Raw genomic sequence first — 243,793 nt, forward strand, 5'->3', positions numbered from 1 at the left:
TTTGTTGATAGGAGCTTAAAACTTCTACAATAGGGTTCTCTGATACGTTGAATCTGATGGTGTGAATTTCGTTAAGATTCTATGACTTTTAGGGGGTGTTACCCCCTATTTTCTAAAATAAGGCAAATTTTATCAGGCTCGTAGTTTTTGATGGGTAAGACTAAACTTGATGAAACTCATATATTTAAAATTAGCATTAAAATGCGATTCTTTTGATGTAGCTATTGGTATCAAAATTCCATTTTTTAGAGTTCTGGTTACTATTGAGCCGGGTCGCTCCTTACTACATCCTTACAACTGTTCGATTCGTTACCACGAACTGTTTGAAAATGGCTTTAATCTTGAATCTAATTATCTAATTTAAAAGTTTCAATGGTATTTGAAGCTATTATAGAGCGCCACTGCCTATGATATTGGTTATATAACCTTTTTCAAAACCTGCGTGCATATAGTTTTTTCATTTAATTGAAACTCCCCCTAAACGCTCCTTAAGAATTTCACCTTAATACCCTTAGAGTCAGTAAATACAGTAACCGTAGTGGTAGTATTAATAAGAAAAAGTGTTGTTTTTTGATGATTTGAATATCATTCTCTTGAAGACCTCAAAGTTTCAACTTAATATAATTACCCATTGTTATTACATTGTTATTACATTGCTGATATATTTTTATCACAATACTTTTGTGATTTTCATCTTAATGCTCTTAGCCTTACAAGTAGTTGCAATAGAGGTAGTAATTAAAGTAGTAACAGCAGTAGTAGTAGTAAATGTAGCAGCTGTAGTAGCATTAGCACTAGCATGCACATATTGCCTTTTGGTCATTTGGTCTTCCTCTTCAAGGATATTCTGAAAGTCCCAACTTAATACTCAAATCCATTCTTGAGATACGTTCTTTTGACAATGTTCTTGCACATTGTATGTTTTGATTTTGTTCAAATTTCCCCTCAATATTTTAAATTTAGCATTGTTGTTGTAGTAGTAGTAGTGTAAGCAGTAGTAATGGTGGTAGCTGTTGTAGTAGTTTTGAGTAGCGGACAAATATTATCTTTCTCGTCAATTGATCATCTCCCTTTATCATTTTCTGAGAGTTCTAAATTAATATATTCAGTCGTTCCTGAGTTACACCCTTTTGACAACCCGAATACACATAATATGTTCTGATTTAGTTCAACACTCGCCTCAACTTTATCTGAAAGGCTTACCTGAATGCCCATTGTCTTTTTGGTAAATAAAGGTCAGATATACCCACATTCCCAAATATTATGTACTATATGTAAAGAATGGAGGCATTTCCCGACTTACAGCCCTTGCCCTGACCTAGATCTTGGGGCTGTGAGGGATTCACCGCTCCCAAAGGGATAGTTTCAGGATCTTTCAAAAATGCTGAAGGAAGTTGACGTCTAAAAATTTTGATTGGATATTTTTTTGGAAAATGAGAACCGTGGGAGGTGGAGCTGGTTGCCCTCAGTTCACGTTTGACTCTTAAAAACAGCACTATAACTTCCAATTTCCAATTAAATGGGCTCAGTCTTGGGGCATATCTTATAATATAAGATATGGGCATATCTGCTGTTAATGCTGTTAAAAGTTTAAAATCTGATTCAATAGATAAAGATGGTATTTCTAAGATGCATATGCCGATTGAATGCACCCCCCTTATATCTCACTTTCAGCTTCTTTTTCAAATGTGTCTATGTACTTTATACGTACCTGAGAGTTTTCTGTGTGGCACTGTTTCGTCAATTTTAAAAAGGGGAAAGTCACCGATTGATTGTTCTTGCTATCGACCTATTACTGTATCTTGTAATATTAGTAAGGTTTTTTAGTATATCCTTCTACCATTTTTGACTCAAAATATTATTGAGGATGAGAGCCAATTTGGTTTTCGGAGTGGGGTGGGTTGTCAGCATGCGCATAAGATTCTGTCTTCTCTATTGGCTGATAATTCTTCCAAGGGAAATGGTCTTTATATTTGTGCTTTGGATCTTTCGAAAGCGTTTGATAGTGTGGTCCATAGTCAGCTCATTTTTTCCTTGTATAATTCTGGGGTCAATCTCTCTGTTATAATGCTTCTTAGGTTTTGGTATTCAAATTCGTTCCTTCAATTAGGATCTGCACCAGACACTATTATAAGAATGCGAAAAGGAGTTAGGCAGGGTGGTGTTCTGTCCCCTACACTTTTTAAGATTTGTATTTCTAGTGTGCTGGCTAAGATTTCAGGTACATACCTTTCTGGTCTTGCGGATGTTTCTTATCTTGCGTATGCTGACGACTTGCTTCTGATTAGCCGTTCCAAAAAGGGTCTTTCCAAAATGGTCTCTATAGTTTCTGATGCTTTCTCTGATATTGGCCTTTCAATTAATATAGATAAATGTGAATTTCTTCCCTATAACTGTACTACTGCTACTCCCCTTCACTGTAATAACTTCACTATCCCTCTTGTTGATTGTATTCGTTGGCTTGGTATCTCTATTACTAACAATCTTTCGAGCTTACGTCAGCGTACTGTTTGTGATATAAGTAAAAAGATTCAGATTGGTTATGCAAAAATTGTTGCAAATAGAGGGAAGTATAATAGACGTGCGCTGGCTAAACTTTATTCTACTTTCTGTGATCATTCTGTCCTTTATGCTTCAGGTCTTTTCCCCCTTCTTAATAATGGTAATTTAAAAAGAATTCGGATAAATTATTTCAAATTTTGCAAATTTCTTCTGTATCTTCCTCCTTGGACAAAAAACCGGACTCTTGTTAAAAAATTCTCAGTTCCTGATATAACTTAAAAGTTGGAGTTTCTTCACAGACAACTCTCCAGTACAGCTTCTGCGTGCCTATCCCCTCATCACCGTCTTATCCGTTTTTTTCGTTGACTTTGTGGGTGTATTTGTTTTTCTCTTTGTGTTTTTTGAATTTTTATTTTTTGTGTGTATCTAATGTTCATTTTTTTCTTTTTTTTTCTCCATAGCTCGTTATTTTGTGTGTTTATTTAATTTTTTGTATTAACGTAAAAAATTTCTGTTGTCATTACTTTTCATTTTTTGTATGTTTTGCTTTTTTTGTGTATTTAATTGTTTGTACTCCACATTTTAATACTTTTATAGTGTTGTTGTGGGTAAGAAATAAATTATTATTATTATTATCATAATCCTTTTCCCCATGTTTTTGGCGTTTGTGCCAACCCTGGTGGTGTTTTATAATATTCTTTCGACTCTTTTGAACAATTGACTCGCTCAAAAATTTCGATCGCATTCATTTTGGAAAAAGAGGGCGTGAAGGACTAGTTGCCCTACGGTTACTTTCTACTCTTAAAAAGGACACTAGAACTTCCAATTTAAGAATCAAATGAGCCCCCTTCGAAGTTCATATGATCACTTCTTCCATTAGAAACCTTATATGGTAACAATGGAGGATTAGTATAACTTATTGCTCTTGCCCTGGGGCCTGTGGGGATGACATTCCCAAAGACATAATTGCTATACTTTTCAACATATTGAACAAAATGACCATCTCTAAATTTGAATAGGATGGTTCTGGAAAAATGATGCGCGTGGGAAGGGGTGGGGGAGGTTGTTGCCGTCCAATCACTTTTGACTCTTAAAAAGGGCACTGGAACTTTTTTATTTCTAATCGAATGATCTCATTTCGAAGTTTCTACCACAGCTCACTACATGAAGTGCCATGGTAAGAAGTAAAAAAATGCAATAACAGTAATGCATTGTGCCAACATTGCTCTTTACTTAGGTAGCTCTGTTGCGCTGGATATGAGAAGAAGGCATGTATTATACTGGGTTTCTGATTTGCTCGAAACTTGCGAGGTTCTTTCCCTGGGCCGAGAAGGACACACATTCAGTTGGAAGATGGGGAGTGTAAGGGTGGTCAGAAATACTTCAAAAAAATTTTAGTCCCTGATCAGTTTGATGCTTAAAAGCACAAATCCTTAGGCCCGTAGGGACTTCGTATACAAAAAAATTCCATTCTCGAAAACTGGGGTGTGAAGAAGAACCAACAAATCCTTATTTCAAATTAGCCCGACCCTGGTCTAATAAAACCCAATGCAGAAGAAGAACTGAGATATAAAAAACCAATTTTTCCAAGAACGGGGCCCATGGAAAGACCAAAAAAGGACAAACGGAACGGATTGAAACTTATAAGAGTAAATTCTTGGGCTAAAGAGACGCTAATATACTGAAAAATTTTAAACATAGAACGTGTTTCCCGAAAAAAGGACCCTAGAAGGGACTAAAATGATTTTTTTTTTTTCAGGAAGAAACTCACATCTTTAAGTCTTTAGGCCATAAAAACCCAATGCACAAAGAAACATTGAAGGAAATGAAAAGAAAATGCACAATGCAAAATAGTAAGGAAATGCATACAGACATGACGCAGTAGGCTTTATACTTTTACAGTTAGGAAAAGGAGGTGATACCCAAACTCTTGTTTGTAATGATTTTTGTTGATTTTAAGAGTGATTTGCATATTCAATTTAAGCTTTACTTGTTTTAATAATTATTTATATTAGTAACTGTTGTATATTTGTTTGCTGTGATTTTTTGTTTAATCTCTGTTTTGTTTTGGGTTTCTTTTTTGCTTCAATACCAAAATATTCTTGTTCGTTTTAAGCTTGATTTACATATTTATTCTAAATTTACTGGTTTTAAGATTTGTTTATTTATTTATATTAGTATCTGTTGTATGTTTGTTTGCAGTGATTGTCTATTTAATTTCTGTTCGTTTGGGCCTCTTTTATGCTTCAATTATGCTTCCTTATGCTCCAATTCGTTTTAAGCTTGATTTGAATATTCAATTTATGCTTTACTTGTTTTAAGATTTATTTATTTATGCATATTAGTATCTGCTGTATGTTTGTTTGCTATGATTGGTTATAAAATGTCTGTTCATTTTAGGTTTTATTTATTTTTTTAATAATAAAATGTTTTTTGATTTTTTAAGCTTGATTTGCAATCTCAATTTAAGTTTTACTTGTTTTAAGATTTTTTTTATTCATTTATATGGTACCTGTTGTATGTTTGTTTGTTATGATTGTTTACTTAACTTTCTGTTTCATTTATTCTTTAATAGCAATTTTTGGTTGTCTTGAATTTGAGTTATTATATATTTTATTTCTGGTTGTCTTTAGTTTAATATGACTTTTACTTTTCTTTGAAAAATTTCCTTTTCGTGAAGTTGTTTTTAGCTAAATTGCGCTCTTTTTTGATTGCCAAAGTTTTAAGTTTTTCAAATTTCCCTATTTCAAGATCATTTTTTTTAATATCAAAGTGTCAGAACTATTGTCAAAGTAACAATATCAAAGTAAACAAAGTATCAAATTAAACAAAGTACCAAAATAAGAATAAACAGCTTGCATAACTTACAGCCCTTGCCCAATAAGTGAAAGTTGCCCCGTAAATCAGTAAATCCAAGTATCAAAGGCAGTGCAATAGCGCTGCCTAAGTAAAGAGCGATGTGGGCATAATGTGTTTTTTTTTTTTTTTTTTGGACAAGGGGCACTTCGTATAAATGGAATTCTCATATTCAAATGCGGCTCACTGGAATGGAAATTGAAAAACCTAGTGCCTTTTTTAATAGTCGAAAGTGATTGGTGTTCAACCAGCCCCTTCACCTATCAATTCCCCAAACATATCCAATGAAAATTTTGATAACCATTTTGTTCAGCTTAGTTGAAGGGTTCGGAAATTATGTGTTTGAGGATGACAAGTTGACAATCCATCGCCAATATTAACGCTCGTGGCCGCGACCCACTCAATTCAATCGCGACCAACTGATGGGTTGCGACCCATAGTTGGGGAACCACTGATTAGACAAGATATATTTTCCAATGGAAAATCCTACAACAAACACAAATACAGCGGCACTGATCCCCACAAAGGCTCCGTTACCTGTTAACCCTAGAGTCTAAGGCCGTATTCAGGGGAGGGATTAGTAGGCTTGACTCCCCCCTAAGAAAAATGTTTGTCCGACTTGTAAAAACGTGACACAATGCTTGAAACATATTTTGAGGCATTTTATTCACTCCCCCTTCCGAAAAAAATACAAATAGCCTGGATACGGCCCTGCTAGAGTTCAATCACTTAGCGGCTCAAAATATAAAGCAGTAATCAAACTTAACGGTACTACCCTTTCGCTTCAAAAGTGACTCAACTTACTATCTTAAATAGAATTAAGATCACAAATAACTAACAAAAAAACTAAGAAAAAATGAGAAGAACAATAATAGAGAAAAAATCTAAAATTCGTTACCGGTTACTGAGGATGCCAAAACATTCTTCCCTAATACGCAATACAAAAATACAACTTTGGAAATATTCTGGAAAAGTTACTTCTAGGTATATTTTGCTTCTAACGAACCATATTAGAAACTTATTTACATTACCTTTTCCAATCAAATCAAGGAAGTGCTTTACAATGTAATTTAAATTACTGCATAACTGACTACCTCCGTGAGTTACTATAGAAATAGGTCTTTCACTATAGACATTAATTGGATATAAATTATCAGTAAGTAAACTCTAAAACATACCACCGATAATTGGTTAAAAGCATCAAATGTATATGTGCAATCGCGCGTGAAGGCAAGAGTGCAAAAATAGCTCCTTTTCAATAATGTAATTATCTTTAAACCGAGATACACATCACTGACAGGTTTACTGTAAAAAATACATGAAGTACTATTTCTTTTTTCATAAAATTACTGGTTATGCCTTGGATGGACAAGTCCTGTACTGAAAAGGGAGTGCAAAATTGCATCATATATACGTTTCAAACAGTTCGTGGTAACGAACTGTAGTAAGGAGCGACCCGGCTCAATAGTAACCGAAACTAAAAAAAAATTGAATTTTGATACCAATGGCTACATCAAACCTTACCTTAAACCAAAAAAACCTTACCAAACCAAACCTACATCACCTTATTTAAGAAAATAGGGAGAAACACCCCCTAAAAGTCGTAGGATCTTAACGAAAATGACACCATCAGATTCAGCGTATCAGAGAACCCTACTATAGAAGTTTCAAGCTCCCCTCTACAAAAATGTGGAATTTTGTATTTTTTGCCAGAAGACAAATCACGGGTGCGTGTTTATTTGTTTGTTTGTTTTTTTTTTTGTTTTTTTTCTTTTCCCCAGGGGTCATCGTATCGACCAAGTGGTCCTAGAATGTCGCAAGAGGGCTCATTCTAACGGAAATGAAAAGTTCTAGTGCCCTTTTTAAGTGACCAAAAAAATTGGAGGGCATCTAGGCCCCCTCCCACGCTCATTTTTTTCTAAAGTCAACGGATCAAAATTTTGAGATAGCCATTTTGTTCAACATAGTCGAAAACCATATTAACTATGTCTTTGGGGATTACTTACTCCCCCACAATCCCTGGGGGAGGGGCTGCAAGTTACAAACTTTGACCAGTGTTTACATATAGTAATGGTTATTGGGAAGTGTACAGACGTTTTCAGGGGGATTTTATTTTGTTTGGGGGTGGGGCTGAGGAGAGGGGGCTATTTTTGAGGATCTTTCCTTGGAGGAATCTGTCATGGGGGAAGAAAAATTCAATGAAAAGGGCGCAGGGTTCTCTAGCATTACTATAAGAAAACCATGAAAAATAAACATGAAAACGTTTTTTCAAATGAAAGGAAGAAGTAGCGTTGAAACTTAAAACGAACAGAGATAATTACGCATATGAGGGGTTCTAAAAATACTTTAGCATAAAGAGCGAGGTATTTAGGAGGAGATAAATACCTTGCTCTTTATGCTAAAGTATTTTTAGTAATTTCAACTATTTATTTTACGGCATTTCTAATTCAGGGGTCATTCTTAAAGAATTGGGACAAAACTAACGATTTAGTGTAAAGAGCGAGGTATTAACGAGGGTACAAACCTCCTCGTATACATAATAAAAATATAAGGTTATGAAAGTTTGTTACGTAAGTTAATTCTTAAGTTACGTGTATTTTTTACTAATAAAAACGTTCATTAAAAATTAAAAGTTCTAGTTGCCTTTTTAAGTACCCGAAAAACTGGAGGGCAACTAGGCCTCCTTCTCCACCCCTTATTTCTCAAAATCGTCTGATCAAAACTAAGAGAAAGCCATTTAGCCAAAAAAAGAATTAATATACAAGTTTCATTTTAATAATTTATGTGCGGAGAGCCTTAACCAAACATGCATTAATTCAAAAATGTTCAGAAATTAAATAAAAAAAAAACTAATTTTTTTAGCTGAAAGTAAGGAGCGACATTAAAACTTAAAACGAACAGAAATTACTCCGTATATGAAATGGTTTGTCCCCTCCGCAATCCCTCGCTCTTTACGCTGAAGTTTGACTCTTTGCCACAATTCTACTTTTTAAAACAATTAAAAGCTTTGACGTAAAGAGCGTGGGATTGCGGAGGGGACAACCCATTTCATATACGGAGTAATTTCTGTTCGTTTTAAGTTTTAATGTCGCTCCTTACTTTCAGCTAAAAAAATTAGTTTTTTTTATTATTTAATAATAATTAAAGATAAGTTTGACAGTCCAATGGATTAATAATAATCCTTGAGTCATTGAAATTACGTCACACATCCAAATACAAAAACTCAAAATATAGACATTTTTACATTTTAGGAGGCACAATAAGGGAATAGCTCAATTATACTCAAAAGTAAATTGTCCTATTCTTAGGGTATGAAGAACAAAGAAAAAAATAACAACCATAACAGTTTAGAGCAATCTTTATCACTTTCAGAATTTTGTATATCTGAAAAGCTTTCTTCCTATAGAGAAAAGAGCAAATGCTCAAATCTATTAAAACTATAAATAAATAAAAGGGTTAATACAGACGGCAGAAGTATGTTTTAGCTGAATATACATACTAAAATAATTTTAGGCGGTTTTGGTTGATATTTTATCAATGTTTCGCTATAATCTTTTAAGAAAACATTTCACCCAGAATTATACCTGAACTCAGAGAGGAGGTGGGTTTTTTAATATACTATTAGTCTTTAGTCAATCACCCCCTTTTATTTATGGTGGAATAGGGTCAATAGGGTCTAGAAACGCACTTTCTGGTTGTGTTGAACCTCTAGCTGGAACACGAAACCTTTGAACTCCTCTCATCACAGTCTCTTTGTACGGTGGTCACATTTGCAATTTGTCATATTTTTTAAGGTAAAATGAAGCTGTTCCCAAGCAAACGTTAAAAATCCACTTTCATACACTTTGCAGTGCCTTGTAAAGGAGAGGTGTATTGGAAGCTGGAGCTGCTCGGGCATTCTCCACCATAAGCATTGTTCTCTGTCCATAATCTGAAATCTAAACTCTAGTGCCGCGGCTTCATAAGTGAGGGGGGGGAGAAGTTTTACTGACCCATAAGGGATTTAATTATCAGGAACATTGAATCTAAACAAAGTTGGAGGATAGGCTTGAGGAGTGGTGTCCCTCGAGCATATTACAGACGCGTTAACTATACAGCATTACACTAGAATTCGAGGAACGGATATTCAACATTTTGTTGGTTCTAGGGGGCTTTATTTCTTGATTAAGTTACTTTATAATGGGCTTGAATCCCCATCGTTGTATGATATTGACTTGAACTCTTTGACCCAGGCTTATTATTATTTTTTTTTCGAGCTGAATGTTCCTATTTTCATAATGTCGGGAAAAAAGTCCCAACTAAGATTACTGAACTTAATAACAAATGAATGTAGATTGACAGTTTAATATACATATACTGATATGTATTCCTTAAAGCCTTAATAATTCTCGATTTATTTAAGTTAAAAAATTAAAAACTTTAAAATGTATTTTGTTTTTGGTAAAGTACAAATTATGCTCTGGTCTTCAGGAGGCATAGGGGCGGGGTGTCAGCCCCATTCGTTCTAGTTTCTGATCGTTTTGAGTTCGATTGTGTTATTTATTCTATTTTCTGTTTGTTTTGGGAGTCATTTTTTTTATTGATGGTTATTTTATGGTAGTTCGCTATGTTTACAGTAGTGAGGTAGTTTACAGTATGTACTGAGTACCTACTCAGTTACTTTCTCAATAAAAGCCTCCCCCAGGCCACTCAGCACGTCCCTAGGTAGAGAATAGGGGAACTTCCTACAGATATACTTCCACGGAGATGGAAGGCGTGGACCAAAGTGTGACCCAGTTTCTGGGGGTCTTGAAATATAACTCAAACACCCTCACCCGGGGGCATAGATACAAGTGGAGGGGGAGGAAGGCTCCTTTGATGTACACTGCGCAGGACCCACTGGCGTGCAGACACGTTCTGCAAGTCACAATCCACTCCCTCTGCAATGGGTAAATTGTTGGTGACGCAGTATACCATGAGGGTGCAACCGTAAGGGATATAGTCAGCCCCTGCTAGGAACAGAGAGGAGTGGCTTACTGCTGTCCTGACGTCAGCCAAGAAACTCCTTTTTTCACTATTATAATGATTATGAGCAAACAAATAAATGTGAGAACCAGTCCTACCGTGTCCGGGGAAACGACGATGCTACCGCGTCCGGGGAAGCCGACGATACGATTACCGCAAATAATGCAATTACCTCAACTTTGACAACTCCACTCTTGGAGGTCATTATATCACCTAAATCGACTTTATTAATTGGGACCTTCAACATCAGAACACTTGTAAAACAAGGAGAAAAGGAACTCTTCCTGAGAGATAAACCGTTACAACTGGGACGTAGTCAGCATATCTGAAACCCACCTTCCAGCCACCGGTGAAGAAAAACTAGATGACACTACTCTTATGCTGTCAGGACGCACTTAAGGGAAACACCGGCAGTGAGTTGGCTTCCTACTCCCCAGTTAGGTTAAGAGATCATTAATCGCAGCAACACCCATCTCTGAATGTCTGATCATTATCCGCCTGAAAGGCTCACCAGCGAATCTCACAATCACCCAAGTATATGCACCCGACTCTAGCAACTATGATGAAGAATCTGAAAACTTATTTATCCAACTTCAGTGTCTAGTGAGCTGAATGCCAAAAAAAAGATATGGCGCTTGTCATCTGGGACTTCAACACCTTTGTCGGTGGAGACCTTTCTGACAACGAGGACGTGATGGGTGAATTTGGCCATGGCCAGTTGAACAAAAATTGTGAGCACCTAATCAAATTTTGCCGAGATAGTAATCTTGTTATCACTAACACATTCTTTAAAAATAGAGCCCGACATAAAACAAACTGGACCTCCCCAGATGGAAGGACTACAAATCTAGTAAACTATATCCTCGTATCTTGCCACTGAAATCTTCCACCACAAACACAGTCACTTTGGCAGGCGGCAACTTCGATAGTGAAAACTTGGTTGTTATGACTTCATTTAAATTGCGTCTAAAAGAGGTCATAAACCTCTCCAAAAAGCCTCCGATATTCAGAGTAGACCTCTTAAAAGACCAAAAAATTTGACAAAAATACACCGCTACTCTTTCTGAAAAAGTTTCTTAGCTCTTCTCTATATTCCCGCTAACTCTACCAAAGGATGACATCTATAACATACGAAGAGTAGCTCGCAGGTCATATGTGATGTCGCCCAGTCTACCCTGGGAGTCCAGAAGGCAGACCAAAAACCTTGGATCACGGATGAGATAATTTTATTATGCGAAGAAATACGCAACCGCAATAACAAACTAGATAGAGAAAGCCAGGAAATGTACAAACAATTGAAATATGTGGTAGAGAAAGCCAATCGCCCTGATCACCGCTCTTATGTATGGGAATAATGTGAGATATGTAAAATTGCCTTCAAGAAAGGTGAAACTCACTCCATGCACAGGCGAGTGAATGATCTAAACAAAAAGGGGACTGAAAGTCTGTACCCTCCTCGATGAAGATGGTAACCAGAGCCAAACTGCTGACGGGATCCGAAACAGATGGAAAGAATACTTTGATTGCATCCCCGTGATCACCGCAGACCCATGCCCATCCCCACTTCGTTCTGAGATAGAATCGGCTACCAAGGGCTTAAGGACAATCAAAGCTGCAGGCCCAAATGAAATCCAACCGGAGTTACTAAAAGTAAATTGAACTATGACCTATACCTATAAATTGCTACTGCTGCCTCGGAAGAAGTTCACTGATCCGAGAACTTAGTATCATTGATCAGAGATATGTACTCAAAGTTCAGAAACCGTGTCATGACGGGACAGGGCCTTTTCGATAGCTTTGAAACATCGACTGGTGTGCTGCAGGGTTGCATGCATTCCGATCACTCCCTGACAACTTGTCAGATGTTGTCATCAGGGTAGTATTTATTGATAAATTGGCTTATGCAAACGACACAGACCAAATAAATGAGAACCTTGAGGATCTTCAGTCCTAGGCGAACAACACCCAATCAACCAACAGCCGCTTTTGAATGACAATCAATTCCTCAAAGACGTGAGCCATGCTCTGTTCATGGAAGCCGTGCCTGTGTGTCTGAGTGACATGTTTGCATGCTTCCGTGTTTGTCTTTGTGTCTTTTTGTGTTTGACTCTGTGTGTTTGTAGGTGTTTTTGTCTCTCTCTTTCACTCTGTCTGTGTGTCTAAGCGGCTGCATAATTTTCTCTCTCTCTCTCTCTCTCTCTCTCTCTCTCTCTCTCTCTCTCTCTCTCTCTCTCTCTCTCTCTCTCTCTCTCTCTCTCCAACCGCTACAACTACTAGTGTTGCCACTACCGTTACTAGTATTACTATGACTACTATTGCTGAAACTACTACTACTACAACAAATGCTACTTCTACGACTACACAAACACCAATAACAAGAAGAACAATAGGAAATTTTTTAACACAGTGGGAACCAAATTAGAATGCATATTTCGGCCCTATATCCAATGGCCGTCCTCAGCAATACAAGTAAGAAAAAATAGCTTACAAGAGGATAAAATCAATAAAAATAAAATGAACAGTTTTTCAAAACAGTCCCAGCATCCTTACCTCAGCGAAAATCAACCAGGACTGATAAATAAATTGTTATGAAACGAGGCAATTCATTGAAATGAAAGAAAAGGATTTAAAAACAGGTTTTCAGTGCCAGCCCAGCGTTTTTTGCTGCTGATCTTATAGGTCTATTAGTGACAGGTTCTGTGTTAAAATCTATTGGTTTTTTATAATATTTCGTAAGGTCATCTTTAATTAAATTTTGTGTATAAAGCATTCAGTGAATATTCTCCTAAATCCCTATTTAAGGAAATATTATGATTAATCTTAAGTCTGATTTCAATTGCTTCTCGAACTACTTGCTTTATGTCTAGATCATTGTTAATAATGGTAGATTCTTCAAAAAGTATTTTGTGTCCAGGATTTTCGAAAACATGGCTGCTTAAAACAGAATCAAAAGAAACCGAAGTAATATTAGAATTCAGAGCTATGGTCATATCATCTATATGTTGTTGTAGGCGTTTCTCGAAATTCTGGTGGGTTCTCCCTACATAGAATTTGCCACAGTCGCATGGTATTTGACAGACACTTCTTTGGCGAGTAACTGGAGTCTTATAATTACCAGAAATTACAAGATTTATGATTTTCAAATTATTGGTAAATACAACATACAGATTATTTTGTGTGCATACTTTTTTAAGATTTCTAGTGATTTTTGGGATATATTGGAGGTAAATTATGTTTTGGGGCTTATTGGGATTTTCACATAGTAAATTATTGCTGATTTTATGGGAGTGTCTTTTCACTCTACGGTTAATTGTATTATTAATAAATAAAAGAGGATACCCATTTCCCAAAAGTATGTCCCTGATAAAGTCTAGTTCAGCTGTGATGTAGGAATCAGAACAAATGTTCAGGTCACGATCTACGAGAGATATTACGACACCTCTTTTAACTTGTGGGGGGGGGGGGGTTGATTCAAAATGTAAATATCTATTGCTTTGTGTTGGTTTCTGAAAATAGTAAGATTGAGTTCATCTAAGTTACGAATAATTAGAACATCTAGGAATGAGATTTTATTTGCAATTTCAATTTCTAAGGTAAACTGTAATTTCCTATCATATGTATTAAGGTGATTTAAAAAACCCCTAAGTTCATTTCCCCCATAGTTCCAAAGTGAAATTACGTCATCCATGTAACGTCCCCAAAAGATATGTTTCAAAAAATATGAATTTAATGCCCAATTTTCAATATGCTCAACATAAATATTTGCCAGTAATCCGGAAAGAGGCGCAGCCATGGGTAAGCCATTTATTTGTTGGTAGAAAGAATTACGGAATTGGAAATACATTGAATACTTGCTACAAAATTTAACCAAGGTCATTAAAACGTCACAATCTAATCCTGTTGATGATACTTCTATTAAGTCATAATTTTCATCTATTTTATTTTCTAATAATTTCTCGGATTCTGCTACATTAATATTTGTATACATAGACACAACGTCAAAGCTACTGATAATTGTATTTTCTAAAATATTTACGTTTTTGAGTTTTTCAACTAAATCGACCGAATTACACATATACGATTTTTGAGAAAAAAAGCAAAGGTTTGAAGGCTGTACATAACCATTTTCCAATGTTGGAGGCGGGGACTTTCGTACAAGCTACAATTGGCCTTAAAGGAATGCCTTGCTTATGTAATTTTGGTAGACCATAAAATTTTTGGACAAAAGGTGCATCAGGGGAAAAATTTATTACAAAATTTAGGAGTAATTTTACCATTTTGTTGTAGATTGGAAAGACGAATTCTCATTTACAACTTGTCTTACAGCATGCTTCAGTAATCCTGGATCTGGGGGACCACCCCCCTTTCGAATAAAGGTGTGAACATTCTGTAAAAGAAAAATCTAAAACGTCAAGAACGGAGAGAAGCCTATATGTAGTCTATAACAAATTTGAAATACTTTGTAATTTCCTACCTCCAGCTAAGGCTCGGCAATACTTCCATCAGCATAGGGCGAAACTGGACACCTCAAAATGTGTCTAGAGTCGCCCCTAAGAAACTGTCCGGAGTCACCCTTTATTGACGCCATTTCGAAAATGTGTCTTTTTGTGGAAAGCGCCAGACATTTATTGATGAAAATTGCCAGGAAAATACCAGAAACACACCTCTTATGATCATTCTTACTTACGACCCTATAGTTACACTAACTTGGAAAATATTCGACGAGGACTACATGTGTCAAAATTTCTAGAGAGTATATAAAAAATTCTTTAACTCTTATCTCTTTTGTCTTTGGCATCAAACGTTCAAAACTTTCGCCAAATGTGCGCTACATGAATGGCATCCAGTGGCTATTTTCTGAATGAATTAGTTCTAAGACTTTGGACGAGAGGACCAATGGACGGCTTCGCCCCCATACAGTTTTGCCCCCCTCTCCAATACTGCTACAACTACGACTACTGTTATCAGGATTGTTGCTACTACTACTATGACTACCACCACTACGTCTACTACTACTCCTAATACTGCTACTGCTACGACTACAACTGCTATGACTACTACTTCTACTCTAACAACTATTCCCACTACTGCTACAACTACCGTTGTTACGACAACTCCTAAGACTACTTCTATTACAGTCAGTGCTAAAGCGACTACTACTACTAAGACTCCACTGGTACGACTAGTACTACTACGATTAACACTACAGCTACTAGAATTACGACTCCTACTACTACTGTTACTAAACTAATACTTCTGTGACTCCTACTACTATGACTGCTACTGCTTCAATTTCTATTGCTACAACCACTTTGGCTAATGCTATTACTATGACTGCCATACAATGCTATACTATGAATAGTGCTACCAAGCTCATCTACTGCACTACGAGTACGACCACTACTACTACTTCTACTTTTAGTACTGCTACTACCCCTATTACTACCAGGGCCGTATCCAGGAATGTCTTGGGGGGAGGGTTTTACAAAAAAACTATAAAAAACGTATCAAATTTTTTGATATTCATACTCTTACATTTTTAGTCGGACAAACGTTTTTTTTGGAGGGGAGGTGGTTGTGCTACTACAACTCCTAAGAATAGTGCTACCGTGCTAAACCACTGCTGCTCAACTATCACAACTGTTACTACTACGGCTAAAACTAAAACGACTACTAACACAATGATTATTACTACTAATACTACTACTAACGATTACTACTTTTACTAAGACTACTACCACTACGAGTATTACTACTACGACTGTTACACTACTGCTACAACTAATACTAAATCTGCTAGTATTGCAACTCCTACTACTGTCACTACGACTACTAATGCTACGACTAATACTACTACAGCTACTACAACTAATACCATGCTACTGCGACTACTGCTAAGACTACTAGCATGACCACTGCTATTGCCACTTTTACGACTACCTCTACCACGACTACATCTACTTTGGTTGGGTGTTAGACTACGAGGGAGTGTTAACCCTACTGCTGTTTGAAGTAGTATCGGTTCGTTTTAAGTTTGACTATTTTATTTATTGTAATTTCTTTTCTTTTCGGGCTTTCATTATTTATTGCTAATGATTAAGTTTATTTTACTCGTGAAATACCATTTTACTGTATATGTGCTTATCTTAGGCTTAATGTTGCTCTTTACTTTCCTTTATGAAAAAAGTTTTTTTTAACTTAATTCAAACAAGAGCGAACAATGGGAAAGTAAACTCAATAACCACTTATCATCCTGAATGACAGTCGCTTCTTGGTCTATTACTTATTATGGTTGCTCACCCAATTCTATTCTTCCTAGAAGACAAATTGCTATTAAAATCTAAATAATTCCTCCTGAATTATAATCAACTATAGTAATAATGCTTTGTGATTTTGCGTTAAAAAGGTAAAAACTGAATAACTACCGTGAAATCGGTAAATAGCTAACATACATTGTTCTTGAGAAATGAAAAACTGTAAATTGTTTTGCTCAATTCATTAAGAGAAATAAGTGGTAAATTAGGTACCTAAATCGGCCTAGAAGGTAGTTATATTACAGGCTGAATGCATCTATTTTAGCCTTTGGGTTCCCGTCTGTATAATTGCCGATTCTCAACTCAGCGTGTTATCAAAAATTAAACAATCAAAAATTAAATTAAAAGACTCTGACATTAGGTTTATTTCAATTTTGCGTAATAATAGACTATGCCTTCACTTAAATACCGGTCTTGGTTTTCATTATAAACCGCTGCGACATGCCTATCAATCATTTTATTGCATATGTCCTCTTACTAAATGTAGATTAGTGGACTATCTTAATGACAAAAAGTTTAACTAGAATATCAATTCTGTGATCCATTCCTCACCAATTAATGCCAAATTTCTCTAAAGTGAATTAGGCTCTTTAGAGAGCTGTTGCAAAAAATAATAGCTATCTTGGAATAGTCATTATAGTTAATAGTTAGAACACCCGTAGATTTAAACCACAAAAAACTATTCACATAAAAATTCAATATCTGATTCCGTTTGAATTAAATTATGCATTCAGGTAATGTATTCTTCCGTATAAAAGGCTATTTTAGCCTTCTTGGCAATTCCCTGGCTCTAAATGATTCTTTGCAATCGAATGCTCCCCTTTTTTGTATTAAACATTAATTCCTTTCCATTAAGTTGATCTAACTTTACATTTCAAATCTTTTTTAGAGGAATTTTCCACACAAATGTATTGCCCCATTTCTTTCTATTTCCTGTAGACCGAATGATCAATTGCAATTGGTCAGTGCAATTTCGTCCCAATATATATGTATCGCTGAAAGACCAAAATCTGGTGAATGTTGACATTCACCGGCGAAAGTCCGAAACGCCGATGTTTAACATTATTTTTTGAATATTTTTGATATGCACCATATATAGTGCATATTTTTGATATGCACCAAGTGACCATGTGTTTGTTGACCAGACAGCTTTGTCAGTCTTATGCAAGGAATATGGTGACAGTTTAGGTTAGGTTATAAATCTCAGATATGGGTTATAAATTAAATCAGAATCTCAGAAATATAAATCTCAAAAATACTCAACATTCACCATTAGTGCATGGCAAATGTCAACAAAAACATAGTCCCTTGGTGTATGTCCGAAAATATTTATTAAACATCCTTATTTTGGACTTCCCCGGTGAATGTCGACATTCATCATACTTCAATCTTTCGCCGATACATGTATATATTAAGGACAAAATTGAATTGATCAACAAAAAAATATGAAAGAAACTTGGTGTCCAGACTTAGACAGAAATAATCACACATATATTTATTGATAATAAATTTATCAATAATAAGAAATATGAAAATAAATCTAAAAAATTTGGTGGGTTCTTATGACAATTCGGGGGATCAATTTGAGGGGGAAGGGTGTGGGCAGTTGTTCCCCTCCTGTTTTGATAACTTTATTCTTTTCCGGTATCTTCATTCAAATATTTAAATAATAATTCAAACCCCTATAGATTTTAAAAACACCTTTTGTGTATCTTCTTTTTTTGACAAAAAAAAAAATCTTGCACCTCCCTTCATTTTTGTGAATCAGCACCTCTGGTAGTAATATATATTCATGACTGTTGCACTGGTTGTGCATCGCACTGTTGGCTGGATTGTGTTGCCTCAATTCTTAATCTTCATCTTCACTAGGGAAATATTAAGTGCACCCCAAAGAAGTTGATGGAACCTCTGATTTACGGCCTATCCGAATTCAAGGGTGCTATTACGCTTGCTAACAATGTTAAAAAAGTGGTTGGGGTAGGGAACGGTTTGAGGTATCTTTGGTCAACAGAATTCCTATGTAACGTTGGAGAGTAAGAAAAACTCAATCACAAAGAATTCCAGAATTAAGTGAAGAAAAAGAATTCCTTTTTAAGTGACCAAAAATATTGGAGGGCAGTTAGCCTCCTCCCATTACCCCTTTTCTCCAAAACCTGCCCGATAAAAACTTAGGAGATGGCCATTTTGTTGAGCAAAGTCACAAGATTTATCTTTAAGGATGACTTAATCACCCACTGTCCCGGGGAAAGGGTTGCAGGCTATGGACTTTGCTCATTGTTTACGTATAGTATAGGCTACTGGGAAGTATACAGATATTTTTAGGGGGCTTTTGTTTGGGAAGAATTTATTGTGGGGGAGAAAATTTTCTATTGAGGGGTAGTTGAATTTCCCTGTATTATTTAGAAAATTATCAGAAATTAAATTTAAAAAGGTTTTTTTTTTCAACTGAAAGTAAGAAGCAACATTGAAACTTAAAACAAACGATAATTTTTATGCATGTCCTTGGGTTGCCTTGTCTCAATATGTCCCTTTAAGGTTTTTTTGAACTTTTAAAAGAATCTTTGTATTATAATTAAACGACCCTTGTGTTTCAAGAGTCATTCTTAAATAATTGTAACAAAAACAAAATTTTAGCGTAAAGAGCAAGGTATTCAGAAGAGGGTAACCCCCCTCGTAAAGGTAATAATTTATGTTCATTTTGATTTCTAATGATGTTTCTTACTTTCAGTCGTAAAAACTTGTTTTTTTATTTAATAAACAGGTATGAAATGCCTTAAATAACACAATTAGCTTTTTTGATCGACTATCCACTATAGGACTCTAGAATTGTATGAACCTACAACAGCATTTGTATTTTGCGAAAACTAAAGATTTATAGAAAGTAGGCTGTGTTCTTCGTCAGGAAATATAATTGAAATTATATACCCTATTGTCGTTGAATTAAGCTGTTGATATTGTAATGAAAATGGGCACTGACTTTGAAAAATGTTCTGGAACTAAAATTGAACAATAATTAAGACGACGAAATCTAATGTCCAAATCAGTATTAGAGTTTTTCTTTTCATTTAATTTAACCAGTTCAAACTGCTTTTGATTAAAGTTCTTCAATTACAATCAAAGCTATCTCAAATTTTTTATCCCGGTGCGAAACCAACTTAGATGTAGCAGCATGTATTTCGAAATTGTGATGAAGCTATTCAAAGTTATAATCATAACCTAGCAACAGCAAATCCAAAAACAAACATTAATCAAAACATAAGATTTTTATAAGTAATTATATCCGTATTTTATCACTCTGAGAAATCCCTCAAATTACCTGTGAAGATGTTAGCAAAAAATTTATTAAAATTTCAATATTGAAACCAACCATTTTGCAGAACAGACAATATATCCAGGTGCCTGAGTAGAAAAGAAAATATGAGTATAACATTTAAATCTCCTAACTCGATTAAATAAGATGATGCCATAATTCTATTCAATAAATGTAAAATTTTATTTTGTTCAATCACATAGCCAGAAATTGAAATGGATAATCATATTAAACTTAAAACGACAGATACTACTATGGATGAATAGATGTAACCTAAAGCGGACAGAAATTGAAATTAAAAATAAAATCAGCCTTATAATGAACAAAGACTACTATAAAGCGATAAATGAAACCTAAAAAAGAAAATGAAATAAATAATAACGTCAAAGTTGAAAATAAAAGATATTGCTATGAATAAATCGATGTAACCTAAAGTGAGCAGAAATTAAAAAATTATAATCAAATCAGCCTTATAAGAAAAAAGAACTACAATTAAGCAATAAATGAAACCAAAAAAAAAGGAAAATGAAGTTTATAATAACGTCAAATTTGAAAATAACGGATACTACATGGATGAATAGGCGAAGCCTAAAATGACTAGAAATTATGTTTAACAATCAAGTCAAACTCAAAACGAACAAAAACAAGACGTTCAGGCATAACAAATCGATGCGATCGAGCCATTTTTCTTTTACTGCCGTTGTCTTGCCAAACTTTAAAATGATTTATATTCATTCGTATTTACCTAGCCCTGTCTACATAGCCAGTAAGTTTAGTAAGCCAGTAAGGAGCGACATTAAAACTTAAAACGAACAGAAATTACTCCGTATATGAAATGGGTTGTCCCCTCCGCAATCCCTCGCTCTTTACTCTAAAGTTTGACTCTTTGCCACAATTCTACTTTTTAAAACAATCAAAAACTTTAGCGTAAAGAGCGAGGGATTGCGGAGGGGATAACCCATTTCATATACGGAGTAATTTCTGTTCGTTTTAAGTTTTAATGTCGCTCCTTACTTTCAGTTAAAAAAACTAGTTTTTTTATTTAATCTCCACGAAGACCGAACTAAAGTAGATAAAAGCAATTTTCTCGTTGTCATACATGCGACGCATTACGACAACAAAATTTATTCGCATCTAAATGATATTAAATAAAAAAAACGAGTTTTTTTTTACTGAAGGTAAGGAGCGACATTAAAACTTAAAACGCACAGAAATTACTTCGTATATGAAAGAGGCTGCTTCCTCATCAACGCCCCGCTCTTTACGCTAAAGTTTGACTCTTTCTCTCAATTCTTCTTTTTAAAACAGTAAAAAACTTTAGCGTAAAGAGCGGGGCGTTGATGAGGAAGCAGCCTCTTTCATATACGAAGTAATTTCTGTGCGTTTTAAGTTTTAATGTCGCTCCTTACTTTCAGTTAAAAAATATCGTTTTTTTTATTTAATTTCTGAACGTTTTTGAATCAATGCATGTTTTGATTTTGGCTCTCCGCAGAGGAATAATCAAAACGAAATTTGCATATTTTTTTGGGGGGGGGGGGCTAAATGGTTTTCTCATAATTTTGATCGAATGATTTTGAGAAAAAAAGGAGCGGGGGCGAAGCCTAGTTGCCCTCCGATTTTTTGGTTAATTAAAAAGGCAACTAGAACTTTTAATTTTTTACGAATCTTTTTATTGGTAAAAGATTTACGTAACTTATAAATTAGCTTACGTAAAGAACTTTTGTATTCTCATGTTTTTATTACATATATGAGGGGATTCGCCCCATCGTCAGTACCTCGCTCTTTACACTAAAGCTTAAATTTTATCCCAATTCATTAAGAATGACCCCTGAATCACAAAAGCCGTAGAATAAATAGTTGAAATTACTAAAAATACTTTAGTGTAAAGAGCTAGGTATCATAAGGAGGTGAGCCCCTTATATGGGTAATAACTTCTGTTTGTTTTAAGTTTTATTGCTGTTCCTTACTTCCAGCTGAAAAAGCTTTTTCACATTTATTTCTTATTTTTTTTTTTAAATAATGCTAGTAAATCCTGATCTCCCTTCATGGAAGTTTTCTTCTCCCATGACAAATTCTCGATGGAAACTTCCCCCAGCATATCACCCTCTTCTCAACCCCTCCCCCCAACCAAAAAATCCTCCTGAAAACGCCTGTATACTTCCCAATAACCAATACTATATGTAAGCACAGGTCAAAGTTTGTAACTTGTTGCCCCTCCCACGGGGACTGTGGGGGAGTAAGTCGTCCCCAAAGACATACTTATAAGGTTTTTTGACTACGTTGAATAAAATGGCTATCTCAGAATTTTGATCCGTTGACTTTGGGAAAATAATTAGCGTGGGAGGGGGCCTAGGTGCCCTCCAATTTTTTTGGTCACTTAAAAAGGGCACTAGAACTTTTCATTTCCGTTAGAATGAGCCCTCTTGCAACATTCTAGGACAACTGGGTCGATACGATCACCCCTGGGAAAAAAAAACAAACAAAAAAAACAAAAAAACAAATAAACACGCATCCGTGATCTGCCTTCTGGCAAAAAATGCAAAATTCCACATTTTTGTAGATAGGAGCTCGAAACTTCTACATTAGGGTTCTCTGATATGCTGAATCTGATGGTGTGAATTTTGTTAAGATTCTATGACTTTTAGGGGGTGTTTCCCCCTATTTTCTAAAACAACGCAAATTTTCTCAGGCTCGTAACTTTTGATGGGTAAGACTAAACTTGATGAAACTTATATATTTAAAACCAGCATTAGAATGCGATTCTTTTGATATAGCTATTGGTATCAAAATTCCATTTTTTAGAGTTTTGGTTACTATTGAGCCGGGTCGCTCCTTACTACAGTTCGTTACCACGAACTGTTTGAAAACACGCATCCGTGATCTGCCTTCTGGCAAAAAATGCAAAATTCCACATTTTTGTAGATAGGAGCTCGAAACTTCTACAGTAGGGTTCTCTGATACGCTGAATCTGATAGTGTGATTTTCGTTAAGATTCTATGACTTTTAGGGGGTGTTTCTCCCTATTTTCTAAAATAACATGAATTTTCTCAGGCTCGTAACTTTTGATGGGTAAGACTAAACTTGATGAAACATATATATTTAAAACCAGCATTAAAATGCAATTCTTTTGATGTAGCTATTGGTATCAAAATTCCATTTTTTAGAGTTTTGGTTACTATTGAGCCGGGTCGCTCCTTACTACTGTTCGTTACCACGAACTGTTTGAAAACAACATATACAACTATGACCCACGATTATACTGATCACTTTGCAAACAAAATTATAAATGAATGAAAAAACCTAAAACAAAATGGTAAAATTATTCCGACAATTATATGACAAATTTTTCCCCCGTGGCAACTTCTGTCCAAAATTTCATGGTCTATCAAAATTACATAATCAAGGCATTCCCTCAAGGCCCATCGCAGCTTGTACGAAAGCCATCGCCTCCAATATTAGAAAATGGCTATGTGCGGCCTTCAAACCTTTTCTTTATTCTCAAAAATCATATATATATGTAATTCGGTAGATATAGTCAAAAAACTCAAAAACGTAAGTATCTCAGAAAATACAATTATAAGCCGTTTTGACATTTTTTCTATGTGTACAAATACTGATTTAGTAGTATATGAGCAATTATTAGAAACTAAAATAAATGAAGAATATCATTTAATAGAAATTCCAAGAACGGGAATAGATTTAGAGATCTTAATGACCTTGATTAAACTCTGTAACAAGTATTCAATGCATTTCCAATTCTGTGATTCTTTTTACAAGCAAATAAAGGGTTTGCTAATGGGAACACCCCTCTCTGGGTTACTGGCTTATATTTATGCAGAACATATTGAAAATGGGGCGGTATATTCATATTTGTTGAAATATATCTTTTGGGGACGTTACATGGATGACGTAATTTCACTTTGGAATTATGGGGGAAATTAACTTAGGGGGTTTTTAGATCACCTTAATACATACGATAGAATTTTACAATTTACCTTATAAATTGAAACTGCAAGTAAAATCTCATTCCTAGATGTGTTAATTATTCGTACCGTAAATAAGCTCAATTTTACTATTTACAGAAAACCAACACAAAACAATAGATATCTGCATTTTAACTTAAACCAACCTCCACAAGTTAAAAGAGCTGTCATAATCCCTCTCGTCGATCGTTCCCTAAGTATTTGTTCTGATTCCCATATCACAGCAGAATTAAGCTTTATCAGGGATATAATTTTTGGGAATGGGTATCCTATTTTACTTATTAATAATAAAATTAACCGTAGACTGAAAAGACACTATCTTAAAATCAATGGTAGTTTACCCTGTGAGAATCCTGATAAACCCTCAAACATAATTTACCTCCCTTACCTCCCTTACCTCCCAAAAGTCACTATGAATCTTGAAAAGTTTGCAAACAAAATAATCTGAATATAGTATTTACCAATAATTTTCAAACCAAAAATTTCCTAAATTCTGGTAAAGATCAACCCCAGTAACTCGCCAAAGAGGGGTCTATCAAACACGCTGCGACTGTGGCAAATACCAAGTAGGTAGAACTCTCCAGAATTAAGAGAAATGCCTACAAGAGCATAAAGATGATATCATCAAAGCTCTAAATTCCAATATTGCTAATGTTTCTTTTGATTTTGCTTTAAGCAGCCATGTTTTGAAAATCCTAGCCACAAAATATTTTCGAAGAATCCACCCTTACTAGCAATGACTAAAGGATAAAGCAGGTAGTTCGAGAAGCAATTGAAATCAGACATAAGATTAATAATATTTCCTTAAATAGGGACTTGGGGGAATATTCACTAGATGGTCTATACACAAATTTAGTTAAAAACGATCTTACAAAATACTTTAATAAACCAGTAGATATTAACACAGAATATTTGAGGTTAGCTGCCAAAAAGGCAGGACTAACAATAAAAAAGTATTTTTAATTATTCTTCTTTCATTTACAATGAATCGCCTTGTTTCACCTCACTTTATTTATCACTCCTGTTTGAAATTCACTGAAGTAATGATGCTGAGCTGCTTTAAAAATTTTCATTTTAGTTTTATTGGTCATATGTTGTTTTAAGACTTTTTTCTTTTATATATTTATGTTTTGCTGAGGACATCCCTTGGACATAGGGCCAAAATATTCATTCAAATTAGAATTCCATTGTCTTACAAAAAGAATTTCATACTGTTCTTCTTGTTTTTGATGTTTGTGATGGAAAGACAGTGTGGTCTTCCTTGCTATTTATGTAAGTACAATATCTTGATGACCTAGACTATTTTAATGACATGGAGTGTCCTTATATCTACCTCTGGCTTCACACCCAAGTTAAGACTTGAGGTGCTCTTGACCACTCAGAATTCCAAAACTCCATGCAATTTTTAACTTTATTCACTAAGCCATTCCTGTGACATTACAGATAACGCAATCTTATAGAATGGGATACACTATACCCCTACCTTTCTTGGGAAGTGTCAAATTGATCCCCGAAAGTGTTCCTGAGATATTTTATATGTACTATTTTAACAACCTGGCAATGTAAAATGTTTTCTGTTTACCTTGGTACATAGTTGCGAATAAATTGAAAGTCAAATAAAATATGGGTTCATAGTACTAACTGTTGTAAGGACCAGAGACGACAAATATTGCCCCTCTCCTCCTCTTTACTATTTAAAATCTTAGGTCCATTATGCCCCTCCAACACTCAATAAATATTTATCTCCACCCCTTCAAGTAGCCTCAAGATATTGTAGATACGGTACTTTGATGACAATGATATACACAGCGTCTTTAGATTTACATCTGCCCCTCCACCCAAGTCGAGACTTGAGATCCACTTGACCCCTTAACACTCCAACACTCCCTGAAATTTTCAACTCGACTCATTATGCCATTCTCAAAATATCACAGGTAACGTTTTCTTATAGCCTGGGGAGCATATAGAGTCTTTTAATTTGCATCACAAGTTCACCGTGAATAGATTCAATAACAGACATAACTATATAAAAGATACATTACTTTGATAATCCGGCAGCAAAAAGTGTCTTTTGATTTACCACGCTAATTAAAGTCCAATAAGAGTTTACATATCATGCCTAGTAATTCTAAGTCCCATAGGGGCTTATAGTGGATCGTTCAGGTGGATTGAAAACAAACAAAATATTAGCATCATCCCACCTCTGCTTCTTCCTCCTAGTCAAAATTTAAGGTCCTCTTGGCTCCCCAACGCTCCTTAAAATCCTCAGCTTGATCCCCAAGGCTGTTTTCGAAACACTAAGAAAACAATATTTTGATAATCTGGCAGCATAAAGCCTCGTATGATTTGCCTTGCGACTTAACCATGGATAGATTCCAAGTCCCATAGGGGCTTGTAGCGCAAAAATGGATACGCCAATCGGAGACGAAACATTATTAGGCTCTATCCCTTTATACAAACTTTGAAGCAACCTAGCCCCTCTCGTAACACTACCTAAAAGAGTAACACTACCTAAAAGGTAGTCCATCCCCCAGTCCCCTGATTAATGGTAGTTTATACAACATAGACCGCTTCCTCTGGGTTTGAGGGAGGGAGGGGGGTCACTTTGATCCCTGAAGCATACTTTTTAGACTTTTCGGCTATTTTGAACAGAATAGTTATCTCAAAATTATGATCCGATGCTATGGGAATTACTGGGATGACCGGGGGAAAAAAGGGCACGGAAAGGGTGATCGTTACCTCCAATCACTTGCAGTTATTAGAATATACACCAAACCTTTCTATTTGTACGAATGAGATCCCTCTCAAGTTTCAATGACCACACCTTCCAGACAAAGGGATCGAAGACAAAAACCACATGTAGGCACATGGCTCTTATACCCCTGATATTCTCTATTTTTTCAGGGCTTATGACCAATACATATATTGGGCTGAGAAATATCCCGCTACTAAAACTGTTTCCGATTAAGTAAAATGCTTTAATTGCAGAAAATATTCGTAGAAACCAAACAAGCCCCGACCAAAAATAATACACTGCACCACGACTTTAGATGAAGAAGATTAAATTTGAATAAGAAGTCTTATATCCCAGGATACGCCATTCCAAGGCCGTATCCAGGATTTTTTTTCCAGGGTGTTTTACACAAGGAATTTTTTCGGGTGGGGATTTACACAAAAAAAAAATAAAAACAAAACACATTAAAAATTTGTTCATATCCATTTTCGTTATGTTTTTACGAGTCAGACAAACATTTGCGGGGGGAAGGCTCGCGCTTTTCTAAACACGACAGTGATATCTGTTATTTCGGTGAAAATTAAATAAAATTCTACAAGAAGGCTTTTCTGTATTTCATGCATTTTATGTCAATTAGTTTAACAAGTTTTAAAAAAAGAATTATAGTGTTAGAAATATGTCAAGTATTCAGTAAAGCACAAACAATGCATAGTGTCAAGGACGAGGGGCTCTCCCAAAAAAAGAAAAAAGTTGATTGAAGAGGACTCTCCCCAACTAAATTACCATTTTTTTCATTACTTCTAAAACTTCTGGTTTTCTAATTTTGCTTATACTAATGAGGGTCACCCCCTACCTACTGTTCACTTCCCTACAATAAATTATTATAACTTAAAATGATAGTTTTGTATAAAAATGTGTCCAGGCAATTATTTTTATGAGATTTTGGGACAGTCTTTCTGGCTGGTATGAAGCAGAAGTCTAATCAAATATATGCGTGAAAAAATTAATAAATTACAAGTCTAACTTGATCTGAAAAGTGGTTTACACTACATTGTATTCGACCACCTTTAGGGGTTCAAAAATACTTTTTTTGTCTAAAACTTTTCTAGCCAAATTCGCCACACCGTCGGCTGAAAACAATAAAAATCACCTTTATACGAAACCAAACTCCTTCATGCTATAATCATTTTTAGATACGGTTGAATGGACTTCGCTAACAGTTAAACTGGACTCATTTTTTTATGATATGCAGTGCTGATTTTTTAACCCTTTTTTAAAACTATTTCTGATGCATACACTGTCCAGTAATAAAACCATAAAATTCATTTTAATGACAAATATTTTGGCGGAGTCAAGCTATGGAGTTAGATTCAAGAATTCAATTGTTCTTAACGATTAATAATTGTTTGTTGTCACCGTCAAACTTAAATGGCAAATGAAAACAAATTTGGTCATTAAAATGATTCTAATGCACAAAAGGGAATTGTAGTCTTTAATGCGCTTATAGAATTCAGAGTTGCCTGCAATTTTAGCTGTCCATTTTCTAGGACCAAACTTAAAGATAAATAACCCATCATTAGAGAAGAAAAACAATTAAAAAATCGAAAATGTCCTTCATAATCAATGATAGGGCTGCATTATTCCCCCTTTTCCCCAATTATTCGAGGGCAATTGTTGTTCTCATCTCGGAATAGATTCTTGCCCATATTACTAGACTGGAGACTGGGAATATCCAGTGATAGCAGCCCAAATTTCTATATTTTTACTTAGTATAATATAGGCTATTTTTATGTTGACCCTTATTAGCCAGCGAGCGATAGTTTCAAAGACTTTAAGGATCTTAGTCTAAATTGAGCGGAACCCAATCATTTCAAAATTTTAATCACCCAACTACAAAAAGTCTTGGGATTAACATTGACTAAAACCTTTGATCAGCGTCGGGGAGCTAATCGTATCTAATGTGCATAATTGACTTCTTTTGTATGGCGGTATTTATTTGTTCCTTAGGTGGCCTGAACGTATTTGCGAATTTTCTGAGAATTAGTGTATGAGGTCACGGGATCAATGAGGGACTGTATGATCAATTCCTGTCGCGTTTAGTTTTGACGTATTGGCTGACATATAGATTTTCCCTGGTGGTCTTAGCCACTTGTGGCCTTTTTAGTAAATGACGGATCATTTTTAAAACAGTGGCAATTAGAAACATACTACTTGGAAGCTACCTATTGCGTTAATGATTTTGCGGAATTAACAACTTGGTATTTTTAGTTTGCTATGCAAAATTAAGCAGGCAAAAGGCAATTAGTGATGTACTAACAGCTAGTTATTAAATGCTGGTATCTCCAGCTACATTGACACTATTATAAGCAAGGATGTATCCAGAGGGCTAGAGGGTTTAACCCCCCCTCCAAAATGTTTGTCAGACTAGTAAAAACGTAACAAAAATGGATAGAAACAAATTTCATATGCATTTTGAGGGTTTTTTGTGTAACCCCCCACCCTTCGAAAAAAATTCTTGTGTAAAACACCCTCCGAAAAAAAATCTGGATACGGCCCTGATTGTAAGATATACAAAGCTTCGTTTTCTAGTTGTCTATACTTTCGACCATTCAAGAATAGATTAATAAGTCACTTTAAAGTCATAAGTCACTTTACAGTCTTAAAGTAAATACATGGTAGAATGCAGATATGTTGCCGGTGAGCAGTAAAAATATTGTAATTATGGTTTGCAGGAAATAATTTTGATGTTTTTCTGTATAAACGGCTTCAAAATACATGTGTTTGTCGAGGAATTATGTGATAAACACGACTTCCGCAATTATTAAAACTTGGTATCTGCAATGTTTACATTCATTTTTTCGAAAGTTTTCCATGTCAACCGCCGAGATAACGCATCACGGGAGAATGGCTCAACGACCAATAAATTCCTTCTGGACATTTTGCAAATCCTCAGTCATAATAAAAAAGAACAAACTATAAATAGGTTTCTCCCTGTTTTTTTGTAGAGGAAAAGTTACCGATCCTCTATAAAAGAGGGTTCGCTCCTGGACGAAATACAGTATCACATCATACCCAGAAAAGAAACGCGATATTTTAAAATAGCAGAAGCTTGCAATGAAACAATCTCATTCGCTTTTCCTATTGCACGTTCCCAAGAACATATTCAGGATTTTTGTTCGGGCTGGTGGTTTTGGTTGGGGGAGGGGTTACCAAAAGATTTTTTGGGTCAGGAGAAGCCAAAATAATTTTTTGTTGGAGGGTTAATGCTTCTTTTACCTGTATTTTTAAAACCAATTTACGAGTAAGAGACGAGTTTTTCTAGTTTTTTTCTAGAGAATTTTCTAGTTTTTCAAGAGAAATTGTCTTTTTACCTTCATATTTTACGACCAAGTTAAGAGTCATAGATTTATATCAGGGAGATGGGGTAAGCCCGGTTTCTACTTTCCCTTTATTAATAAAAAAAAACTTATTCCATAAATTAAGTTTTTCAAGGAAAAGTGAAAATTTCCATTAAACCAAGAAGGAGCAAAAATAGAATCAAATAGCCTACCAAGCGTAAAACTACCACAAATCAGTATAAATGAATAAATGAAATCCAAAACGATCAGAAATTGCAATAAATAACCGAGTCAAACTCAAAACGAGCAGAAATAAACATGATTAGGGCTCACAACCCTTTCACAACATTACCTGAAAGGCAACACTTGTCCGTAGGCGTGGTAGAGGAAACAAATTACTGAGAAATTTTTTTTTGCCACCGACACAACCAATATCCCCGCAAAAATCAATAGATATATAAAACAAACATTATTCTTTAACCCGAGAAACTACATAAAACTTCTATTCCACATTTTAACAAGAGCTAAGAGCTCATATGGCACTTGTGACGAGGTCGGAAGAGCCGAGAGCTCATATGGTACGAGGTTGGAAGAGCCAAGAGCTCATTTGGTACTTGTGAGAAGGTCAAAACCTAAAGAATCCTAAAGAACCTAATGAAATACCTCATTTTTATAATCTTTCAGAATTAACCCTCGCCCCCACTCCCCCAAAGAGAGCAGATCCGCCCTTCCAACTCCCCCGAATGTCACAGGATCTGGTCGGAATTTGAAATTAGAACTTTATAGCACAAGATCCTTCTAAATATCAAATTTCATTAAGATCTGGTCACCCTTTCGTAAGTTACAAATACCTCAATTTTCAAAATTACCTCCCCCCTCCCAATTCCACCAAAGAGAGCAGATCTGGTCCAGTTATGTCAGTCACGTATCTTAGACAGGTTTCTATTCTTCCCATCCAGTTTCATCCTGATCTCACCGCTTTATGTATTTTCTAAGATTTCCGGTCCCCCCAACTGCCCCCCCCCCAATTACGTTTGATCCGGTTGAGATTTAAAATAAGATATCGGAGTTACGAGGTCCTTCTAAATATGAAGTTTCATGAAGATCCGATCACTCCTTCGTAAATTAAATATACGTTATTTTTCTTATTTTTCAGAATTACCCCCCCCCCCGCAATTGAGCGGATCCGTTCCAATTATGTAAATTACGTATGCAAGACTTTTGCTTATTTTTCCAACCAAGTTTCATCCAAATCCCTCCAATCTAAGCGTTTCCCATCATTTTGGGTCTCCCCACCCCAAACTCCCCCCAATGTCACCAGATCCGGTCAGGATTTAAAATAAGAGCTTTGAGCCACGATATCCTTCTAAAAATCAAATTTCATGGAGATCCAATCACCCGTTCGTAAGTTAAAAATTCCTCATTTTTTCTAATTTTTCACAATTACCCCCCCCCCCCCCAACTACCCAAAAGAGAGCGGATCCGTTCCGTTTATGTCAATCATCTATCTAGGACTCGTGTTTATTTTTCCCACCATGTTTCATCCCGATCCCTCCACTCTAAGTGTTTTCCAAGTTTTAGGTTTCCCCCTCCCAACTCCCCGCCCACATCACCAGATCTGGTCGGGATTTAAAATAAGAGCTCTAAGACACGATATCCTTCTAAACATCAAATTTCATTGAGATCCGATCACCCGTTCGTAAGTTGAAAATACCTCATTTTTCTAATTTTTAAGACTTACTCCCCCCCCCCCCCCCCCAACTACCCCAAATAGAGCAAATAAGTTCCGATCATGTCAATCATTAGCTACTTTGCCTACTTTACCTAATAAAAGCTTGAAGTAGCAGTTGGTAAAATTGTTAAATTATGGTATATTTTTTCTTCTTGTAAAGGTAATTTTTTTGTAAAGATTTACATTTTCGAAATTCGTAAAATTTATCTATTCTTGCAAGAACTTTAGAAAAAGCTCCATGGAGCTTTTTCCAGAGGCAGTATTATTAATGCTTAGATTAACAATCAAAAACCTAAAAAAAAACCTGATCATTTAATGTAATCAAGCACAGTGGTTACAATAACAAAATTTGCCTCTTTTTTATCAGATGATAGGTAGATTAAAATCTAAACCATTAGCTGATGAATAGTCTTTCTGAAGTTTCTTCTGTGTTCGTTTTGGGACTATCAAAACTTGAACTTTGTTGGTGCTGCGCATAGAAACTACACATTTCGTCGGATGATTGGTCTATTTATGTCACAATCATTAATGTATATTACCTTCAAACTTTCTGCTGCGTTTGTTCTTAAACTTGACCAAACAAGCCTCTGTACGGATCATAAATTAAATAAATGGATTTGACTTACATGCTGTAAAAATAATTAAATTTCCTAACATCGTCTCCAAAATATCCACCGATATCCTCCAAAATATCTGCGACTGCATAAAATCAAATATTCAACAGTGCTAGTTGTTTTTCTAATGAATCCTTCAAATTATTAAAAAAAAAATTTGGAAAATATGGCAATTCTAACTAACAGTATGTTGATGCATAATTTACGGTCTTCTATAGGGCTGAAGCCAACCTAATCACCATCCTCTTAAAACCTTGAATAAAGAAAAATATTAACCGACCATTTTTTTTCGAATCTTACTGTATTATATATTGTGTGATCTGCTAGTTAAAAGTTCCCGTAGAATGGAGGGTGAGAAACTCACTTTTATATTTGAAGGATGCGAGTAGCCACTTTCCTGTAGTGATTGCAAAATTTACGAAACGGAGGTTTGAATACCGCTTTTTTTTTTATTCCCCTCCTTGGTAGAATAGTCCTCTGATATTTTATCCCAGCCCTAAGGCTTCGGGCTATCCATTTCTGGGATATAACAAGTAATTCCTATGATACATGTATTATGCGTTATATTTGTGATTAATCATCACTAATTGGAGTTAGGAGAAGGTGGTTATGAAACTTCTTGTGATTTTACGCGTAGTTGTTTTTCTAATGTATCCTTCAAAATAATTATACAAACCAAAGTTTTGGAAAATAGGGTAATTCTAACTAACGATATATTCATACAAATTTTATGGTGGCCGCCGTTAAACCCTTCGGAAAATACCTCCAGGAGAATCCCCCCGGGGTAAAAATACCCCACGTGGAAAATTTCTCTGGAAAGTACCCCTCGGGAATCCTCACCTGATGAAAATACCTCCCCCAGAAAAATACCCCCCTGCGGAAAAGACCCCTCGCAGAAAGAACCCCTACCCACCGGGAAAAAAACCCTCACGGAAATACCACCTCCGTAAATCCACCTGGAAAACACCCCACCCCCCACGACTGGTTGGTCTCCAATCACTTTCGATAAAAAAAAGGGGTAAAACTTCTGATCTAATGAGCACCATCAATTTCTCAATTTCTGATCTAATGAGTACCATCCAAGTTTCTACGATCACGAGGTGGGGGTGTAGATGAGGAAGGAGCAGCCCCCCTTCTATACCGAATAAATTCTGCTCATTTTTGGGTTTAATGTTGCTCTTTACTTTCACAATATCAGCGTAGACCAGAAATATTCCCAGAAATCATAAGGGAGTAGATACTAAGTTCACATTTTGATACGTTTCGTAACGTTTCTTTTGTAACCTCCCTTCCCCCCAGAAAACACCCCCCCCCAAAGAACTAACTCTGTATTTATGTGATGGCTCAATGGGAGCTGAGATGTTATGGCATTAAAATGCACACTTTGAGGTATGTCCACCCCTCCCTAACTACAAAACAGTCATAGAACCACATTGTAGAAATTAAAGTGCCTTTTTGTGTCCATGGCTTACAAATAGTATTTGGTATTGGGATATTCTTTCTTTCAGCTTTAACATAATTTTATACTTGCAGCTTTTTAATAGCTTTTTTATACTTTAGGAGGATTTTAGTGAGGATGTATTTTCTAAGGGGAGATATTTTCCTGGGGGCATTTTCTGTGGGGGAATATTTTCCACGTAGGATGGAGGGTATTTTCCACGGTGGCTATTTTTCATGGGGGGTTATTTTCCAGTGGGGGAATACTTTCCGCAGGGGGTATTTTCAGAAGTGGGAGGGCCTTTGGATTTAAGACCAGCCATAGGGGGTATACTATTGGAGTTAATATCCCCTCAAGACGCTATTACGTGCACCTAGGTCATACGTAATACTATAGTACACCTGTATACTATGAAATGTTATAGTACATCTGTCTGTTCCTTAATAGGAGTTGCGTGACTTGTTAAGTTTATTGAGGATGAGGTAATCTCGCGTGACTTGTTAGATTCATTGAAGATGACGCAATCTCCCTTGACTTATTAGAACTAAGGGCCCCCTAGTCAAGGGGGAACCCCGGTTGTAACTGAGCACGACGCACCTGTTACATAATGACGGCACACATGTGGGTGCTACGTAAAGAAGGCACATATGAGTGTTACATAATGCTTTAAAAGTTTTTTTCAAGGTGTTTTCTTTCTTCGAGATTTTTTTTTCTATAAGACGTTTTTTAAGATATTTTCCTATGGGATTCATTATAATTCAAAGATTTTTGTCCAGTGTAGAAATAGAACGTAAGATCAGAAATTTCCCCAACGGAATGCTGCCTTAACCACCTGTGCCAACTAGCAATTGATATCCCGAGAAATAAATTCTACGTGATATGCTAATTTCCTGCTTGGAGAATTCTCTTTACTGATTCTAGGTCGATTAATCTATGGATAACCGTAGCTTACTGGTGAGATAATTCACATGCGGAGAGAAAACCAATTACTGGAAACTGGTTACATTTAACGAAAAAATTAGTTAAATTTGTTTGTAAAGTAATGGTTTAGAGAGTAATACCAGGGGCTTTTAGGGATTGTTCTTATCATATTTTCGTACTAATAGAGTTTTTTACTCTATTGGATCTTGATTGTGCTATCAGAGGTAAAATAAAACCTAGAGCATCACTATGGCTAGCTTATGGTGCACCTTCATATACGGTCATAAGTCTATCTTTTGCTCTTTGCTATAAAAAATTTTATACATATAGATTAGACGCAATCTCGAATGAGCATACCTATGTACATAGGCTACGAGCTGTATAAATTACATTAGCGAAATATATTGAATCTTCATCCTGGAACAAGCAATCTAAACATGAAGACCTTTTATTGTTCATACAAGTTTTATTAACGAACAAATTTGAAAACATTATTGAAACACTTTATTCTTAGGGCACTGAAATTTATATTATACAGGTAGGAAAATGTTAATTTTCACCCCTCATCATAACTAAAGCGTTTTTTGATGTTTGATTTGCCTCATAGATATTTTTTATTTTAACAGTGGGATCATATCATTTCATTGTTAGAATGTGATAGTCCAAGGCAATTCCAAGGCTATGACCCTCAATAGCCGGCTTGCGCCACCCTCTGGTGAGCATTATCACCCCTACAGCATTTTTAAACATTTTCCTAAAAAATAACCATTTAAACTAGAATCGATCGTTTAAACTTAAAGGTAAATTCCCGATAATGTTTCTTCTGATGACTGCTGCCAATTCACATCAGTGTGGTACAATGCACCCCGCCTGGTGGCACTCTCTGGTACCCATCATCTTCAGTTTAGCGTTTTCTGACATTTGAATTGCCCGAAAGGCATTTTTTGTTTGAACAGTGGGAACATAACATTTCATTGCTAGAACGTGATAGTCCAAGGCAATTCCCAGGCTCCCAATGGCTGGCTCGTGCATGTTCCAGCGCGCGTTATCACGACTACAGTATTTTCAGACATTTTTCTAGAAAAAAAAGCAGTTTACACTAGAATCAATCGTTTAAACTTTAAGTAAAATTCCCAGTAATGTTTTTTCTGATGTCTTGTGCCTGGTGGCACCCTTTGGTGCCTCTCATCATCACTTGAGTTTTTTCTGACGTTTAAATTGCTTGATAGATATTTTTTAATTGAACAGTTGGAACATACCACTTCAACATTAGAAAATGATTTTGAAAGGCAATTCCCAGCCTATGGCGCTCAATGGCTCGATAATGGCACCCTCTGTTGCACATTATAACGCCTAAAGTATTTTCAGGCATTTTCCTACAAAAATACAGGTTTACACTAGAGCGTTTCTTCTAATGAATCCTGCCAATTCACGCCTGCTTGGCACAATTTGCCCCACCTAGTGGCACCCTCTGGTACCTTTTATCATCACTTGAGCATTTTTTGACCTTTGAATGGCCCGATGGATATCATTTTAATTGAACAGTGAGGTCATACCATTTCACTGTTAAAAAATGAGATTCCAAGTTAATTACCAGCCTCTGACGCTCAATGGCTGGCTCATGGCACCCTCTAAAGCGCGTTATCAGGATTAGAGTACTTTCAAACATTTTCTTACAAAAATAACCGTTTTCATTAGAAGTAATCGTTTAAACTTAAAGGAAAACTCCCAATAACATTTCTTCTGATGCCTCGTGGCAATTGATACCAGTGTGACACAATTTGGCCACCCAGTGGCACCCTCTGGTATACCTCATCACCACTTGAGTGTTTACTGACATTTGAATCTCCCAATAGATATTTTTGTTTAATTAATCAGTAGGATCTTACCATTTTAATATTAGAACATGTTTTTCCGAGGCAATGACTAACTCTTGACACTCAATGGCTGACGCGGAACATCCTCTGGCACGCATTATCACACCTACAGCATATTTTAGAATTTTTCAATACTAGTATTGTCTGTTTCTGATGCTAATTTTAGTGATTCATCTGTCCCTGTAGGCTTTCAAGATACCAGAACAGTTATTCCTATATTTCCAATCTACTCAATACTCACAAAATCAATGCATACACCTGCAAAGTCTGCTTTGTTGGTTCCAGGCGATATTGATAGGTCTTTAAATGAATTGTCAAACTTGATGCAATGTGTAAGCTGCTGCAAAGTTTGTCTGCTACAAAGCCCTTGGAAAATTTGGGATGATCTCTCATTGCTACTGCTCCACCATAGCCCTAATTAGCCACCTTCGTCATATTAAACCCAAAGCTTTCAAGAAACTACGGATTAACGAAGAAAGACCTTGTCCGGTTGAGTTAGTTACCGGTAAAAAAATACGTTATACCTCATTGAGGTTTCCAGCGGAGATCCGCTGAGAAGGTTTCTCGTGTTTTGTCTGCAAGCATCAAAAAGCAAGGCCTTGTGTTTGTTTTTTGACAATAGATTGCTGAAGAAGTTCTCCACAAGTGACAATTAGATCATTCTGAATAATTAAAGAAATATGTGTGGCTTTCGAGGCCACCGAGAGAGGATCTTTTGTTAGACATTTGTGGCCAGGTCTTGCCCTCCGTCGCAGATTATCTCTGAAGTTACCATTATTATGACGTGGCTTTTGCTTTATGATTGAAATAGAGCCGATATACCTTGAAACCCGAAAGGCTTGCTGTTGTCCCCTGCAAAATATTAGAATTTGAATAATTGGCCTCAGTTTTGACGGTTTTCTCCAACTTGCGTCTTCCTTGCTCTGTCTAACTGTTTGATGATGCTATCCTGCCTGTTCTCTAAAATGGCTGTGAAGTTGTTAGTAGTTATATTGCATCTTTTATAAAACTGAGTTGTTAGTAACATATATAACAGTCAATTACAATCTTCCAGTTTCTAAAGGGTGTGCTGATAAGGTTGTCTAAGCGCTGATGGTTACCTTTGGTAGCTATTTTGGATGAAATGTCCTAATTTCAATAAAAATAATGTCCTAAAATTCAATTGTCCTAAGATACATTCTCTCCGTGTTTACTTATCCTTTGTCAGGCCGTTATTTGAATATGCCATTCCGGTCTGTCATTCGCAACTTTCAAAGGTCAACTTTTTAAGTACAGTCCTCGGTCCCAGGAGCCGTAAGGAGTCATTTCATCCCTGACCGCCGATTTATCAGACCTTTTGACTATTTTTAATAAAATGGATATCTAAACATTAGTATTGATTATCTTTGGAGGTCAATAAGAGGTAGCTGAAAAGGGTAAATTTATAGCAGTTTTTATAACTGACTTACCAATAAAGTAAACATATCACTCGATGCCTTTTTGTATGCTCTTTACGAATATAATAGTTACTTCTATCTTACATTCAGATTTAAGCACTTTTTAACCTAACCTAAACTAACCCCGTTATAAATAATTTAGGACTGAGAAAATGTAGCATTATTTTTTTGGAAACGATAGAAAAGATGGCGCTGAGAAAAAGTTGTATTATTTTGTGGAAAACGAGCAACAACTCATACTTTAATTGAAAATTCGTCATTTTAAGAACTCAAAACATGCTGAATTTTGAATTTACAATAGAATCGATTATTATATTCGTAAAGAAAATGAAAAAAGGCATTTGTTAAATTTGTTTTAAATTCGTTAAATTTTAATTTGTTAAATTTGTTAAAGAGGTATGTTCACTGTATTGGTAAGTCAGTTATATGAACTGTCCTAATTTTTTGAAATTGATCATTTTTAAGAGTTCAAAAAGTGCTTAAATCTGAATTTTAGGTAGAAGCGCTTATTATATTCGTAAAGAGCATAAAAAAAGGCATCGAGTGATAGGTTCACTTTATTGGTAAGCCAGTTTTATGAACTACTATAATTTTACCCTGAAAAGAGTACGAGAGGTTGGCTGGTTGTCCTTCAATCAAGTTTGAATCTTAGGACACCAGAATTTTCAATCGAATAAGCCCCGTCCGAAATGTCTCTGGCCACTCCGTCCATGTGAAGCCGCATGGAAAAATATTAACAAATGAATACAAGGCTACAATGAAGCTATATCTCTCTTTACTTAGCCAGCGCTACTCTGCTGCCTCTGACTGAAGCCCTAAAAAGCGGGCCCTTATCTAGTGTTTCGTAGAGCTTATTGTCTGACGTACGATCATTCAAGTGAGTACTTTTTAGTCCTTGAAAATTCCTTTGTAAAACATCTGGCGTGCATTCAATGACATCTCATTAAAACTATTTTATATTATACAGATTATAGATGCTACAGCTATTCAACAAAAGAAAAACTCAAATATCCCTTTTATGTTAAAACCTACGATATCTAATCAATAAAGGAAAAATATATCACTACAACAAATAGCAATGATTACAACGGTGAAACAAAACAAAATAAAAACTATTAGAACTTGATTTCTTTTTTTACAAGATACCATACTTTTCTAATTCTCTTTTTTTTTCTTTTTTTTTCTTAGCTTTAAAATGATGAGATTTTTTCTTTTTCAATTTTTTTTTCTTCGATTTTTTGAAAAGGTTCATTTGGACTTATTTTCGTCTTTAAACTCCTTTTTCTTATTTTGATAAAGAAGCGTCCCTGCACCATGGGACGCTGCAATGTTGAAATATAACGATTGTTTTAATATTTCTAAAGAAGAAATCAAACAGTTTGAACATCGACTTGTTAGGGATTTCAGAAACTGATACTCAAGGGTTAGAAATGTTCAATTAGGTGACGTAGAATTTAACGATCCTGGTAGGAAGTGAGGCATGTATAGGCAAAGGAGTAAAATTCTTGGTGAATAAGGAAGTTTTTGAGTTTTGTTTAAATTAGGAGGCAGTTACGCACGCATGGAGAAGGAGGCCTTGGGACTTGGGTCCCCTCAATTTCTAAATATTTTAAGTTTCTGGACGCTAGGGTGTATAATATTGATGTTATTTACATCACATAAAGACCGCCATCTAATGGTATTTGGAGTTAATCTAAAAAAGAATTCTAGGAAGTAAAACTGTTTACCATGCATTCACGACAGATGTACTTCAATATTAGGGTCCGAAAGGAACATTCAAACATCAATTTGATACAAAGCTGGTGCTTCCACCCGCGTTTCTAAAGATGTCTGTGACTCTTAAATGGGTTTTTTAAAAACGTACGTAAGAACAAGGTTGTAAAAAATCGGAATCTTGAAAATCACTAAGCTATTGTATTCTGTAGTTCATGTGTTGTGAAAGTAATCATGAGATTATACTTCAAGCTAATTCCTACAAGTAAAGAGGCTATATTATTGGATTTGTTGTTCAGGTGGTATGGCTTATGACTTTGTTAAGTTAGGATCCATTTATACCATGAAGGGTAGTTGTGAAAATCAAGTTTTTCCCTACCCAAGCTAATCAGGATGGCTGTTTCTGATGCTAATTTTAGTGATTCATCTGTCCCTGCAAGCTTAAAAGATACCAGAACAGTTAGTCCTATATTTTTAATCCACTCAATATTCAATGCATACACCTGCAAAGTCTGCTTTGTTGGTTCCAGGCGATATTGATAGGTCTTTAAATAAATTTTCACACTTGATGCAATGTGTAAGCTGCTGCAAAGTTTGTTTGCTACAAAGCCCTTGGACTCAAGATATCTCCTACACTTTTTCGGTATCTTGGACAAGAAAGTTGAAATTTTCAGTTGAATTAGCTGAATCGTTTCAGCCGGCTATCCTATTCTCTTACTGAGGACGCTGCCTTTTTCAAATTTTGTGTTATTTTTTCATCCAAAATAGCTACCAAAGGTAACCATCAGCGCTTAGACAGCTTTATCAGCACACTCTTTAGAAACTGGAAGACTGTAATTGACTTTTATATATTTTACTAACAACACAGTTTTATAAAAGATGCAATATAACTACACTCAACTTCACAGCCATTTTAGAGAACAGGCAGGATGAAAAGGCAGTTTGATCAATTCCCTTATTTACAATTCTTCCATCTATTCAATTCCAGCTCTTATGCAATTTTTAGAACTTTTGTTGTAAGTCTGCAGATTATAAGATGCTTCACTACTCAGAACAAAGAGTCTCAAAGGAAAAATTAACGAATTCCTACCGGGTTTGCGGAAATAAAATCTGAATGGACTCCTCAAAACAAGATGGGTCGAGTGCCACGATTCAGCCATGGGTTTTCTTCAGCTGTATTAACACATCTTGCGTCCTAACAAAGTTCTTGAGGAAAATAGCAATGTAGGATCGTCTTCAAGAGCGTTACAGTTGATGGGTATCATGATATCATGAATCAACCATAATTTGTGATGTATCTGCATGTTGAAAATTATTTTTTTCTGCCTGACACTTCTCTTGTGCATTACTCTTCAGTCGGTTGACTGCGATTGGGGTCCCATTTGCGGATATTTACGAATCTGAACTCACAGTTGTATGAACTCTAATCCTTAAAGAATGCTGGTACCTTCTAATGTGCAATTTTGGACACTCCATACTTTTGAGGGATAAACAACACTCCCTGCACTTTCCTCTGCCGCAGTCAACAGAATCATACGCCACAAGAACAAGCTTGATCCAGCGAAGAAAATGCTGATACTGCTTTTGCTTCTATTTCCGACAAAGCTCGGCAATTTACTAGCGATGACTTTTGATGAGTCACCCAAATATGAGAGTTGGAAGGAGTGTGCATCTGAATTATCATGATCTACCTGCTCACTATGGAGTCTAAGTTTTTTTTTTCTTTTTCTATGTCACTTCGTATGAGAGCTGAAATCATGTTCTGAAATTGGCCAGAATGATGAGTCACATGTCAGTGTCCTTGCCCCTTCTAAGGTTGTTTCTATTTATGGCTAGACTATGTTACTCAAGTATCTGCTTGCGTTAGACAGTCATACCCTACCCGAGGCAAACTGTTTGGAGCAAGCGGTTGAGCTTTGACGCAGCAAATGGGACAAATTTCTGATCACGGAAAGACCTTCTTGAGCTCTGTCTTCTATTCAAGCGTGCCACTCTTCCTTTCTAGCAAATGTTTCTCTTCTTTTTACTATACTTGTGACGTTGCCTGTAACCACTGCTACTTCAACAAGAAATTTCTCAACGCTTAGAATGCTAAAAATTTGGATAAAGAATTCAACAGGACAGGACAGGCTGGGTGGTTTATCCCTGCTTGTCACTGAGAGGGACATTGATACCTGTCCTAGAAAGGCAGTAGAAAATTTTTCAGGGACGAATAATTACTTTTTAGACTTCGTTTTGCTAATATTTACTGTAATGTATTTGCCAGAGCCTCTCTGTAGACTTTACAAGTCAATAACGTATATCGATGCTCGGCTTGCATATATGGCACTAAAACATAAGCAAAAATAAAATTTTCCCTTAAAATTTCGGCAGTGTGCCCAGTAGACGCATCAGCGTTTGCAAGGAGAGAACTAACAAGGTATTGGGTACACGGGAGGATATTCTTCTGGAAACTGCCCTCCCCCAAACAAAAATCCTGGTTTCGGCCTTAAGAGATATGGATAGATGAACTTAAAACAAAAAAAAATACGTCATCATATTCACCCCCGCAAGAATCTATGGCTGGGAATGCAGCGAGTCTCTTGGACCGTCCATTCGTAAAATAAAATATTTATTTTATGTGTTTAAATCCCTTTGCGTTTTCATCAGTTGGAATATATCTGAATATGCATACTCTATGATTGAAAGATGCTATAGATAATCGTTGACGAAATGCATTGATGAGATGAGAGAAAGACTGTAATAGTAAGCTTTCAAAAAGTTTTTGGTAACGAACTACTCGTCAAAATGATTGTCAAAAAAATACGTCATCATTTTCACCCCCGCAAGAATCTATGGCTGGGAATCCAGCGAGTCTCTTGGACCGTCCATTCGTAAAATAAAATATTTATTTTATGTGTTTAAAATGCCTTTGCGTTTTCATCAGTTGGAATATATCTGAATATGCATACTCGATGATTGAAAGATGCTATAGATAATCGTTGACGAAATGCATTGATGAGATGAGAGAAAGACTGTAATGGTAAGCTTTCAAAAAGTTTTTGGTAACGAACTACTCGTCAAGTATTGTGGCTTCGGAACACAAATGTGTAAAGTATTTGGAGGGACTACAGCCAGCAAGTATACAGGATAGCGGATTTGTCAGGATTGCAGCGGCACATCGTGAGCGTTTTCTTTAAATAGCATTAATTTATTTTAGTTATTTTTTTGTTTGTTTTTGTTATGTAAATTTCCTATGGCCCACGGGCTTTTTCTGGAATAAATTATTATTATTATTATTATTATTATTATTATTATTTTTATTATTATTATTATTATTATACAGAAAAAAGTTTCTGATTGTTGAATCAGAAACTAAGAAATAAGTTTCTGATACCCCATAACAACAATGTCGAGTGTGGCAATCTATAATGCAAACCTGAAACAGGTTTTATATTCATTTTTGAATTATAAGAAATTAATTGTCAGATTTAAGACTTGATTAGATCAAATATTCACAATATTTTTTCTATCTTTTTAAATAAAAACTCCAGAAATCACTAATTCAAAAACGAAAGGCTAACTCCAAATGTTTAACATGGGAGGCATGGGAAGATTCCTTGAGAGTCCGTCCTTCCTTAAACTTAAAGGGAAATTCCCAACAGTTTTTTTCTAATTCTCACGCCAATTAACGCCAGCATGGCACACTGTGCCAGCCCGAGGGCACAATCTGTTACCTACCATCATCACTTCAGTGTTTTCTAACGTTTGAATATCCCGCTATACATTCGTTATTTGAACACTGGTGACATACTATTACACTATTTATCGGGTTAGTCCAAGACAGTTCCCAACCTCTGACACGCCATGGCTGTTTCATGGCACCCTATGGCACCATTAATATTCCTACTTCCAAAGATCCCAGTAACCCCACTCCCAGTTCGGCTTCCACCACTTCTCCCACCGATTCCACAGTTCCGGTTCCATCAGTTTCTGATCTCCCACTTCTGTCCCTCTGGTCTCTTTTCTATGCGGTCTCCCCCAATAGCTATTTTATGTTGAGCAAACCATTTATTTGCTTGTCTCTATATGTCTTTGCGTGTTTGTATGTCTGACTCTGTTTGTTTCTGTGTGTTGTTTTTTCTCTCTCTTCGTGTCTGTGTTTCTGATCATGCGTTTGCCTGTCTCTCTGTCTGTCTTAGTCTGTTTGATTGTGTGGGAATGCAGGTAGATTATACAGGCAAACAACCAGTCAGACACACAGGCACAGAGAGAGACAAACAACAAGCACACACAAACTTACAGAGTCAGACACACGAACATGCAAAGACCGCAGCAGGGACAAGCAAATACATAGTCGGATACACAGGCACAGAGAGAGAGAGACAAAAACACAAACAAACACAAAGAGTCTGAAAAACAAACACAAAAAAATCGTCATAAAAAAAGAATGTTTTAAATCCAATTCATGAGATACATCGTTATGTTCTCTCTTGACATGGCACTTATTCCATTTTGGGATTATACACAACTTTGAATAATCTCGCCATACATTTTTCATTGATATTATTGGGTTCATTAACTGTATCTGTTGGTAAACTTTCGATGGTACTATTAAAATTTTCAGGTTAAAAGTCTTACTAAAAAGTTTAAAACTAAAACTTTTGGGTTCGCATTGTCTTTACGTGCTATCACTCGTGCAAGCATATACACAGTCAGACACCCAGGCACAGAGAGATGGAGAGACAAAAAACACACGCAAACATACAGAGTCTGACACACAAAGACAGAGACAGAAAAATAGATGTTCAGGCACGCAAACAGGGAGAAAGAAAGAAAAAAACACACACAGAAACACAGAGTCAGAAACACAAACACATAAAGACAGACATAACCCACAGTCAGAGACATAGGCACAAAGAGAAAGAGTTAAAAAACACATTCAAACACACAGAGTCAGTCACAAAAAAAAACAAAGACAGACACAGAGACAGGCAAACACATAGACAGACCCACTGGCATTGAGAAAGAGAGACAAAAAAAACACACAAAGACATATACACTGGCAAACACATGAACCTACACGGAGAGAGAGAGAGAGAGAGAAAAAGAGAGAGAGAGAGAGAGAGAAAGAGAGAGAGAGAGAGAGAGAGAGAGAGAGAGAGAGAGAGAGAGAGAGAGAGAGAGAGAGAGAGAGAGAGAGAGAGAGAGAGAGAGAGAGCGAGAGAGAGAGAGAGAGAGAGAGAGAGAGAGACAACAAACACAGACACAAACACATGGTCAGACACACAGGTAAGGAAAGAGAGACAAAAACACACACAAACACACAAAGATATCGCCATTTCTTAAAATGACACTTATTCCATTTTGGGTTCATAAACAACTTTTAACAATCTCGCAGTACATTTCACCATTGATATTACTGGGTTCGGTTGACTGTATCTGTTGTTAAGTCTTCGATGAAACTAGCAATGTTTGCCGGCTTTGTCTTTTATTAATTTATTTTTATATTCCCTGGTGATATTGTCTGTCAATGCACTTCTTATTTCATTTGCGGTTTCACCGTCTATTACGACATCATATTTACATAGAATGCAGTTTCAACGCGTAGATAATATATGGCATATAAAATGGGTGCTGGAGTAGACTTGTCTTCATTTTGCTCTCTTTTGAATGCTAATACCCGAGAGATGATGATAGAATTTATCAAAGACTGATGTGTTGCCAAAAGCACTAACTTGAAGTTGACCTTTGACCTCAACTAAAAGTCTTAGATTTGCATTGTCTTTAGGTGCTATTATCTCTGGAGATCTCACTGTCGAACATCAGCCATCACCTATGATGATTTTTTCTGTGCTCAAAAGAAATTTAACGCAATAAGATCCCAATTAATGCTTGTTTCATAGTTCAAATATTTCTCATTACCAGTATTCAATGCTACGATAACTTTATCATATGCACGCACTTTCTTGAAATTTTCATCTTCACCTTTTAAAGTAAGATGAAAGTGTTTATCCTTCCAATCTACAAGCGATACTCTTCAAAAACGTACAATAAAGTAGCTATTATCGATAATCAGCCATAGATTACCACGGGGGAGACCACTTAATAATACTAGAATTGATGGTTCCCGGCGGGGGATTGGTGGAATTGGAATTTTGAAATTGGGGTGGGAGAATAGAAATGGGAGGTCTGGAATTGATGGAGTGGAACTGTGGGATCGGTGGCAGATGTGATGGAAGTCGAACTGGAAGTGGGGTTACTGGGATCGTTAGAAGTAGGAATGATATTAGGTGCCTTAGGGTGCTGCAAACCAGCCATGGCGTCTCACAGACTGGGAATTCGTTTGGACTATCCCGATATACTAATGAAAGGGTGTATTCCCAGTGTTCAAATAAGGAATATTTATCGGGATGTTCAACCGTCAGAAAACACTCAAGTGAAAGTGATAAGTACCAGAAAGTGCCATCAGTCAGGTAAATTGTGCCAAGCTGGCGTCAGTTGCCGTGAGACGTCAGAAGAAACGCTATTGGGAATTTGGCTTTAAGTTTAAACAATCAGTTATAGTGTAAATGTTTTTTTTTGTCGTAAAAATCCTGAAAATACTCTAGGCGTGAAAATGCGTGTCAGAGGATGCTACGAGTCATCCGTTGAGTGTCATAGGTTTGGCATTGCCATGAACTATCACCTTCTAACAATGAGATGCTATGTTCCCGCTGTTTGAATAAAAAAAAATATATTTTAGGATATCCAAATGTCAGAAAATGTTTTAGTGATGACAACGGGTGCCAGAGTGTGCTACTGGGTGGCCACATTGTGCAACGCTGGTGTTAATTGCCACGAGCAACCAGACGCTATTGGGAGTTTTCCCTTAATTTCAAACAATTGAATCTAGTGTAAACGGTTGTTTTTATGGGAAAATAACTGAAAATATTATAGGCGTGATAAGTCGTACCAGAGGTGCCCCGAGCCAGGTGCCTTCCCGCTGATCAATAAAAAAATATATGTTGGGCAATTCAAAAGTCAGAAAAAGCTCAAGTGATGATAAGAGGTACCAGAGGATGCCATTGGGTCTGTACAATGTGCAACGCTGGCGTCAATTGTCATGAGAAATCAGAAGAAATGTTATTTGGAATTTTCCCTTGGGTTTTTAACGATCGATTCTAGTGTATATGGCTATTTTTTTGTAAGAAAGTGTCTGAAAATGATGTAAGCGTGATAATCCACGCCAGAGGGTCTACGAGCCCCCCCCCCCCATTTAGTGCAACAGCCTGGGAATTGCCTTGAACTCTCCCGTTCTAATAATGAAATGGTATGTTCCTAATGTTCAAATAAGAAATATCCATCGGGCAATTCAATCTTCAGAAAACAAATAAGTGATGATGACGGATACCAGTGGGTGCTCCCGGGTGGGGCAAATTGTTCCGGCTTGTTTGGATTTGCCGGAGTCATCAGAAGGAACGCGTTTGGGAATTTCTCTTGAAGTATAAAGGATCGATTCTAGTGTAAAAGGTCATTTCTTAGGGAAATGCCTGAAAATGCTGTAGGCGTGATTATGCGTGCCAGAGGTTGCCACAAGCCAACTGTTAGGTGTAAAGGGCTGGGAATTTCCTTTGACTATCACATTCTAACAATGAAATACCATGTTCCCACTGTTCAAATAAAAAATACATATTTAGCAATTCAAACTCAGAAAGCGCTTAAGTTATAATGACGGGTGGAAAATAAACTTTTCCTACAGTACGATATAAATAATAGGGTCCTAAGAATAAAGTATTTCAATAATGTTCGTAAATTTGATTGTCAATAAAACGTGTATATACAATAAAAGGTCTTCATATTTGATTTCTTATTCCAGGATGAATCTTCAATATATTTCACTAATGTAATGTATGCATCTTGTAGCCTATGTACACAGGTATGCTCGTTCAAGATTGCCTCTAATCTATGTTTGAAATTCTGCGTAGTGAAGAGGAAAAGATAGACTTTTGACTGCAAATGAAGGCACGCCATAAGCTAGCCATAAGGATACTTTTGGTTTTATTTCACCTCTGATAGCGTATTCAAGTTCCAATAGAACAAAAGACTCTATTACATAAAAAAAGTGCTAAATACCATCCCCAATAGTCCCTAATAATACCCTCTAAACCATTACTTAACATACAAGTGTGTGTCAAATCTAACCAATTTCCAGTGATTGATTTTCTCCCCGCATGTGAATTATCCCGACAGTAAGAAATGTGCGATCGATAGCTTAATAATTCTAGAATTTGTGCAGAGAATTCTCCGAGTGGGGAAACTGCTCATCACGTAGAATGTATTCCTCACGACATAATAACATCAATTGCTTGTTCGCACAGTTGGTTAAGCCAGCATTCCGTTGGGGAAATATCTGAGCTTTCATTCAATTCCTACACTGGACAAAAATCTTTGAATTATAATGGTTCCGTGAGGAAAATATCTTAAAAAAACTCTTGGAGAAAAAAAAATCTTGAAGAAAGAAAAAAACACCTTGAGGGATAAAATGGCTTGAAAGAAAAAAAATCATGAAGGGAGAAAAAAACTCCTAGAAGACAAAACATCTCTTAAAATATTACTTAACAGCCCAAGTGAGTGGCGTTCATTATGCAGCACTCATGTGCGCGTTGTCAGTACGTAATACTCACGTGAGTGCCGTCATTACATAGCACCCACGTGTGCACCGTCATTCTGCAACAGCCAGGGTGTGTGCTGGCCTCCGTTACAACCTGGGGTTCTCCACTTGACAGGCGAGCCCTGAATCTTGATAAGTCACGCGAAATTACGTCACCTTCTATAAATTTAACAAGTCACCTAACTCCTATTACGTAACAAACAGGTGAACTATACCATTACGTAGCATACATGTGTACTATAGTATTACAGAAGCCCTAGGTGCGCGTAATAACGTCTTGAGGGGCTAGTAAGTCCAATCGTATACCTTCTATGACTGCTTTTAATTCCTGGAGATACTTCCCAGGGGGGGGGGATATTTTCCGTGAAGGTAGACACCAAAACCTATGGTAGCATAGCGCCTTCTAAATTAATTCAACATCACCCTCAACATACCGTAAAAGCTTCCTTTATGATTTTAGATATTGGCAAGGAATTACCCCAAAGATGGAAATATGTCGATGACTTGTTGATCCTTGAAGTATGTCATAGGAATATTAAAAGTGACCCCGTTGAAATCCTAACCTAATTTTCGGATAAATCCAAGAATTTAAATCTGACAGTAAATCCAACTAAATCACAGATAATGACCACAAGCAAATTTTTGTTAAACCAGCAAATGTATCACTATCCATGTTTAAGCTGCTAAACAAATTTCAATTGTCCTAAGATATATTCTCTCTGTGTTTACTTATCCTTTATCAGGCCGTTATTGGAATATGCATGTCTGGTCTGGCATTCTCAACTTTCAAAGGTCAACTTTTTAAGTACAGTCCTCGGTCCCAGGAGCCGTAAGGAGTCATTTCATCCTTGACCGCCGATTTATCAGACCTATTGACTATTTTCAATAAAATGGATATCTAAACATTAGTATTGGTTATCTTTGGAGGTCAATGGGAGGTAACTGAAAAGGGTAAATTTATAGCAGTTTTTATAACTAACTTACCAATAAAGTGAACATATTACTCGATGCCTTTTTGTATGCTCTTTACGAATATAATAGCCACTTCTATCTTAAATTCAGATTTAAGCACTTTTTAACCTAACCTAAACTAGCCCCGTTATAAATAATCTTAGCACTGAGAAAATGTAGCATTATTTTTTCGGAAACGATAGAAAAGATGGTACTGAGAAAACGTAGTATTATTTTGTGGAAAACGAGCAACAACTCATACTTTAATTGAAAATTCGTCATTTTTAAGAGCTCAAAACGTGCTGAAATTTTAATTTGCAATAGAATCGATTATTACATTCGTAAAGAACATAAAAACAGGCATCAAGAGGTATGTTCACTTTATTGGTAAGTCAGTTATATGAACTGTCATAATTTTTTGAAAATTAATCATTTTTAAGAGTTCAAAAAGTGCTTAAATCTGAATTCAAAGTAGAAGCGATTATTATATTCGTAAAGAGCATACAAAAAGGCATCGAGTGATATGTTCACTTTATTGGTAAGTCAATTATATGAACTGTCATAATTTTTTGAAAATTGATCATATTTAAGAGTTCAAAAAGGTCTTAAATATGAATTTAAAGTAGAAGCCATTATTATATTCGTAAAGAGCATAAAAAAGGCATCGAGTGATGTGTTCACTTTATTGGTAAGCCAGTTATATGAACTGTCATAATTTTTTGAAAATTGATCATTTTAAGAGTTCAAAAATGGCTTAAATCTGAATTTGAAGTAGAAGCGATTATTATATTCGTTAAGAGCATAAAAAAGGAATCGAGTGATATGTTCGTTCACTTTATTGGTAAGTCAATTATATGAACTGTCATAATTTTTTTTGAAAATTGATCATTTTTAAGAGTTCAAAAAGGTCTTAAATCTGAATTTAAAGTAGAAGCCATTATTATATCCGCAAAGAGCATAAAAAAGGCATCGAGTGATATATTCACTTTATTGGTAAGCCATTTATATGATCTACTATAATTTTACCCTGAAAAGAGTACGAGAGGGTGGCTGGTTGTCCTTCAATCAAGTTTGACTCTTAGGACACCAGAACTTTCAATCGAATGAGCCCCATCCGAAATGTCTGTGGCCACTCCGTCCATGTGAAGCCGCATGGAAAAATATTAACAAATGAATACAAGGCTACAATGAAGCTATATCTCTCTTTACTTAGCCAGCGCTACTTTGCTGCCTCTGACTGAAGCCCTAAAAAGCGGGCCCTTATCTAGTGTTTCGTAGAGCTTATTGTCTGACGTAAGACCATTCAAGTGAGTACTTTTTAGTCCTTGAAAATTCCTTTGTAAAACATCTGGCGTGCATTCAATGCCATCTCATTAAAACTATTTTATATTATACAGATTATAGATGCTACAGCTAATCTGCTGGAGTTAATCTAAAAAAGAATTCTAGGAAGTAAAACTGTTTACCATGCATTCACGACAGATGTATTTCAATATTAGGGTCCGAGAGGAACATTCAAACATCAATTTGATACAAAGCTGGTGCTGCCACCCGCGTTTCTAAAGATGTCTGTGACTCTTAAATGGGTTTTTTAAAAACGTACGTAAGAACAAGGTTGTAAGAAATTGGAATCTTGAAAATCACTAAGCTATTGTATTCTGTAGTTCATGTGTTGTGAAAGTAATCATGAGATTACACTTCAAGCTAATTCCTACAAGTAAAGAGGCTATATTACTGGATTTGTTGTTCAGCTGGTATGGCTTATGACTTCGTTAAGTTAGGATCCATTTATACCATGAAGGGTAGTTGTGAAAATCAAGTTTTCCCCTACCCAAGCTAATCAGGATGGCTGTTTTTGATGCTAATATTTCTAATCCACTCAATATTAAATACATACACCTGCAAAGTCTGCTTTGTTGGTTCCAGGCAATATTGATAGGTCTTTAAATAAATTGTCACACTTGATGCAATGTGTAAGCTGCTGCAAAGTTTGTCTGCTACAAAGCCCTTGGACTCAAGCTATCTCCTACACTTTTTCGGTATCTTGGACAAGAAATTTGAAATTTTCAGTTGAATTAGCTGAATCGTTTCAGATATATGTTATTATACATGTTACTAACAACAGAGTTTTATAAAAGATGCAATATAACTACACACAACTTCACAGCCATTTTAGAGAACAGGCAGGATAGCATCATCAAACAGTTAGACAGAGCAAGGAAGACGCAAGTTGGAGAAGACCGTCAAAACTGAGGCCAATTATTGAAATTCTAATATTTTGCAGGAGACAACAGCAAACCTTTCGCGTTTCGAGGTATATCGGCTCTATTTCAATCATAAAGCAAAAGCCACGTCATAATAATAGTAACTTCAGAGATAACCTGCGACGGAGGGCAAGACCTGATCACAAATGTCTAACAAAAGATCCTCTCTCGGTGGCCTCAAAAGCCACACATATTTCTTTAATGATTCAGAATGATCTAATTGCCACTTGTGGAGAACTTCTTCAGCAATTCATTGTCAAAAAAACAAACACAATGCCTTGCTTTTCGCTGCTTGCAGACAAAACACAAGAAACCTTCTCAGCGGATCTCCGCTGGAAACCTCAATGAGGATTAACCTATTTTTTACCGGTAACTAACTCAACCGGACAAGGTCTTGCTTCGTTAATCCGTAGTTTCTTGAAAGCATTGGGTTTAATATGACGAAGATGGCTAATCAGGCCTATGATGGAACAGTAGCAATGAGAGATCATCTCAAAGTTATTGAGACAGTTAAAAGTTAACATTACGCGAAGGCACATTACGCGCACACATTCTCATTTCTTCCGTACTGAACGGAGCGTTTCACTGTCATCAAAAATTCCTCGTTTTCTTCTTCTATTTTACATGATGAAAAGGCAGTTTGATCAATTCCCTTATTTACAATTCTTCCATCTATTCAATTCCAGCTCTTATGCAATTTTTAGAACTTTTGTTGCAAGTCTGCAGATTATAAGATGCTTCACTACTCAGAACAAAGAGTCTCAAAGGAAAAATTAACAAATTCTTACCGGGTTTGCGGAAATAAAATCTGAATGGACTCCTCAAAACAAGATGGGTCGACTGCCACGATTCAGCTATGGGTTTTCTTCAGCTGTATTAACACATCTTGCGTCCTAACAAAGTTCTTGAGGAAAATAGCAATGTAGGATCGTCTTCAAGAGCGTTACAGTTGATGGGTATCATGATATCATGAATCAACCATAATTTGTGATGTATCTGCATGTTGAAAATTATTTTTTTCTGCCTGACACTTCTCTTGTGCATTACTCTTCAATCGGTTGACTGCGATTGGGGTCCCATTTGCGGATATTTACGAATCTGAACTCACAGTTGTATGAACTCTAATCCTTAAAGAATGCTGGTACCTTCTAATGTGCAATTTTGGACACTCCATACTTTTGAGGGATAAACAACACTCCCTGCACTCCCTTCTGCCGCAGTCAACAGAATCATACGCCACAAGAACAAGCTTGATCCAGCGAAGAAAATGCTGATACTGCTTTTGCTTCTATTTCCGACAAAGCTCGGCAATTTACTAGCGATGACTTTTGATGAGTCACCCAAATATGAGAGTTGGAAGGAGTGTGCATCTGAATTATCATGATCTACCTGCTCACTATGGAGTGAGTTTATAAAGTTTTTTTTCTTTTTCTATGTCACTTCGTATGAGAGCTGAAATCATGTTCTGAAATTGGCCAGAATGATGAGTCACATGTCAGTGTCCTTGCCCCTTCTAAGGTTGTTTCTATTTATGGCTAGACTATGTTACTCAAGTATCTGCTTGCGTTAGACAGTCATACCCTACCCGAGGCAAACTGTTTGGAGCAAGCGGTTGAGCTTTGACGCAGCAAATGGGACAAACTTCTGATCACGGAAAGACCTTCTTGAGCTCTGTCTTCTATTCAAGCGTGCCACTCTTCCTTTCTAACAAATGTTTCTCTTCTTTTTACTATACTTGTGACGTTGCCTGTAACCACTGCTACTTCAACAAGAAATTTCTCAACGCTTAGAGTGCTAAAAATTTGGATAAAGAATTCAACAGGACAGGAAAGGCTGGGTGGTTTATCCCTTCTTGCCACTGAGAGGGACATTGATACCTGTCCTAGAAAGGCAGTAGAAAATTTTTCAGGGACGAATAATTACTTTTTAGGCTTCGTTTTGCTAATATTTACTGTAATGTATTTGCCAGAGCCTCTCTGTAGACTTTACAAGTCAATAACGTATATCGATGCTCGGCTTGCATATATGGCACTAAAACATAAGCAAAAATAAAATTTTCCCTTAAAATTTCGGCAGTGTGCCCAGTAGACGCATCAGCGTTTGCAAGGAGAGAACTAACAAGGTATTGGGTACACGGGAGGATATTCTTCTGGAAACTGCCCTCCCCCTAACAAAAATCCTGGTTTCGGCCTTAAGAGATATGGATAGATGAACTTAAAACAAAAAAAATACGTCATCATATTCACCCCCGCAAGAATCTATGGCTGGGAATGCAGCGAGTCTCTTGGACCGTCCATTCGTAAAATAAAATATTTATTTTATGTGTTTAAATCCCTTTGCGTTTTCATCAGTTGGAATATATCTGAATATGCATACTCAATGATTGAAAGATGCTATAGATAATCGTTGACGAAATGCATTGATGAGATGAGAGAAAGACTGTAATAGTAAGCTTTCAAAAAGTTTTTGGTAACGAACTACTCGTCAAAATGATTGTCAAAAAAATACGTCATCATTTTCACCCCCGCAAGAATCTATGGCTGGGAATGCAGCGAGTCTCTTGGACCGTCCATTCGTAAAATAAAATATTTATTTTATGTGTTTAAAATCCCTTTGCGTTTTCATCAGTTGGAATATATCTGAATATACATACTCGATGATTGAAAGATGCTATAGATAATCGTTGACGAAATGCATTGATGAGATGAGAGAAAGACTGTAATGGTAAACTTTCAAAAAGTTTTTGGTAACGAACTACTCGTCAAGTATTGTGGCTTCGGAACACAAATGTGTAAAGTATTTGGAGGGACTACAGCCAGCAAGTATACAGGATAGCAGGTTTGTCAGGATTGCAGCGGCACATCGTGAGCGTTTTCTTTAAATAGCATTAATTTATTTTAGTTAATTTTTTGTTTGTTTTTGTTATGTAAATTTCCTATGGCCCACGGGCTTTTTCTGGATTATTATTATTATTATTATTATTATTATTATTATTATTATTATTATTATTATTATTATTATTATTATTATTATTATTATTATTATTATTATTATTATTATTATTATTATTATTATTATTATTATTATTATTATTATTATTATTATTATTATTATTATTATTATACAGAAAAAAGTTTCTGATTGTTGAATCAGAAACTAAGAAATAAGTTTCTGATACCCCATAACAACAATGTCGAGTGTGGCAATCTATAATGCAAACCTGAAACAGGTTTTATATTCATTTTTGAATTATAAGAAATTAATTGTCAGATTTAAGACTTGATTAGATCAAATATTCACCATATTTTTTCAATCTTTTTAAATAAAAACTCCAGAAATCACTAATTCAAAAACGACGGGCTAACTCCAAATGTTTAACATGGGAGGTATGGGAAGATTCCTTGAGAGTCCGTCCTGCCTTAAACTTAAAGGGAAATTCCCAATAGTTTTTTTTCTAATTCTCACGCCAATTAACGCCAGCATGGAACACTGTGCCAGCCCGAGGGCACCATCTGTTACCTACCATCATCGCTTCAGTGTTTTCTAACGTTTGAATATCCCGCTATACATTCGTTATCTGAACACTGGTGACATACTATTACACTATTTATCGGGTTAGTCCAAGACAGTTCCCAACCTCTGACACGCCATGGCTGTTTCGTGGCACCCTATTGCACCATTAACATTCCTACTTCCAAAGATCCCAGTAACCCCACTCCCAGTTCGGCTTCCACCACTTGTCCCACCGATTCCACAGTTCCAGTTCCATCAGTTTCTGATCTCCCACTTCTGTCCCTCTGGTCTCTTTTCTATGCGGTCTCCCCCAATAGCTATTTTATGTTGAGCAAACCGTTTGTTTGCTTGTCTCTATATGTCTTTGCGTGTTTGTATGTCTGACTCTGTTTGTTTCTGTGTGTTGTTTTGTCTCTCTCTTCGTGTCTGTGTTTCTGATCATGCGTTTGCCTGTCTCTCTGTCTGTCTTTGTCTGTTTGATTGTGTGGGAATGCAGGTAGATTATACAGGCAAACAAACAGTCAGACACACAGGCACAGAGAGAGACAAACAACAAGCACACACAAACTCACAGAGTCAGACACACGAACATGCAAAGACCGCCGCAGGGACAAGCAAAGACATAGTCGGACACACAGGCAAAGAGAGAGAGACAAAAACACAAACAAACACAAAGAGTCTGACAAACAAACACAAAAAAAATCGTCATAAAAAAAGAATGTTTTAAATCCAATTCATTAGATACATCGTTATGTTCTCTCTTGACATGGCACTTATTCCATTTTGGGATTATACACAACTTTGAATAATCTCGCCCTACATTTTTCATTGATATTATTGGGTTCATTAACTGTATCTGTTGGTAAACTTTCGATGGTACTATTAAAATTTTCAGGTTAAAAGTCTTACTAAAAAGTTTAAAACTAAAACTTTTGGGTTCGCATTGTCTTTACGTGCTATCACTCGTGCAAGCAAATGCACAGTCAGACACCCAGAAACGGAGAGATGGAGAGACAAAAAAACACACGCAAACATACAGAGTCTGACACACAAAGACAGAGACAGAAAAATACATGTTCAGGCAGGCAAACAGGGAGAAAGAAAGAAAAAAACACACACAGAAACACAGAGTCAGAAACACAAACACATAAAGACAGACATAACCCACAGTCAGAGACACAGGCACAAAGAGAAAGAGTTAAAAAACACATTCAAACACACAGAGTCAGTCACAAAAAAAACAAAGACAGACACAGAGACAGGCAAACACATAGACAGACCCACTAGCATTGAGAAAGAGAGACAAAAATAAAAAAAAAACACACAAAGATATATACACAGACTGGCAAACAAATGAACCTACACGGAGAGAGAGAGAGAGAGAGAGAGAGAGAGAGAGAGAGAGAGAGAGAGAGAGAGAGAGAGAGAGAGAGAGAGAGAGACAACAAACACAGACACAAACACATGGTCAGACACACAGGTAAGGAAAGAGAGACAAAAACACACACAAACACACAAAGATAGCGCCATAAAAAAATGCTTTGAATCCAATTCATAAACTACGTCATTATTGTCTTTCTTAAAATGACACTTATTCCATTTTGGGTTCATAAACAACTTTTAACAATCTCGCAGTACATTTCACCATTGATATTACTGGGTTCGGTTGACTGTATCTGTTGTTAAGTCTTCGATGAAACTAGCAATGTTTGCCGGCTTTGTCTTTTATTAATTTATTTTTATATTCCCTGGTGATATTGTCTGTCAATGCTCTTCTTATTTCATTTGCGGTTTCACCGTCTATTACGACATTATATTTACATAGAATGCAGTTTCAACGCGTAGATAATATATGGCATATAAAATGGGTGCTGGAGTAGGCTTGTCTTCATTTTGCTCTCTTTTGAATGCTAATACCCGAGAGATGATGATAGAATTTATCAAAGACTAATGTGTTGCCAAAAGCACTAACTTGAAGTTGACCTTTGACCTCAACTAAAAGTCTTAGGTTCGCATTGTCTTTGCGTGCTATCATCTCTGGAGATCTCACTGTCGAACATCAGCCATCACCTATGATGATTTTTTCTGTGCTCAAAAGAAATTTAACGCAATAAGATCCCAATTAATGCTTGTTTCATAGTTCAAATATTTCTCATTACCAGTATTCAATGCTACGATAACTTTATCATATGCACGCACTTTCTTGAAATTTTCATCTTCACCTTTTAAAGTAAGATGAAAGTGTTTATCCTTCCAATCTACAAACAATACTCTTCAAAAACGTACAATAAAGTAGTTATTATCGATAATCAGCCATAGATTACCACGGGGAAGACCACTTAATAATACTGGAATTGATGGTTCTCGGTGGGGGATTGGTGGAATTGGAATTGTGAAATTGGGGTGGGAGAATAGAAATGGGAGATCTGGAATTGATGGACTGGAACTGTGGGATCGGTGGCAGATATGATGGAAGTCAAACTGGAAGTGGGGTTACTGGGATCGTTAGAAGTAGGAATGATATTAGGTGCCTTAGGGTGCTGCAAAACAGCCATGGCGTCTCACAGACTGGGAATTCGTTTGGACTATCCCGATATACTAATGAAAGGGTGTATTCCCAGTGTTCAAATAAGGAATATTTATCGGGATGTTCAACCGTCAGAAAACACTCAAGTGAAACTGATAAGTACCAGGAAGTGCCATCAGTCAGGTAAATTGTGCCAAGCTGGCGTCAGTAGCCATGAGACGTCAGAAGAAACGCTTTTGGGAATTTAGCTTTAAGTTTAAACAATCAGTTATAGTGTAAATGGTTTTTTTTTGTCGTAAAAATCCTGAAAATACTCTAGGCGTGAAAATGCGTGTCAGAGGATGCTACGAGTCATCCGTTGAGTGTTATTGGTTTGGCATTGCCATGAACTATCACCTTCTAACAATGAGATGCTATGTTCCCGCTGTTTGAATAAAAAAAAATATATTTTAGGATATCCAAATGTCAGAAAATGTTTTAGTGATGACGACGGGTGCCAGAGTGTTCTACTGGGTGGCCACATTGTGCAACGCTGGTGTTAATTGCCACGAGCAACCAGACGCTATTGGGAGTTTTCCCTTAAGTTCAAACAATTGAATATAGTGTAAACGGTTGTTTTTATAGGAAAATAACTAAAAATATTATAGGCGTGATAATTCGTACCAGAGGTGCCCCGAGCCAGGTGCCTTCCCGCTGATCAATAAAAAAATATATGTCGGGCAATTCAAAAGTCAGAAAAAGCTCAAGTGATGATAAGAGGTACCAGAGGATGCCATTGGGTCTGTATAATGAGCAACGCTGGCGTCAATTGTCATGAGAAATCAGAAGATATTTTATTTGGAATTTTCCCTTAGGTTTTTAACGATCGATTCTAGTGTATATGGTTATTTTTTGTAAGAAAGTGTCTGAAAATGATGTAAGCGTGATAATCCACGCCAGAGGGTCCACGAGCAGCCCCCCCCATTTAGTGCAACAGCCTGGGAATTGCCTTGAACTCTCCCGTTCTAATAATGAAATGGTATGTTCCTAATGTTCAAACAAGAAATATCTATCGGGCAATTCAATCTTCAGAAGTGATGATGACGGATACCAGTGGGTGCTCCCGGGTGGGGCAAATTGTTCCGGCTTGTGTGGATTTGCCCGAGTCATCAGAAGGAACGCGTTTGGGAATTTCTCTTGAATTATAAAGGATCGATTCTAGTGTAATAGGTTATTTCTTAGGGAAATGCCTGAAAATGCTGTAGGCGTGATTATGCGTGCCAGAGGTTGCCACAAGCCAACTGTTAGGTGTTAAGGGCTGGGAATTTCCTTTGACTATCACATTCTAACAATGAAATACCATGTTCCCACTGTTCAAATAAAAAATACATGTTTAGCAATTCAAACTCAGAAAGCGCTTAAGTTATAATGACGGGTGGAAAATAAACTTTTCCTACAGTATGATATAAATATTAGTGTCCTAAGAATAAAGTGTTTCAATAATGTTTGTAAATTTGATTGTTAATAAAACGTGTATATACAATAAAAGGTCTTCATCTTTTGATTTCCTGTTCCAGGATGAATCTTCAATGTATTTCACTAATGTAATATATGCATCTTGTAGCCTATGTACACAGGTATGCTCGTTCAAGATTGCCTCTAATCTATGTTTGAAATTCTGCGTAGTGAAGAGGAAAAGATAGACTTTTGACTGCAAATGAAGGCACGCCATAAGCTAGCCATAAGGATACTTTTGGTTTTATTTCACCTCTGATAGCATATTCAAGTTCCAATAGAACAAAAGACTCTATTACATAAAAAAAAGTGCTAAATACCATCCCCAACAGTCCCTAATAATACCCTCTAAACCATTACTTAACATACAAGTGTGTGTCAAATCCAACCAATTTCCAGTGATTGATTTTCTCCCCGCATGTGCATTATCCCGACAGTAAGAATTGTGCGATCGATAGCTTAATAATTCTAGAATTTGTGCAGAGAATTCTCCGAGTGGGGAAACTGCTCATCACCTAGAATTTATTCCTCACGACATAATAACATCAATTGCTTGTTCGCACAGTTGGTTAAGACAGCATTCCGTTGGGGAAATATCTGAGCTTTCATTCAATTCGTACACTGGACAAAAATCTTTGAATTATAATGGTTCCGTGAGGAAAATATCTTAAAAAACTCTTGGAGAAAAAAAAATCTTGAAGAAAGAAAAAAACACCTTGAGGGATAAAATGGCTTGAAAGAAAAAAAATCATGAAGGGAGAAAAAAACTCCTAGAAGAAAAAACATCTCTTAAAATATTACTTAACAGCCCAAGTGAGTGGCGTTCATTATGCAGCACTCATGTGCGCGTTGTCAGTACGTAATACTCACGTGAGTGCCGTCATTACATAGCACCCACGTGTGCACCGTCATTCTGCAACAGCCACGGTGTGTGCTGGCCTCCGTTACAACCTGGGGTTCTCCACTTGACAAGCGAGCCCTGAATCTTGATAAGTCACGCGAAATTACGTCACCTTCTATAAATTTAACAAGTCACCTAACTCCTATTACGTAACAAACAGGTGAACTATACCATTACGTAGCATACATGTGTACTATAGTATTACAGAAGCCCTAGGTGCGCGTAATAACGTCTTGAGGGGCTAGTAAGTCCAATCGTATACCTTCTATGACTGCTTTTAATTCCAAAGGGCCCACACTAATATTATCTGGAGATACTTCCCACGGGGGGGGGGATATTTTCCGTGAAGGTAGACACCAAAACCTAAGGTAGCATAGCGCCTTCTAATTTAGTTCAACATCACCCTCAACATACCGTAAAAGCTTCCTTTATGATTTTAGATATTGGCAAGGAATTACCCCAAAGATGGAAATATGTCGATGACTTGTTGATCCTTGAAGTATGTCATAGGAATATTAAAAGTGACCCCGTTGAAATCCTAACCCAAATTTCGGATGAATCCAAGAATTTAAATCTGACAGTAAATCCAACTAAATCACAGATAATGACGATCAACTTCTTGAAACATACTCCTGTTTTTTGCGACCCGATCCCACGCGAAATACTAGTGAAACATATTAAGCTCCTTGGTGTCACAATTTCTAATGATATTAAGTGGGACACACATGTTTCACAAGCAAATTTTTGTTAAACAAGCAAATGTATCACTATCCATGTTTAAGCTGCTAAACAAATTCAATTGTCCTAAGATATATTCTCTCCGTGTTTACTTATCTTTTATCAGGCCGTTATTGGAATATGCATGTCCGGTCTGGCATTCGCAACTTTCAAAGGTCAACTTTTTAAGTACAGTCCTCGGTCCCAGGAGCCGTAAGGATTCATTTCATCCTTGACCGCCGATTTATCAGACCTGTTGACTATTTTTAATAAAATGGATATCTAAACATTAGAATTGGTTATCTTTGGAGGTCAATGGGAGGTAGCTGAAAAGGGTAAATTTATAGCAATTTTTATAACTGACTTACCAATAAAGTGAACATATTACTCGATGCCTTTTTGTATGCTCTTTACGAATATGATAGTCACTTCTATCTTAAATTCAGATTTAAGCACTTTTTAACCTAACCTAAACTAATCCCGTTATAAATAATCTTAGCACTGAGAAAATGTAGCATTATTTTTTCGGAAACGATAGAAAAGATATTTAGAATCGATTATTACATTCGTAAAGAACATAAAAAAAGGCATCAAGAGGTATGTTCACTTTATTGGTAAATCAGTTATATGAACTGTCATAATTTTTTGAAAATTGATCATTTGTAAGAGTTCAAAAAGTGCTTAAATCTTAATTCAAAGTAGAAGCGACTATTATATTCGTAAAGAGCATAAAAAAGGCATCGAGTGATATGTTCACTTTATTGGTAAGCCAGTTATATGATCTACTATAATTTTACCCTGAAAAGAGTACGAGAGGGTGGCTGGTTTTCCTTCAATCAACTTTGACTCTTAGGACACCAGAACTTTCAATCGAATGAGCACCGTGTGGCCACTCCGTCCATGTGAATCCGCATGGAAAAATATTAACAAATGAATACAAGGCTACAATGAAGCTATATCTCTCTTTACTTAGCCAGCGCTACTCTGCTGCCTCTGACTGAAGCCCTAAAAAGCGGGCCCTTATCTAGTGTTTCGTAGAGCTTACTGTCTGACGTAAGATCATTCAAGTGAGTACTTTTTAGTCCTTGAAAATTCCTTTGTAAAACATCTGGCGTGCATTCAATGCCATCTCATTAAAACTATTTTATATTATACAGATTATAGATGCTACAGCTATTCAACAAAAGAAAAACTCAAATATCCCTTTTATGATAAAACATACGATATCTAATCAATAAAGGAAAAATATATCACTACAACAAATAACAATGATTACAACGGTGAAACAAAAAAAAATAAAAACTATTAGAACTTGATTTCTTTTTTATACTTTTCTAATTCTCTTTTTTTTTTCTTAGCTTTAAAATGATGGGATTTTTTCTTTTTCAATTTTTTTTCTTCAATTTTTTGAAAAGGTTCATTTGGACTTATTTTCGTCTTTAAACTCCTTTTTCTTATTTTGATAAAGAAGCGTCCCTGCACCATGGTTCGCTGCAATGTTGAAATATAACGATTGTTTTAATATTTTTAAAGAAGAAATCAAACAGTTTGAACATCGACTTGTTAGGGATTTCAGAAACTGATACTCAAGGGTTAGAAATGTTCAATTAGGTGACGTAGAATTTAACGATCCTGGTAGGAAGTGAGGCATGTATAGGCAAGGAGTAAAATTCATGGTGAATAAGGAAGTTTGTAAGTTTTGTTTAAATTAGGAGGCAGTTACGCACGCATGGAGAAGGAGGCCTTGGGACTTGGGTCCCCTCAATTTCTAAATATTTTATGTTTCTGGACGCTAGGGTGTATAAGATTGATGTTATTTACATCAAATAAAGACCGCCATCTAATGGTATCTGGAGTTAATCTAAAAAAGAATTCTAGGAAGTAAAACTGTTTACCATGCATTCACGACAGATGTACTTCAATATTAGGGTCCGAGAGGAACCATCAAACATCAATTTGATACAAAGCTGGTGCTGCCACCCGCGTTTCTAAAGATGTCTGTGACTCTTAAATGGTTTTTTTAAAAACGTACGTAAGAACAAGGTTGTAAAAAATCGGAATCTTGAAAATTACTAAGCTATTGTATTCTGTAGTTCGTGTTGTGAAAGTAATCATGAGATTACACTTCCAGCTAACTCCTACAAGTAAAGAGGCTATATTATTGGATTTGTTGTTCAGCTGGTATGGCTTATGACTTTGTTAAGTTATGATCCATTTATACCATGAAGGGCAGTTGTGAAAATCAAGTTTTCCCCTACCCAAGCTAATCAGGATGGCTGTTTCTGATGCTAATTTTAGTGATTCATCTGTCCCTGCAGGCTTAAAAGATACCAGAACAGTTAGTCCTATATTTCTAATCCACTCAATATTCAATGCATACACCTGCAAAGTCTGCTTTGTTGGTTCCAGGCGATATTGATAGGTCTTAAAATAAATTGTCACACTTATGCAATGTGTAAGCTGCTGCAAAGTTTGTCTGCTACAAAGCCCTTGGACTCAAGCTATCTCCTACACTTTTTCGGTATCTTGGACAAGAAATTTGAAATTTTCAGTTGAATTAGCTGAATCGTTTCAGCCGGCTATCCTATTCTCTTACTGAGGACGCTGCCTTTTTCAAATTTTTTGCTATTTTTTCATCCAAAATAGCTACCAAAAGTAACCATCAGCGCTTAGACAACCTTATCAGCACACCCTTTAGAAACTGGAAGATTGTAATTGACTGTTATATATGTTACTAACAACACAGTTTTATAAAAGATGCAATATAACTACACACAACTTCACAGCCATTTTAGAGAACAGGCAGGATAGCATCATCAAACAGTTAGACAGAGCAAGGAAGACGCAAGTTGGAGAAGACCGTCAAAACTGAGGCCAATTATTGAAATTCTAATATTTTGCAGGAGACAACAGCAAACCTTTCGCATTTCGAAGTATATCGGCTCTATTTCAATCATAAAGCAAAAGCCACGTCATAATAATGGTAACTTCAGAGATAATCTGCGACGGAGGGCAAGACCTGACCACAAATGTCTAACAAAAGATCCTCTCTCGGTGGCCTCGAAAGCCACACATATTTCTTTAATGATTCAGAATGATCTAATTGCCACTTGTGGAGAACTTCTTCAGCAATTCATTGTCAAAAAACAAACACAAGGCCTTGCTTTTCGCTGCTTGCAGACAAAACACGAGAAACCTTCTCAGCGGATCTCCGCTGGAAACCTCAATGAGGATTAACCTATTTTTTTACCGGTAACTAACTCAACCGGACAAGGTCTTCCTTTGTTAACCCGTAGTTTCTTGAAAGCATTGGGTTTAATATGACGAAAATGGCTAATCAGGCCTATGATGGAACAGTAGCAGTGAGAGATCATCTCAAAGTTATTGAGACAGTTAAAAGTTAACATTACGCGAAGGCACATTACGCGCACACATTCTCATTTCTTGCGTACTGAACGGAGCGTTTCACTGTCATCAAAAATTCCTCGTTTTCTTCTTCTATTTTACATGATGAAAAGGCAGTTTGATCATTTCCCTTATTTACAATTCTTCCATCTATTCAATTCCAGCTCTTATGCAATTTTTAGAACTTTTGTTGCAAGTCTGCAAATTATAAGATGCTTCACTACTCAAAGAGTCTTAAAGGAAAAATTAACGAATTCCTAACGGGTTTGCGGAAATAAAATCTGGGTAAAATCATGATGGGTATCATGATATCATGAATCAACCATAATTTGTCATGTATCTGCATGTTGAAAATTATTTTTTTCTGCCTGACACTTCTCTTGTGTATTACCCTTCAGTCGGTTGACTGCGATTGGGGTCCCATTTGCGGATAATTACGGATCTGAACTCACAGATGTATGAACTCTAATCCTTAAAGAACGCTGGTACCTTCTAATGTGAAATTTTGGACACTCCATGCTTTTGAGTGATAAACAACACTCCCTGCACTCCCCTCTGCCGCAGTCAACAGAATCATACGCCACAAGAACAAGCTTGATCCAGCGAAGAAAATGCTGATACTGCTTTTGCTTCTATTTCCGACAAAGCTCGGCAATTTACTAGCGATTTACTTTTGATGACTCACCCAAATATGAGAGTTGGAAGGAGTGTACATATGAATTATCATGATCTACCTGCTCACTATGGAGTCTAAGTTTGTTTTCCTTTTTCTATGTCAATTCGTATGAAAGCTGAAATCATGTTCTGAAATTGGCCAGAATGATGAGTCACATGTCAGTGTCCTTGCCCCTTCTAAGGTTGTTTCTATTTATGGCTAGACTATGTTACTCAAGTATCTGCTTGCGTTAGACAGTCATAACCTACCCGAGGCAAACTGTTTGGAGCAAGCGGTTGAGCTTTGACGCAGTAAATGGGACAAACTTCTGATCACGGAAAGACCTTCTTGAGCTCTGTCTTCTATTCAAGCGTGCCACTCTTCCTTTCTAACAAATATTTCTCTTCTTTTTACTATACTTGTGACGTTGCCTGTAACCACTGCTACTTCAACAAGAAATTTCTCAACGCTTAGAATGCTAAAAATTTGGCGAAAGAATTCAACAGGACAGGAAAGGCTGGTTGGTTTATCCCTGCTTACCACTGAGACAGACCTTGATACCTGTCCTAAAAAGGTAGTAGAAAATTTTTCAGGGACGAATAATTACTTTTTAGACTTCGTTTTGCTAATATTTATTGTAATGTACTTGCCAGAGCCTCTCTGTAGACTTTACAAGTCAATAACGTATATCGATGCTCGGCTTGCATATATGGCACTAAAACATAAGCAAAAATAAAATTTTCCTTTAAATTTCGGCAGTGTGCCCAGTAGACGCATCAGCGTTTGCAAGGAGAGAACTAACAAGGTATTGGGTACACGGGAGGATATTCTTCTGGAAACTGCCCTCCCCCAAACAAAAATCCTGGTTTCGGCCTTAAGAGATATGGATAGATGAACTTAAAACAAAAACAAAAATACGTCATCATATTCACCCCCACAAGAATCTATGGCCGGAAATGCAGTGAGTCTCTTGGACCATCCATTCGTAAAATAAAATATTTATTTTATGTGTTTAAAATCCCTTTGCGTTTTCATCAGTGGGAATATATCTGAATATGCTTACTCGATGATTGAAAAATACTATAGATAATCGTGTACGAAATGCATTGATGAGATGAGAGAAAGACTGTAATGGTAAGCTTTCAAAAAGATTTTGGTAACGAACTACTCGTCAAAATGATGAGGTGGAATAGTTGCAAGTATTGTATCTGCCGATTACCTTTAAAATGCTAGTGCTGAAAATTTTTCTATTTCAAACAATTGTGAATAGATAAACCTTTCGGTTTTTCAGGTAGCAGAGGTGGGAAAAAGTCAAACTTTATCGTAAAAAGGGGGGTTTGAAGTAAAGGTAAACCTTTGCTTTTACAGAATATTTCTGTTCATTTTGAGCTTAGTATTGCCCTTTAATTTCCTTCAAAATCATTTTGTTTTTACTCTAACGTCTATTTTGTTTAGTGTCATATTGAGGTTATTTCAGGGAATCGGCCCCCAATTTAATTTTTTTTGAATATTTCATTTTCCTTCAGTGAGATAAATATTGTGATTTTGATTTTCACATAATATTTTACCACAATGAGACTTGGACAAAAAAGCTATGGATGGGAAATTGTTACCCCTCAGTCCCTTTAAACTCCTACAAAAGGCTCTGAAACTAACAATTTTCGTCCAAAAGAGACCTCTTTTCATATTCTATAACTGGGGTCTCGGTTTGAGAACTCTTTGATATTTTAGTTTTAGGGTGATGCAGAAAAGAAGAGGGCATGCATTTAGCTAATAATATACGACCCTCAACAGTCAATTCAAAGTGGTACAATATAGTAACGTTTCTTTTAAAGGTTCATCAAATACCCTTAGCCCAGAATTTGGAATTTGCTCAAATGTTTGCTTTCACAATAAAGGCAATATTATTGAAATCCTAAGAAAAAGGTAAGGTAAAGGGTTAAAGAATAGGGCATCTGACTTTACAGTCCCTACCGGTGGTACTTATCTCCATTTCATGGCCCTTTAACTCAGAAGTGTAATGGAGAGTTGGGGGACAGCTATCCTTGCTTTTAAACACCCTTTGTCTTTACCGTCCCGGAGTTTCTCCAGCTTCCTGTTTAGAGATAGGCTGACTCTGACTGAGATTACAGAGTCATGACACTAACCCCTCATCTTAATAAAATAATCAGTGACACCAAAATCTGAACCCTCGTCCTCTCAAACAAAAGATTTCAAGTCTAGCGTGAAAAGATTGAAAAAGATTTCAACCACTCGGTTAAAGCATCCTGAAAAAAAGTATCCTATAATTTTTTCAGATCAACCCTTGTTGATTGAATCAAAATAAGATCTACGTTGAATGGGCAACGTGAGGTGATGCGGCAACCTTTGCTCGGCTTCGCCGAGTAAAGTGCTGCGAGAGCAACACTTCGGTTTTGTTTCCTCGCAGTAGATCATCCAAAGCCAAGTTTGTAACCTCTACGGAGAAAAAATCTATCCTTTAGTTGATGGCTTGCTTCTCAAAGAGAAGAAAAAATGTTGCTAAGTGACAACGCTTCCAAGTCTGGAAGTCCCAGACAAGCAGCAGCGGGAAGCACAAAATTTTGACAATTTTAACTCATTTCAAAGAAATGCCAGTAAATTCAAGACAACATAGAACATGCACGAGTAAAGCCAGAACTTCGTGAAACACTTTCTGAAAACCCAGGTTGAGTCTTCAGAAAATAATCAGAAATAACGATAATGATTGTTTTTAGCCGTGTTTGAGATTACTGCAACGCTTTGTGGATCAGACGAACTTACGAAAGCTTGTGGTTTGTGTCTTTGCTTACGCGTAAAGTCCACGAAACAATTTCTTGCGTGAACAAATAATGACATGGTCGGATTTCAATTATGAAAAGTATATTTGTTGGGAAATATAGCATTTCAAAAAATACCTACCGTGCTAAATTCATGAGCCTCTTATGTCGGTAAATACGACATTTAAAGAGCATGAGAATGGAACTGAGCTTTACTGGACAAAGTGGTTCGAAATAACCGATAGAGGTACTGCCGCTACTGGTTAAAGCTCTGCCATCAGTGGTTGTCCCCGTACTTTGCCCGTACACGGCAGTGCCCGTACACGGGAGTTGGACAATTTCACTCAGAAAAACTAAAAGCAATCGCGTCTGAAAATACATCTTATCCTATTGCTGCAAGCAGAGTTATAAAAACGCCTTGGGAAAAATTATGTAGAAAGAGAAAGCAGACCAAAGCCTTTGTAGATAAGACACAAAGGTAAAGTCCTCAATGAAGTCTGGTAGTCCTAAAAACGCCTTGGGAAAAATTATGCAGAAAGAGAAAGCAGACCAAAGCCTTTGTAGATAAGACACAAAGGTAAAGTCCTCAATGAATTCTGGTAGTGCTAAAAACGCCTTGGGAAAAATATGCAGAAAGAGAAAGGAGACCAAAGCCTTTGTAGATAAGAAACAAAGGTAAAGTCCTCAATGAAGTCTGGTACGGATTAATTATTACTGAAAACCTTAAAGTTAAAAAATACAGATAGTCTTTTTAAAATTGTATGACTAAAAGTAGTAGAAATCATCCACGATTCACCTGTGGGGTGTCATTTAGAAACCGGCAGTGTATATACGGTAAAAAAAGAAAAAAAAGAACATTTCTTTTGGCCAGGAACATTTGAGATGTAAATGCTCATTGCATGAGGTGCCATTAATGTCGAATAAAACTGCGAATCAAACAGTTCGTGGTAACGAACTGTAGTAAGGAGCGACCCGGCTCAATAGTAAACGGAACTGTAAAAAACAGAATTTTGATACAAATACTTACATCAAAAGAATCGAATTTTGATGCTGATTTTAAATATATAAGTTTCATCAAACTTAGTCTTTGTCATCAAAAGTTACGAGCCTGAAAAAATTTGCCATATTTTGGAAAATAGGGGAAAACACCCCCTACAAGTCATCGAACCTTAAAGAAAATCACACCATCGTATTCAGCGTATCAGAGAATCTTATTGCAAAAATTTCAAGCTCCTATCTACAAAAATGTGGAATTTCGTATTTTTTTGCCAGAAGACAGATCACGGGTGCGTGTTTATTTGTTTTTTTTTTTTTTTCCAGGGGTCATCGTATCGACCAAGTGGTCATAGAATGTCGCAACAGGGCTTATTCTAACGGAAATGAAAAGTTCTAGTGCCCTTTTTAAGCGACCAAAAAAATTGGAGGGCACCTAGACCCCGTCCCACGCTCATTGTTTACCCAAAGTCAACGGATCAAAATTTTGATATAGCCATTTTGTTCAGCATAGTCAAAAACCATGATAACTATGTCTTTGGGGATGAATTACTCCCCAACAGTCCCCGGGGGAGGGGCTGCAAGTTACAAACTTTGACCATTGTTTACATATTGTAATGGTTATTGGGAAGTGTACAGACGTTTTCAGGGGGATTTTTGGGTTTGGGGGGTTTGAGAGGGGGAGGCTATGTGGGAGGATCTTTCCTTGGAGGAATATGTCATGGGGGAAGAGAAATTCAATGAAAATTGCGCAGGATTTTCTAGCATTACTACAAAAAAAAACAATGAAAAAATAAACATGAAAAAGTTTTTCAATTGAAAGTAAGGAGTAGCATTAAAACTTAAAACGAAAACAGATTATTACGCATATGAGGGGTTCTTTTCCTCCTACATACCTCGCTCTTTATGCTAGGGTATCTTTAGTAATTTCAACTATTTATTCTACGGCCTTTCTGATTCAGGGGTCATTCTTAAAGAATTGGGACAAAACATAAGCTTTAGTGTAAAGAGCGAGGTATTAACGAGGGGACAAACGCCCCTCATAAACATAATAAAAATATAAGAATATAGAAGTTTGTTACGTAAGTTAATTCTCAAGTTACGTATATTTTTTTACAGATAAAAACGTTCGTTAAAAATTAAAAGTTCTAGTTGCCTTTCCAAGTAACCGAAAAATTGGAGTGCAACTGGGCCTTCTTCACCACCCGTTATTTCTCAAAATCGTCTGATCAAAACTAAGAGAAAGCCATTTAGCCAAAAAAAGAATTAAAATGGAAATTTCATTTTAATAATTTATGTGCGGAGAGCCAAAATCACAACAAGTTTCAAGTTTCAAGTTCAAGTTTTTATTTCAACATTCACAAATAAATAAATAATATACAACACTTTCGCGCTGGGGAAAATCTATGAGGGTTTGTATTCGCGCGAAAGTCCACATATCTACTTACTTATAATAACAAATCCAATCTCTCTTACTCATTAATACACAACTCCCCTCCCCCCTTTCCCCCACCTCACCCTCCTGCCTACCCTTACCTCCCTAGCCCACCCGTACTTCCCTAGCCCACCCTTAACTCTCGAGCCCACCCTTCTTCACCTAATCATCCTACCACCCATAGTAAAATTCAACATGCATTAATTCAAAAACGTTCAGAAATTAAATAAAAACAACTAGTTTTTATAACTGAAAATAAGGAGCGACATTAAAACTTAAAACGAACAGAAATTACTCCGTGTATGAAAAGGGCTGTTCCCTTCTCAACGCCCTGCTCTTTACCCTAAAGTTTTTTACTGTTTAATAAAGTAGAATTGAGAGAAAGAGTCAAACAAAGAGCGATTCCGGCAGATAACTTCGATCTGGTTTCAGAGCATTTTGAAAGAATTGGCTTCGATTTATTATTAAAGGTCTTTGGTTAACATGTCTATTTAAATACTTCTTGGAATTTTCATCTTAATAATCTTAACCTTACAAGTAGTCAGGGCGTCCCTAACCTCTTTTCATTGGGGGAGGGGGGCGAACTTCATAGATTTAACCGCATCGCTAACTGATTTTTACTATATTAAAAAAGAAGAAGATTAACCTTTAAATATACTTTAATATGTAGGGATCGCAAAGTATGTATAAGATCATAATTAGTGCGAAATCTGCCTAGTTTTCATTCCTTTCTACTTTGAACTATCTGAGAAAACTAAAACTGGTCAAAAAAAATCAAAATCAAATGAAAAATTCCAAAAAATTGGAAAAAAAATCCATAACCAGGATTTTTGTTGGGAGTAGTGTTTTGAGGGGGCAGTATAAAAGAAACTTTAAAATTTATTGTCCACGGGGGAGGCGATTTTCTGCAAGGGGTATTTTCACGATGGATTTTTTTTTTTTGGGGGGGGGGGGGGGTAAACGCCAGCCACCGGTGGATTATTGGCGGTATCTTTAACTTTCAATGATGCACTGATGATCTAATAAGCTGTAATATACTTCAAAAAAAGTATTCTCCGAATTGATTATTAAAATCATAGCTATAAATTTTTTTACCTGACATTGATAAGTGTAGTAGTGGGAAGTAAATTGATTTTTGCAAATATGAAAATCGATGAAAAGTTCGAAAGAACAAGGAACGGTAAAGAATGCATGGAGATGGCAGAATTACTGAATTATTAATGCCCTTTTACATGCAAATTAATTCCAATTGTTCGAGATGCCGCCCCTCCGCCCCACATCTGGAAATTACGGGCTTTTTTAACCCCTTTAGACGTCCAGAACAAAATTCTGGTCAGTACACATTGCGATGAAAATTCCATGCCTAAAGATATTTATTGTAAGCCGGCATCTTCACTCACTATGGTGTCGTCAGGTAGTGGCAGGGCCTTAGGAATTGGTGAGACAGCTATTGCAAGGCAGTTATTGGTCAGGCAGTACTTTCATTGACCAATTCTGTAGTGACCTTCATATTGTTATCTCGGTTTTGCTTCTTTGACGCCGTAGACGGGTCTTTAACGAACGGCAGGATCACATACTTTGGTGCTTCTTCAAGATCGTTGTGAATACGACGAACAGGATCTTTAGAATAGTCTTCATTTATTTTAGCGTCATATTCAAAGCATTTGACGGCTATAAGGTTGGATCTGGTTACAGAAACATTGCGCTTCTTATTGGCACTTGACATTTTAAAGCAAATGTTAGTTGAAATTTTTTTTTCGTAAAGTTGTATTATGAATTTTCCTGCCATTTGCCCATTCGTCTGCAATTTTCTGTTAACCTTTTCAGTTGGATTTGTGACTAACAACCAAACTACACAGTAAAGCTATGAATTTCAACAGCTAAAATTGTCGAATCTTATAAGGGAAAGTACTAAACAATGCAATTCAATACCGGGTTGGGCCTAATACTTGAATTTTACAAGTTTGGTTATAGATCAAATAGGAGCCAAGAAAAACTGTGACAAATTTAGTGACAGACCAGGACCAGTAGAACAACCAAATTTGGTTGTTTTTTAACTGCCTACAACAACTAATATTGACGGTGTTCCCCCCTGCCCCCCTTGGGACGTCCCTGCAAATATTTATAATAGAATTAATATTTGGAGCAATCTAACTTCAACGAAATGAGCCACTTCTAAAGTATATACAACTATCTCTTCTATAAGAACCTTAAACCCCCGGGAATAATTTACAACCCTTGCACTCTGGTAGTTTGTATCAACCCCGAAAGCCTTGTTATATGATCTTTGGACTATTTTGAATAAAAGGACTGTCTCAAAATTTCTATTGGATGCATCTTGGAAAAACATAACGTGTGTGAGTGTGGAGGGGGGGGGGGGTAGCTGTACTCTGATTGCTTTGACTCTTGAAAAGGGCACTACAACTTCCGCTTACCAATCCAATAAGTCCCCTCCGAAGAATTTACAACCACCCTTCCTATAAGAACCTTATATACCCCCAGGGCATAATTTACAATCCTTACCCTTAGAACTGCAGGGGAGTGTCTTATTCACAGAAATTCTTTCTGGGCCTTTCAACGACGATGAAGAAAATTACTATATCCAAATTTTGATTGGAGATGTTAAGGTTGAATGATGACCGTGGAGGGCAGCTGGTTGCTCTCAAATCACTTTGACTCTTAAAAAGGCCACTATAACTTCCAATTTCAAATCAAATGACCCCCAGCTTAAGTTTAAAGGATCGCCCATTCCATAATAGCCTTATATACCCCTATGACATAACTTACAACCCTATTCCCAGGGCGCTGGGGGGTTGTACCAACCCTAGAGGCATTATTACGTATTCTTTGGACTATTTTGAACAAAATCGCTATCTCATATCTCAAATCATACCCGTTTAGTGAAAAGGGAGGTTGTCAGGGAGGGGAGGGGCTGAATGCTCTCTATCACTTTTTACTATTAAAAATGAACTAGAACTTCCGATTTTCAACCAAACGAGCCTCTTCCAATGTTAAACAACCATCCCTTCCATAATAACCTTAAATGCCCCCGCGGCATACCTTACAACTCTCGCCCCCAGGCTCTGGTGGTTTACATCTATCCCAAAGCCTTATTATATGATCTTTGGACTATTTTGAATTAAAAGACTGTCTCAAAGTTTGTATAGTGTGTATTTCGAGAAAAAACTAAGTGTGGTGGGGTGGTGGCTGCCCTCTGATCACTTTGAATCTTAAAAAGGGCACTTGGAATTCTGATTACCAATCCAGTGAGTTCCTTCCAAAGTTTATACGACCACCCTTTTCATAAAAACTTTGTATGCCACCAGGGCATAACTTCCAGCCCATATCCTGAGAGCTGTGAGGGCAGGGGTATCTTCCTCATACACATAATTTCCGGACACTATATCTACAATGAACACAATTGTTATCTCTAAATTTTAATTGGATGTCTTTGAGGAATTGATGAGTGTCGAGGAGCTGGTTGCTCTCAAATGAATTTGACTCTTAAAAGGGACTGACTCTTAAATAACTTCCAGTTTCAAATCAAATGAGCCCCATCTGAAGTTTATACGACCACCATAAAAACCTTACGTGCCCCAGGGCTTAACTTACAACCCCATCTCAATGGTACTGGGGGGTAGTGTCAACCCTAGAAATATTGCTATGTGTTCTTTGAATTATATTGAACAAAGTCGCTCTCTTACAATTTCAATCAGATTTGTTTGGTGAAAAGAGGGGTAGTGGGGGAGACTAGTTGCCCTTCAATACTTTTGATTCTTAAAAGAGAACTAGAACTTCACATTTGCAGCCAAATGATTCTCCTCTAAGTTTTATCCAGCCATTCTTTATAACCCATGCCCACAGGCTTTGTGGGGTTTTTTTTTCAATCCCAAAAGCCTCTTTATACGATATTTGGACTATTTTAAATAAATTGGCTAACTCAAAATTTCGATTAGACGCACTTTGGAACAATACGACGTGTGTGGGGAGGAGGTTAGCTACCCTCCGATCACTTAGACTCTTAAAAAAAGCGATAGAGCTTATTATTACCAATCCAACTAGCCCCCTCAGAAGTTTATATGACCACTCTTTCTATAAAAAAAACCTTATATGCCCCCAGAACAAAACTTAGAACCCTTGCCCTGAGGGACGTGGGGGGTTATCATCCTCAAGGACATAAATTCCGGATCTTTCAACTGCGTTGAACAAAATAGCTATCTTAAAATTTTGATCAGAAGTGTCTGGGGGAATGATGGGCGTGAAGAAGCACTTGTCCTCCTATCACTTTCGACTACAAAAAAAGGGCACTATTCCTCTCAATTTCCAATTGAATGAGCCCCTTTTGAAGTTTCTACGACAACAATGTCTATAAAAAAAAAACTATATGCCCCCAGGGCATAACTAACAACCCTTGCCCTAAGGGCTGTGGAGGTGGGGGGTTGTTATCCTCAAAGACATAATCTCCAGACCTTTCAACAACTTTGAACAAAATGGCTATATCAAAATTTTGATCAGAAGTGTTTGGGGAAACGAGGGGCGTGGGGGGCATTTGCCTTCTGATCACTTTTTACTTTAAAAAGAGCATTAGGCCTCTAAATTTACAATCGAATGAGCCCTTTTTGAATTTTCTGCAACAATGTTTTCTTTAAAAGCCTTTTATATTCCCAGGGCATCACTTACAATTCCTGCCATGATGCCTGTGGGGTTTTCATCCTCGAAGACTTAACTATAGAAACTTTTTTACTACATTCATTAAAATGGCTATCTCAAAATTTTGATCGGAAGTGTTTGGGGAAAGAATGGGCATGGGAGAGGGGCCATTTGCCTTCCGACTACTAAAAAGGATACTAGCCCTCTGAATTTCCAATCGAATGAGCTCTTTTTGAAATTTCTACGACAACTCCTTCTATACAAAGTTCCCTGGTCTAAAACGAAACAGTAAATGAATTATACATTGTGTCGACATCGTTCTTTACTTAGGCTGCGTTATTCCACTGCCTATGATTAAAGCTCAAGCGTAGTTCAAGAGGAGGTCAATGGCTCTCATTTAGCAATGCAAAAGAAAATCTAAATTCTGAATCTTTTCAGCTAAAAGAGAGGATTAATAAATCTCAGATGTCGCCTCGATTGACGCGGATGCAACCAGAAAGCAGCAGAAGAAAGACTATGGTCAAAGAGAAGCTTCCAGGAGCAAAGATGTTCAGCCTGGAGACCAAGACCCCGTGCTACTGGAGCATGCTACGGAAATTAAGCAAGAGCGTACTTTGCAAGGCCCAGTTATAGTCAGCAAAAGGATTGGAGTTGGTCGTTACTTCACTCCCCAAAAAAAAACGGATCATTTAAAAAAAAGCTGAAGGCAGCATCAAAATGTTACAGTCTTTGTTTTTGTGACATGCGGGCTCCTGAGGTAAAAAGTCTCTACTCTCTTGAAACAAAGAAAAATTACACATTAAAGAATCTCTGTTCAACTATAAACAACAACCATAGATACGACATTCGAATCTTAAGTTCCAAAGCTTTCTTCCAAACTCTGAAATAAAAAGTAAATAGCACTGATTCTTCTGTGTTCTTTACGAATAAAGATAGTCCGTAAGTCCCAGAACAGTAACCGAGATCCTAGCCGCACTGACACTATCAAGGAAGAAACAAAACAGACGATTCAGCTTTACTTCTTGTGGCCGAGACTCGAAGAGTCATTCAAAGATTTTATAAAGCACGGTTGGTCCGATTGCAGGCGTACTATTGTTTGGCAAAATGCCAGATCTTTACGCGAAAGAAATGTGGCAAAGCTAACGATTCTTCTATTGGTCGATACCAAGGGTCTAAGTTGCAATGCGATTGGACAAAATATAAGTTCAATATTAAACTGGTTTTTGTTTTTCTATAACCTGGCTTATTTGTTCATATCTCTCCCAAAATTCTATGATCGCTGTTATGATATGATCATCCGTGGTTAAAACAAACAGCTAAATTATAAAATAAAATAGTACGAGGGGCATGAAAAATATGGAATTAAAAATTTCCGTATGTAGGGGCTATAAATCTCTTTCAGCGACTTCTTGGGCATCCAGAATTTGATATTGTAAATTTCGTAAAGATCGAATCATTTTTGGAATGTATTGTCCCTTTTTCTTTTGTTAAATAATTTTTAAACACTTAAGTTTTTCTGATTGAAAGACTGAGTGAAGTTGAAATTTGAAAACGGGCAAAAGTTATTGCCTTACTCCCTGTGAATCATCAATCTACAAAAATAAGGCAAATGCACGAAATAATGATACGAGGTTCGGTAGTGACACAGTAATGATACTGAATTTTTTCTAAGAAATTTTTATTAATTCAAATATCAGCGTTATCTCCTTCAAATTAGTCCCCTTGAGCAGCTAAACACCTATGGAGACGTTCTCACTCTTCGTAGTAGCGCTGGAAGTCTTTAACGGTTATTGTATTCAATGTGTCTATCACAGCCTTTGGATGGTTTCTAAACTCCCAAAATGACGGCAAATCATTTTGGTCACTTGAAAAGGGCACAAGAATTTTAATTGCCGTTTGAATGAGCCCTTTCCTGATATTAGGACCATTGGTTCGATGCTATCACCCCTGGGAAAAACAAACAAAAAAAAACAAATAAATACGCAACCGTCATCTTTCTTCTAGCAAAAAACACAAAATTCCACATTTTTGAAGATGAGAGTTTGAAACCCTACAATAAGGCTTTCTGATACGCTGAATTTTATGGTGTAATTTACCTTAAGTTTTCTTGACTTTTGGGGATATTTCCCGCCTTTTTTACGAATCAAGCAAATTTTCATGGTTCAGGCTCATGGTTGTTGACAGGTAACGCTAAACTTAATGAATCTCTTATATTTGCAATCAGAATAAAAACTTAAATCTTTGGATGTATCTATCGATATCAGTATTCTACTTTTTAGAGTTTTGGTTACTGTTGAGATATGCCACGATGCAAAACAAAGCACCATTTTACTAATCACAATCTCACAAATCGTGTTGTGGACGGACGGAGTACAAGTTCAAACTAGGCTATGGAAGAATCCTGATACACGGCAAAATTAGCACAATTAGTGCTTTACTCACACTACAAAAGCCAGGCATAAGAAATAAGTATTTTGTCTTAGGAGCCGAAGAGCTATTACTTAAGCAATAACAGACTTTTCTATTGGATTTCTATTGTCTATCCTCAGCTGCTACAACGACAACTTTTTGTAGGAAAAGTAAGTTTTCTTATAAAGATTCAAGAAAAAGAAAGGAATCTTGTTTCAGTAACTGGAAAGTCATTTAACAACATACAAAATAACGAAATGAAATACAAGGCAGCTCATTATTCTAACCAGCCATTATATCTATAGCTAGTAATATGAAATTTCAAATTGTTATAGCACTAATCGGATACATACTAATCGGAATGAATAAACTAAATAAAATGAAATCAATATATTTTAAAAGTGAACAGACATTAAAATAAGAACAAAAAGCAAGACCTTCAAAGTAAAGTAAAGACTGGCATTAAAATTCATAATGTAAAAAAATATCCTATAAATAAGGAGGGCTGTCATCTGCCACCCACTCAGTCCCCCCCCTCTTTAAGCTAAAGTGTATTTTTTCCACAAATGCTTCAAGCAGAAATACTCAATAGAAGAGCAATGTGGTAAACAGGGTCGGATAAAGGGCGATTGTGCCTAATCGGGCACCGGGTTTGAAAGGACCCCGCCTTACCATCAAATCAAAAAAAAGAAATCAAAATAAAATTGTTTTTAACGATATTAGATAAGTTATGATTTATTTAAATAATTAAAAATATATCTGTTTAAGTTTGCATTGCTGGATGAGATTTATTGACGTATTTATTATAATATAATACATACTTTATAATATTAAAAAATGATATTCGTAAAAGTTCATGTCATATTATACTACTACATGCTACTTTACGTTACGTGTATGCTATAGGTGCATACTTTACGTACATACTATGCAGGTATATTTATTTAATATATAGAGAGAGCCAATCAATCCGGTCCTGGTGATAAAAGCTTTTTTTCGCAATCGCCCTAGAAACGAAGCCTTGATTCGAAAAGGGAATAAACCCTAAACCCTAAACTAACCTAAATGTTCATATACAATATTTACATTTTCTACAGCACGATACAACTGTTAGTTTAAACGTTTTGAAAGGCAATCGATAAATAGAACGTCTGCAATTACCAACTGGCAATATTTTTTCACTCAAAAATACTTTCAATTGAGTATTCGTTAAAATTTAGCGTAATGAGTGAGTTGTTGATGGGGCGGAAGCCTCCCTCATAAATAATATAATTTCTGCTTGTTTTGAGTTCTAAGATGATTCTTCACTTGCCTTCACAAACACTTTTTTCTAATATAATCAAATAAACGTCTAACACATGTACTATTTTGTAAAGTTATCTAATACGACCTTGTTTGAACCATAGTAAGGCATAAGAAAAAAAATATACAACGACCCCCTCTCATTAATTCATTAGTATTCGTAGTCAGTTCATTATAAGCAGTATAAAGAACCTGTCCAGCTTACGTTTTTGAGGTCTCTAATTAATATGCAATTGGTAGAATGGCATACTTCCAAAGCTTAGATTATGCCGGAGACGTGTTATCATCTGATATTTGGATACTCGCTTTGATTCTCATAGGACAGGTGTACTTTAAACTTACTGAAAAACTTGAAAGAAAACTAAAAATGCTTCGTGCAGAAAATATAACCTCTTCTGGAATTAAAAAGATTAAAGGTGGGTTTCTTTTTATTATCGTCAAATTTATTAGGGGTACAGGTTGCTTAGCCTATCCCGTGTGAATATAATTATTTCTATGGCTCCAATGGAATTTAACTTAGTTGAGTAGCCAATTCCAGGCTTAAAAGTAAATCAATTTTTAGTTCCCCCTTTCCCCTCACCATTTTTGATAGTTGCCTTAATTGATATGATTTCATTTAACCAAAATAAAACTAGTCGCGTGGCTAAAGGGACAAGGGAGCACAATTATCCCAAGGTGCAGAGTCTGTTAGGGTGCCATTTAGATACATGTTTTTTGTATCCTCGGGGTATTCTTTAAGAGAGGGTGGGAAGAAACAGACACTGGCCCTAGTCACTGAAAAACCTGTAAAACTTAAATATCTAATTTGCCTTAGCGCAATTGTGTCTTATAATAATTTGTCTTAGTGTAAAAGTATGACTGTTCTTTTCACAATACCAAAAAATATCAGAGTTTATTTGCTGGGATTTATATTATTCTTCAAAGATTTCCACTTTTTTTGGAATTCAATCGGTAAATAAAGCACTTGCAGTAGCAAGTTGCCCCTTTTGTTCCTTTTTAAAATGTTTTTAGTGAATGAACTAGTTAGCCACTAACGTCAAATGTATGGAACGCAAGGGGGCGGTAGCCTTTCATGTAAGGACAATTTTTCTGTCATAATTTTACCTCTTTAATTTCACTTGAAAATGCATTTTTTTTATTTTACTTTAAGAAGAAAACACGCGGTTTTCTTTTTGTTCCTGTCAAGTATTGATGCATCATCTGATTGATGTAGGGGGATCAGTCTGGTCACTAGAACGAATACAGGTTGTAATGAGAAAATATCCCCCCTTTTGCAGAATTAAATGCCATGATAAGCATATAAAGGCCTGATTTTAGCATTATAGCAATAATTTTTTTTTTCTGCAGTCTGTTCTTAGCATGAACATGTCCAGGAACTTGGCGTGGATATAGTTGTGATCAATACGAATATTGACGAAAATTGTTTCCTATTTCTGTAAACTTGCTTATGGACTCTATGAGTAGGCGAAGACATACAATCTAAAAGGCTAAGATAATAAGATAGTCGAAAAACAAAACATATTTATTTAAATATGGAATGTACAACAAGATTATTTGAATGCGGCCACATTTTCTTTTTTTTCTTTTTTTTTTGCTTGTACAATTTCGTTTTTAGAGTTTCTGAAAGAGGACAATATCTTTTGATTTGACCTAACATTTAACTAAAAGAAATGTAAGAGCGATAATAAAAAAAGATATTTTAGGCGAAGCAATATAGAAACCACGCTAATCTTTCATTAGAATCAACTGCCTTTAAAGATATCAAAACCGAAAACCAAATATATTTTACCAGCTTGCAGAATCACAGAATCTAAGGGCTGCTAACGCTCATTGCTGAAATCCTATTTTAAATAAAATGCTAGAAAAATGAGGAGGGGGAATGGGGTCTCCTCAAGATCCATCCAAAGATAGAAGACTGTAAAAAACATTCAAAAACATAAGAAATATACAGCCGAATCTACCTCCATTCTAGGTTACGAAATCTTCTTATCTGCAATTCAATAAGTTATTCTTGATGCGTGTGGAATTTTAGATTTTTATAGCAATTAATAGTACTTCTTGGGCAACTACTACGCAACTACTACACTTTTAAGATTTTTGTTTTTATTTCACCATAAACAAGAAAGGTGATTGAATGCAAAGAATTTGTTTAGGTTTATTGAGATCTATTTGGAAATTTGGGGAGGGAGACGTGATTGTAAGGGCTTATCTCAAACTCATTTAAATGAATAGACATTAAAGTATCTCTTGAATTTAGAGAGGGAGTAGCTTTTCTGTTTTTTTTTTTAAACGAGAATAAATTAAAAAAGTATTTTTGAAAATCTAGGAGTTTTCTCAATTTATGAACAAAAGTACACCGAAAAAGATATCTTTAACATCAACGGATATTTTCCCGTCCCCCTCAATGATACCCTTGAATTCATATAAACGTTTTGTTGGTGGTGAACCACCCCCCCCCCCCTCTTCCGGAAATCGATTACTTATAACTGTGGATTGAAGGATTTAAAACGAAATTTAAGGAATCGAAATAATTGATTTTTAATGCATTGAATAATGAAAGGAACTCAATTTAACGAAAAAGTTTGATTGCTTTATTTGAGTTAGTAAGCAAACAAGTAAACAATTTTAAGACCAGTTTGAAGTTAGAAGTATAATAAATTTCACGTAAAATCTGAAAACATAAACGATGCAAGGTCAAGTGGATTAGGTTTCCTGTTGCGCTAAAGAAACAGCATGTTTGTTTTGTTTTTTTGCAAACAACAGCAAATAGCCAGGTTTAGCACATCACTCAACTTGCTGTCAAAGTAAGTTCTTCAGCACTGTTAAAATACAGAAAAAGAAACGAAAAATTAAAAGAAAAAAATGTGACCAGTTAGATTTAAAGTAAAAGTCAAGTGAAAGTATTTAATTCTTTTTAAAGTGTGTGACTGGAAAATATTTTGAGGGATCAAATTAAGATTTTTCATCATTGAAGGCTTAATGTTCATATTTAAAGTGTTCTGTGTTATAACCAGAACTGGGTGGCTCGTTCTGCCCGGCAACGATGGGTCCTGGGATAGAGGTAACAAATAAAGTGTGATATTCATATGTCGTCTTAAGTGCTGCATAGCGCCTTTGAAACTTGCTAAGCATTTGTATGCTGTATATAGCTTAAATCATCTTGCTGTAGGTGCTTGCGCCTATGTTAAAATTGAGTCTCCTCACAAATCCTAACCTTTTTCTGCTTTTTACTCTGATATTTCCAATATTGTAATAACCACATTTATTTCAGCGCATTTAAGTTGTATGGAAAATAAAGGAAAGAGCTTAATATTATTTTGTCACAAAAAAAACTCTGCTCAAATATTTACTATTAAATAAAAAGAAGGAAGTGAAGCATTCATCTTAAATCTTCATTACTTTTTTTTTTTCTCTGCATTTGATTGGCACGTAAGATATTGTTTTAAGATATTGTTGTAGATATTGTTATTGTTTTAAGATTTTAAGATTGTTTTTAAGATAACAATATGAAATCTGGAAATTATGGCCTTGAACATGCTGATTCCATTTACTTTGGAAATTGATACACATAATTTGCTGGACGACTTTTTGAGAGCAAAATGTCAAAATGAACAAAAAGGGATCACTTTTAATGTCAAGGGACGGCCTAAAATTATTATCGATCCACAGTGCAGCTGTCGGTCTCATCCCTCTTAGCGCGATTACACGATGTGAAAAATCACTCGTTTCTCTTTGCAGAGGTGGTCACAGTCATAAAGATCATACGCTGACTTAAAACAGACATTATCAGAGCCTTGATTTTACAATCTCTAACTGGAAACATCAGAATATTGCTTCAAATAGGTTATCGTTTCAAAAAACACATATTTTTCCATGCTGCTAATTGTTTCCCTAGCTTGAATCCTTACGCTAAGCCGCGTATGTTTCAACAATATTCCCAGTATTTTAAATTTTAAAGTCATCGTTGGAATCGATGAGCTAATCAGTCAGAAATAATGCATTGTCTTCCGCGGTGTCTTTTTCACCATCGAAATGGAACAGAGTCCTCAATTATTGGAAAATACAAGCCGTAAGAGTGCAAGCCCAATTTCTCTCACGGAAACTGCGTGAATAAAATATAACGGGGATTGATTCGAAAAAAAAACCTACAAAGAACGTCTCTCTTCTTTAAAAAAGCAATCTTTTTCGACCCAAAGTCTTCAAGTGTCGGCGAAGATAAAAAAAAAAAAAAATTAACCATACAAATCTCCTTTTGACAACTATGAAAAGTAGGCTTCCTACTCCAATTTAATTCCTGATAAAAACACAACTCCTTTTATTACTTTCCAATCCCTGAGACAATTTCTAAGAGGCACCATTGTCTATCACGGATGATAAAGGTTTGATTTCTTAACACTTGGTGGTGGATACAAAATCAACGTTTGGATAGGTTTGGGGCATCAACGTAACGCGGGCTTCCCAGTTTGTATTTTTCACCTATCTATCACTGTAATTAGTGTAATTTTTGATGTTCTTGGGGGTATTTTACCCCTAAAACCAACCCTCTAGATCCACTGCTGTAGGAGCATGATGACGGTAAAAGAATTAAAAATACAAGTTCCACAAAAAACTATAGCGCTATCTGCAATTTCTTTTAGTCGAAAAATCAGATGTCATCAAAATCTCCTATAAAGGGATTTGCTCGTATTCCATGCATTGTCATTTGTCTCTTTTCAATAGCCGATATGATTCACAGCAGCAGTGTTGACTTGGTAAAGAGGGTTGTGCGTCCTATTTACTATTACATAAAAAAACTAGTTTTTTTTAACTGAAAGTAAGGAGCGATATTAAATCTTAAAACGAACAGAAATTACTCCGTATATGAAATGGGTTGTCCCCTCCGCAATCCCTCGCCCTTTACGCTAAAGTTTTTCAAGAGTCCAACTTTAGCGTAAAGAGCGAGGGATTGCGGAGGGGACAACCCATGAAATGGGTTGTCAAACAATGTTAAAAAACAACAAACATGTTAAAAAATGTGCATCCAGGGAGAAACAACCCATGCAACCTTAACAATTGTGAGCTCCATAAGAGAAATTTTATACCTCTCAATTCTCTAATGGTTGGCATACAACAAATCAAAGAAAAGAAAAAAATATGGCTGTCGACTGGCTTAGTATTTACAAAATCAATTTTGGGTCAAAAAGTTTAAAAAAATGAGTGACAAACGAAAAGTAACTTCTAAAATAGCTCTCACGTCTAGAATATTTTAACTTTCTTTCACCTTTTAGTAATTTCCTGTCTATTTTATTATCCCGGCCTGACACAAACTGCTATGTGACCTGCTCTCTTTTTCCCTTTAATTCACTTTTCAAACAAAATGATTTCTTCTTTTTTAAAACTCCACTATACAAAACCCAAAAACTTAGCCAAATGCACAAGCCAATTCAATTCATTACAGTTTCCAAGACAAGACTGAGAGACTAGCTTACAAGCACTTGACTACATTATGAAGCAAGTCGATTTCCAACAGCTCGTGGTTACTAACTGTAAGCAAATAGCAACATATACCCATAGTAGCCGCAGCCCTAAAAACAGAGAATTTATTAATAAGGTGTAAATGAAAATGATCTGCCTTTTATGGTGAAACCGAATGTATAAAATTAATGAAGCTCAAAATTGCATATCAAATGCTACAAGCACAAAAAAGGTTGTGTAACACCAGAAAAAGAAGAAAACTATTCCCAAAATGGAGACAATAATAGTAAAATTACGTCATTATTACATTGCAGGACCCTATGTGGCAGGTTTAAATTTTTTAGAAGAAAATCTGTCAAGAATGCCTTTTTATTTGGATTTCTTCCTCCAAGGGATCAAAAACTACTTATGAAATATTGTGAAAGGAATTATTCGAAGAAAATTCAAAGTTATGATAATATTTTTAAACAATGAAAGATATCATACCGTACAAGTGCTGATTTCGACTATTCTGTGCAACAAGGAGGGCTGAAATTATTTCGAGAAAAAAATTAAGACAGCAAATATGTTTTGGAACATCAAAAAGCTACATAAGCATGTTCAAAGTTACAAAACAACGCTGCATTGACGTGGCACCGTCGCCCATAAACATACGCACCATCTTAAAAAATTGGACGGCTAATATATAGAAACTAAATGCAACTTTACAAACCGTTATACACAATTGCGAAAATACACACCCATTAGGGGGAGACATTAGCAGATGCTTTTGTAGGGAGAGGGTGCTTGAACTCTCAAAAAGTGCATCTTTACTGTAAAATGTTTCAGTCTTTCGTTAGAGCTGTTTCACTAGGGAGGGTAAATTCACCCTCTAACATCCCTCCATTTGGAAGAATATATTTTGGACTAGGCCTACAATACGAATGTTAACGGTGTCATAGCTCCTCTCCTATTTCATAAATATTTTGAGTACGGAAAAGTTTCGCATTCACGTGCTTACCGGCAAAAATACCGAATTAGGTTCGTCACCTTTTCCATAGCCCCCCCCCCCCAAGAACAAATATCATGACCTTAGAAGTCATTTTTGGCAGCTCAGGTCTTCCTCCACACACACCCTCTAAAGAAAGAGTGCAATGTATATCTTTTTAGGGATTATTTTCATATTTAATCGTTATTACGTAATTGATAAAATTTTGTGTAAAGACTGTTGGGATTGGCGCGCGCTGTGATTTTCCTTCCTATTCAGGTAAAGCAGTCAATGTGCTAGTTTAAAAAATCGACAGAAGTTAAATAAAAGGCAAGTTTTTAAAACGGAAATAAAGACCAACGTTAGATTTTGGATGAGATTCTGATGGAACTTCAATCTTTTCTTCTTTCACCTTTACATCCAATTCCTGCCCCAAATGAAGTTTATTCGCTGAATATCAATGCTTCGCACCTCTTATATAAGATACGTATGCCATTTTCTTTTAAGAAAGTGTCAAATTATCAAAGTATGAATCGAAATGATTTTGCCGTGACGTTTTTAGTGAATCATTCTAAATGAATGAGAAAAGTGACTCCGAAATTCCTTGCAGCCATTAGTGAAGCTGTAGTAGAGCCTTTGTATGTAGTGCTGTAGTCGTAGACGTTCCCCTAGCAGCCTCATTTGCCCTCTTGAAAAGTCCTCTAAACCTTAGTTTTTACAGAAGATGGCAGATCCCCTCCCCCTCATTATCTGACAGGATGTCTCTGTTGTTTGAAAAATCCCCAGTTACCTCTATCAGTGTGACTTTAAAGGAGAATACTTTAAGTTTTACTATCCTAATGTTTTGCTGTTCTGTTTGGTTCATAATCAAAAATGTAAAGTTCAAATGTGCTACTGTTTATGCATAAAATTCTCTTATGAAAATCTTCAAAGACATAGTTATCAGATTTTGAACAAAATGAACAAAATGCCTATCTCAAAATTTTGATCGGTGACTTTGGGGAAAAATGAGCATGGGAGGTGGGCTAGCGGCACACCAGTACTTTTTGACACTTATAAAGGGCACTAGAACTTTTTATTTCAGATCAAATGGGCCCTCTCTCGATCTTCTACGATCACTAGTTTGATATGATCACCCCTGGAAAAAAACAAACAAATAAACACTCATCCATGATCTTTCTTCTGGCAAAAACAAAAAACAAAAATCTACCCTTTTTTGCACATATAAGCTTGAAACCTCTACGTTTGGGTTTTCTCATATGTTGAGTCGGATTGAAAGATTTTCATTAAGATCACTTCATGTTTTGTGGGTGTTTAGAACTAAGGGCACTAGAACTTTTCATTTCTAATCAAATGGGCCCCCTCTCGATCTTCTACGATCACTAGTTTGATGTGATCAACCCTGAAAAAAACAACAACAAATAAACACTTATCCATGATCTTTCTTCTACCTAAAAAAAAAAAAAAAATGCAAATTTACCCTTTTTTGCACATATGAGCTTGAAACTTCTACGTTAGTTTTCTCTGATATGTTGATTCAGATGGAAAAAGATTTAATTAAGATCAATTCCTGTTTTAAGGGCGTTTCACCCCTTTTTCAAGAGTGAGCAAATTTTCTCAGGCACTTAACTCTTGATCGGTACCATTAATTTTGCCGAAGTTTACACATTTGGATAAGCATCAAAGTTTGATTCTATTGATGTATCTATTGTTATCAAGATTCTGCTTTTTAGAGTTTCGGTTACTGAGCCGCATGCGCTATTTACTTGGAGTTTGTTATCACAAATTGTTTTACTTGACCCAGTAGCAGATCCAGGTGGGGGACACGGGGGGGGGCACCCCCTTACGTGTTTCACCCACATGTTGCCGCTTGGGGGCGCGCACCCCCAAGTGGTTGGAACCACTTGCTGCGGTTGGGGTTGAGACGAAAGTTATGTTTTGTAATTGATTTTTTAGTAGTTGACTTTTTAATAAGTTTTTAATTGTTAAGACTATTTTTTTTCACAAACAAGTTTGAAACTATGTTTCAGTTATTTTGTATTGTTAGATTTTACTGGTAACACGTAGCGCCTAAAAGTATTTATCAAGGGAATCTGTCTGTATTGCGACAAAAGCCTACTGGCAGGCAAAAATCTTCATTTCGTAATAACAAGACGGGAAATTTAAAATCCAAACTTCTTTAGGCTGTCGAAATTATATTTCAGGATTTTGCTGTTACAACGGGGCTAAGAAACTTAACATTTAAACTTCTTTTTACTGTCAAGAACTTGTTTTCGAGTCTTGCTATGGCACAGAGACAAAGAAACCTATATCATTATTTGTTTGGGCTGTCATAAAATTTGAGTTTGCTTTTTTTGCGAAGCGGGGTGGTTTTTACAACATTGCTGTTTTTAAGGGGGTTTGTATGATAGAAAGTAAATGTATGAGAAGTGCAGATATATTATTAATTTATGTTTTGGATTTTGCTGAGCAAACGTTGGCTTCTTTACAGCTTATTTTCATCTAGTTAAAGCTATGCATAGTATGGCACATCACCTCCTCTGTTTATCCTAAAACCGTAAAAGAAAGGCCAAACCCTCTAGAAATACCTAAACTTTAATAAAGGTGCGTATAAGTATACACTTAAAACTAATTATATGAGTCGAAATATTCCTTCAGAGGTCGGAGTAGTCATTTAAGAAAATTAGATTCTCGACAAAATTTTTATAAAATAAGGCAAATAATTATGTGTTTATTTGTTTTTCTAACTGGTATAGATGGGTCTCTGACTTTTCAGTTTGAATCAGTGGAATGGCATCGATTTTTCAAACGTTTACTAATGAAATATTGAAAAAAAAAGTAAAAATTCACACTACTTGAGTTGACCACGGAAATGGAATGCAACTACAGTATTATTTCAGATTTTTTCAGCTTCTCAATACCAGCCAGTCATAAAATATAGCTATGTTTTTGTATAGGGGTTGCATATACTTGTTCATAAAACTGTATAAACTGCTATATGTAATGCAGATGAATCTTATACTTATTTTGATACATGCCATCCAATCATATTTCCATGATTGGTTGTTTGTAAATCAAAATTTTACAGGACAATTCTCTTACTTAATGCTAAATCTGAGCCGATGTTTAAATTTTTTATTTTTGTGCTCAACAGACATGTCGAGATTTAAACGTTTACATTGAATATCTGAAAATCTCAATATTAAAAAAGAAATAATTAGAAATCTACCTCAGCTTGAAAACCTGAGATTTGAATCACCAGTCTATACCCATCAAATACAAAAATAACAAACAAGTAATTTTTTTAAGAAGTATTTCGACTCATATACTTATTTTAAAGCTGATACCTACATGCATTTTTATTGGAGTTCATATTTTTCTGACGATTTTAGTCTTTATTCGAATATTTTAGGATGAATAGAAGAGGAAATACTAACGAAGAGCTCTAAACTGATAGGACTCTAGACTGACAGGACTAGCCATTATAAAAGTTCACCGAAATATTTATGTGGAGATTGACCGTGTAATAAATAGATAATATGAAAAAAACTTCGTTTTCTTAAAGAGTTAAAGAGGCTGCGTCCCAAAGTCGAATCTTAAAACGTACAGGAATTAGGAGAGGCAGTTGGGGGGCTGCCGCCCCCCAAACCCCGCTTTTAAAGACTCTTTTGTACAGGTTTTTTGTTGTTGGGCTACCACCCCCCTAACCCCCCGCTCTTGGCTTCGGAAAGGCCCTCTTTTAATTAACAAAGAATACAAAACAGGCTTTTGTTTGCTACCCTACCCCCGCCCCCAGCTCTTAGCTTGTGTGCTCTGTGTCTGGGAAACAGTTTCAATAATTATGTTAAAATGTAAATGGAGTGGTCAACTTCATTGTTACTAATTACTAGTTTCGGCGCAATGGTTCTCCTGTCCTCTTGTGTTTAACATTTTTCGAAGTTATTCCATTATTCATTCATTTCAATTTTTTGTTAATTAAAAGAGGGCCTTTCCGAAGCCAAGAGCGGGGGGTTAGGGGGGCGGCAGCCCCCCTCAACAAAAAACCTGTACAAAAGAGTCTTTAAAAGCGGGGAGTTTGGGGGGCGGCAGCCCACCAACTGCCTCTCTTAATTCCTGTACGTTTTAAGGTTCGACTTTGGGACGCAGCCTCTTTAACTCTTTAAGAAAATGAAGTTTTTTTCATATTATTTCTGTACGTTTTTCTGCAATCCATGGTGGATGTAATTTAATAATTCCTGTACTCCTCTTACAGGAATTAGGACTGCCTCTCCTAATTCCTCCACGTTTTAAGGTTCGACTTTGGGACTCAGCCTCTTTAACTCTTTAAGAAAACGAAGTTTTTTTCCTATTTTGTGACAAAAAACCGCCCGACAAGGGACTTGAACACTTGAACTTAGGATTAAAAGTCCCACGCTCTACCGACTGAGCTAACCGGGCATGTTTGAAGTCGAAATACCTGCATGTGTATAAATATAACTTTTAAATAACTTTTAAGAATTTCAAAAATTAACATGGGCTCTTATGGGGAAATGGGTTTTTCTAAGCTAGAAAATCGGGGGGTTAAGATTTTCCGACGAAACTTTCCAGGAATATTACTCGGAGAATTCCGCGTCGAATGAGTCTTCGTACACCCAGATCCGATGTCGGCTGTGACCTGTAGGCGTGGCAGAAAAAAACAAAAGGAGAATATGAACATTAAGTGGCTATGCGTGGTTTCTGGAAAACAGGGAAGGAGTTATCGGATCGAGCTGAAATTTCGCGGATAAGCTCCTGGGCCCTAGGGGACCTTAACTTGTGAATTTCAGCCCGATCGGACAACGTTAAAGGGGGGTGGGGTTGGGTAGTTGAAACTTTCGGCCAGATTTTCCCCATGAAGGAAAAATCGGAGGGGGATGAAATTTGGCAGGTTTCTTAGTTGGAGCTCGGGCAACGAAATGCATTCCTCCCCATCCCTCTGCGACCACTGGAACCGAAGATTGCTTAACATTGTCGTGGTTCGCCTCTTTAAAGAGCCACGAGTGTGCCTCCTTGATATGGCGGGAGTATAAATAAAAGAATAGACTTTTTCTTATAAAAGTGTGAATTCTGCAACTTAAGCAAAATATACAGAACTTTAAAAAGCGGAAAGATACGCTACGTTGCTACGAAAAGTGAAATTTCGAATAGTAACTTCTGGTATTTCGTCAAAGTTGAAACTGTTTATTAAAACAGTATTTTAAAAAGAAATAGTGACTAGTTAATGCTTTATTACCTGTACTTAAAACCCTCATTTTAAATGTCTGCTATGTATTTCTGTCTCTTTGTTCTATTTTTCTTGTTACACCCCTAAAAGAGCTAATATTTAATGTTTAATATATATTTTATGAATATAAAAGTTATATCTTCATCCTCATTTCCTACTTTTCATTACTATCATAATTACTAAGCGATGCCACAAAGTTAGGCGACATTCTAAATGGTTTGATCTGTGTCACAAAGAATGCATGACCCCAAAAGATGTTCAAGACAATTTTATTATTTTTTGACAAAGCTTAAGTCACTCGTTACAGTGGTTAGAAGTGCAAAGGCGAAAAATTATGCAGAAAATATTAAATATCAAATTTTTTTTTATAGATTTTGAACGGCTTTTTAGTTTTTCATTGTGGGGTAGGTTTTCTTACTTACTATTTTTTATCAACATTTTTATACCATTTTTATTTCAACAGATTTATTAGAACTTTAACCCTCACCAGATTTTAGATTAAATTTATGACCTACACGCATAAATGTTGAGGTTCCTTTTAAATTGTTGGTATTTCTTTGTCTGCAAGTTTATCGAAGCAACCTATTATGCGCCCCGCTAACTACAATCCTGGATCCGCCCCTGATTTGACCTTAGTATCAGTTATGGTGGCTTCTTGGACTATATTGGAGTTTCAATTTTTCGTTAGAGATTTAAATGCTCCAAACAGAAGTTAAATGGTGTCTTGACGCTGGTTTGCCTATAAATGACAAAACTGTCTATAAATGACAAAAATTATGGCGGGACATGTGTCCCCTGGATTTGTTGCCTCTTGTAGATTTAGAAAAAATACCTTTTTGTATATTTCCATTGAAAATTGCTTTTTTTGGTATTTCTATTGAAATCATAAAAAAAATCCCCCTCCTTCCCGGTATATTTTCATGAATTAACGCTACTGAAACTGTCCCCGCGCTACAATTTTATTGCGTAAAACTGATTGGGCTGTTGGAAATTTTTCTGGTAAACGGTATGCACATTTCTTGAAGGCGACTCTACCAACTGGTATAGAACCCTCGGTTCATCGTAATGACAGGTCGTCAAAACAGTTCTGGTTACCATGTCTTTAAATGTCTTCAGCTTATTTCTATTAGCCTAACCACAGCATTCGGTTCGGGAGCGTGTATTTCGGATGTATGTTCAAAGGTGTCCATTAACGGTCCTGCCATCTACAAAATGAGAAGTTTGAACTAAAAATGGCCTGATTTTGAATCAGCCAATAGAAATGAAGGAGTGTCATTCCGGTGATTCACTGGTCGATGATTAAATAGACTCTGTTTTTCCTGATAGATTTTTTGCAGAAATCTGCTCATTGATCAAGGATAAATAAACTCTTGTTTGAATATTCTATCATATTAATTGGCTTTGAAAGACCTGATGTTTTTGGCAGGTGGTGATATGAACATAACAAGTAAGTCTTAAATTAGTCAAGGTTATTGTCCTCATTAAGCAGGTCTTGGGTAAATTTTGGGTGGTTTGATAAATTTTCCGATGCTGAAACAGTATTTCCAGTATTTTCTAGTCTTTGATGATCTTTATGCTATAAAACTGATCTTTTACTCAAATGAGGGAAAAAGAAAAGTGATTACAGCCTCATAGGCCTACCTTTGCTGAGAGATTTAAAGATGTATAAATCTAGGTGTATTCAGGTAAAATTCTTGTTTAGCTACTTTATGCTTCTTTGGAAAGGGGTAGGCTAGTTTAGTAAAATGAAGCTTTAGGGATGGGTCTACAGACTGAAGTATGTCCTGGGGAGGTATTTCTAAAGTATGCCTACTTACCTCCATCCCCTCTCCCTCTAAAGTGAAATGACCTTTGATTTAAAACTTTTATGTTATCAAAGTGAAACCTTGCAAAATAGGTCTTCTGCTGGAACAAAGTACAACAAAAGTGCTACCATCAAGAACAAGAAAGCAAGATAAGTTAGTACCCATTAAAGCAAGAACAAACCAATGTGGTAATTCTTTTGTCCTGGTTTTTGTCAAAATGTATAATAAGAGTTAATATTTATAGTTTGATTTATATTTACAAGTGTAGTTTGATTTTGTATATGTTGTAAAGAAACACAAATCAGCAATAGCTGTCAAGTTTTTGCTATTAAACCTGTCTACTACTGTCTACTGTCTGTCTACTGTCTACTACTACTTTCAGCTCCACAATTTTGCTCAATTCCAGTTTATGAGGTTTCAAAGACCTGCAAATACATTTCCTAAATTTTTCATCCTTGTGATGCTCCAAATGAAAAAAAAATTCATTTGGTGTAGATTGTGGTTGTTGATCTAGACTCTTGTGGAGGACTTTACAGCTTCCCATTTATAAAGGAACCCCTTGCAGAACCATTCCTTATATAGGTGGGACTTGAATGTGTTGGTTGAAGTTGCAGAAACTGTTTCCTCAGACAGTTCATTCCACATATTGATGACTCTTTGGCTAAAGAAATTACTTCTATGCCTCTATAGACACTGAAAAGTGTTGGTCCAAGAATAGTGCCCTGGGGGTATGTCACTTAATACAGTTGTGGGAGAAAAGAAACAAGGAGTTCCTTGTGAATCAAAAACTCTGTGATCTTTCAGAGAAGAAGGCTATAATCCACTGTACAACACCTTTATTGACACCTGAAGTGATGCTTATAGGATGGTAATTTTCTGCAGAGTCTCTTCATCCCTTTTTATGGATCAGGGCTATATAAGATGTTTTCCAATCATGCAGCAGTCCCCCATTTTGAAGAGATAACCAGAGTAAACATAGAAGCTGGGCAATACCTTCCCAGAGTAGTATGTTTTTGGCCCTGGATTCATTACTGAAAGTTTCATTTTTCCTAATCTAACCCTTTTCTAAGATGGTGAAAAGTAGTTAACTCAAATTTGACCCTATTGCCTAAATTTAGGGAAAAATTCTTGATATAGCTTAAAATTCTCAAAATTTAATTTTGGATTTTACCTAGAAATAAGAAAAAGGTAGACACAGTAGCTTGGAAATATATTCCAAATGTATTTTTTAGCCCTGGATTCATTCCTGAAGTTTCCATTCACCTAACCATAGGCCTACCAGTGTTCAAGGTAGTAAAAAAACCCTTAACTGTGAATTTTCTAATTCTTTGCATTTATTTCAGTAAAAGTCTGTATTAGCAGCCCCACATAAGTAAACATGTTAAGTAAATAAAAGTAGTAGGCTATTGCTGGATTTGTTTCTTTGTGATTTTTCCAAATATCATGTTTTCAGTGTGACTATGTACCCCACCCCCTTAATGGTCCTATTTAGGATCTTAAATGGTAAATTTCTTTGCTGATTTTCATCTTGTGCTGTATTGTATGTGATGTTTCATGACAGGTAGCTGTATTCTTCACTTATAAATACTTTATACCTATGTGATTAGAATAGAATTGAGTGGATAAACATATTATTTAAATAGGATTTAAAAATATAACAGGTTACAGGAACCTCTGGAAACTTAAGTGTAATGTCTGTAAGCTTGCACAGCTCTTCATTTGGTATCTACACCTAACAGAAAGCTTGTAAATCTAATGTAGAGCACTAAGGGAAAGTGTTTCTGGCTTTTGGGTTTTATTGCCAAATTCAAATTAATACACTCATGGCTTTAAAACAACTTACAAATTTCGTGTTTTGTTCATGTTGTAAATCAATAACTAAATGAACTGAATAGTATTCTTGAAAACCTTGTAGAATCATAACCAAAACCTGATTGCTAATGCTTCCTATTTGTTGAAAAAAGTGGATTATCAAACAGTTTGATAAGGAGTGACCCAACTCAATAATACCTAAACTCTAAAAAAATGAATTTGACCAAAAAGATTAGAGGGTAACCTGGCCCACTCCCAGCCCCTTTTTTCCAGAAGCATCCGATCAAAATTTTGAGATTGCCATTTTGCCCATTGTAGTTGAAAGGCCCAATAACTATGTCTTTGGATATAACATGACCCCAGCCCCAGGGGAGAGGTCTTTAAGTCTTAAAATTTGCCCATTTTTTACACATAGTATTTGTTATTATGAAGTATACATTTCCGTGTTGACGGGGAGGGGGCAAATTTTCTGCTGGGGCTGTTTCTACAGGATAAATTCTATGAGCAGGGAAGTCTCCTAGGGGCGAACTTGTCAAGGAAATTGTACACTGGGAGGATTTGCCAGAATTCCTATACAAAATTCTTTTTAAATGTCATGCTTTCTCTTTTTATCTCAATCTTACACATGGAGTTGTCAAGGGTAATTTCCTGGGGTAAACTTTCACCAGGATCAAATTGTCCAGAGGATATTTCTGTGGGGAGGGGGATTTCTCCATGGAGGTGGAGCCAGATTTCCTGGCACTATTTAAAAACGATCAGAAATTAAATTAAGAATTTTTTCAGTTGAGAGTAAGGAGTATTATTAAAAGTTAAAACGAACAGAAACTATTACGTGTATGAAGGAGATTTCCCCCTCCTCAATTACCTCGCTCTTTATGGTAAAGTTTGAATTTTGTCTTAATTCTTTAAGAACGACTCCTGAAACACAAGGGTTATTTAATTAGAATTGTAGGAGGCTTTTTTAAAAGTACTAAAACACTTGAGGATGGGGGCAATCCCCTTTACATACGTAATAATTTCTGTTCTTTTATGTTTTAATGTTGCTCCTTACTTTCAGTTGGAAAAACTTGTTTTTTTTTTATTTAATAGCAATAGAAAGCAAAGCCAGGAAGGAAAAACAAGCATATCTGTAAAATTGAGCTGGTTAAAACGTAGCATGTCGATAACATTTAGATTAATCTAGTCTTGGCCACCTGTTTTTAAGTTTGAGGAAGCATACCTTCATTATTTGGCTTAGGGTGCTTGTCTTACAGTGTAGTCCTTGGCAAAGCAGGCTTGACCCATATTTAACAAAATTTGACTTTTTGTTCAAATTTAAGAGCTATTGGCTAAATTGCAGTTTTGTGAAACCTTATAAGTTGGAAAAATTGAAGCATGAGGTTCTAACAACTTTCTCAGACCCCTATTCGGGCATTAAGTCCCTTTCTGAAGCTTTGGTTCACACATCACAAAGTCCTACAAGTTCGTGTGAGGTCACAAGTCCTAGAAAAGGGAGGTGGGAGAGCCTGACATTTCAAACACCTGCATGTGCTCTAATTTTGGCTTTAAGTCGATTAAAGTTTAATTTTTCTAGCTCTACAACTTATTTACAACCAATTGTTTTTTCACAAGTGAGAATTTAGCTGACTCAGTATTCTTTCAATTTACTGTTTACTCAAGGAGCTGTTAAACTGCAAACTTCTCAAAATGATTTCCCTAAAGGAATTAAAACTCTTTGAAGCTTGATAGAAAAACCCTAAGAAAGCAGCTTTGTGTTATCTTGCAAAGCTGTTGAGCTAAATGAATAAATTTCAAGGTTCTACAAGCCAAAGTAGGTCACAGGAAGGTATTTTCAAGCTCACAGTTGTAGTTTTCACCCCTGTCTAGGACCCTGACTTTTAGGGAGCTTCGAAAAATGTTATGCTAGTTGAATAAACCCTTCAGAAATAGATCTACACACAAATGGGCTTTGACAGATGTTTCAATTTTATACACCCGATCCTCTCCTGCCAGTAAGATTTAAAACGTCCTTTAAGGAGGATCCTAAATTTGAACAACAAATAAATTTGTCTTAATATATTTCTCAAATCCTTGGTACCACGTTGCTTAAGCCTACTGTTGATGTCAAGCACAAAGTCAAACAGAGATAGAACATTAGCAAAGCTTAGTTATCTCTCTTCAAAATTAAGACAGGTGTCTTTACATAATCTTTAAAGCTTTGAAAATAGGAAGCAGATTGAGGTAGCAGCTTAAAATCACACTCTGAGAACGTAGATCCTTTCCTGAAAATTTTTTTTCACCTAGTAGCAGCTTAAAATCACACTCTAAGAACGTAGATCCTTTCCTGAAATTTTTTTTCACCTAGTAGCAGCTTAAAATCACACTCTAAGAACGTAGATCCTTTCCTGAAATTTTTTTTTTCACCTAGTTCAATAAATTTCCGATGTAATAAAGAGGTGCTGTCCTTGAATTTTGCTGCTAAATAAAGACAAGTTTGTTCTAAGGAAAAATTGCAACTTAAAATGTATAATAACTGTCCTAAATATCAAAACGTTTTCCCACATTTTATGCTAAAATTTAGCTTGTGCTTTAATGAAAATAATATAATCAATTAGAAGCCTTGATTTGGAAAAATATCCTTTTTGGATTTCCATTGAAAATGAATAATACTTTTTTTTTATTTTCGTTCGAAAAATCGAAAAAAAACCTGACAAAACACTTCCTTCCCCTAAATTTTGTCCTCTCATACATTGCTGTGAATTGACGCCCCTGAAAAATATAAATTTTTTCCTTATGAAATTGGAGAATAGCTGCACAATACTTCTATTATATATACACAAATATTACAAAACTACTCAATTGCTATTCCTTCCACCATAACTTGTCTGCTCTTTATGTTGGCATTTAACTTAGTTCTGCCAGAAAACAATATAACATATAGTTAATTTGTTTGTATAATTTTTCTTAAGTTTAAAAAACAATTTAAATGTAGATATTCAAGAGATCAAAACTAAAATAGCTTGGGCGTTTCTGTGCCTGCTGGAAGAAAAAGGGGGGTAAATTTAATGTATGCCAGAACTAACTTTATACCCCACATTTTTGCACTCCGACAGTCTGTAGTGGGCTTGGCTGATTTTTGAAATCCGACTTGAACTTCTACTTAGACGTCAAGTGGGGACTCACCTGGCCAGTCTGCTAATAATAAAATATCTTATTTTTGCTCCGAATCTGAACTTTCCTTGTCTTGCCCATAGTCAGTATTCTGATAATTTTTTGCACTATGTCATTCCGCTGCTTCGGCATACCTTGTTTTTGCACTGATTGAGAACTTTCTTGTTTTTTGCGCCGCGTCCCCGAAACGTTCCAGGTTGGACTTTGCTCATTATGTACCACTTTAAGACTTAGGTCGTTTTTGTAATGTCACGATTTTGCTCCTTTTTGGTTGAGTCAGCCTGCAGCCTGGACTTAGCTCATTATAGCCCTCAGTCATGTCTTAGCTCGTTTTTCATAACAGGTTAGAACGATTCATTTTCGCAATGACTAAAGACTTCGGTCGTGTTTGCGCCGAGTCTCTCTCCAGCTTGAACTTAATTCATATTCGCACCAGATCAGGACATAGCTTGTTTTAGCACTAAATTAGCCTGTAGCTCGTTTTGGTTGGAGTTCGCCTACAGCTTTGACGTAGGTCTTTTTGCACTGGTAAAAGGAATAGTTCATTTTCACGTTGCGTTATAGAAATTTTGCAGCTTAGACTAAGTTCGTTGAAATAGACTTTAAACTTGGACTTGAATATTTGGTCAGCATTTAGCTCGTTTAGACTGAAAATCTTGTATAATTCGAGGATCAAGACGCCTATTTGTGTGCTGGAAATTGATGGTAGAGCTGATTTAGAATGTGACTGGGTCAAGAACCCCATTTTAACCTCCAGATTTAAATTTTTTGCTTTACCATGGTTTTAACCAGGTGCGCCAATATACACCACATCCCTTATCTTCAAAGATTCATATCTTCAAAGAACTGTATAGTCTGATTGTGTGGTGGTACATTTAGGTTTCAATCATACAGGGTACGACAAATACAGCTTATTTGATAATATAAATTTTTTTATCGCCTATTCATTTCATCCCATTCTATTATTGTATTCCTAGTTAATAAAAAAACTGTTTCATTTTTAAAAGTGGGGGAGGGGGCACCCATGTTATCTCGTGTGATTTCTATTCATTTTTATTGAATATTAAGTTCATTAATATTTGTTTGAACTAACAGTAGCCTGCTTCCTTTTTTAAAGTCTCTCTTTACTTTTGTTAGGAAAAGTTTGTTTATTTTGATTTTAGCCTACGTCAGAAAGTAGAACACTTCCTATTGGCTCTATCTGTTCGGAAAGCAGAATATATGTAAAAAAAAAAAAAAACAGTAGAAAAAAGACGAAGGCCTTTTTAAACGAGAAGAAAACAGCAGAAATATGTAATCAGTTATGCTTATACCGATTAAGATTGTTTGAATTTTCAAATATTAATTAATAGACATAAAAAGTGACTGTATCGACTTTTTCTGTTTTGGAAAAAAATAATTATCTGGCCAAAATTCTTGCCTCTTGTGCTTTAAAAAGTGTGCAACCAAATGTCGCTAAATTGAGATAAATTGCTCAGCTTTGATTGGCTATTTCTTTTGTCGTACCATCTAGACATATTTATATAATGCTTGGTAATAGAACACTTTGTGAATATCTTTGATTGTGAATAATGCCGGGACTCAGCTATGGTAGGCATTTCCTTATATTAAATAGTTGTATCAAATTTAGTTGACGATAAAGTTAAAAAGTTCATGTGTATTGATATAATTTCGCATTAGATAATTTTGGCGGGTTTAGCTATTGAATAGAATTATTTTTAGATCAGGTAATCGCCGGATCGAGCTTTTAGTAGATTAAATAAAAAAAAAAGTTTTTTAACTGAAAGTAAGGAGCGACATTAAAACTTAAAACGAACAGAAATTACTCCGTATATGAAAGGGACTGTTCCCTCCTCAACGCACCGCTCTTTACGCTAAAGTTTGACTCTTTCTCTCAACTCTACTTTTTAAAACAGAAAAAACTTTACAGCCCCTTTCATATACGGAGTAATTTCTGTTCGTTGTAAGTTTTTATGTCGCTCCTTACTTTCAGTCAAAAACAAAAAAAATTTAATTTCTGAATGTTTTTGAATTAATACATGTTTTGATTTTGGCTGTCCACACATGAATAATTAAAACGAAATTTGCTTAATTTTTTTTTTTTTTTGGCTAAATGGCCTTCTCATAGTTTTGATCGGACGATTTTAAGAAAAAAGAATCGGTGGAGGAGGCCTAGTTAACCTCCAGTTTTTTGGTTATTTGAAAAGGCAATTAGATATTTTAATTTTGACGAACGTTTTTATTAGTAAAAATATACGTAACTTACGAATTAACATACGTAACGAATTTCTATATTCGTATGTTTTTATTACGTATGAGGGGGTTCACCCCTCGTCAATACCTCGCTCTTTACACTAAAGCTTAAACTTTGTCCCAATTCCTTAAGAATGACCCCTTAATCACAAAGGCCGTAGAATAAATAGTTGAAATCAGTAAAATCACTTTAGCGTAAAGAGTGAGGTATTAGGAGAAGATGAACCTCTCATATGCGTAATAATTTTATGTTCGTTTTAAGTTTTAATGCTGCTCCTTAATTTCAGTTGAAAAAACTTTTTCATATTTTTTTTCATTGTTTTTAAGTTAAAAAATCCTGTGCCCCCTTCATGGAAATTTTCTTCCACCATGACAAATTCCTCCATGGAAAGCTTCGCCGTATACCCCCTCCCCTCAACCCCCCCCCCCCAGCCAAAAATATCTCCCTGAAAGCGTCTGTAAATTTCCCAATAACCATTACTATATATAACCACTTGTCAAAGTTTATAATTTGCAGCCCCTTCCACGGGGACTGTGGCGGATTAAGTCGTCCCCAAAGACATAGTTATTAGATTTTTCGACTATGCTGAGTAAAATGGCTATATCCGAATTTTGATCCGGCGACTTTGGGAAAAAGTGAGCGTGGGAGGGGGCCTAGGTGCCCTCCAATTTTTTGGTCACTTAAAAAGGGCACCAGAACTTTTAATTTCCGTTAGAAAGAGCCCTTTCGTGACATTCTAGGACCACTTGGTCGATACGATCACCCCTGGAAAAAAACAAACAAAAAACAAATAAACACGCATCCGTGATCTGTCTTGTGGCAAAAAGTACAAAATTCCACATTTTTGTAGATATGAGCTTGAAACTTCTACTGTAGGAATCTCTGATACGACAAATTTGATGGTGTGATTTTCGTTAAGATTCTAAGACTTAAGAGGTGTTTCCCCCTATTTTCAAATAAAACAAATTTTCTCAGGCTAGTAACTTTTGATGGGTAAGTCTAAACTTGATGAATCTTATATATTTAAAATCAGCATTAAAATGTGATTCTTTTGATGTTATTACATAAAAAACTAATTTTAACTGAAAGTAAGGAGCGACATTAAAACTTAAAACGAACAGAAATTACTCCATATATGAAATGGGTTGTCCCCTCCGCAATCCCTCGCTCTTTACGCTAAAGCTTTTAATTGTTTTAAAAAGCAGAATTGTGGCAAAGAGTCAAACTTTAGCGTAAAGAGCGAGGGATTGCGGAGGGGACAACCCATTTCATATATGGAGTAACTTCTGTTCGTTTTAAGTTTTAATATCGCTCCTTACTTTCAGTTAAAAAAACTAGTTTTTTTTATGTAATTTCTGAACGTTTTTGAATTAATGCATGTTTGATTTTGGCTCTCCACACATAAATTATTAAAATGAAATTTGCATATTAATTCCTTTTTTGGCTAAATGGCTTCCTCTTAGTTTTGATCCGACGATTTTGAGAAATAAGGGATGGGGAAAGAGGCCTAGTTGCCATACAATTTTTCTGTTACATAAAAAGGCAACTATAAATTTTAATTTTTAACGAATTTTTTTATTAGTAAAAAATATACGTAACTTAAGTATTAACTTACGTAACAAACTTTTATATTCTTTAATTTTTATTATGTATATGAGGGGGTTTGTACCCTCGTTAATGCCTCTCTCTTTACACTAAATCGTAAGTTTTGTCCCAATTCTTTAAGAATGACCCCTGAATCAGAAAGGCTGTAGAATAAATAGTTGAAATTACTAAAAATACTATAGCATAAAGAGAGAGGTATTTATCTCCTCCTAAATACCTCGCTATTTATGCTGAAGTATTTTTAGAACCCCTCATATGCGTAATAATCTCTGTTAGTTTTAAGTTTCAATGCTACTCTTTACTTTTAATTGAAAAAACTTTTCCATCTTTATTTTTTCATTGTTTTTTTTATAGTAATTTTAGAAATTCCTGCTCCCTTTTCATTGAATTTCTGTTCCCCCATGACATATTTCTCCAAGGAAAGATCCTCCCACATAGCCCCCTCCCCTCAAACCCACCCCCACAACCAAAAAAAATCCCCTGAAAACGACTGTACACTTCCCAATAACCATTATTATATGTAAACACTGGTCGAAGTTTGTAACTTGTAGCCCCTCCCCCAGGGACTGTGGGGGAGTAAATCATTCCCAAAGACATAGTTATTATGGTTTTTGACTATGCGGAACAAAACGGCTATCTCAAAATTTCGATCTGTTGACTTTGGAGAAAAAATGAGCGTGGGAGGGGGCCTAGATGCCCTCCAATTTTTTTGGTCACTTAAAAAGGGCACTAGAATTGTTCATTTCCGTTAAAATGAGCCCTCTTGCGACATTCTAGGACCACTTGGTCGATACGATGACCCCTGGAGAAAAGAAAAAAAACAACAAAAAAACAAACAAACAAATAAACACGCACCCGTGATTTGTCTTCTGGCAAAAATAATTCCATATTTTTGTAGATAGGAGCTTGAGGGTGTTTTCCCCTATTTTCTAAAATAAGGCAAATTTTTTCAGGCTCATAACTTTTGATGACAAAGACTAAATTTGATGAAACTTATATATTTAAAATCAGCATGAAAATCTGATTCTTTTGATGTATATTTTAGCATCAAAATTCCGATTTTTAGAGTTTCGTTTACTATTGAGCCGGGTCGCTCCTTACTACAGTTCGTTACCACGAACTGTTTGACTATTGTTATAAAAATTCAGTTTTTTAGAGTTTCGGTTACTATTGAGCCGGGTTTCTCCTTATTACTGTTCGTTACCACTAACTGCTTGATGTAATCCCCAAAATAGTATCTCTAAGCGACTTGTATCTTTTTTGATAAGTTAGTTTGATAAGTTTAATTTGCAGCACTAGAAATGAACGCTGTTTTGAGATTGAACATATATGTGTGTTTAAATAAAATGATACGATTCGATACTTTATTAATAAACACAAATATAACTCTTAACTTTATACATCTTCTGGTCTGATGGAAAAGCATACGTTTCTGTTGGTGTGGAGTAGTAAAAATTAACCATTTCCTAAAAACACGAAAATGTAAAATAATAAATAACTAACAAAAAAAAAAAAGAAAAAATGTACCACAAAAAATAAAAATAAAAAATGAAAAAAAAGATCAATTCCTTCACAATATTCCCTCAAAAAATAATTTATATATATATATATATATATATATATATATATATATATATATATATATATATATATATATATATATATATATATATATATATATATATATATATATATATATATATATATATATATATATATATATATATATATATATATATATATATATATATATATATATATATATATATATATATATTGGGTTAGGTCGGACTCTGAGGCCCTCTTGTTTACGTCCCTGATCTGAATAATTGTGTGTGTGATTCCCTAGTTTACTCCGTTTGCAGGTATGGATAATACTCTATAAAATGTCCGTGGGGGTTAATGTCTATGGGGGTTTAAAATAAAACCTGGAAGTTTTAAATTGTTTTTATATGTTTATAGTAAATTTATTTATACAAAATGTTTTTTCTAACTTCTTGAATAACCTGTCACTTTTGGCTTGAAAACCAGTCTCTTCTAAGCTGGAAATTCATTTTTATCTTGTTTTACCTTTCAATGACAGAAGCCGTAAATACGTTGTCTCTACTAGACATTGTTCTGTGAAATATAAACATCTACTATAGTTTCTTACTGTTTCTAAAGTTTCTTACTGTTTTAAAAAGTAGAGTTAAGAGAAAGAGTCAAACTTTAGCGCAAAGAGCGGAGCGTTGAGGAGAAAAAGCCCCTTTCGTATACGGAGTAATTTCTGTTCGTTTTAAGTTTTAATGTCGCTCCTTACTTTAAGGTGAAAAAACTTGTTTTTTTATTTAATAGTGCCTAAAAGCAGTGGCGTCAATTCATGCAAACTTATGGGGAGGGGTCGTAATTTACAAAATATAAGGAGAGGGGTATTATTAGTCTTTTTAGTTTCTTCAATGATAATTCCAAAAAAGGTATTTTTCAATGAAAATATCCCCACAAAAGGTATCTTCCAAAATCTTGGGGAGGGCAAGTGCCCCAGTGGCGTTACTGTCTCCTCCCCCCAGTTGATCTTTAAGAACTATTACAGATAGCTTTTTCAGCTACTTCTTAAGGATTGAAACTCTTGCCGACAACCCTTCAGTTTTTAACTCAGACTGAAGTCTAGAGTTTTTAACTCCAGAAAACAAAAGAACATATTGCCATTTAATCATCTAGTTCAAATCATATATGGAAGCTGACTTATCTTGAAAAATAATTGCTTTGGATGTTGTTTACAATGTTTCTTATCCATTTCTAGGTTTAATTTCTACAGCTTGGTAACACTTAGATATTATAACCAGATGTCACTCTTTCGCTGTCTCCTTAATATCCGGCTATCCGCACTGGGGAATTTTCACCTAGTTTTTTTTTTTTTTTACACGAGTTTTGTTTTACAAAGCGAAATTACCATTTAAACAGATTGGAAAGTTTAAATAATGTTTTTTTTTTTGCAATTTTTCTGTTAACTGTTTTTTCTGCTGATTTTATCCTAAATAAGTGTTACAAGTTTACTTTTTTTGATATTTTCTATTGTTTAAATTATCTTAGTGATAAATCAATGGCTTCTAAGAAAAATAATTTAATCCCCCCAAAAAATAAATTATATTTTAGAATACGTTTTCGAACCAAAAATATTTTCTCTGTACAATTTTGTACTTTTTTACCAAATAAAAATAATAATTTTTTTTTTTTACGAAAAGAGTAAAGAGTGGTATTAAATGCTAATTCAGCCAGAATTAAAGTCGCATAATATGAAGCCAAACAAAACTAAGAGCAATTGCTACGAATAAATAACGAAAAATTAAAATGAATTGTCAACTCTAACGAAAAGAACTTGCCACAAATAAGAGTTGTGCTCTTGAAACTTCTTTAAGAAGCGATTTTTATTTACGCTTTACTGAAAACAATAGATATTTTGAATTGAGTTTTTTATGACATTGAAAAAAAGAAAAAGTAAAAAAAATCAGTACTAATCAATTTTAGAACAAGTAACAAAAAACCTTTATAGAATAATTAAACTTTGGGATATTCAATTTTGTTTTGCCATTTTTAAAGGTTTTTTTTTTTTTTAAATAGTTGTTTGACTATAATCAAATTATTGAATTCAGTTTTTGCCCGTATAATTGCTAATAATTCTGTTTCTATTTTATTATTCATCTATCTTGCTTCAATTCAATTTTATCATAAAAAGGAAATTGATACCTGAATAAAACATTTAAAATGTTAATTTATAATTTTTAAAGCAATGTGTTTAGTTTTCAGTAAAAAAGGATTGAACTGAACAGAAAACGATCAAACAGTTCGTGGTAAGAACTGTAAGTAAAGAGCGACCTAGCTCAATAGTAACCGAAACTCTAAAAACCGGATTTTTGATACAAATAGATACATCAAAAGAATCAATATTCATGTTGATTTTAAATATATAGGCTTCATCAAATTTAGTCCTACCCATAAAAAGTTACGAGCCTGAGAAAATTTGCCTCATTGTCGGAAAAGAAGGCGGAAACTCCCCTTAAAAGTCATAGAATCTTAATGAAAATCACACCACCAGATTTAGCGTATCAGAGGGCCCTTTGTAGGTTCTACCTCTACAGTGAACCGCAGTAGACGTTCACGGATGCGTGTTTATTTGTTCTTTTTTCCCAGGAATGATTGTATCTACCCAGCGATCCTAGAATGTCGCGAGAGGTCTCATTCGAACGCAAATTAAAAGTTTTAGTTCCCTTTTTAAGTGACAAAAAATTGGTGGACGACTAGGCCCCCTCCCACGCTCATTTTTTCCCAAAGTCACCTGATCAAAATTTTTCGATCTAATAACTATGTCTTTGAGGACGACTTAATCCCCCACAGTCCCCTTAGGAAGGGCTGCAAGCTATTAACTTTTCTCATTGTTTATACAAAGTATTGGTTATTTGGAAGTATACAAACCTTTTAAGGGAGGATTTTTTCTGGTGGGGGGAGAAGGTTACGTAGGAGGAATTTTTCCTGGGAGAAGAAAATTTCCATGAAAATTTCCCCGCATCATTTAAAAAACAATAAGAAATTAAATTAAAAAACAAGTTTTTTCAACTGAAAGTAAGAAGCAACATTAAAACTTAAAACAATCAGAAATTGACACGTATATGAGGGGGTTCATCCCCTCGTCAATGCCTCGCTCTTTACGCTAAAATGTTTCTAGTAATTTTAAAAGAGCTATTTATTCTTTTTAAACGGCTTTTGGGATTCAGGGGGCATTCTTAAAGACGTGGTCTTAAAAAATTTGCCCATTTTTTACGCTTAGTATTTGTTATTGGGATGCATGCATACATTTTCGGGGGGGGGGGGGAATTTTTTGCTGTGCGTTCTTCCACGGGAGAATTTTCCATCGGGCGGGAATTTTCCAGGGAGTGAAGTTGTCAGAGAAAATTATACAATGCGGGAATTTGCCATAATTCTTATACAAGATTCTTTTTATATGTCTTGCTTTCCCTCTTTCGTCTCAATTTTACGCACGGAATGGTTAAGAGTAATTGTCTGGTATAAATTTTCACCGAGATTTAACTGTCTAGAGGATATATCCATGTTGATGGGGTTTTTCCTCGGAGGTGGGTCAGATTTCCTAGCATTATTTAAGATACGATCTGAAATTAAATAAGAAACCAAGTTTTTCAACTTGAAGTAAGGAGCAACATTAAAGCTTAAAACGAACAGAAATTATTACGTATATGAAGGGGGCTACCTCCTCCTCAACATCTCACTCTTTACGCTAAAGTTTGAATTTTGTCCCAATTCTTTAAGAATGACTCCTGAAACACAAGGGCAGTTTAATTAGAAAAATAAGACGCTTGCTTGAAAGTTCTAAAAAACTTTAGTGTTTGTTTTAAATTTTAATGTTGCTCCTTACTTTCAGTTGAATAAGCTTATTTTATTTTTTAAAATATGTTTGAAACATTTATTTTTCGTTATAGCCATCAAAGAAAAGTACAATAATCAGAGTTCTAATCAAGTTTTTAGAAATTGCAAAATATTTTTTAGGACTCATTAATTTGCTATAACCATTTTAGTTTGATTTATTTTTTGAAAAGACACTTTTTGGCACCGTTTTTCATGTTATTTCCTTTTCCTCCAAAAGTAAAGAGACTTGATATCTAAATAAAACTGTTAAAGCGTCAATTGGCAGCTTTTGAAACAACAAATTAGTATCCAGTCAAGTGAATATGGCACTTGTGCATTTAGGAGTTCAGGGGGTGGGTGGGTTGTGGCAGCCGGTCTCTTATATGTTCTAATTTATGTTCATCGCAAGTTTGGCTTAATTATTTATTCTAAGGTATGTTTGCTTTATGCTTGATTTATTCATGCATAGTAATATTCGGTGGTTTAAGTTTTGAATTATTATGCGATTTTATGTCTTCTTGTATTAAACTTTTTTTTTTAGTATTTTATGTTCGATTTAAAATTAAAATTTAAAATTTACACTGTTTTGGCAAACTAAATAATTGATAATTAAAAAATAATTTGGTTCGTACCAAAGCTTTTGGTTCGTACCGAAGCTTTTGGTACGAACACGAACTAAAACACTGTCTTTCAATTAAGATTTATGTGGAATCGTGGGATGCAACGACCTTGTGTTTAAGTGGTGGAGGTGGGGTCTTCAGACCGACCATAGATCTACTTGGTGCCTTCAATCCAGAGCCGTTCCTAGGGTTGGTGGTGCCTGGAAAAAATTAATTACAGTACCCCCTCCCGACTCAAATATAATAAAAAAACAAATCAAGTAAAACAAATTTGACAAAAGTGGGTAACCCCTCAGCCCCCCCCCCCACTTGTTGGGACCGAGGTGGCTGACCCGGTTACCCCCTCGTCTCTTGAACGGCTCTGCTTCAATCATTACATATTGAAAATCCTTGCATGATTCGAGTTCAAAGAGGGGGCCATGCGAAAGCCTACCGGTCAAAAAGTTTGCAGTGGAGGGGAACGGTTCTGGTGGGGCCACGGGCTCATATTGGTTCTCGAATCATACATATTGAAAACCATTGCAAGCTTCGTATTTAAGCAGTGTGCTATCTTGTTGTATTCGTCTTGTAGACCTGTTAAAATAACGTTTTTTGCTCTTTGTAGATGAAATGGATGGCTATCTCCAGTACATTGGTGGCCCTGCAGGAGCCATAGCATTAACTAGTGTGGCTGCAGCATCAGCCCTTTATTATGCCAGTCGTCCAACGCCAGTGCTGCCACCTTTTGATCTGGACAAACAATCGGAGCCACAGGTACCTAAAACAGTTTTTTGGCAGGTCTAGACTAAAGCTTGTGGGAAACTAAATGGAAATTCTCGTTGGTCTTTAAGAAAAAATAATAAACAGTATCTAAAGGTACTGTACTATTTTTTTCTCTCCAGTTTTGGTTCCAGGAATCGGTAGAAAAGAAAAATTCGGAAAGGTTAATGTTATTAGAGTCAAAGCAGATGACTGTAAATATGCATATGCTGTGAAGGATGGAGATTAAAGAAAGCAAAGGACAATGTGCATGAACCATCATGTTAGTTGTGCTTTCATAATGGATAAAGTTCGTTTCTGCTGCATAGTTTACTAAATAATCCACAATGGGGTGGGGGCGTAGAGAAAGGCCAGGAGCTCCCGATCAAACCAGGATACGACTGTAATCTTTAGGGTTGAAACCTTAGGGATTTTTTTTGGGGGGGGGGCAAAGTAGAAGCCCGAAACATGATGGGGTGGAGGAAGAGTGCTTGTTTCTTCAGAATAGTCTTCCTAGAACAAAGTATGTTTTCCTAAATCAATCCGCATGAGGGCTAGAGAAGGACCGGACACTTCAGATTGACTAGGATACGACTTAAAATAACTGCAACCAAAATTAATTTCCATTCGAGCTTCAAGTGGGTTAAACGCGCTCTAGATATCGCTGATTGATATCAAAAAGGTCGTATCTGCACCTTTTAAGATTTCGAAAAAAATACATTTAATAAAAGGTCTTTTTCGTAAAGCTGACTGTATTGTAAATAGAAAAAACGAATGAAACGCTAGTTTAAAGCTGCTAATTTGGGAGAGCTCTTGTTAGAATTTTGTTCCGTTGGGTGAAATTTACTTGATAAAAAGGTGAAAAAAAACGGATACGACATTTTTGCCAGTCCTTTTTGCTGCTAAGGTAGTTAAAACAAAAGTGGAGGACAGTTCTTCAGTTCTTTTTTCACTTTGTTACTACAATTTGTCACAACGGTCTCCTCAAACGAGGAGTTTTCGCTTTTTTCTACTTTGGTTATTTAAACTTTTCAAAATGATTATAAACCAACCTTAGAAATCTCGACTACATGGTTAAAACAACAAATTATGGTAATTCATTAGGCCTTTAATGATTGCCTTTTCTCCTTTTCAGATTTTTTGATGGGGGAGGTTTGCAGATTTTTCTGGGTATGCTGTCTGTACTGCGATGGGCCGACGTCCGTTATCTTGACCGATACTTGTAAAAACGTACTTGCAGACTGACAGCACATCTTTGATTTTTTCAATAGGAATATCAGGTTTGCGATCCCATAGCTTTGGGACTACAGGAGTCTCCACTGCAATAGTTATTTCAGTGACATTTAGAGAAATTACTGACCTGCATACTGACAGCACATCTTTGATTTTTTCATTAGGAATAATAGGTTTGCGATCCATCAGCTTTGGGACCACAGGAGGCTCCACTGCAATAGTTATTTCAGTGACATTTAGAGAAAATACTAACTGCAGACTGACAGCACATCTTTGACTTTTTCAATAGGAATAACAGGTTTGTGATCCAGCAAATTTGGGAACACAGGAAACTCCACTGCAATAGTTATTTCAGTGAAATTTAGAGAAAGTATTGACCTGCAGACTGTGACAGCACATCTTTGATTTTTTCAATAGGAATAACAGGTTTGCGATCCAGCAGCCTTGGGAGCACAGGAGACTTCACTGCAATAGTTATTTCAGTGACATTTAGAGAAAATACTACCTGTAGACTGACAGCACATCTTTGATTTTTTCAATAGGAATATCACGTTGCTATCCAGCAGCTTTGGGACCACAGGATACTCCACTGGAATCGTTATTTCAGTGACAGTTAGAGGAAGTACTGACCTGCATACTGACAGCACATCTTTTTTTTTCAATAGAAATAACAGGTTTGCGATCCAGCAGCTTTGGGACCACAGTATACTACTGCAGTAGTTATTTCCTGACATTTAGAGAAAGTGCTGATTGATAGCACATCTTTGACTTTTTCAATAGGAATAACAGGTTTACGATCCAGCAGCTTTGGGATCACATTGAGACTCCGCTGCAATAGTTATTTCAGTGACATTTAGAGAAAGTACTGACCTGTAGACTGACAGCACATCTTTGATTTTTTCAATAGGAATAACAGGTTTACGATCCAGCAGCTTTGCAATAGTTATTTTAGTGACATTTAGAGAAAGTATTGACCTGTAGACTGACAGCACATCTTTGATTTTTTCAATAGGAATATCCAGCAGCTTTGGGATCACATGAGACTCCACTGCAATAGCTATTTCAGTGACATTTAGAGAAAGCAGTGACCTGTAGACTTACAGCACATCTTTGATTTTTTCAATAGGAATAACAGGTTTGCGATCCAGCAAATTTGGGACCACTGTAGACTGCACTGCAGTAGTTATTTCAGTGACATTTAGAGGAAGTTCAGACCTGCAGACTGACCGCACATTTTATTTTTTTCAATAGGAATAACAGGTTTGCGATCCAGTAAATTTGGGACCACAGGAGACTTCTCTGCAATAGTTATTTCAGTGACATATAGAGAAAGTACTGACCTGCAGACTGACAGCACATCTCTAATTTGTTCGATAGGAATATCAGGCTGCTATCCAGCAGCTTTGGGACCACAGGAGACTCCACTGGAATTGTTATTTCAGTGACATTTAGAGACAGTACTGACCTGCAGACTGACAGCACATTTTTAATCTTTTCAGTAGGAATAACAGGTTTGCGGTCCCGCAGCTTTGGGTCTACAGGAGACTCTACTGCAGTAGTTGTTACGTGACATTTAAAGAAAGTACTGACCTGCAGACTGACAGCACATCCTGAATTTTGTCAATAGGAATAACAAGTTTGCGATCCAGCAGCTTTGGGACCACAGTATACTACTGCAATAGTTATTTTAGTGACATTAGAAGAAAGTACTGACCTTCAGACTGACAGCACATCTTTGATTTTTCAATAGGAATAACAGGTTTGCGATCCAGTAGCTTTGGGACCACAGGAGACTCCACTCCAATAGTTATTTCAGTCGCAGTTAGAGAAAGTACTGACCTGCAGACTGACAGCACATCGTTAATTTTTTCAATAGAAATAACAGGTTTACCATCCCACAGCATTGGGGCCACAGGAGACTCCACTGCAATAGTTATTTCTTGTAATTTAGAGAAAGTACTGACCTGTAGACTGATTACACATCTTTGATTTTTCAATAGGAATAATATGTTTGCGATCTAACAGCTTTGGGTCCACAGGAGACTCCACTGCTATAGTTATTTCAGTGGCATTTAGAGAAAGTACTGACTTGCAGACTGACAGCACATTTTTGATTTTTCAATAGGAATAACAGGTTTGCGACCCAACAGCTTTGGGACCACAGGAAACTCCAGTGTAATCCAGTAGCCTGGGACCACAGGAGACTCCATTGCAATAGTTATTTCGTTTAATTTAGACTGACCTGCAGACTGATAGCACATCTTTGATTTTTCAACAGGAATAACAGGTTTGCTATCCAAAAGCTTTGGGACCACAGGAGACTCCACTGCAATAGTTATTTCAGTGACATTTAGAGAAAGTACTGACTTGCATACTGACAGCACATCTTTGATGTGCTTGCGATCCAACAGCTTTGCGATCCAACAGCTTTGGAACCACAGGAGACTCCGCTGCAATAGTTATTTCAGTGACATTTAGAGAAAGTACTGACTTGCAGACTGACAGCACATCTTTGATGTTTCAATAGGAATAACAGTTTTGCGATCCAACAGCTTTGGGACCACAGGAGACTCCACTGCAATAATTATTTCAGTGACATTTAGAACAAGTACTGACCTGCAGACTGACAGCACATTTCCTATTTTTTCAATAGGAATAATAAGTTTGCGATCTAGCAGCTTTGGGACTACAGGAGACTCTACTGCAATAGTTATTTTAGTGACGGATTCTTCAAAAAACACATGTTTTAAACCGACTCATTTAGAGTGGCCTTGTGTAAATTGCAGTTGCTTTCACTTTGGAAATGGAACGTTAGCGTACTTGTAGCTCTGGATGCTTTTGAATGATGCTTTTGAATGATGCTTTTGGATGCTTTTTGCTAACTCTTTTGAGCTGCTTCATCAAGTTCACGGGTGAATGTACCTCGGAATGCTTAAGACTTCTGCTAGCACAACTATGTACTCTATCTTCTTCCTGTATGCTAAAGTGAACTGGCTTGCAGTATTTATTGTTATTTTCAACAGTCTAGGGCACTCACGAAGCCACCGCTGCTATTACATCAAGTCCACAGCAACGATTGTCAAACAGAGAAGACTGCGTTGACTTGGTCTTGTCCTGAGAAGACCCAATGACCGCATCATCAAACAAGTGCATCTAGATGCTCTTTTGCCAGATTGGCGCCGACATCCTGATGGTTATTTGAAGAAATGTTGTGCAACTGTCATAAAAGCCCTCGACATCATAAGTGAATTTCGAAAGTTTGGGAGAAAGTTGGAGAGCTGCTGTCCGGTTTGCTGAAAAGCTGGCACAAGATCGTGACAAATGGGAGTCAGCCCTACGGAGTCTTCTAGATGCCGGGTGAGGCATCTTGTCTCGAAGCAAGTAAAAGCGCTTGTGAAGTACGTCCTGCAAAGCGAAGCTCATGATTGAATTTATGTTAATCCGCCCAAGTGATAATCTGAAACGTCGAGATAGGTAGCCATAATTCTTCAAACCATCAAGACGACACTACTTGCCTAGTTTGCCTAATCCACAACCTGGAACTGTTTCAGGCCACAATGAGCAACGAACAAATATTATTACGTATATGAGGCGTGTTACCCCCTCCCCAACACGACTTTTCACGCTAAAGTTTTTAGTCTTTTAAAAAAAGCTTTTTATGGTTCTAATTAAACAACCCTCGTGTTTTAGGAGTCGTTCTTAAAGAGTTGGGATAAAATTTAAACTTTAGAGTAAGGAACGAGGTGTTGAGGAGGGGGCAGGACCCCTTATATACGTAATCATTTTTGTTCGTTTTGAGTTTTAATTTTACTCCTTACTTTCAGTTAAAAAAACGTGCTTTTTTATTTAATTTCTAATTGTTTTTTTTAAATAATGGCTTGAAATCTGGCTCCACCTCCACAGAAACCCCACCCCACCAGAAATATTCTCTAGACAGTTTAATCCTGGTCAAAATTTACCCTGGACACTATTGCCCTTAACATCTCGACTTGTAAATTGAGTCGACAAAGCGAGAGCAAGACATGTAAAGTATTTTGTATAGGAATTCTGGCAAATGCCCCTAATGTATTTCCCCTGAAACCTTCACCCCATGAAAACTCCCTTCCTCATAGAACATTCTGTCTGTGGAAAATCCCCCCAGCAGAAAATTCCACCTTCCCCCCGAAAAATGTATGCATACTTCCTAATAGCATATACGGAAACAATGGGCAAGTTTTAAGATCTTTCCCCAGGGACTGTGGGGTATCATTTTATCTCATGAGGGATAGTTATTAAGCCTTCCGACTGTATTGAACAAAATGGCTATCTCAAAGTTTTGATCGAACAATTTTGGGAAAAAAGGGGGGCCTAGTTGCCCTCCAGTGTTTTTGGTCACTTAAAAAGGGCACTAGAACTTTTAATTTTCGTTCGAATTAGCCTTCTCCCGATTTCTCAGACTGGTGGGTCGATACGATTACCCTGGAAAAAAAAAATCTAAGACAAAACAAAAGAAACACCATGCTGAATCTGATGGTATGATTTTCATTAAGATTCTCTGACTTATATGGGATCTTTTCCCTCTTCATCGAAGATCAGGCAATTTTTTCTCAGGCTCGTGGCCTTTGATGGGTAATACTAAACTTAGTGAAACTTGTATATTTGGAATGAGAAAAATTGAGCCAATTTTTTTGATATATCTATTGGTATCATAATTACGTTTTTAGAGTTTCAGTTAATGTTGAGTCGCGTCGCTCCTCACTTACAGTTCCTTACCACGAACTGTTCGATGACTGCAATATATTCATGTTTTGGTCTGATTTAGCTTATATATAATAAAAACAAGAGCTAAGAGCTCATATGGCACTTGTGACGAGGTCGGAAGAGCCGAGAGCTCATATGGTACGAGGTTGGAAGAGCCAAGAGCCAAGAGCTCATTTGGTACTTGTGAGAAGGTCAAAACCTAAAGAATCCTAAAGAACCTAATGAAATACCTCATTTTTATAATCTTTCAGAATTAACCCTCGCCCCCACTCCCCCAAAGAGAGCGGATCCGCCCTTCCAACTCCCCCGAATGTCACAGGATCTGGTCGGAATTTGAAATTAGAACTTTATAGCACAAGATCCTTCTAAATATCAAATTTCATTAAGATCTGGTCACCCTTTCGTAAGTTACAAATACCTCAATTTTCAAAATTACCTCCCCCCTCCCAATTCCACCAAAGAGAGCAGATCCGGTCCAGTTATGTCAGTCACGTATCTTAGACAGGTTTCTATTCTTCCCATCCAGTTTCATCCTGATCTCACCGCTTTAAGTATTTTCTAAGATTTCCGGTCCCCCCAACTGCCCCCCCCCAATTACGTTTGATCCGGTTGAGATTTAAAATAAGATATCGGAGTTACGAGGTCCTTCTAAATATGAAGTTTCATGAAGATCCGATCACTCCTTCGTAAATTAAATATACGTTATTTTTCTTATTTTTCAGAATTACCCCCCCCCCCCCGCAATTGAGCGGATCCGTTCCAATTATGTAAATTACGTATGCAAGACTTTTGCTTATTTTTCCAACCAAGTTTCATCCAAATCCCTCCAATCTAAGCGTTTCCCATCATTTTGGGTCTCCCCACCCCAAACTTCCCCCAATGTCACCAGATCCGGTCAGGATTTAAAATAAGAGCTTTGAGCCACGATATCCTTCTAAAAATCAAATTTCATGGAGATCCAATCACCTGTTCGTAAGTTAAAAATACCTCATTTTTTCTAATTTCTCAGAATTAACCCCCCTCCCAACTACCCAAAAGAGAGCGGATCCGTTCCGTTTATGTCAATCATCTATCTAGGACTCGTGTTTATTTTTCCCACCATGTTTCATCCCGATCCCTCCACTCTAAGTGTTTTCCAAGTTTTAGGTTTCCCCCTCCCAACTCCCCGCCCCCCCCACCAGATCCGGTCGGGATTTAAAGTAAGAGCTCTAAGACACGATATCCTTCTAAACATCAAATTTCATTGAGATCCGATCACCCGTTCGTAAGTTGAAAATACCTCATTTTTCTAATTTTTAAGACTTACTCCCCCCCCCCCCAACTACCCCAAAGAGAGAAAATAAGTTCCGATCATGTCAATCATGTATCTAGGACTTGCGCTTATTTTTTCCATCAAGTTTCATCCCGATCCCTCTACTCTAAGTGTTTTCCAAGATTTTAGGTTTCCCCCCTCCAACTCCCCCCAATGTCATCAGACCCAGTCGGGATTTAAAATAAGAGCTCTGAGACACAATATCATTCCAAACATCACATTTCATTAAGATCCAATCACCCGCTCATAAGTTAAAAATACTTCATTTTTTCTATTTTTCCGAATTAATCGGCCCCTACTCCCCCCCCCCAGATGGTCAAATCGGGAAAACGACTATTTCTAATTTAATCTGGTCCGGTCCCTGATACGCTTGCCAAATTTCATCGTCCTGGCTTACCTGGAAGTGCCTAAAGTAGCAAAACCGGGACTTTAGGTTTTCCCCCTCCAACTCCCCCCAATGTCATCAGATCCGGTCGGGATTTAAAATAAAAGCTCTAAGACACAATATCATTCCAAACATCAAATTTCATTAAGATCCAAATACCCGCTGATAAGTTAAAAATACTTCATTTTTTCTATTTTTTGCGAGTTAACCGGGCCCCCACTCCCCCCCAGATGGTCAAATCGGGAAAACGACTATTTCTAATTTAATCTGGTCCGGTCCCTGATACGCTTGCCAAATTTCATCGTCCTAGCTTACCTGGAAGTGCCTAAAGTAGCAAAACCGGGACAGACCGACAGACCGACAGACAGACAGACCGACAGAATTGGCGACTGCTATATGTCACTTGGTTAATACCAAGTGCCATAATTAGTTAGGTATTACATTGATGATTCGTATGTATTTATAAGTTCCCAAAAACCTTGGGAAAAAATATTGAAAAGCATTAGGCCTACTAAAATGAGCAAGGAATGGAGACTTTGTTCCTTAATGCAATAGACTGCAATAGATTTGAAGGTCTCTTAGATTGGAGCAAGGTTCTTAAGCTAAGTTCTGAGTGAGCCCAACAAAGAATTGCTTGTGAAAAAAAAGTTCGCGGGGCGAAACAAAAATTGCTTGGCAATTGTTTTTTTTTGCTTTAATTATTTCAGGTTTAATTGAAGGATCTGTATTATATTATAAACGCTCTATTGGCTAGATGTAGGCCTAAGCCTACTATGCATACTAATACAAACAGAAGGTAAATAGCTTGTGATATTTTCCCCTTTATTTATCAAGAGCTAGGTTACTCATTTCAAAGATAGAACAAATACCAAACACATATTTACCTGATTCATCAAATGTCTGTCACCTCCTTCCGAGCATTTTTTTTTTATTCCAAGATCCTTATATTCTTTTCAGCGTATATCATACAATAGGGCCTACAGGATACGATCTAGTGCTTGTTATGAAACAGTTCGTGGTAACGGACTGTAGTAAGGAGCGACCCGGCTCAATAGTAACCAAAACTCTAAAACACCGAATTTTGATGCCAATAGTTACTTTAAAAGAATCGCATTTTAATGCTGATTTTAAATAAATAAGTTTTATCAATTTTAGTCCTACCCATCAAAAGTTACGAGCCTGAGAAAATTTGGGGGAAACACCCCCTAAAAGTCATAGAATCTTAACGAAAATCACACTATCATATTCAGTGTATCAGAGAACCCTACTGTACAAGTTTCAAGCTCCTATCTACAAAAAATGTGGAATTTTGTATTTTTTTGCCAGAAGACAAATCACGGATGCGTGTTTATTTGTTTGTTTTTTCTTTTTCTTTGTCCCAGGGGTGATCGTATAGACCCAGTGGTCCTAAAATTTTGTGAGAGGGCTCATTCGAACGGAAATCAAAAGTTCTAGTGTCTTTTTTAAGTGACCAAAAAACCTGGAGGGCACCTAGGCCCCCTCCCACGCTCATTTTTTCCGAATTCGTCTGATCAAAATTCTGAGATAGCCATTTTATTCAGCATAATCGAAAAACCTAATAACTATGTCTTTGGGGACGACTCACTCCCCCACAGTCCCCGTGGGAGGGGCTGCAAGTTACAAACTTTGACCAGTGTTTGCATATAGTAATGGTTATTGGGAAGTGTACAAACGTTTTCAGGGGGATTTTTTGGATGGGAGGAGGGTTGGGAAGAGGGGGTTGTGTGGGAAAAACTTTCCATGGAGGAATTTGTCATGGGGGAAGAAGATTTCCGTGAAGGTGGCGCAGCATTTTCTAGCATTATTTAAAAAAACAAGAGCTAAGAGCTCATATGGCACTTGTGACGAGGTCGGAAGAGCCGAGAGCTCATATGGTACGAGGTCGGAAGAGCCAAGAGCTCATTTGGACGAGGTCGGAAGAGCCGAGAGCTCATATGGTACGAGGTCGGAAGAGCCAAGAGCCAAGAGCTCATTTGGCACTTGTGAGAAGGTCAGAACCTAAAGTTAAACTTTATAGCACAAGATCCTTCTAAATATCAAATTTCATTAAGATCTGGTCACCCTTTCGTAAGTTACAAATACCTCAATTTTCAAAATTACCTCCCCCCTCCCAATTCCACCAAAGAGAGCAGATCCGGTCCAGTTATGTCAGTCACGTATCTTAGACAGGTTTCTATTCTTCCCATCCAGTTTCATCCTGATCTCACCGCTTTAAGTATTTTCTAAGATTTCCGGTCCCCCCAACTGCCCCCCCCCCAATTACGTTTGATCCGGTTGAGATTTAAAATAAGATATCAGAGTTACGAGGTCCTTCTAAATATGAAGTTTCATGAAGATCCGATCACTCCTTCGTAAGTTAAAAATACGTTATTTTTCTTATTTTTCAGAATTACCCCCCCCCCCGCAATTGAGCGGATCCGTTCCAATTATGTAAATTACGTATGCAAGACTTTTGCTTATTTTTCCAACCAAGTTTCATCCCAATCCCTCCAATCTAAGCGTTTCCCATCATTTTAGGTCTCCCCACCCCAAACTTCCCCCAATGTCACCAGATCCGGTCAGGATTTAAAATAAGAGCTTTGAGCCACGATATCCTTCTAAAAATCAAATTTCATGGAGATCCAATCACCCGTTCGTAAGTTAAAAATACCTCATTTTTTCTAATTTTTCAGAATTAACCCCCCCCCAACTACCCAAAAGAGAGCGGATCCGTTCCGTTTATGTCAATCATCTATCTAGGACTTGTGTTTATTTTTCCCACCATGTTTCATCCCGATCCCTCCACTCTAAGTGTTTTCCAAGTTTTAGGTTCCCCCTCCCAACTCCCCGCCCCCATCACAAGATCTGGTCGGGATTTAAAATAAGAGCTCTAAGACACGATATCCTTCTAAACATCAAATTTCATTGAGATCCGATCACCCGTTCGCAAGTTGAAAATACCTCATTTTTCTAATTTTTAAGACTTACTCCCCCCCCCAACTACCCCAAAGAGAACAAATAAGTTCCGATTATGTCAATCATGTATCTAGGACTTGCGCTTATTTTTCCCATCAAGTTTCATCCCGACCCCTCTACTCTAAGTGTTTTCCAAGATTTTAGGTTTCCCCCCTCCAACTCCCCCAATGTCATCAGATCCGGTCGGGATTTAAAATAAGAGCTCTAAGACACAATATCATTCCAAACATGAAATTTCATTAAGATCCAAATACCCGCTGATAAGTTAAAAATACTTCATTTTTTCTATTTTTTGCGAATTAACCGGGCCCCCACTCCCCCCCAGATGGTCAAATCGGGAAAACGACTATTTCTAATTTAATCTGGTGCGGTCCCTGATACGCTTGCCAAATTTCATCGTCCTAGCTTACCTGGAAGTGCCTAAAGTAGCAAAACCGGGACAGACAGACCGACAGACCGACAGAATTGGCGACTGCTATATGTCACTTGGTTAATACCAAGTGCCATAAAAACAATGAAAAAATAAATATGAAAAGTTTGTTCAACTGAAAAAGGAGTAGCATTAAAACTTAAAACGAACAGAAAATATTACGCATATAAGGGTTCAACTCCTCATAATACCTCACTCTTTACGCATAAGTATTTTTAGTAATTTCAACTATTTATTCTACGGCCTATGTGATTCAGGGGAAAAAATTTAAGCTTTAGTGTAAAGAGCAAGGTATTGGCCAGTGGGCGAACCCTCTCGTATATTACGTAATAAAAACATACGAATATAGAAATTTGTTACGTAAGCTAATTAGTAAGTTACGCATATCTTTTACTAATGAAAACGTTCTTAAAAAATTAAAAGTTCGCCTTTTTAAGTACCCGAAAAATTGGAGGGCAACTGGGCCTCCTCCCCCCTCGTTTTTTCTCAAAATCATTCGATCAAAACTATAGGAAAGCCATTTAGCCCAAAAAAATAAATATGCAAATTTTGCTTTAATTATTCATCTGCGGAGAGCCAAAATCAAAACATGGATTAACTAAAAAGCGTTCAGAAATTAAATAAATAAAAACAAGTTTTTTTTTTAACTGAAAGTAAGGAGCGACATTAAAACTTAAAACGAGCAGATATTACCCCATATATGAAAGAGGATATTCCCTCTTCAACGCCCTGCTCTTTACGCTAAAGTTTTTACTGTTTTAAAAATTAGAGTTGAGAGTCAGACTTTAGCGTAAAAAACGGGGCGTTGAAGAGGAAACATCCCCTTTCATACAAGGGGTAATTTCTGCTCGTTCATACAAGGGGTAATTCATACAAGGGGTAATTTCTGTCGCTCCTTACTTTCAGTTAAAAAAACCTTGTTTTTTTTTTATTTAATTAGTTATCAACATCCACTCTCTTTTCTTCTATATCGCCTCGCTGCACATTTTTTTTTCCAACTTCAAATTGAAGCGTGGCGAAGCGATTGTTTCCGCTTCGAAAAGTCTTTTTGTGGCTCGGCGAAGCAATTTTTGCTTGACGAAGTAATATTTGCTCGAAGTAATAAAAAAAGAAAAAAAACTGTATTGCAATATTTCTGTGTCCATCTTAAGCTTGGGAAAGTGTAAACTTTTGGACGGAAGAAAAAACAAACCACCTGTTGGTCATAACCAAGAGTCACAATGACAATAATAAAGATTGTCTTGAAATTGTCATAAATTTGTCAATAAGAATGTGAAAATGGGGAACAAGGTCACCAGTAATAAATATTTGCGCCAGGCCTACAAATATTTCACAAACTTATAACAAAGATGTTTCCAAAAAATATAGGATTTTTCATTGGGGGTGGAGTGACATTGTATCACCCAGTATGACTTGAAACCTCTTCTACGTTACTGGCTACTCTTTGTTTTCGCAGATATTCTATATTTTTGATGAAAGCATTTCCAGTTATTGTAACATATTTTGATTCTTATATGTGCCTCATCCTAGCTCTAATGTGGGGTATTATAATTTTGTTATCTGTTTCGATGTTTTGAATGCATATTACTGAAAATTCTTTCCAATATTTTGAATCTTTGCTGTGATCATGCACCCAAGATAACTTGTGCAACTGCTGGCAAATTCTTTTTTGACTGATTAATTTTGTTTTCCCGGGATATTTTTTCCCCTCCAGAGAAAGAATTTACGTCATTAGATATCTGCTTGTCTAAGTATTTTGTTGTTTGGTCACGTGACATATATTCTATAATTTCTTGACGGCTTACCAGATCCCGGGACGGTTTCTCCGAGCTATTGGTACATTTTTATTTGCTTAAGTAAAGTTGGACATTTTGTTCAGTCTTATAGGTGTACTTTGTAAAAGATATGGTTGGATGCTTTTCTTGTGAGTTGCCGGTGTTCCGCCCCCCTTTGGATTTGGAAAATCAATCAAATTTTATAAAGGTAGTGACACTTATATTCAGAATGACGGTTTTGGAGCACTTTTGGCATTCCATGTTATTGACTGATTCACTAACGTTTTTAAACTTGGCTGTCGAGAAAGAAAAGTCTTTTTCTAAGATGACTAAACAACCCTCTCCCTTTTATTAATTAATTGGGGGAGAAATGTGCCCTAAGCCTCAAAAAAGGGGCTCTTGTGCCCAAACTGTCCAAATCTAAGTGAATTTTCAGATAAATATAGAAAGAGCTAGGGGAGGGGGTAGAAATTAATCTATTATTTCCCTTTATTCTTGGTAATATTCTCCAATTAAGCCTTGTAATATGTTTTTTTTAACAAGATTTAAAAGGAAATACTTCTCATTTCTTTATTTGTTATACTCTTAATATCTTCTTGTATCTTGAGGGCACTCCCTTTGGCCGTTGTGCTCGTGTCCATAAGGGGTATCCTGGTAGATTAATATGTGTTCGAGGAGCTAATCTAGGAAACCCTGGAACAGAAGATTCTGTAATCTATTCATTATATCTTTGCCCATCATTCCTGAGAAATCTTTGTTGGAATGTACTTCTTCAAGAAGATTATCATTCTCGAATTATTTATACGGATACTGGACTTGACTGTAAAAAACGGTAGTTGAAGGAATCAGTGTCCTTCCTCACATTAATGAGAACCTTGGATCAGTAGTTTGTAGTTGCAAACTGTAAGTAGAGTTTTTATCATCAATAGAAACTGAAATTCTAAACAAACGTTTTCCTTACAATATAAGCAACCTGTTTACCTTCCCTAGATTTCTCCAGGTACCCATTTAGAGCTGGGTCGCTTCTGGCTGAGCCTAAAAAGTCACACCGTTGACTACTAGGACTCCAACCTGTATCCTCACGGACAAAGGGTCTTAAGTCTGCTGCGCTAGTTCTTCGAGTAGGATGGCAGTAATCTTAAATTTGCTCATGAAAAGCAATTACAATTTCCACCGTTTTTAAAATAGGGATTAAACAATCAGGATTACAATCTTACATTATTTGTAAGAATTCAAAAGCCCTTGTCTATAATATCTGAAATTTCTTGTTTTTTTCAGGGAAGGATCGTCATTAATGCCTGTTCCTACCCCCTAGGGTGATCATTTCAAACCATTAGCTGCAAACTATTAAAAGAAGGTTCATTCGATTGTATATTTAAAGATCTAGCACCCTTTTGATGGTGGCAGCGATAAGCGCAACTTAGGGAGGAACGAACCTCGGCCTATAGTAACCGAAATATAAAAAAACATTTAAAAAAACTGGCAAGTGAGAAAAAATTGCCATTTCTATTCAAGAAGGGAAAATATTACGTAAATTAATCTTAACTTTAAAATGTTAACTTGAAAACAAATCTGTGGGATTTTCGAAAATAGCCCAAAACCTCTAAAAAATGGCGTTGGACCAGAATAAAGAGTGCACCCTTTAAATTGCCAAGGCTGAAAACTCTTAACACCCAGGGATGAATGTTTAACCGAGCCATTATAATAAGAATGAGCCCATCAAACTATTTTTGATAGGTAAAGGTTTGAATAGATTTGGAAGTTTATCAGGAAAACAGCCAAAGAGCCAGATGAATATGGATAGCAAGTTAGCGCCCTGAAGATGAAATTCGATGCTTTTAAAGTAGGCTACACGAAGTTCATTAACACTGTAAATCTCATTTCTCCCCTTCCCTCAGCCAAAGGACTTACTCTCACCCTTAATGACCTTCTCATGTCCAAAACATTCGCATTCATGAAGTTTCAACCGGTCAAACAGATGAAGAAGCGCTTTATAGCAGATCAATAAAATACAATTCAATTTCAATTATTAATCAACGAGTGAAAATTTGGTCAACACATTCTCTCCTTTTCCAAAAACTTCACTGTTCTTCTCTTAAAAATTCATCTGCAACATCTCTAAGTCTAATGAGTTATGCAATGCAAAGTAATGTGCTTATTACAAAAACCAAATTAATGCTTCTATTACTAAATTCACTTTTATCACCTTTTTCGCAAGAGGGCTTGACTAAACTTTTCCTAAATTCACTAGGTACTTCCCCTTATTAAAAAATCCATTTCACAATCTTCAGCAAATTGTTTCTAACTTTTCAGTCACCATATTTCGATACTCAATCATTGCACTATTAGCACCTGAGTTCTTATAATTTTTTAATCGTTTCAGTACTGTTTCTAACTCCCTTAACAAAATAAATCTTCTTCCATTTCCAAATTTTTCAAAACAAATTTCATTCTTTTCTGTATCTTTTTCTACAACTTTATAAAGGTTTTACAGTTTCTAAAGATTTTCTGCCCATCTCCTTTAATACATTCCTTAATACTAATTAAGACCTCAATCCTATCTTTAACTGGGACTATTCTAGGCTCCACAATTTGACTTCCTCTCAAAATATTAACATGAAGATATAATGTTTTGTTATTATGCCATCTGGCTGTATCTCTACTTTTTATGGCCTTCTCAACTTTCTTTACTTTCCTCTTATCGTAATACTGTCTATCCCACAAAAACTTGTAAACCTAATCCATTTGTAAATGGGAATTCTTTGCATGATTTAACTACAGTCCCAGTCAAGGCCTTTTTCGGGTGGGGGGGGGCAAGGGTGTTACTGGGTTTGAAACCCTCTTCGAAATTTTTGTCCGAATCGCAAAAAAGTAACGAAAATGGGCGAAAACAAATGTTTGATGCGCTTAAGTTTTTTTACCCCCCTCCAACTAAGATCCTAGATGTGCCCTCGGTCCCAGTTGTTAAAGGATGTGGCTTTATCCACTACGCAGCCACAAGGTCATTATTTTGGTAATTTACACAATACATGAAAAATGGATACAGAAGATTAGTAGTTCATCTTTGAGGAAAAAACAAACAAAAAGAAACTACAAATTTTTTATAATATTAATTTTAAAAACTTTTCTATAAAGTAAATTTTTCAAAGAAAAATAAAGAGCTTCACTAAGCCAAAAATGCGCAAAATAAAGTCAAATAACCTTCCAAGCGTAAATTTACCACAAATCACCATCAATAAATAATTGAAATTTAAAACAAACATAATTTATAGTAAATAACAGTACAACTCAAAAAGAGCAAAAATTAACGTGAGTAGGGTTGACGACCTCCATGCCTTCTCAAGACCAGAGCATAACTTATTCTTTACTGAAAAAAAAACACAAAAAAACAAATGACCAGGGATTGTCAGTTTTAATCTACATATACTGATATTTATTCATGAAAGTTTCAATAATCTTTTATTTATTAAAGTAAAAAATGACGACTTTTTAAATTTATTTTATTTCAGTAAAGTGTAAATTATGTTCTGGTCAAACAGTTCGTGGTAACGAACTGTAGTAAGGAGCGACCCGGCTCAATAGTAAACGAAACTCTAAAAAACGGATTTTGATGCTAAAATATACATCAAAAGAATCAGATTTTCATGCTGATTTTAAATATATAAGTTTCATCAAATTTAGTCTTTGTCATCAAAAGTTACGAGCCTGAAAAAATTTGCCTTATTTTAGAAAATAGGGCAAAACACCCCCTAAAAGTCACAGAATCTTAACGAAAATCACACCATGGCATTCGGCGTATCAGAGAACCCTATAGCAAAATTTTCAAGCTTCTATCTACAAAAATTTGGAATTTCGTATTTTTTGCCAGAAGACAAATCACGGGTGCGTGTTTATTTTATTTTTTTTTTTCTTTTCCCCAGGGGTCATCGTATCGACCAAGTGGCCCTAGAATGCCGCAAGAGGGCTCATTCCAACGGAAATGAAAAGTTCTAGTGCCCTTTTTAAGTGACCAAAAAATTGGAGGGCACCTAGGCCCCCTCGCACGCTCATTTTTTATCCAAAGTCAACAAATCAAAATTTTGAGATAGCCATTTTGTTCCGCATAGTCAAAAACCATAATAACCATGTCTTTGGGAATGACCCCCAGAGTCCCTGGGGGAGGGGCTGCAAGTTACAAACTTCGACCAGTGTTTACATATAATAATGGTTATTGGGAAGTGTACAGTCGTTTTCAGGGGATTTTTTTTTGGTTTTGGGGCTGGGATTGAGGGGAGGGGGCTATGTGGGAGGATTTTTCCTTGGAGAAAAATGTCATGGGGGAACAGAAATTCAATGAAAAGGGCGCAGGATTTTCTAAAATTACTATAAAAAAAACAATGAAAAAATAAACATGGAATTTTTTTGGATTGAAAGTCAAGAGTAGCATTGAAACTTAAAACGGACAGAGATTATTACGCATATGAGGGGTTCTAAAAATACTTTAGCATAAAGAGCGAGGTATTTAGGAGGAGATAAATACCTCGCTCTTTATGCTATAGTATTTTTAGTAATTTCAACTATTTATTCTACGGACTTTCTGATTCAGGGGTCATTCTTAAAGAATTAGGACAGAACTTACGATTTAGTGTAAAGAACGAGGTATTAACGAGGGTACAAACCCCTTCATATACATAATAAAAATTAATGAATATAAAAGTTTGTTACGTAAGTTAATTCTTAAGTTACGTATATTTTTTACTAATAAAAAAACTCTTTAAAAATTAAATTTTATAGTTGCCTTTTTATGTAACCGAAAAATTGCATGGTAACTAGGCCTCCTTCCCCCTCCCATATTTCTCAAAATCATCTGATCAAAACTAAGAGAAAGCCATTTAGCCAAAAAAGGAATTAATATGCTAATTTCAGTTTAATAATTTATGTGTGGAGAGCCAAAATCAAACATGCATTAATTCAAAAACGTTCAGAAATTATATAAAAAAAAAACTAGTTTTTTAAACTGAAAGTAAGGAGCGACATTAAAACTTAAAACGAACAGAAATTACTCCGTATATGAAATGGGTTGTCCCCTCCGCAATCCCTCGCTCTTTACGCTAATTCTGCTTTTTAAAACAATTAAAAGCTTTAGCGTAAAGAGCGAGGGATTGCGGAGGGGACAACCCATTTCATATACGGAGTAATTTCTTTTCGTTTTAAGTTTTAATGTCGCTCCTTACTTTAGTTTAAAAAACTAGTTTATTTTATATAATCTTGAGAAGGCATGGGGTTTGTCAGTCCGTTTCTTGATTTTGTCATCATTGATTCAATTTATGGGTACACAATGAAAACAAGAGTGACACAAGGCAAAATGCATAGGACATTAGAGGTCTTGGGCAAAGTATAGTTGAAGTTTAACCTTTTCGCCAAAAATTTATTTAGCGAGTCTCACCTTGACCAATTTTCAACTATGTTATGATTTCAGCTTCAGAAAATTAATCGAGTCCTGTCTGAAAATTTTAAAAGCAGTCTGTGTAATCAAACAATCAGCAAATAAGGAAAAAAAAATGTCACTTAATAGAATATTAAATTCCTTGAATGTAAAAAAGGAAGAAAAACATTCAATGGTTCATAGTGGAAAATTCTAGAACAAAAAGTTAGTTCGCATTATCAACATATTGAAAAATAATTTATTTATTTCTTCTGTATCAATTAGTTCTGCCACACGGCCTTCAAAAATCCTGTACACCATTTTGTATCTCATGGATTTCCTGACATTATTTGAAAAACGATCAGGAATTTAAAAAAAAAGAATTTCTTTTTCACTCTGAAAGTAAGGAGAGACATTAAAACTTAAAACAAACATAAATTATTCTGTATATGAAAGAGAAGAAGTTGCCTTGAAAACTGTGGAAATGATGACCCAATAACTAATTTTGATGTTCCAAACCTTTCTTCTAACAAATAAATCTCCAATAAATATTTGTAGGGTTGCAATTTGTAGGAATAAATGCCATTCTCGAAGTACTTTTTTGAGAATATTTAACTTGAACATAAAAGATTGCAGTGGGAAAAGTGATTGGTAGGCCAACTTCTCATTTAATAAAGCCTTGGATCAAGCAGCTCATAGTATCAAACCGCAAGTTTGAAAAGTGACTTTTTTAATCGAAGCTGAAACTCCAAAAACCGAAGTTTGAGTACAATATAGGCTAGTAACAAAAGAGCTCGTGCCACAAAGAAAGTGGCGCGTCCTAACATCAAACAGTTCGTGGTAACGAACTGTAGTAAGGAGCGACCCGGCTCAATAGTAACCGAAACTCTAAAAACGGAATTTTTATAACAATAGTTACATCAAAAGAATCGCATTTTGATGTTGATTTTAAATATATAAGTTTCGTTAAGTTTAGACTTACCCATCAAAAGTTACGAGCCTGAGAAAATTTGCCTTATTTTCAAAAATAGCCGATGTATTCTCATATGGGGATGGGATTACATAATTCTCAAAAAAGTGTTTTAAGGCTACGTTTTCGTGGTTTCTATAATACGTTTTACAAGCAAATTGAATGGATATTTAGATGATCTGTGGTTCATCCTCTGACCTCCTTTCAGCTTCCCTTTTCTTGCGAATGCAATGGTTTATTTGAAAAATTAGAGCTTATTTCGAAAAGCACGAACACTAAATTATCTCTTTTTCTCGAAGTATTGTTCTGCAAAAGTTAAACTTTTGACTTAAGAGTGGGGTTTGAGGCGGTGGTAACTTTTCTCATATTTAGGGTAGCAGGGGGTATCGTATTAGAAATGAACAGAAAGTAAAAAAAAGGTTAAACGACATTAAAATTATAACCAAAAGGAATTGTTCCGTGTCCGAGGGGCTACCTCCTTCTTAATATCCTTCTGTTTACGCTAAAGTTTGACTATTCGTACCCAATGCTTTAGCGACTGCTCCAACCCTATGACAAATAATAAATCCTATTGGGCCCTATATGAATTAACTATGCAATCCCTAGATAAAGTTTCATAACTATTTGAAACTGGAATAACAGATACAATGTTTGCAAAAAGTCACGGTATCATTGTATTTGACTTGTCAGGTACTCAAGATACGAGTATTGTCCGAACGAGCTCTTCACGCTTAGAGTCTACCTTTGTCGTGCGTAGCTGTGTTGGCCTCAGGCGGCTTGGTGCTGCGGTGAGTTATTAGTAGTAGCATTAATCTCGCTAAATCAGCTTGAAACCAACTAGGAAATTACCCCCGACGGTAGTGTTCTACTAGACCTCGCACCATGAACGCGAATAAAATAATTAATGTATTGGATCCGTATATTTCCAAATACAATTTCTATTGCATACCCTCAGATTTCCTTAAACATATTCATAACGCTAGCAATCCTATTATCATTGTTAATAGTCGTCCATCGAATGCGAAGTCGGGTCATTGGCTATGCATCTTTCAAGCATAGAAGAAGAAGAATATAGGATTTTTCTATCCTCTTGGCCCACCACATGCATTCTGCATGCCCCACATTGCAAACTTCCTTGAAAGCAGTGAGAAATGTATTATTGAAAATATTTAACATTACTCAAAGCATGGAAGAACCTTTTCCAGCCCATTAGCTATACATAGTAAAATTTTCAGTTCAAATGTTTTCAAATGCATTGATAATTAAAACGCTTGCAACTACCCATTGACTACATTCTTTGCCCTTAAAAATGTTTTATGTGAAGTACTATGAAATTTTAGCGTAAAAACCGGGGTGGATGATTTGGCAGCCTGCCTCGTATACGCAACAATTTCTGTTCCTTTTAAGTTTTAATGTCGCTCTTTGCTATCAATTGAAAAACGTTTTTGTTTTTATTTAACATAAATAGGCGAGGCTATGATGGTAAGTAATTGTGTTTCTATTTGGTCTTTTTTGATTGAGTATGCTCTTCTAGGGCCCGGATATGGTTCACTATTCAAAATTTGCTAAAGATGGGAAAGATCTGAAGTTCATGCGCTATCTTTACGAGGATACACTCACCATTTATGATGCTGTTCGTCGTGGTGCTAAAGAGTCCAACAACGGTAACATGCTTGGATGGAGAGACTCGAAAGATAGTCCTTACCAGTGGATGCGCTATAATGAAGCCCTTTTAAGAGCAAAAAATTTCGGCTCAGGACTTGTCAATCTGGGCCTTCGACCTGGGTCTTCCACTTTGGTTGGTGTATATGCACAAAATTGTCCTGAGTGGGTCCTGACAGAGCATGCACTTTACTGCTATTCCATGGCGATTGTCCCTTTATATGACACTTTGGGACCTGATGCTGTAAGCTACATTCTCGATCAAGGTAAGAACTCGCAATTCTTCCTTTGACGATTAGTTCAGTGTTCATTTATTTATTACTGTTTATATTTTCATTTACTTAGACAAGCATTTATTTATTTCGATTAAGTCACAAAAAGTAGTAAGCAGTGACTTCCAAAAAAAGAGAAGAATATTCACAGACTACAAAAAGTTTAAAGATCTGCAGCGAATGTTTAGAAAAACTGAGAAATAAAAACGCAGGAAAAAAAACGAGACGGATTGAGGATAGATAAAAAATGGAAGGGAGAAGAAGGGAGGACAAATGGATGGATAGGGATGATTAGAAAAAATCTTTTGACTCATTAAAGGGGTTTTGAAAAAGGAAACGAAGCCTTACTTTGAAAAGAAGAAGACAGAGTTGAGTGGGCGTTTAATGGAATACTACCCGAAACTGCCGACAAGAAAGTAACTACCCACCTTCTCCCATGCGCTGGATTAAACTATGTTACTGTTTAAAATTTCAAGCTTTATTTTGTGCCTTCACTATGACAGATTTAAAATTGGGCCTGGCTTTATCACTTGTATCTGCCGAACTGCTGATGCTAATTTGCTACGCCGTATAATTGACATGTCTAACTTGTTTATCATGAAGGGCAATGTTGGTTATGTGTATTAAGTCACAGCCTGTGTAAGAGAGGTTTTTGTTTGTTCTTTTACTCTTACTAAGATTGTAGTTTTAGACTTATATGTAATGAAAAATATAACTGCAGTTGAAAATGCGTATCAAGCATTCAACCTTTTCTTTTCTTTAGTTTACAAAACTAATAACTGAATTTATTTACCACGTACAATTGCAAAGAAACAAATTAAAAATCTTTATCGCATCAATCAATCCTTAAATTTGAGTAGTTAAAACGAAACATGTTTAATTTCAAGGCATTCTACAATCAATCACGGATATTCACTATGAACACAGCTGTTTTTCCGGATGCCCTTCCTTCATAGGGCACCCCTTCCAATATGACGCTAAAATTACGAAAATTCAACAAAAAATACTTTTTCTTTTCGTTCTGAAATCCCTATGTCTACCTCAAGTTATTTGAAAATTGAACTCGCTTCTATCTTTTTAATAAACTTATTTCTACATAAATAATCGAGTCTCAGCTATGATTCTGTAGTTTTCAAAATGTTATTTGTTTCATGAAATTGTTGACTTACAAGCATCGAAAACAGTTGCTGTTTTATGTTGTTTTAAAGCATATGGATAATAATTTGAACCTAAAAACTACGGTTCAGAAATCACTCCCACTGGCAGCCCGAATTTGCTTTCCAAGTCTAGATATCCAGCCAATATCAAGCCAATTCTCGCTCGCTTGCCAGTATTGTTGTGACTGTTTTCAGCCATCACTGGAATCTGAAGCTAGCAAGCTCATGAATAGTGATAGCGTCATTTGCTGCTGTATCCAGGGACGCACCCATGGGACGAGGTTGCTTCGGACGAATTATGCATTATCTCTTGCTTTGTCACTTTGTCCCATCCCTCCCTAATCGAAATAGGCTCCTACATAGAAAGGGTTAGAGGTCCCAAACTTCCAATAAATCTTGGGGCCGCGTGATGATTTTTAGCTTACGGTCTACTATTGGGTAAATTAGGCACACATTTTTAATAATACTTCTGCATTCCTGGGAGGATAATGTCCTGTAATTATCAAGGTTCTTTGTGCTCTGATTTGTATCTCCGACTATTTTTACTGGTGTCAGTAAATTATCACTGGAAATATAATTTCTGGTGCCAAAATTCCAAGGGAACCTATGACGATATTTTTTTTCCTCTCTTCTTCATCCCAGATGCCATGAGCATTATTTCCGACAACACTCAACGTAAATCAAAAGGCTCTAGATGCGCCTCATTGATGCGAATAGCATGCTTTACTTGTCAACAATAGAGGTTACCAAAATAACCTGGACTTAAAGTAGACCTTTATTAAGGTGGCTGTGAGATTGGAGGTTTCAAAGGAGATTTCCAAAAGTTTATGAAGTTGTAACTTATAATGAACACTGAGTGAATTTTAAGCATTGCAAATGGTAGTCATTTCGTGGAAATTGTCTATGTATTAAAATAAATGACGTAAATAAACGAAAGTACCAATTAAAGATAACTCTTAGAATTGAGAAATCCAAAAAATACAGGTTCAATTTTTTGCTGTCTATTTTATGTTACCAAAAGAGTATGGGTGAATCTCACAAGAGTCAAACCTGGCGCTAGTGTTGAAGAAAAAACAACTTTCGACGTCGTCTTGTGTTGGTGTCGCTTGGTATAGTTATCAGTTAATAATAATAATTAATTCAGTTCGTGCAGTTGGTAAAATTAGTGTATTAATAAGAGTGTGATATCAGTTCCTGACAGGAAAAAAGATTATAAAGCTTGAAAAACCCCAAGGGTCGTCAAACGTAGATGATCTTGATGTTTTTTTGCCGACACTAGTGCCAGTTTCCATATTTATAAGTTACCCGTACTTTTTCGTATTACTCTTGTCACTTAACGTAAAAAAAGAAATAAAATCTATAAAGGCTCAGATGCTTCGACCTAAAATGCCTTTCTGACATATCACGCATTACCAACATTTCCTTTGGTACACCCTCCCCTAAACAAAGGGAAAATTGAACTATGTGATCCTCGCTGTTCCAAGTCACGACATGTTTCCACTACTTAAGTCAACGCGTTCTGAATGACTGGAGGATTAAGCTACTAGGTTATATTGAAAAGGATTTTGTTAAAAACTTGGTCGCATTCATTTTTGAACCAAGAAATATTAACAAAGAGATGTATTGGAGTTTCTCAAGCTTTGCACATCATTATACCTGAATATAATGAATGTATTAAAAACACTCATAAATGTAGTGCTATATCTCCTTTAGTTTTTTGAAGTCAGAAAACACTGGCTAACGCTTTTACGAATTATTTAATGAATATTGGCAAATTCTTATTTTGCTACGTTTGGCATTTTGATGCAATTCTCTATTGATGCAATGAATGTACTTTATTCTTAACGTGTTGACTGCCATTCAATTTTGTTATGATTTTTGTTATCCAGTCTAAAGAGCCAATGTGAACTGATCATATTATACTATTAAAAATTATTATTTCTTTTACAAATTTTTATTTTTGTGAATAAATTTTGTTTAATTGTATTTTCTGCTCATTTAATAGCCAAACTGGATTTTTTATTCTCTCTCTTGAGGCTATCTATTCATATTTAACTGTACAGTATCGAGTTTCCTCGTAGTTGTACAAATATGGCAAGTAACGAAGGGACGAGATAACTTGTAGTAGGCGTCCTGGGTAAGTAAACAACCTTTGAGATATCTCGTAGTTGGCAGTCAACGTTTTAAACACATGTAGGAAGTGTTTAATGATTATAAGTAAATATTTGCTTAAGTATATCTGAGATTATAACTCGATTATTTATTACTCTTATCTCTGAATAACTTTCATCGGAATTTATAGATACTGCACTTTTGAAATAATGATTTAAACGGATGTTTTCAACACAAATAATTTTGATGTAAAATACTTAGTAATTGAAAGTTTATTAGTTAATGAGGATGTATGCAACGCTCCCCTCCGGATAAAAACATCCGGCCCTCCCCAACCGTTGTAATTCAAAAGGTGTTATTAAGCATTTCTTGTCGAAGGGACACTTATGACCACCCTATTAAAAAAAGCTTGATCGATTGGCCTGTTCTACGTCCTTATTTGAATTAAATACAAAAAAACAAGTTTTTTCAACTGAAAGTAAGGAGTGACATCAAAACTTAAAACGCACAGAAATTACTTCGTATATGAAAGAGGCTGCTTGCTCATCAACGCCCCGCTCTTTACGCTAAAGTTTTTTACTGTTTTAAAAAGAAGAGTTGAGAGAAAGAGTCAAACTTTAGCGTAAAGAGCGGGGCGTTGATGAGGAAGCAGCCTCTTTCATATACGAAGTAATTTCTGTGCGTTTTAAGTTTTAGTGTCGCTCCTTACTTTCAGTTGAAAAAACTTGTTTTTTTGTATTTAATTTCTGAACGTTTTTGAATCAATGCATGTTTTGATTTTGGCTCTCCGCAGAGGAATAATCAAAACGAAATTTGAATAGTTTTTTTTGGTGGGGGGCTAAATGGCTTTCTCATAATTTTGATCGAATGATTTTGAGAAAAAAGAGCGGGGGCGAAGCCTAGTTGCCCTCCGATTTTTTGGTTAATTAAAAAGGCAACTAGAACTTTTAATTTTTTACGAATCTTTTTATTGGTAAAAGATTTACGTAGCTTATAAATTAGCTTACGTAAAGAACTTTTGTATTCTCATGTTTTTATTACATATATGAGGGGATTCGCCCCATCGTCAGTACCTCGCTCTTTACACTAAAGCTTAAATTTTATCCCAATTCATTTAGAATGACCCCTGAATCACAAAAGCCGTAGAATAAATAGTTGAAAAATACTAAAAATACTTTAGCGTAAAGAGCTAGGTATCATAAGGAGGTGAGCCCCTTATATGGGTAATAATTTCTGTTTGTTTTTAGTTTTATTGCTGTTCCTTACTTCCAGCTGAAAAAGCTTTTTCACATTTTTTTTTTTTTTTTTTTAAATAATGCTAGTAAATCCTGCTCTCCCTTCATGGAAGTTTTCTTTTCCCATGACAAATTCTCGATGGAAAGTTCCCCCAGCATATCCCCCTCTTCTCAACCCCTCCCCCCAACCAAAAAAATCCTCCTGAAAACGCCTGTATACTTCCCAATAACCATTACTATATGTAAGCACAGGTCAAAGTTTGTAACTTGTTGCCCCTCCCACGGGGACTGTGGGGGAGTAAATCGTCCCCAAAGACATAGTTATAAGGTTTTTCGACTACGCTGAATAAAATGGCTATCTCAGAATTTTGATCCGTTGACTTTGGGAAAATAATTAGCGTGGGAGGGGGCCTAGGTGCCCTCCAATTTTTTTGGTCACTTAAAAAGGGCACTAGAACTTTTCATTTCCGTTAGAATGAGCCCTCTCGCAACATTCTAGGACAACTGGGTCAATACGATCACCCCTGGAAAAAAAACAAAAACAAAAAAAAACAAAAAAACAAATAAACACGCATCCGTGATCTGCCTTCTGGCAAAAAATGCAAAATTCCACATTTTTGTAGATAGGAGCTCGAAACTTCTACAATAGGGTTCTCTGATACGCTGAATCTGATGGTGTGATTTTCGTTAAGATTCTATGACTTTTAGGGGGTGTTTCCCCCTATTTTCTAAAATAACGCAAATTTTCTCAGGCTTGTAACTTTTGATGGGTAAGACTAAACTTGATGAAACTTATATATTTAAAACCAGCATTAAAATGCGATTCTTTTGATATAACTATTGGTATCAAAATTCCATTTTTTAGAGTTTTGGTTACTATTGAGCCGGGTCGCTCCTTACTACAGTTCGTTACCACGAACTGTTTGATTTCAATATAACGAGTTTTTATTTTTGCATAATGTGCTATTCCTACTGCTCCCACTTCTCTAAATACTAATTGTAGCTCAAAGCCTCGTGAGACCAAGGCAGCTGCACATGCTCTCCGTACACTCCAATCTATTCAAAGCATTACTCTTTGTCTTTCACACGAAGTATCAATTTCCTTTAGTTCATTTCTTACGACCTCTTCCCATCTTTCTCGGAGATTACCTGCTTTTCTCGACCTTCTTACTCAGAGACGACCTGCTTCTCTCAACCTGCTTACTCGGAGACATCCTGCTTTTATCGACCTGCTTACTCGGAGACCACCTGCTTTGGCCCCAAACGGATGGCCGAAAGTTTTTTAGTTCCCATCAAATGGAGAGTTAATATGGTTATAATGGAGAGAATTTGCAGTTTTTGAGTTCCTATCTTACTCGGGAACGATCTGCTTTTTGTTTGACCCGAAATGAACGGCCAAAGTTTTTTAATAGTTTAGTTTTTTATTTGCAGAAATAATTTTGATTGCCAGTCTTCAAATGCTAATCAAGTTTGCCTTTAGGCTTGCTAAAAACGTTTTTCGTACAAACAACTATTTGCTAATAACAATCAAAAACCCCAAAACGTATTTTTCGGTTTATCATCTCCCCTGAAGTGTTTATAATTTACCTTACCGCCTTTTGAATTTTCATAGCCACCTCTTCCCCTCTAATGGTTATACCTTTGTACACTCGTGTTTCAGAGCATACTTGTCTTGAACAGTGAAATTACTCCTTACTGAAACCGGAATAAGACGCAAAGTTAGTACCGTCTACATAAAATATATGTTGCGGACATCTATTCTCTTTTTCTTTGATTTTACAATCAGTATTCTTTATCATAACAAGAGCCTTTTTTAAGTACCATCATGCACATTCTTTAACACTAAAAAGGGTATATGTTTTCAGATCAGAAATGAAAATTTCCTTGCTTTTTTTTCATTCTTGTTGGAGTCACACCAAATTGACATGCACAAACACACGCACTCATAAACTAGGATTGTATTAAGATTGTCTTTTCAGGAGTGGAGGCGACGCCAGATATCCCAAAGCTGGTTTCTTTGGAAAGTGTGTTTTCCTAAGTGTCTTGGTCGAATTTCACATATATGCGAGGCCTACCTTAAGTTAAGCAGAACTAATGTCTTTCCTGAATCGAGTAGAAAAACGCCCATGATATCTTTTTTCACCAAAGCTGTATTTTTAAACTTTTATTTCCATTTTCGATACTGTTTGAATAAGTATTATAACCGATGATCAAGAAAAAAAAGACAATAATTAACAAAACTAGTAACGTTTAATTTGATGACATAAGTAGATTGACAGGAAGTATCTGGGTTTAAAAGAGGCCTTGTTGATAGTTGCATATTCACCTGAATATTTGCAGCGAAGTGTCATACGTGCCTTAATATTAACGGTGAACAGGCCTACTGTTGCGGAATTTTCTTAGCCAAATATGCTGATTTCGACAAATGATAGCCCAGTTTTCTTTGATAAGTTTTATTAACTAGTTTTTGCGGTACCTGGTAGAGGTGTCTTGTGAATCTGTAATTTCTAATGGGATTATTGCTGACTCTACATAAATCCTTTCCAGGATTACCAACACTTTTGATGATGATAACCCCCATTCAATGTTGTTGGCTGCTCTTTATCTCAGGAGATTTCTGACACAAAAGAATACGTTAAGCTATAAGGTTGACGTTAAATTTAGAAAATAGCGGGAATTTTATGCGCGAGTGAAACTGGTCTTTCGTGAAAAAAAAAATGTGACTTTGAACATGACCTGATTTGTCCAATGGAAACGGTAATAAAAATCCGAAACGTACAACGAAGCTCATAAGCTTGATGAATGAAATTCAGACATTTTACCGGATATTTTTTTTTTTGCTAAAGTGAACGTGATAACCGCTAGGCATTTCGAGAAATTGTTCTCTTTTTTGCGTGCTACGAGCTTACTGCAAACGTGAAATAACAAAGTTGAGGAACTTCTTTAATGTTGTGTTTGCAAATATCTTGTCTTGAATGGCTTCACTACCGGTCTATCTGGTACTCATCTACTTGCCGAGCTTAGTGGCATATCAAGTAATAGGTTTTACCCCGAATGCTACCCTAGAAAAGTGTGCGGTCTCATTATTTGTTAATAATTAATTAATTTTAAGTGCAATCTTCTTTATTGCTATTTCAGCTGAGATGCAGCTGGTTATTTGCGAAGAAGATTCCAAGGTCAAACTTTTGCTACAGAAACCCTCGCGTTATCTCAGGAAAATTGTTTGCGTCAAAGAGGTTTATCCAGAAACCTACAAGATTGCAGCAGGTGTAAACGTTGAAATCTACAGATTTGAGCAAGTCGAAAAACTAGGGGCTGAAAAAATGAACAAAGAAGTAGTAAGTTTGTTTTCCTATTTTTTGTATATTTTTCTATGTTTTTCTATTATATTTTATATTATATTATTTATGTACTATTATATTATATGATTTTTTATATATTTTATTATTTTTATTATCATTATTATTATTTTTATTATTTTTATTATTTATCTAATTTTTATTCTTTTATTGTATTTTATTATTATTGTTATATATTATATTATTTTTTAATTATATTTTTCCTATATTTAATTCGTATATTTTTTCTATATTCAAACGCAGCAGTTTGGCTAAATATCTACGCGCACATTCAAAATTTTTCGAGGGGGTGGATGTTTAGCCAAAACGCTAGATTTTTACCGTAATTTCGTAAGGAGTCACTCGTAACTCCACTATCTACCCCCCCACCAACTCTCATGTGCTAATATAGGTAGATATAGCGTAAATTTTCTCTGTAAATAACGGGCTCTTTCGATTCAAATGTCTTTATATTCAGCCATTTATAAACAAGGACCAGAACTTGTGTGGTTTTTTGTGATATTTAAAAATAATTGATAATAGCTGCACAAGAGAGAAAAAGGTTTTTTAATAGCTGCACAAGAGAGAAACCTGTGCTATTAAAAAAACTACCCTTAGTTAAGGTTTTTGATTGGATTCAATAATCGATAATTCAGTATATCTTGCTAATTGCGTGTAAATCTCGTATCTGCAAGCTTTATGAAATGTAGTAAAGGGATTATCTCAGAGGCAGTTTTAGAAGGGGGCAGACGGGGAAGTTGGCCCAGGTGCAGAAATTTTTGGGGTGCAAAATTTCATTAAATAATCTAACATTCATAGTCATTTTTTAATTTTTGAAACTTAATTTATTAAAATATAGTTGAAGGCGCAGTTGGTAGTAAGTATAAGCAAATTGAATCCGAAATTTTCATTTTCCCGTATCTTTTCCAATATAAAGTTAAAAAGGTCAGACTTAAATAAATGAAAAGTTTCGTTAATAAGCGAAAATTTTGTTAAAACTTGGCCTAACAATTTTTGGAAGTCGGGGGGGGGGGGGTGCTAATCAAGATTTTGCCCCGGGCGCAAGATATTCAAGAACCGCCACTGGATTATTCATACAGTTTTTCCTGTCGGATTAAATGGTGCAACTAACAAAATATAAGATTCTGTTAAACAGATACAACTTAAGTGTATACAATATCTTTTTTTTTTTATTAATCTGAAAAATATTTTGATGTTTTAGGTCATGTTATTGCGAAACGTTGATTTTTTCTGTTAACGGTCATTTGGATGTTTTTATGCATATATTCTAGATTTTCTACAAATCCTAAAAACATCAATGCCCGACAGAAAAAGTGCTATGATCAAATTTTTTGGCTTCTGGAATATTCACATTTTTTGTACTAGTTGTTAGAGCATTATTTTGTCAACACTGAAATTGAATCATCACCTCTCCTGAGAGTGCGTCTTATTTACAGTGAATCGATACAAAGGCGTAAAAAAGTATTGAATTTCTTGTTATTGTTTGCAAGTTTTGTGATTGTTGCGTCAACCTTATACCGTATATATTCTAAATATTTCTTCATTGGGGACTAAAAGCAGGAAACCTGAAAATTTATAGGAAACGAAGCCATACAATTCAGTAGACTATGACACTAATTCATTTGCGTTTTCTTGTTGTATTTATAGTCATTATAACGGCGAGAAAAATTAACTTTGATTTGCTACTTTCATTAATTTTCAATATCATTTTGGCGTATGCTTCTATATTAGTAGCAGAAAAAGTTAAGCTTTATCTTGCTTTCAACTGCCATAAAATGCATGATTTTTAAGCTGTATCAGGTAGACATGATTTTATTTTATCATTATCTTTGTATTCATTCGCTTACTAATTTTGGATATATATAATACCTTGTTTGAACTTTTATCCTTTCTTCTTTCTTGTTTACCTTGGAATACCTCAGTTTGGATTGTTTATTATTATTTCTGCTGTTCATCTTAACGTTCATGTGTAAGGAATGACGTCGATCTCCATTTAACTGTTATCATGATAAGGCTATTGCTGGGGTCCTGTTTCTTCCGTCCATGTTCATCACTCCAAGAAGCATCCTCTACTTATATCAGAAAGGGCTAGATTTTCATTAAGATACCCTATATTGCAAATAAATTTAACCTGGCTGAAGTAATTCTTAAGAATCGTTTATCAATGAAAAAATGTATTTTGGAAATTATTCCTTGTTAGGATCTCAGCAGGAGTATCTTGTATGGGGGGGGGGAGTCTCTTCCCCCAATGCTTTCTGCCAGTCGGTAAAATAGCGGCACGAAGCGCCACTATTTTATTCGCTTTATAATTTTTCTTTATTAGGGTAAATGGCCTGATAGAGATATATGACGTAAAATAATAAAAGAAGATAAGTCTCAATCGGTAAAAACGGAAAAAACAAGTGATTATAGTATCACATGGGGAGGGGCCCCTCCCCACCCCAATTCATTTTTGGCTAGTGACGATTCTGGATCTGGGGACTTTGTGAATGATAGATTCTGTTTAATTTCTGTTGGATTTGTATTTATGCTGAGATTGCCTGTGCTATTTCTTATTCTTTTTTGTTCGTCTTTGAAAGACAGAGAAAAAAAATGAAGAAAACGTTGTAAAATGAGGTACCTTAAATTTAAACTTATTTTTGGTACCTTAAACCATGAAAGTTCTGCAGCTTTTTCTTAAAAGCAATTGTTTAAACAAAATATTCGGAAAAAAGATTCACCGGTTTCATCTTTCAGGTATCTTCAGTAAGTAGACACGTCTCCTTTTTATCTACATCTTCTTTATGTTTTTTTTTCAACCCATTTATGTACTCATTGGCAAGGTAAAAAAAACAACTAAAGAACACGCAGGTAAAAAGGAGATGTGTCTACCTATCGAAGACACCTGAAGGACGAAATCAGTGAAGTTTTTTTTTTCGAATATTTTGTTTACTCTTTGACAAGGAATAGTTAAAAAGAAGAGGCAGAGTAAAGAAAAAGTTGTAAAGAAGGAGATATACCTACTTATTGACGGTAGCTTAATCGTGAAAATGATGAGGGTTTTTTTCAAACCTTTTTCTTATGAAATTGGGAAGGCAAAGTAAAAAAGAGGCAGATAATGAAAGTGAACAAGTAAAGTAGACGCAGAAAAAAAAAAGTGGATATATCTACCTAATTAAGATACCTTAATGATGAAAGTGACGAGATTTTTCGTCAAGTATTTTGCTTACATATTGACAAGGAAGAGGAAAAAGAAGAAACAAGAGTGAAAAAATAAGTAAAAGAGAAGTAGAAATCAAGGGGACATACCTACAAATTTAAGATACCTTCATAATAAAAGTAATGAGGTTTGTTTTTTAAACTTTTCCCTTTACACATTTTGACTGCAAAACGGATGAATTTTAGTGAAGACTGGCAGAGATAGGCAAGATTTAAGGGGAAAAAAGAATTTGTGAAAATATTAGCTCTGGCTAGCATTACACAAAAGGTAAATGAACACTCCAAGTTTAACAGAATAAATGAATGAAATAGTGGGAAGCAAATAATTTCCCTTTGAAAAAAAAAATATGCCACTCTTTCCTATGTCCCATTTTGAAGTTCATTTTAAATATATTCCTGTCTCACTGACATAAGTATGATCTTTTTATATTTTACAAGCGCGGACGTTAAGCATTGGATTGATAAGCTTACTTGTTATTAATATTCTTTTCTTTTTTAGTAATGCTCATATACATGCTTTTTTTTACTTTTTGCCAAGATTATCCAAATAAGTAGTGGTTTTTTGTTCGTCTGAATAGATATCACTTCGTCCCCTTGATATAATACCGTTATACGCTGGGAATCCAAAATATCTGGTGTTTAACAATATTTCATTCAGAGAAGGATGTTAAGCTACCACGCCATCTATTGCATTATATTAATCGGGGCGTTTGCCAAGCTTCTTACGAAAGGCAAGATTAGTTGCTCTTAAAACCTGAAAAAGGTTTGAAACTAGGCACATGACTTAATATTTAGAGGGCAACAATTATCCCAAATTAATAAATGTCTGAAACTGCATTTATATCCAAATTAAAGGTATTGTCAGTGAACAACGGGAATTTCTTTTCATTGTTTACGTCAGAAATTATCTCATTTTCCTTCATTGAACAATTTTATGGTTGCGATTCAAAACGTACAGTGTTTAGTAATACTCTATTAAGGGAACGATATTTATGGACCGTGCTCTCTATTGCGTTTTACGTATCCTGGTGGTTCCTAAACTTGTCAAAAATCGCAAGATTAGTTACTCTAAAAAATGTTAAAAGGTTTGAAAAGTATACACATTGCTTAATATTTAGTAGGATTTAAAACTGTCACATCTTAATAAAAGAGTTAAACTGTCTTTATATTTAAATTAAAGCTCTTTTAACATTAACAAAAAGAAACTAACTGTTGGTTCTGACGCGGCTGTGAACAGAAAATTCCCTGAAGGTCCAAATTAAAGACTGCGTATGGATTGATGCCAAATGCAACATTTTTTATATTTATCTTTTTTTTTTAGTTGCTTATTCGAAACGCTTTTTTTTTTACCAATTAACGTGCGAGTGAATAACTTAAAGGTGCATTTGCTAAAAAAAGCAGTATTTTTTAAGAGAATTTGTTTGGTTATGGATGGTCAGTTGTTTTGAAATGCCTATAGTTAAAAAATCATAATTTCGAATAAACTGCTTCCCAATTTGTCAGAATGTATATAAGTGCACTCAAATGCCTACCAGGAATTTTCTCTGTGTGTGGGGGGGAACAATATAAACAATTTTCTTTTGTAATTTGAATAAAAAATACCCTGCAATTTCAAAAATTTTTGGGGGAGGGGGAGTCCCCCCTCTTCCTTGGGGCTTGTCGAATAGAAAATTTTCATCTAGAAATGTTAGAATATTATATGGCAATATATGAGCGACAAAATTTAGTTAAATGAAGGAAAAAAACGAGAATTAATTGAGACTTATAATTGAAAGTTGAAAAATATGAATAATCAAAACGTACTGATAATTCTTTGGATTAAATTTTTATATTGTTGGTATACTATTTTTTATATGTTTTTATGATTATCCTACAGTGCAAAGGTTTCTTTATTGAAACAATAATCATACAAAATAGATGTTTTTCTTAAAAATATTTCGGCAACTAGTCTTTAGGTGACCCAGAAATGCGTAGGTTTTCGCAGCGTCATTTTCCATAACTATTGCAAACGAACCAGTACAAACGAATCTCCTAATTTCCTATTTCCCAACTAAGGAAAAACGAAAAGTGGGTTCTCCCTGAATTCGGGGGTGGGGATATGTCGTAAGGAAAGATGTAAGGAAAACGGAAACTTCTTGGGAGGTTTTAATGAGGAGGGCTTTGAATAGATTGGGATGGAGAAGTAGTGTGCACAGCTGTGTTAGCCTCAAGTGACTTGGTGCTGAAGTTAGTAGTAGTTAGTAGGTGCTGAAGTTAGTTGTTAGTAGTAGTAACAGTAGTATTATTTAAATTCAGAAACCTTTAGGAAAAATCTTTATTTTGCATGCAATCTCGTAAGTAGCATGAATAAAACTTGATAGAAAAAAAAAATGTCCATATAGATTCAGTTATTTATCTTTAGAATCAGCTAGAGAAATTTTACAGACCTAAGATACATTCGTGTACTTTCCTGTGGTGCGACTATATCTTTAGAAAAATCTCTGATGTTTTGGCAAAGAAGTTGCGGGGTATCAATCTATGCCTAATAGGAATGAATGAACACATTTTAATACTGATCTTGAAAGCACAATCATGAAAAAACGAATGCAATAAGAAGAGAAAACACAAAAAGCTTTGAACTATTATTAAATTTTAAATTGCTACTGAACTATTTAAACTAGTAGGTAGGTAGCAAAATTATAGCATAATAAGTGATGCTTTTTGTACATTAGCGTCTGTTTTGCAGCTGTAGCTCGCATTTTTACGAACATAACAATATTGGAATTTGGCGAGTAGAGCACGATTATTGCAAGAGCCTTACATGTAATATACTAGACACTTGAAACCATGCCGTTTTCCAAGAGCTGAAATTGTGGCACTGATGCTGCAAAATGAACACTAGGGTACAACAGACAATAATCGAGTAAGATATGTATTGGTTATGCCACCAATGATTTGGGTTGAATTGTGTGTTGTGTATGAATGGAGAATGTAATTCTATTTGAAGTTCTTTTCATGTGTTAAACATGAGAGTAAAATGAAACGCTTTATTTTCTGATCTTGTGAATTGAAACTTTTTACTCAACTATTATTTATAGGATAGAAGTATAGGAATAAGCTAATCCCTTAATTTTCTTGATGACATAGATTATTTGATTTGTCATTTGTTTTGATAATAAATCAAGCCATATATTATCCTGGATCTACTACTACTACTACTAATAACTCACTGCAGCACCAAGCCGCCTGAGGCCAACACAGCTACGCACACTCCTCCTCCAACCTAATCTATTTAAAGCCTCCCTCTTTACACCCTCCCAGGAAGTTCCCATTTCCTTTAAATCTTTATTTATGACATCCTCCCAACCCAGACAAGGACGACTTGCTTTCCGTGTAGCCCCAGACGGTTGGCCAAAAAGGAAAATCTTCGGTAATCTGTCACCCTTCATCCGTAGAACGTGGCCTAGCCATCTCAACCTTTCTTTCATTATAGCCCCAGAAAGCGGGATTGAACCACACTTTTCGTACAACCTACTGTTTGAAATACGGTTAGTCAGCCGGGTACCCAGAACAATCCGTAGGCAATTTCTCTGGAAAACATCTAGTAAATTTTCATCTGCTTTTCGGAGTGCCCATGCTTCAGAGCCATATTTGACCACTGTCATCATGTAGCTTCCAATATTCTTATCTTGGTTTGTAGACTTATCTTTCTATTCTTCCAAACTTTTTTTAACTGTGAAAAAACACTCCCACCATCACTGCTCCCACCATCTTTACTAATAATACTACCAAGGTAACTGAAGCTCCCAACCTGATCAATCTTTTCGTTACCTAATGTCACCTGTTCATCTTAACTTATTCCTAGCCTTAGTGACTTAGTCTTCTTAACATTAATTTTCAAGCCTATTTCTGCACCCTGAACTCGTAAAACCTCTAAAAATCCATTCATTTTGCTCACACTTTCATCTAATATGCTTAAATCATCAGCATAATCTAAGTCCAGGAGCGTTTTTCCTCCCAATTTGATTCCGTGGCCTCCAATTGCCTTTCCTGTGCTCCTTAAGACGAAGTCCATCGAAATGATCTACATAAAAAGGGATAGAACACAACCCTGCTTAACTCCAGTTGCTAACCTTATTTCCTACCTTAACCGCAGCAGTATTATTCTCGTACATAGCGCAAATCACTTTAATATATTTTTCTGGTATGCCATATAACGATAAGACCTTTGTTAACGCTGTTCCATCAACAGAATCGAAAGTTTGCTCATAATCGATAAAACTAAGGACCAAAGGTGTTTGACAACGAAGGGACTTCTCAATTATTAATCTAAGAGTGAAAACATGGTTGACACATCCTCTGCCTTTTCTAAAACCGCATTTCTCTTCCCTTAAAACTTTGTCTACAGCATGTCTCAGTCTAAAAAGTATCATATTACTTAGTAATTTGCTACCTACAGAGACCAGACTAATGCCTCGATAATTACGACACTCACTCTTGTCACCTTTCTTATACAGTGGTTTAATTAAGGTTTTCCTAAAATCATTGGGTACTTCCCCTTTTTCAAAAATCATGTTCATAATCTTCAGTAGCTTATTCCTAACCTCAGAGCCACCATATTTACGAAACTCATTAATCATACTATCAGCACCTGGGGCCTTATTATTTTTTAATCCTTTTAGTACTGTCGCTAATTCTTCCTCACTAAACAAATCTTCCTTCACATCCAAGGTATCACAAACTTTTTCTTTTTCATCTGTATCTTTTCTTGCAACTGTATCTCGGTTTAGCACATTCTCAAAATGTTCCTCCCATCTTTCTTTAACTTTTTCCTTATCACTAATTGTGGCCCCATTTCTATCTTTAACTGGGACTAGTCCGGATTGGCTACTCCCTTTCAATTTATTAACATGCCGGTATAATATTTTACTATTATGCCGTCTAGCCGCATCTTCCAGATCCTCGGCAATTTTATCCATCGCCTCCAGTTCGCATGTCCTTAGTTCATATTTTAATGCTTTCTCCACTTTCTTTACATTCCTTTTGTTTTCATACGACCTATCACTCAGATAATTCTTATACAAACCCCTTCTACTCTCTATTAAACCTAAAGCTTTTTCACTAATATTCCTAGTTGCAGTCTTTGCACTCTTCCCTAGGACACCATCAGCAACTTCACAAATTGTTTTTCTGAAATTATTCCATCCATCTTCCACATTGTCAAATTTTAAACTCTCAAGTTTAGTACTCAACTGTTCCTGGAATATTTTTTCTCAAATTTTCATCTTGAAGTCTACCAACATCATAACTTTCCGGGAGGGAGTTACCCTTCCAAAATTTCAGCTTTAAATTAACCTTAGACACTACTAGATGGTGATCTTTACTTTTAACATCAATAACGGCACTCCTATACACCCTAGTATCTTGTATTGACCCTGCTAGTCTTTTTTATCCTGGATCACATGTATTAATTGGATACTTCATTCGTTTTCCTTGTCTTAACATTACATAATTGTCAAACTACAGGCGGGGATTTTGCTCGATTAAATACAACAATGATGGGGGTTTGCCCTCCCTCACCTTTCTGGATAGACTGTCATATTCTTTTCAAGTGATCATGAAATATTCCCCATTAGATACCGCAAATAATATATTTATCTCCCTTTTCAGCCCCCACGACCAGATGATCTATGCACCGTATGTTATACGTCGGGTACAACTGGAAACCCCAAGGGAGTTATGTTGAGTCACGAGAATGTTATAGCAGATGTTTCTGCTGTCACTTTGCAACTGGGCGATCAGAGGCCAAGAAGCAGCGATGTAATGTTGTCTTTTCTACCTTTAGCTCATATGCTTGAGCGAACTTGTCATGTCTCTGTTTATATGCAGGTAATCCTTGTTCCATGTTGGTTTTTCGGTGAGCATCGATAGTTGAAATCCACTGAACATCAAGTATCGATGCTCAATATGAGTGTTTGAGGTATCTATAAGGGTATAATATCTACATTTAGATAGTTTACATTATAATAAAGCATATGAACAGCTAAATGAAAGCCGGATATGCTTTTTGAGCTTAAAAGTAATCTGAGCTAGTTAGGGCGTGACCGGTGCTTTAATACTTAAGCCGAGCCGTTTCTGGGATTGTTAGCAGCTGAATTGATTACAGTACCCCCCTCCCGACTCAAATATAAGCAAAAAAGCCTTGTAAAAAATTGATCAACGGGGTAACCTCCCGCTCACTGTCTTCCCTCCCCTAGCCGTGGTGCCAGGGGCAGCTGTCCCGGTTGCCTCCTCCCATTTTGAACGAATAAATAATCCTAACCTAGCCCAGAATAAATAATTTTTGTTTCTTGAACTAAGATCTGCGGTTTTGATTGACCTTTCACACTTAATTCAAAAATGAAATCCCGATATATTTTCTCACCCCTACTTCCTGCATGATTTATTTGTTTTCTATAATGATTATTTTTTTTAGTGAAACCAGTTTATTTTATTCCACAAATATGCTATGGTTGTTATAAACGCAGTTACTGTCAGAGCATTTTTTTCGTTAATATTTTCATGCATCCGCAAAAAAAAATGTAAAATTCCCCATAAAACTGGTAATGGATTACGGTCACAAAGATCGTAATCAAATTACTGATCTGGTGATTAAAACAACTGTAAAATAATCAAAATGCCCAAAGTAAAGGGTAAGATCTCTCTGCGGCTGTATAATCAATTTTTCTTCCACGATAGTTTTTGTCTAAAGTTTTACGGTATGCCAAAAGTGCATTAGCAAGCCATTTCTCCAAGACTGATCGTGGCCGGCCCAAAACAATTTCCTCGAATACTGGAAATTGCTTTATATTGCTTTCTGACCTTGAGTTAATTCTCAGAAATCCGATAAAAAGAAATTCCTTAGATCTAGAGGAGAAACTTAATGGTTAAATATATATATATGTTACCATGTATGTCTGAAATCTAGTTCATGTCGACATTCACTGGTGAATGTTTGAAATTCCTGTTTATCGGCTTGGATTCAATTAGCTTTGCGAGTCAGCTTTTTAAGTCTTATGCAAACTATGATGGTAAAAGTTAAAGTTTGATTAGGTCAGATTAGGTTAAGTTAGACTGGGTTAGGTTAAATCTGATTCTAAATAAAAAAAAGGGTTAAAAACCTAACTTAAGCCAAGCTAATCCAACCTAACCTCGTCTAACCAAACCTAATCTAACCTAATTTGTCATCATCAAACCTTGCATTAAATTGAAAAAATTTACTGGCAACACTGACTAAATCTAAGGAGAAAAGATGTGTTTCGAACATTCACCGGTGAATGTCAATTTGCGGACATTCACGGTAACATAAAAACAAATACTAAACAATTTTGAAATTGCTTATTTGTATACCAGTATTGATATTACGAAGTCTGAATGTTTCATAGAAAAAAAGGAGATTAAAAACATAGATTATTTTAAATTTATTTTACGGATAAAATCTTTTATTTACTACTTTCAAGCAAATCATTTACATACCTTTCTGGAGCTTTCTTGAATTATACTTTTCTTTTTATTAAATGTTTTTTGTTCTATTTCATTTAGTTGTGTACTGCAAACAAGTTGAGTCATTTTTAGTAATCTATCGTTGTGATACTAATAAAACCGAAAATTTATCCGGTCCATAAAACCGAATAAACCGAATATAACGAATATAACCAAATAACGATAAAACGGAAGCAAGTAAAACCAGTCCTTTCCCTAGCAGCCAAGATTATTTCCACCAATTCCTCCAAATGATTCAATATGCTAATAAACAACCGAAAACTTATCACTATCATTCTATATCCTGTAGATTTTCAAAGCCTTTGTTAAAAATATTTTCAGGGAAGACTTCATGAACATACTTAGATTAAGTTTTAGATTTTTTCTAACAAAAGCAAATGTACAAAAACTATACGTATAATAACAGTATTCTGCAGAAACAATCAACATCAGATACTCTATGGCTTTATGGCCGGAAATGCAGAGAGGAAGAAACGAAGAACTAAAGTTAAGAACTCAAACAACCTTCTATGACTACCCTCAGAAAACTTGGCTAGTGCAAATTGCTTTATAAAATTACCGAAGCAACCCCAAATTCCACTAGTACTAGAGATGCCAACTGCACACTGGTGCTAAAGAAATAAAAATGAAATAATACAAAAATTATATAATTAAGATAATCGCTTGATCGTTTACGTTTGATAAAATTTACCAAAAAAAAAAAATTTGATAAAATTTAAAATTTTTAGTTTGATATATTGTTCTTGTTCACAGTTCTAATCACTTTAATGGATTTATCTGGTATACAATGCAGGCATAAGACCTTCGCTAAAGCTCCTCCATCGGCTGAATAAAACGCCTTTTCATAATCTATAAAACTAAAGACTAAAGGAGTCTGATAATTCAAGCTCTTTTCATTTATTGATCTAAATATCCAAATCACCTATTGAGAGTCTTACTCACTTACAAAATGTGTCATAACTTAGCTTAAATTACCAGAGACAGTGAAGAGAAACTCTCTTTGTTTTAATTCGTCAAATGGAAACTTACCCAACCGTAATATATTTTTGAAAATGTGAAAAAAATCGAGGATTCTATTTCTATTGAAAAAACTTCGATGTACAGTTATGTAGTTTTAGTATTGGCGGCTGCTGAATTTTAAAGAAGTAGATGAAAAATCAAAAAAAAAAATATATATGTAAAGTCAAAAAAATATATATGGGAACAAACAGATTAAGAATGTGTATCAGCTTTCCTTTGAAGATGTTGTTGTCTTAGCGAATCGAAAGATTTTCAAAATTTGAATTTGTACTGACGATAACGTTGTCAAACTTAAATAATTAAGTTTGTATATTTACTCTCACTGCTCAACGCTGCGCCACTCATTAAAATGCAGTACTGTTCTTAAAACTTCATAACTTTGAAACAACCAACAGGAAAATCTTTGAAAATTGAGTTTCAGGCACGAATAGGCAAAAGATTGGGGAAAATACTTTTATTTCGACGTCCTTTGTATTTCAAGAAGAGCCTACCATAAGAACAGATTTTGAAAGAAGCTGGGATTGGCCATATCCTGATAGCCATCTTGATATTGTTTTACTTAATGAAGCTACTTTACTTAGTAATAATATAGGAATTCAGCAAATTGCCCGTGAACCAATTCAAATAAGTCGGTATTTAAAAAAAGCAGCTCATTAAATAAAAACTTGAGAGAATACAATTTAACAACCTATACCTAATATAATAAAAGACGTAATATAATATATTGCAATCAAAACTAGATCTGCGTTGGATGGGCAACATCAGGTGTTGCGGCAACCTTTGTTCGGCTTCGTCGAGTAAATTGGTTTTGTTCCTCGCTTCGATTAAACGCTGAAGTTGTTAATGTGCAAGGATTTTAAAATAAATACTAGGTACACAAAATCGCAAAAGTTGCAAACCCCTCATTGCAACTAGCAAAAGTTGTAAACCCATCATCGCTGAAGATTATTGTAGCCTAACAGCCGATTATTACTTACAAGTTCCCTACATGTCTTACCACTGGAACCAAATTGGTCTTACCATCAAATATACCGGAAACAAATAATAGGTACACCAACTATCAAAAGTTGCGAACCCCTCATTGCCGAAGATGATTATGAGCTAACAGCCGACTGTTGCTTAAAACTCCCCTATATGTTCCACAATTGGTATCGGCCCATTTTTGGTTTCAGTGTGTACCTTACTACTGAAGTTGTCAACCCCTTGAAACTTTCAAACTGCAAGATCTCGTGAAGGAATTTTTTTTTAAAAATGGATGACATATGCTTTGATCAGCTCACCAAGAGCTATCGACTGCCGTCGAAAAAAAAAATAAATCTGTCTGTCTTAGTTCAAAAGTTGACTTTTTTGCTTCAGGCCAAGCTTCTAATTTCATTACTTAGAAAGGAGCAACGGATAAACTCTAATTTATTTAGCAATGAGAGAACTTTTAACGTTTAAGAGGCACATCCGATACCATTTCTCTACCACAAACCCAAGTGCAAAAAAACCGAATGATAAACTCAGCTGAAATCACGAACAGAAATGGGTGGAAACAATAGATTTTTGGCCGAAGGCAAGAGTTCTACGAAGCTTTCCAAAATACAAAGTCATATTCATCAATTTGGCCTAAGGTCCACACTTTCCGTAAAAACTGTAGAGGTTAGACCCTTATCACTTTCTAGGAATAAGCTGAAATCGGGGTGCTAGAAAAAAAGAACAAAAAAAAAAGAAAAAACAAATCACGACAAAACCAAAGTGTTGCTCTCGCAACACAACTAAATCGACAATGTTATTCTGAGCCCGTAATTGAACATTGCAACTTGCTAGCTAAATAACTACTGAAACTACACTTTCTAAAAAATACGATACAAGAAAACGTAGGGAAATTCATCAAGTAAGTGCTGCTGCTTTTGCAGTAGCAACGAGGTAATTCACAGCAAGTGAAAAAATTATGAAAATGCAAATGTTTCGGCTCAGACCTCCGATGAGCCATCCTCAATGCAAAAAGAAGAATAATAAAGTGGGTGAAAGTTCATAAAACAAAATGATAAGATACACTGTGAAAGAAGAAAAAAAATTTCACTAGAAAAGGTGACTGCTCTTTTTTTATTTTAAAGTTTTATTTTTTTTTTTCATGGATATTTGTCTATCTTTTTATCCTTATTTTTGCACTGAAAATGGCCGAGTGGCCTCAGCCGAAATATCGGCTATATATCTCGGCCAAAATATTTGTATTTTCTTAAACTCTTTTGCTTTCTGTGAATTACTTCGTTTTTCTCGTTATCCTACCTTCTCTGCTATTGAACAGGCTAGCTGCCAACTCAGTATTTCAATAGCTCACTCTTTAAACGAGTTACCTATTGGATCAGTCTTAGCTGAGTCCCTTTAATGTCGTATGTCTATCAATTTCACTGAGTTTTTTTTTTAACCTAATAACTATTATATATATAATTCTAATCAAACAGTTCGTGGTAACGAACTGTAGTAAGGAGCGACCCGGCTCAATAGTAACCAAAACTCTAAAAAATTGAATTTTGATATCAATAGCTACATCAAAAGAATCGCATTTTAATGCTGATTTTAAATATATAAGTTTCATCAAGTTTAGTCTTACCCATCAAAAGTTACGAGCCTGAGAAAATTTGCCTTATTTAAGAAAATAGGGAGAAACACCCCCCAAAAGTCGTAAGATCTTAACGAAAATGACACCATCAGATTCAGCGTATCAGAGAACCCTACTAAAGAAGTTTCAAGCTTCTATCTACAAAAATGTGGAATTTTGTATTTTTTGCCAGAAGACAAATCACGGGTGCGTGTTTATTTTATTTATTTATTTTTTTTTCTTTTCCCCAGGGGTCATCGTATGGACCAAGTGGTCCTAGAATGTCGCAAGAGGGCTCATTCTAACGGAAATGAAAAGTTATAGTGCCCTTTTTAAGTGGCCAAAAAAATTGGAGGGCATCTAGGCCCCCTCCCACGCTCATTTTTTTCCCAAAGTCAACGGATCAAAATTTTGAGATAGCCATTTTGTTCAACATAGTCGAAAACCATAATAACTATGTCTTTGGGGATGACTTACTCCCCCACAATCCCTGGGGGAGGGGCTGCAAGTTACAAACTTTGACCAGTGTTTACATATAGTAATGGTTATTGGGAAGTGTACAGACGTTTTCAGGGGGATTTTATTTTGTTTGGGGGTGGGGATGAGAAGAGTGGGCTATGTTGGAGGATCTTTCCTTGGAGGAATCTGTCATGGGGGAAGAAGAATTCAATGAAAAGGGCGCAGGGATCTCTAGCATTACTATAAGAAAACAATGAAAAATAAACATGAAAACGTTTTTTCAAATGAAAGGAAGAAGTAGCATTGAAAATTAAAACGAACAGAGATAATTACGCATATGAGGGGTTCTAAAAATACTTTAGCATAAAGAGCGAGGTATTTAGGAGGGGATAAATACCTTGCTCTTTATGCTAAAGTATTTTTAATAATTTCAACTATTTATTCTACGGCCTTTCTGATTCAGGGGTCATTCTTAAAGAATTGGGACAAAACTTACGATTTAGTGTAAAGAGCGAGGTATTAACGAGGGTACAAACCCCCTCGTATACATAATAAAAATATAAGGTATGAAAGTTTGTCACGTAAGTTAATTCTTAAGTTACGTGTATTTTTTACTAATAAAAACGTTCATTAAAAATTAAAAGTTCTAGTTGCCTTTTTAAGTAACCGAAAAATTGGAGGGCAACTAGGCCTCCTTCTCCACCCCTTATTTCTCAAAATCGTCTGATCAAAACTAAGAGAAAGCCATTTAGCCAAAAAAAGAATTAATATACAAGTTTCGTTTTAATAATTTATGTGCGGAGAGCCAAAACCAAACATGCATTAATTCAAAAACGTTCAGAAATTAAATAAAAAAAAATAATTTTTTTAGCTGAAAGTAAGGAGCGACATTAAAACTTAAAACGAACAGAAATTACTCCGTATATGAAATGGGTTGTCCCCTCCGCAATCCCTCGCTCTTTACGCTGAAGTTTGACTCTTTGCCACAATTTTACTTGTTCAAACAATTAAAAGCTTTAGCGTAAAGAGCGATGGATTGCGGAGGGGACAGCCCATTTCATATACGGAGTAATTTCTGTTCGTTTTAAGTTTTAATGTCGCTCCTTACTTTCAGCTAAAAAAATTATTTTTTTTTATTTAATCAAAGTCTTACATTGTGTTCAAAAATGCCCACTAACTAGAGTTTTTCCTTTAACTGTCTGGCATAAGAACTGAGTCAAAAGGCTTTGCTGGAGAAAAAGTATTTCTGGTCATAGATATACGGAGGAAATGAACTTGAACCTCAACAAAATTGCAAAAATTTTGACCTAGTGGTAGTGAATAATCTGAAATATCGAAGTTCAAGCTGTAATTGCTGTATATGTATACAAATGCATCGAAAAATGGAAATTACAAAAAAAATCGCAACGTCAAGGCTCTCGTTAAAGTATGTGCTGTGAGTGCTATCTAGAATCTTGTAAAAATAGATGGCAGTTTTTACTGGGCCTTACCTATTAAAATCCTATGTATGTATTTATTTATGTTTTGGATCAACAGAACATAGAAAGTAGTATATATTCCCCATGCTAAGACTGTACTTATTTGAATACCTACCCCATTGCGAACGTTCCGGGCTTATAACTTGATTTTTTCACTGTATTATTCTGCGTTCTTTATTATTCATGTAGAATTTTATATCCAGGGTGGATCTATAGGTTTCTACGGTGGAGATATTAGAAATTTGATGGAAGATTTCAAGGCCTTGCGGCCGACCATAACTCCAGCTGTTCCTCGCTTGCTAAACCGAATTTATGATAAAGTCCTTGGCACTTTGAATGGCTCTCTATTGAAGAAATCTTTGTTCGACATGGCGCTTAGCAGTAAGCACAAGGATTTAAAAAGGTAGGCATTCAATTTGCTTTATTTCTTGATTTTGCACATTTTAATTTTTTTATTGTGGTCTAGACTTTTGTCTTTTTCGAGAGAAATATATTTAGGCTATTCCGAAAGTTCATGTAGTCATAAATTGTCTGTTTTTTCGAGAACAGTTTTGTATTTTTGGTACACCGTTTACTGAAATTTTAATACAGTTAGACAGGGTTGTATCCAGGATCTTTTTTCGGGAGGGGGGGGGGGTACAAAAGCTTGTTTTGGGAGGGAGGGTTTACAAAAAAACTTTAAGAAATAAATGCATCAAAAATTTGTTTATATTCATTTTTGTTACGTTTTTGGGAGTCGAACAAACATTTCGGGGGGATTCAAACAGCCTAAGCCCCCCCTCCCATGGATACGACCTTGCAATGAGATATATTTTTTTAGTGAAAACAAGAGCTGTTTCATTATATATATTGCCTTTTTTCTCCTTGTTTTATTGCCTTTTATATATTGCCTTTTTTCTCCTGAAATACCTTTTTTTCTCCTTGGATTTAGTCTGCGTTGTCAGTCAACTTTTTCAGTTTAATGTGAGGTTGGATGATGACAGATTAGGTTACAATAGATAAGGTTTGGTTAGATGAAGTTAGGTTGGGTTGGATTAGCTTAGATTAGGTTTTTAACCCATTTCTGACATTTAGAATCAAATTTAACGTAACCTAATCTAACCTCACCTAACCTAAACTAACATAATCTAACCTAACTTTAACTTTTACCCTCATAGCTTGAGTCAGAGTGAAAAGGCTGACTCGCTAAGCTAATTAAATCGAAGCAGATAAAAAGGAATTTCGAACATTCACCGCTGAATATCGACATTAACAATATTTCGGACATTCACGGTAACACATATTTATATATACATGTTTTAGGAAAGCTGTCATCTTTTATATATACGTGTTAGGTAATATAAGGGTTAAATTTTGTTTGAGTCAATATTTAACTATGGTCGAATTTCGCCCCAAAAGCTCTACTCAACATCGCCTAATAAAAAATAATTTCATGTGGGGGCAATTTGGTTTGCTATTGCTTTTGATCAATGCCTAAGTTTTGTTTTCTGTGGCCAAGAAAATTAAGTTCAGAATAATTAATAGATTTTGTTTATGTGGATGGGATGAAAATTATGTAAAGCGAACATTCCGTGTCCAGAAAATCAGGAGACTGCAGTTCAAATCTGCCTCCCGTAAGGTCTTTGTCCTTTTAGATTGACCCTTTGAGGTGTAAGTTAACCTCCACTGAGACTAAATGATGCAGCTTTGTGCTCTGCCTGCATGAGTTGGTTTCTTGCTGCAATGAGTTGCAATACGATGTCATCAGAAAAGTTCTTCACAGAATAATACGTAGCTGGCGCTAAAAATTAGAATTATCGCGGTAGTTTTGCGCATATTCAGGTGTAACAATTATAGAGAGATTGGTTAAAGCACCATATTAATTGGTGCGGTGGTGTGTTGTCTTAATTGACGAAGGACAGTAATAAAAATTCTGTGGAGGACAGTAATAAATAATGTGGTAAAAGTATAATGCTAAAACTTTATTAAAAAGTATCCGTTGGTTCCAATGCTTGCAATAGCTCATATATCCTTTAACACTGAAAAACGACTGTCTTATTGGTAAGGGTACTTGGGAAGGAGTCTCTACAACCAGGGAAAAAGGCTTGAAAAAAGTTTAAAAACAATGTTAGAAGGGTCTGGCACTAGAGAGTAGAGCTAGCGCGGTTGTCGTGCGCATATTCAGGTGTAACAATTATAGTGAGATTGGTTAAAGCCCATATTAATTTCTGTGGTGGTTTGTTGTCTTAATTGACAAAGGACAAAAATAAAAATTCTTCCTTTTTGGGCAGCAACGAAAACTAGGCGTACTAATAACGAAAAAGTATAATGTGGTTCAATATTTTGTTATTTGAAGCAGTATCTGGTTACAGTTTAGAAAGGCTATTGGTTTGAAAGGAACCAAGGACGCGTTCTTTTCTAATTGTCAATTATCCACTAATAGGGAGACTAATGAAGGGTAGCAGGGGGAGATCTCTTCTAACCCTCTTATCCATGCATTAAGACAAGGTAAAATCTAATCTCCCAAATTTATGTTACAAGTTTCCTATTTCATGGCCTGTAGATTACTTATGATTCCTATTACACCAGTTAAGGCAGAACTTTAAGGGGACCCTTTAAAAGCCAGGTTTTCAAGTAGCTTCTAATAATTCAACCTGTTTGAAATGGTACAAGTCGTATAAATCTGTATGTACGTTTCTCGTCAAATATCTTACAAATCGACTACTTCTTTAAAACTGGCCTTTTAAATTGACGGATTAAATGAATGAATTTTACGATTGTGTATTTATTGATTAAGAACATAAATCTATTCATAATCAATAGAACAGCCCTGAAGTTAGGGTTTTCCTTGGTTTGAATTTAATGCTTTTCTGTATACAGTTCAAGATTCAATGTGCGTCAAAGAGCACTCATTTTCTGTAAATGATTCTCAAACTCTATTTCTTTTTCAAAATCTTTTGCCATAGGAATATGTTTCCTTGCCACCCCCCTGTTTTTGTTCACACCGGGAGGCATACCCTGTCATTTCCTGGTTCACTATTTTGAAACGTTAGCTATTGACGATAAAAGAGGTCACGGCATTCCAAACCAGAATAATTCAGTTCTTGAACTGAGATGTGTCGGCGAACGCAATTGAAGTCAAAGGACTCTCTTTTACAAACCAAAATCTCTTTCCCTTTTCAAACAGACAAATTCTCGCGTTGAAGTACTTACCAAAGGCAAACTAAAAACTGCTTAACATTGAAGAGAGTCGCGTCTTGACGCGAACCAGGGAAAGAGACTTGAAAAAGGTTTGAAAACAATGTTAGAAGGGTCTCATAATTCTTCAGATTATCACAAGAATCAGCAAGTTTTAGTAGATCCTCCAGGGGTGAGATTGGAGGCCTTCAGTTCTTCCTCCTAAAATTTTATGATTTCACGATTTTTCTTTATATAGTTATATAGTCTCTTATGACTCTTATAAAATCATCTTTTTCCGTTGTTTTGAGCAGTTTATGTATACACTCTAGATGAAATCTTATCAATATGTTTAATTGCAATGATCATATCACATGTTCTATAACTAAATTCTTGTCATGCTAATAACTAATCACCCGCAATTTTTGTCATGCTAATAAAAAATTATGGATAATTGTAGGAAAGTACGTTCTGGAACTTTTTATCTTTTGAACGTAGGACAAGATTTTATACCTGTATACGGTTTTTTGCCGTTCAGGAAACTGGGTAGGGGCCTGATACGAAATAAAAGCTGGATGTCTCTTCTGTCCAATGTTTTTTTTACAGCAATTTACGAAAAGTAACTCTGAAAATACTTACGCCTGAATTACCTGGTTCCTTTTGTTGTCCTTTTTTTGTGGCCTATATTTATACTTTTTTCTAATTATTTCAGTCCTATTATTTGCAATAGTTGTTAATAGTCAACAATGATTGATATTTTGTAAGTTGTAAATAGCCGATAAATGTACGAGAAAACTATGACTGCTTTCAGTCAATTTTATTTTTCCTTCGGTCTGCTGTCTGCTTCCAGTAAAGTGCTGCTTTCAGTCAATTTGTTCAGGAAACAGCAGTTTTAGTCTTGAGTGCTGAACAATGCCTCTTAGTGGCGGATTTCTCCCTACAATTGCCAAAAAGATATTTTTTTGATCTTCATTAGAATGTCTTGATGTCTATTTTAAGGGATTGCACAATTTACTCACTAAGCTCTCTTCTTTTGAGGATTTATTTTTATATCAAGCGTTAAAAATAGGTTACTAGTTCTAGTGACTCTTTTTTACGTGGACATGGTCATTAAAAGATCAACGATTATTTCGTTTTCTTAGCTGCATAGAAGCATGAGAGCATGGGGCACCCCTGTATATCTACAGCTCTAGGAAGATTCCTTCCCATTTCATTTCAAAACCAAAAAACTTCAGCTCTACAATTTAATTTGTCCAAAAACATTGTATTTTTTCCTTTTAATTCAATCAGGTTAGATTCGATGATCAATTACTTAATCAGATGCTTATAACAAGGAAGAATTTCTTCCGGCAAAATACAAATGGCTTCTAGATCCGGTTCTGTTGAAACCTGTTAACTTTAAAGGGGTATAAGGATTCTAGCTTAGAAAGAATCAAGAGCTGTAGTAAAAGCTGCGCCAGTTTCTTTTGATTTCTCTGTCTAAAAGGCTAAAACTTTCCAACTGCAAAGAAGTAATTAATTCAAGGCCCTGAAGATGTGTTTAGACACCAATCAAGGTGCCCATGAAGGAAGACGTAAAATCCTGATGAGACTCATTAAGAAACGTGACACCATATTCCCATTGAATTGGTATTGCATCCATGTTCTCTGAATTTCCGGTAAACCAATCTCATGTATTGTGCTTTTAATTATCACTTCACAGTTAGATAAACATCTCTGGGACGAATCACAGGGCTTCTACTGAATCGCTCCTGCAAACATTCAATCTTAACGCTTCACACCCTAAGAGAAGAAATTCGAGATTGGGGATCCAACATGTACATGATCTTGGTCTATTCCGAGAAGAGATTTGACTCTGTAAATCGACAAAGCTTATTGAAGATCCAACTTCATTTCGCATTTTCACAGAATCCCAGTTGCTCTCACAAATGCTGTTGATATAACGAATGTCTACGAATTATGGAGTGACGAAAGTGAAGCTGTCCACTTGATCGATCTTTTAGTTCCACAACATCACCTATCCATCTCCACTTATTCCTAGCCTTAGCGACTTAGTTTCCTTAATATTAATTTTCAAACCTATTATAGCACTTTGAACTCACAGAACCTCTAAAAGCTCACTCATTTTGCTTACACTTTAATCTAGGATGCTTAAATCATCAGCGTAATCCAAGTACAGGAAAGTTTTACTTCCTCGTTTGATTCTGTTTTCTCCCATTTTGTTTCCTGTCCTCCTTAAGACAAAGTCCATTAAAATGGTCCATATAAATGGAGACACAACGCAACCCTGTTTATCTCCCGATTTAATATGACCAGCTACTGACCTCGTTTCGTACCTTTACTGCAACAGTGTTATTCTCGTACGTAGCACTAATCACTTAAATGCATTTGTCTGGTATACCATACAAGGATAAGACCTTCGCTAAAGTTCTTCTATTAGCTGAATCGAATGTTTGCTAATAATCTATAAAACTGGAGACTAAAGGTGTCTGACGGCTCAGGGACTTAACCTAAGAGTGAAAATTTGTCGACACTTTCTCTACCCCTTCTAACCACACTGCTTTTCTCTCAAAGTCTGAGAAGCATCGTCATAATGAGTAATTTGCTACCTATAGAAACATGGACAATGGCCCTGCAATTACCACACTTTTTCTTAGTACTTTTCTTATACAGGGGTTTAATTAGGGTTTTCCTAAATCGCTAGGTACTTCCCCTTTTTCAAAATTCATATTTATAATCTTCGGTAACTTAATATCTGACCTCAGAGCCACCATTCTTAAGAAACTAATAAACCATATAATCATCACCCGGAGCCTTATTATTTAAAAAAATAATAACAATAAAATTTAAGGAATAAATATTTTTTAAAAATAAAATCCTTTATTCCTTTTTGAAAGAATAATTTTTCTTTCTTCAAAAATAGACTATAATATTAAATACATACAAACCCCTTTTCTAATAAATATTTTATTTTCTTCTTCCTTTCTTTCTTTTATTCAACGGTGTTTGGTCCATACTGGAATATCCTGGATGTAACTTCTTTCCTTGCTTCCTCTTCTTTTTCGTTTTCCTGATGATGGTTTGGTGATACTTCATGTAATGGATGGAATCAAACCGGGTGTTGTTTTTTTTCGTACTCCTGAAAATAAAGTTAAAAATCTATCACAATCCTTTCTTCTTTTTTTACCTTAAGACTCCCTGCGTATTTGTAATCTAATTGATCATTTTTTCCTATTTTACAATCATTTCCTTCACTTTACTCCCTATCTATCTTACCTCTTACTCGGCATTCCGTAGATTTCTACCTTTCTAACTCCTCAACAATATAATTTTTTTCTCTCCTATTATATTTTATCTACCTTTTCCCTAAAAACAATTTTTTTTTTACAATTTCCCTTTTCATACGATTCTCCATTCATAAAGTACATTACATGTACAGTATATGTACATTAAACTGACAATCCACGGTCATTTGTTTTTGTTTTTTTTCAGTAAAGGGCAAATTAAGTTCTGGTCTTGAGAAGACTTAGGAGTTGTCAGCCCTACTCATGTTAATTTTTGCTTGTTTTGAGTTTTAATCGGTTATTTGTTGTAATTTCTGTTCGTTTTGGGTTTAATTCGGTTGTTGATGGAGATTTGTGGTAGTTTTGCGCTTGGAAAATTATTTGAATTTATTTCTAATCATTTTTGCCTTAATGAGGCTCTACTATTCTTTGAAAAAACTTGTTTGTGGAAAAAGTTTTCTAAAATAATTAGGTATTTTTTATTGACATAGTCTTTTTCATAGAAAAAAATATTTTATATCTTTCTGTTTTTATTCTATTAGACTCTATAGTTTTTACTTTGAAGATTATTTGACTTTATTTCTGCTCATTTTTGGTTTAATGAGGCTCTTTACTTTTCTTTAAAAAACCTGGTCCCTATGTTTCCGATTAACAATGACTCTCTGTAAGTAATTAATTAAAAAAAAGTTTTTAAACTTAAAGTAAGGAGCAACATCAAACCTTAAAATGAACAAAGTTATTACGTATATGAAAGGGGGTGCCTCCTCCTCAGGATCTTGCTCTTTACGATAAAGTTTTTTTATAGAATTTTAAAACAAAGCTTATTATTCTAATTAAACGGCCAATGTGTTTCAGGAATCGTTCTTAAAAGAACTAGGACGAAAAGTCAAAACTTTAGCATAAACTGTAAGGTCTTGTGGAAGGGGCGACTCCTTTCCTATGCGTAATAATTTCTGTTCTTTTTATGTTTTGATGCTGATCGTCATTTTCAGTTGAAAAAACTTCTTAAAAGTAATTAAATGTATTGTACACCTATGTTGAAATGCATTGTAACTTTGTATATAAGTAGGAAAAGAGAAATATTACATTTTATAATTGCTCAAAACAAAGCCCCTGGCAGTATTTGTGAACCCTCCTCCCTTCCACCCGAGAAATATCTTGTACAGGCTCCTGTTGTCCCGTCTTACCCTTCTCATCTCTGTGCCGACAGACCCGTGAATATAATAGTCTATGCTAGATAGAAAATAATTGTCCCAATAGGGAGGGTACTACGATGTTCAGACAAACATAATTATTGAAATTTTTAAAGTTTTTTAGAAAAAAGATAAAAAAGTTGAAGTAGAAAACCAGTCATGCTCGTGATCTATTAAAGAGGAACAATAATCGAATAAGCCAAATTTGAAAATTATTGATCAGGAGAGATTATTCCCGGCTATTGTGTGTGCCTTGCATGTTGACAAATATCGCATTTTTTCTTCCTAGATGAAGATGGTGCGATACTAGCACCACGTTTCTTAATTATAAAGATAAACCTCCGAGTCATGGATATATCAGTAACAACAACAAAATTGACGTAAAAATGCATACAATTTATAATAAACATGATAAAACGTACATATTTTTATTTAAAGTCAGAATCAAATATATATATATATATATATATATATATATATATATATATATATATATATATATATATATATATATATATATATATATATATATATATATATATATATATATATATATATATATATATATATATATATATACTCTTATAGTGCATTGAAGTCGCAATCGCTATATCTAACCATATACCATATTGTATATATTATTCAACATCTCGTTCCTTTTCAAACGCCTTCGGAACATTGATTCTGTCGCTTATAGGTGAAAAATGGAAGTATTTGTTCTCATCACGTTCGAGTTTTTTCCTCGGCTATTTTATACTATCTGTGTTATCACCATCATTCATTGTCGAATAATAAATGAAATGACAAGGTTTTTTGTTAGGAGTCTGTGATCCGTGTTCTTGAAAGTCTATCGTTCCAACTAGAGATTCGACTTTAGTTTCTTAGAATACTTCGATAAAACTGGTTATTTACTGGAAATTTTTGTATTTTTGTAAATTGGCAGCTTACAAAAAAAAACCTGGGAGTAATCTTTCCCCATAGGGACTTGCGAGACCTCTAAACAAGATTTTTTCTCTTTTTCTTTAAGAAACCATTTTGTTCTTGTGTGCCTTTTTTTTTTAAAGAGAAATCCCAGTTTTTCAAGAAGATATGCTGTGATTCATCATCCATCTAAGCAAATTGAATAATCTTTATTCAGACATTCGAAATTTGGCCACGTAAAAGGAAGGCCACGTTATCTTCGGAACTATTTTTTAACGCTTAGTCTTAGAAATATTCAAAAGAAGAGGGATTAGGAGGTAAATTGCTCCCTTCCTTCAAGATGGATATGAAGAGTCTCTTATAAAAAACCTCGAAATAAAGACACTCTTTTTAATGATTCTGCAAACAACCCCCCCCCCCCCCCCCCGCACACACACTCACACACAACCACCCATAGCGTGCAACCATGCAATGCTGTATGTTAACGAAGGAAATTTCATTTAAATGAAACTTCTCAGATTATTGTCTGATAGCTAGAAATGAACCAACATGTAGGGGTGTACCCTATTTGGGCCAAAACTGTTGTTTCTGGCATAAAATGGTTGAAGGCGGCACTTTAATATTTCTGAAACTAAATTGAGAAAGTGTTCATTTGAAAAGAAAAATGACAATAACAGTAAAAATATATGCTAATAACAAAAAAAGTAAGAAAGAGGAGGGGAAACCAGAACTGAAAATACCAGGTAACTTAGCAGTCAGTGTTGTCAGAGTGACCTTCCACAGTTAGTATACCAGTATACATACAGGAGAGATACTACTTACAGTTTACTGTTTTTGTCATACACAAAAATTTTGGCATGTGCCCATGATTTTGCTCCATAACTGCTCCAACCACACTCGTACGCAGGATGCTGTATTTTGTTTATGATATTTTTTTTTTCGTTTGGGGAGGGACTTGATTTTGAGAAATGAAAAAAAAAAAAAAAAAAAACAGGCGAATTATTAGCAAAATATAAGGACCTTGGTGAAATATTGTCGTAAGAATCTTGAGTTATTTAGTGGGAGGTGGGGGAGCAGGAGGAGAAGAAAGGCGCTGTGACTTTGCTTACATGTCTGGCGTTTACTAATTTTTTTTTTAGGGGAGGCGGGGGTTACTGTTAAGATTTTTCTTAATCTTCTATATTTTTAGGAGAGAACAAAATCTGTTATCCTCTTCGGCCTTGTTTTTTATAACTATAGCTTGTGGGTATCTTTGTGAAAATGGAACAACACCTTGCACTTAAGTTGGAATATTTTCAAACGAACCAAAACGAAATCCTCAATTGAATTTCAGCTAACTCTTTTTCAAATGACATAAATCCATTTTAAGGTCCTTATTAGATTCTAGAATGGAAAATTGAAATGGGATTTGCCTTGTCACTTTCAAAATCTCCTTTCCTCTCAATGAGAGTAGGTGCTGTATAAGAAAAGAGGAGAGCATTTTGCATTAATTGATTTTTACGGATTGAGATATTATAGCGTTTCATCTTCCAAATTAAAATAAGCTCCTCCGAGATCACATCGATTAACTCTGTTTACTGAATTTTTAGATTAAAGGATTGAAGCACTTGTTTGGATTTTAACTTTTTATAGTTATTCAGGCATTGGAAAAGCGATTTTATAGTCTGTAAAAGAGTTTGGCATAAAAAACGGAATTTTGTTTTGTAAATTTATCCGTTTCTGTTATTTGCAGGAGATGCACGGGAGGCTGAAATCATCCTACGACTTTTTTGGTATTTTTTTTTATCACGTTCATTAGGAGCAACTATTTTTTACATTCCATCTTACCTGCTTATGTAGAGTTGTAGACTCAATTTATAAGATTCATTCTGGTTCAAAATGTTCCTACATGCAGTTTTTAACATAAAATCGACTACAATGTTTTTCCTTGGCTTTTTTTTTTATTTTTTTTATTTAGAACTTTGTGTCTTAAAATTATGAAAACTATGACTAGAGCAGTCAGAGTTTCTGTAGCCCCCTTCTTTCTCCCCGAGAGAGGATGAATCGATCCTGGATTCTGTTGTTCTGAGTAAGCTTGTTCGAGATCCAACTACCCTTTAGATAGATTCCTTTAAGAATATAATTTCGGTGCCTCTCCCCTGAAATACGTTGGATCGTTTTCCGACACCAATATTCCATGCGGTGGAAATCAACTCTGAATTTCAACCAAAATTTGTTGAAATTCGACAAACCGTTCTATTAGATATCATATTACAAGAATTTAGCCCTTCCGTTATCACCAAGAGCAATATGATTGGCTTTGGACCCAGGATAAGCACAAGGTGGACACAAACTCCGCCTTCTCAAGAGGTTTTGTTTATGTCTGGGAACCCATTCGGGTGATGTCATGACGACAAGAAAGGCAGGATCTTCTTCCCCCATAAACGTTGAATCTGGTACGATCCCTGAAAGCCAAGAGTAAGACAATCAAACACTTCTTACTTTCTGCAAAGTATGGCTGACATCCAGCATCCCATCCTTTGTAGAGCTCCTGAAGATAAGAATCTACGGATCCCTTCCTCTGCATAGGTTAACTAAAGAGCCCAATTAGAAGATTATTACGTACCTCTTACCCAATTTGGTTAGGATCTGACATTTCTTTCTGTTATTTGAACCCTTGCACCCCCCTACATATGCTGGGAGAAGTCCTGACCCACCAAAGGTTCAATTTTGACGTATCTCTTACTCTCTATTGCGCTTGGTTGAGGTATGACCGCCCTTTCTGATATATGTGTTTAAGACAAAGAATTAGAGACGCCCTTCATCTTACTCAGTATAGGTCAGATCGATCCCTGATTGTAAAAAGGTAGAATTACTAAATTAAATTTTATTTTTTATTAAATTTGGCTGATATCTAATACTCTTCTGGCTACTGCTCTGTTGACTTGTAATAAGGTACCCTCCTTTCCTTCTCCCATAGCATTGGTCAGGTCGTGGTAACAACAACTAGGGACACACATAGCCACCATAATTCCGAGCGGCGATCACCCCCCCCCCTGCCCCCTAAAAAAATTAAACTTATACATACTTTCCGCTAAATATGGCTGAGATCCAATAATCCTTTGTAGTGGATCTTATAATGACAAAAATCGTGGACCCCTCCGCCACATAGGTCAGAATAGGTACAAAAGATCAAAAGCCACAGCTAGGATACCTTCTCTAAATTTAGATGAAATTTGCCCGAGTTCCTGCAACTCCTTCTGCTAGATGTCCTGACGACATTTGTTTAGGGATCTATTCCCTCTCCCTGGTCTACAAAGGTCGATGCGGTCGATGCGGTCGATGCGTTTTTGAGATACTATCAGATCGATGCGTTTTTGAGACACTGGCCTACTCCCCTCAAGGTTTGGTTGAAAGCGAGCCATCTTTACTGGTAGATGTCCTAATGACACGGTTTAAGAACCTTCTCCCACTCTAAAGGTCGATTGTATTCAGAAACCAAAAAAGGTCCAGCTAGGTCACTTGCTCGTGATATGCTTAAAGATATCCTAAATGCAAGAATTTAGACACCCCAGAGTTCGGTTGAAGCTTTTATCTTCAGAAGGTGAACTAGATTTTACTTCTTAAAAAAAATTTGGTCGAGTTCTGATCCCTTGTCAAAGAGCAAAGCTAAAAAGTACAGAACAGAGCCTCTGTGATGATTTTCTTAAATCTAGTAATAGCTGTCGGACTCATTAAAGGAAAGCTATTGCTGAGACAGCCTCAAAGATAGATCTAGGAGGCTTAAATCAGGGATGGAGAAAGCTAGCTCAAAATAATCCTTGAGGTTGATCACTCAGCCCTGAAAGATCCCTTTCATGCAATATCGGGACAGCCCTGAGCCACAAGGTCTTGTTCTGTCTTGATGCAACTGGAACTTCATTATAAATGACCACTAATAGCTAGTAGATAGAAGACGGAAATCAGACGGAAGGTGTTTATATAGACTTTTTTAATCTGAATTCTGCAATTAAATCTTCCATATTTGTCAATATAATTCATACTTTAAGCATGACACGTGGCTTGAAAGAAAGAACGCTAAACAGTTTTTACTCTAAACGAACTTTATACAGACTGAGGAAAGATGAACTAATTCTTCTATTCCTTATTTCATTACTCATTTTATATGCCTTTATTCCTATTTTTGTAAGGCATTTGACAATTTTATGTTCATTCTTAACAGTGCTTTAATCCTTTTGTGTTTATTGCGTTTTTTGTTTCCTTTATGTTTACTGTGCTGATGACTAGACTGCACGTTCTTTATGTATTTAGTATTCATGGTGTTTTTTTGACATATGTATTGCTATAAGCTATTGTTTCGACTAAACATTTTCTGTTCTATTTTAAAATTAATCTTTTGAAATGACTGCCAAATTGAATTCTTTCTTTGGAAAATCAAGAAGTGTTTTTTCGCTAGTAAAATTTCGAAACGATATTCACTCAAGTCTTGAAAGTGACAGTTTAGGTACTTTGACACCATTGCGTAAATGCTGTCCAAAACTTTCTTCTAATTTAACGTAGAGCGATTTCATGCTAAGAAATAATCGGCTATTCTGGTTTTGAGCTAGAATCTAAAAGAGAATTCAGAAATTTGGCATAATTTGCTATTTCAAAATTATTTTAACATTGCTTTTTCGTTTGGTATACCGAATATAGAGGAGGAAGTTTCAAATCCAAACCACAACCATATTTTTGGAACAAAACAAAATCTGACTGCCAATAAATAAAACCTGGCTGTTATATAAAAGACTGTTAATAAATCAGTTTCACCAAGAACTTAAATAGCTTTTACATAACGCTATCGAATTATTATATTGGAATTTCACGTTTTGTTTGCATATACAAATGCTAAAGAGGCTGTTAATTCCATTTAAGTATGGTTTCTAATGTTGTTTTGATCTAGATTTAATTTTGATTGTTTCCGTCCAATCCAGCCTAATTGAGCGGTACTCTATCTTTTTTGCTCATGTTCTGTATGGGGAAATACGAAACGAGAAGCATTACTCAAACTGAAATTCGGCTGGAGATGAGTTTTGTTGCCAGGATACAAAGCGACGCTGTTGAATTGAGGCTTTTATATTGCTTTTCCCCTATGAAGTCCTAAAAAACGGAAATAAGAAATTGTTTTCTATACAATCTGGACCAAAGGCTCTTTAGAACAAATAGCATAGCACTCAAAGAAGCAGTGGAACGAAAATTGGATGCATTTTCCCATATTTATTTTACAAAATATAGCATTCGCAGCGTACGGCTCTGCTCAGTGTTATACAAAATATAAATATACAAAAACATGAAATGAAACAAAATTGTGTATATTCGTCGATTTTATTCTCAGCCCAATCACCTGTATATGGAGTGAGTGACCCATGCGATAAAAAAAAAATTGAAGCTACTTTTACAAATAGTTTTTTTTTTTCATGGGGAACAATCAGTAGTGCCATATTGAAGATTTTGTAAGATCCAAATTTGCTCTATGTTGTTGACGAAGAAAAAATAAGTACTCCTATGTATTTTGCAGACTAAAAAAGTGAATGTCTTGCCGTCTATAACTTTGCGGGTCTTTTCGTTCATTCATCAATATTTCTTTCTTTTTCTTTTTTTTAATTAGCCTCGTCTGCTTGTCATTCCTTCATTGAGCGTGGTACTCGTCGTTATTGGCGATACAAAATCACAGTTCTGTAAAAGAATACAAACTATTATGTTCCTACTTTTATAATTACTTTTCTTTTAGAGGAATAATAAGCAGTAGTACAATGTGGGACAAGTTCGTGTTTAAGAAAGTGCAAGAGTCAATGGGAGGCCGTATTCGTCTTTTGGTTGTTGGGTCGGCTCCTCTAGCTGGAAATGTACTTACTTTTGTAAGATGCGCACTGGGATGTGTTGTAAGTACTTCTTGTATCTTTGATTCACTGCTACTAATAATTCTTTTTGCAGGTATTTACCATAGGTGGATCTAGAGCAAGATCTCGGGGGGGGGGGGACAATATGACAGGGGCGCCAATTATTGACCAAATTGACAAGTTTATTTATAAAAGGTAAAAAAAAACTAAATGATACTACCAGAAAAATCTGGGGGGGGGGTCGTCCTCCCTGTCCCCCTGGATCCGCCCCTGGTATTTAGATCAGAACTGTAAGTTTTCTCCTAGTCGGTAAACAGTGACAAGCATTGTATTATCTTCCGATAAATAGTAGTAATTAATCTTTTTCATTAGTGAGAGACAGTTTGGTAACACTGCTTATTAATCTTTTCTCCATCAGTACAAGACGATTAGAGGTTTGAGATTATAATTTATTGTATCGATTTTCATGGTATAATAGTTTCAGTGTTATTTCCTCAATCGATTGACGGCTCTTCTTTGTCGAACAGGAAACCTCTACACCGCGGGTTGCTGGGGAAATTTGTCCTTACAACATTGGTTGCAAAGATCTTCTGTAAACTTTTTATCACCTATGTCAAATAAGTAAGTAAAAAAATTTAAATACAGCATTAATGAGTAGTCATTTATTTTTACCCGCCTTCCCCCACCCCCAAAGAAAAAAGGATTTTGTAACAAAAAAGTTGATGCTCAAGAGCATAAGTCAGTAATTTCACTCGTTCTTTACTTGATGAATATTGCTAAGATTCTAATGCCTTACCTATATCACATAGACTTCGTTACTGTCTCCTCAGACATGTCAATATCGTGGTTTTCTACATTTTGACGTGGTAGCTAGGTACCACAATATCCTAAATATACGGGCTATCTAATTACGATTTTTCATCGCTCTATACATCGATGTTTCCACGGAGAGATTAGATACCGTCAGATATTCTTATTCTTGAAACTAAGTTTATTGCGTAGAATATTTTTTGTGGCATGTTGACATTCGTTTATTTTTCTAATAGTGTTGTTATTAGGTTGTTACATATGAATATGCCTTCACTAACAGATTCCAAATATTATTTTGCAATGAAGAGTTAGAGACGGTATTGAAAGGATGAAAAATGATAAAGCCCCCAATGCTGATAGCGTTGTAAATGAGTGTTCGAAATATGGTGGCTATGACGGGAAGTTAGAGACGGAATACTAAAGATTATGGACATGAGTTTTGATAAAGGAGAAGTACCTGAACCCTTTGTTAGAAAGGTGATAAGCTTATATGTGAAAAAGAGTATACTCTATTAGACTAAGAGATAGAGAAGAACAATGTCGCTTTAGGAATGGTAGAGAATGCAATGACTAAATGTCTACCCTTAAATAAATAGTTGAGAAGTGTCGTAATCGTTAGGTCCTTTTAGCCCACAGTTTTTAGATTATGAACAGGCATTGGATTCAGCTGATAGAAAAGCTTTAGTGGAGGTCCTATCCTTATACGGTATACCAGGTACATAGGCCTACGTTAAAGTGACTAGCATTATATACGAAGGTATATAATAGGTAAACCCAAGGTTAGAAATAAAAGGTCTTTACTCCAAATCAGGAATGTTGCGAAAAAAAAAAAAATCCAGATCAGGACCACAGAATCAATTACAGAATTATGGGTAAGGCAAGAGGAGCGTAAGTGGTTACTATAAAGAAAAAAAGTCGATTTTTGGCTTTTGATTCATCTGTCTGTTTTACGTTTAAAGCTTTATGTTAATATTGACTGAACTAAAGAGGTGCAAGAAAGGACAACCAATCCCCCTCACTTCCTTGGGTAAGTAATAATAATAAGAATGATTTGTTTATCATCCACACGATACATAAAGTAAATATGGCAGAGTAAGAAAAAATAAAAAATCACAAAGATAAAAACAGATAAACACACAAAATCAACGAGGCAACGGATAAGAAGGTGGTGAGGGGATAGCCGCGTATAAGCTGTACTGGAGAGTTTTCTGTGTGGAATCTCCAACTTTAAAGTTGTACCAGGAACTGAACATTTGCTAACAAGAAACCGGTTTTTTGTCCGAGATGAAAGATACGGGAGAAGTTTGCAAAATTTGAAATAATTTATCCGGATTCTTTTTAACTTACCTTTCTTAAGAAGGGGGAAAAGACCTGAAGCATAAAGTACAGAATAATTCCAGAAGGTAGAATAAAGTTTGGCCAGTGCACGTCTATTATACTTCCCTCTGTTTGCAACAATCTTTGCATAGCCAATCTGGATCTTTTTTCTTATATTACAAACAGTACGCTGACGCAAGTTCGAAAGATTGTTAGTAATAGAGATATCAAGCCAACGGATACAATCAACAAGAGGAATAGTGAAGTTATTACAGTGAAGGTGAATAGCAGTAGTACAGTTATGGTGAAGAAACTCATATTTATCCATAGTAAATGGAAGGCCAACATCGGAAAAAGCATCAGAAACTGTAGAGACCATTTAGAAAGACCTTTTTTGGAATGGCAAATCAGAAGCAAGTCGTCAGCATGCGCAAGATTAGAAAAATCCGCAAGAACAGATTAGAACAATCCGCAAGAAATCATAGCCGGCACACTAGAAATACAAATCTTAAAAGGTGTAGGGGACAGAACACAACCCTGCCTAACTCCTCTACGTACCCTTATAATAGTGTCTGGTGCAGATTTTAAGTGAAGAAAAGAATTTGAATACCAAAACCTAAGAAGCATTATAAATAAGAGATTGGCCCGAGAGATTCTCGGGTACGCTTGCAGTACATAGACACATTTGAAAAAGAAGCTGAAGGGGAGATATAAGGAGGTGCAGTCAATCGGCAAATTTATTTTAGAAATACCATCCTTATCTATTGAATTAGATTTTCACAGCAACAACTTTTCACAGCATCAATTACGGAAGAAAAAGATATGGGCATTATAGGGCGTTGCGAAAGCGTTGTACTGAAGAGGGGAATAAGAAGGCGAGTATATACAGAATGCACTGAATAGTTAATCACCGAAAAAAAAACGAAGAATGATGTTTGTTACAAGTTGAAGGTGGAAGGCAGCTACTTGTCATAGTATCATCATTTAACTTGTCAGAATTGACCACTTTTCACCGATAATCCATACCGCGGTAGCCTGCCGACCGCAGATAACGTTTATATTGGGTTTTAGTTTTACGTTTGAGATTAGTCACACACCCAAAACTTGGCCGACCGCATTCATTCCACATCTGGAGCCATAGTTTCGCTTCATTTTCTATCGACTCTAAACAAGGGTCTATTGACGCCCATGCAACCCTTCTAGCGATTCTTGAAAGGAATAAAAAGGCAAAAAGTAACCTCTACTTTTGTACCATTGATATTTCAAAGGCTTTTGACTCCATTTTTTACTCCTAAGCAATTCTGTCTCTCTTTAAAAGTGGAGCTAATCCATTTGTTTGCATTTGCCTGTGGCAGTGGTATCAGAACTCCTCAATCCGAATTCGTTGGCAAGGTACTATTTGTAATCGTATTCGTGTGCGCCGGGGTGTTGAGCAAGGTTCTGTTCTTAGTCCGGCAATATTTAATAACTCTATTAGAGAAGTTACTCGACAGATTCTACCATACTTAACTGAGCCATATATTGACGCAAGTCACTTGTCTTATGCCGATGACATTCTTCTCTTGGCTGACAGTCTTGGGGCACTCCAAAACGCTGTTGATGTTGTTTGCTCCGGACTGAAAGAAATCGGTCTTTCAGTTGCTCTTTCCAAAACAGAGTTTCTTGTCTTTGAACTGGAAATCGCCTCCAATGATACAAGCCAAGTTGGTCCCGCCACAATTTCATTTTCCAGTTCATTTAGGTATTTAGGTCTTCCATTTGGAACTTCAATTAGATCCACTAGACAGCTTATAATTGCTTCTTTGAAAGAGAAACTAAGAAAATCTTATGGTCTTCTCGCCAGGGTAAAGGGCCAGTTTGATAAGAGAACCCTTGAACGGCTATGTAATGCGTTTTTTGAACCGCATGTGTTGTTTTTGACACTAGTTTGGAAATTTTTCTCTGCATCTGATAAAAAAGCAAATCCAATTGCTGTTTTTTAGGCTCTGCGAATATTTTCTTAGTATCCCCATTTGGACTCGTAATAACTACATTTCGCAACGGTACGTTGTTTTTTTTAGATTTGTCAAAAAATGGACGAACTGTCACGTAGATTTGCTGACCGCTGAAACAGAATTATCGATTTCCCACTGACTTGCCTTCTATCAAGTGCCTAGAGTCGCTAGCTGTGAAAACCTGTGATGTTTAATCCATGTACTAGAGCATGAAAAAGACAATGGATAAAGGGTTGATCCAGTTATATGTATGTAATGTGCAGAAGAGAGCGGGAGTGAGTTTGAAGAGCCGTATAGGTACTGGCCGGCCTATAGGCCTTAAACTGCTGGGGACAGGCAGCTCAAGTAGCCGCACTTCCCACAACACTTCATCAGAATTATGTAATTTCATAAGGAGAACCCATTGGTAACTGAATGGAGGATATTTTATTTTTAGTAAAAAAGTGTTTTAAAGTGTTTGAAGTTGTCAAGAATTGTACGTGCTCTTTTTTTCTGTGTCCTTCTTGTTTTTCTTTTCATTTTTTTATGCTCCTCTTTACTGCATTTGTGTTGTATGCAGTGGGTAACAATAAATTATTTTTATTATTATTGACCGAATAGGTTTTTAGTTTTTTTTTCGAACACGTTGCCGAGGTACGGCAGATTCTTCTGCCTTTTCGTACACATCACAAGTTTGTTATAATAACAGTCAACATCGGCTTTACTATTCGTAGGTACCTGACGCTGAAGAAGATGGTATGGAACACGTATGGAAGAAAGAAGAGCTGTCAAAGTAGAGATGTAATGCGGTACATTTGCTTTGCTCCAGTTTCTTTTTCCAAACCTCTTCCATTTTTCTCTCGAACTGTTGGTTTTCGATGGATCAATATCCATTGTAAATACGCTGAAATTTGCATGTGGTCATTATCTTGCTCATTAACATGAACAGTAGCAGAAGAAAAGATAATACCAGGCGAGCAAATAATATGATCAATATCACTTTTACTTCCAGAGTAATGAACATATAAAAATTTGTGGGATTCGGGCACGACGAGGTACGATGGTAGACACTCAAAAAGCGAATCACTTCTCAGAGAAGATCGATTAGTATCAGTATCAGGGTCACCAATTATTATACAGTGTAGAGAGAAGGAGATAAGAGTTTATAAATACGGTACTGCCGACACGCACAGCCAAGAAAAATCCGTCGGAGTAGAAAAGTACTGGGGAGGGTCGATGAATGTTACGTTTAAAGACACAGGCTAGTCTACCGGAATGGCGACCGCCAGTAACGTTTGCTGGACTCATGAACGCGATATGATGCTGACTTTTACGCAAAACTTGAAGCAGTGAGAAGATGCTCCTGGAGACATGCCAAATCGTAGGAACCTATATACCAATTACGAGGGAAGTGTAGGTCTCCTACCTATTCCCCGCAGTTTAAGGGATATACCAATCCCGGCGGGTACTACGGCCCTTGCGACAGAAACCTCCCCTCTTCTGCTGGCTTGTTGGTAAAATAAACGATTCAGATGATTCAATAACAATAACTCTATAATTCTTTTTAAAAGTTCTTAATGCACAAATAGTTCTTTTGACAATCCTCTTACATAGGTCAGGGTTACACATTACTATTAACCTTAACCAATCATTACGAAATCTTGGATTATAATAAACTAGTTTTCATTAGAAAAGATTTATAGCCGAGTGTTGAAATTGTTCACAATTCTTGAGCTAAAAAGGGCTCACTGAATTAATAAGTTCATAAAATATCCAATTTAAGCCAGGTGTGTTTACTTTGAACTCTGAAAATAGCTGAAATTGATGAAGCTGTTAGGGACTGCATCATCCTTTACTTTTTGCCAAGCACGTGGGTGGTATTTGAAAAAACAAAACATTCCTTAACGTTCATTTGCTTTTCGTCTTCTTTTATAGGTCGTTGAAGGTTATGGCCAGACAGAATGTGTAGCTCCCGCAACACTGACAATTCAAGGTGACGCCAAGCCAGAGCATGTTGGTCCTCCCCTTCCATGCTGTGCCATAAAGCTTGTTGATGTTCCTGATATGGAATATTACGCAGTCGCTGGACAAGGTGAAATTTGTGTCAAAGGAACGAACGTCTTTATGGGGTACTTTAAAGAGCCTGCGAAAACCAAAGAAGTTTTGGATGAGGATGGATGGCTTCATACTGGAGATGTTGGAACATGGCTGCCGGTATTCTTTCATCTTCTTTTTTTTGGGTTGCTATCAGCAATGCTTACTTCCTTCTTTCGTATTTTTTTTTGTGCCTGCGGTATTTTTTGTGTGCCTAAATCCACCAGCTTACTCGAACTGACTTGTGACTACGATGGTAAGGTTTATAGATTTTTGATAATTTGTTCAGGTGATCTTGGATTACGTGGAAATGGTGTGAGGGATTGTAATCATGTTCATCATAGTCTTAATAAACATGCAAAGAGCATACTAAATTGAAATAAATCAAATCATGGGGACATAGAAGGGAAACTAAATACTCATGCTTCATATTACCGATTGCAGCTTTTTCTAGAGCAGAGCAGAGGATGTTACTGAAGATACTATGAAGGTAGGTGATGAAATGGTAGAAGAAACAAGCATGTTTCTTTTTTTTAAGTAATCAGGGGATGGAGACTCCAAACAAAAGGGAAGAAGTAAAGTAGCGAAATACCTTGGTGTTGTTGCACAGCTTAGGAATGTCTGGGAAATTGAAAACGATCACAGTAAGATTGAAACTCTGGTAATTTGATGCTACAGTGATTAGTGTAGCTAGTTCTGTCATAGAGGAATAGATACTCTTGGATCCTATTGTACCTCCAAGGGCGTTTAGGGAATTCAAGAAGTGCTGCCGGTCACTTCTGGAGCTCCACGGTTGCTATTGAAGAACGACGGTGGTAAGTAGGAAAGGCTGGCACTTCATGGTTCCAAGATATCTCCATTTCCTTTGCTTCTAGTTATCAGAGGCTGGGATGTCTTTTGCCGCATGTTGGCATTTGCTAATTTCTATGTCCAATGGATGTTTTGGATGCGTCTTAAGTATATGTTTTTTCTTTTCCAGTTGTTGGCCTAAAAGCCATGTTTCTGAGCCATGACTGAGCGGGGAGAGATCGTTGCTATTAAAGAATCTCAACTTTAGTTTCAGAAAGCACTTCCGGCTTTTTCATATCTTTGCTAGCTTTCTAAAAAAAGGCATTAGCCTGTCCAATACTGATCTTGACTTCCTGTTGACACGACTCAGTGTTGTATATGGTGCTCTCCGAATATTTGAACTTCATGGTCTGTCCGACCGTCTGGTTATCACACTGTAGATCTAACGGAATCCAGTGTTTGCCATACTTATTGTTTCATTGGCATTGGTCTAGGCGGAAAGGTTCATCAGGGTCTCTGACTTGGTTAAGGTATTGCCGGAGCTTTAACTTGCAGGGCTGTAGGAGAATATCGTCAGTGAAATCCAGTTTTTCAAGTTTCTTGTCCTATGGCGGCATTTCTTGACTACCGCTAGTGCGGTGAATATATCCTATATAACTATGATAAAAAGCAATGGTGGTAACACGAAAACCTGCTTTATTTCCGTCATGATGCCGATGTGTAGGGTTTTTCAGTCGGTGGTTTTCACAGAGCACAGCTTTGTTTCACAAGCATTCTTTGTAGAAAGCTTGATTAATTCGAACACTTTTTTCGGGGACACCATGATATCTGATCACTTTCCATTTTTCTTGAACAGTTCTAATGGTAAATATAAGATTGCCACACGACCTGTTGGGCCAAAAACCATATTGTGATCTTCCAGTGCTGGTTCTATTCTGTTAGGAGGACAGTCACCAGGAGTTTGTTGGGTATTGATATAAGGCTGATACCTTTCCAGTGTATGCACATACCTTTCCAGTTTTGCGAGGGTGCTTCTAGTCCAGTCTTTAGGGATTTCTTCTCTTTTTGGAATTGTTGCAAAATTGCTGTCTATGCCGAAATGCATGCAGATACAGAACATTTAAGCATCTAGGCCCAGGTCTTATCTTTTGCTCAGCACCTCCCACACCTCAGCTTTTTTGACGTTTTTGCCTTTGTTCTTCCCAGCAGATTCGGCTTCAATATTTATCATAAGGTCTAGGAATTGCGTGTTTGGTATACATGTAGGGTTAATGCATGGCAGTCGATTTAGAAGTTTGTTGAAGCAAGTTTCCCAAACATCATTTAGTATGTCAGGCTCATTATGAGCCGTGCTGTACCATCTCTGATAGATCCCACTGTCTGTGGGATCCAGGAAATGCTTTCCCACTGTCTGGCTATTAATTTGGAATGCAGATATTACGTGAATTTTGGTAATGGGGTAACAAACATGAAGACACCCTATTGATTTGCACTCGGGGTGACTCAAAATTTTTTAGTTGTAGCCCCAATTTGATTTTAAATTCTTGGACTCTTTATGTCATCAGAATCCCATTTTGTCTGAAAAGCGTTTCGAGAAATAATCCTATCCAAATCTACAAATACTTCAACTTTACCTTAGAAATGCATGAGAGTTAATAGTACGATGAAGCAAAGAGTTGGAAATTCAGGAAAAACGCTATTCTCAAAACTGCTCAAAATATTAACAAAAAAATTATTTACCAAAAACTTTTAATTTTAGAATAGGTGGACATAATAACATCACGATTATTCCGAACCTAAACTAGTTTAGTTAATACGTTAAATTATATGGTCTGTGTAATTATATGCAGTTTTCAATTCGCTGGACTGAAGACTCTTGAGTCCTCAACTGTTTTTCATCTTCCCATAAGCATTTTATACGTGCTGTTTCATGTCATCGAAAGTCGTTGGCACATTAGCGCTTCCTGCATAAGCAATGTAACTCTAGAGTCTCATTTTTTATTCCTAAATACGTTCACAAATTAACCTGGCCAAAGGTGCCTTAGACAATAAAAAAGAGGCATAGTTGAACTAAGTTCATTATTTTGGGGTTTGCCCGTTCCATCAATATTTTTTTTTGGGGGGACCGGGGGATAATAAGAAATGTGGAAATTTATTTGAGATTTTTGAATAAAAAGTGTCCAGAAAATTTTGAAAAATTAGGGGGTAGGGGGAAGGCCCCATGGGCACGTTTATTTTTAGGGAGCGAGTGTCTTAGTTAGTTACCCGTATTATTTAGTATATACGAATTCTCTAGAACAGTTTAGTGTCTGAAAGAAAATAATTTTTAATTTTTCATATAGGTCTTGTTCAATTGTTGCTAAATCCTAATTCAAGAAGGGAGTGGTAGGTCCTACTTAATCCAGGTGTGTCTAATCTTGAGATGGTTATATTATTATCCATTATAAAGTCGTTTCGCATATATTTTGTCAGGTTTCCACATTTTTGGGATGGAATTTAGGAATCCATAGTCCCATCCCCTGGCTATGGTATTGGTTCCAGATCCCCCTGTGTAAGAGGATGTTTTGGGTTTTTGTTCGTCTTCTGAATTCAATTGTATGTTGCAATATCCTGGTTTTTGTGTATAATAAGCTGCTATAAATAGGAGTGACTATACAGAAACGCTTCTTATCCGAATATCATCCTTTCAAAAAGTTTTTAAAGTTGTTGACAATTTGCTTTGTTCCACTCAAAACATCACTTCCTGTGTAATCCTTATAACTTAATGTCTCGACTTCTTATTTCTTTTTCTCGTCGTGTTTGTGTCAGCCTTTTCTCATTTTAATGGCTTCTTCCCTTCAGGATTTTGCTTCTAAAGCTTAGATAAGATGTAGGAATGTGAAGATTTATAGAGCTTTAGTTCTACAATATCTGGTAAGAGATCCTTACAAGTTAGAAAATTAGTTATTTTCGGAAATAAAAATGAGAGATAATTTTATTATTAGATCTGGTTACTGCTCTGAGGATGGTAATTTATTGTGCATGGCTTAGCCCTTCATTTTGTTTCATAAATCAGTTTAAATTGTTTTTGTTCATTTGCTTTATTAATTTCGTGAGGAATGTTGTGGCGTCGAGTTCTATAACATATGAGGGCTTATATCATATGCGGATATGAGATATCATATGAGGGCTATTCAAAAAAAAAACTTAGACTAAAGAAAACAGAGGGATCCTTATTAGGCGCATATACATTTGCTCATAATGGTGCACCGACTAATTGATTCCTCTTCCTAAATTTTCCTGTCTGAAACTTCAACTACATTGTTTTAGCTTAGGGATGGGAGTATTGGGGTGCTCTTTCTTTTTTTTTGGGCCCGATCGTATTCCAATCAGTTTGCATCCAGGTGTGGTAGTGAAATGCTCTTTTGTTTTCCATTTGTGTGCATAAATGCAGTCTATGGGACGATGATATTCCAAGCTCTTCTAAAATATCGTTCAGAAATCTTTGGTAATGTTCTTCAAAAAAAATTATCACAGGGAATGGAGGGGGTTAAACGTTCGGCTGTTGGATCTTCCCTAAGTGAGGAAAATCTCAGACTCAAACGAAGCTGCCAACTGCAGCCCTCCCACCTCTGACCCAAAGCAAAAGCGTTTCTGTTTTCAGGTGGCAAATTTGTATGACTCGAGTCTGCATTTACGACAAGTAAAGTAAACAAAGAATACACTTGAAGGGGAATAGAATTGACGCAGAATTTTCTTTTCTTAGGACTAATAACCACAGTGAAATGAAGCTATATTCAAAGCTGATAAAGAATGACAAGTGGGGAAGAACCAATCTGGGTTACCTGAGAAACTGTTATAAAACATATATGCTTTTTGTCCTTTTGGAAAGCAATTTCTGGTATGCAGCTATATAAAACCTTGGAAAGGATTCTTATCGGTTGGAAAATCCTTAATTTTTGGAAAGAAAAATTGGCACAATTTTGAAATTAGACCTACTTGTTATTTTTGTGATAATAATGGGTGGCCGCTCCGACATCTTGAATGTACCGTTTTTCAGTCCTCGTAATGACAATAAAGAAGCCTTTACTCTAGAAAGAAAACCTAGATTTTGCCTTGGCGAAAACTACGGCCTAACGCCCCGAATCTTAAAAATTGAAGATTACTGGGTCATCCCCAAGGAATATCTCGACATTATTCAAATAACACCGCTTGTTTTGCTTTTTTTTTCTTTCAAACAGTTAGTGGTAACGAACCGTAAGTAAGGAGCGACTCGACTCAATACTAACCGAAACTCTAAAAAACGGAATTGTGATATCAGAAGATGGACTTAAAGGATCAGCATATTATGCTGATCCCAAATATATATAGTTCATCAGTTTTAGTGTTATCCATCAAAAGTTACGAGCCTGAAAGATGCCTGATTTTTTAAACAGGATGAAAACACCCCCTAGAAGTCAAGGAATCTTAATGGAAATGACACCATCAGATTCAGCGTATCACTGTAGAAGTTTCAACATCCTATATACACAAATGTATAATTTTTACATTTTTTGCTAGAAGAAAAAATCACTGATGCGTGTTTATTTGTTTTTTTTTTTTTAATGTCTTTCCCAGGGGTGATCGTGTCGAACCATTTATCCTAGAAGATCGGGAGAGGGTGCGTTCCAAAGGAAATTTAAAGTTCTAGTGCCCTTTTTAAGTGACCAAAAAGATTGGAGGACAACTAGCCCCCCTCCAACGCCCCTTTTTCCCCAAAGTTACCCGATCAAAATGTTGAGATAACCATTTTGTTCATTATAATTGAAAGATCCAACAATTATGTCTTAGGAATAAAACGACCCCCTACAGTCTATGGGGTGAGGCCTTAAGGTTATGAAATTTGCCCATTGTTTAAGTATACTATTTGCTGTTGGAAAGTATACAGACTGAGGTGGGGGCGAGGGTGAGATTTTGTGCTTGGGGTGGGTTTCCATGGGGATAATTTTTCTTAGGGAGGAAAATTTTCCGGGGTGAATTTTCCAGAATTTTTTTTTACAATGGGGAGATTTGACAGAATTCCTATATGAAGTTCTTTTTAAATGTCTTAGTTTCGCTTTGCCAACTCAATTTCGCATGTGGAGATGTTCGGAGGAATTATCCGGGGGCTATTTTAAGCGTGTTTATTTCTGGGAAAAAAATTTCACGGAAGGAGGGATTTCCGGAATGGTCGCGAAAACGATTAGAAAGTAAAGTTTTTTTCATGAAAGTATGCTAGGGAGATTTTTTTAGGCTCAATCATCCGCAAAAAAATCTAGGGTGGAGGGATTCTCAGTGACGATGGAACTGTCTGAAGGGAAATTTTACTGAGAAGGAGAGGATGTATTTTACGTTGAAGAAAATTTCCACAGAAGAATTTTCTGAGTGGGGGGGGATATTTCATGGATGGGAAGCCAAATCTATCGGCATTATTTGAAAAAACGATCAGAAATTAAATATAAAAAAACAAGTTATTTTAACGGAAAGTAGGGAGCAACATTAAAACTAAAAACAAACAGAAATTACCACGTGTATGAAGGGGTTGTCCCACCCGTCAATACCTTGCTCTTTCCGCTACAGTTTGACTATTTGTCTCATTTTTTCAGAATGGATCCTGAAATACAAGGGCCGTTTAATTAGAATAGGAAGCTTTTTTAAAATTGCTAAAAGCTTTAGCTTAAAGAGCATGATATTGAGGGGGGAGCAACCCCTTCATATACGGAATAATTTCTGTTCGCTTTGATTTTTAATGTTGCTCCATAGTTTCCGTTTAAAAACTTGTTTTTTTTTTAAGAAATAGCCAAGTTAATATAGTGTCGTATTATTTACCATCATTTGACTGTCTTTTTAAATTTTCTGTCATTTTTTGGAAGCAATGGGATTCAGAGGGCCAATAAAAAAGGGCATTTTTTAGCTCTATCATAGCTAAAAAACGGTTTTGTTTAAGGTGAATTTCAAAAAAGAGGTGTTGAAGTATATAACGAAATTAAGGGGGAATGGTTTACTACTTGAGGTTTGAAAGAAGTATTTAAGGAGGAGAAGCAGGCAAGATGGTCCTTAGTTCTGCTCTATGTGTGGAAGTATGGACGATAGTATGGATCATGTGATGTATTAAATAAAAAAAAAAACAAGTTTTTTTAGCTGAAAGTAAGGAGCGACATTAAAACTTGAAACGAACAGAAATTACTCCGTATATGAAAGGACTGCTTCCTCATCGACACCCCGCTCTTTACGCTAAAGTTTGACTCTTTCTCTCAACTCTGCTTTTTAAAACAGTAAAAAACTTTAGCGTAAAGAGCGGGGCGTTGATGAGGAAGCAGCCCCTTTCATATACGAAGTAATTTCTGTTCGTTTTAAGTTTTAATGTCGCTCCTTACTTTCAGCTAAAAAAAACTTGTTTTTTTTATTTAATTTCTGAACGTTTTTGAATCGATCCATGTTTTGATTTTGCCTCTCCGCTGAGGAATAATTAACACGAAATTTGCAAGTTTATTTTTTTTTTTAGGCTAAATGGCTTTCTCATAGTTTTGATCGAATGATTTTGAGAAAAAAAGGAACGGTGGAGGAAGCCTAGTTGCCCTGCGATTTTTTGGTTACTTAAAAGGCTACTTTTTTTGCGAATTTTTTAGGAATGTTTTTATTAGTAAAAGATAAACGTAACTTATAAATTAGCTTACGTAACGAACTTTTGTAATCTCATGTTTTTATTATATATATGAGGGGTTCACCCCCTCGTCAGTACCTCGCTCTTTACACTAAAGATAAAATTTTGTCCCAATTCATTAAGAATGACCCCTGAATCACAAAAGCCGTAGAATAAATAGTTGAAATCACTAAAAATACTTTAGCGTAAAGAGCGAGGTATTAGGAGGAGGTGAGCCCCTCATATGCGTAATAATTCCTGTTCGTTTTAAGTTTTAATGCTGCTCCTTACTTCCAGTTGAAAAAACTTTTCATATTTATTTTTTCATTGTTTTTTTTTTCTAAATAATGCTAGAAAATCCTGCGCTCCCTTCATGGAAATTTTCTTCCCCCCATGACAAATTCCTCGATGGAAAGTTCCCCCAACATATCCCCCTATTGTCTACCCCTCTCCCAACCAAAAAATCCCCCTAAAAACGTCTGTACACTTCCCAATAAGCATTACTATATGTAAGCACTGGTCAAAGTTTGTAACTTGTAGCCCCTCCCACGGGGACTGTGGGGGAGCAAGTCGTCCCCAAAGACATAGTTATAAGGTTTTTCGACTACGCTGAATAAAATGGCTATCTCAGAATTTTGATCCGTTGACTTTGGGAAAATAATTAGCGTGGGAGGAGGCCTAGGTGCCCTCCAATTTTTTTGGTCACTTAAAAAGGGCACTAGAACTTTTAATTTCCGTTAGAATGAGCCCTCTAGCAACATTCTAGGACAACTGGGTCGATACGATCACCCCTGGAAAAAAAACAACAAATAAACACGCATCCGTGATCTGCCTTCTGACAAAAAAAATACACATTCCACATTTTTGTAGATAGGAGCTTGAAACTTCTACATTAGGGTTCCCTGATACGCTGAATCTGATGGTGTGATCGTTAAGATTGTGTGACTTTTAGGGGGTGTTTTCCACTATTTTCTAAAATAAGACAAATTTTCTCAGGTTCGTAACTTTTAATAGGTAAGACTAAACTTGATGAAACTTATATATTTAAAATCGGCATTAAAATGCAATTCTTTTGATGTAGCTACTGATATCAAAATTTCATATTTTTAGAGTTTTGGTTACTATTGAGCCGGGTCGCTCCTTGCTACAGTTCGTTACCACGAACTGTTTGACAGTTAACGCATATGCACGAAGGAATCTCTTATCAGTTAACTTTTATATCTAACTCCAATGTATAAACAAGCATATACAATTGTACTTGGAAATGCAAAAATCAAAACTTGGCAACATGAATAAGGTTGTATCAGTTACTGACTAATTTTACTTCATAAATTAAGTTTCAGTCATGCAATACATAATTTGGGTCAAATTATTATCTTACAATATAAATAATTTAACCTGGCCGTGGAGCCTTTGCAGGGATCCGTGTCGTATATTTGTTGCAAGTTTTCTGTTATATATCTTATCATATCTTGCACTACCACCCTAACGAACTTTAAAAGTTCGTTACCTGTTTGATGAGTGTGTAGAATTGAGTGAATTGAGAAATGAAGTGTATAGAAAGTGTAGGTTTAAGTGTTAAAAATTTAGGAAGATTTCTCAGCTTGACAATGAAGCGCAGAAGTAAATCTTTGTGATTTGAGTTTTTCTTTGTTTATGTTGTGTATATGTTACGTCAATTATATAAAGTGAAAATTTTTTTTAATTTGTATTGTCATGGCCCTAGGGCTTTTAGTGCAATAAAACTTACTTACTTACATAGGGGAAGAAAGGTGAAAAAACTTTTCAAACTTTCAAACTTTTCTAAATACATAACTGGCGATCTTCAGATATATACTTGCCTAGCATGTGTCTTTTAACGCACAATGCAGTTATATTTACTTAACTTTTCCAAACAAAAAATTTCCTTTTCCAATCATGTTGCTGTTTATGCTAAGCTTTCCCCCCTTTTTTTCCAGAATGGAACCTTGAAGATAATTGATAGAAAGAAACACATTTTTAAGCTGTCACAAGGAGAATATATTGCCCCAGAGAAAGTAGAAAATATTTATCAGAGCAGCAGTTACGTGGCTCAAGTCTTTGTTCATGGCGAAAGCCTGAAGGTAAAAAAATGATTTATACTTAGTTTCTTTCTTTTTATCTCCTTTTCTTTGCCTTTAAGTCAATTTTCTCTTCTCCCTATCTCATGCTCGTTTGCTTTTTATTTTTGCTGTGATAAATTAATTTCGGCTTTGTAACTAATGGTTGCTGAATCTTCGTATCGATAAGAAAGGAAATTGTCGTAATTCTCTGTAAACAGTATATGACAGTATAGTTGTATCAAGCATGATGAATTCATATACACAAATCTGTTATGTATAAGTTTTTTTTTTCGCGAAAACTTTGTCCCTGACTATGTGTCAAATTTGATTGAACAGAAAGAGGGGTTATACTTCTTGGAAGTGAGTCGCAAGATTGAATTTAGAGCTATTGAAATTATAACTCTTGAGTATACTATTTTAAAGCAGAAACAAATTAAGACTAGAGTGACACTTTCCTCCAAAATTTTAATTTTAATTTGGCTGAAAATGGGACGTGGGTTGCTTTATACTAGGCATATATTCCAGAACTGTTATTCACAGGTATGAAGCTGTGTTTGTCTGTGTTCTTAAGTATTCGGCGATTTATGTAATTGTTCGTGTTCGTAAGTATTCTCTTCTTCTTTTATTATACATACTCACGTTTTATTTATCATAGAAAAGACCTTGCTGTTCTTGTCAATCTAAGACATAGCAACCCTAATTAGGTTGGCAATTGTTGAAAATATAGAAATAAGCTTTTTTTCTTGATATATCCAGTCCCTCTAATTAGGTGAAAAACTTTCTTTTTATACTTTGCTCATTAAAAGTTCATAGGTTTGCTTAGAAAGCATAAAGAAATCTTGCATGAATTAGTATTAGTCTTTTTCTCTCTCTCTCTTTTTTTTTTTTTGTTCGCAGCGTAGGCCTCCCGTTTCATAATAGATTACCTGAAAAATAGTTGTTTTGAGACAATGAGGCTTATGAACTTTTTGTTTCTCGTTAGTATTTTTCGTTTGGACATTTTTAGCAACGACAAATTGTAAATATACTGATATATTTACTTTAGGTTATTTTATTGAATTTTTAGAGGATGGCCTGGACCAGAAAGACTCTTACCTGTACAAAAGCTTTTGATATTCGTTTAAATCAAAAGAGAGATGGCTAATCGCCACACAGACTTCACTCACCAATAGTAGGGGGTAGTTTAGAACTGTAGAAAACCAAAAAATGTGCTAGTCAGTTTATTGTGCTTATAGCGGCATAGAATGATGACGCCAGTAACCAAAGAAAGTTGGGTATTATCTCTGTGTTTGTTCTTCACTCTTTTTCTGACGAAAACTTGATGTCACTTAAAATATTGCAGCTGAATTAAAATATTAAAGGAGACGAGAAACGCAGACTAAAGTACTTTGTATTTACTGACATCATCTTCCCTGGTTCATCCCAGGGGCAGCAATCAACGAAAATATAGGCGGAGGGGGATTTTTTCATTTATTCCAATTTGTTGAAAAAAAAAAAACTAACAGGAGGTATCTGCAATGGAAATACCAACAAAGGTGGTTTTCAAAATCTAGAGGGGCAATTGGAATTCATAGAGACATTCGACATCATGTCAAAAATTTACTCTTTAGCATTTGATTTGTGCCTTTTATGTCGACCGGGGATAGCATATCGAACACACTTTAGGAAGCAGTTTTGAATATAATATTTTAATACTATTTAATGCTAAATAAAAAAAAAACTGTTAGCTTTCTTTCAGTTAATTAATGGATTTTAGTCACAACATTCTTGAGCAATAATTATCTTGGATCATTTTTTTAAATGAATGTTTAAAACTTTCCGTTTTGAATTTGCTGCTTGAACTCAAAATTCTTATGTTAAAAATGAAAAGAACATACGTCTTCTTTCTGCAGCAAAAGACGATAAAATATTGACACGATTTCAGAGTTTTATAAATTGAACACCCGCCGTGTCGAAAGAGAATAAAATAAAATTCCTTGCCGTGTCTACAAAGATGCTCACTCATACGCGGCTTTTTTTGTGGCTTATGGACAGATAAATCCTGTCCTATTTTCCTTTATCTTCTGAAAAAGCTTGGTTTTGGAGGGGCGCTGTGACTACAAATTACTAGGCAAATATGTACCACATCTGTGAATCTGAAATCCTTGAAGTCACTAACTGGAAAGAATTACTTATTGAGATTCCCTGGAAGGGCTTTACCAGATTCTTGCAGACACCAACTGTAAACAAAGGGATCAAAGTCCTTCATGGATCTGAGTTAGAATTCATATTAGGGAAAAGCTCCCCTTGATATTTGACTTGGCTTCTTATACTAGCCTTAGGAATTTACGAGGCTCTGTATTCCATGACGCATTATGTATATCTCTTTTAGTTTGGAATATAATATTTAGAAAACTGAATTAAAATTTTTGTAGAATAAAGAGGAGAAAAAACAGAACAGAACTGTTATTTTGTTGCTGTTTTAGATTAAAAGCAAAATTTAAAATCTAACAGATGTTATTTTATTTTGGTTTTAGCTTTAAAGCTAAAAAAAATTAAAGCAAAATTGTTAAAATCTAATTTTTTAGGATAGGAAACATATATATTGTTACGATGGCCGGTAAGCTCATTTGGAATCCCATATTAAATTTTTTGTCACGTGCAGTAAGAATTTGAAAAAGCCATGATGAAGTTGCAAAGAGAGCAGCCCAGTTATGGACTGAAGCGAATTGTCTTGCCCGAATGTCCACAAAGGGTGCTATGAGCGACAATGTTTTGGAAATGATCAATTTGTTACAGACTTGCGATGACAATAAAGTTGCTCTGCCTACTTTCCTTATTTTGAGCCAGAAGAAGCCCCCTCGATCTCAGGTGAAAGTAAAGTGATTGTTACAGGCAAGATTACGGAAATATGTAACAAATTAGACATTCCGATGGAACAAAACTTCTCGAAAAGTAAACATGTAACTGCGTTAGTCCCTGCTGAATATATTTCAAAACCATCCTATGCCGTGACTGTCAAAAATCTACCAAGTAACCTAGCCAAACCGCAATCAAGGAAGGAGTTCCTAGGACAAGCATGTGGTGACGTTAGCTCAAAAATCGTTGAGCCTGAGGTGACTGGAAAGTTATCACTGCTTCCAAAAGTGATGCTCACCTAATAGAGAATGCGCTTCATAGCTATAGCAGCACTATTAGTGCTAAGATTAAAAGTCCTTTTCACTTTGGAATAGTCAAACGTGTCCCAAATTATCTGACTTCTGATGACGTCACGTCTCTTGTGCCAAATTGTAGTGAAGCAAAGCAAAGTGGCTTTACCAGATCTTTCAGGCTGAAATTTACTACGAGCAATGAAGTTCTCATTAGTGATCGGTTTCGAATGATTCCCCATTCAACAGTTTTTGTTTCTTCCCCTTCGATGCTATAAGTGCCAATCATACGGACATCTTTCAAGTACATGTATAAACGAAATTTGTTGTTCCCTCTCTGGAGAAAAAGGTCACGGGAGCCCTAAAATTGAGCCTGAGACTATGAGCAGCAGCTCTATTGCTGACAAAGGGAAAGAAAGCCCGGATAGGAAAGTTTTTATCAATAACGCTGCTATGATACGTCACTCCTCCTACTCATTTCCTAGAATCCTTCTTGCGAATGTAAGGTCACTAGTAAATAAAATGGAGAATCTGCAAATTATTCTTGACAGAAACCAGATTGATATTGCTTGCCTTACAGAATAATGGTCTGCTACAGAAGATTCTTGCTCGATTCCTGATTATGACTCCCATTTTAAGCCCAGATTGGATAAAGATGGTATTCCTCTATCTCATGGTGGAGGAGTGGCCTTTTTTGTAAGTGTGTCCTCCCAAATCGGATTCTTTCATTTTCTGAAATAGAGAAAAACTCCAAAACTGAAGTTTTATGGCTCTGGACCAGACCCTAACACCTCCCAAAAAACGTATCTTGCATGATTTTTTGTATTATTTATCACCCTCCTCGTAGGGGATTTAAGAAGGAGCTGACGGTATATCAGAAACTTTACACTGACAGAATTCGCCGCATGTACCTCTATGCTGCACTTACATTATGTGGTGATTTTGATGAGCTAGACCAAAAGTGGCTTAGCGCTGCTGTTAGTTTTGACCAGGTTAGAACATTGAAGATTACTATTGTGCCCCAAAAATAGCCCCTCTATTAGGCGCAAGTGACCATCTATGCCGCTTTTGGACCCCTTTATCATCCTTTACCCCTAAACCATTGATCAGTTATTCCTATAGACCCATTACTGACGAGAAGATTGCCCATTTCAGAGTAAAACTTAGCTCCAAATCCTAGGCCAATATCCTATATCTTACCAATGGGGATGAAATGGCTTCTAAGTTTTCAGCAGAACTTTTCCAGTTATACTGTGACACCTTTCCAGTGAAAAGAGTCAATTACAAATCCAATTGTAAACCATGGATAAATAAAAAAAAATTGTGCCTAATAAATGAACGAGATAGACTCTTTAAGGAAGGATTTTTCCAAGAATCTCGAAAACTTCGAAACATTGTTATTTGTGAAATCCTTAAAGCAAGAAAAGAGCATGATACTCACGTGCTTAATAAGTTACTGTATTCTAACCCCAAGAATTTCCACAAATGTATCCAAGATCTCATGGGAAAGGTCTCTTCTAAGTTTCAAACAGTTCGTGGTAACGAACTGTAGTAAGGAGCGACCCGGCTCAATAGTAAACGAAACTCTAAAAAACGGAATTTCGATGCTAAAAGATATATCAAAAGAATCGGATTTTTATGCTGATTTTAAATATATAAGTTTCATCAAATTTAATCTTAGTCATCAAAAGTTACGAGCCTGAGAAAATTGCCTTATTTTGGAAAATAGGGGGAAATACCCCCTAAAAGTCATAGGATCACACAATCACACCATCGGATTCAGCGTATCAGAGAACCCTATAGAAAAAATTTCAAGGTTCAATCTACAAAAATGTGGGATTTCGTATTTTTTGCCAGGAGACAAATCACGGGTGCGTGTTTATTTGTTTGTTTTTTGGTTTTTTTTTCCAGGGGTCATCGTATCGACCAAGTGGTCCTAGAGTGGTGCAAGAGGGCTCATTCTAACGGAAATGAAAAGTTATAGTGCACTTTTTAAGTGACCAAAAAAACTGGAGGGCACCTAGGCCCCCTCCCACGCTCATTTTTTCTCAAAGTCAACGGATCAAAATTTTGAGATAGCCATTTTGTTCCGCATAGTCGAAAACCATAATAACTATGTCTTCGTGGATGACTTACCCCCCCCCCACAGTCCCAGGGGGAGAGGCTGCAAGTTACAAACTTTGACCAATGTTTACATACAGTAATGGTTATTGGGAAGTGTACCGACGTTTTCAAGGGGATTTTCTGGTTTGGGTGTGGGGTTCAGGGGAGGGGGCTAAATGGGAGGATCTTTCCTTGGAGGAATATTTCATGGGGGAAGAGAAATTCAATGAAAAGGGCGCAGGATTTTCTAGCATTACTATAAAAAAAACCAATGAAAATATAAACATGAACAAGTTTTTTCAATTGAAAGTAAGGAGAAGCATTAAAACTTAAAACGAACAGAGATTATTACGCATATGAGGGGTTCTAAAAATACTTTAGCATAAAGAGCGAGGCATTTAGGAGGAGATAAATACTTCGCTCTTTATGCTAAATTATTTTTAGTAATTTCAACTATTTATTATACGGCCTTTCTGATTCAGGGGTCATTCTTAAAGAATTGGGACAAAACTTAAGATTTAGTGTGAAGAGCGAGGTATTAACGAGGGGACAAACCCCCTCATATATATAATCAAAAATATAAGAATATAAAAGTTTGTTACGTAAGTTAATTCTTAAGTTACGTATATTTTTTACTAATAAAAATGTTCGTTAAAAATTAAAAGTTCTAGTTGCCTTTCTAAGTAACCGAAAAATTGGAGGGCAACTAGGCCTCCTTCCCCACCTCTTATTTCTCAAAATCGTCTGATCAAAACTAAGAGAAAGCCATTTAGCCAAAAAAAGAATTAATATGCAAATTTCATTTTAATAATTTATGTACGGAGAGCCAAAATCAGACATGCATTAATTCAAAAACTTTCAGAAATTAAATAAAAAAAACAAGTTTTTTGAAATGAAAGTAAGGAGCGATTCTTTCGCTCCTTACAAAACACTTTAGAGTTTGATTCTTTCTCGCAACTCTACTTTTTAAAACAATAAAAAACTTTAGCGTAAAGAGCGGGGCGTCGAGGAGGAAAAGCCCCTTTCATATACGGAGTAATTTCTGTTCGTTTTAAGTTTTAATGTCGCTCCTTACTTTCATTTCAAAAAACTTGTTTTTTTATTTAATTTCTTACTGGATAGTAATGGTGACCCAGTGAGTGCAGACATCCTAAATGATTACTTTGCTTCAATTTGTAAAACTCATCCGCCACTCCAAAATATGCCGGCCAACAGTACAGTGAGTAACATTCCTGTGCTTGAAATACATCGGACCCAGCTTAAACTCGAAAATCTTGATATAAATAATTCAGAATACCCAGATGATATCCCTACCAAATTGATTGTGAAATGTGCTCGTTATTTAAGTGTACCTCTAACTGCAATTTTTAACCAATGTTTTGTAGATGGTATTTTTCCAGTGTGTTTTAAGCGAGCTATTATATCACATATGCCGAAAAACAAGACCCCAAAAGTTCCCTCCGACTTAAGACCGATATCAAAAACCTCTATTTTCTCTAAAATTTTTGAAAGTTTTATTTACAATTTCCTCTTTGACGATAAATTAACCCAAATCAGTTTGGCTTTAGGCCGAATCATAGCACCACGCATTGTTTATGTTATATACTTGACACTGTTTTCAAACATCTTGAGCGAAGTAGTTCCTACGTTGAGGCTGTTTTTGCTGATATTAGCAAAGCCTTTGACAACTTGGATAATCAGACAGTTATTGATAATGCAAGGGCTTTAGGTGTCAAGAGATTTTGTTTTACGTATGGTTACTAGTTTTTTTTTGTCTGGTCGTGAGCAATGTGTAGTCCTCCCTAACGGAGATTCATCAGGTTTTACCTCGATTTCCTGTGGAGCACCCCAAAGGACTAAATTGGGTCCTTTAGCATTTTTAATTGTTTTTAACAACGTTTTACCAAACTTTGACAACACTTTTAAATTTGCGGATGATTTAACAATGCTTAACCTTTGTCAAACCTCAAATACTTTGGGCGTTAAACTTGACTCACTCATTAACAACTTAAAGAATGATCTCAACCTAAGAACTCAACCTAAAGTACTCAACCTAAGAACTCAACCTAAGCATACCGAAAAGTAGTTTAATACTATTCTCCTTTTTAAAAATATACCCCCAATCAATAATTACCTTTGTATTCGAAATTTAAACATGGTTAAGCTGCTTGGTGTGCACTTGGACAATGACCTTAAATGGAAGTCTCACTCTTTTCACTTATTTAAAACAGGTGGTTTTCTCCTTAAATCTTTCTCCCTTCTCAAACGGTTCTCCATATCAATCCAGAACCTTAAAATAATTTATTTTTCTTATACAAGACCTTGTCTTGAATATGCTTGCCCTGTCTGGCACCCTGGGTTGACCAAATCCCAATGTTCTAAAATTGAAAGCATTCAAAAAAGAGCTATAAAAATTATACTGGGGACGTACTATACTACTTACAATGAAGGTTTGGCTAGACTTGAACTTACTACATTGGAATCACGACGTCACTTCCTTATTATGAACTTTGGGCACAAGTGCCTTAGTTCTGATTATCATCGACGTCTTCTTCCCCCTTTCAAAGAAATTCCTCCAATCCTTCCTAATACAAGACTTAATGCTCGTAGAGCTCCAAATAACCAACTCGACTTATGTTCCCAAATGTTGACCATGAGGTACAAAAACTTTTTCGTTCCCTAATTTGTTTTGCATTTTAATAATTGATTTAACTTTGTAACTATGTTTATTCCTTAACATTTATTTTACCATTGTAATTATTTTGACGTGCTTATGCTAGCTTGTGTGTCATTCTAGCCAATAAATCATATTCTATTCTAAAACAGCCCGTGCGGGAAACCGAAAAAATGTACTCTTTGCAAATCAGACAGCCACCCATATTACAGTTACAAAAGCCCTATTGCACAGGCTCTGCTGAAAGGTAAATCTGGTTCGAAATGAGATTCACATGCCGAATTTCGTCGCGGAATATTAATGGAAAAGTTACCGATCGAATCCCAATTCTTACGAGTTTTTGCAGTCCCATGACCTAGTTCTGTTTCAGGAGCATTTCCAGTCAGAAGACTGCCAAAGCCTGTTACAGCTATTTTCTAATTTTTATCTTCTCTTTTGTAGTGCAGTTATGTGACCGCGAGGCAGACCATCTGGCAGTCTCGCTATCCTATCCCGATTCCCTTGCAAGCTATTAGCAGAGACTGATTACTTTATTGCCGCTAAGCTTAGCCGCTAATCATGTACTAATTAACGTTTAAAGGCTTGCAAGCCTTCAGGCAGGTTTCTAAAAAGAAGTTGCCTCTAAATCTGCTATCATCAGCGGGGATTTTAATGTAGATAAAACAAATAAAATGTCTCTCCGCTCACAAATCTTTTGGGGCTGCGTTCCTCCTGACTATTGTGTGTGGCCTAAAAATGATAGCTTTCCATATATTGGGCCGATTTCCTCAACTTCTAACTTAGACCATGTTGTTGCTTCGTTTGGCAGTCACGATGTCAAAGTTTTAAAAGAAGGATTCTACTTTGACCACCTTTCTATCTCTATTTGCTTTTACTCGTCCCCACCTATGGCTCAAATACAGAACCGAGATTAGAAAAATGTTTCCAGTGAGTCTTTCAGTTAAGTCTGAGACGAGATGCTGAGCAAAATCAAAGTGCCTTTCAATCTTTTATGTGGTCGTGCTGTGCTGCCACAAAGTGCAAAGAACATCTCAGGTGTTCGTAAAAAGTCTCAGCTAGAAGATTGGTAAAAAAAATAACAACAAAAAACAGAGATCTAATGAATGCGTGTAATTCGGCCAAGCTGTGGCTTTCTATTTGGAACAACTGTGGTCGCCCGGGTGATGGCTTAGTTAATGACTTGAGGCTCCGTACGAAACGGAAATTTATCAAGGAACTGAAAAACCATAAGTTGATTGTTCTTTTAAATAATGTTAGAAAATCCTGCGCTTCCTTCGTTGAAATTCTCTTCCCCCATGGAAAGATCCTCCCACGTAAGCCCCCCTTAACTTCCCCTCCCCCCAACTAAAAAATCCCCCTGAAAACATATGTACACTTTCCAATAACCATTACTATATGTAAATACAGGTCAAAGTTTGTAACTTGCTGCCCCTCCCACGGGGACGGTGGGGGAGTAAGTCACCCCCAAAGACATAGTTATTAAGTTTTTCAACTATAGTGAATAAACTGGCTATCTCTGAATTTTGATCCGGTGACTTTGGGGGAAAATGAGCGTGGGAGGGGGCCTAGGTGCCCTTCAATTTTTTCTCTTAGAAAGGGCACTAGAACTTTTAATTTCCGTTAGAATGAGCCCTCTCGCGGCATTATAGGACCACTGAGTCGATACGATCGTCCATGGAAAAAAAAAACACACACAAAAAAAACAACAACAAATAAACACGCATCCGTGATTTGTCTTCTGGCAAAAAATGCGAAATTCTACATTTTTGTAGATAGGCGCTTGAAACTTCTACAATAAGGTTCTCTGATACGCTGAATCTGATAGTGTGATTTTCGTTAAGATTGTATGACTTCTGGGGAGTGTTTGTCCCTATTTTTTAAAATGAGGCAAATTTTCTCAGGCTCTTAACTTTTGATGGGTATAATTGATCTTGATGAAACTTATATTAAAATCAGCATTAAAATTCGATTCTTTTGATGCAACTATTGGTATCAAAATTCCATTTTTAGAGTTTCGGTTAGCCTACTATTGAGCCGGGTCCCTCCTTACTATAGTTCTTTACCACGACCTGTTTGATATATATATATATATATATATATATATATATATATATATATATATATATATATATATATATATATATATATATATATATATATATATATATATATATATATATATATATATATATATATATATATATATTTATATATGTATATCCTATTCTTAGTTTGAAATCGATGAAGCTAAAGTAGAACCTTACGTTAAAAAAAGAAACTAAAGTAGAACCTTCACAAATGAATACCTAATTTCTATGTTTTAGTTTTACTAATTTTTGGTATTGACCACTCTAGCTATATTTGTGTCAAGTGTTTGCTCATGAAATTTAAAGAGATAGCTATTAAAATTCTCTTCGAGACTTCCTCAAATCCTCGCAGATACCTACTTTAAACAAAGGGATCAAAGACTCGCCAAGATTTAGTCTAGGATTTACTTTCAATTTCATTTTAAGGGCAAAAGTCTCTCCTGATATTTGCCCTGGTCTGGCAAGCTTAGCCTTAGGAATGCTCCGCTCAATATAAATATTCGAAGTATGATATGATGGTTTCCATTTTATGCTATTGATATTTCAGATTTGTAAAACCTTCCCTGATCGAAAGTCATGGGTGTCAAAATCAATCTTTTGAAAGAGATGTTGATTGGTGCAACTAAAGCTAATAGTTACAACGAGGATAGGACAAAGCTTGTCAGTCAATATGAACAAATACCAGTTGACCGTTTCCACGGATATGGTCAACTGGTATTATTAGAATGGAAAAAAGATGGACAATGATTTGACTTAGAGTTATGCTTTAAACAACGGTGTTCGTCTGCACATAACTCTAGATTTTTTTTGTCCCTGACGAAAGATAAGGAGTAGTTGGATTAGTATATATATATATATATATATATATATATATATATATATATATATATATATATATATATATATATATATATATATATATATATATATATCGGAGACATTGATTTAAGAATCCCTAGTAGCAACTCCTTATTTGCACCAATAACCAAATCATCCCTTAGGTTTGTCAAATCATCGTACCTAAAAAAAATTGTCCCAATCCATCCTCCAAAACACTGCATAGTAGGCAAACTCGCTGTTTATTTGAAAAATTAAGATTCCTCCTTTGTTACAAGTGGTAGACAATTAGCTTGCACCTGAATCCAACCTCTAAATCCAAATATAGTATCTTCTTTTGCTTCTTGGAAAATACTTAATTTAATATTCAATCAGATTCATAAGACTTCATCGTAGGTAATTACTAAGTCAATTTCCTAAGAGGCTATGAACGTACACAGATAAGAGTTAATGAAGTGCTTTAGAGGCAACATGGTAAAAATATGTAAGCGGAATATATCAATTTAGTTTCTAAACGACCCGAGTAAGTTGAAATTATTTATTTGAATTTTAACTTCTTGTAGAAAGCGTGGTAATGCGCAGTTTCTTTCACACTATGGTTTAAGAGTTTTACAAGGCTTTAAGCAAGAATTTTTAAAGACGGGGCTAAATGTTCCGAAAAATTTCAGCTTCTGACATAGTTCAACTTATTATACTACGGTTGTAAACTGCAATTTGCGAAGTCATTCGTCATCTTGTATATGAAGATATAGTTTTTTTTTCGTCGAAATAAAATTTTTGTTTTTTTCGTCGGAAATAAATTTTATTATTATTTTACCTTTTCTTAATTAAACAGTTCGTGGTAAAGAACTGTAAGTAAGGAGTAGCACGGCTTGATAGTAACTGAAACTAAAAAATGGAATTTTGATATCAGTAAATATATCAAAAGAATCAGCTTATCATGCTGATTCCAAATATACAAGATTCATGAAGCTTAGTTCTACCCATAAAAGGCTCTCAGCCCAAGAAAATATGCCTGATTGTCGAAAAAAGGGGAAACTCCCCCTGAAAGTAAGAAAAACTTAATGAGGATCACAACATCAGATTCAGCGTATCAAAAAACCCTACCGTTCAGGTTTCAAGCTCTTATCTTCAAAAATGTGGAATTTTGTATTTTTTATCATAAACAAGATCACAGATGCGTGTTTATTTGTTTGTTTTTGCTTCTTTTTTTGTTTGGTTTTTCCCTGGGAAGATTATATCGAACCAATGGTCCTAGAACATTGAGAGAGGGCTCATTTGAAGGGAAATTAAAAGTTTCTATTCCCCCTTGTAAGAGACCAAAAAAATTGGAGGTCAACTAGCCCCCCTCCCACGCCTCCTTTTCCTCAATATCATCCAATCAAAATTTTGGGATTGCCTTTTTGTTCAGCATAGTTGAAAAGTCTTACAACTATGGCTTTAGAGATAACATGACCCCCCCCCCAGCCCCTGGGGATATGTGTTATAGACTTTGCCCATTGTTTACGTATATTGCTTGTTATTGAAAAGTATACACTCTTTTCGGGGGGATTTTGTGGTGTGGGAGGGTTTCCTAGGGGGTAATTTTCCGTATGGAGTGAGATTTCCAGGGATGAGCTTTGCAGGGGAAATTTTACACTGAAGAAATTTGACAGACTTCCTATAAGAAATTATTTTTATTGGTCTTACTTTCTTTTTGCCTACTCAATTTTGCATGTGAAGGTGTTCCGTTGGAATTGTCCTGGGGAAATTTTCAGCGTGGTTGGATTTCCGGGAAATAATTTCCACGGAAGGAGGATTTCCGGAGCGGTCTGAAAAAGATTAGAACTTAACCTTTTTCAAATAAAAGTATGCTAAGGAGAATTGTTCAGGCTGAATCTTCTGCAAGAAATTGTACTGAGGGGATGGGGAATTTTCAGTGAGGGTGGAATTGTCCGGAAAAAAATTTAAGGGAGGCATATTTTATGTAAGAGGAACTTTCCACGGAGGAGTTTACCGTGAGGGGAGGTAATTTTTTTCGAGGGTGAGCCAGAGTTACCGCCATTATTTGAAAAATGATCAGAAATTAAATATAAAAAAACAAGTTCCTTCAACCGAAAGTAAGGAGCAATGTTAACGCTCAAAACGAAAAGATATATGAAATTCCATATATGAAAGGGTTGCCCCCTTCTCATTACCTTGCTCTTTACGCTAAAGTTTAGACGGTTTGTCTTAATTTTTTTAAAGAACGACTCTTAAAACACAAGGACTGTTTAATTAGAATAAGAAGCTTGCTACTTGTATGATATACCCTCAGGACCTAATATGCTTCTAATATGCCTCTCTGAAGCTCAATCCTAATGAAATATACTTATGCATGACAAAAATATGTTACTTTAGAAACATATTTGGGCTATATATTTGCGCATTAGGGGGGGAGGGTAAAGTATAGCGGCTCTGTATGCCTAATATGTTTGGTACAATTTTTCTGCATATTATGAACTAAGGAATGTTTTCTAACTTCACACTGTCCAAATACTTTACCCCCCCCCCCTCCAATGTGCAAATACATTGCCCCAATCATATATTTTCCATCTATTCTGTCACTTCTCTTTGTCTCACGCTAAGGTGAAAAAAAAACTAACGAAAAAAAAAACGATTCTGCAATACGTCAATGAAAGAACAACTTGAGTAGTTGGGGCAGGCACGTACTTATGAATTTCTTCGGGGGGAGGGGAGGGCAAATCCTTCAAAACAGAAGGTAAAAGACATATTATGTTATGTAACATCTACAGAACCAAAAACACTCATATAAAGAAATAGAGACTCGGCCTATATTGCAAATTGTACCCTACGAGCAGAGCTAAGAGCAAACTTTTCCAGAATTTCGTCCTCTGATACAGAAACATCTCGATGGACATTCAAAAGTGCCAAACCATTTAGCCGGCCTTCGTCTATTTAGCTGCGGAGATGGGTTTTTAGCCTTTTCATTGAAAAAAAAAGACCTCTAACCACATGCTGTAGAAATGGTTATGACACAGAAAATGCCGAATAACATATGGACGTTAGGAAATATGCCTCGCTCACACTCAGCCAGGATCTGCACTGCCGTCTTTGGAAAAAGACAGAGAGCTACTTTCAGCCACTTGGCCCGTCATAGTTGAAGTTCAGCCTTCATAGCGGACTACGAGCTTGTTAGATCTGAGGTATATAACTTGATCAGTTCTTTAACTTCGCCAATAAGCTCTTTTACGACAAAAGATGGGAGGATTCCGCTGAGGCTTATTTGAATAACGTGCTTTTCCGCCGGGATATCATGTGGGATATTGACGACATTTCTCTCTCTTGGCATGCCAACGGTGATTCCCAGTTCTCGGCATACGCACTTGACTTGCGAAAATAACTGATCGAATTTCTCCTCCGCCTTATTTTGTATATTTTGAAACATTTCTGTCACACTTTCGATACACTGAATGCACATACCCTCGATGTGTTCTGAAACCAGCAGCTTAGACAAATTCAGCGTATACCCCAGAAAAAAATCCATCACATTAAGGGTTAATATATATTCTAAACTCAGGATGCTATTGAGCAGACTCCTGGCTTTTGACGACGCCACGAAGTCCCCATTTGTCTTTATGTCTTCTAGGATCTTAAAGATCGGAATAACTAACTGCTTTGATATCTCTATCACATCGTGTCTTTCGACTCATTGAGTTTCTCATACACGTTTCAGATTTACTTCAGTATAAGTTTTTAAGACAACGCTTCGCTTGGCACTGAAGTGGAAGAAATTAACTGTTTCACGAATAACCATCCCACAGTGCTTAATATCAGGGATCTTGTTTGAGTCCGTCAACACAAAGATCAAGGTTGGGTGACACAGTGAACATACTTGGCGAGTCATTTGTTTGAGATAAAAGCCTGGACTCCTGACAAATGCCCATTCATGTTTGCAGCCTCATCATACCCTTGTCCCCTGCATAATTTCATATCAAGACCAAGTTTCTGCATTCGACTGAGGATAAATTGACAGAGGCTTTCACCTCGCAAGTCTTCAACAACAGCAAACTTGACAAAATTCCCTGATCTGAAAAGTTTAGCTGTCCAAAAATCAAAGCCCTAGAGCCATCTGTTCCTGCCTTGATATGTCGGTTTTCTCGTTTGCCAAGATGGTGAAAATTCGAGCTGATTTCACTTGATTAACAATCTTTGCAGTAATGAGCTGTCCATAAAAATAGACTAGTTCGTTCGGAATTCCGAGGCTGCAGTATTGGGCATTGCCTGCACATTTCTGAAACACCTATTTCAATTTTGGACTGTCTTTCATCCGATAGCTTAGCAAGGTCCTAAAATTTCCATCGTTTTTTACAGGCCCCGCAAAGGTTAATATCCCCGAATCCTCGTCCCCTCGCAGTATAAGTCCTTGCCGTTAACACCGCAGTATTGTTTCTATGATGAGACGAAGTTGTTTTCCATTTATTTCTATTTCATCTCCTTTCTGAGTATTTAAGACTTCCTCTATAGAGGACTGTTGCCTGCTCAGTGTTGCCAGAAAACTTTCCCCTCAAACAAGAGTGTCTTTATGGTAGGAGTTTGACTGATGGTTAGACAAGTTTTCCAGGACGTTTTTCCAGTTCACGCGAGGCTCCATGAAAATCTGTCCTAATTTTTGGTGAGACCCCCTTCCGGCTTGATCACAAGCAAACAAAGCACACTTTTTGTGGAAACACCATTTTTTAACTGAAGAAAATAATTGCCAAGCGTACTTATCCATCCAGCTAACTTGAAGCTTCTTCGTTTTTGAGCCTGTGACATGAACTGGGAAACGATAGTCCTTGTTTGGATAAAAGTGCCTTTTCAGTAAACTATGCTTTGTTTAATATGAATCCGAACCTCTTCTTTTAAAAAAGGTTCCAATGTCAAGCTCGGCGTCAATGTATACTTCATCACGCTTCTCTGCTATTACCTCAGTATTTGGTATTGATTCTTGAGCTGAAGTCGAAAGTGCAGTACCAACGGCAATGTTCAGCTGATCATTATTGCCACTTTTTTCCGAGTCAATCTCACTAATTCATTGTTTTGTGCCCCAAAGCTAGAGAACACAAAATTGCTCAAAGATTGCTTGACAGAAGTTGAACAGGAAATGGATTAATACTATGCTGGTGACCCAATAGGATAATTACAGGCCGAAAAATCACAGAAAACGGTTAACACATTATGTGTAGATCAGTAATTAGCCACTATCCCTTGTTCTGTTAGATGTATCACAAAATTATGAGATTTCGCGGCAGGGATGGTCCCAGAGCACCCCCCCCCCCACTTCTGCGTACGTGCCTGGTCGGAGGTATATCATACAAGTGCCGGAAGCTATTTTGAAATATTAAAAACTTTAGCGTGAAGAGCAAGTCATTGAGGAAGGGAGCAGCCTTTTCATACACGGAGTAATTCTTGTTCGTTTTGAGTTTTAACGTTGCTCCTTAATTTCAGTTGTAAAAACTTGTTTTTTTATTTACTCACGAAATGCACTAGATACTGCAAATTACTTTCAAATGAGCCGTTAAACAGTTTTCTGTGTTGTTCCAGTTCCCTGCTACCGTTGATGAAAAAAAGAGGACACATCAATGCTACCCTATGCAAAAAAATTAATTTTTCGTATTGTTCAAGGCGAGGGTTGTAACTTCCTTTGTGGGTTCCATCCGGTGCCATTTTTGAGAAGTTTCAGGCTATTTTCGAAGTTCCAATAAATTTGTTCGTGCAGCAAACTTTTACCGTTTAGGTTAATCGAAATAATACTTGGCATTCCTGAATCAGTTTCTAATGGTAATTTTTTCTCATATAATTTTTTTTCAAAAAACGTTTTTAAACTTTTGATTACTTTGGGTCATGGTTCGTTCTTTACTAGGTTGCGGCAAATGCTGCAACGATGATAATTTACTATGAAGAATGACTCTCAGCCCCGTCTGTTCGTGTGCTATGGCGTTCAGATAGTGGAAGTATTATATTTCGGGTTTGCTGAATTAGTTTTAAAATGCCACTGCTTCCTGAATTTTTGGACGCATATGTACAATCAAAAGAATTTTGACTTTCTACTGACATTTTGTTAAACTAATTGAAATTGAAAATTCTTTGAAAGTAATTCAACATTTTCTGCTTAATTTTGATGGCATTGTGGAACTTAAAGGACAAACCTTCATTACAGGTTTTGAGAAACCTTGTAGGTGGAAATAAATTCTTTCGATTTTGCTGCTATGTTTTGCTATGCGTAATTACTGTAAAAAAAATTACATATAAAAAGGAGAGCCTATTACCAACGCTTTTCCAAGTCATATCATGAACACTGTTTTACCACTTTACAAATAGTTCTTGCTGATTTCCAATTTATTACTTTATCATTTAATGCATTTCAAATATTTCCGGAATTTAACCTCTTTTTTAAAAGCCTTTCTGAATTTTAAATATAAATGATTGTTTCAGCTTGGAAAAAGGAGGAAATTGGAGTGGCAAAAATTGGGAGGAATTCCCTTGTGAGTTGAATGAATAATTATGCTATCTTTTATCAAGGTAAAGCTACCATATCAGGCGAGGACTAATCAACAAAGACTAAGGGCTCAATCATATTTCAGTGCTTATTTGAATATCGAAACAAGCCATTGCCATAAGTTTCTAAGTTATTTCACATGTATTACCTGCTCATAATTTTACGGAGAACATTCTGATAATCCAAGTTGTGATGAAGCTGTGACTAGTTGGACTTCAGATACAGCTGAATCTATCTCTGTATTCTTGCTAAAACTTTATTACCAAGGTTTTGACATACTATTCATTCCAGAAGTTAGCTAAAGCTCAGTTGTATTAAAATCTCAATATACAAAAGTCTAAGTTTGGTATTTAAAATCCTGAAGTCTAATTTTTACCGAACTACAGTAAGTAAGATTCACCGTTAAAGTCCCCTATTTTTAGTCTTCTATGTTATAGTACTAAGGACATCAGAATAACCCCCTCCCAAAACCCATCTTAGGTATACCCATACCTGAAAATGGTAATTGCCTAAGATTTCTGTATTGTAATGTATCGGATTAACGACGCTTCTTGACTACTAAGGTCCCTGCGTCGGCCCTGCAGTGCATTCCTGCAGCATGGTTCGATCTCTGGGTCCCGTATTACCAAGCTAAGGTCAAACCCACTGCGCCACCACAGGACACTATCTTTGTTGTTTCAAAATTTTGAATTTTTTGCGGCAGCACCACAGTTCTGTTTGTTGTGCCATCTTCAATAGTGAAGATAAGTAAGTAATACTAATTACCTTATGACACTTTTTGTCCGTAAGAATTCAAACATTAGCAAATTGTTAATTCCCAATGATGACTACACCTTCGAAGTAAAGCATCAACTTCTTAAGCTATTTGGTGTCTTATGTTTTTAGTTTTTTTTTGTTGATTTTCATACATTTTTTAATGTATATATAGCTTGGTCCCTCTTACTACCAGAAAACTGCCTGTCTGCACATAAATGTCTTTTTCATCAAAGTTAAATTCAGATTTTTCCTAATCTTTAAATATTAGGAAATGCTGCTGTCTAACCCTGCTCATCGTGACATTTTACTCCCAGAATCCCTGACAGTCAGCCGTACGAGACAGAAGCTAAAACTTGTGCCTGTGCGTGCTCGGACAAACCTTTAGCAGAACTCTTTCGTCCCTTTTTTTTACGTCAATATAAATAGTGCATAATAACATGTTTTAGTATTTCAACATCAAATTAGCCATTTGAGCTACGATTGTTATTTAAATAAACCTCTCTGTATATATATTGTTGTGTAAGTTTTTACCTGAATTCAAACAATCAGGTTTCATTTTCACTGCCATTGGTACTTTAAGGCATGGGTAATGAACGAACTATTGCTTTACATCTATTGTGATTTTATCTTCCATGACAGTTTTAATCAAAGCAAGAAAAGAACTTTCCTTGTAGTTTTCTTGTGAATTTCCCTTTTGCGTCTGTACATAACAATTTTCCTGGAAAGTATTTCTTGTCTGCTGATTTATCTCTTATCTCGGATAGAATGAATCTTTCTTATTCTGACTTAACTTATACTTTTTTCAATGTCTAAGGAGGGAAGCGATGAGACTACAAAAACTGGTGTAGCCTAACTTGTTACATATTGTAAAATATGAGTCTTGAAACTAATAGGACCGAGCCAACTTATGTTTCTAAGATTTTCACTGTCAGCACTCGATGGACTCTTAGCTTGTACAATCATCCAAAAAACACGGATTGATCCTAAAAAGGACAAAACATTTTTGTAGTCAAATTTAATTTTTTTAAAAGCCAATTCGGTCAAGTCTATTTTAAAATTGGCTTTGGGCTCTATAGTCAAGCATGTATGTAAAAAAATTCTTGATGTTTCCTTGAAAAAATAAAATAAATAAAAGCCTTTTCATTTTGGTTTTCATGAAATTAAAAAAACAGCAGTAAGTCTCTCTTCAAGATTAACCTCACTAAGTCGTCTCTGAGCCGTTCATATCTAGCGGTTCAACCAGTTTCTTCAGAAATCGGCAGTCCCTCAAAAAAAAAAGACAAAAAAAGAGATAGACTTTTTGAAGAACAAACTGAACTTTTTGATGCAGGATTTTATCGGATTTGTTATTCAAGAATTTTTTAAAAGGTTAGGTTACGTTTGGTCAGTTTGTAGCTCACGATTTTCATGAGAGCGGGACAAAACCTTTCTAGAAAGAAAAAAGAAAAATATATGTTACTTATCTTTTTAACAGGTTTCTGGAATGTGTTTTTGAAGAATTTGGTTATGAAATAGCCAAACTATAGAATTAGATATTTTCCAGAATGATGATATAGTTTTAATGTTTGTCACGTAAGTTTGTGACGAACTAAATTGTCACAAAAATAACCACTGTAGTGCTTTGTTTAATCCAAAACATGTCTTACATGGCCTAAAAAATTTTAACAGAATAATGGATTTTAACTTATGCTATGTTTTGTCTTATTTATTTGTTATACTCGACTCCCTTAGATCCGTCAGAAATTTTTTTTTCTCTTTTTTTATTCTACGTTTCAGACAGTTTGTTATGTTTATTTTCCTTTTGTGATTAGAAAATTGCAGCAACATATCTCCTTAAACTTGTATGTCTATGAAAAACCTAGAAAAGATTCCTTATGTAGGTTCAAAAACTGATGTTACCGATAGCCTGATCCAGATCACGTACAGTGGAAACGACTAAATCAAATTAGACTTTTAATCTGATTTGAAATCCCCTGAGAGGAGAAAAAAATAGTTTGAGCCCTATATCAAAAATAGAATAGAAGGAAAAAAAAAACACATCTGTTTCTGGAATGATACGAACTAAGTTAATCCTCACCAAGACCAAAGGTCTAAAAATAATGAAGAATCGACAAATCGATAGCAGTATAAGAGCAGGCGGATTAGACTGTAATCCGGATCTGGCATGTACAAACTCCTAAAGAGGAAATTGCAATACAAATAAGAGGAAAATGGACATGGTAAATGTTTTGTCGTATAGGATTTTAAGAGTCAAAATTTGTAATGTATTATCAAGTGCTATCTTTTACGAACAGAGTGATTCGAGCCAGCATAATAATAATAATAATAAAAAGAAAGATGTTTCATTAGCACAATGAAAGAGACTGACGATAACCTTATAAACTAGAACCATACCTGCCTACAAGAGAGTGGGGATTTTCCCCCAATATTAGTCCATAACTTTCCCCTGCCCACAAAGAGAAAGAGGAAAATCTGAACCTGAATAGTTCTTTTTTTTGGGGGGGGGGTGGAGGGTCGAAATCCTTGACGAGGAAAATTTCTTGACCCCTCCTCGTAATATAAAAATATTGTCAATAAAAAATAATTCTAACAATGAGAATTTTGGAGGCAACTGTAAATTGCCACAGGCTACAATAAATTGTCTTGAAACATAGGCAAAATATGAATATGTGAAGCTTGTGCAATCCTGGAATCAATAGAGCTTATTGCGATTAATTTTTGTAGTTTTTTTCAGTCGAAAAGGCCTCTGTTGAAAGTGATTTCATGACATCACTTTCAACCAATCAGATCTTTTCCCCCGGCAAATCTTCAATAGTTAATTGTAATAAGCACTACTGAACACGGGTAACTTGCTTTGACGGGCCGTCCCAGATTTTACTTGAGTAAGACAATAAGAAATTTGGTTAATCTTTCTTGGGAGGTTGACAAAACAGCAGCTTCAGATAGGATAGGATTCTGCTGGGTGAACTGCTCGCCCGTTTATTAGCCTCAGTTAGACTTTCCGCCGTCACCAAGTTGCAGCAACAACATATAGAAAGAGACATGAAAACTGTAACCTAATCATTATCTAAACTTTCTTATTTGCAAATATGTATATTTTTGTTAATGATTGTTAAAAAAAAAATAACAAAGACATAACTATATACGGAGAAGACGAAAATAATCAAGCTATTATTTTGTAGACAATAGACTAGAACAGAGATAGTTTCAAAAACGATGTTGTAAAAACGAAAGAAATATATAAACAAGACTTTTTAATAGCCACTGCTTAATGATTTACAAAATGGCTTAAAACTTCACTATTCATCACTGGCTTTGGAAACTCTTAAATGACCGTAACATCTTTCAATAATTGCAAGTAGGCCTTCGCCATTTTCTTAGCTCTAGCAGGGACCTTCAATTCTTGCAAAATGGATCCTTATTTAGTAAAGACAGCACCATTGCCCGATGATTTGAATTCACCGTTGAATAATGACGTTAAATGTAGTTAAAAACAAACAATATAACTTTTTAATTGATATTTCTTTAATAATTCTAAAATCGTCTAAAATGAACGATTTTTCTTGTGATTTTGCTTCAATCGAACGGGAGCTCAGACCTTTCATTCCTCCAAATTTGGCCCTCTCATAGTAAATGCTTGAACCACCACTCTGGGATCGAAACTTGAGTCCCCAAAAACTAAGCCCAGGTGGGAAAATGCAACAGAGGTAGCGAAACGGTTAAAATTGTGACGCCATCCCATGCGGAGTGTTCTTAATTTTTTTTTCGGCGACAGGTTCCAAGACTTGAATAATCTATGGCCGTTCTGGCGTTTTCTACCCATCTTAACTTTCCTACCTGGAACCGTTATGCTGTTCTTTCATGGTGACCGCAGACAAACAAACCGAAACTTTTAATTATATAATTAAAGACTCTAGATTCGAATTCCCTAAAATACGGGTTCTTGTTAAAACTTGGCAACTGAATATCCACTGATTAAATGCGATTGTCAATTATTTCTAAAACGAATATAGTTCTGCTTTAAGCTTGATTACCTTATTAGGTTTCTTAGGAGAGTGAAGTTTAATACCGTTGGAAAAATTGGTATGTGCGGAACTATCTGCTTATTTTGATCACGTAATTGACGTTAGCTACTCTGAATTCAAGACGACGTCGAGTAATCCTATATTTGCTGTCTCTCAAGTCCCTTTGTCGCTTCTACTGCGGTATTGCGAATTTTTCTGACAGAAAAATCAATTGGCCAAGATAGATTTAAGAATCCAATTATACAGAAAAATGAATTCTTTATAGTATATTCCAATGGGACAGTTTTTATTTCAATGTGACATCATTTTCGTGGAGTTTTAGACTTTTTTTTTGGAATTCACGTATAATTTATATATATATATATATATATATATATATATATATATATATATATATATATTATATATATATATATATATATATATATATATATATATATATGTATAATATATATATATATATATATATATATATATATATATGTATATATATATATATATATATATATATATATATATATATATATATATATATATATATATATATATATATATATCTATATATATAAAAATAAGTTGTCTGTGTGTGGATCTGTGGATCAGGTGACGTCAAGTTTCGGCTGACGTCATGAAATTAGTTGCCATCATTTTTGCTTTGAAGGTGACGTCATTCAAGTTATATAAGACATATGTTCGCGTAGAATTCTATTAATGTTTAAGTTTACAATGACTGATGAAGATGCTCAAAGAGTCTATGCCAAAAAACTTGCTGCTGATAGAGAAAGTCAGAAAAGAAAGCGTGCCGAGGAATCACAAGAACAGCAAGAAAACAGGCTTGCGGCTAAAGAACGCAAAACCGCGCAGTTAGATGAAAATCCACCTGGACAGCGAGAGTCAAAACATATCAAAACTGAAAATGATAGCGATGATCATTGGGTTTGGGATTTTGACTTGGATAAGGTCATCAATGCCTACCAGATTTAAGTTAAAAAAACAAAGGTTCGTCGATATGTACTTCATAGTGACGCTGAAAAATAAAGAAGAAAAAGAAAAATGAAAAAAGAAAAAAGGTAAAAAACTAAAAAAAAAACTAAAAAGAAAAAACACTCAAAGAGAAATTACAGACCGGGACACAAATGGCGACCGAGACAGAGGGAATATAAGTGACGACCGGGAACCTCAAAGAGAAATTACAGACTGGGACACCTGGACACAAATCACGACCGGGACACAGGGAATATAAATGACGACCGGGACACAGGGACACAACTACAACGGGGACGCCGGGGGCACAGGCGGGATATATAAATGACGACCGGGACACAGGGATTGTTCGAATAGAAATTACAGACCGGGACACCCGGACACAAATGACGACCGGGACACCGGGACACAGGGAATATAAATGACGACCGGGACACTCAAAGAGAAATTACAAACTGGGACACCGGGACACAAATGACGACCGGGACACAGGGAATATAAATGACGACTGGGACACAGGGACACATCATTAGAATAATGAGGTATAGATCTGAATACGGATTGTTTTTCCCATGGACAATTATATGTTGCATGTTCAAGAGTCAGTAAACCTGACAATCTATTTATATGCACAGACAATGGGACAGCGAAGAATGTTGTATATTCGCATGTTTTACGTAGTCAAAAACATATATTTATATCTATCTCTATTCACAGGTGGGACACAGGGACACAACTACAATGGCACGTAAACAATATGGCGCGTAACGACTTACGCGCGCGGGGGGGCTTGGGGGGCGCAAAGCGCCCCACCAACTAGGTGTTGGGGTGGCGCGAAGCGCCACCCCAACAGCTAGTATATATATATATATATATATATATATATATATATATATATATATATATATATATATATATATATATATATATATATATATATATATAACCGCAGATTTCTTTGTCAATTGCTTTCATTTGGGATTTGTTTCGGACTAGATATATTCCCGTCTAAACGACGCAACCCATTTGTGATACCATTTTTCATGGTAGTCGGAGGGTGCTATCTTGAATAGTGCCATTGAAGAGTCCGAATTGCGCCATTGATGTTGTGAGAAGATACGGGCTTATGGAGAACAGATAAGGAGCGGGGAGAGAGAAAGAACGTTATACAATTGAAAACAGGATTTTTCTCTTTTTTTATTTCTTTTATATTTTTCTTTATATTTTTCTCTTTTTCTTATATTTGTATTTGTTCACTTTGATTATACGTAATTTTTCCTCCTCTAATATTGCCTGTGATGCTGGACAATATTTTAGACTACGAATGTAATAATTTATTCTCATATTTCATTAAACTTCTGTCACGTTCTATTGTCAACCTATTTCGTGCTGTAATGGAAAATCCATGGAGAAAGAGAGCGTATTCCTTTTTTGAATGAGGTTTATTAAAATACGAAAAGGAATGTACTGGTCATTCAATTTCGTCTAATGCCTCTTTATTTTCTTATCACGTCTTTAATAATTATCGAGGCTGGTGTACACGGGATTATTCTTTCATTGTCTCGTCTACGCTGAAGCGTTAATTATCAATACATTTCACTATTATTATTTTGTTATCGTCTTTATATTAAGAGGAGATAAAATTATTGTTGCCCTCTTAATCATACCAAAAGAAATGGAATAAAGTTAAACAAACAGAAATGAAAAACATGAAGAAAAAATCAATTTGTAAGTGATAGAAAAAGATCATACAAAATTAATTCAAACAGCACAAGTAAATAATCTCGAAAGGTAGAAAATGAAAAAAAAAAAAAAACGATTTAGATTCACATGAAACACATCGAACTTGAATTCTGTCGAAATCTAAACGGTCGGGAGAACAGTATTTTTATAAAGTAAAACTATTCTGGCGAAAAAGCGGCGAACTTAAGATAGATTTCTGGAAAAAATTTGTGTTTAATTTTTTCTCATTTATATGAATAATTTCTTTTTCTTCTCTTTTTGCTTTCTCCCTGCATTCCTGGCAAAAGAGCTTTGCGGGGGTACATCATTGTGTATTTGGTTTTTTATTAAAAATTATTTTTAAGTTTTTTATCATAAAAATAAATTACAAAAAATTTTTACGTAGTGATAGAACCCCGAAATAATCTTCAACTGCTCGGTTTTAGACTTTGAATCACAGAGTGGCGAAATAAGTAGTGAAAACTTAACAGCAACTTCAAATAATGACAAAACCCAAGGTCAATTGGGATTTCTCTTTCTAATTGCAGATGTTACAAGACACTAGAAATGATGGATAGAAACATATATTTTTTCTCTTTTTCATGCACCATAAACTATGAATAGTTGACAGTCACATTGACACATAAACAAGTCACGTAGATCACTTTCATTTTCAGTTTGTCCATATAAAATCCATATAATGAATCGTAAACTTATCATAAATAAGGGTATCATTTGGGGATGGCTAGTCTTTCATCCTAAGTAAATTATTCTGGTTGTGATGCCCGCCAAAACCTAGAAAGAACTGTAGCCCGCTGCCAAAAACTTAAAAAAGTGTTTTGAAAAAAAAGGTCAAGTGAGAAAGAATTACCACTTCAAGCTGATTCAGGATTATTTGATTAATTTTAGCCTAAAGGTAAAAGTTTGTTGTGAAATCAAATTTTTGCGGGAATTTTGAAAAATTGCCGGAAACTTCCCGAAAATGGTATAGAATCGATATGAAAACTCTGTAATGGGAATCACCGCAGTGGAGAATTCTTTACAGGAGAACTACAAACTCAAAACTACAGCTATGATGAAAATATTTTTTTTGCATAGGAAGCAGTGATGTCTCCTTTTTTTCTCTTTTTTTTTCTTTGTCGCTAGTGGGGTGCCGAAACATCATAGAAAGGTGTTTAAGATGTTGGCTGAGAGCTTATTTTTGTATCTAGTGCCTTTATAAATAACAAAAGATAAAATAAATCTGACAAAAACTGTATCTTCATATGCAAGATAATATAACACAGGTATCTTTTCATAAGGTAATATAAAACACGTGTTTTTTTTAAAGTTGCTTTTCTGAGGCATGGTATCACATTTGATTGGCTTTGTTACCTGATGCCCTGAAATGTCGTCATCCTCCTTGTACTGTAATTTAATTTTGATCATAGTTGCGACATCCGCTAAAACCGAGTAAAGAACGAACTCTAGCCCACAGAAACCAAAAATTTAAAAATCTGTTTGGAAAAAAAGCTGTTAGATGAAGAAGAATTGCCATTTGAAGCTGATTCAGAAATGGTAACTTTTATTTCGATTAATTTTAATGACAAAAGTTTATTGCGAGAACAATTTAACACGAATTTTGAAAAATAGCTGAAAATCCAAAAGACGATTTCGGACCGAAAGGAAAACTACATCTTTTGAATCACGATAGCAAAGTGTGAGCAAAATGAATGAACTTTTAGAGGTTTTGTGAGTTCAGGTGCTAGAATAGGTTTAAAAATTAATATTAAGAAGACCATGTCACTAAAGCTAGGAATAAGTGAAAATGAAAATGTGACGTTTGGTAATGAAAAGATTGATCAGGTGGGTAGGTTCACTTACATTGGTAGTATTATTGTGGGAGCAATGGAGATGTTAAAAGTAGAATAGCCAAGACTCAGGGTGTTTTTTCACAGTTAATAAAAGTTTGGAACAATAGGAAGATGAGTCTGCAAACCAAGATTAGTATTTGGAAGGTACAGTGATGACAGTTGTTAAATATGGCTCTGAAGCATGGGCGCTCCGAAAAGCGCATGATGATTTACTAGATGTTTTCCAGAGACATTGCCTACGAATTGTTCTTACCGGGCTGACTGACCGTATTTCAAAGAGTCGGCTGTAAGAAAAATATGGTTCAATCCCGCTTTCTAGGGCTATAATGAAAGAAAGGTTGAGATGACTAGGGCACGTTCTACGGATGAAGGATGACAGATTGCCGAAGAATGTCCTTTTTGGCCAACCGTCTAGGGCTAAACGGAAAGAGGTCGTCCTCGTCTCGGGTGGGAAGATGTCATAAAGAAAGATTTAAAAGGAAGTGGGAACTTCCTGGGAGGGTGTAAAGAGGGAGGCTTTGAGTAGATTGGGATGGAGAAGGCGCGTTCGTAGCTGTGTTGGCCTCAAGCGGCTTGGTGCTGCGGTGAGTTGTTAGTAGTAGTGGTAGTCAAGCCAATATATTTTACTTATTGTTCAAGCCAAGGGACTGTCAGTATCCTGTATAGTGTTTTTGGCCAAGGAAGTTCTAATGCTGTACTTTTTGTTTCGACTCGATACCATTTTTAGGGGGGTTTCAAGCTTTTTTCTTTGTTTAACTATCGGCGTGTCACGTTTTACTAGTTTGCACCTACCGCTGCAACCGCAATGTATATTTTCACTAGCTGGTCCTTGACTACTTGAAGTGCAAAAAATTGAAGGGATATGCCTATACATGATAACTTTCAACAGTCACATGAAAGAAAGGAAATTCCTGAGAGCTGTAGAAGAGAAAGTAGTAGTCTTTTATATAGTACTTGCATGGACCTATAGCTGTTAATGGACTCGGAATTTCAGACGGAATTTCGGGACTCAGAAAAACTGAAGGAATTTGTCGATCATTCACAGCTTTCCAATAGTCCCTTGTAAGAAATGAAGCTCCCGAGAGCTGTAGAAGAAGAAGTGGCATTCTTTTAAATAGTAACTGTAAAGACCTATTGCTGTTCCTTGACTGCTTGAAATTTGAAGAACTGAAAATATGTTTCAATGCATGACAGCTTTCGAACAGCCACTTGGAATAAAGGAAACTCTTGAGAGCTTTAGAAGAGGAAGCGGATGTGTTTTAAATAATATCTTTAAGGACCTATTGCTGTTCACGGACTGCTTAAAATGCGAAAAACTGAAGGAATATGCCAATGCTAGCAACTATAAGGAGCTTATATTTTCGAGATTTGTGCAGCCTACAGCCGTATGTGATTCTAGGATTATCATCCAAATCCCAGTTTCAATAGTTGAGTTGTTTATTCTGTGCGTGACGTACACAAAATCGTAGTGGAAACGCCACACCAAAAAGTCGGTGAGAAAAAATATCGCTTTTGTCCATCTATCTCCAGTCGACTCCTCAGGCATTTCTGCATGACGCCATTTCTACATTATTGGTGAAACCATTTGAGGCTTTTATAGCCGACAATAGTACGAATGGAATAAAGATAGCGGGTCAGTGAGAATAAAATCTTAATAACCATGACTACTTTCTTGTAGAGTGCCCCCAACCCAAAGTTTTAGTTACGTCATGCTGTTATAGGAGATATCTCCTGTTCTTTTAAAATAGTATATTCTACCTTATTCTCCTCTTTTTCAAATAATGAATGAAGTATTTGTGCTTGATAGTTGTTTTTTGTTGTTGTTTTTTAAATGGAAGAGTAGAAATATTACAAAAATATCATGCAAACAAAATGAGGTTCAAATTGTCAATAGATATTGTGAATTTGTCTTCTTCTTTTTGAAGTGTTCTGGCTGTTGGAATAACAGTGAACCTGAATGTAAAATATTCAATACACATGGTTTTGGCTACGGCTATTTTAATATATATTTATTAACGGCTATTTTAAATATTGATTAAATATTTATTACTATTTAATAATTAAAATATTTGTCTTTGAATAAAAAATTCAGTTCGGGGAAACATCTACCCTCCTTCCCAAGCAAAAGTTCTTAAATATATACATATGCGGCATATAAAAAGTGTTGTACAAATTTACTTCGACCCTTGACTATTCATGTCTTTCAGTCATGCGTTGTTGCTGTTGTAGTACCAGACGTGAGCACCGTGAAAAGGTGGGCTCAAGGGCAAGGGATTGAAGGAACACTGTCAGATCTCTGCGCCAATCCACAAATCAAAAAGCTTATTCTAGATGATATCCTGGACATTGGGAAGAGGAAAGGATTGAAGTCGTTTGAACAGGTAACTACAACTCTGTTGGCAATGGTTGCATTTTAGTCCTTGTATTAACTAGTCGTACTTTGCTCTAATTCTTCGCAGTACCAAGAAACGTGCTTTTTTTTTAGATAGTGTGACAAAACCAATGAAGAAATCTACTAGTATTTATTTACTTCGGTGAACTCAGATGAATTTACACATTGATTACATGCTTTAGCTTCTTTCCCAATTGTCTTATCTTTTTTTTAATTATATTCCTTTTTTTATAGTTCCTTTTTTATTTTAATACTAACAACTACTAAAACAAAATACAGGGTGACGAAAGCAAGAACAAAGTATCCGATTAAGCTTTGCAGCTCATGGGTCGTTGTTGTATGAACATGTAGTTTGTTTTTACGTTTGGAAAATATTATGATAAAACTTAATATCCTATATAAAATTAGAAGATTGATTGTCGGAATGTTTTGACATCTTCCTGTGTATATTCTATTTTTATCCTTGGAAATACCAGACAATTTTTTTTTTTAGCTGCCAATATGATTCTTCAAATATGTAGCTTTCGAAAAAAGGAAAGTTTTTTTGGGAGCTAAAATGAACAAAAATTAATTCCTCACATCACATGTGACAAAAATCAATAAAACTATGTCAAACAAACCGACATGTCACATTGTATATACTTGAGGATTTTTCTGTTCCTAAAGCGACGCCCTATTTTTAGTGTAAGTTTTGTGTTTTCAGTAAAGCGCTAGTTTTGAAATTCTAAAAATATAGGAAAATATCAAGAGTCTATTTATTTGTTAGTTTATTTATGATCTGATAATAGGAGACTTTTGTGATGAAAATGCCAAAATATGATTTTCTCAGGTTTTCAAAATGGAGGGATGAAAACTTCCCTCAGACGGTTTTTAATCGTGCTCATTCCAATGGTGCAGTTTTTATTTTGATGTACGGCAATTTTCAAGCAGTTTCAAGCTGTAATTTAGAATTCCTGAAAATTTGTTTGTGCAATAAACTTTTACGAGTAATATAAGCATGAATAATAGCTACCATTTAATAAACCAACTTCAAGTGGAGGATTTTTTCACTGAACAGTTTTTCAAAACGCGTTCTCAAACTCTTGGTTTGTATGACTGTGGTTCGCTCTGTATTAGGTTGCAGCTGCTACTGCAACTATGATTTTTCTTCCCATGCCTTTAGACATCATTGTATTGATTCCACTCAAAATCCCCGTTAAAAATTTATCAGTTGGAAGACATCGACTAAAAGCTTTTTCATTGATTTTGTTTTATGTCCTGTAAGATCCTCTATCGATTTCTTTTTATTTTTTTTTGTGATATACGCGTTAAATTCAGATTACGTTCAATTGATTAAATCTTAATTAATGCTTTTAATTTCAAATTAGTAAAGTGAAATTAAACCTGATGCCTTTATTAAACTTCTTATTATTCTACTATTATTAAATTTAATATGAATCTTATTATTGCCTAACAGGAATATCCACTATTATTCAATCTGTTTTAGTCAAATTTCCGATTATTGTAAAGCATAAGAGTCTTATTTTAATGTTAGTTCCGATTTTCAATAAAAATCAGGTACCCTTTAATGCAATGGTACCAAGGCCGTGCCAACTCTGACGGGACTTCCTTTTGCTTTCGTTTGTCCAGTTCATGCATTTGGTTTTAAAGAGATGTTAATGATAAAGAGAGGCAATACATCGTAAATAGCCATTTTTTTCATACGCATAACTCATTAAAAAAACCATATTGCAAATTTTAATTCTTTATGCCCAATTTTATTTCAGGTTTTTCATTATATTAAAAATAAGTCATTCTTAAAAGTGAAGTGGCTTTTGTTTACAGATCTTTCCTTAACATTATTATATTCTTGTTGCCATCTGACAATTAATCTGTTTGAAAATTGGTCTGAGAAATTATCTTCATTCTTATTAAACAATTAACCGATTTTTTTTAACAATTAACTATTATTTACATTGTCTTAACTTTAAGCCCTTATGTATACGATCGTTTAAATATCTTTGTTATCGGTTTTTATGTTATTTTTATAATATTCTACATTATTTCAAGCCCATAACCCAAAGTCGAATTTTGTGGAACAATACTTAAAAGGAATGCTTCCTTTCGCCCCCTCTCTCTCTTCCTCCTTTTGTATCTCCCTCTCACTCTTGCACTTTCGTCCCTGCCCGTATCACTTCCTCCCTTACTCCCCCCTTCATCGTACTCTCCTCTACTTCATCTACTTGTTACAACACTAAACTAAATTGGTCGCCCTACTCTGCCTGATTTTGAGGTTCCGTTTTTCTTCTTTTTTTTCTGAAAACCTAATTATTAGTGAATTCTTTATTTTGCCTGTAAATCCTAGATTTTACCGGAACACGAGTGTAGCTGTGCGGAAAAGTTAGAGAATGTTTAACTTTTTCTATACTAGACTGTTTTAATATCGTTTCATTATTTGTAGACATTTTCCTGCTTACATGATTAAAAGACATGAGCAGCCAGTAACAAATTTGTTTGCACACGTATACTTCGTCGATTTCCTGCCTTAGGATGTTTCGATTGATAAAAATCTGTTTGATAAAAATTTGTTTGAACATTCAATCAAAATGGAATTGCAATAAACCTGGAATGTGAACGTACTGAAATTTTTTCTGTTCAATAAAAACAGTTTGCTCGTGGTGTAGCAAAGTCATCGATAAAATCATTGCTCCTCTCGTTCTTTTGCCAATATGTGCCGAGAAAATATATTAAACATATAAATATTTAATTTTCTTACACATAGAGGAGGGGTAGGGAAGGTCATGGGATGAGTTGTAGAGAAGAATGTGGCAGATGCTGAACCAATTAAAGGAGGGAGGTTGTTGACAATAGAAGTAACTATAAAGGTATAATTGCTCAAATATTTGTTATGGGCTCGGGGTTAAGTTGTAAAATATAGAACTTATCAATATTTGGGCTTTTACAGTATTTTGCACAGGATAAGAAGATTTTTCTATAGAATGGAGGGTTAGCTTCGTATTTCTTCTTCTTCTTTTGTCTCCAGTAAACTTTATAAAACTACGCTCTATCCTTTTAGTGAAGCTCAAATTTATTAGTTTAAATAAAAACAATATTAAACACTGAAAAGTAAAAAGCACAAAACAGGTACCTACAATGACTCTGTCATCATTATAAAAATCTAAGTCAATCACAAACTTTATGAAACCCAACACCGCTTACAGGAAAGAAGAAAGGCTTCTTTCATCACCAAAAAGTCTAATCAATCTTAGCTAAGTCATGTTGTTGCCTTGATATTTCGCCTGATTAACATTAATTATCAATTTGTCTTCCGTACGTTTCTATTTGATCAGTCAAGCGCTGGTGTGACCTAGTTGATAGGAAAAGTCATCCATTATCTGTAGACGAGGTTCGAACGTGATGTCTTACTGACTAGTGGATATGCTATGCTACTCCTCCTGGGAGTATTTCTTACGTGAAAACTAATAATCATTTCTAAAAATAGGGGAAAAATGTGATAATATTCCCTTTAGCCAGCTCTCTTATAAATGACAGAATAGCTTCTTTGTCGAAGTAATGACGATGAGAACATAATCTCGTCTAGTTTCTTCAGACTTATATACTAGATTCGAGCTCTTTTTTTAAGACGAGGTAGAATTACGGTGTAGTCAACAGTGGTCGAATTTTCTTGGATTTATTTAAAAAACGTTTGCATTTGTTTTAGAAATAAAACAGCCAGTACATAAGTCGCGTGAATAAGTGGAAATAAGGGTTGCCACCCGGTGAAACAAGAATCACTAGAATTTTGTGATATTTTTGTTGATTTAGTGATTTTATCTTTAGGCAATTTAAAAAACTACAAGAAATATTGATAGATCATTATGGGTGGTAACCCTGGCTGAAACATCGGAACTTACTAAAAAGCGAAAACCAAATCGTTTAAAGCAAAACAAAGTAATTCACATTTACGAACATTAGCAATTAAGATTCCCAGATTCTTGCAACTTTTCCCGCGTCTTCTTTTATTTCCTGTATATTTTGCCTTTTTTGTGAGTTTTAAGACCTTAATCTTTCCTCCTTTCTGGAGATAAATTCATGCTGACTTTTTTTTTCATAATTTCGACTTTCTAATATTTTACTTATTCATTGTATTTATTTCATTGAGTATCAGACTACAAAACATAATAAGGATGGAACATAAATGACAGGAAAAACAAAGGAACATAATTTTTGTTCTGTCTTGAAATTTTTTTACTTAAGTCATGACAAAAATATTATGAGAGCCGTTTTGAGTGATATGTCTAATTATGATTGCTCCTTCGTTCACTGACTAACTGTGTTGGTCCGGTGCCCTATTTCAATGCTAAAAATTTTAATGTTTTATTACCTCATTTTATTTATTTAAGTGGAAACTGTCTGCAAAACATAGTTAGGACGGAGCATAAATGATAGAAAAAACATAAGAAAGAAAAAAAAATAAAGTAAAATATGTATGACATCCGTATTGACCCGCACTTCTAAGCATGATTGGTCTTTCGTTCGTTAATTAACGACGGTACTCGACAACAAAGGTCCTTGTGTTGGCCCAGTGGCCGCAGGGATTGAACCCTGGACAAAGATCAGTCAAGTAGTTTCCCGCAAGACTGTTGTATTAAGTATTCTGATTGTGATAAAAGAGGTATAAGGGTGGCTCATTATTCTTTTCATAGTAAAAATAAAAGAAGATCTGGCAATAAGTAAATTGTTTGCTTGTCACTTTTTCTCCATTCTGAGCAATTTTAGTAATAATAGTGTGAGTATATATTTTAATAAAAAAATTTTCGTTTTATTTAGGTGAAGGATATTCATTTGCATCCGGACTTGTTTTCAGTGCAGAACGGCCTTCTTACACCAACTTTGAAGTCAAAGAGGCCCCAGCTAAAACAATATTTTAAGCCTCAGATAGATGATATGTATAAGAACTTAGATTAATTTCAACGTTTTAGTAGATTATTTTTTAATTGTTATTTATTTTATATGCTTAGAATATTTGCTTAGGATTGTTAAAAACCGAATTTCTTTTACTTAGTATCCAGATTTAATTGTCTTAAAGCTGGTGTTCTCTAAATAAGAATCTTATAACTTGTGTCATAACTGAATAATATTTATTCGTTTATTTAGCTCTTGATATCGAAAAAATGCGAGGGTCCTCTAGAAAGTGAGGAATATTTTTGCATTAAAATTTATAAATTTTTCGTTTAGTTTTTTTTTAACAAAAATCCAAAAAAAGAGAAAAAAATCTGCAATAAATCTATATATAATTAAAAGAAATTACTTCCGTTTACTTTTCGATGCTCCAATGCATATCTGTGATTTTGGGATGGCACAGAGAAATAAAAAATCTAAATCAGTTATTCAGCGTCCAAAGGGTTTAGCTCCTTTTCCACAAAATATCCCAACAGACTCAAACATTTCACAAGACATACCACCAGGTTTTTCATTCCATCGTTACACGACCATCCGCGATCTATCAATCTGTCGGGCCGACATAAAAAAAAATGGAGCGTATATACACGAAGGTTTGGTTTGCCCCTTTCCCCTCAAAACAAAATTGTACACACCTCCCCCTGAAAAATAGCCTTTCCTCACAGTTTCAATTCAATACTGTAATTTTATATTCAATACTATGTATACAATTGGTCATATTTCTTAAATCAAATATTTCTAAAAACTTTAACCTTCAGTTATTAAAGTGAAGCCGTAAAATGTATCCCCGCTTGTGAGCACCCAGATACCAGCATCCATCGTCCAGAGCATTCTTAAGCATAATATAAATTAAGATAATTTAGTTTAAATTATATCAAATTAAATGTCCCCCTTTTTGATATGTCTTGACTTTAAGCTTAACTTTCATAATCGTATATCCTTTCAAGTTAAAATCTCAAAAGGCGAAAAACGTTTTTAGCTAATCTTAGTTTTCTTATAAATTTTAAAGGTGATTATTTTCCTTGCTTTTTGGAGGAACTTTATAATTCTTCTAGGATTAAATTCGGTTTTTATCAATATCCTAGTGAATGGTGAAGCTATTAAGCAATTTAACGTTAAAGTAGCTAATGATCTCTTTTTTGTTGGGCTGATTTGTATTTCAAATGTGTCCGATATACTTTTAAAATGAATCTCCACTAGAAGAAGTAGAATTAGATTAACTATTAAAATTTCAAGCATCAGTCTATTTTTTAATCATGGCAACCGTTTTTTTTCTTTTCTTTTTTAATAACCGCAAATGAGGGGCTTCTTTTTAACCGAGCTTTAATTTTTTCAATGTATGTATTAAATACTGAATAATAATGGTGCTTTTAACATGGAATTCTAATTGATTGTAAAGGCAGAAATTTCACTAAAAGCATATTTTCGTAAGTTGTTTATGGACTACTAAACAATACATCAAGCAATAAAACAATGTATTTCTAAAAGTCTTTCTATGTTTTGTTTTGAATATGTAGGTTTTGAAATGAACATAATCATTTTATTTTTAAAATAAGGCCTCAAAACGAGATCTTGCTTGAAAAGCGAATTCTGAAACTAAAGAAAAATTAATTTTCTATTCTGCCATTCTTCGCTATGTTCTAAGATTTCCAAGGCAATTCACAGAGGAACAAGGGAGCCATTGTATTTCTTTGGAATAAACAATTGAGTGGGCTAAGTAAGGAATTTCTGCTATGAATCTGTTCAGCAATTTTATGAAAGCCATTTCAGTGGTTTTAGCGATCTCGTTAGAGGCATTTTTAATAGTTATTAATCCTCATTTACGGCGGCTATTAGTTTCATGGAAAATGTTGAAATATATATATATATATATATATATATATATATATATATATATATATATATATATATATATATATATATATATATATATATATATATATATATATATATATATATATATATATATATATATATATATATATATATATATATATATATATATATATATGTATTCACTTGTTTATTTAATGTAAACGAAGTTGTGGATTCTGTTCAGAATCTCATTTTTACTTGTTAATTTTTTCATATTTGTTCCTGTGAATTTGTATCTTCTCCAGGGCGGTATCCAGGATTTTTGTTCTAGGTGGGGTTAGAAACGCATCAGAAAATTGTTTTATGAATTTTTTGTTAAGTTTTTATTAGTCAGATGAACTTTTCGGGGGGTGGAAGGCTCAAACCCCTTGCCCCCTGGATACGGCCTTGGTCTTTTGGTCTTAGCTTGCCCTTTTTCATAACTTCGTTTTTTAGTTTATCACATTGTGTAAGTTCAACAGGCAGAATTTATAATTTCGTTGTCGTTTGAATATATTCAGGTACACAAAACTTGTCTTCCTCTTTTAATGCTGTCTTGGACTTGCCACATAGTTCAATATAATGGGAATTGTGTTGAAGCTCACCTTACTTTTAGATTCTGAGGGTTAAACATAGCTTTAAAAACGGATTATCAGGCTTTTTGACATTATCAAAAGGTCGCCAACCGAGAAGACGAAAACTTTACTATACTGAAATTGGCGAGTTATTCGAGATAGCTTGTATGAAGTTGACATTGTCAGGATTTGGAAGGTGCAACTATGGTTGCCTTTCTTTGAGATTTTTTATGGTCAAATTTGCTATCGGAGGTTTTCACTGCGAATGGGATTGGCTCCATTCAGGGATCAGAGATTATCTCTTAGTGATCCACCTACTGATCAGAGGGTTACCATATTTCGGTGATTTTGACCTCACCCCTCTATCTGTTAAGATAATGGCAATCTTTATACGTTCTATAATTTTTTTAATTGACAAACAGGGGCCAGAAGTCTTTCTTCGTCAAATACGGTAGCACTTTAAAGCTAATCGAAGATTTGTTATGTAATGACGATTAATTGCGAAATAGAATAGATATAATATGGTTTTCCTACTGGTTTTTGTGCGTGTAGATATCAACTGCAATAACTCGTTTTAGTATTCTCTTATGGAGGGGTTTTATGCTATGGCCTTTATAAAATTCCTCCAACTACGAGGGATGTTATTTATGTCTGGATTATCAGTTGGCATTTTGTTTTCGGTTTTATTAAGAAAAAAAGTTGATGAGGTTCCTAGGGACAAGGTTGAGCCCAGGGGTGGGTGAGGGAGGGGCGTGGGTGGAGTTTGAACCCTCCCCCCTAAAAAGTTTCATCCGAAGCGTAAAAACGTAAAAAATGCTTCTATACTTTTTTTGGCGTTTTTAAGGTTTTTTGTAACCTCAAACATCTTTGATATGATCTAATCTAACATTCTTTGATGAACAATTGTATCTTAAAGATTGCCAATTTTAGAAGAAACGATCATGGTAATATCAACTAACGGGATATCATCTGACCGGTGGGTCTCCTTTATTGAATTATAAAATAATGGAGTTACAAAATAATTCTTTAAAAACGTGTCAAAATTCGTTCATATGCGTTTTTGTTACGTTTTTGAGTCAGACAAACATTTCGCGGGGGGTAGTCAAAGCCCTTAACCCCCTCCCTTCTGGATAAGGCCTGGTATGCCAGACTAATGCTCTAGACGTTAAAATGATGTACAAATATGCAACAATTCTAAACAGTAGACATGAAACTGCGTTGCATGGATCTCTCTATAATTTTATAGATTCTACTGTCGTTGGGAGGATGTTCACATAATCATAGATCTTGGCCAATAAAGCAACACTTAGAAAAGATGACCGTTAAGTCAGTAAATTGAATGCCTGTCTTCTATTCCCTCCCCTCTAAAAAAATACTGACGGTTCAGACTCATGTTTTTGCTTAAGGAAAGAAAATATTTCCCTCTCGTTGTTGGATGTACAATAATTGAAAAATAAATATTAGTTTGTTTTTTCACAAAGCTTAAGTTCATGATTTGATTTTGGCCGAAATATTCAAATATCCTATTTCATTTAAGGAAATAATTCAATCAAGAAGAATTTTTCCGATCTCGAAAAGCAGATTGTGACTGCCAGCGGCCTAAGAATAAATATTCTCATTTCTAGCCTTTTGAATGGTGAGCCAATATTCCTTTAATTCAATATTTTAGAGTTAAGGTTTCTGAATCAAAAAGTTGCTGTTTAGCTGTTTCTGGTTAACTAGTGCTTCTTCACAGTGATCTGGTACCTCAAGTAGGTTCCTATCGGCATCAAGTTGGCTAAGATTTGCTTTAACCGGGCATTGACATTAAAAGTAGCTACCATAATGTTACTTTATTCTGAAATCATGGCTAAAAGTTTGGTTGCCGCTAGACTTTTAATTTTATTGCTTTGTTGAGGAAACATATATCTTCTGCTGCCATAATGTTACTATGTTTTGAAATAATGGCTAAAAGTTTGGTTGCCGCTAGACTACTAATTTTATTGATTTGTTGAGAACAGAAAAATGTTCTGCTACCATAATGTTACTGTGTTTTAAATCACGGCTAAAAAATTTTTGTCGCTAGACTTCTAATTTTATTGCTTTTTTGAGAACATATATCACCTCTGAAATAATTCCCCTCTACGTCACGTCCAGTGAAAAGTAAATGCAAAAGATAGGTTTATATAGAGTAGGAGGCAATTAGGAGGGAGCTAATTACTGGGAGGAGTTACTTCAGGGCAATGTCGAGGACCAGTGGGAGAAATTCCTGACAGCTGTCACCGAGATTCAGAGTAGAAGCACTACAGAAAGGCTGGTTCCCGTACCGAAGACATTACCGTATATTACCCCTAGCATTAAAAGACAAAGAAATCGGAAACTGTTCCAGTGGAAAAAAAGATAAGCCTGGTCACTATGAAAAGTACATCCAAGCTCGGAACAGACTACGAAACTTAGCTAAACAACTGTACCAAAATTTCGAGTTTAGACTGACCAGTGAATGCAAGAATAACCAAAAAAAGTTTTGGAATTGTTTGTCCAGTAAAGATCACGCGCGCCGTGTTAAACGCCTCACTACTGATGATGAAGGAGAAGTGACTGACACCTAGGAACTATCAAACTTACGAAACAACCAGTTCGCTTCCGTCTTCACAACACAACTAGATAGTGAGCCTACACCCCTCCTAAATACAACATACCGTCTCCCATGAACACGGTTTGATGTCACTTTACCTATGGTGGAAAAGAGGCTAAAAAACCTCACTGCAAACAAATCAGTCGGTCCCGACGGAATCCACCAGAAGTGGCTCAAAGAAACAGCCATCGAGATTTCCTCTGCTTTTTACCATCTGTTTCAGTTTTTCTCGACAGCAGAGTTGTTTCCTCATAATAGAAGACTGCTTAAATTGCACCTATATTTAAAAAGAGGGACTGATCTAAAGCTGAAAACTACAGATCTATAAGCCTGACGTCTGCTGTCGCTAAGGTTTTAGAGAAAAGTGTCAGCGACACACTTCTCAAGTCCCTTAATAACATGGTTTTCTTCCCGGGAAGTCAGACGAAACCAACCTACCCGAAACTTACGAGCTGATTACTCAGCTTCTTGACAGAGGATATCCTTTCGACCTATTTCTACTAGACATTGCCAGAGCCTTCGACAAAGTCCCTCATAGTCGTTTGCGCTCCAAACTTACAGCCGTGGGCATTAACAAAGAGTTAGTCGGCTGGCTAATGGAATTCCTTGGCGGCAGAACGCAAAAGGTTCGGCTCTTTACCATAGACAGAGGGAAGGTCTGTTCAACACCTTGCCAAGTTCTGAGCGGTGTCCCTGAAGGAACTGTCCTGGGACCGACCTTATTCCTCATCTACATCAGTGACCTGCTAGCTGAAACAAAAAACAACCTGACTCTTTACACCGACGCTTCCAAGCTATTTGGTACCGTGGACAACAGTAGCATACAAGTCAATCTCAACCAAATTCAAGCATGGGCAGATGGGTGGCATCTGTCCTTCAACATCGTGTCACTCTTCATTCCGAGTGTAGTAATCCGCAGCACCAGTACACCATATACGACAGCAAAACATCATCGACAGTCTTGCTTCCTACTTCTAGTAGTGGTGTAGACCTAAGAGTCCTGTTGGATGACAGTTTAAAATTCAGCGAGCGCACTGCCCAGCCAGTTTCGAAAGCAAACGCAAATTTGGGACTCCTGAAAAGAACCGTCAGTAATCGATCCTCTACAGTTTTTCTGAAACTATACAAAGCTCTGGTCAGGCCAATCCTGGATTTCGGAATGTGTCTTACTGGTCCCTTCTAAAAGAGCAGCATCCAGCTCGTTGAAGGCGTCCAAAGAAGAGCCACCAAATGCATTGACGGCTTATGCAGTCGGCCCTACTGCAGTAGATTACAATCTGCTAACCTCCCAACATTTGTTTTTCGGCGTAGGCGTAACAATATTATGCTCACCTACACATCAAGCAGACCAGAAGCTGTTCACTTTCTCTCCCCACCAAAGACAAACACGAGGATTTTCCAAAAAGCTGTTTAAATCCACCTCTAACACCAAGGTCCGACTAGATTTTTTCAGCCAGCCAGTGGTGAACGATTGGAACCAACTAAGCCAAGAGACAGTCTCTGCAGCCTCGCCTGAGGAATTCAAAAAGTGGCTCGACAAGGAGCGGGCGGCCAAACCATGGAGGTTCTAGTGAGAAGATTCCCTCCCAGCCCTCACTGTCATAGCATTCTTGGAAGATAATAGAGAGTCAGTTTTGAGGATGATGCGGCTTGTCATACCCCAACGATCTCACACACTCAATCCGAAGATGCTGTTGTGCGGCGGTACTAACTCAAAATCGCTGGAGAATTGTTCTTGAACCATACCTACCATGTGATCATCGTTACCAAGTGGGCTTAAATTGTAGCACTCTCTAGTCTCAATGGTTGGTCGCTTAACCTTAGCACAGGGACCAGATCTATCGCCATCATCAACTACGGAGCTTCACAGTTCTTGCAACTAATTCGCTCCGAAGTGCGAATTAAGGTAATTAAGGTAATGCAAATATTCTGTTGCCATAACGTTACTATGTTTCGAAATCATAGCTAAAAGTTTGGTTGCCGCTAGACTACTAACTTTATTGCTTTGTGGTGGACATATAAATGTTCTGCTACCATAATGTTACTATGTTTTGAAATAAAAACTAAAACTTTGGTTGCCGCTAGACTAATAATTTTATTGCTTTGTTGAGAACATATAAATGTTCTGCTCTCATAATGCTACTATGTTTTGAAATCATGGCTAAAAGTTTGGTTGCCGCTAGACTACTAATTTTTTTGCTTTGTTGGGAACATTTGAATGTTCTGCCATCATAATGTTACTATGTTTTGAAATCACGGCTAAAAGTCTGATTGCCGCTACACTGCTAATTTTATTTCTTTGTTGAGAACATATAAATGTTCCTAATCTCAAGTGGATGACAAATCTCTAACTTATTAGCCGATTGTCATTGATGGGGATGAGGATGTCTTCTGGTAAAGTTGTCTACGCTGCAGTATTGTCTTTATGAGAAAAAAACGGTGCAAATCAGTTTGCATCGTCGATGCAAAAAGCAGACGGTGCAATAAGGACAGCGCAAATCACTGCAAATCAGTTTGCAGTGTTATTAAAGTTTTCGCCCTTCATAAAACGCGATATTTCTCCCTTGATATATCATTTCCAAACATTGAGGTGAAAATAAACAATTAATCTTGGCGTCTCCTAGGACTGAACATCTGAAGTATCCTTAATCTAACAAATTCAGTGAAGGAAGATTAACCTTCTTTTAAAGAAACGGGAAGCTGTCTAACTTCGGAAATTATTTTGTCAGGAAGCTGTGGTCTACTGTTTGACACCTCTCCCATCGATCGCTTTATGGATAATAACAATAATTAAAGCTTTATTTGAAAATCTTGGAAACATTTCTTACTAGAGTGTTATGCTAATATGAGAAAGTATTGTGCTTTTAATCTTTTTGTTGTGGCATCCCTAATCGAACGTTAATAAAGTTCAGCTCTGAGCGTGTCAACTTCTGATTTGGGTCTTGGTAAATCCCCTCAGGGATAAAATAAGTTATCTATTTTAAAAATTTCTATGACCAGCCTATATGAACCCATTTTGTGTTTTGGTATACAATTAGGAAAAAAACTACATCAACAAAAAAAAAAGTTTTACTCTAGAAACTTTAGTGTAGAAGGAATAAAAAAAATTTGTTATGTAAAAGTCTGTCAAACATTATCTACTAATTTATTTGAAACAACTTTCTGAAAAAAAAAAAAATTGTGAAAAAAAGTAAAGAACCGTATTATACTTAAATGAGCAGAAATACAGTCTTATAATAATCCAAGCTCGAAATGACCAAAATTACTATCAAAGATAACATGAATTATTATATCAAGCATAAAGATAACAGTTTCTAATATAGATGAATAAGTAAATCTTAAAACTAGTAAAAATTAAATTCAGTATCAAAGTCTAGCTTAAAACGGACAAAATCACTACAAGTGAAGTTTGACTACTGCCCCCTTTCCTCTCCCCTAACCGTACTAGCTCTAAAGCCTAGTACTTAATTTGCCTTTTATTATAAATTATACGTATTTTGAACTGATTGCTTCAATTTTTCAAAGCATCAACAAAAATAAAAATAAGTAAATAATCAAGATGACAGGAATAAACTAATGAAAACAAACTGAATATCGGGCATATAATCATAATAATTCCTAGAAATCTCAGCAATTAAATACTATGTTTCACATATTTTTTTTTAATATTAGATTATATAAAAAAAAGCTTTATAGTGGATTTTGTTTTCAATAAGCACACACGACGCATGATGCAATGTGTTTCGTTTGTTCTTTTATAATGATTTCTGGTAATCTTGAGTTTGAATTGCTATAGGCCTTGTTTCCACTGGTCTTGAGCTTAACTTTGCTCTTTACTTTTTTTAAAATTTCATTGTCGTAATTTAAAAAAAATTTATTTCTGTTATTGATTGACAAAATTTTTTTTTATTGATTAATATACTGATTATTTTTCCAGTTTTTACGTCTTCGGCTTAAGAATCTGAATATTGGATTCAAACTAATTAGTTCTAATTAGTTTCTTTTGATTTTTTTTTCATTATCACCCTCAATATTTCACGAAAGTTTCAACTAAATGCCATAAATCGTTCCCGAAATATTGCCGATACGCTCCTTTGAAAAGTATAAATAGTGCTTTTTGATCGAATTCAACATTCACATCAACATTTTTTTAACTGAATACCCTTAGTTGTTAACTAAGTTGTTACCCTTAGGGATGAACTCATTCATCCCTTTCTTGGTATCAAAGTATAGCAATTGTTGATTTAATCCTATTCGTCTTCTGATTTTTTCGTCGTTTGATTTAATCCTTTTTTTTGTAAGCACAAGCACCATTTGGTTTTATGACTACGAGAGATTGTGCAAATAAAACCGATTCTATTCTATTGTTCCCAAGGTATTATAAACACCATTTTATCAAGCTTGATGTACATAGTTTATTGATTTAGTTCAACGTCCCCTGAAAGTTTAAACTAGTTTAAGGTGTTGCACATAAGCTCTTTTGACTGCAGAGATACAGATACTTGTATTTGGGTTAGGTTAAACTTCTTCCTCAACTATCTCTGAAAGTTTCCACTGAATACCCTTAACTGTTCCTATGATATAGAAATACCATTTTGACAACCAGTGTGCATAGAGTGCCTCATAATTTAGATCAACGTTCCTAGGCAACATTTCTTGAAATTTTGAACCCGTGCTGCATCTAAGGGGGAGAGGGAGTGAGCTGTCCGGGTAGAAAGCCCATGGGTGGTAAAACAAGCTAAAGAGCAAATTGCAAAGAAAAACTTTCTAGAAGGAGAACTGATTTAACGTCTGAACTTATCTGAATTACATTACCCGAGTTGTTTGTCCTTCAGAATTACATGTTTTTAGTAGCCTCTGGCGTTTCCTTCCTGTTTTGTTTTAAGAGCTCATTTGTGCATTGAGATGATAGAATTACGCAATGGACAGGGTTGAAGCTTCGAGGAGTGTCAGCTGCCCACTTAAGTTAGTGTATTAGATATATCCCCCTGTTTAATAATTTTAGGAGTTTCTAGGGGCACTAGTTCACGAATATGGAGGTAGACAACAATTTACTGTTTCTAATGACACAAAAAAGGTATTTTTTGAAGTCCGTCGAGTATGTTCCAGCGTATGAATCCAATGCGATTTTATTTTGTTTAGTCTGTTACAGCAAAAGCCATGCGTCATTACTCCGTAAGTACGATTGCGCTGAGACGATTTCGAAATGAAAGTAATAAGCTTTAAGCTAGACAAATCTTTTGTTGGTAAACAAATACCATGTTCCCACGCAAATTTATCATCAGAATCTTAAGGTATTGACGTTACCATTTTTGCACCATTCACAGCGAGGCTCAAGCTGACTCTTGGATTTGTACATTTAAATTAAAATCAGAAGCTTAAGGCAAATTGGGGCATTGGTAGAATTGGCAACAGAAAATGAAGCGCTTGTAGAAATATACCCCTGTACTCGTTTTAATAGCCGCAGGAGGTGTGTGTTCGTACTAGATTTTTTCTTGCACTTCAGAGATGAAAAAAGACGTTTGCTGAAACCAAAGTTAGAAAAGTGGTACCCTAAAGAAAAAACGGCGATATTTCAAATAAAGTTTTGATATTCATACTTCATTCCTGAAAGGAGCATTGATTTTGTAAAACAGAAAAAAGGCATTTTCAATTTGGCATTTTGTTCTCTACTATTTGTTCAGGACTTAGGGTTAAGTTGTAAAATATAGAAATTACCAATTTTTGGGCTTTTACAATATGTTATACAGGACAAGAAGATTTTTCTATAGAATGGAAGGTTGGCTTCATATATCTTCTTCTTCCGTCTCTTCTTCCGAAAGAAACATTGAATTTGTAAAATAGAAAAAAGACATTTCCAATTTGGTATTTTTGATTCTAAAGTAAGTACATTGGTTTGCTTTATAATATTAAATGGAAAAACATGTTTTTTCAACTGAAAGTAAGGAGCAATATTGAAGCTTGAAACGAATAGAAATTACACCGTCCATAAGGGGGGTTTCCCCCATCTAAATTTCTCACTTTTTATGCTAAAGGTTTTTACAGCTTATCATTCCAGTTAAACGACTCTTGTTTTTTCAGGAGTCGTTCTTAAAAAATCAGAAAAAAAAATGAAACTTTAGCATAAATAGTGAGGGTTTAGTTGAAGGCAGCCTAATACCCGGAATAATTCCTGTTAGTTTTAAGTTCTAATGTTACTCCTGACTATTACGTAATTTTTTTTCAAATATTGCCAAGAAATTCGATCATCCCCATTCTTTTTTATTTTTCAAATATTGCGAAGAAAATCACCCATCCCCTCAATGAAAGCCTTCCCACGCGAATAATTCCTCCATAGAAAATGGATGGCATTGTCCCTTTGGACCATGCCATCCTCGCTGAAAGTTCGTCCACGAAAATGTCACGCAGATATCCCCCTCAATAAATAAGAAAACTGTTCTTATTGATTTCTAATCATTTCTCAAATCATGCTGAAATCCCCCACCCCCCTATAAAAAGTTTTCTCCCCATAGAAATTTTTCTGCCACGGAATATTCCCCCATAGAGAATTGTGTGTCCAATTTCCCATAGAAACAAGAAAATATGTGCTACTGCCCTTGGAAATAAGAAAAACGTGCTAGTTCCCCTTAGAAATAAGGTATAGGTGCACCATTCAAGGAGTAAAACCCTGAAAATTTGATGTACCGCCCTAAGGAAATTCAATATTGGTACACCATGTGGTGAGTAACCCCCTGGATATGCAACAGGAAATTCAATACAGGTGAAGTTAGAGACTCCCTGAAGATACAATGTAAACTATGAGGCTTCTACTTACGGTAAAGCTGTATTCATGTTCATTGTTTCTTATGACTTGATTATGGAAGATATAGCTACTAGACCTTGACAAAAGAAAATGTTTTGAATATTGACTGATGCTGTTAGAAGTACCTGTGAACACTGCTCCAAAATTTGATTTATTCATTCTATCAGCAAACGAAAGATTTTTATAATTTTTTTTTGGATCCCTATGAAAAGTTTCCAATGAAAAATTAGCAAGCGAGATTCACTGACAAAAGAAAAATGACCAAGAGAAAAGATTGCCACGCGGAAAAGGCTTTCAAAGAAGGAAAATCGTTTACTTACGGCTTTGCTAAAAGCGAGTTTTCCAAAATGCTTGTGTTGATAATAGCCATAGGCTTTAAATACGCACGGAAAAGCCAACAGAAATGACTGAGATGAAAAACTGCTATGACAGAAGATGAAAAGCGATTAGTGGCTAAATTGACCGTGAAGAGTAAACTTTAAAATGACGGTAAAAAGGAATAGAACAAACAAAGTATATCCAGTAAAATATTGAGTCTACTTGAAGTTGTTACTATGGTATGTTTGTGCAGTTTTTGCGACTTAATTTTCTCAAATAACGATAATCACGAGCGTTTTAAGGATTGCACGCCATCTTGCCAACTTTCAAAACAACTTAAAATGAAAACCGTTGCTGATATATGTGTGCCAAACTCGGAGGAGCATTAACTGAAAAACTATCGGTTGAAACTAAAAATTTAGCTCGTGAATTTTGAGGTTAATTGGTAGAAAAAGGACGTTGTAAAACTTCTTGTAGCGAATTGTGAAATTTCAATTGTGGAAGTGCATGGACCCTAGGGTGTTAACACGCAGAGGGGTCTTTCAGTGATTCAATTCACTTCACTATGTGTACCAAAAATGAGATTGAATTGTTCATAGAAATACCATACGGCTAAGAAAAGGCACGTATCTAGAATATAAATACACATTTTAGCTATCTCTAGCCAAATTTGATGTAATTATGTCAGATATTTACGATATGTACCTATACGATACGGTATTCTTGATATTAAGCAAAAATCCCAGTTAATTTTTTTTCTACCTGTAACATCATTTTCAAAGACAAGAAGGTCAAAATTACAACCACCCTTTTCATGTATTTTCCATTTATTGTTCCATTTGTTTCACAGAATACAGTTGTCCACTGTCTCCTCCCAGATCACCACATGTTACATAATAGTGTGAATTGGCCTTCTATTTTATTATGTTGCCCTTGTAACGTGAAATTCAATCTGTTTTAGAAGTATCCCGATTTGTCATACACAAGTGCTTACTAAAGTGTTTTCATTACCAGTGGGTGGTTGTAATTTTGACCTTCTTGTCTTTGAAAATGGTGTTACTGGTAGAAAAAAAAATTACCGGGATTATCGCTTAATATCGAGAATCCCGTAATTTTTATGTCCCGATACGATACGGGATTCTCGATATTAAGCGATAATTCTGGTAATTTTTTTTTCTACCAGTAACACCATTTTCAAAGACAAGAACGTCAAAATTACAACCACCCTTTTCATGTATTTTCCATTTAGTGTTCCATTTGTTTCACAGAATACAGTTGTCCACTGTTTCCTCCCAGATCACCACATGTTACATAATAGTGTGAATTGGCCTTCTATTTTATTATGTTGCCCTTGTAACATGAAATTCAATCTGTTTTAGAAGTATCCCGATTCGTCATACACAAGTACTTACTAAAGTGTTTTCATTACCTAACAGTGTGTATATTTCTTTTCAGTAATCATGTTTGGTTATCGCTGAATTCAAAAAGAATTTACTTTTCCATGCCATATTTCCAAGACCTCATTTCGTTTCAAACCCATTTTCCCTTTCATGTAAGAAGAGTTGGGTAAAATAAACTTGCTTAAATTTAGTGACATCAATGGTCACAATGAAAAAAATTTAAATAATTATTGATAGATTTTTTTTTCAATTTAACACATAAATATAAATGTAAAAGGGAAAGCTCAATAATAGTCAAAGCTAGGTTTTCTTATGTATCCAGAAAAATTATGAATAAGAATTATGAATTATTTTCCATATTTCTTGATCTAGTATTTTATTGCATTTTCCCAAATACTCCATGGAAGATTGATATTCTCGCCTAGTCTACAATAGCTTATAGCTTGGCAGTCTCTGAGCATTGAAGTGGGTTTTTGAAGTTAAAATACCAACAAGTTGCCTTAAAAATACTAAAGGATAACCGACTTTGGCGTAAAGCTTTTTTTCTTTCAAACACATTTTTTTTTCTAGTCCTTTGCAATGGTCAGAGACTCTTTCTGAAAGATGCTCAGTGACGCTTTTGGAAAGATACTCTCCATTACACCGTAACAAACAATAATAATAATAGCAACAATAATAGTAAGTTCTATTATAAGACGAATAAGGTCATACAAACCAATATTTTAAATCCCACGCCATATTGTCATTACTTAAAAAAAATTATCATCTGTCCACTTCTACAATAAAAAAACACATGAAAAAAAACACACACACTTGAATTACTCTCCTTTCTTTATCACTCCACTAATATATTTGCAAACCGGAAAGATTATCCTTTATGAAGTCGTCTGCAGGATACCCAGGAATTGTAAGGTTTCACACTAGAAAAAATTACTTCTCAAAAGGGAAAGCTGCTGACACACTGCTAGAATATGCGTTACATCCTCCACTTTCACTCCTAGATTACATTTAGGGCAAGAACAGTCAGCGTCAGAGGCCAGTCTTTTTAAATCATACAACTTCTTTCTATTTTTCAATGCTGAACTTTGAGCAAATTTTAATGGCTTCGGCTTCTCTGACTTAAACTCCATTTTACCTATTTCTGTATGCTGTTCAGGCATTAGCCTCTAATGAAAAGAGAACAACCAGTTAATTTTCAACCCCACTTTTGCTGCCTATCCCTGAAGGACTTACAGAGCGTTAGTCAATTGGTTAATTGAGTCGGCACGTAGTGCCAGTTCATTTGCGAAGTCAGTAAAATAAATCAGACTTCATTAATAGACAAAGTTAAATGGCTTTGTTAGTCCATTTTATTTAAAAGGAAAGACCGTGGATATTGATGGAAATGCAGGAGGAAGGGGAAAAACGTATTTTCTAAAATTTAGAGGGGGGATTTTTTCAATTAAAAGGAAAATGAAAAATACTAAAAAGACGTTTTCAAAACCCATAGAAATATTATAGAATATTGAATTAGAATAGATAACTTCGAAGACCACACTGCCTTTTCATGACGAAAGTAAAACAGTTCAAAATAGGGATTAGTTGAACTCAATTTATGATAATTTGCTGAGGTCAAATAAAGTAAATATCTCCTCTCACCTAAGAGCTATGACCTCTGTCCACGTAATATGTCAGACAAATCTAATGAACCGGAACCGAAAAGGTCAAAGAGATTTGCTTCCGCTGTTGCATTGAAAAAAATAAGAGCAATAACTATATGTAATTAGTTTATTGGGTATAAATTTTGTTTGTTTTCATTAATGTCTTTTAGTTTTACTGCTGATGATGGACACTGTATATGTGTCCGAAATATCCAGTTAAAAATTTATATTTGTTTCACTGTCAATTAAAAGGTTTCATCCCTATTTTGAGCTGTTTTACTTTCGTCATTGATGAAAGGGAGCTATGGCCCGAAATATTTTACTAAAACAAAAACAGTTGCATCCGTGAGAACTAAATCTCTAAACTGCAGACCAAAGAGCAGGAGACTCATAGTTCGTACCATGACGTAGTCTATTACAAAATTGAAAAGCCCGAGATGGCGGTACGCCCTGATGGACAACAGTTTTTATGCCGAATGTAGTGCTCCGTTTACCTTTAACTTAGACACAACTCTGTCTTTTTTAAAAAGGTTTTTAAACAGCTTGCAGTATTTGTCACGTAGCCCTGTTGATCAAGTACTTTAGGAAACTGCCATTTCCTAGAAAGCCCTCTCTAACGTTAATCCTTCTTCAATACCAACCAGGAGGGGATACTAAAGTTTTTCAACTTTCCCCTCCTCTAAAACACAAATACATACGCGCAAACACACACAAAAATGCAAATCGAAAAAAAAAGAAATCCAAAAGCCACCTAGATTTCAGTAATACAAATAGAGAAAAGAGAGAGAGTGGGAGTGAGAGAGAGAGAGAGAAGGAGAGAGAACTTAAAACACACATACTATTTGAACAACACTGAACGCATGTACTAACTTGGGAATATTTTTTGTCTTGCGGTGGGAGGACAAGTTCGTTAGAGACCATCTTAAACAGAAAATTATAAAAAAAATGGACAATATAGAAACAAACCACAGAATCGGGACGTTGGAGTAAGAGTACGGTCTAAGCGGTAATTGGAATATAACAAAACTTTTTGGTTTCAATGCAGATAGTGTAATGTTCCGATGGAATATTTGGATTGCCTCCCCAGTAAATGGTTTTGGTTATAAAGAAAAGATAATAAAAAAATTAGTATCTGTACTTATAGGTTGTTGAAAGAGTTGTTTATCGGTCACAATTTTTCAGTTGGCTGGCATTTCTAGTTTAACACAGCTTAAATTTTAATATATAATAAACTTTCCACACATTCATAACTTCATCAATAAGAACACAACACATTCATCAATAAGAAAAAAGATTATCCATATATCCTCGGCCATCGCCCTTGCCGGAACCTTCATACTCTAACGTCTTTCAACTTCATACTTTCATATCATTTTACTTTCGTATCAGTTTTGTATAATTTTTAATTATAACTTTTTGTATCATTTTAATAACGACGAGGTTTTTCGTATCATTTAGTATTATACTTTTGTATAATTAGATTATCAAAGAATATCCATATCAAGTATTGTCCTTCATACTCTAACGTCTTTCAACTTTCATACTTTTATATCAGTTTTAATTATAATTTTTTGTATCATTTTAATAACGACGAGTTTTTTTCGTATCATTTCGTATTATACTTTCGTATCATTTTATACTTGAATATCTTCAATATTTTAACTTTCCACGCATTCCGCTGCGGAAATTTTTAACCCCATGGCTTATGACTTTCGTATCATTTTAGACTTTAATATTTTCAATATTTTAGCTTTCCACGCATTCCGCTACGGAAATTTTTAACCCCATGGCTTATATATCGAATCAATCAGCGAGAACAATATCAAACAGTTCGTGGTAACGAACTGTAAGTAAGGAGCGACCCGGTTCAATAGTAAGTGAAACTCTAAAAACAGAATTTTGATATCAATAGAATCGGCTTATTATGCTGATTTCAAATTTGTAAGTTTCAATATGTTTAGTCTTACTGATTAAAGGCTACGAGCCTGAGAAAATTTGCCTGATTTCCGAAAACTGGACGAAGTTTCCTATAAACGTACTACAATCTTAATGACAATTACACCATCACATTCAGCGTATCAGAAAGCCCAAATGTAGTCGTTTCAAGCTTTGATCTGCAGAAATGTGAAATTGTGTATTTTTTTACCAGAAGTAAGATCATGGATGCGTGTTTTTTTTTTGTTTGATTTTTTGTCTGTTTCTCCCAGGAATGTTGTTGTCAACCCAGTGGTCCTAGAATATTGGAAGAGGGCTCATTCAAACGAAATTAAAAGTTCTAGCGCCCTTTTTAAGTGACAAAAAAGTTTGAAGTGCAACCTTGCCCCCTCCCCGCCCTTTTTTCCAAAGTCGTCTGATCAAAATTTTGAGATAGCCATTTTGGTCACCATAGTTGAAAGGCCCAATAACTATGCCTTTGGATATAAAATCACAGTCCCAGGAGAAAGGTCTTTAAGTCATAAAATTTGCCCATTTTTTATACATAGCATTTACTATTGTGAAATAGGTATACATTTTCGGAAGAGGAGTGAATTTTTTGCTGTGGGTTTTTCAAGGGATAATTTTCTATGAGGAGGGAAGTTTCCAGAGAATGAACTCGTCAGGGAAAATTATAAGCTTGGGTAATTTGCCAGAATTCCTATACACAAGTCTTTTTAAATGCCTTGTTTTTTGTTTTGCGTCTCAATTTTACGTGTAGAGTTGTTAAGGGTAATTAAGAACAACATTAAAACTAAAACAAACAGAAATTATTACGTGTATGAAGGGTATTACCCCTTCTCAACACCTTGCTCTTTACGCTAAAGTTTAAATTTTTTCAAAATTCTTTAAGAGCGACTCCCAAAACACAAGGGTCGTTTAATTAGAACAATATGAAGCTTTTTTTTAAGTACCAAGCAACGTTAGCGTAAAGAGTGAGGTGTTGAGGAGGGGGCAATCCCCTTCATATACGCAATAAATTTTTTTCGTTTTAAGTTTTAATTTTGCTCCTTACTTTCAAGAAAAAAACTTGCTTCTTTTAATTTAATCCATATGAAGTACTCCCCCTTATACCTTAAAATCTTTTTCACACATTAGATTTTCTCTCATTTCGAAGGATTTCTCTCCGCCTGGAAGGACTTACCGATAGATAAAACTTCTTAATCAAAAGCTTAGGGTCTAATAATTGTCTTAGGATCTTATATATAAGACATAGGATAAGCAGTCATCACATTCATCTTAATTGGAGTCAGTGTCAAGCCTAAGAGCCTCAAAATGATAAAGAGAATGAGGAGAAAGGGGGCTTACCAATCCGGACTGCAAGAGTGTTTTGTATTATGTTTGACGGCTTTCGTTTTTTTTTGTAATTATTGACATTATTTGATAGATTCTACATAAATATCTCCCTTACAATAGAACACTCAAAACTATCCAGATCAGGTGCCAAATCATATTTTTTGGGGGGAGGGGAAGGGAAACTAGTTTTGCCCAAAAATGAGTTAATTGAGCAGATTGTACGAATATTATAAGAAAAATTATAGAAACCTCACATTTGTTAGAAAGGGAATAATCCAGAAGGTATTCCTCCTGTGTTTATGACTGATTTTGGTACAATATCCCCGGCTAGGGAAAGAACCAGTGAGATGGCTCCTATCAAAAGGTGATTTCAGGCCACTTTTTCAAACTTGAGATCTTCACATGTCTTGACTTAATTTGCTCTGCTCGACAGACTGATATTTCGAAAAAATCGACGTAGCTTTCCGATTGACTTTTTTTGGCTCTAAACAATCTCTTTGGTTTTAGGCCGGGTACTCTGGTATTCCATAGTGTCTTCGCCACTAAAAAAACAGTTGCTCGAAGACGAGGACAATATCATAACTTTCAACCAAATTTGTAGAGGTAGTTTTCCTGTGAAGGAAGCACCTCCGAGGAAAAAAAAGGTACATCTCTCAGTTTGGGTCGCATCCCGAGATTAGACGTCAGTCAACTACAGGCTTGAAAGCTAAAAATATGAGTAGATTTCTTAGCGCTCTTCGAAAAGCTCTTCTTGTGCAGGTTACATTTGTTCAAAAATTGTTGAGTGGCTAAGCTGTGTTTTGGTTGAATCGTCTGCAAATAAATTAGTTAGACTATTATTCCCCCACAAGTATCGCAAAAGATCATTATCATGTTTCAAAAACAAATCAGGCCTAATGCACAAACCTGTGGGACACCAATATCTTCAAGGTTTATTTTTGAAGTGTATTGACCGCCAATATTCACCATGATCTGATGAACACAAAGATATACACTGTGTTAACCCGAGCATTTGCAATTAATTACAATAATTCATTGAATAAGCATAATTATTGTGGTCTATTGAACACAGTTTAAACACCAAAAGGAAATTTTTACAAAAAAATTCAGCATATTTTGCAAACCCTTAGAACCTTTGAAACTAACGAAAGGATTGTTAGCTTATGCTAATAGATATTGCAAGGAATTTTTCATCTGTAAAAGGATGAATTGCAGCTTATTGAGCTCTAAACAAGCAAATAGTTAATTGCCACAGTTTTCAATAAGTTTTTTTTTGAACGCAACTCAAAAATTACAATAGCAATAAACAAATTGAACGCAGGTAGGATTTTATGATTTGTACTTCCCTTCTCGCTTACCTAAGTCTTACATTTTATTAAAATGATTTTCATGGCTTAGAAAATTAAGGGCGCTTGCACTATCACATGCACCGCTCTAACGCTGCCTACGCATAGCACCATTGGCTTTAAATGTATTGACTGGAAAAGGTGGTCATGGAAGCTTCTGTGGGGACTATTTCGATTGGAAATTGAAAATTTTATTTCCCTCTTTTAGAGATGTCAGTGATTTTAGGGTGAACAGCTCCACACCCTTGTCACTTATTGTTACCTTCCGTGGCCTTTATAACTCAAAACTTTCAGATATTGCCCTTTGAATCAAAATAATCAAACATTTCGTTATGGGAGGGGAATAGAGGGTATAGAGATAAGCCAAATATTTTTTTCTTTGCCAGTTTAAAACTTAATGCACAGGGAAATTGCTTTGGGACACCCTTCCTCCCAAAAAAATAAAAACAAAAAACGAATAAAAAAGCCATAAGAAGGGTAAAGAAACAGAAAGGGTGCGAGATCCTTGTCCTTAGGTCCTTGTGCCAAGGAACTCAAGCGCAGAAGAAAACATATTAAAAATATGGGTTCCTAAGAAAAGGGCCCTACAGAGTGCTATAAAAGGGTTAAATATATTACCATATCATTTGAAGCCTACAGTTGGTTGGGCCAAGAGTAACCAAATTCAAAATGATAACTGTTCCAGAGTACGGTTCTTCCAAAAAACAGGGACCAAATAATGGCCAAAAAGGTTTTTACCACTGGCTCGAAGTCCTTCAGCTGTGAAAATCCCAATACAGAATTATTTTTAATAATGGTTCCCCAAGTGGGGCCCGAAAAGGGTCAAAACCATTTATTACTTTTTATTTTCTATGGAAGGAGCTTGGACCAAAAGTTAGTTTTCTTGCTGTGGGCTAACTTGCCGTGCAATGACCACAAGAGAAGAGATAGTTAGAAATTAAAAGTTACAATTGTTTCCTCTACGATAATTTTGTCTTTTTGTTTGCTCGTTGACCTTGTGCCGTTTATTTTTATGGTGAAAACCAGATTGAAGTATTTAATTTCTCCTCTTCTTTGAGTCTAATATCTATTGAAAAGAATTTACCATCAGTCTAGAGGTCTATTTTATTAAAGTTTCCATAGCATTGATAATTCAAATTTTCCTTACAAACAGCCACTAATACGTTTTACTAAGAAAGGATCGATCGTGCTAGATACATCAGACTTTAAAGGCTTTCTAAAATTCTATTATTCAAAGGGTTGCATTTAAATTAGCCAGCCAGGATAGTTGAAAAGCATAATGGTCATACGTCAATAGCTTTCAATCGTATCAATAGCTCTTTTTTGTTCGAGTTAAATCAAAATAAAACAAACGACCAGATGTTGTTAAAAAAAAATAATTTCTTGGTCTTTATAATTTAGCTAATTCAATGTTGATCGATTTCAATATTTCTAAGTATCAGTGTCACTGAATTATGGATTCAGTATTGATAATTTTCAATAATTTCAGTCTGATTTAATTGATTTCCAATTTCATCATTAGAATTGTAGGGACATCATAGTAAACACGGTATGGTCGAATTAGTAAAGAGCAATGCGTTCCCCATGTTTACCTATATGTTTCACCCCACTTCATTATACAGAAAACTTTTTGAAATTACGTCTCATAATTAAAATTTACTGTTAAGTTGAACCTGAATGTAAAAAGGATGGTATCTTTAAAATAGGTTTGCTTGGAAAATATTTTAACTACACTTTTTCTTTAAAGGGTTGCATTTGAATTAGCCAGCCAGGATAGTTGAAAAGCATAATGGCCATACGTCAACAGGTTTCAACCGTATCAACAATTCTTTTTTTTTTCGAGTAAGTACAAAGAATCATAGTATTTTTTTTTTTTTTAACTAGGTTTACTTAGAAAATATTTTAACAACATTGTTTCTTTAAAAACCTGCTTTTTTATTTCTGCTACAATTTTGGAGGCTAACACAACACATTTTGATCTTACAGAAGAAGAATATGAGCTACTGTTGTGGTTTAGTACTTAGCAGTATGGAGGCATTATTCAGACGCTGGCCCTACCCCTTGTCCCTACTGCGATAAGATAATGTCGGGGTCAGCCTGGTTGGAGTTCAAAAAGACTACTCGCTCTTTATTAGGCTGCAGCTACTGCTCCAAACATGAATGAACAATCATGGACATCTTTGAAGGGGGCTCATTGAATTATAATCAAAAGTGGTATCCGTATATTTGGATCACTTTGATGAATTTTGACCTAAAGAACACGTCAAAGGCTATTGAAGACCATGGAATCAAATGGGTAAGTGAAACTCTCCCACGCTTCAGTTATGCTGAAGATTTTAGTGTCCTAGAAGGAAAAATGAGCAAAATGAATGCTTTTTCGAAGGTTTTGAGAGTTCAGGGTGGAAAAGTAGATTTGAAAATTAATGTTAAGTAGACTAAGTCATCTAGACAGGGTATATAGTAAGGTGAAGGGAATGTCGGGTAACCATAGGGTCGATCCACTGAATAACTTCACTTGCCTGGTTAGTGATAACAGTAAACATGGTGTATACAGTGAAGATGTTACAAGTGGAATAACCTAGGCTTTTCAGGCTAACAAGAATTTATTATAGGTATGTGAACTAAGAATACAATATCGGAAGCTGATACATTACTGCCAATATTGTCAGTAATGACAATGGTCAAGTGTCTTGCTGTATCTGTAGATGAATTGCTCCCTAATGGCACACCTATAGATATAAAAACTGTGCATAATATACCAGTTCAAAACCATTTTTGATTTGGCTCAGTAAAAAATCTTAGTTAAAGGATTTTTCTTGAGATATCCAGTGAAGGCCTTCAGCTAAAAAAAAAAAAAAATCATAGGTATTTTGCCCATATGCAAGGCCAACTCGGGATACTAGATAAAATGAAATGCCACAAAAATGATATCTCATTCTTCATCAATGTGCAAAAATAATAAAGTTTCTTATCTGGTACGAAGTATATTAAATGCATTCAATACAAACAATTTTAGTTTTTCATAAATTTCTTACGTTTTCTGTACAATTCGTTCATTTTTGGTATTTAATTAAAGCGTCATTAAGTCTCTTTCCAAAATCCTGTGCATTTCTCCCTAACACAAATTACTGTTAATGCCCACATCTTATTCTAAGGAAAATAGCTTTCATCTAATTAATATTTATATCTTAGAAAGCGCAGTTGATTGGCTAAATGAAACTCATGTTAAATTCTTTTTTGAAGTGGCTGAACTTGTACCGTTACTATTCTACGATGGATGCACACTTTTCACCACCTGCTTGACATATTGGAACCCCACATGTGCCGAACATTTTTGCCACTTTTGATGCAGTTCCGCCATGCTTGGTATAGTTATTCTGCTATTGGTGCACTTAAGTCACACCTGGCCCATTTCTTCCACATTTGTAACACTTGTTCCGCGCATGGTACGAGTCCGCCATAAAACTATTCGTAATAATTTTTCCGTTCCTCAACGCTTCATATTACTGGGTTATTCGGAAATTTTAGGATCCTCATTGTGCTAGATATCACTACCTAAGCTTAGTTTTCGCACACAAAAAAAGTGTAATGTATTTTATTCAGAAAGGATAACTATTATTACAGTTAATATTGAACGTGGAATATTATTTGAAGAGTAAATTTATGGACATTCAAAAAAATATCCAAAAAGCCCCTCGAAAATGGCGTCAAAAATGACTGGGTTTTCACCCGAAACGAATGAAACTATTTGTCTTTTTGTCTGAAACACAGTGTGAAAAACACAGTTGTCTGAGCACAAAAGACACACACGTACGCAAACACAGGAACAAGCCTACACACATTCTTTGCTATTTTTTTAATTACAAAAGGCACTAAATGTAACAATTTCCTTTAAGAAGAGCTATTAAACAGTTCTCTATGATTTTTCATTGCCCAGCTATCTGAGTTGAAAGAAAAACGAAAAAAAAAAAGACTCCTTCAATGTAGAATGTCATAGATAAAGCCAATTTTCTTGTTTCAAGCCGACATATTTTCTTTGTGGTAAGTTTTCTGCCTTGCAGTTACGGACAGGGCGGTTCTAATAATGTACTTTGTGTTTCCATCTGACACTATTTGTAGGATTTATGGGTTATTGTTTTTTTCAGTTAAGGACGTCAACGTGTCTCACTAAGTTGCAAGCTACCGCTGCAACCTAGATTGTTTGGCTATCTCAAATGTTGCTTCTCTATAATCTTCATCATTTTGTAACGTTTCCTTGATCTTCTGTTTGGCTCTCTCAATTTTTACTTCTTGATACACCGGGTCTCTTAAATATCTTCTCTCTTAGTTCTTACCTCTCGATACACATGGTTTGTTAAATACCTTTCCTTTTCTCTTTTCAGGATAATGCCTCTATTGTTTGTGCAGCACTGATTTTTTAATTTACGCTCAGCTTGCTCAGAAGACATCATAATACTCATCAAGTGTCGAGTAGTAAGAACCTATCAAAAATCCAACTACCAGTAATAACTACTGCGTGAGATTCTCTTGACTGAAACCCGTTATGATGAACTTAATTAATTCGTGACAAGTAGGTATACTTTCAATTGTACCATCAGATACCTATGAAGTATAAGTTACAAGCGATTAAAGTAAAGAACAAATAGTAAAGCCTATAATAGCTGAAAAATACTGGAAGAATAAAATTGTATAACAAAACTTTCCTTTAAACCAGCATTATCCATTGATTAATTATAGGTAACATTATAATATCGTATTTAATTTTACGCCATATATGGTTGCGACCTAAGATTATTACGTCATTTCTCAATCTTGTACATGAATCTTTAAAATAATCAATATAACTTTTGATGCTGGTTATCCTTAAAAAAATTAATGGTAGCAATGTACCAAATCTCTTTCTCTAAATATATTTAAATGATATCAAATATTGTAACGAAAAGGCATGTGCACGCGTTGTGCACCCTGAAATATAATGGTACTTATAGCAGCTTCATTGATCACTAAAAATGGGAAAGTTTTGGTTTCCTGTCACTTTGTTGAGATATACAAATCTAGGATAGAAGGCTTATTGGCATCATTCCCTAATTTGATTACATCGGGAAAAGCCTCACAACAGCAACATAAACTAGTAGAAACTGATGCTGTAAGGTATATTTATCAGCCGTTGGAAAAACTTTATGTAGTTTTGATCACCACAAAGACGTCAAATATTTTAGAAGATGTGGAATCCTTAAGACTTTTTTCAGAAATTGTTCAAGAGTATAGTTTAACAATTAATGAAGCATGTGTCATGGACAATTCTTTTCAACTGTTATTTGCTTTTGATGAGGTAATCACTCTTGGATACCGAGAGAGTGTTAACCTGCCACAAATTAGGACGTTTACTGAAATGGACTCTCATAATGAAAAGATTCACAAGAGTACCCAAATGAAAGAAGCAAGCAGAAGGCACGATATATTGCATTTGAAATAAGGTGTTTCCCATTGGATTTTTTTGTCTGTGAGCAGTATAGCACCTATTAGTGCAGAAGAAACCAAAACTTCATATCCTGTTTCAAGACCAGTAACGCAGAAAAAAGCATTGCGTCTTCTAACTATGTCTAGAAATGTTGATGCTTTCATAAACCATCTGATATCAGGGGGGGGACTCTTATTTCACCCTCTATGAATGCCAATTCTATTGCCACACATGTGCCTGTCCTACCTTCTGCTCCCGTTAAGATTCGAACTGAAGAAGTGATTCTCACTGCTAGAAGAGACTGTGTTCTTGAGATAATGGAGGTTAATGGATCTGTTAAGCTAGATGTATTTGAAGAGTGTTATAGGAAGATCAGAATATAGTTTGAAAATATGGATACAAAGGGAATAAAGATACAAACCAGTCCTAAAAGCATAGATTGAGAGATATTTAGATCTAGATGTCTAGTTGTTCCGAAGAGCCCTGACGCTGGATTTGTACACCAAGCAGACTCAGAAACCATTAGATGGAAATTTCAAGCAAAAGATGACTCCTTTATTTCGTTCACTATCAACTGCTGGCCCACTGAAAATGGTCGTGGAGGATGCAATGTCAACATTGAGTATGAACTGCAAGATATGTGACTAGAGCTGGAAAATATGTCTGTTATCATCCCATTAGCCCCGGGATGCAGAATAGCCGTAATTTCTAAATGCAAGGGAGAATATACGATTTGTCTCTCGTCTCTTCAATAGGATATACCGGTTATCAGTTCCAATGAGGACACTGGTTTATTGGAGTTCAGTGCATCAGGAATTCCTGACAACCTTTTTCCGATTACAGTATCGTTTTATGTAATACAATCTTTCGCTAATCTTTGAGTTTTAGATGTTGTTGATATTGAAACTAATGACTAAGTGAGGTTCGGCTGAATCACTTCTTTCTACAAAACAGTAGGAAATTGTATAGTGGAAAATGGGAACACTGGAGTTAGGTATCATAAACAGTTGCGTTTTTTTCTAAATTTTGAAGTTCTTTATATCTTAAAAGTTGATAGGTCATTTGATATAGCCAGCTGCCTTACTATACATATTGACGTTTAAAATCAAAGCATATTATAAAGAAATTAATAGAAACTGCTGTTCCAAGTTACGTGGAGAATGATGGTACATATTGAATTGAGACAAATAGAAAAGAGGTTTCTCCTATGTTACCAGTTGATGTAGCAAGGTCTATGGCGTCAGATTATATAGTATATCCAAGCATAAACTGCAAGAAGTGTATATAGAGCCTTTAATTTTGGCTGCTAGCATCTGTTGCGTTTGGTAAAAGTATTCAAGGCTAAATCATTTTCGTTAATAGAACACAGAAATTGCCTGAGACTGTTTGAGTCTTTGTGAGACTCCTCCCCCCTAATAAATTATTTAACAGCGTACAATTTGCCATATATTCAGATAATTCTTTTGTTGGTTTGTATGGTTTCTGCCCAAGAAGAAAAAAGAATAAATTTACACATTGATGCCGGCCTTGAGATAAGCGTGTCATGGAAGTTAGATTGATATACGGGATTTAGTCTTAACTCTGCAAATTTGAAATAGTCAATGTCGAGATAGAATTTAGTTCGAATTTGCTTTACATAGAAGGATAGGGCGAAA

At 35.7% G+C, this 243,793-nt stretch overlaps 1 protein-coding gene and 1 pseudogene across 4 annotated transcripts; both read left to right on the forward strand.

Annotated features, from left to right (window-relative positions):
* Positions 1-78,630: 78,630 nt before the first annotated feature.
* Positions 78,631-218,345, forward strand: LOC136032219 (long-chain-fatty-acid--CoA ligase 1-like). Of its 4 annotated transcripts, none has more exons than XM_065712432.1 (11): positions 78,631-78,813; positions 107,305-107,453; positions 128,198-128,591; positions 136,240-136,439; positions 145,308-145,526; positions 152,924-153,123; positions 167,024-167,174; positions 173,168-173,446; positions 182,714-182,857; positions 211,733-211,906; positions 216,727-218,345. In XM_065712432.1, the coding sequence occupies exons 1-11, from the start codon at positions 78,639-78,641 to the stop codon at positions 216,862-216,864; spliced, it is 2,223 nt and encodes a 740-aa protein (XP_065568504.1). In that variant the 5' UTR covers positions 78,631-78,638; the 3' UTR covers positions 216,865-218,345. The 4 variants fall into 4 exon arrangements, with proteins under 4 accessions (XP_065568504.1, XP_065568505.1, XP_065568506.1 ...); XM_065712433.1 differs by lacking the exon at positions 78,631-78,813 and adding an exon at positions 91,323-91,507; XM_065712434.1 differs by lacking the exon at positions 78,631-78,813 and adding an exon at positions 98,346-98,417 and having other exon boundaries at positions 216,727-217,142.
* Positions 218,346-241,652: 23,307 nt separating this feature from the next.
* On the forward strand, positions 241,653-243,107 carry LOC136032478 (coatomer subunit delta-like; annotated as a pseudogene).
* The last annotated feature ends 686 nt before the right edge of the window (positions 243,108-243,793 follow it).

Source organism: Artemia franciscana, chromosome 10, assembly GCF_032884065.1.
Source record: "Artemia franciscana chromosome 10, ASM3288406v1, whole genome shotgun sequence".
NCBI lineage: Eukaryota > Metazoa > Arthropoda > Branchiopoda > Anostraca > Artemiidae > Artemia > Artemia franciscana.

Coding starts and splice junctions, on each gene's coding strand:
- LOC136032219 (XM_065712432.1), top strand. CDS start 78,639: ATGGCATACTTCCAAAGCTTAGATTATGCCGGAGACGTGTTATCATCT. Junction 136,440..145,307: donor AAAAAATGAACAAAGAAGTA/GTAAGTTTGTTT, acceptor CTCCCTTTTCAG/CCCCCACGACCAGATGATCT. Junction 167,175..173,167: donor GATGCGCACTGGGATGTGTT/GTAAGTACTTCT, acceptor CTTCTTTTATAG/GTCGTTGAAGGTTATGGCCA.